Source organism: Hemicordylus capensis, chromosome 4, assembly GCF_027244095.1.
Source record: "Hemicordylus capensis ecotype Gifberg chromosome 4, rHemCap1.1.pri, whole genome shotgun sequence".
NCBI lineage: Eukaryota > Metazoa > Chordata > Lepidosauria > Squamata > Cordylidae > Hemicordylus > Hemicordylus capensis.
The window spans coordinates 319,569,816-319,846,158 of NC_069660.1; the positions used below are offsets into that span (position 1 = coordinate 319,569,816).

General features: G+C 52.6%; 7 protein-coding genes and 1 non-coding gene across 25 annotated transcripts; 5 read left to right on the top strand and 3 right to left on the bottom strand.

Annotated features, from left to right (window-relative positions):
* Positions 1-6,133: 6,133 nt before the first annotated feature.
* On the top strand, positions 6,134-16,924 carry MFSD3 (major facilitator superfamily domain containing 3). Of its 4 annotated transcripts, none has more exons than XM_053313728.1 (7): positions 6,134-6,299; positions 6,535-6,604; positions 9,647-9,728; positions 10,491-11,191; positions 12,433-12,580; positions 13,807-13,913; positions 15,621-16,924. In XM_053313728.1, the coding sequence occupies exons 4-7, from the start codon at positions 10,513-10,515 to the stop codon at positions 15,935-15,937; spliced, it is 1,251 nt and encodes a 416-aa protein (XP_053169703.1). In that variant the 5' UTR covers positions 6,134-6,299; positions 6,535-6,604; positions 9,647-9,728; positions 10,491-10,512; the 3' UTR covers positions 15,938-16,924. The 4 variants fall into 4 exon arrangements, with proteins under 4 accessions (XP_053169703.1, XP_053169702.1, XP_053169704.1 ...); XM_053313729.1 differs by lacking the exon at positions 6,134-6,299 and adding an exon at positions 14,679-14,788 and having other exon boundaries at positions 6,306-6,604; positions 15,621-15,936; XM_053313727.1 differs by lacking the exon at positions 6,535-6,604.
* Positions 16,925-23,831: 6,907 nt separating this feature from the next.
* On the top strand, positions 23,832-50,668 carry ADCK5 (aarF domain containing kinase 5). 6 transcript variants are annotated; one of them, XM_053249953.1, is made up of 15 exons: positions 23,832-24,005; positions 30,156-30,259; positions 31,092-31,241; positions 31,992-32,067; positions 32,738-32,938; positions 39,229-39,369; positions 39,584-39,697; positions 46,391-46,522; positions 47,219-47,302; positions 47,617-47,698; positions 48,458-48,536; positions 48,654-48,745; positions 48,835-49,117; positions 50,161-50,277; positions 50,397-50,668. In XM_053249953.1, exons 1-15 carry the CDS (start codon positions 23,847-23,849, stop codon positions 50,509-50,511), a joined length of 1,929 nt encoding a protein of 642 aa, XP_053105928.1. In that variant the 5' UTR covers positions 23,832-23,846; the 3' UTR covers positions 50,512-50,668. The 6 variants fall into 6 exon arrangements, with proteins under 6 accessions (XP_053105928.1, XP_053105930.1, XP_053105927.1 ...); XM_053249955.1 differs by having other exon boundaries at positions 48,835-49,093; XM_053249952.1 differs by having other exon boundaries at positions 32,743-32,938; positions 39,212-39,369.
* A 730-nt stretch (positions 50,669-51,398) lies between these two features.
* CPSF1 (cleavage and polyadenylation specific factor 1) lies at positions 51,399-87,858 on the bottom strand. 3 transcript variants are annotated; one of them, XM_053249859.1, is made up of 38 exons: positions 87,744-87,858; positions 83,888-84,044; positions 82,976-83,003; positions 81,798-81,931; positions 79,405-79,485; positions 78,814-78,965; positions 78,026-78,172; positions 76,581-76,720; positions 75,734-75,844; positions 74,315-74,408; positions 73,184-73,271; positions 71,470-71,595; positions 71,099-71,150; positions 70,196-70,290; positions 69,873-69,947; positions 67,578-67,658; positions 66,207-66,302; positions 65,380-65,490; positions 64,832-64,973; positions 64,485-64,663; positions 62,441-62,577; positions 61,959-62,133; positions 61,663-61,869; positions 60,623-60,712; positions 60,326-60,469; positions 59,971-60,123; positions 59,711-59,827; positions 59,358-59,448; positions 58,566-58,650; positions 56,078-56,219; positions 54,851-55,003; positions 53,948-54,124; positions 53,781-53,847; positions 53,263-53,310; positions 52,803-52,958; positions 52,285-52,414; positions 51,861-51,999; positions 51,399-51,592 (listed from the first exon to the last, which is right to left on the bottom strand). In XM_053249859.1, the coding sequence occupies exons 2-38, from the start codon at positions 84,029-84,031 to the stop codon at positions 51,545-51,547; spliced, it is 4,335 nt and encodes a 1,444-aa protein (XP_053105834.1). In that variant the 5' UTR covers positions 84,032-84,044; positions 87,744-87,858; the 3' UTR covers positions 51,399-51,544. The 3 variants fall into 3 exon arrangements, with proteins under 3 accessions (XP_053105834.1, XP_053105833.1, XP_053105835.1); XM_053249858.1 differs by having other exon boundaries at positions 65,380-65,493; XM_053249860.1 differs by lacking the exons at positions 83,888-84,044; positions 87,744-87,858 and adding an exon at positions 83,233-83,353 and having other exon boundaries at positions 65,380-65,493.
* Positions 87,859-92,278: 4,420 nt separating this feature from the next.
* SLC39A4 (solute carrier family 39 member 4) lies at positions 92,279-134,809 on the bottom strand. Of its 2 annotated transcripts, XM_053251051.1 has the most exons (12): positions 134,528-134,809; positions 114,516-114,788; positions 110,088-110,292; positions 106,608-107,233; positions 104,549-104,720; positions 102,372-102,544; positions 101,485-101,649; positions 100,485-100,601; positions 99,049-99,103; positions 97,951-98,103; positions 96,768-96,955; positions 92,279-95,881 (listed from the first exon to the last, which is right to left on the bottom strand). In XM_053251051.1, exons 1-12 carry the CDS (start codon positions 134,750-134,752, stop codon positions 95,753-95,755), a joined length of 2,481 nt encoding a protein of 826 aa, XP_053107026.1. In that variant the 5' UTR covers positions 134,753-134,809; the 3' UTR covers positions 92,279-95,752. The 2 variants fall into 2 exon arrangements, with proteins under 2 accessions (XP_053107026.1, XP_053107027.1); XM_053251052.1 differs by lacking the exons at positions 110,088-110,292; positions 114,516-114,788; positions 134,528-134,809 and adding an exon at positions 109,557-109,666 and having other exon boundaries at positions 99,049-99,115.
* On the top strand, positions 98,368-98,440 carry TRNAR-CCG (transfer RNA arginine (anticodon CCG)). Its single transcript has one exon. It is a non-coding gene; the product is annotated as a tRNA-Arg (tRNA).
* Positions 134,810-175,930: 41,121 nt separating the features above from the next.
* On the top strand, positions 175,931-223,931 carry LOC128323904 (protein EFR3 homolog A). Of its 6 annotated transcripts, XM_053247833.1 has the most exons (25): positions 175,931-176,043; positions 183,491-183,543; positions 185,664-185,727; positions 191,256-191,332; positions 192,056-192,183; positions 192,531-192,681; positions 197,476-197,597; positions 198,938-199,087; positions 199,293-199,430; positions 199,545-199,623; positions 200,914-201,049; positions 205,862-206,026; positions 206,547-206,661; positions 208,938-208,989; positions 209,679-209,851; positions 210,778-210,853; positions 211,703-211,864; positions 212,155-212,286; positions 213,182-213,249; positions 214,430-214,557; positions 216,377-216,465; positions 218,339-218,387; positions 219,850-219,950; positions 220,842-220,891; positions 221,082-223,931. In XM_053247833.1, the coding sequence occupies exons 5-25, from the start codon at positions 192,077-192,079 to the stop codon at positions 221,185-221,187; spliced, it is 2,349 nt and encodes a 782-aa protein (XP_053103808.1). In that variant the 5' UTR covers positions 175,931-176,043; positions 183,491-183,543; positions 185,664-185,727; positions 191,256-191,332; positions 192,056-192,076; the 3' UTR covers positions 221,188-223,931. The 6 variants fall into 6 exon arrangements, with proteins under 6 accessions (XP_053103808.1, XP_053103806.1, XP_053103810.1 ...); XM_053247831.1 differs by lacking the exon at positions 185,664-185,727; XM_053247829.1 differs by lacking the exons at positions 175,931-176,043; positions 183,491-183,543; positions 185,664-185,727 and adding an exon at positions 188,252-188,328 and having other exon boundaries at positions 221,082-221,176; positions 222,871-223,931.
* Positions 223,932-228,544: 4,613 nt separating this feature from the next.
* VPS28 (VPS28 subunit of ESCRT-I) lies at positions 228,545-236,001 on the top strand. Its single transcript, XM_053249939.1, has 10 exons — positions 228,545-228,696; positions 230,019-230,171; positions 230,528-230,556; positions 230,874-230,911; positions 233,453-233,542; positions 233,928-234,033; positions 234,277-234,378; positions 234,482-234,535; positions 235,278-235,369; positions 235,587-236,001. Exons 2-10 carry the CDS (start codon positions 230,135-230,137, stop codon positions 235,702-235,704), a joined length of 666 nt encoding a protein of 221 aa, XP_053105914.1. The 5' UTR covers positions 228,545-228,696; positions 230,019-230,134; the 3' UTR covers positions 235,705-236,001.
* A 183-nt stretch (positions 236,002-236,184) lies between these two features.
* On the bottom strand, positions 236,185-269,998 carry TONSL (tonsoku like, DNA repair protein). 2 transcript variants are annotated; one of them, XM_053249938.1, is made up of 26 exons: positions 269,794-269,997; positions 267,518-267,613; positions 265,055-265,197; positions 263,341-263,524; positions 262,717-262,846; positions 262,125-262,296; positions 260,335-260,449; positions 260,089-260,237; positions 258,829-258,981; positions 258,494-258,619; positions 256,104-256,305; positions 253,352-253,413; positions 252,709-252,798; positions 250,159-250,231; positions 249,854-250,017; positions 248,053-248,176; positions 247,057-247,811; positions 246,513-246,589; positions 245,889-246,048; positions 245,246-245,324; positions 244,539-244,840; positions 239,512-239,683; positions 238,156-238,334; positions 237,927-238,000; positions 237,468-237,601; positions 236,185-236,669 (listed from the first exon to the last, which is right to left on the bottom strand). In XM_053249938.1, the coding sequence occupies exons 1-26, from the start codon at positions 269,825-269,827 to the stop codon at positions 236,473-236,475; spliced, it is 4,146 nt and encodes a 1,381-aa protein (XP_053105913.1). In that variant the 5' UTR covers positions 269,828-269,997; the 3' UTR covers positions 236,185-236,472. The 2 variants fall into 2 exon arrangements, 1 of the variants encoding a protein (XP_053105913.1); XR_008307131.1 differs by lacking the exon at positions 237,927-238,000 and having other exon boundaries at positions 236,530-236,669; positions 269,794-269,998.
* Between the last annotated feature and the right edge of the window lie 6,345 nt (positions 269,999-276,343).

A 276,343-nucleotide genomic window follows, 5' to 3' on the forward strand; every position in this document is an offset into this window, starting at 1 on the left:
CAAAGCAGTTTTCAAGAAGAAGAAAACTGTAACCCGTGGGGGGGGGTTCTCCCAAGATAAAGCCAGAACACCTCATCCCAGGCACTCTCTCTGACTTGTCTTCTGTGTTTAGTTGGAGGGTATGTCCCAGCCTCATTGAAGAGGGCACCGTCTTTCCTGCAACATCTCCATTGTGTTTGGACAGATGATTGATTGATTGATTGATTGATTATTTAATTTATGTATTATATTTCTACACCACCCAATCCAATGGCTCTGGCTAGTTTACAAACTAGAACAAAATACAATCATTCAAAAATAAAACTTAAATTGTTCAGATTTTATGGTTTTAAAACGGTTAAAACAATTTAAAACAGTTTAAAAACCCTGGAAGACCATACCAAACAAATAAGTCTTAAGGGCTCTCCTAAAGGCCAGTAATGTATTTAAACCACAAATTTCTGTGGGGAGTGCATTCCACAACCTAGGAGTGGCTACAGAGAAAGCCCGGTCCCGATGCGCCACTAGATGCACCGTTGGCAACTAGAGATGGACTTCTCCAGATGACGTCAACAGACAGATCATACAGAAGAATGCATTCTCGAAGCCATTCAGGGCTTTAAAGGTAATAACCAGCACTTTCTGTTTTGCCCAGAAACATATCAGCAGCCAGTGCAACTGTTTCAAAACAGGTATAATATGGTCTCTCTGGGTTACCCCAGAGACCAATCTGGCTGCTGCATTTTGAACTAACTGAAGTTTCTGGACTACATACAAAGGCAGCCCTGTGTAGAGTGCATTGCAGAAGTCAAGCCTGGAGGTTACCAGCTGGCGCACCAACTGTTTTGGGATCATTCTTTTCAAGGAATGGAAACAGCTGACAAATCAGCCGAAGTTGATAAAAGGTGCTCCTAACAGTAGCCTCCACCTGAGATACCAGGGTGAGGCCTGGATCAAAGAGAACCCCCAAACTGCGTACCAGTTCCTTCCGGGAGAGTGTAACCCTGCCCAGAACAAGAAGATCTATTCCATTCCTCAAATCCCGGTCCCCCACAATGAGCACCTCTGTCTTACTTGGATTCAACTTCAATTTGTTATCCCTCATCCAGCCCATTACTGCCTGTAGGCAGGCATTTAGGGAATGAGTGCCATTACCTGACGATGATGATGATAAGGAGAAATAGATTTGAGTGTCGTCAGCATACTGATAACGCCCAACACTAAATCGCCTGATGACCTCACCCGGTGGTTTCCTGTAGATATTAAAAAGCATTGGTGACAGAATGGAGCCTTGAGGGACCCATATAATACCTCCTGTATAGAAAAGCAACTGTCACCAAGCACCACCATCTGGAATCTACCTGAGAGATAAGAACGGATCCCCAACTCCCTTAGTCAATCCAGAAGGATATCATGGTCGATGGTATCGAAAACCACTGAGAGATCCAAAAGAACAAGCAGAGTCACACTTCCTCTGTCGATTCCCTGATAGAGGTCATCCATCAGGCCGACCAAGGCTGTCTCAATTCCATAGCCAGCTCTAAAGCCAGTTTGAAATGGGTCTAGATAATCAGTTTCCTCCAAAACCACTTGGGGCCAATTAGCCACCACTTTCTCAATCACCTTACCCAACCAAGGGAGACTGGAGAAAGGCCTATAGCTATCCATCAAGGTAGGCTTCTTAAGAAGCGGTTTAACCACTGCAAACACAGGGACATTCTGCCTTCCCTCAGCGATGCATTAATGATGTCAGTTGGCTGCCTCCAACAATTTCCCTACAAGATGAAAGCATCCAAGTTGGGCAAGGATCCAAAGAACAAGTGGTAGGCTGCACTGCCCTAAGCAGCTTGTCCATATCTTCAGGAGTCAGATTGAAACTGATCCAATCTAATACTGCTAGTAGGATTGCTGGACACCCCCTTAATAGACTGCAGAAATAGTGGAGTCCAAGTCAGTCTGGATACAAGAGATTTTATCTGTAAAGAACCCACTAACCTGGAACCATCAGTCACTCGCTGTGATGTTTTTAATGACTTTTTTGTGGATAAAATCTCTCATATTCGGGCTGAGCTGGATTCCACATTTACTGCAGTCTATTGTGGAGGTGTTCAGCAACTCCTCTTATGGGATTAGATTGGATCATTTTCAGTTTGTGATAGTAATCAGGAAGGGTGGACAAACTGCTTTGGACTGTGTGTCCTACAACTTGTTCTCTTGACCTGTGCCCAACTTGGCTTATCTCATCTGGTGATCATATTATCAGAGAGGGTCTGGTAAATATAAATGCTTCTCTGAGGGAGGGCAGAATGCCTTCTTGTCTTAAGGCTATTATTAGACCACTTTTGAAGAAAGCTGCACTGGATCCCTCAGAGCTAGCTAATTACAGACCTGTTTCTAATCTTCCATGGTTGGGCAAGGGGATTGAGCGGGTGGTGGCCTCTCAGATCCAGACAGTTTTATATGATGCAAATTATCTAGACCGATTTCAAACTGGCTTCTGTGTGGGCTATGGGGTTGAGACTGCCTTGGTCGGCCTGATGGATGATCTCCAATTGGCTATCAACAGAGGGAGTATGACTCTGCTGTTCCTTTTGGATCTCTCTGCGTCTTTTGATACCATCAACCATGGTATCCTTCTGGACCAGGGTTTCTTAACCTTGGGCCCCCAGATGTTGGACTACAACTCCCATCATCCTCAGCCACAAAGACCATGTCTGGGGATGATGGGAGTTGTAGTCCAACAACATCTGGGGGCCCAAGGTTAAGAAACCCTGCTCTGGACCATCTGAGGGAGATGGGATTGGGTGGCACTGTTTTACAGTGGTTCCATTCCTATCTCTCTGGTAGAATCCAGGAGGTGTCGCTTGGAGATTGTTCCGTAAAGCAAGAACTGAAGTGTGGAGTTCCACATGCCTCCATACTGTCTCCAATGCTTTTTAACATCTGCATGAAACCACTGGGAGAGATCATCAGGAGGTTTCGTGCAGGGTGAAAATGGTTCAAAACGACAAAGTCCGGAAGGGAGGCCCGGTCTACCCGCCAAGAGACCGAGTCTGGGGTGGAGATGCTGATGACACTCAGATCTACTCCATGTCGCCCTCATCAGGAAATGGCATAACTTCCCTAAATGCCAGTAATAGGCTGGATGAGGGATAACAAACTGAAGTTTAAGCCAAATAAGACAGAGGTACTCATGGCAATGATAAACTCCTCCTGTTTTCTACCAAGAAAACCACATGGCTGTGTGGTCACCAGGAGTCAACACAAACCCGACGGCCCAACCTTTCCGTTCCTACTGACTGTGGGGGGTCAGGATCTGAGAGATGGTTTAGATCTGCCTGTTCTAGATGGGGTTACACTCCCCCTGAAAGATTAGGTATGTAGCTTGGGAGTGCTCCTAGACCTAAAGCTCTCCCTGGTTTCTCAGGTTTTTATCAGCTTCGGCTGATATAGCTACGTCCACTTTTGGAGGTAAATGACCTTAATACAATGGTATATATGCTGCTGGTAACCTCCAGGCTCAACTACTGTAATGTACTCTGTGTAGGGCTGCCTTTGTACGTAGTCCGGAGACTACAATTGGTACAGAATGTGGCAGCCAGATTGGTCTCCGAGATAACACAAAGGGACCATATAACATTGATTTTAAAAGAACTGCACTGGCTGCTATGTTTCCAGTCAAAATACAAAGTGTTGGTTATTAACTATAAAGCCCTTAATGGCTTGGGCCCAGGGTTTTTAAGAGAGCACCTTCTTTGTCATGAACCCTGCTGCTTGTTACAATCTTCTGGAGAGTTTACGGTTGCTGCCGGCTTGTCTGGGGCGACCCAGGACCGGGCTGTCTCTGTGGCTGCCCCGGGGCTTTGGAATATGCTCCCCACTGAAATAAGAGCATCTCCTTCTTTGTTTTCAGGAAGACCCTCAAGACTCAACTGTTCTTGCAGGCAAAAGTATATTACAGCAGGATATAGTCCCCAGGGATAGATTTAAAGCAGAAGGAGCATAGGTTAAGCTCCTCACAACCTGGGATAATTCTGCTGAACGCAAACCTGCAGACGCAATGTGCAGACCAAAATTGTTATTTTGCTGCATACACTGCGTAGGCCTTAAAGCCTTTGTCTCAGAGCAAGCTCACATGAGGGAAAGAAATGCATCAGCACTGCTGAGCTGCCTGACTAAGTTTCTCCTAAAACTCTTCTGTATTATCGGTAGGTTCAAAATGCTGCCATCACCACCCCTCTTATTGACATTGCTTGAACTTCCCTGGGCTTGTGGAATCCCAGAAAAAAACTCTTAATTTGGCTCTTGGATAAGTACAAAAATTTTCCGCATGCAAGCCTACACATGGTGAGAAGAATACTGATAGCTGCTGAACATTTGAGGCTGTGTTTGTACCAGAGAACTCCCCACTTTGCTCCCCATTTTCCTGAGTTAAAAACCAACTCAGAGAGGCTTGTAAAAAGAAAAGAACTAAAAATAACCCCACCGTTTTATTCCATTACTACAGACTGGTTCCATCTGAGGCTTCTAGCTTTGTTAGATACACTAAAAATACTTAGTAGGGTTATAAAAATAGGTTGCCTTAATGCACGCTTAAATGTTTATAGAGTCTTTTGTAACGCCCTAGGTAGAATGGGAGTAGGCTAGTGTTTCTTATTTTAATTACATTACAGGTAAACAATAATAGAACAGTATCAGGAATATGCAAAAGCACTCACACCAAAGAAATGTAATCTCTCTAATGCAAAGTCTGATTAAACAAACCCTAGACTAGACTTCCCGAAGCCATAAGCCCTGGCTCCTTGCCTTGAACCCACCAAATGCCTAATGAGAATTCAAGCTTCCTGCCCTTCTGTCTTTCAAGGACCTGCAGAGTTACTCTCTTGCAGCTAGCCTCCATGGCCACATGTCCTCCTCAGTACCTCCAGACTTGCTTTTTCTCTAACAAAGAACTCTCTTCATCCTGGCAACAGCTCTCTAGGTCCCAACCACCTGGTGTGCTGATTGGCTGAGCCCTGGAGCTCACTAGCCTGCCAGTCAAGACAAGGATTCACTTCTGGTTAACTCTTTAGAGGGAGGGGAGGCTGATCACTACAGCCTTCAAATGGACTCTGTGCTGTGTCCTGTCAAATTCAAGCTGGGCTTTCCTCCACTTGCATTCCAGTCACCTACCTTGCTGCTTCAGCCCCCGTAGCTCTTCTGTATACCATGGGGCCATTTGTGAAGCAATTCAGAGGGGACGCTTAGGAGTGATTGTGTTTACTGCCCTGATGAGCTCCCTATTTCAGGTACCCACCAGAGCATCAACAGAATCGCTGGCAGAACCAACACTAAAACGTTCCAAGGCTTCTTGGAATCCTACTGGATCCAGCAGCCTCCTTGGGTGGACCATCCTAATAGGTCCACCACCCCTGCAGAACAAAATGCCAAATCATTTGTGTGGCCGGCAATGTGTGTTGGTCCTGAAACTAACTGGGATAGGCCTATAGTTGCCATGGCTGCTATGAACTCTTGAGTTCTACCAGACAAGCCAGCCCCAAAGTGGATATTGAAATCCCTCAGCACCTCCCAATCAGGTCTGTTATACATGCCAGGTCGGCACCCTCATCTCCAATCAGATCATGCATTATTTCAACCTTATTCTGAACCGAACTGTCATTACAAAGGAGCACGGCTAGACTCTGCGGGTAGTTGGAACTGCTCCCCGAGACCTAACAGGTCTTGGCCCAAACTGCTGCCAGTCTGTGTAGACAACAGTGAGCTAGCTGGACCGATGGCCTGACTCGGTATATGGCAGCTTCCTATATTCACTAGCCGCCTTGCATGCAGTGACTGGCCAGTCCTCCAACTTTCCATAGAGCAGCCCCTTCTGCTTGCCTAGAAAAGCAACACTAACTAGAACGATGGTAGCGATTTCCAACGGGCCATACACAGGAGCCCTAGAGATGGCAACAGTATAGGTCACCATGAGGACAGAGCGGCTTCTGCACCTCCTATCCACCTCTCTCTCGGGGACTCTCAGTGGGAACCAGAAGTAAGGTGTGGGTGTTGCCGCTCTTGTCGTTTTCTACTTCGGCAACTCCATTCGCAGAAATAGATAATCCCATAGAGGGGCAAAGGATAGAGCGGATGAGGCTTCCCCCGGAAACAGGCTTCCTCTCTAGGAACGAGCGCGTCCCGCTTCCGTTTTCTCTGTGGTTGGAGGGAGCGGGGTGTTTCCTAGTCCAGCAGCCCCGGCTGGGCTAGGCGGAAGCTCCGCGAGCCGAGGAGCGAGGGTGGTCATGTGACTCCCTGGACCACTCGTTGCCATGGAAGGCCTGGTGGGTGCCCTGCTGCAGGCGGGGCAGCAGGGCAGAGATGCTCTTGCTCAGTTGCTGCTCTCTCTTTCTGTGGGAGGTTCGGGCGTGGGTGGGGGGGCTTCTCTTTCCCCGCACTTCCCCCTCCCCGTGCCCCAACGAGGCTCAGCTGAGGGGGGGCTGCCAAAGGCTGAAGAAGAGCTGCTCTCGTTTTCTCACCTTCATAATTCACTCCATGCTCTGCTGCTCCCTTTGCCAGAGACAGCCTAGGTCTGAGGAAAGCACTTTGTGAGTGGTGTGTGCTACCAAAGCACACGGAGGGACTGCAGGTAAATCCACCCACCCACCCACACAGAGGCACTGGGGTGCAGCAGGCACATCTTGGTGCTCTAGTGCACACTGCATACCTGTGACGCCTAGGCATGGATCCGGTTGACATAGTCTACTTGGACTTCCACAAAGCTTTGGGGAAGAGAGCTGGTCTTGTGGTAGCAAGCATGACTTGTCCTCTTAAGCTAAGCAGGGCCCACCCTGGTTGCATATGAAATGGAGACTAGAAGTGTGAGCACTGTAAGATATTCCCCTCAGGTGATGGAGCTGCTCTGGGAAGAGCATCTAGGCTCCAAGTTCCTTCCCTGGCAGCATCTCCAAGATGGGGCTGAGAGAGATTCCTGCCTGAAACCTTGGAGAAGCTGCTGCCAGTCTGTGTAGAGAATACTAAGCTAGATAGACCAATGGTCTGACTCAGTATATGGCAGCTTCCTATGTTCCTATGACAGAGTTCCCCACCAAAAGCTCTTGAGTAAACTTAGCAGTCATCATGTAGTAAGGGGGACAGGTTCATGTGTGGATGGGTAACTGGCTGAAGGACAGGAAACAGAGTAGGAATCAATGGACAGTTTTCACAACTGAAGCAAGTAGGAAGTGGGGACCCTCAGGGATCTCTACTGGGACCAGTGCTCTTTAACTTGTTCATAAATGATCTGGAACTTGGGGTAAGCAGCAAAGTGGCCAAATTTGCAGATGACACTAAACTGTTCAGGGTAGTAAAATGCAAAACAGTTTGTGAGGAGCTCCAAAATTTCAAAAAGATCCAAAATGATCTCTCCAGACTGGGGGAGTGGGTGACAAAATGGCAAATGCGGTTCAATGTAAGCAAGTGTAAAGTGATGCATATTAGGGCAAAAAAACCCAACTTTTGCATATACACTGATGGGGTCTGAGCTGTCAGTGACTGACCAGGAGAGAGATCTTGGGCTCACGGTGGACTGCTAATTGAAAATGTCAACTCTTGATAAGTGCGCAGCAGCTGTGAAGAAGGCCAATTCCATGCTAGGGATCATTAGGAAGGGGATTGAAAATAAAAAATGCTAATATTATAATGCCCTTATGCAAATGTGTGGTGCAGCCACATTTGGAGTAATGTGTTCAGTTCTGGTCACCATATCTTAAGAAGGATATTGTAGAACTGGAAAAGGTGCAGGAGAGGACAACCAAGATAATCAGGGGCCTGGAGCACCTTCCTTATGAGGCAAGGCTACAGCATCTGGGGCTTTTTTATTTTGGAAAAGAAGCAACTACGGGGAGCCATGAGAGAGGTGTATAAAATTGTGCATGGGGTAGAGAGTGGACAGAGAGAAACTTTTCTCCCTCTCTCATAACACTAGAACCAGGGGTCATGATCCCATGAAACAGAAGTTTGGGAAATTCAGGCCTGACAAAAGAAAGTACCTTTTCACACAGCATATAATTAATGTATGGAATTCTCTGCCACCACGGGATGTGGTGATGGCCCCTCACTTGGTTGGATGGCTTTAAAAGGGGCTTAGACAAATCCATGGAGGACAGGTCTATCAATGGCTACTAGTCTGGGGGCTATAGGCCACCTCCAGCCTCAGAGGCAAGATGCTTTGAGCCTGATCCAGCAGGGCTGTTCTTCTGTTCAAGGAGGGACAATGCCACTGCTGTGTGCTTCCCTCCTTTACTGGCCATGTAGATCAGGGGTTCCTAGCTTTGGATCTCTGCCCAGGTGATGTTTGCACTACGTCTCCCATTTTGATGGAAGTTGTACTTCAACAACATCTGGGGACCCAAGGCCGAGAACCCCTGATCTAGATTGGGGTGGCCAACCTGAGGCTCTCCAGCTCCTGTTGGACTACAGATTCCATCATTTCCCATTTGGACTACAAACCCCATGCTTGTGGCTAGAGATGATGGGAGCCATAGACCAACCACAGGTGGAGAACCTCAGTTTGGCCACCCTGTTCTGGTTAGTAAATTGTAACTGTGCTTTCATAAGAAAAATTGGATCTGCTGCAAGATCTGAGGTTGTTGTACACTCCAGCTATATTACATTTTTAAAAACCCATTATAGTCAGTAGACTAACATGATTGCTTTCAGAAGCTAGGTGGTTGCAGAGTAAGCTAATGTATTAGGGCTAGTAAGGGGCTCAGGTAAGGATCCATTGTGTGAGAAAAGATCCATCAAATATGTAAGTGTGGATTGAGATAAGACTAATTTCGAGCAACCACATGGCTAAAACGAAGCTTGAGCCTTCTACATTTTCTGTTAACGTATGCTAAACGGGTAATATGATGATCAGGCAGGCTTGGACTGGCCCACAGGGCAACAGGGCATATTCCTGGGGCACCCCACCCATGGAGTGCCCCTGCACTCTGCTGCACTCACCAGCAGTGAATACTTCCACCCTTAAGTACCCATTCTGCTCAAAACCCAGTGCCCTCCCCACATATATTCCTCTGCCCTCTCAGTGCCCCCAGTCCGGCCCTGTGATCAGGAGTCTGCATATTAAGTCCTGGATAACGTAAAATTCCACTTGCAAAGGAATGGGAAAGTATGTTCTTTGAAGATGTTGTCATGCCCAGAAGCAATGGGGGCTTCCCACCTGGGGCAAATAGCAGCTGCAGGAGGCCCTATCAGGGTTAAGACTAGGGAAGGGCAAAGGTTTAAAGATCCCCTCTTCCATGCCACATTCCCATTGCAGATACACTGCACTCCCCCATTTAACAACAACAACAACAACAGTCATGGGCAAGGCTAATAATGCAATTCATATAATGTGTAGCTGGCCCTAGAGTCAAAGCAAGTAAGCAGAAAACAACATGCTTTTTATAAAAGACTGATTACCTTTGATTAATTATTGGCAAAATAAGAACTCATATTTCATTGGTGTTCTTCATTTTTACAGGACATGTTAAAGGAAAATGATTCCAATACCTTATTATGTAATTTTATACCTAAACAAAAAGAAGTTTTAAAAAAGACCCCAGATACATGTGTACCAATTTTTCTCTGTGTCATGTTTGACAGTATGAAATCAGAGAAATAACCCCCCCCTTTTTTTTTACAGGATATCCACCAATGAGTAGGAGTATCAGGAAGCCATTTCCACATTCCTTCAGAAAGAGAAGATACTGAAACGGCTGTCCATGGTATTTTAAAATATATTTATGGTTTCCTTATGACTTCATTGTATTTTAGTGTTTCTTGTTAGACATTTAAGTGCCGATGGTGGGGGAAGGGTGTGTGTGAGATCCCTCCCCCCCTCAAAATTAAAATGTATGTACGTATCTGATTTTTCTCGAACAAGAACATAAGAACAGCCCTGCTGGATCAGGCCCCAGGCCCATCTAGTCCAGCATCCTGTTTCACACAGTGGCCGCCAGATGCGGCTGGAAGCCTACAGGCAGGAGTTGAAAGGGGCATGCCATCTCTCCTGCTGTTACTCCCCTGCAACTGGTACTCAGAGGCATCCTGCCTTTGAGGCTGGAGGTGGCCCACAGCCCTCCAACTCGTAGCTGTTGATAGACCTCTCCTCCATGAAGTTATCCAAACCCTTCTTAAAGCCATCCAGGAGGATTATATTCCATGACAACACATGAGGATATCCCGGAGTCTCCCAGGCTATGCTTTCTAGAAGGAAACCATTGTCAGGTTGCCACCTGAAGATTCCTCTTGTCCCTCTAGCAAGTTTGCAGTTGCAAAAAAATGATGGGTTTTCCTCCTGTTCCCTTGCCATAGAACTGGGTGGAGCAAGCCCAGTCGATGGCTTAGCACTTTTGGTGTTCCCATATAATGAGCCTGCCCTCTCCTATCCCCATTTTTATAGACACACCTCATGGCCATGCTTTTAACACGAGGACATAAAGCCTTCCTTCCCCAGGGGCTTAAGATCTGCCTGTCCATCTTTGCAGGTTGGTGGCCAGTTGCTGAAGGATGACCCGTAAATATGTTTTGCTTGGGGTGCTGTATTTTGTCCAAGGAATCCCATATGGGCTCCAGTCTGGACTGCTGCCAGTCTACTTCCGAACAGTGGGCCTCTCCTTCACCAAGATCAGCCTGGCTAAAGTGCTTTATGTGCCCTGGATCCTGAAGGTCCTGTGGGCACCGATGGTGGACCAGTATTTCACCAAGAAGACCTGGCTGCTGCTGACTATGGGGGGCTTGGTGCTGGCCTGCCTGGCATGCTCCCTTCTGACCCCAGAGGCACATTTCCTCCCTGTGGCCACCATCCTCCTGCTCATGAACATCTTTGCCTCAACCCAGGACATTGCAGTGGATGGGCTAGCCATCCAGCTGCTGGGGCAGGATGAGGTCGGTTATGGCAACACCATCCAGGTGGTGGCCTACAAGCTGGGCTCGTTACTGGCAGGAGGAGGGCTCCTTGCTTTCCTCCAGCACCTGGGCTGGGGGACCCTCTTTGTGTACCTGGCTGTCATCTATACCGTGGCCATTCTGTATACCTGGGGCTCAGACCTGAGGCTGAGACTGAAATACCCTTCTCTGGGCAGCTGTGCCAAGGACAGGACCTTGAACCCGTGGCTCATCCTCCAAGAGGTTCTCCATGTGCCAGATACTCCTTGGACTGCTGGCTTTGTTCTCATCTATAAGTTGGGTGAGTCCCCTCAAGGTTAGCAGCTGCAGAGTTTGCTAGTGGTTGAGCCAATATTGATATGGTGAGACTAGCACAGAGGGTACCGGTACCTGTTGTTGAAAAGTGTCTGGGCACTGTAGGGCCAAGGTGATTTACTTTGCTGTACCACATACATAGGAAGATGCCTTATACCATCCATCTAGCTCAGTATTGTCTACAGTGACTGGCAGTGGCTCTCTTAAGGTTTCGGCAGGAGTCTCTCCCAGCCCTACCTGGATATGCCAGGGAGTAAATCATCTGCAGACATACATATGCTTTCTGACTGAGCTACAATCCCATCCGCTAAGGGGAATTTCTTACAGCACTCACATGTAGTCTCCCATCCAAATGAATACTGAGGCAGACCCTGCTTAGCAAATGGGACAATTCGTGCTTGCTACCACAAGAGCAGCTCTTCTCTCCATGGGTTCTGAACCCAATAGCATGGTTTCAGAAGGGTGCCATACAAATGGTGGTGGAGTCACACTTTTGAATGCACCATCACATGAAAACTCCCTGAATGTAATCCATCAAGGCGAAGGAGGGCTAAGCTAGAAATTTTCCCTGTGATGTGCTTTAGGTAGGGGAATATAAGAGCTCTGTGACAGAATGGAGATCTCCTTTTAGTACTGCACCACTTTGGGGTTTGGATTTCTTCCTGTTCCGTTGTTATAAATACAGTTTTCTAGGAGGAATGGGGGAATTAAGTGATACAGCAATTTTCCTTTGTCACAGCTGAGAAAGCTATTTTAATGAGAACATGGGGCTAGCGGCAAACAGTCCTTTTTCAGAAAATGGCTTTTGTTCCATGGTTGACTGCAGAAATGCTACAGATCTTGTTCACCAGAACACGTCCTGCAAAACCTGTTCACCAGGAGCAAAAGCAGGACGTGGGTGAGCAGCAAGCTCTCTCCCAAAGTGCCTTCAGCTTTCTGAGAAAAAAATAAAGCATGTATTTGAGAAGACAAATTGATAAAAATAAAACATGTCTGAACTGTACCTAGGCGAAGGCTGCAGTCCTGCCCATATGCTTGCTTGAAATCAGTGGGGGGAGTAACTTCCAAGTACACATACCCAAGACTGGCATGTCCTATATAACAACATATGCCATCATCCCCCTGGCATCAAGGAATGTGATGTGGTCTCTCAAGCCCCTTGGGCTCCCCGTCACGCCCAGCCAGCCTTCATCAGGGTCAGGGACTGATTCTGCATTCTCCTTGCAGGTGAACAAGGGTCCGTCTCCATGTTCCCTCTCTTCCTCCTGGACCGTGCTTTCTCTCCACAGAAGCTTGGCTTCTGGAACGGGATTGTGGCCATGCTCTTCTCCATATCTGGCTCCTCGTTGGGGGGCCACCTGATGTCAAAGCAGAGGTAATAATTACTGAAAGCATCTGGTTTGGCTCTAGTTGATCATTCACTAACAGAGGTCTCAGCTTGCTCCTTGTGATCCATGTATCTTGACCTTTTCACTCTGTTCAGCATCTTCTTGCCGTGTTTTGTCCCAGTCAGTCAGAATTGTGAGATGGACTTCAAAACTTGCCATTTCTAATCCAATCATAAGTGGGGCCAGGGCATTTCCCAGATTAAATCCTACAACATTGTCACTGTGATCTGCTAAGTGTGCTTCTGTAGTTCCTGTGTTGTGACACCGCAGTCCCTGCGCTGACAGCAAGGTGCCATTCACATTGCTGATGCCTTCTTTCGGATTTTATCTTTGCATCGTAGTGCTACAACATTGCAAGTCCATTGTAGAAAAATAGCTGTATTTTCCTGTTGTAGAGTTTGAGATTTGGGGGATCGTTTTTAATACGATCCTGCCAAGTTGAAGCATTTTACCCCTGTTGCAGTGTGTAATCTGGAAAGCGCCCAGCAGGGATGGAGGAGTTTCTGATTTGCTTTCTCGTTTCTACATCTTCACTGCCACAAGGACCTAGGAACATTTTATTAAAAGCGACCTACTGATTCTTGGGGTTCTCTTGGCCTCCAGCTTCCTTGGTTCTAGAATAGATGATTTTATGCCTCTCCCCATCCCTTATTAAGGGCAAGTTCAGGACCAGACACTCTAAGGCTGCATGAAGAAGTACGTATCTTGAGTGTGGAGCCTCCTGTGGATTTGCACAAAGGTACCACCTTCCTAAAAGAATCAAGCTTAGGAGAAACTGGTTCATCCCATTTCAGCAAAATCGGGCCATGCAAAGGGCTGGTTGGCTGACCCTAAATGAAGCGGCTTCCCCTCTCCCTCCCCATAGCAATGTCTTGATTTTTTTTTTTAAAGTTAACAACATGTTTCAGTAGAAGGGTGAGGAAGGTTCATGTCTGTGCACCTTTTGGTCTTAACGTCAGGGCTTGGTGGCATCACCCCGTGTCTAGCACCAGTCTTTCCATAGGACATTTGTGTCTTATACATACAACATCTACTTTGGAATTCAGGAAGCTGGATCTTTCACCCGCCCTGCAAAGTTTACCTGGCCTTTGGATCAGACTCTTTGTCCTCTGACCTCAAGCAAAATGCACACACATCGCCCCTGACTGCTTGTGCCGTCCCTGGACTCTGCTGCCTTGTTTGCTGACCCTCCTTTGTGTTTGGTTTCCTCCAGGCACTCATTTCCCCTGTTGAAGGCCTTGTTGGTGCTCCGCTTCTGCAGCCTGATCTTCCAGACACTCCTGATGGCTGTCTATAAAGACCAAGTGTCCATCTTTGAAGGTGAGCCCAGCCCCATGTGCCAGCTGCTTTCCCGGCTGGGGTGGAGCTCTGGGATTGTCCTCCAGGTCTCTGTTTGGGTTGGGTCCAGGATGCATACAACCTGAACCAAAGGTCCAAATTCTGACTCCAGGGGCTCTAAATTCTACCACTCAGGATCATGCAGATATGATTATTCTGCTTTATTTTGTGCCCTGGATCTGAGGGTGGGGGCAAGAGTGCAAGAACTGACCTGCTAGAATGACCCAAGTGCAAAGATTGAGGTGCCTTTAATAGTTGTGTGACTGGCAGAGGTTGATGGGGTGCAGCTTTTCTCACCCTTGCATTACACTTTTTATCACTCCTCTTTCACACATCTCTTAAAGGTACGGGAGTTCTGCCTCCCGTAGATGGTGGGAGGCAGGAGGGGGGCACTGTGGGGATTAAGAGCATGCCTGGGGGCCAAGAGCTATGTGCTGGGGGCAGGGGGAGCCATTCCATGCTCAGAAGCCTCCACTGTAAGAGTATTTTGCAGAATCTGCCTGTAGCATTTACAGCCACGAAGGCTAGAAATTGTTTTTTGTCTGGCAGTGAAAATCGAGCCCCCAGGGAATTCACTCTGTGCCCCCCGCCCCCAGAGGCCCGGTTCTGCTCAGCTCTGCTGAAGTCGGGCAGCCCTTGGATCCTCGAGCCCCAGCTTGCCCCGATACTCTCACGAGGCAAGCAGATGCTTTCCTGGAGTGGTGTGCTGCTGCTGCAGGGCCAGCTCAGGCCTCTTTCTCTTTGCAGCGGCTGCTGTGCTGAGCATCTGTATCCAGCACCTCGTCGGTGGGCTCATAACCACTCTGACCTTCAGCATCATGATGCACTGCACACAAAAGGCCAAGGAGAGCATACAGGTGTGGCTTGTGCTTCTGGACCTGGCCCCCCAGAGCAGCGTACAGAATTCAGTATGCTCTGCTCAGCGTGTGAACTTTTGACAGAGGCTCAGGGCAAGGCGGGGCAAACCATAGGAGTATTTACTTGCCAGGATACCTGAGGCGGGTTAGTAACACCTTAACAGCCTGTCATTCATGGAAGGTTGTTCAAGTGCGGGTGGAGCAAAAACTAGCTGTCAGCCTCTTTCATTTTTGAGTGAGAAGACTTAATTATCAAAGGAGACAGCTGGTGAGCCTGAGCCAGGCCCAGGCGCCGGATCTCCTACCTAGCAACATCCATGGGAATGCAGGGAAGGGAAGAGCAGCTTACCTTTAGCCTCGCCCCCACTCCGTAAGCCAGGGTACCAGGGTAGGAGGCATCAGCAGCCTTTCTTCTCTCCACTCCCCACCGCAATACAGTATGGGCTATTTAATCTTTGCTTCTGTCAGCGCTTGGGTGGGGGTGTTAACATTTCTCCCCCATCTCAGAGAGAGGAAGCCATCAGCATTTAGTCCACCATCATGGAGAGGGAAAGTTAGCCACCCCATCTCCAAGAAAGAGGGGGCAGAAAGTAAGCTTTCCATCCTTAGGTCTGGGGAGAAGCACTCACTCTTGAGCCTGCCCCTCCTCAGACAGAGGGGCACTAGAAATTGTTGCAGGCCTCCCCCACCCCGTGCTTTTTGTTTCTTTGCAGGTGGGGTGGCTGTGGAGAGAGAGCTCTGTTAGAGGGTGGCAAGGTTGAGGGCTGGGACTTTGGGCGGGGAGACCCCACTTGCTCCTTGCTCTGCTCATGTTCCTCTCCCCCGCCTCTAGGCCACTCACTACAGCTTCCTGGCCACCCTGGAAGTGCTGGGCAAACTGGTGTTCAGCGCCATCGTGGGGACCCTGGTAGACTGGCTGGACTTTGTCCCCGCTTTCTGTGTTTGCCTCGGCCTTTCCTGCGCCTCCATTGTGTACACACTGCAAGCAGCACCAGCTCAGAGATGACAAGCAGGGAGTCGCCCCCACGATCACGTGGGTCAGCATCATCCCATTTGCGCTGGAGGACCATGTGGATGGGAATCCACTTCAGGGCGTCTTTTGGGGCTTCAGCAGGACAGCCCCTTTCCAAGATGGCAGCAGAACTGTAATTGGTTTGTGTTGCACTCAGTGGTGGCCCCAGCAGGGACCTCCGTGGAAGTCGCTGTCTCAGGTCCTCCCAAGCCAGCAGCAGCACCGCTGTGCACTGTGCCTAGCTCTCTGTGTGTGTGTGTGTGTGTGTGTGTGTGTGTCTCTCTCTCTCTCTCTCTCTCTCTCTGTAGATATCAACAAGGACCACTAAGATGCTTTTGCAGAGGAGGAAAGTGAGAAAAAGGCTCTGAAATTATATGGGCTGCTTCTTGTTTATGGGCCCTTTTCAGTCTGCTAAAGGGTTTTAGTTGCTGCTGGCCCTGGGACAGGAGGGCTGACCTCCTGAGGATGGTGATGATTAAAAATAGAAAAAAAGAAAGAATCGATTGTTATTGATTAGTCAACTGACCATGTCAAACAATTACAGGACAAAAACAAAGCAAACATAAGACACAGAACATTAAACGTAAAATGAACCATATTGAATCACCACAGATCTAATATCGAGGCAGGAGTAAAAACAAACATTTAAGCCTCTCAAAAGCAAACGACAAGTCTATTTAATACTAAAACCAGTAAATGTATTTACAAGGTTAAAGGGGAACATTCAACCTCCCCAAATGTACATCCTCACCTTTTGGGATCTTATGTATATTTACTGCTTTGCAACAACAACAACAACAATCTCAAAAGAGCTTTACATAGCAAAAGGAGTGAGGAGAAGGTTCCGGACCCCAGAAGGGATCCTCATCCAAAGGAAAGCACGAAGGAGAGCCCAGCAACAGCCGCTGGGAAAGGACGTTGGGTTGGGTTGGAGAGGGACAGTTGCTTTTCCTCTGCTAAAGAGAATGGGAGCCCCCCTTTGAAAAGTGCCTCTTGGCCTGGGTAGCAGGGGCCCAGACATCTGCCAATGTCAGTGCTGGGGCATTTTGAAGGGGCCAAATGTGCTGTCCGGAGGAGGGGGTGGGGCGCTTCTGACTTAGGATGGCCCGAGGCGTATTTTATTTATCATCTCATTTGTAGACTGCCTCAAACAACAGCCCCTAGGCAGTTATTCTGGGCAAAGGGGCAGCAGATCAGGGGAAGGGAGGCAGGCACCCCCCCACAGGCATTTCTCTTGTAACCCCAACATTGCTGGATCCCTGGTCTTGCAGTGGTGAACATAAATTGTCTCCTTTGCTAAGCAAAGCCTGCTTTGGTTTGCATTTGGAGGGGTGGCCTGCTTTGGTTTGCATTTGGAGGAGTGATTGACTACATGTGAGCACTGCAAGATGGTTCCTCCCCTTAAGCGATGGGGCCACCGGTCAGTGGGAGAGCAGCTGTGTGCAGAAGGTCTGAGGTCCAGTCCCTGGCAGCATCTTGAAGCAGGGCTGGGAGAGACTCCTGCCTGTAGCCTTGGAGAGTCACCGCCAGTCGGTGCAGACAATATTAAGCTAGATAGACCAAAGGTCTGCCTGGGTGTAAGGCAGCTCCCTCTGTTCCTAAAGGCACTCTTCACATCCTCCTCTTAGGAGTGTTCTTTATGGTCCCCAATCCACCGTGCCCAGGCAGGGCTCCCTCCTTTCTTGCTCTGAGTCCACCCTCCAAAGCTCCCCCAAAGGGCCCTTTGCCGCCCCCTCCCCGTTTTGCTGGCACTGCAGCTCATGGTGGGTCCAGGTGAACTCGAGTGCCTCCTTCCAGCTGCTCTGTGCTGAAGAAGCAGATAATTTGCTTCCATCTGGTTGCTGTGCTTCCTGGGAGGGCCTGCTAAAGCACAGGTCTCCACAGAGGTGGCTGGACTACTGTTCCCATCACCCCCAGCCACAGCGGCCAAAGGGGATTGGAGGGGTAGCCCAGCCACCTTTGGGGACCATAGGCTCAACCCTTGCCCTTCATGGCTTATTAAATCTAGTAGAGAGGGGATTTTTAGCTGGGTCCAGCAGGTTCTAAACACCTTATTGAGAGAGGGAGTGGTCCCAGCTCCATTGAAAAAAGCTATTATTCGACCACACTTAAAGAACCCCAGTCTGGACCCAGAGGATGTCAACAACTATAGGCCTGTGGCCAATATTCCCTTCATGGACAAGGTGCTTGAGCATATCGTGGTTGACCAGGTCCAGACACTCTTGGAGGAAACGGACTATTACATTTATTTATTATTTATTTATTCTATTTCTATACCGCCCTTCCAAAAATGGCTTAGGGTGGTTTACACAGAGAAATAATAAATAAATAAGATGGATCCCTGTCCCCATAGGGCTCACAATCTAAAAAGAAACGTAAGATAGAAAACCAGCAACAGTCACTGGAGGTACTGTGCTGGGGGTGGATAGGGCCAGTTACTCTCCCTCTGCTAAATAAAGAGAATCACCACGTTAAAAGGTGCCTCTTTGCCAAGTTAGCAGGGGGGAGATTCATATCTAGATGCATTTCAATTTGGAAGAGAAACTGCTTTGGTCTCCCTGTGGGATGACCTGTGCAGAGAGAGAGAGAGAGGAGGAGTGCAACCCTGTTAATTCTCTTGGATCTCTTCCTTCGATACCATTGACCATAGTATCCTTTTGGATATGCTGGCCGAGTTTGGTGTGGGAGGGACTGCTTGGAGGTAGTTCCACTCCTACCTTGAGTCCTGCTCCCAAAAGGTGGTGCTGGGGGATCAACCCATTGGCAGTTATGCTTTGGGGTTCCACAAGGTTTCATTCTGTCCCCTATGCAGTTTAGCATCTACATGAAACTGCTGGGAGAGGTCATCCGGAGATTTGACCTGTGGTGCCATGAGTATGCAGATGATACTCAGTTGTATCCCTCTTTTTCATCAGAAGCAGGTGAGGTGGTGACTGTCCTGAATCAGTGCCTGGATGCAGTAATCATCCCTGGATGAGGGTGAACAAGCTGAGAGACAATCCAGACAAGACAGAAGTACTGCTGGTCAGTGGTTCCTCTGCCTGGTGAATGATGTTCAGCTTGTTCTAGATGGGGTTGCAATTCTCCCCCTGAAGAAACCGGTTCGCAATTTGGGGATGCTCATCAGCCTAGAGGCTCAAGTAGCCTCTGTGGCTCAGAGCACCTTTTATCAGCTTCGGCTGATATGCCGTCTGCAACCTTACCTGGACACGGATAGCTTGGCCACAGTTACGTATGCCCTGGTAACTTCTCACTTGATTGATTGATTAAGTGCCGTCAAGTCGGTGTTGACCCTTAGCAGCCACATCGATAGATTCCCTCCAGGATGATCTGTCTTCAACTTGGCCTTTTAGGTCTTTCAGTGGTGCGTTCACTGCTGTTGTAATTGAGTCCATCCACCTTGCTGCTGGTCACCCTCTTCTTCTCTTTCCTTCAACTTCCCCCAGCACTTCTCACATAGGTTACTGCACTGCACTGCACATGGGGCTGCCTTTGAAAACAGTCTGGAAACTGCAGCTGGTGCAAGATTATTAACTGGGACTGGGTGCCTTGATCATATAATGGCAGTACTTTGTCAGCTGCACTGGATCCCAGTCTGTTTCCTGTTCCAATTTAAAGTGCTAGTTTTAACATATAAAGCCCTAAATGACTTTATATGGTAAACCCAGTTTACCTGAGAGAGCGCCTTACCCCATATGTCCCAACCTGGCCCTTCAGATCATCTTCAGAGGCCCTCCTCTAAGTGTCCCTGCCCAATGAGGTGAGGTGGGTGGCTACTAGGGAGAGGGCCTTTTTGGTGGTTGCACCTAGCTTATGGAATAGCCTCCCCAGTGAGGTTTGCCTGGCTTCATAACTTTGTTCTTTTAGATGCCAGCTAAAGACCTTTTTGTTTACTCAGACATTTTAAATTTTTGAATTTCAAATTTGATTTTTAAAAGAGTTTTAAAATTGTTTTGTATTGTATTCTATATTTTCCCTTTTTGGTCTGTTATGATTTAATGTGTTATGTGTTTTTATTGGATGTTATGAGCTGCCCAGATAAATTTGTTATGGTGCGGCTAACAAATTGGGGCAGCTAACAAAAAAAGCCTACTCTCTACATAAGAGGTGTAGGCCCGAGAGCACAGTGAACAGAGCACAGCAGACAGAATATTGGAGTTTTGCAGGAGTTTAGCGGGAAGTGTGCAGAGGAGCCTGGAACAAGCCCCTGTGATCACAAGGAGCCCGGTGGAGAAGCTAAGTACAGATCCCTCCCTCATATTCCTGAGAAAGGCTGTTTGGACAGTCAAATAGCTGACCATTACAGTTGAGACCTTTCCTTCTAATAAACTATCTCTAAATACGGTAAACAGCCAACAAAACCAGTATGAAGCTAGAAAGCCAGCAGGAGAGGGGGCATTTCCCAGTTTATTGCACAGAGTGCCACATGTATGAATATTTGCTCCATGGGCAGAAGTCATGGGTATGTGCTCGGTGCAAGGAGCTCCTGGCCCTCCAGGAACAAATTCATTCCCTTGAGACCAAGGTGGCGGATCTGGAGAAGCTCAGAGAGACAGAGAGGCATGTGGACGAGACCTTCAGGGACGTAGTAGAGGCACCCCACTCCAGGGCTAATAGGTCCTCTGCTGTCAGGGAGAATGAAGGTTTCCGGCAAGGAGGACATCGGTCTGAGGAAGAGGGAAATGCTCCTTTAGAAGGGACCCCTTCCATGGATGATGAGCCCATATCCTCTCACATGGGAGATACTCCTCTGGGGGGTGGGGGCCTCATTGTAGTGGGTGATTCTATTATTAGAGGTATGGAGAGATGGGTTTGTGACCCGCATGTTGACCGCACGGTGACTTGCCTGCCTGGTACGAAGGTTGTGGATATCACGCAGCATCTAGATAGGCTCTTAGGCAGTGCTGAGGAGGAGACAGCTGTCATGGTGCACATCGGCACCAACGATGTGGGGAAATGTAGTTGGGAGGTCCAGGAAGCCAAATTTAGGCTGATAGGTAGCGTATTGAAGTCCAGGACTCCAAAGGTAGCATTCTCAGAAATGCTACCTGTTCCACATGCAGGTATAGTGAGACAGGCAGAGCTGAGGGGTTTCAATGCGTGGATGAGACGTTGGTGCCGGGAGGAGGGATTTAGATTTGTTAGGCACTGGGACACATTTTGGGGCAAGCAAGTCCTGTACAAAAGGGATGGGCTGCACTTGAACCAAGATGGAACCAGACTGCTGGCGCTTAAAATCAAAAAGGTTGCAGAGCAGCTTTTAAAATGACACCTGGAGAATAGCCAACAGAAGCTGGACAGTATCCAGTTCGGCAAATGCCATCCTTTAAAGTGTGAGGGTGCAGAGGATTCAGATAAAATAGAAGGGGACAGAGCAGAACCACATAAAGAGCAGACAGAAGGCTGTGCCAGCTGGTCAAAGAGTCAAAAGAAAGCAGACACCAGGGAAGAGATTCAGCGTATACACACGTGGACAAACGTGTTGGTACTCCTCCATGAACAAAGAAGAACCCATAATTGTCTCTGAAATAACTTGAAACTGACAAACGTAATTGGCACCCATCATTGTTTATTCTGCATTTAACAAAAATCAGACTTTGCTTGAGAGTTTGGATGCAACAGAATATTTCAAATGATAACACAAATGAAAATGGCATGGACAAAAATGATGGGACCCTTAACCTAATATTTTGTGGCACAGCCTTTAGAGGCAATCACTGCAAACAAGCGATTCCTGTAGCTCTCAATGAGACTTCGGCACCTGTCAACAGGTAGTTTGGCCCACTCTTCCTGAGCAAACTGCTCCAGCTGTGTCAGCTTTGAAGGGTGCCTTTTCCAGACTGCATGTTTCAGTTCTTTCCATAGATGTTCGATAGGATTCAAATCAGGGCTCATAGAAGGTCACTTCAGAATAGTCCAAAGTTTTGTCCTTAGCCATTCGTGGGTGCTTTTAGCTGTGGGTTTTGGGTCATTATCCTGTTGGAGGATCCAGGACCTGCAACTGAGACAGAACTTTCTGACACTGGGCAGTACGTTTCGCTCCAGAATGTCTTGATAGTCTTGAGATTTCATTGTTCCCTGCACAGACTCAAGGCACCCTGTGCCAGACGCAGCAAAGCAGCCCCAAAACATAACCGAACTTCCTCCATGTTTCACAGCAGGTATGGTGCTCTTTTCTTTGAAAGCTTCATTTTTTCATCTGTGGACATAGAGCTGATGTGACTTGCCAAAAAGCTCCAGTTTTGTCATTAAAAAGCCAGACTAGAGTTTGCTAAAATGCACATTGACAAGCCACAGTGCTTCTGGGGGAATGTCCTTTGGACAGATGAGACAAAACTGGAGTTTGATACAAAACTCTTTTGGGTAGTGAAATCCAAAACGGATTGTGAGGAGCTCCAAAAGGATCTCTCCAAACTGGGGGAGTGGGTGACAAAGTGGCAAATGTGATTCAATGTTGGCAAGTGCAAAGTGATTCACACTGGGATGAAAAACCCCAACTTCACGTATACGCTGATGAGATCTGAGCTGTCAGTGACTGACCAGGAGAGAGATCTTGGGGTCATGGTGGACAGCTTGTTGAAAGTGTTGACTCAGTGTGCGGCAGCTGTGGAAAAGGCCAGTTCCATGCTAGGGATCATTAGGAAGGCGATTGAAAGTAAAATGACTAATATTATAATGATACAAAACGATGGTGCAGCCACATGTGGAGTACTGCGTACAATTCTGGAGGGCTGTGGGCTACTTCCAGCCTCCAAGGTAGGATGCCTCTGAGTACCAGTTGCAGGGGAGTAACAGCAGGAGGGAGGGCATGCCCTCAACTCCTGCCTGTGGCTTCCAGCGGCATCTGGTGGGCCACTGTGCGAAACAGGATGCTGGACTAGATGGCCTGATCCAGCAGGGCTGTTCTTATGTTAAATAAAGTTTATTATTATTATTAGGCTGGAAGCCCCTCTGCTAGAGGAGGGCTCTGCTGCTCCCCTGCCTCAGAGCTAATCTTGTAGTACATAAGAACAGCCCTGCTGGATCAGGCCCAAGGCCCATCTAGTCCAGCATCCTTTTTCGCACAGTGGCCCACCAGATGCCGCTGGAAGCCACAGGCAGGAGTTGAGGGCATGCCCTCCCTCCTGCTGTTACTCCCCTGCAACTGGTACTCAGAGGCATCCTGCCTTTGTAGCGAGTGTGAATTGTCCTCTTTGCTAAGCAGGGTCCAACCTGGTTTGTATTTAAATGGGAGACTACATATGAGCACTATAGGATATTCTCCTTGAGGTTTAGAGCCATAGCTCCATGGAAGAGCACCTACCTGCTTGCCTGTTCCAAGTGCCCTCCTTGGCATCTCCAGATAGATGCCAGGAGAGCATCATGGACAGCTCCTTTACTTCTGAATTTGCAACTACATCACTGCTCCTGCCTGGAGAGAGACACCTGCTTGGAGAAGCTGCTGCCAGCCAGGGTAGACAATACTGAGCTAGATGGACCAAGTGTCTGACTCGTTATCAGGCAGCTTCCTGTGTCCTTCAGAAGGAGCCAGAGGCTGCTGCAGGCACTGAGGTCACAGCCAACCAAGACCGTTGTAGCAGCAGCAACAAAAGCCTGGTTTGTATTGCAACATCGAGAGAGAGAAAGAGAAATGACGCCGCGTGGATAATCTGCTCTATGAGCAGCCTAGAGGCGCCGCTCCAGCTGACCCTGAGCGGGGACTTCCGAGCTCTCCGAGGAGGAACGGGCCGCAGCGTCTCCGCTCCGAGTAACCTCCAGCAGTCGCTTCCGCGGGTTGGAGCGAACTTCCAGGCCTCTCCCTCGGGAGCAGCAGGACCGCTGCCTGGAGGCCCTCCGTTGCTACAGGCAGGTCTGCAGCTCGCGTGCCACTCTAGACTGTTTCTAGCTCTACGGGGTGGAGTGAGACGGAGCCTGGGGGCGGGGCTTCGCGCGACCATTCATTTCTGAGTGTGGCCCCGCCCCCTCCCCGGCGCTGCCCCTGGACGGGTCCGGAGGGGCGGGCCAGAACTCACGAGAAGCCGGGGGGGGGCGGTCCCAGCAGCGCCAATGGCCTCGGGAGGCTGGCGTGATGGTGGGCGGGGCCGCTCCTCAGGCGGACCAATCAGGGCGCGCCGAGGCGGGTGGGTCGTGGCGGCTTTAGTTACCGCCGCTCGGCGGGCTGGAATCCGTCCGGGAAGGAGGAATGCCATGGAGCTGCGGCGGACGGTGAGGAAAGGCGACTCCCCCACGTGACCTCCCCCCGTCCGAGGGGCTACCGTGGTAGTAGTAGTGGTAGTAGTAGCAGCAGCAGCAGCCGCCCGGCTACTAAGGTCGTTACGGTAGCGAAGTAGTCTCCCCATCCCTTATTAAGGTGCCGCCCTCGCGGAGCATTTCGGGGATGCCCCTCTCCTCCCCCCCCCACCCTGGCCACCGCCTGGAGCATTATGGCAGCGCCCTCTCCTCTCCCTCACTGGCTGTGCGCTCCACGCAGCATATGACGGTACACTTCCCCGCGCCCGGTGCTCCATGCAGCTTATGGGTCCCTCCACACAGACTCACCTCTCTAGTTTACAGTTTTGATGAACTCTTATGGGACCCCCTAGAAGCTGCCTGCAGCAGCCAGCCTCCTTTGGGAATAGGGCTGCGTGCGCTCTTCAGCCCATTACGGTAACCCCCCCCCGCCGCCGCAACACACACACACACCCTGCTGCAGGTTGTAGTTCAAAGTACTCAGTGCAGCAGGGAGGGGCCCCTTTCTCAGGGCATGCCCGGAGCACCACCTCTTGGCCTGGCATGTCGCCCAGACAGAGCTCGCCCGGCCCAGCTAAGAGACGTGCATCCCAACACACATGGGCAGGGGTTCTCAACCTGGGGGTCCTCCCCCCCCATATTGGTGGACTACAACTCCCATCATCCCCAGCCCCAGTGGCTTGGCCAGTTGGACTACAAGTTTGAGAACCCCTGCCCCAGGCTGCCAAGAGCCCCTAACTGCAAAGCCCCCAGGCACCAGGATCTCCTTGTTCAGCAAGTTGTGCTGCAGGGGGGTGAGGTGGAGGGGGGGGTGGGATCAGAGGTGCAGCCAGGTAATTTTGGTTCCTGGACCTTAAGGCCTTTGGAGCCCCCCTCCCACTGCCCCCCAGACCCCCCCCCCCGGCAATCCAGGCTGTTTGGAGCAGCTAGAGAGAGGATGTAAATAAGCTGCCGGCATCTTGCAGTTTGTGGTCTTTCTCCAAACGGGCCACCTATCTGTGTTGTTTAGTCCTGCAGAACTGTTCTTTCCGCAGCGCAGCCTCAACACATCAGCGTTGTCAAGCTGTGACTGTGGGCTGTTTTGCAAGTTCAAAGCGAGGCGGCTTGTTGCCAGACTTGGGCTGACGCCAGCCAGTCTCCTCTGCGGGTCCTAGAAATGTTGTTCTCGAAATCTAGCACTGCAGCCGGGTTTCCCAGAAGCCCAGGCCCAAGGATGGGGGGCCCAGCTGGGGTCTGTCCACCCCGCTCCAAGCAGCAGGCTGGCAGCTGCCGCTCTCTCCAACCTTGAGATGCTCCCAGCGCAGAAAGAAGGCAGCCCCCTCCGCTGGCAACGGGCCAGTTTTCCCTTCAGCAAGGACAAGCGGGAGAGCAGCGGGGATTCTCCTGCTGAGTTTGGTGTCTCCGAAACTGTAAAGAGGAGCAGGAGGGAGGGAGGTGCTGGCTCTGCTGTGGCTGGGGGTGATGGGAGTTGTAGTCCAACAACATCTGGGAGCCTAAGGTTGGGAAGCCCCGGCGGGGTGGTGGTGGTGGTGAGTGAGTGTGTGTGGTGTTCCTGCCTCTGCGCCTTGGGGCTGCCTGCCTGCCTTTTGGAAACTGCTGGGGTTTTAGGCAGCTGGCCTGCAGCCTCTGTGTCCTGGAACCATAGAGTTGCAAAGGACCAGACTGCCCACCTGCAACAAGGCAGGACAGTCCTCCGTTGCCTCTCTCTCTACACACACACACACACACACACACACACACACACACACACACGGGTTTGGCTGATGCAGCCCAGATGGCAGCACATGGCACAGGCAGAGGCCTTGCAGAGCTAAATAGATCCTGAAGCCAAATGCGGGGAGGGGTGGAGGGTCTTCCCCTGTTGCTGCCGTGCCTGCCATGGTGTTGCCGGCTGAGGCTCTCTGGGTATGGTGGGGCGTTGGCTGTTCTTCCCCTGGGAATGTCCCCTCCCTTTCTGGTGGGGATGTGGGGGGCTGCCCAAGCAGATCTTGTCCTGGAAGGGACTTTGGCAGTCCTGATGGGGTGGAAGGAGCACAGAGTCTGGGGCCCTGGGGGTGGGTGGGTGCTTGTGTGCGCCGCTGCCACAGACCTGGACAGGGTCTGAACTCTAAGAAGCCCAGGATGGGCAACTGAAAGAAATGCCAGCAGCCCAGAGGGTGCGATGTGCTTGCCCTGCCCAGCTATGAGTCATGATCCCCATGTGTGGGGTGGAGAGAGCTTCTCTGCCGCTCTGGCTGGCTTGCAACTCTTGGGCTGCCTTGATTTCTTAACCTCTGCAAGAGGTGCTTTGGTTTCTTTGCTCTGTAGCCCGTAGTCTTGGCTTCTGGGTGCCAAGTTGTGGGGAGAAGAGCTCCTGCTTCTGGGTCTTTCCAGCCCTATGCAGTTGTTGAGGAAGGCACGTTTTCCTCTTGGACTGCTGAGATGGACCCCAGCTGGCCCTCCTGCCTTGAGAGATTGGCACGAATCGCTGTGTATGGCCCAGTGCCACAGAGCCATCAAGTCCCCTGGCTGAGCTCCTGGGGGGTGGCCGGGGGTGGGGGGAGCATCTCTTGCTGTCAACCTTCTCTATGGGTAACCCTTGCTGACTTCACAGGGTTGCTGCAAGGTGATTGGTAGTCTGGGGTGTGCTCCAAGCACCTTAAAAGCAACACCAGGCAAATGCTGAGTAGGGGTCTTTTTCGTGCTGTTCTCGTGGCTCACCTGTCTGCAAGGAGAGCCTCTGTCTCTTGAGCAACTCCTGAGCCCCTCTTCAGACCTTTGGCTGTACGAGTGTCAAGATGTCTGTGCTCTCATACATGTCTTTGTGTGAATGGCGTTTGTTGTAAAAGGGTCCATACAGGCCCCCCAAATGCATGGGGCAGAGAGGGAGGGTGCTGCTGGGATTGATTGTCCCTGTGTCCGCTATACACTCATACAAGGCTGGAACAGAATTGCCTGATCCGGACATTTTGCTGTATGAATGTACAAATGTCTGTACACTCGTGCAGGTGTTTGTGTGAATGACTGCACCTGAGTTCATTTTAAAAGTGAACCTGGATCCAGCCCTTCAAGAGCCTGCTACAGAGAAGAAGTGTCCTTCTGTACTTGCGTTCAGCATAACACAGGAGAGGAGAGCTGGTCTGGTGGTAGCAAGCATGACTTGTCCCCTTAGCTAAGCAGGGTCTGCCCTGGTTGCATGTGAATAGGAGACTTGATTTGTGATTATTGCAAGATTTCCCCTTCAGAGGATGGAGCCACTCAGGGAAGGTTCCAAGTTCCCTCCCTGGCAGCATCTCCCAGATAGGGCTGAGAGAGATTCCTGCCTGCAGCCTTGGAGAAGCCGCTGCCAGTCTGTGAAGACAATACTGAGCTAGATAGACCAAGGGCCTGACTCAGTATATGGCAGCTTCCTATGTTCCTGTATGAATGATTGGACCTGTGTACCTCCAGATCTATACCTGTGTACACGGTGCACTTGCCGTATGTGTGTTGAACATAACGTGTGAACGGGCTTCGTGTGTGATTGGGACTCTGGTGTTCTAGGTATTCCACAAGTAATAAATACTAGTAATAATTGTATGACAAGAAAGAGAGATGACGATTCCCTTGGCTGGATCTGCCCGTGCAGATGTCCTCTCTGATAAAAGGCCTAGCAGCCTTGGCAGCCTCTCGCTTGTGAGGAACAGGAGATCAAGGGCATGGCGGCGACTTCTCTCCTCCTCCCTGCCCTTCCTGTTTGGGAAGTCTGGGCTGTCTTGCAGCAGATCCTCCGCGGGTGTTTCACGCCAGCAGGAAGCGGCTGCCGGGAGGGTGCCCTCCGCCCTGGCCCTCCTTGACCCCTGGAGCCAGATGCCAAACTGACCAGTGTGGGGGCCCCTCCCTGCCCTGATGGCCTCTTGCCCCCGCTATCTATCCCCTATAACAAGGATTCCCAGGTCTTGTTCACTACAACTCCCAGCATCCCCAGCTGCAGTGGCCTTTGGCTGGGGATGATGGGAGTTGTAGTCAGCATCATCTGGGAATCCCTGTGAGAGGGGACACTGCGTTGCCCCAGCCCTCGCTGTACGTTAGGATTCACACCTTTATTTATTGTATTAATATACTGCCCCATATAAAACCTCTGAGCCATTTACAGTTAAAACACAGCCATAATTAAAGCCTTAAATCATATAAAACAAATTAAAATAGCCACCAACAAAACTTTCAAATATTATAAACTAAAAGCCTGTTCAAATAGGTGTGTTTTCAAGAGTCGCTTAAAGACAGTCAGCGATGGGGAGGTTCTGGTTTCGCGTGGGAGTGTGTTCCAGAAGCCTGGGGCCACCCTAGAGAAGACAGAAAATGAAAAGGGGAGGCACCAAACACAGATAGAGATCTAGAACACAAAACAAAGTACCTAAAGAACAGAGGAGTCTATTTCAGCATCAACGGTAACAGAAAGTATGTATAACAAATTCCTGAACAATATAGAAAACAATTAAGTATCCTCTATAATAAAGTGCTTGGCGTGCGTCCGTGTCTCCCTCGGCTGTTCTGGGCATGCACGGAGTGCATGCCCAGAACATGCCGAGGGAGACATGACCGCTGGCACCAGGCGGCCATGTTGGCGGCTGCAACGGGAACGGACAAGCCGGGAGGCGGCGGTGGGTCTGGCCCGCCCGCCGAAAAGGACAGAGGCGGCGGCGGGCCCGGCCACTAGGAGAGCAGAGGCGGCGGCAGGTCTGAACGGGCCACGGGGAGGGGAAACACTGCGGCGGCTGGCATTCTTGGCGGTGGCGGCGGAACTCTCCACCCGGACGGGAGGCCAGAGGTGGAGGCGGCGGCAGGCGGCACTCTTGGGCGGCGGAAAGGGGAGGCCAGCGGTGGGGCCCCGGCAAAGCGAGGAGGCAGGGGGGAAGCCGGGCGAGTCGGCAGCAGAGGCGGAGAAGGCTACTAGCGCCCGTTATTTTAACAGGCTGAAAATTACTAGTAATAATATAAAGAACAAAATGCGAGGGTCCCGGGGTGGATCTGTGTCTCAAGATGCGCTTCCCTGCCGCTTCCGAATGACTGCATGCAGCACGGCTGTCTCTAGCTTTTCTGGGGGGCAGGCGTGGGGGGGGGGCAACAACTTGGTGTTGTTCCTGCCCTCCCAGAATGAGAAGAATCTCTCATTCTTGCTGTGCTACGTTGGGGGTCCCCAGGGAGGTGCAGGGCCCTGGGTCTGACCTCTGGCACCCTGACATGGCAGTCAGTGTCTCCCTCACGCAGCCTCAGAAATGAACCGGGGGTGGACAGGAGAATGTCAATAAAGGAATGGAGAGGAGAGCTGGCACTGCGGTAAAGGGGGAAAGGAAAGGTGGTGCCGTCGAGTCGGTGTCGACTCCTGGCAACTGCAGAGCCCTGTGGTTTTTCTTTGGTCGAATACAGGAGGGGTGGGCCATTGCCATCTCCCGCGCAGTATGAGATGATGCCTTTCAGCATCTTCCTGTATCACTGCTGCTGCCCGATATAGGAGTTTCCCATAGTCTGGGAAACACACCAGCAGGGATTCGAACCAACAGCCTCCTGCTGTCTAGGCAGGTTGCTTCCCCCCTGTGCCATTAGCAAGCACAAATTGTTCCCTTTGCTAAGCAGGGCCCACCATGGCTTGCATTTGAATGGGTGATAACATGTGAGCACTCTGAGATCTTCCCCTTAGGGGATGGGGCCCACTCTGGGAAGAGCATGCTTGCATGTAGAAGGTCCCAAGTTCCCTCCCTGGCAGCATCTCCAAGATGGGGCTGAGAGAGACTCCTGCCTGTCACCTCGGAGAAGCTGCTGCCAGTCTGTGTAGACAGTCCTGAGCTAGATGGACCAAGGGTCTGACTCAGTCTCCTGTGTTCCTGTGAACAGTGCTAACTTGAAAATGAGCTGCATGTCTGTTTTCACTAGCTATACTCAGACCAACCTGGACCATGTTCTGAGAGCTAGCGTGTGGTGCTAGTGTAGGACCCCAGAGGCCTCTCTCCGTGTATCGCCAAAGCCATTAAAAGACGTGGCAATCCCCCCATCTTGTGGCAGTGAGTTCCACAAGCTAGTTGGGCATTGCTGTGTCCTTGTCTGCTTGGCCAGAAGCTCCTGCATTGGCAGCCCTTTCAGCTGCCCCTTTGTGTGTCGCCTCTGCAGGCCCAGATCTGCCGCTTCCACTTGCTCCTGCTCCAGCGCAAGAAGAACCCATGGCTGCTCTCGGCGCCCCGTTGCAGACAGCAGTCTGGCTCCCAGCTGCCCAGGTATCCTTGGGTGGGGGGAGGTGGTGGGGAGGGGCTGACCGAGAGGCAGAGGGGGAGAGCAGCCATGCCTGGCCTTCAGCCAAGGGTTGGTGGTCCTTGTGGTTCTGCACACCAGCTCCTCCGCGGCCTTGTGAGAGGCTGCCCGTGTTTCTGAGGCTGTTTTAGACCCTGCCCCTCTTCCTATGGCAGAGCCCCCTTGCACTGCCGATGCATGATGCAAATCCTAAAAGCATCCACATTTTCAAAGGTCTGTTCCCGGCCGTAAGGCAGAGTTAGTAAAGGGAGGGGTTTATTTGGGCAGCAGGATTCCCTCTGACCCGGAATGGGCAAAAAATCCATGGGATTAGTCCAAGCAAATGCTTAGCAGCGGGTTCCCTTTAACGGACAGTGCTGCAGCCGGAACCCTCTGCCCGTTGCGTTTCCTTCCGTGTGTTGCAGCACGTTCTGCCTTCGGGGGGGGGGGGCAGATACCCTCTCTGGCGAAAGAAGGCTAATCGTGGCGCCTCTTTCGCTAGCAAATGTCCCTCCAGAGTCCCACCAATTAGCCTTATCGGTAATCTGGGTAATCCTGGATTCAGCCTATGAGATGTGCCTGTCGGGCTGCGCTCTGGAAAGGAGGCTTTTGCCCAGCTGTGCCAGGGGGAGGCCGGGCTTGTGGCACCTTCCTTCCCCCCCCTCGCTCGCTATGCCCCTTCCTCTGGCTGTGGGTGGGGCGAGCGTCCCCCAGGAGTTGGGCAGCAGCTCTGAGCGAGGGGGACGGGTCTCTGGCTCTCTGAGTCTGGGGCGTTGACGTGGACATGCTCTTCCCCATCTCCGCTTGCCCCCCCCCCAGCTCTCGTGGACCGAGGGGGCTGCTGAAGAAGCTTCTCCTGGGAGTGGCCTTGGGGCTCCCGCTGGCCACTGGGGCCCACTACGCCATGGCGGAGAAGGCAGAACGCCGGAGGATGAGGCTGCTGGTGGAGGGCGTGGGCCGCTTCATCAGGTGGGTCCCTTGGGGCGGTCCCCGGGCCCTGGCCCCCTCCCCAGGTGTGGCTCTTGCTTTCCACCGTGACTCCCCATCCCTGGCAAGTCTTGTATGCTAGAGAGCGGTTAAAAATCAAATTCTAGACAAAGCTGGTCTGTGGTAGCAAGCATGACGTGTCCCAAGCAGGATCTGCCCTGGTTGCATTTGAATGGGAGACCAGAAGTGTGAGCAGAACTGTAAGAGATTTCCCTCAGGGAAGAGCAGAAGGTTCCCAGTTCCCTTCCTGGCAGCATCTCCAAGAGAGGGCTGAGAGAGACTCCTGCCTGTCACCTCGGAGAAGCCGCTGCCAGTCCGTGAAGACAGTACTGAGCTAGCTAGACCAGGGGTCTGACTCAGTAGAAGGCAGCATCCTCTGTTCCTAATGTGTAAGAAGAGGCTGGTGGGGCTTGAGCCCCGCTGGAGCCTCCTGGGTCCTCCTCCCAGCCATGGGGGGCTGTGCACTAGCAAGCATCGGGGTGTCCTCCTTCCGAGGGCCCCGCACCTTCCAGCGCCAAGCCCCGCTCTTCGGCTCGCCAGAATCTTCCCTCTGGGTGCACCTCTGAGCCTGCCCCAAACGACGGGGCCTTTGGCCAGCCCAGAGGGGACTCCCCAGCCTGTGGGCACACAAGGGTGGTCTTTCAGGCCGAGAGAGCGCTCCCTTGCTGACCGGGAGCGGGGCGGGTTTGTGGCGGTGTGTGTCCCTAACGGGCCTTGTCCTCTTCCTCAAAGGTCCCTGCGGGTGGGGATCCAGATCTCCCTGGACTACTGGTGGACGGACCACATCCTGCTGAGGGGCCTGGATGAGGTACAGCACCTGCACCTTGGGCTGCTGGCGACTGGGGCTTTGTAGCCCTCCAGCCCACTGAGCTAGTCACCGAGAAGTCTTGGGGAGCAAACTCCCCGTGGCCTGGAGGGATTCCTGGCTCCTTGATGGCAAGATTCTGGTTTGGGAGTTGGTGGAGGGGGGGGGGGCGCTCAGTTCAACACAGCTGGTGATGAGGCTGCCGGAGACAGTCAGTGTGGGCTACGGAGCTGCTCTGCTGGCGGCCCTTTGGGGCTCTCTGGGGTCATGAGCTGTAGAAGCTGCTTCGAGGAGGGCAGCCCAAAGCAAAACCGCACATTCAGAAACAGATGGGTTGGGCGGGGGACCCTCCTGAGGCAGCACCACAGGACTTGGGAGGCAGGTGGGGGGGCTTGCAGATTTGGATGCTCCCCCACCTTTAAAAAAATACAAAAAGCTGCCACCAGCCTGGGAAGGGGGCACCTCAGGAAATTGCCTAGGTGCAAAGATGCTCTCTCTGGCACTGGAGGTGTTTGTCGCGACCTGCCGAGAGGGGTGCTGGGAGCAGGCAGAAGTCTGTCGAGCTCTCCAGGGAAGCCGGAGAACCTGCTCTTTCTCCCTGTGGGGCAGACGGCTGCCGCCGCCCCAGGCCTCGCTAACCAGCTGCCCCTTGCACTGTCTCCCCTGTGGTCAGAACAGCCCGGAGTCCAAGGCGGCCGTCTCAGCCTGTCACCTGCGGTCAGCCCAGCACATCGTGCGGGGCGCCATCCAGAACGGGGGCCTCTACGTCAAGCTGGGCCAAGGCCTGTGTGCCCTCAACCACCTCCTCCCTCCCGAATACATCACCACCCTGCGGGTGCTGGAGGACAAGGCGCTCAAGCGCGGCTACCGGGAGGTGAGCGGGGAGAGGGGCGGGCCTGGCTGCTGGGGCCACTGAGCTTGCGTTGGGGAGAGGGGGGACCTATGGCGGGGGTCAATGGTGGGAAACCCACGGCTTGAAGGGGGTTTCAGGTCTCGGTCTGGGTTTGGACATCATGGCTTCTGACCGTAATCGGAAGCAGCATTCTTCAGACTGGCAGGAGGGCGGTTGGGGAGGGGAAGAGTGTCCCGTCGCCAGGCCAGGAGACGGCACATGGAGCCAAGACCTAACCACATTTGTGTGTGCTGTCTGAGACGGCCCTTCCATTTCTGCCGCCTCTTGCTCTTGTTAAAGGGCCATGCTTGTGTTTCATCAGACCCACAATTCTCAGCTGCTGTGTGAGGACATTATTATTATTATTATTATTATTATTATTATTATTATTATTATTACATTTATATGTAATAATCCTCTTCCTCCAAGGAGCCCAGAGCGGTGTACGACATACTTGAGCTTCTCTTTCACAACAACCCTGTGAAGTAGGCTAGGCTGAGAGAGAAGGGACTGGCCCAGAGTCACCCAGCTAGTCTCCTGGCTGAAGGGGGATTTGAACTCGGCTCTCCCCGGTCCTAGTCCAGCACTCTGGCCACGACGCCACGCGGGCTCTCATCTCCCTGGGTTATCATCCCATGCTCGCTTCAGGGCAGGACATATGCTAATTAGCTAAAGCGATAAAAGGAGGCGGATGGTAACCCCACCCAGTTCTTTTCCTCCTGCCAGGGCTCCAGGAAAGGACTCTCAGCCTTGCTTCTGTCTTCTTCCCCCTTCCGTCTTCTCCAGTTAAGTCCCACTTTATTCCTTCTTGTTCATTCCGCTTACACCCCTTTTCCAGCTCTTTATTCCTGTTATTAAAACAGCAGCAACAAAACCCAAAACAAAACCTTATTTCGTTTTCTAGCCTCTTTCCCCTCCGCTTCTTCCTTGACCACCCGCTCGCCCTTTTCCGTTCCCCTGCTCTGTCGCTCTTCCCCGCCTTTGCCATGGAGCAGAGCAGAGTGCCTTGCCTCCAGGGCCTCAGGTCCAGGACGGAAAAGCAAAGGGCACAAATGGCCAAAGCGGACCGCTCCGCTGCGAACGCGGCCACCGCCCAAACCGCTTCAGCCGTGCCCAGGACCACTGCGTCCCCCTCCCCCCGGGCGAAGGGCCATCCACAGCACTGCTCCCCACTGCGGTAGCGGGCGCTTCGAAGAAAGACCGCCGTGCCGCTGTGGCGTGAGCAGGCGCCATTTTGATTCCGCCCACGAAGCAGACGGGGGCCAAGTGAGAGCTCAGAGACAGCGGCGGAGGGCGCAAGTTCTGGAGGCGTTTTCGGCGGCCAGGTCATCGGAGCCTCGGGAGAAGAGGAGGTCCCGATCCCAGCGGAGGAGGGGGGGCTAGAGCGGCAGTTCCCGGGAGGCACGGGCTCAGCGGAGGGCCGCTCCCAACCCCCTCCCATAGCTACAATGCAAGCCTTATCGGGGGATACCCCCCGCTCCTCGAACCTATTGGGCCAAGTTTGGCGGGCAAGCTGGGTGCGTCTCCCCTCCTTGCTCCCTCCGCCTCTTCAGGGCCGGGGGCAGATATGCCCGAGAGCTGGAAGCTCTGGATAAATAATGCCCTGTCCCAAGCTCTGCAACAGCGTAAAGGGGGAAAGAAGAGGTTCTGCAGCAGAAATGGCAAGCGCTAGCGGTCCAGAAAAAGGTCTCTCCGTTAGCTAACAAACACTATGCGTTTGTCCCTTCAGCAGCGTCACAATTCCAAACTCCTCCAATGGATGCCCATGTGGCAGCCCTGACCTTGGGAGCAACTCTGCCCCGGGACGGCGAGTCGGTTCTGAAGGACCTAGCTGAAAAGAGAATTGAAGTACAGTTAAAGAAAAGTAACAACTGCATTTCTCTCTCTATCAGAGCCTCCATAGCTGCCTCTATAATATCACACAGCACTGCTTTGGACTGATGAATTGCTTCAGTCTCCACCTCCAGATCCAGCTAGGTCTCGCCAGATCACACTAAAGCTCCAGAAGGCGCAAGCGTACCTTGCTGACACCACACTAGACGCGGTTCGTTTTGGAGCTAGGGCTACAGCCACTAACGTGATTGCCAGACGGACCCTATGGCTCTCCCACTGGCAGGTTGACTCGACTTCCAAAACCAACTTGGTGGCGGTTCCCTTCTCAGCGACTAAGTTGTTTGGGGATGATGCACTTAAGGACATCCTCATTGAAACCAACGATAGGAGAAAAGCCCTTCCTACCGCAGCTAAGAGGGACGAGCTGCGCTCCTTTCGTAGGGGGCAAATGCAACAGCACCAATATCGCCCATTTCGTTCCTCCTTTCGCCCTTGTGAGAGGGACAACAGATAGAGACGCCCAAATTGGCCGAAGGGACCTTTCCCCACCAGTGTCATGCCCTCGAGCTCCGACAGCGAGGAGGAAGGGGAAGCTTTCGGCTTTCCAGCCGAGTCAGGAATGTCTGAAGGGCAGAGCCCGGCTGTCAGCGTTCCTAAGACAGCTGCAGTAAATCCAGCTGATGATTTAGAACAGGCTCAGCAGCCTGAGTCAACAGAAAGCGTAAGGAACCAATCAGAGGGTGAACTAGACATTGGAACACCGCTGACACCGCAACAACGCAGGTGTTCTAAACGCAGGACACAATTAGAAGCGGTTAGGAGGAGCAAACGGCTATTGTTGAAGGCTGACAAGCCATAAATTCCTACCAGCTGGGAGCTCTCGGCTTGCTCCATAAATTACAGCTCCAAACTCCGACTCATTGCTGAGATTCAATGTTCGTCATTCAGCCGACAGCGTGCAGCCGAGCCGAGAACTTCCCTGGCTTTGGGCCAGACCTTGACAACCAAGGCAAATCCCAGACCCCAGCAGTCAGGCCAACAGTACAAACAGCGCCAATCACAATGACTCTATGGGAATAGGAGGACACCTCTCACACTTCTATCACGCTTGGGAGGCGTCTACCACAGACAATTGTAAACTATTCTGGAGGGATATTCCATAGAACTGTCAGGCCACCCCCCACGCCGCTTTCTACCCACCCCAGCATCCCGGTCCATCGCAAAACACAGAATCCTTCAGCAGGCCATAGACCACTTGCTAGCCATTGCGGCTATAGAACCTGTCCCGCCCTTAGAACACCGTCAAGGGCTTTATTCAATCTTCTTCACAGTGCCCAAGCAAGACAGCACCTACAGGGCAGTCCTCGACCTAAAATCCTTAAACCGGTGGGTACGCAAGCGCAGGTTCAGAATGGAGACTCTTTGCTCCAATGCGGCAAGCCTACAGCACGGGGATCTCATGGCCTCTGTGGACTTAACAGAAGCTTATCTGCACATCCCTATTCACCCTCTATCTTGCCATCTCCTCAGATTTTGTTACAGGGGAGCCCACTATCAGTATCGGGCCCTGCCATTCGGCCTTTCCTCGGCTCCGAGGACATTTACAAAGGTGCTGACCACCCTAGTGGCCCACATCTGCCAGCAAAGGATGCATCTTTTTGCGTACCTGGACGATTTGCTTATCCTATCAAGAAACCAAGCAGCGAGAGATGTCCAAATTACTCTGGAAGCCCTGACGGACCATGGTTTCCGAGTCAATTATGCAAAAAGTTATCTGGCTCCCTCCTTCAGCCTTCAACACTTAGGAGTAGTCCTCAACACCACAAGAGATCGAATGTTTCTTCCAGAGGAACGCAGACTCAATATTTCGTCCATGACTACGAAGGCCTTGACTGCCAACAGGCCACGTGTCCTGCTCCTGGCTCAGCTGTTGGGGCTCCAAGTCTCTTTCATCGACTCAGTCCCTTGGGTGAGGTTCCATCTACGTTGCTTGCAGTGGTTCCTGCTTCCCCTTCAGGAGGAAATTGCCTCCAAGTCATCCAAGAGGGTCCAACTCACTCAGGAAGTTCGGTCCTCGCTGAGGTGGTGGCTGTGCAGAAAAAACCTAGAGATGGGCAAGCCCTTTCTGGACCCCCCTCGGATCCTAGTCACGACGGACGCGAGTGTTTGAGGATGGGGAGCTCATTGCCAAAATCTGTTGGCACAAGGCAAGTGGTCCCAGGAGGAGAAGGACCACAGCATGAACTGGATGGAACTTCGGGCAATTTGCCTAGTTCTCAGGGCCTTCCAAACCAGATTGAGCTGCAAGGACGTTCATCCAGACAGACGTGACGGCAAAAGCTCACATCAGTCGACAGGGAGGCACCCGGTCCTGCTCTCTTCAGAAAGAGGCCGTGCTTCTTCTTCACTGGGATGAACAACATTTGTCCTCCCTCTCAGCGGTTCACGTGAGGGGCGGTTTCCAGAAATCCTGAACCTCGCAACCGGACCCCCAGTGTTCCTTCCTATCTCAGCAGATCTGCTCTCGCAAGGCCCACTGTTTCATCCGGATCTGACATGACACTTGCCGCCTGACACTTGAACGGGAACTGCTAGAGGGCTTCGGATATTCCAAGAGTGTTCTTGACACCCTCATGGCCTCCAGGCGGCCTTCTACACACCGCATTTACCAAAGCACATGGAGGGTGTTCACCAGATGGTGCAGAGGAAGACACCTGGCTCCGAGGTCCTGTTCTCTGCCTGATCTATTGCAATTCCTACAGGACAGCATAGATAAGGGCCTCAAGGCTAATACCATCAAGCGACACACCGCGGCCTTAGCGCCTGTCCTTCCTCTTTTCAAGGGCAAGTCACTGCTGTCCCACACCCACCTGAAGTGTTTTCTTGGCGGAGCTTCGCTGACGTCCCCTCCTGTCGTACATAGGTTCTCGACGTGAGATCTTCATAAGGTCCTGTGGGTTCTCCATAAGGCTCCATTCGAACCTATTAAGTCCATTTCATTACGTATCCTGTCTTTGAAGTTGGCTTTCCTGGTGGCTGTCACCTCGGCTAGAAGAATTTCAGAATCGGCCTCGCTATCCGCCAATCCAAAGCTTTGTATATTTTCTGCTGACTCAGTGACCTTAATACCGGACCCTTCAGTGTTGCCCAAGGTGATGTCTATTTTTTCACTGGTCTCAAAACTTAGTCTTGCCCTCCTTCTGCCTCAAACCTGTTCACCCTAGCGAAAAGGAGTGGCATAAACTGGACGTCCGCCGCTGCTTGAAGACATACCTTAAAAGAACTGCCTCCTTTAGGGCGACGGACTCCTTATTCGTTTCCTTCTTACTGGCCTCAATGGGCCAAATGTTCTCAGCGGTCATAGGGCGATGGATCAGGGCCTGCATCTCTCTAGCATATGAGTCTCAACACTTGGCTCTTCCTAAGCAGATCACAGCTCATTCTACCAGAGCAGCCTCCACTTCGGCAGCATTCTCCACCAATGCTCCATGGGAGGAGATATGCAGGGCGGCCACATAGGCGTCACCGTCCACATTCACCAGGCACTACAAGATGGACGTTATGCATTCTGTTCAAGCTGCCTTTGGCAGGAGGGTTCTGCAACGTGTTCTCCCTCCTTAGTAGTCTGGGACCTTTTCCCACCCCGGGTCTCCTGGCTATGGTATGTCCCCAGGGAGATGTCCTCACACAGCAGCCAAGAATGGAGCATTAGTACTCACCGAGAAGGCTTCTTCTGGCTGCTGTTGTAGAGGACATCTCGGTCCTCCCGAGGTGGTCCCACGCTCCTGGACATTCCTTGTCTACGCCTGTTGCTGTTTTCTTCCTTGTTCTCCGTTACTTAAAGTTTATATGTCTGTTTTCAGAGTTTCCTTTCGTTCGAAGCTTGGTTAACTGCAAGAACTGGGTGGGGTTACCATCCGGCTCCTTTTATAGCTTTAGCTAATTAGCATATGTCCTGCCCTGGAGCGAGCATGGGATGATAACCCAGGGAGATGTCCTCTGCAACAGCAGCCAGAAGAAGCCTTCTCGGTGAGTACCAATGCTCCATTCTCTTAGAACAGGGTCCCTCCAATTTGGGTCCCCAGAAGTTGTTCGACTACAGTTCCCATCATCCAGACACGGACTTTGGCCACTGTGGCTGGGGATGATGGGAATTGTAGTCCAACAGCATCTGGAGACCCAAGTGGGAGAAACCCTGTCTAGAGAATTGAACTCCACTCCCAAATATCAAATTGCTGCTTCTTTCTGTATAGCCTTACGTATTTGTGTGATAGCTCTGCTGATCGGAAGAAATGGGAAGCCACTTCCTAGCTGGGCGGATGGGCCCCCGAATTACCCCACTGCCCTCTGCCTTTCATGTGGCTGGGTCTTGAAGTCCCTGCCAGGAGAAGCTTGCCAAACCTCTTCTGCTCCCTCCCTGAGGTCTGTTCTTGCTGCAGATTGATGAGCTCTTCCTAGAGGACTTCAACACCAAAGCTGACGAGCTCTTCCTGGAGTTCGACTACCAGCCAATTGCTGCAGCCAGTCTGGCCCAGGTCCACCGGGCCCGTCTCCATGATGGCACCCCCGTGGCTGTGAAGGTGAGTGAGTGGGAGGGAGGTCCGGTGTGCTGCCTGCGCCTGCCTCCAGGTGGTGCCAGACAGCAGAGTCTGAGGCCGGCCAGAACTCCGACACCCTGCGGGGCCGTCCATGGTGGCCCTGAGTGCCGTCCGGTCCCTCTTTGGCCACTCTCCTGTGACGCCGCAGACGCTGCAACTGGTCCTAAGCAGCACTGCTCTCTCCCTCTTCCTGCAGGTCCAGTATATCGACTTGAGGGACCGGTTTGATGGGGACATCCGCACCCTGGAGCTCCTGCTGCAGATTGTAGAGCTGATACACCCCAGTTTTGGATTCGGTTGGGTGTTGAAGGTATCAAGGCTGGCTTCTGCTGGGGAGGTCTGTGCACAATCTGGAGGGGCTTGTGCATCTTGCTTGTGCATCTTGTGCTGATCTGATCCCCTTTGTTCCACTCAAGCAAGAGATGCCCCTCTATCTGTCAAATCTCCTTTTGCCAAATAGCCTCAAGGGGGTGTACGATATAAAAATACAATGAAAGACAACATTTTAAAAATCAGTGAACAGCATTAAAGCATGACACCCATCACAGCAGAGCATCACTGTGGAGAGAGTTCCACAGATCACTCTCCTACTCCAAGGCCTCTTAAAAAAATAAATAAAAAAGATAGCGGCTTGTGAAGGGCCAGGAGGGAGGAAACTGCAGCCCCGCTCAGGGGAGAGCACTGCAGAGTCTGGGGGGGGTAAAGACTGGGAAGTCCCTGTCCTGTGTGTGCACGACAAGCAGATCTCGGTTGCTGGGGTCAAGGACATCTCCATGAGTTATATCCCTCACAAGCTCCGAGGCAGGACAGTTTTGATTGGCTGATAGATTAAAAAACATGCCCACTCGAGCCTGAGGGGGATCACTCCGCCCCAGTTCTTTCTGTCTTGTGCAGCTCCAGGCAGCGTAAAATCTTCTCTCCTCAAATCCTTTCTGTTACTTATATATATTGTTTGTGTTTGTCCATTCCTCTCTACAAATTCCTAATATTTCCTTAGTTGTCATATAAAACAAAAAACAAAAAAAACCCTTTTTGTGTCTCATCCCCTCTCTGCCTCTGCTTGTCCCTGCCTCTCCCCTTTCCCCGTTGAATGGAGCAACAAATTGATTCTTGTCCCCAAGGGAAAGGGACGCAGAGGAGGCTTTCCGGAGGCGACTAGAGCTCCAGGCTCGTCACCCCCAGCCTTTAGCCTCAACCGTAGCGTCGGCACCGGCTGCCTTGGAGCTAAACTGCCGGAGCCGCAGCAAGTATCTCACCGAATGGCTGCGAGACTCGCGGTGGCCCGGCACGCCTTGCAAATCTCCCAGCCACCACTTCAGAAAGGACGCTCGGAAGCACTGTCCATTTTAGAGGCAGGCTTTAAGCCCTTAAAACCACTCCCCTTACCAAAGCCTCCTTCAACATCAGAGGAAATTAGGGCTTTGGGAGCGCCGAAAAACGTGGACACGGCAACAGCGACGGCCCACAAGATGGCGGGTACCGCACAAGATGGCACTGTTTTGGCGTGAAAGAGGGAGTGAGTGTCTGAGAGAGCGACCTCGAGGCACACTGCCCTGAGGGCAATGGAGGTAACGGGGCGTCGGGGTCCTGGGCAAGGAGCAGCGGTTAAGAAAGATGGTCCAAGCAGGTCCCTCAACGGCCCACCTGAATGCCCCTCCGAATGTCCCAAAGGCAGTCCCTCCAGAATGGCAGGCCTGGTTCAGAAATGCCATCCTAGAGACTATACACCAGGTCAGGCCACAGAAGAAGGGCAAAAAGTCAAGGAGAAAAAGGGGGGCTTCCTCCCCTTCTGATAGTGCCTCATCTACCGCTTCAGACAGCCCACCTAAAAAGGTGAAGCGCAAAAAGAAGCATATTAAGGTGGTCTTGCTGCAGTAAGCGCTAAGCCCACTCAGCCTTCTAGACCAAGGACTCGGGTCCAACATTCTTCTGAAGAGTCAGGTCAGGAATCTGGGGAACCAGATGCACTCAGTCCCAGGCCTCTACTGCATTCAAAACGCAAAGCCATTGCTACGCCTGCGTTTGACTTAGAGGCTAACCCTGAGGAGGGAACAGAGAGGCCAGGTGCAGATTATCTGGATACTGATATTGCTCCTGATAAGGCGGAGGGTGAATGGTCAGGCAGGGGGAGGATTTTGAATCAACAAATACTTCGCAGCGTTTGTTTGTCTCAGAGGACTTTCACCTCCTTATGACCAAAGTAATTGCAGCAATAGGTCTACAGTCTAAGGTTACACCAGAGCCAGCACCTGCTGTTAAGGGGGACTTGGTATTCCCCAGAGCTAAGCCTAAGGACATGTTGTTGCCGATGCCTGAGGACTTTACTGAAGCCGTTAGGCCAGAATGGTTATTACCCACAACAAACAGGAAGCCAGCGGTGGTGGCAAATCGTTTTCATTCATTCCAACAAGAATCATCAGAACTATTAAAGACGCCAAATATGGATGTGCCAATAGCGCAATTGATATCTAGCTTTCTGGTCCCTAGGGACGGAGAGGTCACGCTGAAGGACCATGCGGATAAAAAGGCAGAATTTACACTTGAAAGGGTGCACAATAACACATCACTGGCTACACGCTCAGCAGCAGCTGCATCCATGGTGGCTAGAGATTCACTCCTGTGGGTGGATGATCTACTCAACGAACCACCTTAGAACCCAGCAAAACTGAGGCAACAATTTTGTGAAAACCCAAAAGGCCCAGGCCTTTTTGGCGGACGCAACCTTAGATTCCATTAGATTCTCTTCAAGGACATCAGTGGCGTCCGTTGTGGGCAGAAGGCACTTGAGGTTGAAAAACTGGCAAGTGGACCCCATGTCGAAGAACAATTTAACATTAGTGCCCTATGATGGCACCAAATTGTTTGGAGACGCTTCCTTGAGGGACGTGTTAGTCGAGTCAAGGGACAAAAGAAAAACTATGCTATCTGCACGACAGAAAACTGAGCACCCAGTTTTCAAGAAGCCTTTCCAGCCCTTTCGTGGATTCCGGTCCTTTAGGGGCCAGGATAGAGATTTCAGAACCCAACATGGTTCATGGAACCGCCAATGTGCTTCTACTAGGGGTTTCAGAAATATGAGGCAATCCTTTATCCAAGGCAAGCAAACCAAGTCTCAGCAATGACTCAGGCACAGCAAAATTAGGAGGCCGCTTGCTGGACTACTTCCACACATGGGAAGCGTCCATGATGGACAGCTGGGTTCATACAGTCGAGATACAACTGGATGCCCCTTCCTCCCCACAGGTTCCTTCCAACACTGCGCTCACGCTCTTTTATCAAACACACAGAGCTCTTAAAAGCGACTCAGCATTTGGAGAACATAGGTACAGTGGAACAAGTCCCACTCGGTCAGGAGGGGAGGGGCATTTATTCTATCTTGTTCACCATCCCCAAAAAGGACGGGTCGAGAAGAGCCGCCGAGAAGACCTAAAGTACTTAAACAGATGGGTAAGACACGAACGTTTCCGGATGGAGATGCTGCGGTCCGTAGCAGAGGCTCTTCATCATATCGGCCTCCTATTATCAATAGACCTCAGGGAGGCTTCTCTGCGTATCCATCTGGGCAGTCGACATCTTCTCAGATTCTAATACGCAGAGCGACACTATCAATACACTTTTCCCCCATTCGGACTTTCATCAGCCCCCTGCGTGTCCTCAAAGGTGCTGGCGCCAATCATGGCACATCTATACCTGCAGGGAGTCTGAATATTTGCATTCTTGGACGACCTTCTCCTTCAATCACGCTCAAAGGTTGCAGCGGAACGCGATATGTTAACTACCCTGACAACCCTAGGAGAACACGGATTCCTAGTCAATCAGGAAAAAAGTCAGCTGGAACCTTCGCACAGACTCCAACGCTTGGGGGTGATAATAGATACAGTACAAGACCGTCTCTTTTTGCCTCGGGATCGGTACTTGACGATCACCACAGAGATACGACAGGCGCTTGCAGCATTAGCGATATTACTCGCCACACTGCCGAGAATTTTGTGCCTAATGGTCACGGCACTGGAAGTGGTCTCGTGGGCAAGGTGCCATCTCAGAACTTTACGGTGGTTCGTATTGCAATACCAATATGCCATCGCCAGGAAAAGACACATCCTCCTTCATATTCCACCACAGGTACACATGTCCCTTGACTGGTGGCTGGTACCTCAAAATCTATTACAAGGAAAGCAGTTTCTGGACCCACCCAAACTAATAGTGACCACGGACGCCAGCAACAGGGGCTGAGGGGGCACACTGCCAACAGCTATCAGCCCAGGGTACTTGGTCACCATAGAAAAAGGAACACAGCATAAATTGGCTGGAGTTGTGAGCTATCTATTTAGCCCTGGAGGCTTTCCAACAGCTTCTTCAGGGCCACCATGTCATAGTGAGGACGGACAACACAACGACAAAAGCACATGTAAACTGGCAAGGAGGCACATGCTCAAGGTCTCTTCACGAGGAAGCAGTCTTGCTGCTCAGCTGGGTGGAGATACACCTGGTATCCATGACAGCCCGCTATGTGAAGGGAGACCAAAATCAGCTAGGAGAGTGGTTGAGCCCAGAGGACCTCATGCCAGGCGAATGGGCCTTGAATCCAGGGATCTTCCAAGAAATCAAAAAGCGACTGAGAACACCAGTCATGGACTTATTTGCAACACTGCAGAATGCTCAGTTGCCAAGATTTATGACAAGGTTTCCATGTGGGGGAGCAGAGGGCATAGACACACTATCAACTCAGTGGCCCAGATGGCCTCTTATATGCGTCCCCGTAGACCCTCGACAAATCAAATATATCAGTGCACATGGAGGGCCTTTTTGAGATGGATGGCATGGCATTCATTACCTAGGGGCAGTGCATCAATTCAACATCTATTGCAATTTCTTCAAGAAGGGCTAGAGCGAGGCCTGAAGCCAAACACACTAAGGAGATAAGCAGCATCCTTAGTGCGACTAATCTCTGGCCTTTAAGAAAAATCTTGGCACACACATCCCCGTCTGAAGAGGTTCCTACGAGGGGCCACATTGTTATCGCTGCCAGCTATACATAGGTTTCCTACATGGGACCTACACACGGTATTAAGGGCCTTGCAGTTCCCACCTTTCGAGCCTCTGGCACATATACCTATACGAATTTTGTCGTTCAAGTTAGCATTCTTGATTGCTATCACTTCGGCAAGAAGGGTCTCGGAACTGCAAGTCCTTTCCATCCACAAATCATACTGTGTTTTTCAAAGAGATTCTGTACGTCTCATCCCAGATCCATTTGTACATTCCACCTTTTCATCAGTCTCAGGACGTTTTTCTGCCATCCTTCTGCCCACATCCCACACATGTGAAGGAAAAGCAGTGGCACAAGTTGGATGTGTGACATTGTCTCAAAGCCTCCATTAAGAGATCGGCTTCCTTGAGAACAACAGACTCCCCATTTGTCTCTTTTCTTCCTGGATCCATAGGAAAGGTGGTGTTGTCCTCTACCATTGCGAAATGGATTACGGCCTGCCTAGCGCTGGCGTATGAGGCCCAACGTCTTCGACCGCCTACACATATATTTGCTCACTCAGCTACGTCAGCAGCAACATTGGCTGCGTTTTCCATGAATGCCCCAGTACAAGACATTTGTAGGGCAGCAACGTGGGAAAGTGCATCAACATTTACCAGGCATTACAAAATAGACTCTTGTGTTTCAGCCCAAGCAGCTGTTGGAAGAAGAGTTCTGCAGCGGGTGCTTCCCCAGGAATAGACAAGGGCGCTCGCTCCCTGGATTACTACAAGCTGTGGTATGTCCGATGGAGATGTCCCTGACCCCAGCAACTGGGAATGGAGCATTGGTTCACTTACCGTGAAGGCTTCTTCTGGTTGCTGGGGTCAAGGACATCTCGGCCCTCCCGGCTTGGCGCATTTGTCTATTCATGGGAGACCATCTATCAAATATAGTTGCATGCCTGGTAACGTAAAGTTCATAGGACGCAATGAAAACTTTACAATAACTCTCATGGTCAGCTGGCTAGAGGCCTTGATTCTTTTTGTCTTTTTTGTTACCTTTTACTGTTAATTGTTCAATTTGCTTATATATATATATCACTTATTGTGATGCCTTACATGACTTGGCCCGAAAAAACTGGGCTGGGGTTATCTCCCCTCAGGCTCGAGTGGGCGTGTTTTTATCTATTAGCCAATCAAAACTGTCCTGCCTCTGGACTCATGAGGGAAATAACCCATGGAGATGTCCTTGACCCCACAACCAGAAGAAGCCTTCACGGTGAGTGAACCCATGCTCCGGCTTCACCCAGCTTGACCTGTGGAGCAGCCCCCTGCCCCATGACCTTGTCAGGTGCGTTGCTTCACGCGGTGGAGCAGGTGGCTCTTCAAAGACCTTCCATCCTGTTGGGAGGAGGGGGAGACAGGTCCCGGCATCCATTGCCCCAAGATATTTGGCGAGACGTAGGCTTCAGGGTTGCAGAGGATGCTGGGATGGAACCAGTGTTCTCTCTAATTTCTTTCATCCCTGTGTAGAATAAGTTTTTTTTTCTTCTGGGTGGGAGTATCCGGCGTGTGCACACAAGCATTCAGAGTGGGAGCTTCTTGATTTTTTAGATTGTGAGCCCTTTGGGGACAAGGATCCATCTTATTTATGTATTATTTCTCTGTGTAAACCGCCCTGAGCCATTTTTGGAAGGGCGGTATAGAAATCGAATGAATGAATGTGTGTGTGTGTATAAAAATAACACCTGAGCAGGCTCTAAAATTAACAGAGTGGACATAAAACAAAATGTGAGTGCAGGCATGTGCGCACGCCGTAGAGGGAACACTGGATGGAACTGGAGTGCCCCCCACGATCTAAGCAGGACACCTCAGCATCCCCTGTGATGCCGCAAGGGGTCTTGAGGTGCTGCCCATTTGACATGCCTGCTGCTGCCCCCGTCCCCTGCAGCTGCTTTCCCGGCTTCTGTGGCTGAGGAGAGGCTGTCCCCACACACACACTCTCTCTCTCTCTCTCTCCCTCTCGCTGCAGGATCTGAAGGGGACCCTGGCCCAGGAGCTTGACTTTGAGAACGAGGCTCGCAATGCCGAGCGCTGCGCCCAGGACCTGGGGCACTTCAGCTTCGTCGTGGTGCCTCACGTGTACTGGGACAAGAGCAGTAAGGTGTGTGGCGGGCGAGTGGGAGAGGGGCTCTGTGTCCTCTGCGCTTGGAGAACGAGGCCCGGAGAAATTGCTCCGGGGAAAGGGAACGTGGCCGTATTCCCTCTCACAGGGATTCCCCGATGTTGTTGACCACAACTCCCAGAATCCCCAGCCACAGTGGCTTTTGCTCAGGGATTATGGGAGTTGTAGTCCACAACCCCTGGGGATCCCTGCTAGAGGGCACGCTGGAACGTGGCCGCCTTCACCCCAATGGGGCAGGGTGGTGGTGGCAGAAGGTCCCAGCTTCACTGCCTGGCAGCATCCTCTCCAGGTAGGCCGGGGAAAGAGCCGCTGCCAGTCAGTGTAGAGCGCACTGAGCCAGGTGGACCCCTGGGCTGGCCCGGGAGCAGGCAGCGTCTTCCCTACCAAAGCCATTCCCAGAGAGTGGATTTGTGCTGTGGCTTCTCGGGCGAAAGGTGTCTGTGTTGGCTGCAGGCGCCGTGTCTGTCTGAATGCTTAAATGTTCCGTGTGGCAAAGACCAGCTTTTGGGAGGGGGGTCTGCAGCCTCTGTGCTGAGGCCTGCGGGGAGAGCCTCACAGAGACTGGCAGGTCTGTCCCCGCAAGGGCAGGGCGGAAGCAATCAAAGCAGAGAAGCTTCTGGCGATAGGGCTGGCCTTCCTCAGCCTCCCTGCTAACCACGTTCTCACTCCCCAAAGCGCGTCCTGACAGCTGATTTCTATGAAGCCTGCAAGATCAACGACGTGGAGGGGATCCACCGGCAAGGCCTGCAGCCCAAGGATGTGAGTGTGGGGGGGGGCAGGTCTGAACAAGCAGAGGGCAGCTCCCCTGAGCTGCAGAACCTGCCCACTTTGTGCTCCACCCCAGAGACAGCTGCCGCCTCTCTGCTCTCCGTCTGTGCTGTAAAGGGAAAGCCTCTTGCCTTTTGGCCCAACCCCTCCCTGGACTCCTTCACCCTCTGCGGCCAAATGAGCACATGGTTCTCTTCTCCCCCTCCCTGCCCCAGATGTTGGGGGTGGCTTGAGCCTCTGGCGTGTCAGTCATTCGGGTGGTGGCAGTCAGCTGGACTCGCCTCCCTTTCTGTCTCTCCTTGCAGGCCGCGGAAAAGTTAATCCGGATGTTTGCAGAGCAGCTCTTCTACACGGGCTTCATCCACGCCGACCCCCACCCAGGGAACGGTAGGGCAGGCTGCGAGGAGGAGGGGAGGGGGATGCAGGCGCGGGGAGCAAGCCGGCCTGGACTCACGGAGCTGGGCCCAGCCAGGCCACCGTCTGACCCGCCCCCCACAGCTGCTGCTTGAGGCGGATGTGTGCCTCGGAAGGAGAGGGGTGGTGACTGGCAACTCCCATGAGAGACATGGCGGGGGGTGGGGGTGGGCTTCATTGTGGGGAGAGGAGGCTCTGTGGGGCTTGGCAGCCGTCCTGTGGCCTGCGGTTTCCAAGCATCAGGGTCAAGATCAGGAGAGCTGGTCTTGCGGGAGCAAGCATGACTTGTCCCCTGAGCTAAGCAGGGTCTGCCCTGGTTGCCTATGAATGGGAGACTAGAAGTGTGAGCATCACTGCAAGAGATTCCCCTCAGTAGGGGATGGAGTTGCTCTGGGGAGAGCAGAAGAAGGGTCCAAGTTCCCTCCCTGGCAGCGGCATCTCCAAGAGAGGGCGGAGAGAGACTCCTGCCTGCAACCTCGGAGAAGCCGCTGCCAGTCTGTGAAGGCAATCCTGAGCTAGATGGACCAAGGGTCTGACTCAGCAGAGGGCAGCTTCCTATGTGCCTATGACGGGAAACTGAAGCTGGGAGGCCGTACTGGTTGAGGTGGGCTGTGGTGGCACCCCTCCTGAGGCCCTCTGTCCTGGAGGGTTGGGGCTGGGCTGGGGGCCTTTCTCCTTACTTGGCGGGGCGGGGGGAAGACCCTTTCACCTGCCTCGCTCTGCTTGTTGCAGTGTTGGTGCGGAGGGGTCCCGATGGGAAGGCCCAGCTCATTCTCCTGGATCACGGCCTGTACGAGTTCCTCCAAGATAAGTAAGGACCAGGCAGGACGGGGCCTCGGACAGTAGCGGGGTGGGCGGAGGGGAACCATGTGATTCCCTGGCCAGAAGCCCCTCTGACAGGACTGACGGCTCTCGTGCCTCCCCCCAGGGACCGGGAAGCGCTCTGCAAGCTGTGGCGAGCCATCATCCTGCGGGACGACGCCACCATGCAGGCGTGCTCCAAGCAGCTGGGGGTGAGAGGTGAGTGGCTGGCGGGGCTGCCGGTCAGGGTGGTGGTCTCTCGGCACCCTGCTGGCCCTTGGCGCTCAGCCCTCCTCCTCCTCCTGCAGCTCAGGACTACTTCCTCTTCTGTGAGATCTTGCTGCAGCGGCCCATCAGCATGACCCAGCTGGCGCTGTCCAACGTGCTGACCCGGGAGGAGGCCGCCTACATGCAGGACATGGCCAAGAACCACTTTGACCGCATCATGCAGGTGCTGAAGGACCTGCCGCGCTCCATGCTCCTCGTCTTCCGCAACATCAACACCGTCCGGGGCATCAACGTGGCCCTGGGGGCCCCCGTGGACCGCTACTACATCATGGCCAAGAGGTGGGCAGCAGGCTGTGCAAGGAGGCGAGGGGCCGGGGGAGGAGTGGGCCTTGTGGGCCCTTTCTCCTGCAGCCTGTGGCTCGACTTGCGCGAGGCCTGCTTATGGAGGCGTGGCCTTTTAGAGCTGGAAGGGAGCTTGGAGGCCGCCTCGCTCACCAAGGACGGTGCCCGTTGCAAAGGACGGATGTTGGTCACACGCCACTTAAGTTGGGGCGGAACTGCTCTGTTCCCCCAGTTCCCTGGCGGCAGTGGTTGTGTGTGCAGGCAGGTGCCCCTCCACTTGCGTTTTGCTGACCAGTGTCCCAAGGGAGGTCTGAGCACTGCAGAATAACCGAGTGGAGGAGCTACGACTGTTGGCTCTGCCGGCTGCATGCGGTGGGATGCAGACTGCAGGGAAAGGGGCCGGAGGGGGCAGGCTGGTGCCTCCTGGCTAGCTCTGGCCTGTGGCGGAGACCACGCCCTGGGCTTCCTCCCTTCCCCAGCACATTTTGGCCGGGGAGAGGAGGAACGGGAGCTTCCTGGGAATGGTGCAGCTCCAGGCCAGAAGTAGTGCTGCTCCCTTCCTTGGCTTTGAGGTTCTTCCCTGGACTAGAACGGCCAAGAAGTGAGCCCTGGGCGCAGGCTGCCGGCGTCCAGCGGACACAGGGTGGAAGGAGCACCAGCCCCCACGTCAGCAGCTGCAAAGGCAGACTGCGAGGCCCCCTGCGCCCGAGGGCTGGGCTGGGCTGCTTGGCTTGCTCCTCCAGCCACACGAAGGTAAGACTGTCCTGCAGCCATATGGCCGATGCCTGGTGTGGGTGTCACTCTGGACGGGGCATCCATGGTGTCTGAGCCAAGGGGCCCTTGGGTGGAGCGCAGGTGGCCAGGCCTCGCCCCAGTCGGGGGCACTGGATCTCTCGAGGATGCCTTTTGACAACAGGCAACCCACGAAATGGAAAGCAGCCCAAAGTGTAGCAGGCACCTCTGCACTCTGGCCCTACACACAGGCGGCGTTTGGGGAGGGGAGATGGTGGATGCTGGTGCCCCGCTCCCTGCCCCAGCCCCCTTCATGCTTGACTCTTCCACAGTGCTGTGAAATGCTGGAGCCGTACTGTGAGTCAGAAGTGCAGCGGGATCACCGGCATGTTCCTCTCCCGCTGGATCCGTGCCATCTGGGACAGCCTCCTATTTGAGGCTAAGCTCAGGTAGGTAGGTGGGCGAGTGTGTGAGAACGAAGGGCTCCCACCTCTCCCCAGAAGCACAGGCTCAGTCTCCCTTGTGGACTTTCTCCCCCTTCCTCTCCTCCCCCCCCCCCATCCCCCAGACTGCAGATAGCCTCCATGAGGCTGACTACCTCCCTCCTACGCTTCCTGGTCTATATGGGCTTCTTGCAAGAGAGCGAGCAGCAGGAGCAGATCTACGAGTACCTGCAAGCCTGAAGGCCTGCGGCCTGCTGGGGGAGCAACCTGGCGTCACCGTGTCCGGATCCTGGCAGGAAGGAGGGCTTGACGGAGGACAGGCTGGCTGTTGGTGCTCCTGATCTGGGAAAGGACCCTTCTCCTTTTTTGTATTAATAAAATTCTAGCAGCTGCAGAACTCGGAGTCCTTTTATTCCACACCCCAACATCAGGGCAACTGCTGGCATTTCTAGAATTGCGGAGCGGAGCATCCGTGAGGCAGGTGAACCAGAGTCCACCTCCCTGGGCAAGGAGGGGAGAGAGAGAGCCCCAGCACCCAGCGCCTTCTGCTCCAGTTCCTCCGCTTAGAGTAGGAATTTGCATTCATGCTGCTACGGCGACCCAGCTCTCCTCCTCCCCCACTGGAGTGAGGGGGGCCCAGGGCTGGAAGGGCTGCCATTCAAGAGAGGGCAGTGATGGGCCTGGCGCATGGAAGGGGGCAGCACCAGAGCCTGGCACCCATTTTGAGCATGGAGTCACTGCCGGGGGCTTAGGGCACTTTCTGGGAGAGCCCTCCATGTGCAAGGAACGGCAGGGCCCCATTGCCTTTCAGCCTTGCTTGTGGGCTTCCCAGTGGCATCAAGAGGGACTTCTGATCTGCCCTTTAAAAAAAAAAAGGGGAGTGGTTCCTGTAGACACTCGTCCCTGTCCCAGAAAAACACCCCCCCCGCTGCAATGAGGTGCTGAAGAGGTAGGTAGCAGAGGTCCCAAAGGGGCAGGCGGCTCCTCTGGCAGAAGCCCTGCAGGGTGTGTGTGTGGCTGGCCACCTTCTCCCCGGCAAGTGCTGCCTGCTCTACCCGCCCAGGAGGTGCACCCGCCATGCTGACTCCACCTGCTCCACAAAGAGGCAGCCCAGCTGTTTGAGGCGCTTTACAGTTTCTTTACAAATCTTTACTGCTTTTGTACAAAAACATCATCAACTTTCGAGGAGGAGCCCAGCCAGAAAGACTGTACAGTGCAGGGGGGAGTGGGAGGGCCTGAGGGGGGCTCGGCTGCAGATGGCCTGAAGAAGCCCCTAGAAGTGAGCGGTGACTCGATCAATTTCCAGCAAATCTTCCAAGATCTGCAGGGAGGAAAATGAACGTTAGGGAGACATTTCCGGCAGGAGCTCAGCAGAAGAGCAGTTGCGTTGCAAACAGAAGGACTCCCAGGTTTCGTCCCTGGCAGCATTTCCAGGCTTGCCTCTGAGATGCTTCCCACCAGCTTCCTTCTTAGCAACATGCCTTGACCTGGCAGCCAGCAACAAGACCAAGCCAGCGGCAGAGGCGGGGTGGGGGGAGCCCTCCTCACAGGCCCGGATCCCCTTCCCCAGGGCGGGAGCTTCCACTCACAATGTCCGGGGTGGTGCCGATCTTCTTGGCCAGCTCGCTGCGCTCCATGGTGCTCAGGTAGAGGTAGCGGTTGAGGAGTTCCCCGTCCAAGATGTTGCGCACGGCGTTCTGCAGGATGCGCCGGCCCATGTGCAGCACCCTGGGGGGGGAAGGAGGGGGAGAAGGAAGGCATCCTCTCAGACGGAGAAACACACAGCAGAAATACAACCAAGGAGACAGACAGACACACACACACACACATATCGTATTCCCAGTTACGACCAGATCTACGCTTGGTGGAAGGCCAGCCCCAGCCCCAGGACCTGACCAAGGACCCCCCGCCTGCAACGGGAGCCCGTCCCTCCCTGCCCCACTCCCCATTCACACAGCCCAATCGCCCACCGCGAGGTCATTCCGCCAAGAGTGGGGGGAAGCCGGACGGTACCTGAAGGCACGAGGGTTGAGGCCAGCGTGGTGGGGCAGCATGGTGGTGAGGGCGTTCTGCAGCATCAGCAGGCGCCGGTACGTCTTCTCTTGCATGGGCAGCAAGAGCCCAATCCCGCCGTCCAGCGTGGCTGAGGAGAGAAAGGCCACCCGCTCCTGAGTCTGCCTTCCTGCGCCCGCCAAGCCAAGCCTCCAAGCCCCTGCACGGGTGGCAGCACCAGGGTGCGCTCAGAAGACCACCTGGAGCCACATCTCTCCCCCAAGGGCAAGGGGGCCATCCACACACACGCCCTTTTTAAGGAGCCTGTCATCTGGAAACCCAAACTTTAAAAGTCACCAACACAGGTACTGAAATGTCCTTTGAATTCCCAGGATTAAAAAAGCCTGAACCTTCTTCACTTAAACAAGTCCGTTTCTTCCTCCTCAGCTGCCAGCTTTCAAAAATGGGGGTTCGGGATCTCGCAACCCCTTCAAAATGTGAACGTGCAAGTTCTGGGCTCAGCTCGCTCCCCCCCTTACCAAACCAGGTGATGTGCTTGTTCTCCCAGGCACTCGATTTCTTGGTGGGCCCTTCCATGGCTCCGCGGCACGGCGTCCTCCAAAAGGCGTTGACGTGGGCGCCCACGTGGAAGTCGGCTCTGCGGAGGAGCCGCATCCCGCCCAAGCTCTCCTTGGCTGGAGAGGAGACCAAAGGGGGGGGTGGCGTGTGTGGGAAGGCGGCTGCTTGGAGCCCAGGGTGCCAGAGGGCCTTGGGGCTGGAGCCCAGGGAGAGGCCGCCAAGGCCAACGGCTTCCAAACGCCGCCTCCTGACAAGGAAGCCTTGGAAGATTCCCTCCCAGGTTATGGCCCCCTCTGCTCCAAAGCAAGAAGCCATCAGTGACGGGGACAAAGGAGCAAGACCGAGCCAAACCTGCCCAGTTCAAAGACGGGAACCGGCCCTCACCCACCTCCCCCGGTGACCACACACCCCGACACGCACCTTCCGGCAGGTACATGTAGACCAGGAGGTTTCGGTCCCTGTCAGACACTGCAAGCAAGAGAGAGCAGGAGGTTCAGCCGGGTTTCCAGGGCGGGGAAACCTGACTCTTCCCGAAGCACAGCCGGGCAAGAGCCTCCGCGGTATCTCAGGCAAGAGGCTGGAGATGCTCCCTGGACAGTCCACGCCCCTGAGCCAAACAGACGGCCACTCCTCCGGGGCCACTGGTGGCCAGTCAGGCCTCGGAGGCTGCTGGAGCGGACCCCCTCTCTACTCCCTGCCTTTGGGTTCAGCTGCAGGGCTTGCTGGACTGGTGGCGAGCAGGGAGCGAGGCCTCAACGGCAGCCCCCCACACCACCCGGACCTCCAGAAGCAGAACCAGGGAGCCCATCGATTGGCAGAGGCTGCCCAAGGACATGCTGAAGGCAGAATTTTGATTGGATTCTTGGCCACTGAAGCGCAGCACATAAAGACAGCCACCCTAACCGCCCCCCCCACACACACACAGACACGCTACACACCCAGGAATCCCAGCTGGGCGTTGTCCACCATGAAATCCACACTGTACACTTCCAGTGGCTTGGCATCCTGGGGACAAGAGAGAGGGGGCTGGTCAGTGGCCTATGGGGCAGGGCTCATGCAGGCCGCCCTCCCGATCCAGCCCCCAAGCACCCGCTGGGCCCCATACCCGGCTGACGAGAGACAGCGTCTTGCTCTCCTCCTGGTAGCGGAGCAGCGAGATGCTCTTCATAACGTCGGCTGCCAGGATGAAGTTCTTGACGCTGATCATCTGGTGGATGTAGAGCTGCGTGTCGATGAAGGCCATGCCGGTCAGGTCGTTGTCCTTGAGGCTCCACAGGAAGATCTGGGGCAGGGACAGCCACGGAGGACACCCCAGCTCGTGAGGAGAGAGGCAGGCATGGGGCTGCTGCCCAGCCCTTCCCTGGCCCATCATCTCCCCCTTCCTGCCTTGGCTGCCTCCCGCCCGGCCAATCTGCCCGCTGCCTTTTGCTGTGCTGCTCCTTAAGCCCAGCGGACTGCCACTTCCCCCCTCAAGTGGCCTCTCTCTCCCCGCCCTCCTCCTCCAGGTCAATTTCTGCCCCTTGCTTCTCCCCACAACGCGTTCCTCAGTCCTTCGCCCTTGTGCCGGTCAGATGCTCGTTGGGCAGGGCGTGCTTTCTGTATCCCCCAACAGGTCTCAGTTCCCATTTCCGGACACTCTCTAGAACTGGCGTCTGGACTCTGACAAGGCGCCATGGGGCAGAGAGCTAACTCCTTCCAAGCCGGTTGTGTGTGTGTGTGTGTGTGTGTGTGTGCTTCCACATCGCACCGAAATGCTCCCGACGCTCTCACCGCGTTCCCTCAGGCGTGTCGCCGTTCTCTGCATTCACCAGCAAGATGGTCACACTCGCCATCAGCGACGGGGGTCAGAGGTGTGAGCTCCACGCAGAAGCACGGAAGGGGGGAAAGGTGCCCACGGTGGCCGATCGAGGGTGCTCAAGCGCCATGAGCCCGCCGGGGAGAAGCACGTGGCCAGCCGTGTCCCTCCTCCTCCCCCCCCGCCCCCGCGCTTGGCCCTCGCCCTGCTCACCTTCTGGCCAATGGCCGACACCAGGTAGCCGTTGCAGTGGCAGAGGGCAGTGACCGGCCCCTTCTGCTCCTTCTCATACAGCACCTTGAACTTGTTCTTGGTGAGAGGCTGCCCGGGCTCTGGGACCACCTCGATGATGTCCGTGATCAGGATCTGCAACGGTGAGCAGAAGCCTCATCCCATGGACTTGGCTTCACTCCCTTTGGCATTGCGATACTGGAGATACCGCCCCCCCCCCAACCCGCCCTCTCTTGTGCTGCAGGCTGGAAGGCGTTGGGGCGTCAGGCACCCTCAACTAGCACCACACCAAGATTGAGTGGAGGAAGCGGAATCAACCCGGCCAGATGTCGTGCTCCTCGTAGCAGGGCAAGTTAGGCACGTCCCCAGTATGACCTGCGGGTGATCCCACCCCCTCCCCGCAGCTTTTTAAACAGGAGGGCACAGAGTGGCACCTTGCCTGTTCAAGGCTGGGGCCCTGCCGGCTAGACCGCTGAGCCTTCGCCACACCGCTTCATGCAGGAGAGGAGGCAGCTTCCGTCCTGAAGACGGGGCCCAGCGCACAGGCAGGGTCAGAGCACATCGGGAGGCAAGAGGGGGAGCCGGGACCGAGGGGCGGAAGGCCAATGCCCGGTGTGATTGGGGCAGGCGTGTCTTTACCCTTTGGGATAAAGGATGGACTGGGAGAGAGGAGCACCACCCCGTGCTGCAGGGAGGAGGGACTCAGCTCCCTCTCGAACCAACCCAGCTGAAGGAAGGAGCCAGCACAAGATGGCGGAGGGGCTGCTCCAAGGTGGGTGCCGGGTTCCAGAGGGGGCAGGGCAGGGAGCTGGGGGAGGCGTCTCCTCCAAGGGGCAATCAAAGTTTGCACAAGTTCTGCCCAGAGAGCCAAGGGGAGCGTGTGATCGCCCAGCCTGGATGCCTTCCACTGCCCACAGGAAGGTCCCCAGCGGAGGAGAGCTTCCAGCAGACGGGCCCAAACCCTGAGGGAGGTCTGCAGGTTTTCTTCTGCCACCTTCCTTGGACGAGGAGGACAGCCAGGCTGGATCGGCCCCCTGTCCCCAGAGAAGGGACCCAGGGCCTTCAGGGACAGGCTGCCATGTGTGGCAAGATGGCTGAATTAGCTTTGCCTCGGGTGCATAACGGGGGGTGGGGGTGGGAGGGGGGAGAGGGAGGGGTGCAGAAAGCAAGAGGGCCGCCTCCGGCAGGAGCAGCCACTGCCCGACTCACCCGGCCCCGACAGGTCACCTCCTCGCCCTGCATGAGGCAGGTCCCCACCGCGATGTAGCCCTTCAGGCCCGAGACGGTCTCCTCGCTCTTCAGGGAGACGGTCTTCATGCAGGTCACGTGCTCCCACTCCTCCAGGTCAATCCTGCCAGGGAGAGAGGCAGGCGGCTGGAGATCCAGACTAGGGATCAGCCCGAAGCGTTTCGCCGCCTCTTGGGAGAAGCACCACAGCGCTTCGGCTCCCGGGCTCCAAAACGTTTCGGTGTGGGGCGAGGGGTTCCCTTGAGAGGAGGCGGGCAGGTCCTACCTGTGCTTGTGCCAATGCCATTTACGTGCTGACGCCACGGGAGGGGGTTTTAAAGGAGCCAGCGGCACAAGCTGCCGCTTGCATGGAGGTATTTCCGTTTCAACAGCAAGGACAACAGGTGGGACCTGCCCGCCGCCTCTTATGGGAACCCCTCGCCGCCCTTGGATGTGCACCGAAGCCATTCAGTGCACTTCCCTAATCCAAACCCTGCTCTCCAGACAGAACAACACATCTCTGGTTAAGGCACAGGGGTGGACGAGGGCTGAAGGCAGATGCCGCCAATCGGTGGGGCCTGGATCTGAGTTCTGACTGTGCGGGAACCCAGCGCTGCAGGGGAGCGGAACGGAGCCTCCTCCGCCAGAGTCCCACCAGGAGGGAAGCCCCCACCCCAACATCTCCCAGGCTTGCTTCAAAGACCTTTGCGCTCTGCCAGGCAGTTGAGAGCTTAAAAGGCTGATGGGCATTCGGGTTTTTCAGAAGAGCCCTGCTGGATCGGGCCCCAGGAAGCCCATCTAGTCCCGCCTCCTGTTTCCCAGACTGGCCCTCCAGATGCCTCTGGGGAGCCCACAGGCAGGGGGCGGGGGAGGCCTGCCCCTCTCCTGCCATGGCTCCCCTGCAACTGGCAGAACCTGGAGGCAGTTTGGAGCCATCAAGGCAGGGGCCATGGAAAGCTTGCCCTCCTCCAGGCATTTCAAAGGCCATCACCCCCTTGCAAGCCATCTGAGCTAGAAGTATGTGCTGGGTCAAAAGAGGACTCTTTTGGGTCAGTCCTGAATTTCCTCCCAGTTTCATGGGATGGCCCCCAGTTCTCGGGTTGGGAGAGGAGGGGGGAAACTTCTCACCATCCCCTTTCGCCACAGAAGGTAATATTTTATGAGCCTCAGTTGCCTTTAAGAAGCATATGATGCATTTTCCTAAACTCAAACTCTGCCCTGCCCTCCCTCCTCCTCTGCAGAAACCCCTCCCATTTTTCTCCATCATTCTGTGGAACTCATTGCCACAAGATGCGTTGAGGGCTGCTTGCTTCCGAGGCTTTAAAAGAGAAACGAATGCATTCAGGACGCAGGAAAGAGAGATCTGCTCTACCAACTACCATCAACCTTGAGAGCTCAAGGAAAGCTCCGTGTTCAGAGGCAAGCACATCCCTGGACACCAGCTGCTTGGAAAAGGCCGTGGGAGAGGGTGACTGCCTTCACGCCCTAGTGGCCAGCCACTGAGAAGGAGCAGGCGGCGGCAGCTGCGGCTGCAGTGCTAGATGGACTTTTGGCCTTAGTCAGTAAGATTCTTATGTTTTCTGCCAGGATAGCTAAAGAGAACTTCCATGTTCAGAGGCAGTAGACCTCTGAATACGAGATGCTAAGTACAGGGCGGGGCTGCTGGCCTCATGCCCTGCTTGAGGGCTTCCTTGGAGGCATCTAGCTGGCCACTGGCCAGCTTATCTACATATATAATTCTCTTGGATGTACTCGTTGCTAATCCCATGCGTGGCAGCTCTCACGAGAGTTCGCAAGCGAGGGGAGGGGGAGAGGAAAGTGATGGTGGCGGGGAACATAAGGCCAGCAGACAGGCCAGCAAACGGGCAGGCGGGCAGGGAGAGAAAGTGGTGGGGGCGGTGGGCGGGAGGAGAGAAAGCAGCAGTGGCGGTGGGGGGAGAGAAGAAAGTGGCAGCGGCAGGGGAAAAAGACAAAGTGGTGGTAATGAAACAAAGCAGTGGCAGCGGTGGGGAGAAAGTGGCAGTGATGGCAGGGGGGATAGAAAGAGGTGGCGGGGAGTGGGGAGAAAATGGCAGTGGCTGGGGGAACTAGAGGCGCAGATGCCGCTAGTATTATTTATTTACCTTATTTTTCTATGTAAACCACTTTGAGAACTTCTGTTGAAAAGCAGTATAGAAGCAGAAGCAGCAGCAGCAGCAGCAGCAGCAGCAGCAGCAGCAGCAGCAGCAGCAGCAGCAGCAGCAGCAGCACTGTGGGACGCAGGAGGCTGACTCCTGGAACCCCCTCCGGCCTACTGCAGCTGGGCCATTCCGGTGTCCTCAAGCTCCCCACCCCGCCCACCCGCCTGCCTCCCCCCAGGATGGGCAGCCAGCTTGCCTGTGCAGACCCTCCCTGGAGAGCCTGCCGCCCTGGGTCCAAGGGGTGAGCCCCCTTCCTCCTCCTCCTCCCCCTCCTCTCTTCCGTGCCTCACCTGGTGTTCGGGATGGTCTCCCAGCTGACAGGGGAGATCAGCTGGATGGAGAAGGCTTCCTGCAGCGGGTGGATGTAGCGATCGTCTGGAGGTGGGGAGCAAGGAGAGGAGAAAGGGAAGGTGGCGTTGCCCTGACCGGCAGCCCCAAGCTGGGAGAGGGCACCCGAGAGCACTGAGCAGCCACCAGCTGCTTCTCCAGAGGCAGAGGCTTGGCTGCTCCACGGAACCTGCCTGCAGAAGGTTCAGTCCCTGCTTGGGATGCCAGAGAGATGCTGCCAGTCAGGGCAGGCCAGAGTGAGCCAGACGGACCAATCCGGATCAGCCATCTGCATATGAGGCAGCCCAGGGAGGGGGCATCCCGCCCCCCCCGCCCCTTCTGAGATGTGGTCTAGCCGAGCAGCCAAGAGGCAGGGCTACAAGCCGGGACTCCCCCCTGCCACCAACTCACTAGGCAGCCTTAGGCAAGGCACTCCCGGCACCCCACAGGCAACGGAGGGGAGGACAAGACGTTCCTGGCAGGGTGGCTGGAAGGATGGCCAGGAGGCCAGGCATGTCAAGAGATCTGCACACACACAAGTCCAGTTGCCGCCGCCTCCTCAGGCAGGCAGCCAGCCGATGTGCTCAATGCCCGAGGGTCCTGCTCCAGCGGAGGAAGCTCCTTGGGCCAGATCTGGGCGGGGCGGCTCTCGTTTGCGAGGCCCAAGGCCACCAACTGGAGAGAGGCGGGGCCAAACCTGCGCCAGGAATGGCCCTCTGGAGGCCCAGCTGCGCTGCCCCGGCCCGTCTGCCCACCTCGCTCGATGGTCTCGAACTCCTTCTCCTCTCCCGTCATGCGAGGGATCCGCGTGCAGGAGCTGTTGACGCTGGTGGCCACCGCGTAGACCTGCCCGGGGCGGGGGGGGGGGAGAACAAAACGGTTAAGAGACGGGCCGTGGGGGGACCACCGGGGAGTGGGGACTGGGCTGCGTCTCAGCGGGCAACTCTCTGCCCACACGGACATCCCTTGGGGCACGGCCCACAGCCTCCCTCTTTGCTTCAGCCCCTTGGAGGAGAGCGGCGTTGCAGTCCTTCCCAAGCCAACTCCGAGTGTGTGTGTGTGTGTGTGTGTGCACGTGCCCACCCCCCGCAGACCACCCACGCCCTACCTTGGACTCGACATGGTAGGCCACATAGTGGACGGTGCAGCGCAGGGGGATCTTCCGGACGGGCCAGGGGGCGTCGTACGAGAGGTAGGCCGGCAAGACGCTGATCCGCAGCTCCCCCTGCAACACGCCACACAGACCAGGCTGTGGCAACGCCTGTGCAGAGGCCTGCTGCTCCTCGCCTGGGGAGCAGGGCATGCTGGGAGAGGAGGGAGCCCCCCAAGGGAGCCCCCCCCCCGCTGCCGGGAGCCAGCCTGGCCTACCTGCCGGTTGAAGTAGAGGAAGCCCTTGGGGCAGTTGACGTTGTGGAAGGGGGCAAAGGACTCAATGGGGCCGTCTATGGTCATGGGGTGCAGGCGCAGGGCCCCCCGAGACGTCACCAGCAGCCAGTGAGGAGAGGGGCCGCAGATAAAGACCTGCAGGGGGAAGAGGACGCGGACGGAGGCCCTGGCTGAGGCGAGGCGGGCAGCCTCCTGGCACAGGGCAGTCCAACTGCACATGCTCAGGAGCCCCTGTTTTTGCAAGGGGGCGGTGTTTTTGTCCGGAGACTGCCCCTCCTGGGCATTCACGCCCCCTCCCCAGGCAAGGCCCCTCCTTGGAGCTGCCCCACAGACTCACCCCCGAGTAGCCATAGATGTCCTCAAAGAAGCGGAAGCGGGCCACCCGGCCCCGGGCAGCCGCCCCCTCGTCGCCGCCCACGCTCTCGGGCTTCTTCTTGGACGGCTTGGGCTTCTTCTCCCGGAAGTTGATGTTGTGGGGCACCTGGAGAGGAGGCAACGGAGGCCGACGTGGGGCGGCCGTGAGGAGGGCGGGGCTAGCAGCACGTGTGGGCAGTGGGGGGGGGGCTCTCCCGGGGGGTGCGTGTGTGTGTGTGGGGTGGGTGGGCTGCCAGTGCGTCTGTAGGGGAGCGCTCACCTTCTTGAAGCGCACCTTCAGGTTACTCTGGCCCAGCTGGGAGTCGTGGTTGAAGGCCTCGTAGATCAGCAGCTCCTGATCGACATGGACCTGCCCAAAGGAGGAGGACAAACCGGACGCCTCACCCTCTCCCTCCGGCTCGCCAGCGGCAAAACTGAGCAGCCAACGAGGAGCAAGCCGGAGCCCTTCCGTCCCACTCCCCCCATCAATGGAGGTGTTCGGGGCCTGGGGAGGGGGATCACCCACTGTGCTCCGCCCACTGCACTCCACGGACCGCAAGGAGCCTCCTAGCCCCCCGCCCCCCCCCCCGGCATTGGCTCTCCCCCAGATGCAGGCAGTTCTCGCGGGAAGCCCAAGGGACGGGCCCCAGGGGAGCTGCAGCTACCAAGGAGGGGCAGGCTAGGCATGATCCCCTCAGAGCTGAGTCCCCACAAGCAGAGCCCCCCCCGGCGCAGCCAGGGAAAGACCTGGCTGGCTCCTCCTCGCCCTCGGGAGCCTGGGAGGCAGCTGTCCTAGCACCCCCCTGGGGGTGGGCAAGGAGAGGGTGTGCTGGACACCAAGAAGCTGCTGGCAAGGGCTGGGATGCCATCCGGGGCCCCCCTTGGGCACCTGGCAGGGCCTCAGCAGCTCAGGGAAGAAGGCGTCCAGCCCCTCTGTGCTGCCTCGGGTGGGATTCCCCTCTCCGGAGGCCCCAGCCCCGCCACGCCTGCGGCCCGCCTCATTCCCAGCACTGCACCCCTCAGCCCCCTTTAACAGCCCTCCGGTCTCTCTGCCCCTTCCCGACCCCCGCTCCTCCTCCGGGCCCACCCCTTCTCCCTTCCAGCCACCACAGCCAGAAGGAGGACCCCGCCCCAAGCCTACCCAGCCCCACCACCTCGTCAGCCGGGCGAAGGGGAAGGCGCCGGGACCTGGCCCTGGGGCTGGCCGGCGGGGTTTGGAACTGGGCTCGTGCGGAGGCCTTGCCGTCCCTCCCAGAGACGGGGCTTCAGGCAGGCCAGGAGGCGGAAGGGCCCAGCCCGGAGGCCGCCCGCAGCACTCACCAGCAGGTAGGGCCGGCTCTGCCGATTGCCCAGGGCCACCAGCAGCACCTCCTTGACCAGCGGCATCTCGGTCTGGCGGACCACCTCCTCCTTCTTGGCCTCTCCCTGGCTGGCGGGCTGCCCGAAGGAGCTGTCGACCAGCACCCGCTGCCCCATGGGGAAGTTCTTCACCAGGAAGACCAGGCGCCAGTCGGGCAGCTGGTAGATCTGCCGGGAGAGAACCCCCGAGAGTGGCAACCCGGCACGGACCCAGCTCCCCCCTCCCCACCCCCACCCGGGCACTGGGCGGGCCTCACCTCCATGGCGCCATTCTCCCGCACCAGCACGCACCAGTGCGTGGGCTCCGCCTTGTACAGGTGGGGGTCCCTGTCGGCCGAGGGCAGGCTGCCGCGGCGCGGCTCCTCCTTGCTGGGGCTGAACAAGGCCCCCGAGTCCCCGTAGAGCATTTCCTCCTCGTCATCCACCGTGTTGCTGCACCCAGAGGGAGAAAGGAGGGGAGGGGCAGGCAGTGACTCCTGGGGGGGCTCCGGCACGCTTTTCCTGCTCAGCCCGTGCCCCGGCTCAGCGCTGGAGCCTCCCCTCGAGATGGGGCACGCCTCTGAGGGCTGCCCCACAGAGAGGCTGAGGGGCTCTGCTGACAGTTCACTGATCCTCCCAGGGGCCCTGGCATTCCAGCAGCAAAGGGAGCCGGGCGTTGAGTGGCTCCTCCCGCCTCCCAGGGGAGACCCCGCCTCATCCTGGGAAAGGAGCTCTTGGAGGTGCCCGTCGCCAGACCCACCTGATGTCCTGGATGGGGATCTCGGCTTCCGACTGGCTCCTCAAGGACAGCTCGTCCCGGGAACTGGAGGAGTGGCTCTCTGTGGTGAACATCCCGCTGACATCCCGGTACACGCAAAGCGCAATCACCTTCGCTTGCTGGCAGGGAGGACAAGCGGCAGCGTCACAAGCGGGGCCCGGCCTGGGATGCTGCAGGCTGAGCGCGACGGTGCCAGTTCCACGTTCCAAGCGCACCACATGCCACGTGGAACTGGAGCCAGAGTTCTCCAGAAGAAGCTCTACTTTCTCTTCTAAAGCAAAAACCTCTCCCTGCCCAAATCCTCCACCCAGGGAAAGCCATCCCCAGAGAGAGGCAGGCTGTGTGTTCTCGTTCTGAAAATATCCACAACTGGAAACCTCAAAGAGCTATGCAAACTAAGCCAACTGGTACACAGTAGGCATAACTTATTCCGCTAGCCAAGGTGGACGTAAAAGGACCCTGCAGAGCACCCCAGCCCAGCTCTGCATTTTCACCAGGTGCTGCCCAGAGGTCTTCAAGCTTCTCTTTGCCATCACCCAGAAGGACTAGAAACTTCTTTTTTTAAAAAAATTAAGTTGCCTGAATCATGATTAATCTGTACTAGTGTAGTGATCAGCCTCCCCTTCCCCTAGAGAGTTAACTGGAAGTAAAACCTTGTCTTGACTGACAGACTGGTGAACTCCAGGGCTCAGCCAATCAGCACACCAGGTGGGTGGGTCCTAGAGAGCTGTTGCCAGGAAAGAAGCTAGGCCGGAGGTGCTTAGGAGGACATGTGGCCATGGAGGTTGGCTGCAAGAGAATAATTCTGCAGATCCTTGAAAGACAGGCGGACAAGACGCTTGAATTCTCAACAGGAGCTTGGTGAATTCAAGGAAGAGGGAAGCCAAGGCTAGTGGCTTCGGAGGTTTAGGGCAGGAGAAAGTCGTTTAGTGAGAGTTTGCATTAGCATTTCTGTTTCTTTGCTGTGGGCTTTTGCATATTCCTGATACTGTTCTATTATTGTTTACCTGTAGCGTGATTAAAATAAGAAGCACTAGCCTATGCCCATCCTACCAAGACTGTTGCAAAAGACTCTAAAAATATTTAAGCATGTATAAAGACAGCCTATTTTTGTAACTTAGTAAGTATTGTTAACTATATAAAAGCTGAGAAAACCTCAGATGGAAGCAGTCTGTAGTAACTGAATAAAACTTTTTGTAAAGTTCTTTTCTTTTTACAAGGCTCTCCAAGCTGGTTTTTAACTCAGGAAATGGGAGGGGGCAAAGAGGGGATTTATCTGGTGCAAACACGTCCTCAAACATTCAGCAGGTATCAGTTTTCTCACCACGTGTAGCCTTGGACGTGGAAGATTTTTGTACTTGTCTAAGAGCCAAATTAAGAGAGTTTTTTTCTGGGTTTCCCACCCTAAACCCAGAAGGTTTCCGTAGACAAAAGGGGTGGTGGTGCTAGCATTTTGCACAGACTGATAATACAGAATATTATTAGTTTTAGGAGAAGCTTAGCCAGGCAGCTCAGAAGGGATGATTCAGCATTTCTTTCCCTCACATGAGCTTGCTCTGAGACAAAGGCTTTAATTTACTACAACTAGGTACCGGATTTTGCACAGTGCAGTATGGGAGGAGAGCTGGTCTTGTAGCAGCAAGCATCAATTGTACCCTTTGCTAAGCAGGGTGCACCCTGGTTAACATATGAATGGGAGACTACATGAGTAAGCACTGTAAGATACTCCCCTTAGGGGATGGCGCTGCTCTGGAAAGAGCACCTGAGTGTTTCAAGTTCCTTCCCTGGCAGCATCTTCAAGACAGGCTGAGAGAGACTCCTGCCTACAACCTTGGAGAAGCCACTGCCAGCTTGTGCAGGCAATACTGAGCCAGATGGACCCATGGCCTGACTCGGTAGAAGACAGCTTCCTATGTGCCTGTGACTTTTTTACATCACTGGGGTCAAGGAGCCGGTGTTCTAGAATGCACACGGCTCCCTCCCCAGGGACTGAGACCACCCCTCGCGCCTGGAGCCCCCTCCTCACGTGGTGGAGCTGCGGCTTCTGCAAGGTGAGGCGGTGCGTCCGGCCGGCATAGGTGTCACTCTTCAGCACAAACATTGTGACCTGCCCTTCGGAGCTCATGATCACCACGTAGGGGTCGGCCACAGCACAGTACACGATCGGCGAGCCGAGATCCACAGGGATGAAGTGCAGCTGGTTCACTGCAAGGCAGAGCCACAAAGACGCCGAGAGAGTCAGGCCAGAGTCCCTGACGTTGCAGGGCTCGCTGGACTATGGCAAGGGAGCCGCCCACGCCCGCCTAGTGTTCTCGTTCTCTCACTCTCTCACATTTCAGAACGAGGCCACACCAGAGGCTCGGCTGCACCCACCTCCTTCCAGCAGGCGGATACCCAGTGGAGACACCTGGACAATGTAGCGGTTCTCGCCAATGTTGCCGGCATAGACGGTGGGCCCCTGGGTGGCAAAGCCACTTGTGTCCAGCTCCATGATTTCCTGACCCGTCTGCAGGATCTGGGGGAGGCAAAGGGGGCAGGGAGGGAGAGAAGTCAATACAACCCTGTCATGGAACGGGGGAGCAGGAAAGTATCCATCCCCAAGTTCCTTGCCTGGGGGTATTCCCGTGAGAAAGATCATAAGATCAGACGTGGACGAGCAGACCACCCATCCAAATACAGATTTCCCCCCATAAACACACCCACACTTTCCCCTATGTTGGTTCTTCAAGGCTGGAGGGAAGCCACAGGGGAGCACTCAGGTTTTGCCCGCCTGTCTGTCCCCACCTTTGGGCAGGGCATTCGTACCCTGCCCTCACTCAGCAGCACTCCCTGAAGACGGAGCCCCTGCTGCTCACAGAAGCCCGCTCAGCCAAGGCCCACAGCCCACTCCTGGGCCAAGCCGCGAGATCCCCAACACTCACCATGGTGGAGTCTTCGCGGCTCAGGATGAGGAAGCCATGCCGCTTCCCGTCGTCTTCCGGCTCCGGTGGGGCTGGCTCCTTCTCGGCATCCTCCCCTTTCGCATCTTCTTCCTGCTGGGAGGAGGAGAGACTGGTAAGGGCAGGGTGCTGTCCGAGCACATATCCCCCACCTTGGTAGAGGGGAGATCCAGGTTTGAACATGGTCTGAGGAGGCAACCTGGCCTAGTAAACGACCCCTGGCTCTGTGTGATCAGCCCCCCGGTCCTCTGTAGGCACCCAAGGAAACAGGGATGTGCAGCATTAGACGGGCAGGTCTTTGGACTGGGGGGGACCACTGGCTTGGACAGCTTCCAAGGCCGATCAGACACATTCGAGGAGGAGGTAGAGGAGGAGGAGGAGGAGGAGGAGGAGGAGGAAGAGGAGGTCTACCAACTGCCCTCAGCCATTACGGCTACGTGGAGCCTCCAGGCTCACAGTTAGTGTACCAGCTGCCCACTTCAGACACGCAAGGACACCACGGTTTACTCAAGTTGTGAGCAACAAGTTGTGAGCTTCATGAGCAAGTTTCCTCCTGTTGGCGGTTCAGAACAAGCCAGAACCAGTGTCAGTGTCCGAACCTGGCCTCTCCTGACTTGTTCTAACCACAATTTGCAAACAAGTCGAGCTTGGGTGGCCCATGTCCACGGCTCATGATAGCCACATTAAACCATGACACGATGCCATTTTGGACGTGCCGTCTGCTGGGAGGAGGCCTCCCCCCCCGCCCACGCTGCCACTTCCACAGCCCCTCCCTCTCCTGTGGCCCTAGCCACGGTGGCCATACGTACAGTCGCCTCCTCGCTCTTCTGGGGTGAGATCACCGTCCACATGTCATAGCAGCCTGGAAGCTCAAAGGTTGTCACTACCTGAGGGCGGATGCTTTTCTGTGGGGGGGAGAGAGAGGACAGTTAGGGCTCTGCCACACAACATGGATCCCTATATGATGCTGGGGTCCCCAGATGTTGCTGGACTGGAACTCCCACTCCTCCAGGACGGCCACAGTCCAGCATCGCTGGAGGACCCAAGGATGGGAATCCCTGTTCTACACTACGGAACGTGTAGGTTGCTATGTTAGTCCATTTGAAAAATACCAAAAGCCACCAGCTAGGAGTATTTTTGTGAAGACACTCAAAACGACATAAAGTCGAAAGCAACCCTTCATCAGGTTCGATAACCAGAAGAGCAAAAGGGGAGGGGGCAGCTGAAGTGACCCCAGAGAAGAACTGCATTTGGGACCATTTCAGCAAACCCAGACCCAGACCCAGCCCACCTTGTTTGCTGGTGGGCCAGGAGCTACCCAGAGCCCTGAACCCACACCACCTCTGAACACCCCATTCAGCCCCTTCTCCGGCTTCAGCAGGCCTACCTTGCCCACACACTTGTCAACCACCGCTTGGCAGGGCTAGGAGGGAAGGTTCTGCGGAAGCAGAATTGTGCACCAGCTACCACTTTCCATGGTTCTTCTGCGCTCACGTGGAATCCTGGTGCACACACAGAGCCCTGGCCACAGCCCACCCCCCCGCCCCTGGTCTCCGGTTCCTTCCCCCTCTCCACATATTCTCAGCACCCATCACTTATTCCTCCCTCTTCTCCTATTGCTGCCCCCACTTCCTTGCAGGAAAGGTTTAAAAACAAATAAATCCAGAGCAAAAACACGTATTTGGATCTTTAAAACATCTTGTCCCAAAGCTGAGGGTGGGCGCTGAGCTAAGAAGGAAGCAAACCAACAGCCCACACTTATGCAAAACGAGGGGTGGGGGGAGAGAGAGAGAAATGAATGAATGAATGAATATGAATATTTATTCTGCATACAGAATCTTTCATCTTTTCAGTGTGGAACTGAGAAGGGGGAGAGGTCAGGAGTGGCCCGGAGTGGGAACAGCCCTGCCCCAAAGACACAATGCCGAAACCCAGAGGAGACAAGCCACCCCAGAGGCTGCTGGATGCCTTGCCCCCTGCCCGCCCCCTGGTCCGGCTTGTCCCTAGGTGTTTACAGGCTGCTCCAATGATCTCGGGGGCAGCCCTGGTAAGCCTAGGCCGCGCTGCTGCTGCTGCTGCTGCTGTGGCACTGGTACCTGGCTTGCGCCAGACCCCTCACCGACGCAGGCCTTTGCACAGTGCCGCCCTGCAGACCCCTCCCGGACGGCGCGCGCACCCACCTGCAGAACGGAGAGGGCGCCGTTCTTGCCGTAGCCTGAGCACACCACGATCTCCAGGTCCGGCTCGGGGCTGTTCTGGAACTGAAGAGAATGGACCGTGGGCACTTACTTGAAGTGTATCCGAGGCTGGTTTGCTCTTCCCTCCTGCTCCGAGGCGACAGGGTCAGTCGTGAAAAGGCCTCTCCAAAGGCCACGTGGCAGCGGGGGTGGGTGGGTGGGTGGGTGGGAGAAGCCAGCTCCCCCCCACCCGACCTCCAGGATATAGCCCATGAGAAAGCTCCAGTTCCAACGAAACGGAACAATACTAACAAGAAAGAGAGCAAGAAGTACAGGAAGAAAACCAACATACCCAGGGAAAGAAAGAGCCTACGGAATCGATCACTAATGCAACACCAGGGAGACAGACCACCTCAGAAACTGCCCTACAGAACAGCCGAGGAATCAGGCAGGACCGGACGAATCTGAGGTGGGGTGGACACGCTTCCTACCACTGGGGAGAAGGGCCGTTCCTCTAAGTGCCAGCGATTCATTCTCCCTCGGTGGGGGAAGGTATCCAAGCCCCTGAGAGTGGACAGGGAGGACGCTGACCCTGATAATGCCGAACAAGGAAGTCCAAGCAGCAGCCCTACAGAGATCTGCCCGGGGCGCGAGGGTAGCCAGTGCGGCCGAATTGGCTGCGCTTCTCGAGGAAGGAGCTGGTCTTGTGGCAGAACGCATGAGCTGTCCCCTTAGCTAAGCAGGGTCTGCCCTGGTTGCATATGAATGGGAGACTAGAAATGTGAGCCCTGGAAGAGATTCCCCTCAGGGGATGGAGTCGCTCTGGGAAGAGCATATTGGTTCCCAGTCCCCTCCCTGGCAGCATCTCCAAGAGAGGGCTCCTGCCTGTAACCCTGGAGAAGCCGGTGCCAGTCTGTGAAGTCAATACTGAGCTAGAGAGACCACTGTCTGACTCAGTAGATGGCAGCTTCCTATGTTCCTAAACAATGACGGACTCAGAAACCTTGAAGATTTTGGTGCGCTCTATACAGATTTTTGACGGCTCTATGCACATCCAACTTTTGCCCCTCCTCCTCCTTGGGAGAAGACAGGTTGGGGCAAAATGAGGGCAGCACGAGCTCCTGGGCTCTGTGGAACAAGGCGTTTACACCTTGGGTATGAATGTAGGGTCGGGCCTTAGGAGAACAAAGTCTGGATAAACTAAACAGGGCTCCTTACATCCAGAGAGGGGCCTCAATGCGGACATTCTGTGTGCCGAGGTAATGGCCACCAAAAACAGACCCTTGCAAGTGAATCCAGAGAAAACCGATTGCAGAGTCTCAAAAGGAGCTTGGTTGAGGCGGAGAGAACAACCTTTAAGTCCCACGTGGGGAACCTGAGAACAGTGGGTGGCTTGAGCAAGGAGGCACCCCTCAGGAACCTTTCCACGCGAGGGTGGTGTGTGGAGAGACCCCTATTGCCACCTGGTTCCAGGACAGAGACTATAGCAGCCACTAGCCTTCTGAGGGCTTTAGGCCTCAAGCCCCTGTCTAGACCCTTTTGAAGGAAACTTAACAGGTGAGACAGACACGCTGACTAGGGATGCACCCCTTGGGCCTTGCACCAGACCAAAAAGCCATCCAGGCTGCTGGCGATCACCACATCTTGTGGCAGGGAATTCCATAGGTTGACTGTGTGTTGTGTGAAAAAGTACTTCCTTGTGAGCCCTAAATTTCTTGGTAAGCGTGTTGGAGGAGCTGCGACGTGCAGGAGCTAACTCTGAACAGTGAACAACCTGTAGTCCCTACGTGTTCCGTCTCCCTTTCCCATGGACTCCACGAATCCACAGAGGGAGGGCCGAGAGTCAGGGTGGGAAGACCAGAAGAGAGAAATCAACAGCACCAGAGACCAAGAGAGGCAGCTGCTCTGGAAGGAGAGAGGGCAAAAACTGGAGGTCAAGGGGGCTGCCCCCCACCTCCACCCCACGTGGCCTTTGTAAGCCTTTTCAGGACTGGGCCTGTCGTCTCGGAGCAGGTGGGAGGAGCAAGCCCAGCCTTGGTCCCCCTTCCCCATGGAGGGAGAGGCACGGTCAGGAGCAGGCCCAGGCTCTGGCTGCCTCGGCAGGGCATCTGCAAAGGCAGCCCCCTTGACTCCCCCCACAAACCCTCCGGAAGGGTGGAAGACCCAAAGCAGCTGCCAAGTTGCCCACTGGGCCTCTTCTCCAGACCTGAACTGCTCCCTCCCTGATGGGGCCAGGGGGTTGCGCGTGAGGAGCAGCCCCAGGGCTGGGCGACAGGGTCTGACCAGCAGCGTACGCACCTCCTCGGAGAGGAAGGCCGGCTCCCCCATGGCGGCGTTGGCGCAGGGCCCGATGTTCAGGATGCTGTCGCAGACCTGTCCGGACGAGGCAGGAGGGAGAACCATCCGTCAAGCACACACTGGGCTTCCTCACTGCCCAAGAGGGGCCCGAAGGGAGGGCCGGCCGGAGACCTTTCCCTCCCTGGGGGGGACACACGCGCAGGGTGGAGCTGAGCTGCCCGCCATCCCTGCCCTCCTGGGAAGCGTTGGTGGGCACCACCAGCCGGCCCGGAGCAGGCCCCTTGCCCCCTGAGCGTGCCTCCCAGGCAGGGGCCGGAGAGTACCTCGAAAGAGTAGGTGGCCAGCTGGGTCCCGGACTGGGCCTCGCTGCCGTACACCTCGATCTCGTCCACCTCGTCCTGCGGCGCGGACTTGCCTCCTGCAGAGGGCAGATTGGAACGTCCTGTAGGGGAAGCCCCCCTGGGCGGCGGCGGGCCGGGGGCCTCCGCTGGGCTGCCCGGCTTCTTGTCCCCCCCTCAGGGCTCCTGCCCCTCTCCTCCCCGCTCCCTCCGGGGTCCACTTCCCCACAGCCCCCCTGCAGGCCCCCTCTTCTGTCACAGTTCTTGCCCCCCACCCTCCCACCCACCCCCCGAATGAGGAAACCAGGGGGAAAGGGCTCCTGGCAAGCGCCCTGGCAGCGAAGCAGAGTCTGGCTGGCCAGGCCAGGGAGGTGCTGGGGGGGTGGGGAGAGGCCCGGCAGCACAGAGGCGGCGCCAGGGTCCTCCCTCCAGGGTGCCGCCCGCACAGCAGGGCTTTCTCGTGAGCCCTCCAGGCAGCACCAGGAGCCTGCGGAGAAGACGACGGGGGAGGGCTGCGGCCAGGCGCCAGGCGCGGCCTGTGGGGGCCAACAGTCACAAGGAACTGGCCCAGGCCCCCCGGAGGGGGTTGGAGGCTGGAGCAAGCGCCCAGATGCCCAGCGGCAGCCGAGGAGGAAACGCCTCTTGCCCGGGGGGCTCAGCCGAGAGGCCCCGTGGAGCCTGGCCGGCCAAGCAGCCCCCCCCCGCCCCCGGGTCTCCCTCCAGGGACCGCAAGAGACCCAGGCAGCCCCCCCCCCAGCCTGCTGCAAACACCTGGATCTGGGCAGCGGAATAAGTGGTGCTAAAGAAGCAGAGAGGGGGTTGCTGCTGCATTTGCCTCATCAGCACACATTCCCCCCCCCCTTTTGCTGTGGGGCAGGAGCCGCCTACCGGCCCAGTTCACAGGCTGCTCCACACGTTTCTTCTTGACAGGAGGCTCTTCCTGCAAGTGGGAGAAAGGAGGGTGTCAGCGGGGGGGGGCAGGGGGGCTGGGACTCCCCACCCAGTCCGCCTCCATGTCCCTGGCTGGTCCTGGGAGACAGCAGCCCCCACAAGCCAGCAGAGGGCTGCTCCCCACACGCAGCACCAGGCAGCAACCCCAGGCTGTCCTCCACTCCCAATGGGCCAAGTGATACCCCGGGACAGGGCTTCCCCCACCCACCCCTCAGGGGGCCTGACTCAGGAAGGAGGAGGCAGCCTCCACGACGGCCTCTCCCTCTCCCGGGGGGAGAAGGGGTTGCCAGTTCCCCGGCTGCACTCACCGTCTTCTCCGCGGAGTCCTTGGCCACACTCATGGGGGTCTCCTGCAGCTTCTCCGTGTACTTAAGGAGGAGGGAGTTGCCGAGGCGCGAGCCCAAGAAGAGGTAGCCGGGCTCCATGGTGATCATCTGAGGGGCAAGCGGGAGACGGTCAGGCAAGGCCAGGAGGGAGAGGCGGGCAGAGCAGAGTCCCAAGGCAGCCGGGCGCACCCGGGAACACACACAGGGCCACAGGAAGCTGCCTTCCACCGAGTCAGGCCATTGGTCCACCGAGCTCAGGATTGTCTACCCAGACTGGCAGCGGCTTCTCCAAGGCTGCAGGCCGGAGTCTCTCCCAGCCCTACACCTGGAGATGCTGCCAGGGAGGGAACTGGGGACCACCTGCATGCAAGCAGGCAGACAGATGCTCCTCCACTGAGCAATGGCCCCATCCCCTAAGGCAGGCCTGCTCAGCTTCGGCCCTCCTGCAGAAGTTGGCCTACAACTCCCATAATCCCTGGCTATTGGCTACTGGGGCTGGGGATTATGGGAGTTGTAGTCCAAAAGCAGCTGGCGGGTGGGGGGGGCGGCTAAGTTGAACAGGTCTGCCCTAAGGGGAAGATCTTCTTATGCTCACACATGTAGTCTCCCGCTCAAATGCAAACCAGGGCAGACTCTGCTTAGCCAAGGGGACCCTTCATGCTTGCTACCACCAGATCGGCTCTCCTCTGACAAAAGAGATCATTAGGAAGGGGATTGAAAATAAAATGGCTAACATTATAATGCCCTTATACAAAACTATGGTGTGACCACACTTGGAGTACTGCGTACAATTCTGGTCACCACATCTAAAAAAGGACACTGTAGAACTGGGAAAGGTCCAGAAGAGGACAACCAAGATGATCAGGGGCCTAGAGCACCTTCCTTATGAGGCAAGGCTACAACACCTGGGGCTATTTAGTTTAGAAAAAAGATGACTGCAGGGAGACATGATAGAGGTCTATAAAATCATGCATTGTGTAGAGAAAGTGGATAGAGAGAAATTCTTCTCCCTCTCCCATAACACTAGAACCAGGGGTCATCCCATGAAATTGATTGCTGGGAAATCTAGGACCAACAAACGGAAGTACTTTTTCACACAATGCATAATCAACTTGTGGAATTCTCTGCCAAAAGATGTGGTGACAGCCAACAACCTGGATGGCTTGAAAAGGGGTTTGGATCACTTCATGGAGGAGAGGTCTATTGACGGCTACTAGTCAGAGGGCTATAGGCCACCTCTAGCCTCAAAGGCAGGATGCCTCTGAGAACCAGTTGCAGGGGAGTAACAGCAGGAGAGAGGGCATGCCCTCAACGCCTCCCTGTGGCTTCCGGCGGCATCTGGTGGGCCACTGTGTGAAACAGGATGCTGGACTGGATGGGCCTCCTTGGGCCTGATCCAGCAGGGCTGTTCTTCTGTTCTTAAAAGAGGGGAGGAGAAGCTTCCCGATGGGATCCACTCATGCTCAGGCTCTCTTGGCTCCATGCAGGCTCTTGGGCCCAGCCTGCTGGCATCCGGCCACTGCCCCAAGGAGCTCCGTAGGGCATGTGCACAAGGGCTACCCCACGCCCTCCTCACAACAACCCTGGGAGGTAGGAGGGTGGGAGCGACAGGCCAAGGCCACCCACCCAGCCAGCCTCCTGCCTGCCCCCCGGCTGTGCCCTGCCAGCCCCCACTTTGGGGCGAAAGGACACTTACGCAGGTGGTGAGGACGCTGGCGGCCGCCTTGTCGAAGTGGAAGGACCGGACACTCCGCATGCCGTCCGTGATGAGAGTCAGCACGTAGCTAAGGGGAGAGAGAGCCGGGGAAGGAGCCACCCGCTCAGGGGCCTGCGCCAGCCACAGCCGGAACAAGAGGCCTTGCCGGCCCCGGCCACCAAAGGCCGCCTGCCTGCCACAGGGGGGCCAGAACTGCAGCATCCCAGCTAGGCTGCCCCCGTGGACCACACACAAACCAGGCAGACCATGCCAGGCCAGGTGCATGCTGGGCCTAGCAGGGCGAAGCCGCAGGAGACGCTGACCCCTGCCCAGCTGCTGAGCTGCCCCTGCTGTCCACTGACGCCCAGTGCTGCTCTCACCTGGCAAGTTTGGGAGGACCCCCCCCCCGGTCACCATGGAGCAGATTTTGCAACTGCCATCGAGTGCCGAGAGCCGAGGAGGCCTCAGCGGTCTGGAGGGGCCCTGGCTGAGTTTGGGCGGCTGGAAGTAGGGCAAAAGCCCAGAGCCGCTGCCGCTGCTCAGAGAACCACGCTCCTCTGCTCGACTCCCACCCACCACGGGACGCGTCCACCAAACAGGCTTGTCTCAACCGAAGCAGCCTCAGCAAGCCCCCCACCCCCACCAAGGGTCTGGCCAGGAGGGCTCCACAAGCCGCCTCTCCTCTCTTGCACTCCCCTCTCTGGGGCTCCAAGGAGACGTCTCCTCTTCCCTAGCCCCACGCCCGGCTTGTCCGCAGGCTTCAGGTTTCCCCGAGGAGCCATGAAATATGTCTCTGCGGCAGGGCTTCCCGAGGGGACTGCTTGGAGTCAAGGCAGCCAGGGGAGCACGCGAGGCCGGCCAGCCAGCCAGCGTCTGCCCTGACCCCTGGACCCGGCTGCCTTGCAGAGGCCGCCCAAAGGCCTCCCACGGCATGGCAACAGCCGAGGCTGCTCTCCTCCAGGCCTGGCCGTGTCAGGGCCAAGCGGCCTCTCCCTCCCTCCCTCCCCCATCGGGCCGCTCCCAACGGCCTCCCCGAGGAGAGCACCAAGGCTTGCGGAGCGTTTCCCAGGACCGGAGAGAGCAGAGGCCCCGGCAGCTGCTCCCGGGAGCCCCAGCCCAGCCCCGGCTTACATCTCCCCTCCTTTCAGCGAGATCACCATCTTGTCATAGGAGATGAAGGCCGCCTGAGCACAGTCCAGGGTGATCTTCACTCCCTCTTGGACCCCTGCAGAGAGGAGACAGCAGCGGGGCGGGGAAGCCATCACTCCAGCCCCAGGCAAGCGGGCAGAGCGCTGGGGCCAGGAGGACGAGATGCTGCAGCAGCAGCCGCAGGCAAGCAGGCAGGCAGCAGCCTCTCCTGGTCAACGCAGCCTGGCCTGAGTCCTACACCTGAGTCGCCCACCCACCTACGCGCAGGTGGGCCACACCACTGCTCAGTCTGCCAGCCGGGGCAGCGCGGGAGGGCCTGCCCATCTCGGCTTCCTCATAAACACACATACGTGTTTTAAAAGAACATGTATAGCACGTTTTTAATCCACAGTTAACAGCAATGTCCGGTGACAATGCCCTGCATGTCCTATACCAATCCCTTCCTTGCCAATAAAATCACTTGGGAGCCTGTATGGTGAGCCCAGATGACCGACGGGGTGGGGGGTGTCAAACAGTACCAGTATCTTGGGGTAAGCCTATCTGATTGGGAAAGGAGCTTCAGCACTGGCCACTAGGGGTGTGCATGAAACCGGTTGGCCCGGTTCGGTCTGAGTCCGAACCGGACCTGAACCGGACTGGGCCAGTTCAGTTTTGCACCCCCTCAAACCCACCCACCCTGGTTCAGGAGGGAGTTCACAAAAATTCCTTTTAATTTTTTATTTAAATTAATGTATCCCCTCCAGGGGGCACAGCCTCGATCGTGAGAGTGTATGTCTTCAGAGGCGCCCCCTCCCCCTGCTGGCTTCTATTACTGCCCCAAATCACCCGGTTTGGGTGGTCTTTGGCCCATTCCGGGCCTGTCCTCCATCATGGCAGCCATTATAGAGGCCGCTGCGCATGCCCAATGGGAGTAAAGAGGGGGTAAGTTATTTTTCTTAATTTAAACTTAGAACCCCCCAAACATGTTGGGGGGTTCGGCTCGAAATCGAGTCAAACTGGGGTGTGTGTGAGTTTGGGCTCAGTATCGAAAAGTTGACCCGAACCAGTTCAGTTCCGAACCGGTTTGCACATCCCTACTGGCCACCATCCCTCCCCACCCCAGAGCTATACAGAAAAGTGAAACTAGAGGCGCAGGAAAAGGTCAGGCCCTAGATAGAGCTGGGTTCTCAAGCGTGTCTCAGCTGGACTACAGCAGCTGGACTACAATTCCCCCCACCCACTGTCACAATGGGTTTTGGCCATTGTGGCAGGGGATGATGGGAGTTGTAATCCAGCATCACCTGGGGACCCATGGTTGAGAACCCCTGATATAAGGAGAGAAGCCAGCATCCCAGGGCTGGGACTCCAGGGAAGGAAGGGGTCAGAAGGCAGGCAGGCAGGCAGGCAGGCAGGCGGGCATACTTAATGGGAAGACAGTGGTGCCGTTGGTGAGGCTGTTGAGGGACACGCCGTAAGGCGGCACACTCTGGTTCAGGTACAGCAACGCGTTCACTGCAAAGATCACGACGCCACCTGGAAGGGAGGGAAAGGAGCATTAGGAGTCGTGCTCCCTGGAACAGGCATTCCCAGGCCTGGCTAACTCCCACCATGGCCAGCTGCTGTGGCCTTCGGCTGGGGATGATGGGAGCTGGAGTCGACCACATCTGGGAATCCCTGCTACAGGGAACACCAGTGAGGCGTGGGGAAGGGAACCTGGCGCAGAGATGGAGCCAACCCTCTGAGCCACAGGCTCGAAGCTGGTGGGACGCAAGTTTGTGCCCGTCACCTGCCAAGGCGAGAGGTCTCATGCACGCACACACCCGTAGGAAACACACATCCGTAGGAAGGCGGCTTTCCAACCAGTCAGGTCACGGGGCCACCATGCAGCCTAGGACTGCCTCGGCTGGCTGGCACCGGCTCTCCGGCTTCGCAGGCAGAGGAGTTTCTCTCAGCGCTGCTGCTGCTGCCGCTGCCACCTGGCCATCTCCTTTTTCACGGGAGATGCAGGGAACGGAGCCAGGGTCCATGTGTGGGCAGAGCCAGGGCCTCTCTCCATGGATCTACGGGCCCTCCCCACCAACCAACCAGCTTTGCCCCCATTTGGGAGTGCACCTCAGCACTGAGCCCCATCCCAAAGCTGGTCAGCCACACGGCCCTCCACACAAGCGGACACCCCCATTCCACACACACACACACACACACACACACACACACACACACACACACACACACACTCTTGCCCCAGCCAGGAAGAGGCAGCTGCGCTCACCGATGGGCTTGGGCACGGCCAGGGCCTGCGTGCAGTCAAAGGGCAGGTTGCTGAGGGACCAGATGACCGGGTGGACCTTCTGCATGATGTTCAGGGAGATGGCCACAATGCTGCAAGTGTCCTGGCGCACAGCCACCCGCCTGCAGGGGGAGACGAGGGAGGGGAGCTCTGAAACCTAGCAGTCGGGGAGCAGGGAAGGGGCAGCAAAGAACAATCCCCGGCAGCCTCAGACCCCAAGAAGCGAGTGCCAGAGGGAATGTGGGAGAGAGCAGGGCTCCAATGCCGCCCCGCCACAACCTTCTCCCCAGCAGCAAGGAGTCCTGCAGGGCTTCGTGTCCCCCCCACCCACCACCCACCCAAAGAAAAAGAGCCCTGCTCCCTGATCTCCAATGGGCCGGAGCACACTCCGGCTGCTCGGCTGCAAGGAACACCCTTGGCACATGCCCAAAGCCAGCCCTCGGCCCTTATTTTTATCGCTTCGGGCCTGAGGCATTCAGATCAGGTTCCAGGGCTGAGTCTCAGCACAATGAACTCTGGCTACCAGTGTGGTATATTATCTATATCCTGCTTCCCCACCCCCCCCAAACAAGAACAAAAACACACATCAGAGCAGTTTTCATAGAAAAAGAGGGACCCCTGTCCCCAAAGGGCTCACAGGCTTGAAAAGTGGCCCAGTCGTGAAAGGGCCGGATGAAGGCTGGAGAGAGTCCGGTCCAGATGGCCCCTCAGGTTGATCTCGTGCCAGTCACGCCCTCTCTGCCTAACCTCCCTCACAAGGTTGTTTTGTGGATAAAATGAGTGGAGACAGAGCCATGGACAGGCCCTGGTCTGAAAGCAGAGGGCACCGCCCCGTCCTGAAACTAAGCGGCATCCTGGGCAGTGCCTAGACGGGAGATTGCCTGGGAACCCCCCGGAGGCTGCCTGGAATTCCACGGAAGGAAGGACTCCGTAGTGTCTAAACACCAAGAAGGAAAACCCTCCGGCTATTCCCTAAAAGATCTTCTTGGTGGAGATCAGGCCCGTCTTGGCCTCTTCTCCCACGCCACGCCCTGGCCTCGCTCCCTCTCCTGCTCCCAAGCCTCACCCAGCAGAATTCAGGCCCCCTAGAGAGAAGTAAGAGTCGCCCCCACAACAGTCACCCAGACCCTTCCTGCCAGAGGAACCCTTTTCGCCGTGATAGCCAAAGTCCCCGGGCTCTATCCCAGCACCTTCACATCCCGCACCTGGCACCGGAAAGTCAGCCCCAGGGCAGCAAGGCTCCCCCCTTCCCAGCCGCACAGCTCTCACTTGGTGCTCGGCAGATGGAGTCCAGCCTTCTTACCCCCCACCCCAGGCTCCCCACCCCAAGCAGGCGGAGGGAAGTCGCAAGAGGCTCAGCTGGCCTCTCCCCAGAAGCCCAGGGCACCTGGGTCTGTGGCAGGCCTAACAAGGGAGGGAGGACACACCCCGGCCAGGTCTGGTTGGGCTCGAAGAGGATGAGCAGGGTGGGCTCGTAGTAGCCATACAGGAACTGCATGTCGATGATGTTGAGCAGCTTCTCGTCCAGCTCCCGCACGTCGATGATGTAGCTGGGCAGAAAACTCGACTTCTGGCTGCAAGGACAGGGCACAGGAGTTACGGGGGCCAGAAACGCCCCACGGGGAACAGCCACGGGCAGCCCCCAGGAGAGGCCAGAGGGAAGCCCCGGGCAGCCACAGCAGCTGCAGCCGGGACACTCTGGGGAAGAGAGAGAGGGCGATCAACACCTGTTCACCATGGCAGTTAGCTGGGCCCAGACCCTCTCAGAGAAGGCGGCCTTCTTCTGCAGCCGCCTTCCGTGTGTCCAGATCCCCACGGAGGCCACACTCCACGTTCTGCTGCCACCAGAGGCTCAGGGGATAGAGGCACAGGGAGGGTCTTTTCTGGGGTGTCACCCTCCCCCTGGAACTCTCTTCTGCAGGGCAGAGGGAGGCAGTCTCTGGATGGGAGGATAAGGCTTTTGTGGCACTCATGAATTCAGCCAATCCTTCTTCAAGCTGCTTATGCTCATGACCACAGCAGCATCTTGAATCTATACTCCCTGTGAAGTGGGCTCTCTTCACGAAGCTCCCCGTCCGTGAACCACAGTTCCTCTCTCCAAACTTCACCCATTCGGAGCCTGTGATCGTTTTAGCTGCTCCCCTCTCAGCGCCTGGGAGGGGCACCAACCCAGTATCCCACACCCGGAGGCAGGCAGACTCCCAGCAGGCCTTACCCTTCGCCCATGACCCCTTCGTGCTCATCGGTCAGCGTGTCTCTGCGGAAGGGCAGCACCACCAGACAGGTGCCATAGATCAGCATCACCGCGCAGCGCCCGTCCGGGTCCACCCGCACTTTGGGGATGTGGACATTCTGCACAAAGCCGTCCTGCAGGAAAGACACAGCAAGGCATGGATCCCGGGCAGGGCAGGGCAGGGCAGAGGGAGTGCTTGGCCCCTCCGCCCAGGCCTTCGTCCGCCACTGTGTCTTTGGAAGATACCCTCTCTACCCTCTGGATGGGTACAAGTGCCACCCCAAGGCCTGGCAGATGGCACCCTGCTCCAGAGCGGAGAGCACTCTCCCCCCGGAGGGGGGCCAGTAGAGAGGAACAAGTCAGAGCGCCTGCTTGGGTTGGCTGTCACTCCGCACCTTTCAGCGGCTGCTGCTCTGAATGCCATCAGATTAGGCTGAGAGGGAGATCCCATCACCCCTCAAATCCTTGGAGTGGGGAGCAGAGGAAGAGACCTACTAGTATTCCTCGCTGCTGCTGTTCCTCCTCCTCCTCCAGTGGCTTTCAGCATTAAACCTCAAACCTCAGGGTACCTACCCTCAGTTCCGGCTCCTCAAAGTAATGGAGGGAGAGTGTTTTCAGGTCATGGGTGCCAGGATCATACTCCACCACCGAGAGCTGTGGGGCAGGAAAAGGGATTTAACAACAGGGGCACCCGTTCAAAGCTTCTTTCTTTCTTTCTTTATTCAAACATTTTTATACCGCCCAAAACTTACATCTCTGGGCGGTTTACCACAGAATAAAAACAAAGTAAAACATTCATTAAGACAAAAATGAGGAGGGGGGGAACATACACATTACAACAATTTAAAAATTGTAAAATGATATTTCAAATGTCTTATGTCTTTTGCTTTAACAGAAAATTATAAATATTAGCATGAATCTGGGGGATGGGCCAAGCTATGCATCTGAATAACCACCTCCCTACCCTAATGGGATTTCATATATATATATATATATAAAAATTTTATATCCCGCTCTTCCTCCAAGGAGCCCAGAGTGGTGTACTACATACTTAAGCTTCTCCTCACAACAACCTTGTGAAGTAGGTTAGGCTGAGAGAGAAGTGACTGGCCCAGAGTCATCCACCTAGTATCATGGCTGAATGGGGATTTGAACTCGGGTCTCCCTGGTCCTAGTCCAGCACTCTAACCACACCACCATGCTGGCTCTCTTTTCTTTTTCAGATCCTGTTCTTTGCTTTTAATTCTGTCTGCTACAAGGTTTACCAGCTATGGCTGGTACACCAGCTGCAACCCTACTTGGGGAAGTTGGACCTGACCTCAATCACTCATGCTTTGGTCACATCCAGATTAGACTACTGCAATGCACCCTAGGTGGTTCGGAAGCTTCAGCTGGTCCAGAATGCTGCTGCTAGGATGGTCGTGGGTGCAAGTCACTTCATGAGTGTCACACCCTTCCTGTGGCAGTTTCACTGATTACTGGTCCGCTTCCAGGCTAGATTCAAGCCCTACACTAGATTCAAGCCCTAAGACCTTTAAAGCCCTACACGGCTTGGGACTGGGGTACCTGTTGGACTGCATTCGCCCATATGAACCTCCCAGGGCCCTCTGTTCAGCATCTTAGGCCCTGCTCATGGCCCTGCCACTAACAGAGATCCAGCTGGAAGGAAGTAGAGACAGGGCCTTTTCGGTTCTGGCCCCTCGATTTTGGAACACCCTCCCAGAAGAGGTTCACCATGCTCCCTTCCTTATTGTTTTTAATTTTATCTTAATCTTTTCTCTGGTAGGCTTCTTAGTGTTTAGTTTTTCATTGATAACTTCTAATTTTCAATTTTTTAAACTTATTTTAATTGTGGTTTTAGCCTGGCCTTTTAACTTTTTAACCATAGGAATATAGGACGCTGCCTTCTGAGTCAGATCTTTGGTCCATCCAGCTCAGTATTGTCTACACAGACTGGCAGCGGCTTCTCCCAGGTTGCAGGCAGGAATTTCTCTCAGCTCTATCCTGGAGATGCTGCCAGGGAGGGAACTTGGAATCTTCTGCACGCAAGCAGGCAGGTGTTCTTTCACTGAACTAGGACTAGGGATGGGTCCGGACCGGTCCGGAGGCCATTGTAAAGGCCTCCGGATCGTCCGGACCGGTCCGGACCTGGCCGGTTCAAGGGGGTTCCTTTAAGAGTGGGGGAGGGTTTACTTACCCCTCCCGCCGCTTTCCCCCCTCCAGCGCTCATATTTATTGTAAAAATTGTCGGAGCCTTTTGCAGTGAAGAGCAAGAAGGGGCGGCAGGGAGGTATCCTGCCGCTCCAATTTTTACAATAAATACGAGCGCTGGAGGGGGCAAAGCGGCGGGAGGGGTAAGTAAACCCTCCCCCACTCTTAAAGGAACCCACCCCACAGTGCCGGACCGCAGCTCTGCGGTTCCGTGCACACCCCTAACTAGGACCCTACCCCCTCAGGAGAATACTTTACAGTGCTCAAACAAACGTGTAGTCTCCCATTCAAATGCAAACCAAAGCAGGCCCTTTGTAGCAAAGTGGACAATTCTTCCTTGCTGCCACAAGACCAGCTCTCCTCCGGACCAAGATCCAACTGAGTTTTCATTGCTTCTTTTTTATTGCTCCGATCTCCCAACACAAAGGATCTTACAGAGATAGTGGACCTCTACCGTCTGGAATGTTGGCTGAAAAGGGGCTTTGTCCCTTTTTACTTGTTACTTGTTGCACATGTTGTCAAGCCAAAGCCCTGGACTCCCAGGTCTTCTTTCAAGTGGCAAGTACAGGCAGAGGCACTGGAGGGCTCCCAGAGGGGCTACGTGGGCCACTTGTCAGGGCCAAACCTAAGGCAAGATCTCCAGGATGGTGCCGGATTCCACGGGGCTGCCCCAGCTGCTCACCCCTCTGCAAGGCCCCACACAGCCCTCCCGCCCAGGGACCTGCCCAGGCCTCCTCCCGCAGGCGACACCCTACCTTGGCATCCTTGAAGCTGAGGAGGAGGGCATCTCTCTTGCCTCCAGCAAGCTGGACGCTGGCCATGGACATGACGTTGCCGAAGAAGGAGAAGGCGGCCACCAGCTCAAGCTTCTCCTTGTGACCTTTGCCCTCTGTGCAAGACAGCAAGCGGGTACAGGAGGAAGAGCCACTGGAAAGACCCCCGTGCACCTGCACCCACCCCACCGGGCGGATTCACCCCTTCATCAAGCCCCCTTCCCCAAACGGAGGGTTCTGAAATCCCACACAGCTGCTTGGAAGCAGCTCCCCCAAGCCTCCAGCCTGCGACCTCCGTCTCGCTTCATCCTGAGATGGCGTTAAGAGGCTCTCCCCCTTGACAGGTGGGGCTGGGAGGCGTCGCTCCTGCCCCCTTCACCCTCCCATGCTCCAGCCCCAGACCGCCCCCCCCCCGCTCCACAGAGGCCTTCTCTCCAACCCGTCTGCATTAAGGAGGAGATCCTGCGCAGGAAGCCAGAGGGCAAGCCCAAGGCTGCCAAGCCCATGGCTGTCAGGGCTGCCCCGGGGGCAGAGAACGTGCTCAGCCCAGGGGGCGGCCTTGTCCTGAATCAGCCCCTTGGTCTGTCCCACCCAGTGCCAGCCACTCGCAGCAGCAATGGCTCTCCAAAGATCTCGCCCCCACCTCTGGCCCAAGACCTGCTTAGCGGGAGGCTCAAGGGATGGCACGCCTGAGAGGCCTCCTGCAGGCAACGCACGTGCTCGGCCACAAAGCTCCCCAGCGCTCGGCCTAGCCTCCCTCCCAGGGCTGCTGGGAGGACAAAGTGGGCCTGGGGAGCGCGCACATCCGCCGGAGCTCTGGGGAGCTCCCTGGAAGAAAGGCAGAGCACGTCTCTCACAGCAAGAGTCCTGTGAACTGGCCTGGCACCTGCCGACGGGTAGGAGGGCTCATGCCTAGACTCCCAAGAGGGCTCCTGGCTGCTAGTTAGCCCAGAAGGAGCGTCTAGCTCTGGGGCCAGACGGGTCTCTACGGCCCAAGACTGCAGCCGGGACCCCCGACAGGTAAGGAGACTGGAGCTCAGCAGCCTCAGGGACTGCAAGAGCGGCTTCCTTTGGGGGCAGGGGTTCAGAGCCCGATGGTCGCCTAGAGTGCCCTGCCTGAGCGCAGCGGCCCACCCCCCGCCTGCTGGCCACTCACTCACCTGCAATCCTGTCATTTTTGGTCGAGGTCTAGAAGAGAAGCAGAGAAACCTCATCAGCCCTGCAGTCCCAAAGCACCACACCGCCCTCGGCCCCCAGCGAGGTGCCAAAGCAAGCATCAGCCACCAAGTGAGATCTCGACACCCCGGAGTGAAAGCCAGGGGTGGCAAACCACACCACAGGGGGGGAAACGGGGCTGTCCGTACAATTTCCACTCCCCACTCCCAGCGTGGCACATGCCTACAGATCAACCACGAACCGTGCATGGACGCTTCTTCTCCTCCTCCTCCTGCTGATCATCCCATGACTCTCAAGCCCACCCCAGTCCAGGTTCTTCTCCCCAGAGCCCCCACTAATGCTCCTCCTCAGCTGTCCTCCCAGGCGCTGGACAAAGCACTCTTCCTAGGGAGAAGGTTCAGAATACTCCAGACTCCCCCCAAAGGGTGTCGCATCCAGTTACTTCTTTCTCTGCATCGCCCTCTAAAAATGGCATGTCAGCAAATCTATCCTGCTGTGCCAGAAATGCCTTTTCCTGGAGCATCTGCAGAAGCAGCATCAACTCCAGGCTACTTAAAGGAACAAGCACTCCAGGGGAAGCCCATGAGAATGCAGGGCCTGGCATGGGAGCAGGAGGTGGCCAGGGGCAGCCGCTGATGGGCTGCTGGCATCCATCCCTTTGCCTGGCCCTTTGGATGGAGACAGTGGGTCACACATTTGGCCACATGCGAAGGCCCAATGCATCACCTTTTGCTTTTGTCCGTTTGCTAAACCCACGGCCTGTTGGTTTCAGAAGGTGAACAGTCACCTCTTATAATAAACCATAAGCAAAGGTCAGTAACCATCCCTGTCGCTTCCTCGACACACGCATGCACAACCACTGACAATGCTGCCCACAGACAGGTAGCCCCCAGTACCTCCGAGTCGTGGTTGAGCCTGTACACGTACAGCTGCGAGGTTCCTGCCACCACCAAGTTGCGCTCCGCGTTGGAGAAGAAGTTGCAGTACATGGAAAACTCCAGCCCTGTGGGAGGGTGGGCCTGCTTGTACACGGCGTACATCGCGGCAGGCTCCCTGCAGAAAGAGTCGTCTCAGTGGGGGAAGCGGCAGGCTGCCCCTGAAGGAATCCACAGTGGGCCCGGATCCTGGGGCCTGCAGGGTGTCAGGCAGAGATTCAGCCTGTGCACTGCCAACCTGATCTGGCCAAAGCAGGGACCTCTGCTGGAGCCTTCCAAGACCACTTTCGCCCTCAACATGCCCACCCCTACATCTTGACCAGAGCTGCTTCCGACAGCTAGCCGCCAGGATCTCTGGGCTGGGCCCTCTTCAGATGCCAGGAAGAGCCAGCCCATTCTGAGAGCAGGGCATGCCAAACAAGAGGTTCCTGCAGGCAGGTGGAAGGATCAGGCAGTGTGTTCTGCTCTCACTGACATCACCCTCTTGGCCTCAGGCAGGCTCGCCAAGGTCAGAGCTAAGCCTGGGGTAGCAGGCACCACAGCCTGGGAGCAGACTCCCCAAGGCCCCCTCTGGACAGGCTGGCCCTTGACATGACTGCGGGAGGTGGACAGCCGTGATACTCCCAGGCACACACACACACACACACACCCTCAAATCTGACTGCGTAGATCACGTCACTCTTGGCTCCAACCATGGGGCCAGACTGACAGCTGCTCTTGCGGAAATGGCACAATAAAGAAGTGTAAGGGTAGCTAGCCCAAAGAAGTCTTTATTTGGCTGACGCCATATTTCAGAATATGGCGTCTACAATAGGACTTGGCCCAACAACCCATCCAAATCACAGTACATCATTCTCCAGTCATTAGAACAGAATGATTAAAAAGAAAATACCGGAAGGCATGCTGAAAGTTTTTTGAGGTGGCTCAGCTGACTCTCTGCTTTGAGCCATACAAGTCTTTCATGGACTATGAGCACAGGTTTGTCCCAGGCCAAGAGGTTCTCAAGCTTGGATACCCAGATGTCGTTGGACTAAAACTCCCATCATCCCCAGCCACTATGGCCATTGTGTTAGAAAATGAAGAGGGAGTGATTTCAATGTGAGCATGTGAGGAAAGCTCATCTGGTGGTAGCAAGCATGACTTGTCCCCTTAGCTAAGCAGGGTCTGCCCTGGTTGCATATGAAAGGGAGACTAGAAGTGTGCTGTAAGATATTCCCCTTAAGGGATGGAGCTGCCACTCTGGGAAGAGCAGAAGGTTCCAAGTTCCCTCCCTGGCAGCATTGCCAAGACAAGGCTGAGAGAGACTCCTGCCTGCAACCTGGGAGAAGCCACTGCCAGTCTGTGTAGACAGTCCTGAGCTAGATAGACCAATGGTCTGACTCGTATACGGCAGCTTCCTATGTTCCTGATTGTACACTCCTTAGGACAGAGACCTGCCTTCTTGCACTCTGTCAGTGCTATGCACATTGATGGTGTGATGGTAACAAATGCCCGTGGTCTGAGGCCTCAATGACTCTTAATCTACCCCCTACTAACTTCCTCTAGTCTCCACGACAGATTACAGAACTGTTCGGAAAGAATCCCCTGCCCCATTGGGAGAGCTGAGGATGCTAAATGGAGAGCAGGATACTGTTCACACAAGGAAGAGAGGGGAAAGGGTACTCGGCAAGGCTGCTTCTTGTCATTTTGCCTGTGCTGTCCAAAAACGCAGCTTCACAAAGGATGCTGGAGAGCAAGTCTTCAGTTGTGCATGCCTTGAGACTCAAAACCCAACATTCTCTGTGTCGTTACAAAGGATTCTGGGAGCACACCTGTCCAATCACTTGCTGCCCCCTATTAACTGAGCTAAGAGGCACCTTTTAAAAGTGGTGATTCTCTTTTATATAGCAGGGGGAGAATAACTGGCCCTCTCCATCCTCAGCACAGCATCCCTCCAGTGACTGTTGCTGGTGCCTACCTTATATTTCTTTTTAGATCGTGAGCTCTTTGGGGACAGGGATCCATCTTATTCCTTTATTATTTCTCTATGTAAACCGCCCTGAGCCATTTTTGGAAGGGCGGTATAGAAATCGAATGAATGAATGAATGTCCCCAGCAAGCGCTTGGGCTGCTTCTGGAGTCAGGCCTGGCCTGGTGCCCTGCAGCCTTAGCACTCTCTAGACAGTGGCCCTGGGAGGGGGACTCCTCTTAGAAGAGCATGCAGAACCGTCTCCTTCAGCCCCTGGGACCAGGTTTCTGACACTGAGGGAGTAGCACTGGAGTGCCTCCCAGTACAGCAACTTCACTGGCTGCCAGTTTGCTTCTGGGCCAGATCCAAAGTGCTGGTCTTCACCTTTAAAGCCCTACACAGCTTGGGGCCAGGGTATCTGTCAGACCAGATCTGCCCACACGAATCAGGAGGCTCCTTTGCTCATCTTCTCGAGTCCTGCTCACAGCCCCACCACTGACTGAGATTCAACTGAGGTGGGAGGGACAGTCCCTTTTTGGTTGTGCTCCCCCTGCCCCTTAGGGTTTTTTAAAAGATCTTAAAATTTACTCATTTAGAGAGGCACAGCGGGAAATGGCTTGACTAGCAAGCCAGAGGTTGCCGGTTTGAATCCCCGCTGGTATGTTTCCCAGACTATGAGAAACACCTCTATCAGGCAGCAGGGATATAGGAAGGTGCTGAAAGGCATCAGCTCATACTGCGCGGGAGTTGGCAATGGTAAACCCCTCCAGTATTCTACCAAAGACAACCACTGGGCTTTGTGGACCCCAGGAGTTGACATCGACTGGAAGGCAAACTTTACCTTTAGTGTGTTTTACTACAGTCTGGTGGGTTTTTGTTTTAAATTTTATATCACTTTTGTTTTACTATTGTGAGCCGCCCCAGGCAGTATTGTACTGGAGGAGTGAGGTATAAGTATTTTATTAATAATAATGATGATGTACAGAATGCATGTCCTTCACCTCTGAAACTCTCAGCCCACCCCCAGTATCCAGAAAGGGCAATGCTGACAGTCCCCAGCTGTCATCACCCATAGGAGGCTGCCATATACTGCCACCGTGGTGTGGTGGTTAGAGTGCTGGACTAGGACTGGGGAGACCCAAGTTCAAATCCCCATTCAGCCATGAGACTTGCTGGGTGACTCTGGGCCAGTCACTTCTCTCTCAGCCTAGCCTACTTCACAGGGTTGTTGTGAAAGAGAAACTCAAGTATGTAGTACACCACTCTGGGCTCCTTGGAGGAAAAGTGAGATATAAGTGTAATAATAATAATAATAATAATAATAATAATATACCAAGTCAGACCATTGGTCTATCTAGCTCAATATCATCTTCACAGACTGGCAGTGGCTTCTCCAAGGTTGCAGGCAGGAATGTCTCTCAGCCCTATCTTGGAGATGTTGCCAGGGAGGGAACTTGGAACCTTCTGCAGATGCTCTTCCGCTGAGCTACGGCCCCATAATCCATCCTGCTACGAGGAATGTCTCACAGGGCTCACACATGGCGTCCCCCATCCAAATGCAAAACAGGGCAGACCTTGCTTAGCAGAGGGGACCACTCATGCTTGCTGCCACGAGACCAGCTCTCCGGGAAGGGGAGTCACAGACAAGGGGAAGGGGGTGTCCATTAGACCCCAGCCGCCCTTCCCACCCTCTGCGGGGGCTCCCCGGCCCCAGACTGCAGGATATAGGGCGGGCTGGGAGCCAACGAGAGCGTGGCGCGTGAGACTCGGGGCAAGTGTCCGTCAGTTCCACAGCGCCGACATCATCTCCCCCCCCGCCAGCCCCTCTTCCTCTGTCCCGACTCCCCGCTCGCCCCCGACCCGGCTTACCTCCCCCGCCCCACTCCTCCTCCAGTCCCGCTCCGCCGGCTGGTGGGAGCATCAAGAAATTAGGTCCGGGTAGAAACAGTCCCCGCCGGAACCATCGGTGCGGCGAGCGAGGAGCGGGGCTAGAGCGGCCCTGCGAGGCGGTCCCCCGGGGGTGCGCGGCGCGGAAGGGCTGCTGCCTCGGACTGCAGGCGGGGGGGGGGGGAGAGGGTGGGCTGCTGGGTGTCTGTCACGAGGCGGGTCCCTGGAACAGTGCGGAATATGGTTCCGCCTGGAAGACGTGCTGCGTGAGTGCCAAGAGCAGCGTCTCTGGGCATATGCAGAGTGCCTTGCCGCCAACACGAAACCGCCCGCCCGCCACCACCGCCGGATTCAGGGCCGGCCTTCCAGGACCAAGGGCCTCTGGAGGGACCGGACTGCAGCCTGGAAGAGCGCCCCAGCGAGCGGGCACCAGGACGGACGTGGCCCTCCATGTGTCCCCGTGAGGAGAACTGCGGTGCCTCCCTCCACTGGAGGACCGATCCTGGTTGAGAGGCCTGGTGTGAACATAACACACGGTCCCACACACAGCCCAGCCCCCTGTCAAGGAAGGGACCCAGAGAGCAGCTCCTCCCTCCAGCCTTTTAAAGGGCAGTGATGACACACAGGCAGGGCGGCAGGCATGGGGACAGGTCACAGTGTCCCCTCTAACAGGGACCCCCAGATGTTGCTGACTACAACTCCCATAATCCCCAGCCAAAGGCCACTGCCGCTGGGGATGCTGGGAGTTGTAGTGGACAACATCTGGGAATCCCTGCTAGAGGAGACAGTGGTACAGGGTGAGGCGCAGGGGTTGGCAAGGGGTCGACCCCCACCACCTCAGGTGCTGCCCACTGCTGCCCTTCCTTGCCTGCTGGCTATGGAGAAGGCCTGACCCTAAGCGGAGCGGTTAGCAACTGCAGGTTGACCTCTCCAGAAGATCTTAATCAAGTGGTGGGTGTCCTGAAGCAGAAGGTGCTCTCTTCACCACCCTAGGCTTGGGTCATTTTTGAATGTGGGCAGTGTTGAAAATAAACCAGGACATCAAGTATGGAGTCCGAGCATCAGTGTGGACAGCTGTGGCGTGAATGGATGGAGGCACTCGCTTCAACTTCTCTTTTCCCCATACTGTTGACTTCCGGGTACCTCATCCAGCCCATGGCCAGTTCTATGCAAGGGAAAGAGGCTGTATTTATTTATTTATGTGTCAAATCTGTACACGGCCCCAAACTTTCGTCTCTGGGCCGTTAACACAAAAGCCAAGTGGGCCGTTGTGAAAATACGTAGGGAAGGGCAGATCTCTTCTTTCCAAAGGTGTCTTCTGCTAGAAGAGGGGAGGGCAGATGCAAAGCCGTGCGGGCGGGGGAGCAGGAAGTGGCGGAGGGGAGATAAATTTGTTCATCCTGTGGTTGGAATCCACACCTCTTGTTTGCATGTCACCCACTGCCCATTCTTGATATGCTGGTAGGTGTGCAGCGGAGACCATGTAGATTTGGCAAGGGGGTCACCTCAAGAGCTGAAGAAGCCAAGGGCCAAAGTGGTTGGGACATCAGTATTCCACAACTGCAGCCCTGGACTTATTTTTTCAGAGCAGCCATGAGGAGGGAGAGGGGGCCATGAGGAGGATTGGGACCTCAGGGCAGAGATTGGAATCTAGCCCTTTCCCCCCATACTGTGGCCCTGATCCAAATATCTCTCTCTCTCTCTCTCTCTCTCTCTCTCTCTCTCACACACACACACACACACACACACACACCCCAAAGTTCCTATTAGCTGCAGAGGGGAAAATGCAGTTAGAAAAATTGCATGCAGTGTAGTAGGAAGTCCTTGGTTTATATTTCACCTTGGCCCCAAAGTCACAAGGGGGGCCTTAGGCAAGCTCAACCATCTGAAATATAGGGGTAATAATGAACATAGGAAGCAGCTGTATTCCAAGTCAGACCACTGGTCCACCTAAGCCCAGTGGCATCTGCTCTGGCTGCAGACAGCTGCCTGCCCGGGATCTCAATTGGCAACTATCATTACCTGCTCTGCTCTCTTAACTGGAGATGCTGCCAGGGATTGAACTAGGGATCTGCATGGAAAGCAGGTACTCCACCAATAAGTTATAGCCCCTCATCTGAAGAATGCTGGCCTACTTGATAAGGTTGTGCCACTATTTCTTCAACGTATGTGAAATGCTCTGAAAATGTAGACATGCTGTAGTGATCACCCTCCCATCCCTCTAAAGAGTTAACAGGGAGTGAACCCTTGTCTTGACTGACAGGCTGGTGAACTCCAAGGCAGCCAATCAGTACACCAGGTGGGTGGGACCTTGTCATGGCTCAGACCTCTGAGTCAGAAGTGTCAGAGGAGGAACAGGAGGACTTGGTTGGGAGAACAGGCTCAGAAGCACAGCAGGAGGATTTGGCTATGAGAACAAATGCTGAAGCTGAGCTGGATCGGCAAGAGACAGGAGAATCTGGACAGCTGACAGAGATGAGGGCTGAGGAGTCTGATCAGGAGGAAGCTGGAATTTCACCTGTGTTAAGAAGACGTCTCAAGAGAAAGGCTCAGTGGAAGGCATGCAGGTGCAAGATCTCACAGGAGAGGAAATAGAAATGCTGAGTCAGGAAAGCCTGATTGGCTGCCGGTTATCTCGAGCCCTAGATCACGCCGACGTGGTTTCTAAGTCAGCACTGTCAGCAACTTTGCCTTTCACATCCAGTGTCCTCGTATTTGTAATTACTCAATCTTCTCTGTTTCAGCCTGTCCTTATTCTGTTCTTCCTTGCTCCTTTATTTCAGTTATTACTCAGTTATTGTAGAGGGGGTACCTAGTTTAGTTTCAAGGGACTTTCTTTTGTTTATAGTACTTTATCTTGATAGTCATTCTTTGCTAAGCTGCTTCCCGTATCTACAGAACTTTATTTTGACTCACACAAGTAGAGCTGAAGGGATCGTAAATCCTGTCAGGTCAGTCCTGCCAACAGATTTACAACAGACCTAGAGAGTGGTTGCTGGGAATTCTGGGAACAAGAAGGGAGGTCTTTGTTGGGGAGAAGCACATGCGGAAAGACTTAGTGAGGGGCATGGAGTTTTTGCTCCTTCATGGTCAAAGCCAGCATGGAGTTTTCTCTCATGGAATAACTGCAGATCCTTGAGAGACAGGATTGCAGGAAGCTTGATTCTCATCAGGTGTTGAGTGAGGTTTCAAGGAAAAGGAACAGTTTGTTAGTCAGATTTTGCATTAGAAACATATATTTCTTTATATGTGTGCTTGGCATATTCCTGATACTGTTCTATTATTGTTTACCTGCAACATAATTAAAATAAGATACACTAGCCTACGCTCAACCCACTTAAGGCATTGCAAAAGACTCTATAAACATCTAAGTGTACCTAAATGCAAACTGAAACTGAAGTCTAAAGCAACCTATTTTTGTAACCTACTAAGTATTTTTGAGTGTATTTGAAACCTAACAGCCTCAGATGGAAGCAGTCTGTAGTAATTGAATAAAACTTGGTTTTCTTCTTCTTTTTAACTAAAAAAAGGGGGGGGGAGGTGGAAAGGGGATCTCTCTGGTGCAAAAGCGTCCTCAAGCACTCAGCAGCTATCAGTTTTCTCATCCCATGTAGGCCTATACATGGAAGGTGGGTTTTTTTTGTTTTGTTTTTGTATGTGCCCAGTACCCAGTTACAGAGGGACCTTAGATTAAAGCACCCATTCCACTGGTCTGGTTCTTATCAAGCTTCAGAGTGCTTGGTGGCAGCATTTTAAATCTACCGGAAATATAGAAAGGTTTTATGAGAAGCCCTCCCAGGCAGCTCAGCAGGGATGACTTGGCATTTTCTTTCCCTCACATGAGCTAGCTCTGAGACAAAGGCTTTAATCCTCTATGTCACGCCCTCGATCTCCGACAGCGAGGAGGAAGGGGAAGCTGTCAACATTCCAGCCGATGCCGGGGTGTCTGAGGGGCAGAGCCCGGCTGTCAGTTTCCAAGAAATGGCTGAGGCAGGCACAACAACCTTAGACAGCAGAAACCGTGACGGACCAATCAGAAGAGGAGCTATGCAAGCAACCTCCACTGACTCCACAACAGAGGAGAATTACAAGACGGAGAACACAGCTAGAGACTATTAGGAGGAGTAAACGCCTTTTGCAAAGGGCTGATAAGCCTTGAATTCCTGCCAGCTGGGAGCTCTCGGTTTGTGCTATAAATTGCATCACCAGCTTTCTATTCACTGCTGGAAAGCAACATTTGTCAACTTCGGTGTCGACAGCTTGCAGCCAAGCCCGATAAGAAGAACTGTGTCTGAGCCGTATCTTGTTTCTGCAACTCCATTGGAGACCATGAACTACCCTGCTAGGTGGCCAGATACTGACACACTAGACATGCGATATGACTACTTGGGAGCACTCCAAAGAGGTTCTGTTGCTGAATTAAGGCTTCTTTGTAGTTTATTTGAAGCCAGGGCTTGCTGGAGACATCCCGGTCGGGATTCAGACAGTAGCATGGTCAATAGCACAGACACATGGTAGGCAGTAGGAAGAGACCTGCTGTGGCCATTTATTAAAACCTTTCAAAGCACCTTTTCCCTTTAGTAATTCCAGAAGGATGTATATTTGTAGAAATGTCCAGCAACCATATTCAGAATGCCATCATTTTTTGTGCATATCTCCCCTCTTCTTTGCAAATAAATATAAGTGATGACACATGATAGCACTGAAAAAGATAGTTCTGATGTCATCTACTTTCCTGGGCTCACACATGCTTTCTCCTCATTGCTGTTCAATAGAAGACCATATACAGATTTTGATGACTTAAAGGAACTCCTCTTCCTCCTCCTTCTCTTCTTCATAGTTGGGACATGGCAACAAAGAGGTTCTCCTAGCTCTGCCATCCCACTATGTCTGAATGTTCACTTAGGGTTTAGAATGTGTTGTGTGCCTCCTGTCTCAACCTCTAGATTTATTTTATTTTATGTATACCTCCCAAAACTTACATCTCTGGGCAGTTCACAATAAGGTTGTGGCTCCACCAGGAAGAGATTTTGTGGCTCCACCAGGAAGAGAACCCTCTCCGCAGGCTGATTCTGCCTGGGGTCCTTCCCACCCCCTCAGATCTTGCCCTGAACCACACTGCCGTTTCCAGACTGTGAGCTCTACAGTGGTTGGCAGTGGTGCAAAATACTTCAGTTTGGCAGGATCGTAATCAAAACGTAAATAAAGTGTGAAAGCCGTTGGCTACATAGTTCGTGGTACAGCTGCGGCCGTTTGTATTGCTACCCATAACAATGTGTTTTCCCAGCAGGGACTGTTCATATTGTTTGTAAGACGTGCTCTCTGTGCCCTCCTACTGCCCCATTTTAGGCCAATGGGGTTGCAAAGGAGGTGAGGGACAATGACGTGATGAGGCTTTTTTTCTTGGTGGCTTTGTGCAAAGCCACCTGCAGGGGGAGCAGTCTTTTCTAACTTGCCCAAACTTAACTATTCCTTGCTATGGCTGACAATTAGTTTTTTTTTTAAAAACTCACTGGCCAGGGGTGGGTGGGTGGGTAGAACAGAAAAAAACATAATCACAGAAATATATATATATATATACACAGTATGTATATATACAGTATGTATGTGTATACACACACACACACACAGTATATATACAGTATATATATAAAATCACAATAGGTTTAACATTAGCAGAGGTGGGAGAAGAGAGAAATGCAAATAAAAAGGAAATTACACCAATGCACCATTGCTCCAGAGCACCTGGGAGCAAGCGAAGGATCATTACAAAAGCTGAGAGGAGATAAAGATATTGAATAATAATTTTTTAAGCATCATTTCAAAAGCTGAGGGAAGACATACCCAGCTGGACAATAATAAACATAATCACAGACATATAAAAAGAAATATCATCACAATGGCAAAGGTGGGAGATGAGTGAAAAGCAAATAAAAAGGAATTTGCACTGATGCACCACTGCACAAGAGCACCCGGGGGTGGGGGGGTGGGGAAGGATAATTTCCAAAGCTGGGAGGAGATTAAGATATTGAAACGTCAAATTGCTGAATGAACCTTCCACATGACACCACATTACACTACAGAAACAGCGGGACAGCCCTCCTAAAATGGGGAAATAGAGCTATTTTTTGGAATGCACATGCAATGTTGTTAACACAAAAATGTAAAGATAAAACCCAGAAGAAGGCTTTCCCTGTGCGAACGGCACCTTGCTGTCATTACACCATGACAGTGTCAAAACACGGTTGTTATTATTATTATTATTATTATTATTATTATTATTAATAATAATTCGATTTCTATACCGCCCTTCCAAAAATGGCTCAGGGCGGTTTACAAAGAGAAATAAAACAAATAAGATGGCTCCCTGTCCCCAAAGGGCTCACATTCTAAAAAGAAACATAGGACACACACCAGCAACAGTCACTGGAAGTATTGTGCTGGGGGTGGATAGGGCCAGTTACTCTCCCCCTGCTAAATAAAGAGAATCACCATGGTAAAAGGTGCCTCTTTGCCCAGTTAGCAGGGAAGGGATGCACAGATGCACACTTAGCAGATACGTAGTTAAACAATTATAATGTGTAATCTGGAAAGCACCCAGGTCAGATATGCCGAAAATCAATAGGTTTTATTTACCACTGATCAGACATGATGAATACACCTGAATACATCCTGCATAAAGGAGATTCTAGATCTACTTCTTTGCCCACCTGCCTTCACAGACAGTATGACAGTGACAGTGTCCGACACAGAGCAGGGAGCGGAGATCCCTGTACTCAGAAGCTTGTTCTTCCTTGGAGTAGGGGTCACAGTGCAGCTGGAAGGACAGGCCCCCAGAAAAAAACACTTCCATGGGAACGTGTAGAGAGGGGGGGGGAAGGTGCACTCCTATGGGGCTTAAATGAGCTCAAGGCCCCCAAACCAAGTGTTTAGATGTCAATGCGTAAAGTAGAACTAGAGTGCCTCAGAGCATGTGCAAAGCGTATGTCCTACATCCCTGAATAATGGCAGTCCACCTCCAGCTATCCGATGTTTGGGAGAGCCCTTGGACCTCCAAAGCTGCTTTCTGCATCAGACCCCTGCTCCAGCCACATGGCACCATTCACTTGGCACAGCGGCATCTTTCCAAGGCCCCCGGGGGTTGCGAACCTGAGGCTCTCCAACTATTGCTGGACTACAAAACCCAATATCCTCAGCTACAGTTGTCAGAGGGGGGTGATGGGAGCTGTAGTCCAACATCAGCTGGAGAGCCTCAGATTAGCTGCCCCTGCTCCAAGGTTTTCAGACAGCAATCTTTCCCAGCCCTATCAGGAGGTGTTGGGGTTGAACCTGAGACCTTGTTTGTGCAAAGCAGGTGATCTCTTGCTACTGAGCTACGGGGCCATCCTTTTACGGGCCCCAGGAGTCGTCTCCGGAGCCCACTTGCTCCCAAACGTGTCTCTCACAAGGCCTTTGGTGAGATCACCCATGCCAGTCCGGAGGAAAGAGGTCCAGCCTTCTCATGAAGCTACTGAGGCTGCAGGGTGACCCTTGTGGGTGCGGAGGAAACTTCCCCGACGAGGCTTTCTTGGTGGGGAGGAGGGAAGAGGCTGTCCGCATCTGGAAACCACCAGCCTCTTGCTGGGTTCATGGGCACTGCCAGTTGGCATGAAGCCGGACTGGATTGCAGCAGAAAAGGGGCCATTTGGGATCCCGGAGGGAATGTGTAAAAAGGGCCAAAATAAATACAGTACGTAGCATAAGGGAGGAAAGGGCGGCTCGGGCATTGCTCAAGGGGGCGCTCTTGTTGTCCACGGGTGTGGCCACGTCCATCTCCGTTCCCTCTGAGTGCCAATGCCCACCTCTGGGTCTGAGCTTCCCACCTCCCCAGCGCTGCGCCCCCTTTCTCTAGACTCCCGTGAAGCACACCCTTGCCATGACCACAGCTGGGTCGCAAGAGGTCCTGCCTCTTGGGCCTGCAGAAGTCAAGATCGTTGGTGGCCGGAGGAGGGTCAAAGGGTGATGTTCTCCTCAAACAGTGAGAGCAGCAGCAGGATGGCCCAGCCCGCCAACAGGCCCAGGTTCTGCAGCCCAAAAAGCAGCCACGGCCGTCGGTCCTTCACATTCATCAGGGCCGGGAGCTGCAGCAGGAGCAGAACACGAATGGAAAAGAGTTAGCAAGGCCAGCAGCAGCGGATCGTCCTAATGACCGGGAGTGGGGGGGGGGGCAAAGCTGCCTCTGCTTCCCGGGTCTCTGTTTGCTCCTCTCTCCCCCACTCCATGCTGTCTGCAGATCAGCGATTCCGCAGCTCTACCTGATGGATCACCAGCCTGCAGGCAGCACAGCTCTCATTAACACTGGGGTGGGGTGGGGCGGGGTGGGGTGGGAAAGAGAGGAGCAAGCAGAGTTAGCTTCTGAATGCCACTGGTTAAGGGTAAAGTGTGCCGTTGAGTCAATTTTGACTCCTGGCGCCCACACAGCCCTGTGGTTTTCTGTGGTAGAATACAGGAGGGGTTGACCATTGCCTCCTCCCATGCAGTATGAGAAGATGCCTTTCAGGGGGTGTGTGGGGCAGCTGACAATCCTACAGAGCCCACCCACCCACCCCTGCCAAATCCAAGAAACCTTCACTTGACGAGGGTTCTGAGCATCCCACTGGCAACTGTTGGCCTCCATCCCAATTCCACCTCTACTTTTTGTTGGCATTTTGGCGGCTTGCTAAAGCCTTTTTATTTCACTCTGGGGGTTCATTTTGCTGCTTCCCCTTCTGTGGTCCAAGGCTTCCAATTCTTGGCTGCTGTGCTGACCCTTCATTTCTTCTCTGTGCTTATTTTTAAGAGCTGTTTCATCGATTGGTTTTGTGCAACAATTTAATTTATATTCTTGTGAGCCGCCTTGGGGCCCCTTTATCCCCATAATTAAATAACAAGCTTTAAATAAACTTAAAAGCCGTGTCGAGTGGTACAGGGACGCCCAGAGGCCCATCTCCTGGGCTGGGCAGAAAGAGGGAATCCAGCCTCACTCACCATATCACACAGGGCGACGTAGAGGAAGAGGCCAGTGGCCACGGTGAAGATCCAAGCCTCAAACTCCTCCCCGGTGCTCACAGAGAGGGCGATGTAGAGGCCGACGAAGGCTGTGAGGGCGCTGACGAAGTTCAGCAGCAGCGCCCGCTTCACACTCAGGCCTGCGTGTAAGAGGGCGGCAAAGTCCCCTGCAGAGAGGGACGGGGCAAAATGAAGGGTGGCCGGGAGGGCTTGGCGAAGGCTCCCGCCCAAGGCCCAGGGCCTCACCTCAGGGGGACACCTGGCCCTTGTCTTTCAACCCGACCTGCCTCCCAGGGGCATTGCTAGGCAGTGGTGAGCCTTGCAGGCAGAGCTGCCATCGCACTGTGGGGAAGCACCCACTTTGCAAGCAGAAGGTCCTCGGTTGGGTTCCAGGCAGGGCGGGGAAAGAGCCTGAAGCCCGGAGAGCCCCTGCCAGGCCCTGCCAACAGCACTAGCCCAGGTGGACCAAAGGGGCTTCCTGGGTTGTGACAGGCACTGGCTGCTTGCCAGGGCACAGGAAAGGATTTTGCTGGTTTTGCCTGCAAAACGGTTGTGCTGCATTGCAGTCTAGGCTCAGTAGCCCTGCTCTGGGGGTAATGCGGCCTCTCCCACAGGAATGGCTCTTTGGCACGTGTTAAGGCAGGTGGGGGAAACTATCCAGAACTTCTGAGGTTCAGAAACTTCTGTTCTGATCATCAGCCTGTAACTGCTGGGGACTGGACAATTGTAGTTCAGTGGCATCACTGCAGGGGTTCTCAAACTGGGGTCCCCAGATGTTGTAGGACTACAACTCCCATCATTCCCAGCCACAATGGCTTTGGGGTATAGTCCCACAACACCTGGGGACCCCAGTTTGAGAACCCCTGCAGTGATGCCACTGAACTAAAATGGTCCAGTCCCCAACCATTACAGGCGGATGTTCAGAACAGAAGTCAGTTAAAAACTGGCCTGGCATGAAGCCCTTTGCTGCCTGACCCCAGAGACCCCCTCACTGGGTCCTTTGGTGCTCCCTACGGTCCATCTTCTGTGGGGTGGGGATTTCTCCCAGCTGAGCTCAAGTTCTGGAGGAGAGCACCTCCCAGCTTCTCCAGGCCCCACCAGACCCACCGCCCTCCATGCCTCTGGCAGGAAACACCGAACTGCCGATGCCCTGGTGCCTCACCGAGCTCATGGGGCAGTTCATGGCACAAGACCGCCAGTGAGGTGGCCAGCCCCGTCTTCCAGGAGGCAGAGAACGCGGCGCCAATGGCCAGCCCATCAGCAAAGTTGTGGATGGCATCTCCGATGGTGATCATGTAGGGTAACATGCGCAGCTCTGCAAGGAGACAGGTGGAGAATAGGGCGGTGTCCCGAACATTGACTCTGCATGATTCCTTCTCCACAGTGGCTGCCTGCAGCCCAGTGGAGATGACCGGCGGCTAGGCTGCTCCTGAAAAACTGGAGCCCAGTGCTGAATGCTCCCTGGGCTGTCAGTGACCCCCGCAAAGGGTCTCCCCAATCCTGGGAATGCCGTGAGCAAATACAGCTCAAATACCATTCAGCTTTTGTTCTACAGGCCAAAGCCAAGCCTTCCAGAAATGGCCCAGTGGCCTAATGGATAAGGCATCAGCCTCCGGAGCTGGGAATTGTGGGTTCGAGTCCCACCTGGGTCAGGGTGCTCTTTGTGGAGCCTCTTTATTTTTCAAAGGAGGCAAAGCTAAGGACAGTAGAGGGCAGCTCTACTCTGCAGACCCGGAGAAATGGGTGTTGAGAGTAGGAGGAGGATGAAACCAAGGAGCAGCTTTCTACCAGGGGAGTCTGGTAGAGAAGAAATGAGTGGGGATGGGGAGAGGCGAACAACCCTTTTTGGAATGGGAGCCAGCAAGCTGTGTTTTGAGGAGGGATCCCTGGTTTGGATTTCCAACCTTGTGTCCCATAGTGTCCCAATGCGTGGGCAGTCTGAATTTAGGAGGCAATGGAAATATGTATTTCCTAACTTGAATTGGAGGAGAGCAGAGCTTCCAGCCTGAGCCAGGAGTGGACTTATTCAGAAGGCAAGGCACCAGCCACAGACAGACTCCACACCATGCCACACCCAGGGGCAGCTGCACTTGAGGATGGGGGGAAGTGTCAGATGTTAGGGGCCAGGCATGGGGAGAAATCTCAAGGAGGGAAGGGTCATGGATGGTCCCACAAGACCACTCCAGGGAAGCAGCTTCCTGGTGCTGAAGGCCCCAGGGAGGACCCCTGTGCAGCTGCTGGCCGCGAGGCTCTCTCTTACCCCGGTTGGGTTCCTTCTTCTGCAGTTTGCTGAAATCAGCCTCCTCTGCAGCCACCTGTAGAAAGAACTGAAAATGTGAGAAGGTCATCATGGCAGGAGTTTTACCATAAGCCCACAAGGCAAGGGACCTGTGGGCGCCTACCTATGATGCTGTTGCACCACGTGGAAAGTTTAGAAAACCAACAAAGAAAGAGGGTTGATGGACGCCTTCTCTTGGTCTTCCTGCTGTTTTGGACTACAGAGCCTTAATATGCCATCAAGCCTTTGCAATATAAAGGTAAAGGTAAAGTGTGCCTTCAAGTCGATTTCTACTCCTGGCGTTCACAGAGTTGTCTTTTGGTAGAATACAGGAGGGGTTGACCATTGCCTCCTCCTGCACAGTACGAGATGATGCCTTTGAAAATCTTTCTATATTGTGGCTGCCCAATATAGTACCAGCAGGGATTTGAACCAGCAACCTTCTGCTTGTCCGTCAAGCATTTCCTCGCTGCACCATTAGGTGGCTCCTTGTGCAATATAAATGAACATTTTGACTTCTTGGTTGCACACTCTTTGCACATCCTCCTTAGTGGCTGCATTTCTGTAGTGACAATATTACAGTTTCCCAGTCTTCAAAAGGCAATATTTTGTATCCGGGAAATTCAGTTCTTCCTCAGACAGCATGTCTATGGCTATGGTGAGCACGATTTCCCACAAATCATAGGCATGTTTTGGACATTCTCTGGGTGATATTTTTTTAACAATCAGTGACACAATTCTACCTCCTCACTCAAATTTTTTTTGGGGGGGGGGAATTGTTTGGCGATCTGCCTACTCTCCCCTACCTGCCAACATGTCCCTATTTTTCCATTCAGGTGAATGGGGGAATAGGGACATGTCAGCAGGTATGCTCTCCTACTGTGGAACCCCGCCGCCCTGTTTCTATTATAGCTTTTAAAGCAATGAACAACCATAGGGTGACTTCAGCACCATCATCACTGCTCTGTACTTTTGTGAAACTGTACTTTTATATTTTAATTTTTATTCTGTAAAGAATGTGCACATGCACACACACACACACACACACACACACACACACACCTCTATTATATCACACTTTTAAAAATATGGGGTGTTGAGTAGCAGCAAAACGACCCTTCCTTTCCAGTGTGGTTATCCCTTTCCCCGCCATCAGGTGGGGCTGGAAAATCATGTTTTGGCAGAAGCTCAGGGCTGTCTCCTGGAAGCAGCAGCGCTCATGTATGCACCAGCAGTGATTGCCTTTACTTGGGTCCTTTCCCAGCATTTCAAATAACCTTTGCCTCTGACTTATCTCTTAATCATGGAAACAAACAGGGGCTGAACTTCGTCAAGGTGCTGGCATCCCGGCAGCCCTGCGAGGGGGCGGGGGGGGGAAGCAGCCACTCTACGGGAGGTGTTTAGGACGGGCAAGTTACCAGGTCAGTGTGAGAAGCCCCTTTCTCCTGCTTCCGCCTCTTCATCTCATCCTGGTACAGTTGCAGGGACATGCCATGGTCACACTGGTGCCCGTTGCTGCTGGACTCCGAGGTCTCCTGGGAAGAGAGGAAGAAGACGTGTGGCGTCCAGCTAGCAGGGAGAGGCCCCCGCCCCGGGTTTTCTTAGGAAGCAACCTCCAGAGAGGAGATGCAGAAGAATCGACTTTGCAGAGAGCTTAACTGGAAGTGTCTTTTTGGTCCTATCACCCCGTTACAATTTCAGGATGTGCGATACAATCATCAAGGCAAGAGTGCCTTGAGCAGGAGGTCAGGAGAGTCTTCTCCTCGCTGCTGAGCAATCACAACCAGCTCTTGCACACACCTGGGGCCTGGCTAGGAGGCAGGCAGGGTGCCTTCCAACCTTGGAAATCGTATCTGTGAAGAAACTGGCCACTAGAAGCAGCCGTGCCCCTCACCCCCAGTTTCCCCCACAGCAGCACTTCATCTCTTGAAGCACTGAGTAAGCAGGGCAGGTCCGTTCTTTGGGCGGGGCGACCGGGGCAATTGCCCGGTGTCCCCAGGCCCCACATGCGCACTCTCCCACACAACCACCTGTGACTGCTTTCTCCCTGTCCCCAGAGCCAAGCAACTGTCACAGAATGTGGGCCAGGAGGAGGGCCACACTCTCCCCCCACCCCTGCACCTGCTTTCTCCCTGTCCCTAAGCTGAGGGGCTGCTGGCTGATTCGCCCCCAGTCCTGCACCCCGCTAGGGATTGCTCTGCTGCAGGGATCCCAAGGAGAACTACATAGGTGCATGCATGCATACACATGTACACACACCACTGAGCCTCACGTCCCATCCCCTGCAGCCATTTCTGGTCTAGGCAAGTGGAATTCATGCGCGTGGTGGTGCCCCTGTGCTCTCCGCGGCGCTCTTCCCACCCACCCACGACTCACAGCTTTCAGTGAATGTGCGCTCACAGTCACCAGCCAACTCACCTCACCGTCCGATTGTCCCAACAGGATGAAGAACTTTTCGAGAAGGAAAAAGAGGTAGAGGCCTCCCAGCACGGCCAGCAGCTTCCACAGGGTGTCCTGGCCTCCCGCTCCATGGTGGTCATCTGCATGGCCCTCACCGTGAGAGTGAGAATGCAGGCCCAGGAACTGCAAGGGGAAGGGTGGGAAGAGAGCTTGGCTTGGGGTGCCAAGCAAATGGGGCCACACCCCGGCGGAGAGTGACACGCAGCCCTGGGTCCTGGGCTCCCTTTCTGGAGAACCACCTTGCAGCTGCACCCGTATCCCTTTTAACTCTTCCAATTCAGTCGTTTTTCCCAGCACTCACAATTGCCCCAAAGGCCAACTGAGGAAGATGTAAGGCTTTTCTCTGCCACCTTAAGACCTCTAGCACCTCTCTGCACTGCCCAGTACATGATGGAAGAAAGGCCAGAATACTGAGATTCAGCAAATGGCAAGCAGCCTGGGGAAGGCCCATATGTGCTGGGGGTGGGGGGCGGGGGGCGGTGCCAGTCCAGGCATGCAATGCTTGGACAGACAGACCAGAGACCTGGCTAAGTGGCAACCAGTTTTATAGGTTCGCATGTACAGACTTCACCCCAGTGTTTCCAAAAAAAAGGGGGTTCCCAACCTTGGGTCCCAAGGGCTTGTTGGACTGCAAGTCCCATAATCTCCTGCCCTTGTGAGTGGGGATGCTGGGAGTTGTAGTCCAGCAACATCTGCAGACCCTACGCTAGGAACCCCTGTGTCAAAGCACTTCTTCCCTGCCTTTCTATTGGACTGGTCTCCCAGTGCCTACAAACATCTATGAGTCACTAATCACACTTAAATGATGATAAGGATATTATCCAGTGAGTGTGTGCAGTGCTGACCTTGGGGATGAGGTGCAGCATGGCGTCCCCGGTGAGCGATCCCACAGCCAGGCTGACAAAGACCTGGATGACATACTGGTAGGCCTCGATGCAAGCTGTACACAGGAGAATCACAATGCCAAAAAGGGCACACAAGCAGATCACCAGCGTGGCCAGCGAGCCGTAGATGTACCCTGGAAGAGGAAAGTGCGGTTATGAATGACACAAAGAGAAGGGGGTCATAACAACACCGGAAGGGCAGACGGGCAGGCAGGCTTGCAGGCGGGGTGGCCTCTCCTAGCACTTCACTTTGGGACCCCCTAGGAGGCCACCGGGCCTATGGAGGCCCACCTCCCACCTGCCTGGTCCAGAACACCTGATTGATGACCCTCCGTACAGTAGTGCACAGGAGAGCAGTATGCAGTGAGAAACTGCCCCTTGAAACTGCCCCACACCTGTGGAACTCTCTGTGCTGGTGGCTTGAGATGCTATTTGCAGGGGTTCTCAAACTTGGGTCCCCAGATATTGTCGGACGACAACTCCCATCGTCCCCAGACACAATGGCTTTGAGTTGTAGTCCAGCAACATCTGGGGACCCAGGTTTGAGAAGCCCTGCAATATTGTGACCAGCATTTTATTTAATGGGTTTTATTTGGGTTTTGAGTTAAGTGCTGGTTTCCAACTTCGAGCCCTTCAAATGTAGATTTTTAAAAATCTAAATAAATCATAAAGAAATGTCACAATTCTCCCCAAGTGCAACCAGTAGGGCCAATCTGGTCTGATTACCCAAGCCCTGGAGCAGGCATTCCTAACCTCCAGATATTGTTGGACTACAATTCCTATCATCCCGGTCAGTCACAATGGCCAAAGACCATGGGAGCTGTAGTCCAACAACATCGGGGGACCCAAGGTTGAGAACCCCTGCCCTAGAGCAGGGGTTCTCAACGTTGGGTCTCCAGATGTTATTGGACTTCAGCTCCCATAATCCCCTGCCCCAGTAGCCTTTGGTTGGGGATTATGGGAGTTGAAATCCAATAACATCTGGGGACCCAACATTGAGAACCCCTGCCCTAGAGTCAGGAGCCAGGGTTCACCAGGGCTCAGCGTCAAATCCCGGTTTCATTTCCAGACCACATCCCTGAATCCATGAAGAATAAGAGATGCTCTGACAGTTCTTACTGACAAGAGATGATCCATCTTTTCTGGTCCCTTTCCCTGAAAAATCGCTACCCCTCTTTTGTCCTTATCTCTGCCCTTTGGGGAATACCTTTTCAAAATTCTGTTAGTGGAATTGCTGCATTTCCCAGCTCTGCAATCATGCTCTGCAGTTAATAGTTAATCAATACATGCTGACAATATTTTGTAGGCAATTCAACCACCTAATGGTGCAACGGGGAAATGACTTGACTAGCAAGCCAGAGGTTGCCGGTTCAATTCCCCGCTGGTCTGTTTCCCAGACTATGGGAAACACCTATATCGGGCAACAGCGATCTAGGAAGATGCTGAAAGGCATCATCTCATACTGCGCGGGAGGAGGCAGTGGTCAACCCCTCCTGCATTCTACCTAAGAAAACCACAGGGCCCTGTGGTCTCCCGGAGTCGACACCAACTCAATGGCACATTTTAACTTTACATCATACGGCAAGTGAAATAGAGCTCCCCCAATGGAATTACTACCTGAGCTGCATGATGTGGGCAGCTCAGGGAATAATTCTTGGTATGGTAATGTTGGATGTGTTATGTTGGATATGTTGAAAGCTATGTAATAATAAAGATGGTGGTACCACCGAACATGTGCAGAATGCTCCACAGCCTGCACCACTGAGTTATAACAACCAACTTAACACATCTAGGATTCTTAGGGACAAAACGTTTGATCCTTGGTGCCTCTCAGTTTGCTCAGACTATCCAGACCGCAGCCAGGGTTGCTATGATTTTAACTGCTGACTCAGTGGCAGAGATCTGAGAGTTGAGGCTCTTTCCCACCATGGTGGTTATGCATTGATGGGGAAAGCTTTGCCTGTTGGATGTCTGCCTGTCATATTTGTGTTCAAGCCACTGGAGCCCTGCCAGGGAAGAAGAAGGGAAAAGCAGCTCTGGTTCCATCCCTTGGCCTAACAAAACAGCCAATGGTCCCTCTTCCCAGTCAGCTTAGCGAATTAATGACTCGAAGAAGTTACGTCCTAGGATGGACTCACTCTCAGCTTCGGTGAGGCGCCCGTCCACAGGGGCAGTCCGTGGGGCAGTGCAGGCCCCGCTAAGCCGTTGCTGGACCAAAGCGGGGCTCAAGCGCGTGAAGTCTGGACGAGAGATTCCTGCGTCAGGGTCAATGCTGTAAATCTCAAACAGGTCGCTGTGGCTGAGGCAGACCTGGGGGGAAACAGGGCCAGCAAGATGAGTCATTAACGCCTGGACTGGATGGAGAGTAGGATTTCCAACTTTTCAGCTGGCCCCTGGAACTATGCCTTTGACAATGATCGGATCTATGACAATTGGATCTATGGCAACTGAGACATTTTTGGAAGTGTAAGAAATAAATCAGCAGACCCCAATGTTGATCTCTATGCCACGTAAAGGCTCATTTGCTCATTTCTGCAACTCAAGTTGCTGTTAAGGGCATGAGAACAGACCAACTAAGTTTTTTCTGGTCAGTTGGCAGTCCCAGGACACCTGAAAGTCATTTCAAACAAGTTACTGAAGGAACACACCCTTTCCCAAACCTCGATGCATCTCACCTTCCTGAAAGGTCTCAAGCGGCCCCTCTTATCCTGCCCCATATGACTCCCCCCGATTCTGTCTCTCTCCCCACCAGCAGGGCGGCCATTTTGTTTTCAGCACCTGAGACTTTAACTGCTTGAAAGGATATTTCTCTTTTTTCTGTCCTCACAGTGGCCCCTTCTCAGCTCAGTGGCCCATACATTATACCTGCCCTACAGAGAAAGCAGGCGATCTGTGGGCAAATGCTCACGTGTGCCAATCAACAAAGGAGACTCAGACCCACCACATTGTTTCTTGAATGGAATAGAAATGTTTTCCGTGGCGGAAAAGTGCAATGTATGAAGGGACCCTTCACCAATATAACTATGTTGATGTTTCAGTCCCATCTGAACAGAAAGACATCTGGTGGAAATGCAGTGCCCACTCCTCCTGGGCAGTGTTCCCCCTCTAACAGGGATGCCCAGATGTTGTTGACTACAGCTCCCAGAATCCCCAGCTGCAATGGCTTCTGCGCTTGGGCATTATGGGAGTTGTATTCAACAACATCTGGGAATCCCTATTAGAGCGTACGCGCAATTCCAGGTTATACTGACATAGGAGCCCCATTCAGACTCGCTCTCCCCTTCTGGGTGGGTCAGTTGTGCTTACAGCCTTTGTCTGAAGAGGCAAAGGATGTAGGCCTGATGGCAGCCGCTTTCGTGATTGGGAGGCTCAGAAGCGCCCAGCATCACATTGACAGCCTTTGCCTCTTCAGACGAAGGCTGTAAGCATGACTGACTGACCCATCCAGCAGAGGAGAGTGGGTGACGTGGCCCATGGGACGTCTTCTGCCTCATTTCCTCCTCCTCTGATAATGTCTGGATGTGGCTAATCTTCCCCTGGTTACTCTCGTGTCTATTCCCCCCTTCCTTTGTGATCTCCCTTCTGTCTGCTTCTAGAGAGCAAGCCTCTTGGGGCAGGGATCTGTTCTCTCATTCTTTATAATAGTGTAATATTATATGGTATAATATTTAATAGTCAAGTGCCATATATACATGGCACTTGAAAGAAATGCATAAATAATATTTTTCTTTCCCCCGTGGAACGTGTAGGAAGGTGATGGCCTTGACCAAGAGGCAGAGAGACAGGAAAGGACAATACAATTGTCTGAAGATGGAACTTCCTTTTGATGCTGTCTTTTTAGCTTCTTCTGGGACCTGCCCACAGAAAACAATGAAGAAATCCTGTGTTTTAGCACTGCAACTGGGCAGCAGCATGTCCACCCAGAAACAAAAAGCAGCAGCAAATCTAGGTGTTCATGATCATTCTGATTCAACTCTTATTTTGTGTGGGAAATGTAGTTGCATTTTTCAGACAGAAAGTTGGTGGTCAAAGTCAACCCTGAAGAGGGGCACTGTATGTTAGTCTGTCATTGTAAGTCTATAACATGAGATGATGGGAATCCTACGACCAACATTATGACTGTTGGCATTTAACAGACCTCGACAGTGTCTCCAAAGGGGAGAATCTACACTAGGCACAACAGATGCTGCTCCTCACCGTATCCCAGACTTCATGGTGTACGTCTTGTTCTCCGGGGCCAGGAGGGCTTCGCTTTCGGCGGACTGTTTCTGTTTGGTTTCCATGGTGATCAATTTCATCATCATGGTGGTGATCGGTTTCATTGCCATGGTGATGGTGGTGATCATCGTCATGGTGGTGATCGGTTTCATTGCCATGGTGATGGTGGTGATCATCGTCATGGTTGTGATCGGTTTCATTGCCATGGTGATGGTGGTCGGTTTCATTGCCATGGTGATGGTGGTGACCATCGTCATGGTGGTGATCGGTTTCATTGCCATGGTGATGGTGGTGATCATCGTCATGGTTGTGATCGGTTTCATTGCCATGGTGATGGTGGTCGATTTCATTGCCATGGTGATGGTGGTGATCATCGTCATGGTGGTGATCAGTTTCATTGCCATGGTGATGGTCAGAGTGATCCTCGTGGTCGTGGTTGGAGTGATCTTCGTGACCATGCGCATCCTGATGACTGTGTGTGGCACCCTCATGTGTATGCTCATGGTGGTCCTCGTGTCCATGGTTGTCGAGCGCATGGTCATGGTCATGAGCTGCAGAGGATGCCTCTGGCCCTACCTCCAGCTTCTGCATTAGCTTGGCCAAGCCTGTTGCAAACACAGAGGCACAGTTTATCCTAAGCTTTGCTCCCCACTGCACAAAGAACAGCCTTTTCTCCTGAATCTTTGACAGGAAGAAAGGAAACAAAGATTAAAGGAAGCATGAGAAATTGAGAGAAGAAGAAAGGAGGGAGGGAGGAAGAGATGAGAAAACTTAGGAAGATCGAGAGGAAGCAAAAAATTGGAGATACCTTGCCAAAAAAGGGGGGGGGGAGGGAACTGTACTTTTTGTATAAAGTTATGAAAATGGAAAGGCAACAGGATTCATGTTCATTTGCTGCTCCTTTCCCTCTTCTTTATCTCTGTCCTGTTCCTTTTAAAGAAATAACCTACTTCCTTATTCAACTAAGTCACCTTAAGTGGCGCAGCAGGGAAATGCTTGACTAACAAGCAGAAGGTTGCCAGTTTGAATCCCTGCTGGTACTATATTGGGCAGCAGCAACATAGGAAGATGCTGAAAGGCATCATCTCATACTATGTGGGAGGAGGCAATGGTCAACCCATCCTGTATTCTACCATAGAAAACCTCAGGGCTCTGTGGGCGCCAGGAGTCGAAATCGACTCACACATTACCTTTACCTTTTAATCAACTTAAGAAACCCAACTGCACAAAGAAGCAGCTTTCACTGCAGGTTTTTTTAGCCCGCCCCCTACTCCTTCACTGCACAAAATGTGTCCAGCTGCATCTTAGAATAAACCTCGCATAGAAGGGAAACAGAATAAGGCTGTTCACACGACCAGCGGAGAGGCAGGCTCCTCTCTGCCTCCCCACACATGACTGCGGTAGGACGAGAGGCTGTGCTGCTCGTGCTGCACATGAGCGGTGCCACAGAGAGCGACAGAGCTGGGGGCCAGAGGAGGAAGTCCTCCGGCATCCCACAATGCACTGCACCAGGAATGTAGTGCATTGGGGGATTTCCCCACTGCCTGGCACTCTTGCCACTCAGCTCTGTGGACACTCGAGCTGCGTCCACACAACTGGGAAGTGGGGTAGAAGAGCGCACTCGCACCTTTCTACCTCACTAGAAGCCTGAGTACAAAACCCGGGCTACTCTGGTGAAGAACGCGGGGGTTGGGACTGACCCCGGTGCTCCACATGAGCAGCCCTACCCGGGTAGGGCTGTGCAATGCCAGGTAGGGCTGCCTGTGTGCACAGCCTTAGTGCCTGACTTCCTGACTAACGATGGGCTTGTGCAACAAAGATGTACCAGCACAAGACAATCACCGTCACGTAGGCATGCTACATCATGGGGATTTATGGAATTGTGTCATTGCACAAAGCCTCCCCTTAAAACATAGGAGGTGTGCCACAAGATGCACACCAGTTGCACAAGCATCAAAATGTGTGCACTGGCGCAAAACTGGCCTAAACTGCAAGTTCCAGACTTAGCAGAACTCGCCTGCACTATGGCCTGGGGCCAGCACATTGTTAGGATGCGGGCTGTTGGTCTTATTCTCAAGGCAAATTGTCCTCCTTTGTGTATGTATGTCTTTATTGTTGCATTTATATACCACCTTTCAGTAGGAACATACATAGGAACACAGGAAGCTGCCGTATACTGAGTCAGACCATAGGCCCATCTAGCTCAGTATTGTCTTCACAGACTGGCAGCGGCTTCTCCCAGGTTGCAGACAGGAGTCTCTCTCAGCCCTATCTTGGAGAAGCTGCCAGGGTGGGAACTTGGAACGTTCTGCTCTTCCCAGAGCGGCTCCATCCCCTAAGAGGGGAAGATCTTCCAGTGCTCACACATGAAGTCTCACATGAAGGGCAGACCCTGCTTAGCTATGGGGACAAGTCATGCTTGCTACCACAAGGCCAGCTCTCCTCCCAGAACAGTTTACAATATAATTAAAAGCAATGCACAGTTAAAACAATACACAAATAAAAGTGCAAATATTAAATTTAAATATAAAAATTACATCTCTATTTAAAAAGTTTAAAAACCTATATGCAACAGTAAAACACAAAGCAGCAGCAGCAGCAGCAGCGGGAGCAAAAGACAGTCCTCTCACAGAAAAGCCTGGGTCAAGAGCCACATTTTTACTTGTTTTCTATGTAATGGAAGGGAGACTGAGGCGTGGATGCCAGCTGGAACAGCATTCCAAAGCTTGCGGGCCAATGACCCACAAGGCCCTTTAGCCTCTCTTGGACAGGGAAAAGTAAATTCAATTCTTCCCGTCACAACAATTAGCCATTTGGGGATGGTACCAATTGGCGGACAACCAGAAGACAACCCCCCACCTCAATGGCCCAGAGGCACCCGGCTGCTGCTGGAAACAGGATGCTGGGCCAGATAGACTTCTGACCCACCAGGTCTCTTCTTATCAGCAGCGGCTTGTCCTAGTGCGTCAGAGGGGCACCAGATGCGGAGCAGCTGCTTCTGCTTGCCAGCAGCTCTGTTGGCTCCTCTCTCTCTCGCCCCTCCCGAGAGCCGTGCTTCCTGCAGGCATTTGTCAGGGAGATGGCCAGCCTGCAGGCAGCACAGCTCTCCTTAACGCCAGGGCGGGGCAGGATGGGAGAAGGAGGAGCAACCGAGGGTGCCGGCAACCACAGGCAGCTGTGCTTCCTTTGGCACCTCCCCCCGCCCCCCGGCTCTTTAGGATGAGCTGCTGCTGCTTCTTATGGTTTTATTATAATCTCATCATACCGCAGGAAACCCAAGCAAAATAGCCCTCTAAGAAGAAAGAAGGCCCAAGTGGCCTGAACCCACACAGATCGAGGAAGCTCCGTAGCAAACCTGTTTCCTCCTGACTCAGGACTGGAGACCCCCAAAGCCTTGGCCATCTTCTTCCTCGCCTAACACCTCATGCCTTGACAGGCCGCGATGCTGCCAGGACTTACCTGCCATTGTGAGGTTTTGGGTCGCGTTACTGTAGTGCTGAAAGATGTACTCCAGAAAGTAGCTCTCAGGGGGGAGGGCATGGAAGCAGCCCCTCATCAGCACATGGTAGGCGCTGGCTACCAGCACCTGCCCGGCCAGATTTGGTGTGACTCGACTAGAGACAGCAGTGCTGTTGCGAAGGATCTGGTCCACTCTTGCGCAGGACTGGGAAGCGGAAAAGAACAAATCAGAGCACAGGCCATAACTCTGGGGTCACATATGCCCAAACCTGCACGTGTCTATGCTTCTCTTTCTTGAAAACAATGAAGACTACAAACTTGTGCTTTTCATACTTGAAAAATGAAAACAGAGGTTTCCAGGGTCTTGCCATCCCCTGCTCACTGAACAAAAGAGGCGCCCTTTTAAAGTGGTGATTCTCTTTATTGAGCAGGGGGAGAGCAACTGGCCCTCTCCATCCCCAGCACAGCATCCCTCCAGTGGCTGTTGGTAGTGCCTATCTTATGTTTCTTTTCTAGACTGTGAACTCTTTAGGGTTAGGCAGCCATTTTATTTAAATTGCTTTGGGAACTTTTGTTGAAAAGCGATATATAAATATTTGTTGTATTCGTATTAGCTGTTTCACTAGAAAGGATATGCCAAATGCAGCCATGAAGGTTTAAAGCAGGATTTTGAGTCTTAGAGGGCCATACCAGATGTGATGTACGAACCGGTCAAGAAGACTGCCAAGGTCCCTTCCAGCTAGAAAGGCCAATGGTTCGATTATTCTGTGATTGGCATTCCCATTGCCACTTTCTTTTTCAAAAAGGATCCACCATGGAAATTAGATACAGGGCCAGTACAGGAAACTCAAGTATGTAGTACACCGCTCTGGGCTCCTTGGAGGAAGAGCGGGATATAAATGTAAAAATAATAATAAAATAATAATAATTTTGCCCTTGCATCAATCCTCTAATTTAAACAGACAGACAGACACCCACACACACCCCTCAAATTATTCTACTAGCCACAGAAGGGAAAACATATAGGCATATGCCTATACATTTTCCACCCTGTAGATAAGAGCAATTTGAAGGGGGTGATTTGGATTGGGGCCCTGACCCAGGGCAGAAAGGCTTAGACCCTCCCTCCTCTGCACCACTGCTCTGATTCAAATCTCTCCCCTGCTCCACGACTGGTTTTTGTAAAAAAACAAACAAAAAAAAGAGTTTATATCAGGTCTAGTTTGGCAGTGGGACAGCTCCTGTACCTTGTAAGAATTGCACAGAAATAAAACGTTGACATTCCAGATCTGCCACTAGTTGTAGGAGTAGCCATACTGGGTGGAAAGTTTCTTTTTATGCAACATTTGGGGTTGGGGTGGGTACCAGTCCATTTCTGCTCACATTGTTACCAAAAATAGTACTGATTTGGACCCAGCCTCTAAAGCAGGCCTGCTCAACTTAGGCCCTCCAGCTGTTTTTGGACTACAATTCCCAGAATCCCCAGCCACACTGGCCAATAGCCAGGGATTATGGGAGTTGTGGGCCAACATCTGCAGGAGGGCCGAAGTTGAGCAGGCCTGCTCTAAAGGTTTAGACAATTTTCTCCCACCCAAGACCAATTTCCTCTTGCTTGGTCTTCTTCCTCTTCCTGCTGACTGCCAAAGACCAGATTGTTTTATTTATTTAAAACATTTCTATCCTGACTCTCTAGCACACTGCTGCTCAGGGCAGCTTATAGTAAAAGCATAAAAACATAAAATCCAAGATAAAAAAAAAATAGTAAAACACAATAAAAAACAGAGCAGGTACAAGTAGAGCAGCAGCAGGATTAAAAGAAGATAATAATCACAGCCAGTCTTAAAAAGCTTCTTTTAAAAGGAGAGTTTCTAAATTCTTTCTAAACTAAGCAAAGAGGGAGGCTGACAAAGAATGTCCCCCTGCAGTGTTCCCTCTAACAGGAATTTCCAGATGTTGTTGACTACAACTCCCAGAATCCCCAGTCAAAGGCCATTGCAGTTGTTTGTTTGTTTATGTTTGTTTATTCGATTTCTATATCGCCCTTCCAAAAATGGCTCAGGGCGGTTTACATAGAGAAATAATAAAGGAATAAGATGGATCCCTGTCCCCAAAGAGCTCACAATCTAAAAAGAAATATCAGGTAGGCACCAGCCACAGTCACTGGAGAGGTACTGTGCTGGGGGTGGATAGAGCCAGTTACTCTCCCCCTGCTAAATAAAGAGATAAGATGGATCCCTGTCCCCAAAGGGCTCACAATCTAAAAGTTGGGGATTCTGGGAGTTGTAGTGAACAACATCTGGATATTCCTGTTATAGGGAACACTGGCCCCCTGTCCCTGGTCCCTGCCAACTGGATTTGTGTCAGTGGTGGGGCTGAAAGAATCTGTTCTCTCAGCTATATCTATCTATCTATCTATCTATCTATCTATCTATCTATCTATCTATCTATCTATCTATCTAAAAGGCTAAGGACATACGTGGCAAGCCCTGCCCCTGCCACAGCCACAACCAACGAAAACGCGGGAGTGGAGCCTACCAAGTATGCAGTGGTGGCTGGGGTGTATCTAGGGTGGGGCAGGCAGGGCACGTGCCCTGGGCGCCACTTGAAGGGGGGCGCCATTCTTAAAAATTAAAAAAATTAAAAATGGCTGCTGAAAACAAAATGGCCACCATGCATGCTCAAATGGCCTCTGTGAGATCCTAGGCCAGGCCAGGCCTTGCAGAGGCCATTTGAGTATGCACGGTGGCCATTTTGTTTTCAGCGGCCATTTAAAAATATATATTTTTAAAAATGGCCACCGCACATACTCAAATGGTCCCTGCAAGGCCCTAGAGGTCAGCGCGGGAAGGGGGAACCTTTGCAGACCCCCCACACATGGCCTTTAGGAAGCCCCCCCCAAGGGGCTACAGGTAATTTTTTTTTAAAAAAAATATGTCACTGTACACATATTTAGTTTGGCACTATGTACAGAGAATCAGGGCTTGTGAATACTGAGCTGAAGCTTATGAGCTAGGATTGTATTCATTTGCTCTTACTTTGCTTCTTGTGATAAGTGAGTTAAATGTGATGTCTTAATAATATGGCTGTTAATGATGAGTTTGTCTTTGAATCAGTGTGAAATCCTTAGTATTAAGGCCCACTGGGAGTTTCTTGCTCTCTTTCTCTCATTTTAACTGTCTTTCTGAAATACTAGAATATATTCCAAGCAGTGACACAGTTTACTCTGCATATCCTTTAATTATTTTCAGAATATCTGGGAAAAGTCAAATTTGCCATTTATTTTTAAAACTTATGTAATAGTGATGCTACAATGCATAGTAGAGAATTAGACAGGCACTTCTGTTTAGTTTTCCAAGTACACCTCCACATAGTATCTGGGTATTTCATGAGCCCAAGCATACTTAAATTTGTAGTTTTCCATCATTTTTTGGTCTGGCAGCTGGCTACGTCCACTGCTAAATAGCTTTTGAAAGATTAAAAGATTAATGAGCTTGACTTGTATTTTTCAGCTGATATTATGGTAAAGTTATCTGAAAGTTCGGTGTCAGATGTTTGGACAGGGGGTGCAATTTCAGTGCTTGCCCTAGGCGCTATTTTCCTTAGACACGCCTCTGTTGTGGCAGCCTATGGGGTGTGGCGCTGGCTTCTTCTGTGGAGAGGAAGAGGGCAGAGAGGCATTGACAGCTTCTTCCGTGAGCCACCCAAATGACAGGTTGGGCTGCTACTGGCCCATTTCGGGGCTCTCTGCGCACTCGAGCCCTGACATGGGCCGAAAACGGCCTGACCTGTCATTTGGGCAGCAGGCGGGCCCATGGAAGAAGCTTTCACCAGCTCCACCGCCATCCCAGATGCTAAGGGGCAACTTAAGGTGGGGAGGAAGGCAGGGCATGGGGCCGGATCGGCCAGTGGGGGGCAGGGAGAATTAGTGCGCAGACGCTCCGTGCCGGCCCAGCTAGTTATTATTAATGGTGAAGAGGAATTTTGTAGAGCTTTCACCTTTTCTTCCTTTGATAGGCAGAAATTCAACAGGCAAAGCTTTCCCCGTCAGTGCATCTCTATGCCAGGAAAAGCTCCATCTGTTAAAAATCCACTTATCATCCCGCTGTTAAAAATACAGGAGGCCCAAAACAAATAAAACAGTTCTAGTCCTCAAGCTGTAGTCTTCTGATGACCATGGCTATCAATCTTCTTGAAAATCCACCTATCAAAAACATTCTTTAAAATCTACCAAGTTTGCATTCTGAAAACGACGTTATCCTCGGTTTTGATTTGTATGGCCCCAAAGTCTATATCAGAATTACTGGATCAAAGACTTCCCATATAAGACAAAGAACTAAATACACAGGGAGGATATCCTCTGGCATTCTGTACAACATCTGGTACATACCGTAACTGGGTTGGAGAAGGGTACCCTATCCTCTTTCTTACCTCCATTGGTTCATTGCCCTTGAGATTTTTCTGGATGGTGCCCAGCAGCTCAGCCACTTTCTCTCTCTCAAGAATCCCTTCTGAGAATTTATTCTGGAAAGCAAGAACCTTGGAAACCCAACGTCCATCATCCACTGCCTGGCAGGCCGTCATGGGGTCAGTGAGGTAGAAAAGAAGGCCAGCAGAGAACGGCAGCAGCTCTGAGGCTGTGAGACGGGTGTCGCTAGGTGGGTTTTCTGCAGTTAGTGCAAAAATATGTGGAGCATCGATGCACTGCAAGAGAGGAAAGGGACACAGGCATGCTCTCTGATGAAGAATTCTGTGTAACTATGTAAACCCATGCATAAAAATCAAAGACATCATAGAGAGAGAGAGAGAGAGAGAGAGAGAGAGAGAGAGATTGTTTGCATCCCCATTCTTTGGAAGTAAAATTGCAACAACCACCCGACCCCTACAGCCCCTGCAAACACAGGATGTGTCTGAGTGCTCACATGTTTCTTGAGAAACAGATCCAGATATCACCAAGCAGCCCCATCTTTCTCTCTCTTTCTCCCCCTTCCCCGCCCCATGAATATTCCTACATATGCTGGATATTGTATTGCTTTAGGAAGTGATGCAGGTTATACATTTCAGTCTAATAAACAGCCTGGGTTAACTGAACTCAATTCTGTTCAAAACCAAGAATCTCAAGTGGTTCTTTGCCAGCCCTGAATCTAAAAATCACCTGCTATTTATTTTATTTTTGTTTCTTTTAAATATTTGCATCCTGCACAATCCACACAATCCAACAAAAACATCCCCAAAGTACTGAGAATGAAACTACCAATTAAGTAACCATTCCGTTCCGTAAAAATATTACAACTACCATCACTCATCATACAGGAGCACTCCTCAACCTTGGTTTCCAGATGCGGTTGGATTACAGCTCTCATCATCTGGTCTGAAGGCCATTCTGGCTGGGGATGATAAGACCTGGACTCCAGTATCGGGGAAGCCAAGGCTGATGAGGACCCACCCCTGTAATGTAGCATCCGTGTCACAAGAAACGCAACAAGACAGCTCCAAGCAACACCATAAAGAGATGGAGATATTTCTATACATTAAAAGCTTGGCAGAATAAAAACAGCTCAGCCGAGCGTTGGGAGGCCTTCAGTGAAGAAGGGGCGATGAAGCTCCTTTGGGAGGAAAAGGGTATAATTTGGGTGCAGCCACAGAGAAGCACCCCCACCCCACCCCCGCACCACACCTGACTCCCAGCTCCAGATATAACACCGGTGAATACTGGCAGGACACCGAAGAGAGCCTCCCCAACAGAGCTTGAAGCTTGTGCAGGTTTCGATGTGAGTAGGGTTGCGGACCTTCCCGGATTGTCCTGAAGGGTCCAGGAATCAGCATCCATCGCTAGGATACGATGGAAAGCAATCCTAGAGATTGTCCTGGCTTGATATTGTGAAAATATTGGGACAAAGATTGAAAAACCCCCTCCAGGAATAGCTTCTGTCGGAAGCCCTATTCACATGTTATCATCATCACTTGGATAATCTGTGTACAGTGTACACAGGTAGAGATCTGGGTCTACTGGAGCCCCTGGTGGTGCAGTGGTAAAACTGCCGCCCTGTAACCAGAAGGTTGCAAGTTCGATCCTGACCAGGGGCTCAGGGTTGACTCAGCCTTCCATCCTTCCGAGGTCGGTAAAATGAGTACCCAGAAATGTTGGGGGCAATATGTTAAATCATTGTAAACCACTTAGAGAGCTCCGGCTATAAAGCGGTATATAAATGTAAGTGCTACTGCATCCTGGGTCTGCTGTACACCAGGGGCATAGGAAGCCTGCTGATGCCGGAGGATAAGCTCCCACCGGTGACGCTTAGCCCACTGAAATGGGCGCATGCCCCTGGAATCAATGTCAGGTGCATAGGGGGGCATGGCCAACAACAGGAGCGGGTGCGCTCAGAGACCCTCTCCCGGCCGTGTGTCACCAGTCAGTGCTTCATGCAAGCGAGGCAGAGAAAGATGCTCCCCAGCAGTGCTTGGACCAGGGGCGTAACAAGCCAGTGGTGGCCTGGGTTTCTTCCCACCGCGGGGCCCTGGTGCTTGCCTGTGGGGGCTGGTGCTAGCCCTCCCTCATGGGCCCCTGCCTTGCTGGCTGGACTGCCTCCTTCCTGCTCTTGCCGCTGCCCCATTACACTCCCTGCTCTTTGGGGGCAGCGAGCAGGGTCCCAATAAAAAGCCGCCAGCCAGCCAGCCAGCCAGGGCTTGAACAAACTCCCAGCTGGCAAATGAAGCATTCACCAGCTGTGCAGGAGGGGCCCAGGGTTGCCCTGGGGAAGAGGCCAAGGAGCACTATGGTGCCGCTGACCCCCACGGCCCAGGGACAGCCGTCCCCTCTTGTTTCACGGTGGCTATGCCCCTGCTGTACGCAGTGTACAAAGTACAGTGTGCGCACACACATAACTCTGTTCACCATGTTAGACACAGGTACGGCAGTGTACCTATCTGTATTCTGCAGTTCAGAGCCTGTATCCAGGTTCACTTTAAGAACATAAGAACTTAAGAACAGCCCTGCTGGATCAGGCCCAAGGAAGCCCATCTAGTCCAGCATCTCGTTTCGCACAGTGCCCCACCAGATGCTTCTGGAAGCCACAGGCAGGAGTTGAGGGCATGCCCTCCCCGGCAACTGGTACCCCGCCCCCGAGGCTGGAGGTGGCCTACAGCCCTCCGACTGGTAGCCATCAACAGACTTCTCCTCCATGAAGTTAACCAAACCACGTTAAAAATTAACACGGCCCTTGAGATTTTTCTGGATGAAAACAAAAGTTTTCAAAGCGGTTTCCATAGAAAAATAAATAATTCATAAATAAAATGGTCCCCTGTCCCCAGAGGCCTCGCAATCTAAAAGAAACATACGGCAGAAACCAGCAACAGCCACTGGAGAGACCCTGTGCTGGGGTCGGATAGGGTCAGTTGCTGTGTATACAGACATCTGAAGTCAGGTACAACATAATGTGTTAACAGGACAAGAACTGGCAGTCCTTTGTGTTGTTTTAACTAGACTCTGTCTCTGCTTCCATTTTATTTTTTATGAAGGTGGAAATAATAATCACCTTACTGAAGCCAGGAAATGGGGTAAGTCTATCGATTCAGTACACCCAGGCCACATCCTCCAGGCCTGTGAGATCTGTAAACAACTCCATGGATGCTGAACTTTGGTCCAAAATTCAAACCAAACCCGGCTTGTTACAGAACTCTTTCACTGCTGAACCTCCTGGCCACAGTCAGATGTGTAAAACCAAGACAGGCTCACTCTTATCAAACAGATCACACACGAGGGATTGAAACTGGGAAGGATGGAAGTTCACTCCAAACACAGAGGATGAAGCCATCCATTTGGCACAGGAGGGCTGGACCATGAAAAATGCATGTTCTGCTTTTGGGGAAAGAATGCCAGTGGGGCTTCTTCCAAGGATCAGAAGGAGGCATCTGCCATTTGAAATGAGGCGCTGAAGGCTAAGAGGCTCGCCAGCAATCCCAGGAAGGAGTGGACATAAGGAAGGCTGCACTAAGTCCACACATCATGGGAGAGGAAAGCAGGGTCATAGAATCATAGAGCGGGAAGGTCTCCTGGGGCTCTTCTAGGCCACCTGCCTGCTCAGTAGCATTCCTGACCGAGGGCTGACCAGTCATTTAAAAAGCTCTCCCTGTGGACACCAAAATGAGGGAGGCTCGGCTGTCGTGCACACGGGACAGGGCCTTCTCTGTTGCTGCCCCCAGACTCTGGAATGCTCTCCCGGTGGGTATCCGCTCCTCCGTCTCCATCACCGCTTTTAGAAAGCATGTTAAATCATGGCTTTTTACGCAGGCTTTTATGCTTGTGTTTTAAATTTTTAATCAGATGTGTTTTATATTTTTAGCTTAATATTTTAATTGTGCCATTTTTACAATCTTGTTTTTAAATTTTGCTGCAAACCACCTTGGGGTTGTTTGAATGAAAGGCGGTATAGAAATCTAACGATCGATAGATCGATCGATCGATCGATCGATAGATAGATAGATAGATAGATAGATACAGATGAAAAACTGGAGGGCCAAATAGTTTTGGAATGCTTGTAGTACAGCCTGTAATTATCCTTGTGTAAAGCTAAAAGTTATGGGATATGCACCATGGTAGTCGACAACGACAGTCCTTCGTGATAACACAGTCTTCCCAGCTAAGGAAATTTGTAGTGAGATAGAAAACGTGTTCTTAAGAAGGGAACCCAGTGACTTTTTTGGGGTGGGGGTGGGGTGGGATTGGCACTTTTCTGTTCTCACTATTTGGTCAGAAAAACATGGGAAGTGCTGTCCAAAGGATGTTGAACCTTGCACACAGCAGGCAGGGAGAGGGGAACATCAGGATGTAGCCTTCTCAGTGCTTAAGCTGGCAAGGAACATGCAAGGTTGCCCCTGCCCCCCACCCCGGGAAAGGAACCCTGCCCCGACAAGAAGCCATTATTTGGGCAAGGCCTGTGGCATGAGGCTAAAGATCCATCTAACCTAGGAACCTGTTTCCAGCAGTGATCAGCATGACACCTCCAAGTGTCACTTTCCAAGGCAGGCACGACAACAGCCTCCTTCTGCTGGGTGTTAGCTGGCAGCGTCCATTAAGAACACAGTTGACCCAGGTGGGACTAGAATTCTCGAACCCCAGCTCCTGAGGCGGATGCATTAGGTGGCCAGGGGCTCCCAAACTGGGGTCCCCAAGGAGAGCTGGTCTTGTCGTAGCAAGCATGAATTGTCCCCTTTGCTAAGCAGGGCCCACCCTGGCTTGCATTTGAATGGGAGACTACGTGTGAGCACTCCCTTAGGGGAATGGGGCCACTCTGGGAAGAGCACCTGCCTGCTCGCCTGCAGTGGGTTCCAAGTTCCCTCCCTGGCAGCATCTCCAAGAAAGGGCTGAGAGAGGCTCCTGCTTGCAGCCCTAGAGAAGCTGCTGCTGCCAGTCAGTGTAGGCTAGATGGACCAAGGGTCTGACTCAGTAAAAGGAGGCATCCTATGCTCCTCTGTCAATGCTGTTGAACTACAACTCCCACAATCCCTAGTAACAATGGCCTTCAGCCTTCTGGCTGGGGGTGGGGGGTGATGGGAGCTGTTGTCCCACAACCTCTGGGGAAGACCCACGGTGGGGAACCCCTGGTCTCATCAACCATCCTGCTTTCCACGGTGGACCACCAAACGCAGCTGAGACGTCCTCCTAAAGACAATAGCCCTTTCCTGCTGCCGCCGCTCTGCCTCTAAGCATACTGCCTCTGAACAGGGAGGCTCAGTTTTTAAATTATCATCCATAGGACTAATTTACATTTTTATTGCAAATTTTATGATTTTGTCATTTTTATTGTAAACTACCCTGGCGGGGTGGGAATGTCTTAATTTTGAAAGGCAGCACATAAACCGATTAAATAAATAAAAGGTTCTCAGCCCACCCCCTGCAAGAGGAGCGGCACCTGCCGAAACCACCTCTTGTGTGCACCATCATTAAAGGCAGAGGAGCCCTGATGTCATGTCTCATCTCGTCTCGCCTCTCGTCTCGCCTCGCCTCGCTCTCTAATTCTGATCTTAGGGCGGCTTTGATGCTTTGTGCGTTATTCCTCCCTCCCTAGGGTGAGCAGAGGAGCCCTCTTCTGGCCGAAAAACTGGCCACCCTGGAGGAGGCAGAGGCCACGTGGTGGGTCTGAAGGTCTAGTCTGTGCACCCTGCAGGCGTCTCTGGGCAGGGCAGGGCATGATCCAGCGGCAGCAGTGCAAGATAGACAGCCTCTCTCTGCTCCTGGCGCACACCCAAGCACCTAGGTGCCTGCCTGTCTCCTTGCTTGGTGAGAAACAGCAGCAGAGGCAGAGCAGGACACGTTGCGGTGGCTCTCCCCAAAGTCCACGCCCAGCAGCAGCAGCACTGCCAGAAATGACCAGGAAGACAAGCCAAAAAAGGAGGAGGGCTCCACTGGGGACCCAAACGCATCCTGGGAGGGGGAGGGGTGGAGCTGGGGGGGCCCTCAAGGGCTGGGGGGCCTGGGTTCTTTGAACCCATCTGCTCAGTTATAGCTACACTCCTGTTCCCAACACACACACACTTCACACATTGCAATGGAAAGAGAACTGGTCTGGCGGCAGCAAGCATGACTTGTCCCCTTAGCTAAGCAGGGTCTGCCCTGGTTGCATATGAATGGGAGACTTGAGGTGTGAGCACTGCCAAGATATTCCCCTCAGGGGATGGAGCCGCTCTGGGAAGAGCATCTACAGGTTCCCAGTTCCCTCCCTGGCAGCATCTCCAAGAGAGGGCTGAGAGAGAGTCCTGCCTGCAACCTTGGAGAAGCCGCTGCCAGTCTGGGTAGACAATACTGAGCTAGATAGACCAAGGGTCTGACTCAGTATACGGCAGCTTCCTATGTTCCTGTTCCTACATTCATTTCTTGTACAAAGAGTGTACAGTGAACACAGGTACAGATCTGTACACCTGTACAGTTATTCACACATTATATTGGATGAAGGCACAGCTGTACTCTTCTTATCTGGACCATCCATTTGAGGGGCCTGTGCCGGGCTCGCTTTTAGCATAAACTCAGGAACACTCACACAAAATCGAGGAAGAGTATGCAGACATCTGTACACTCAGACAAGATCATGTCTAAATAGGGCTACTGTGCACAGATCAGTGGGGACACCTGGACAAAATATTGGGGCAGAGAGGGCCAAGTGCATTTCGGGGAGAGGGGGCAGTTGAGGTCTGCCCTTCAGTGTTAGATTTCTGAAGGAGTAATTGTGGTGCGTTTTACACTAACTCTTCCAAGTGACACAGCAGGGAAATGCTTGACTAACAAGCAGAAGGTTGCTGGTTCAAATCCCCGCTGATACTATATTGGGCAGCAGCGATATAGGAAGATGCTGAAAGGCATCATCTCATACTGGATAAGAGGAGGCAATGGTCAGCCCTTCCTGTATTCTACCACAGGGCTCTGTGGGTGCCAGGAGTTGACACTGACTTGAAGGCACACTTTACCTTACCTCCCACCCAAAACCTAAACAGAAGTGAGACCATGACAAACTTCCGTCTGTATTGACGCCTGATTATTTACATGACTGAGCCACAACTGACTCCTCTGCAGCACGTTTGGCTGCTTTCATGATTGCTTCAGAGGGCAGCACGGCGAGGACCAACATCACTTCCTTGAAATGGCAAAGGAGCCAATCCAGGCTGGACAACAGGGAGAATGTCCCAAGTGTAATCTGACTGTGGGGCTGTCTGCTGCCTCGTGCAGAGGTGGGCTGCCCTTCATTGAACGTTTGCAAGCAGGGGCTGAAGGCCATCTGCCAGAGATGCTGCAGCAATCGTCTGCACTGAGGGGGGCGGGCGGGTGGGTGAGAGGGGGAGGTCGCTTTAATTAGAAGACGTCCAAAATCCTTTCCAAGTCTAAAATTCTATTCTATTCTATTCTATTCTATTCTATTCTCTCTCATGCACACAGAAAGAGGGATAGACGATGATAACTAAAAAACTCCCTGAGCATGTGAAAAGTGACTCTCCTTTAGGTGGGGGGGCTGCTTGTCTGAGCACACGAGGCTGCTTTGCACTGAGTCCAGTCCTTAGTTCATCCGGCTGAGTATTGTCTACACGAACTGGCAGCAGCAGCTCTTTATGGTTCCAGAGAAGGCTCTTTCCCACCTACCTGGAGATGCTGCCAGGGACTGAACCAGGGACCATCTCGATGCAAAGCAGGCGCTCTACGACTGAGCTGCCGCCAACCCCCTCGCTCTCCTCCCACCCCCCACCCTCACCCATCTGCATGCATTCCTGCTTGGAAACAGGACACAGATCATCTCCCTCTCAACTCAGATGTTTAGTTGGGCGGCCAGCTGAGTGGCCACCAATGCCAGGTCCAGCCACTGGCCCCTCCAGCCCAGTCTGGCCTGCTTTGGTTAGGCGTGGCCTTTCCCAGCAGCTGACAGATGAAAGCGGCCCCAGGCCCCCACCCCACCCCCCAACACCGAGGGACTCTGCCTCCTCGGCCTTCCAGAAGGTAACCAGGACAACCCAGATTCAGGTTGCCTGCTGGGCAGAATCCCCTTTCATCCCTCTTCTAGAAACAAGCAGATCAAAAAGAGCCGAAGGGCTGGGATGGTTTTGATGCTCAGGAGAAGCGAGGAGCAGCATGCAGGTGCAGTGAATAGATGCATGCAATAAAAACAGCCTTCCTCGGGGTTTGACCCCTCCCCAGAATGAGAACCTTAACACAGTGTGGGGGGGGCAGCCACACAGCCTCTTGGGTAGCACCTCTGCAGCTGTGAACGTGAATGGAAGCTGGAGGGAGATGGAGCCCAAAACTGTCCCCCCGAGTGACAGCAGAGGGTTTGTGGGGCCTTGAAGGGCAGCAGAGGAGCAGAGACAGACAGACCTTTGAGTCTGGGCCACTAGCCAGCGGGAAGCCCGCCTGTGTGCATATGGTCAGAGGCACGCTTGCCCATGGCTGCACAGCAGGGCTGGAAACCGTTTCAGCAGCTGGAACTGGAGTCCAAGGAGGATGTCTCTAAAGACCCCTCTGGAAGTTACAGAGCAGCCTAGGCAAGGGCTGTCTAGTAGTATCTAATAGTATCTAGTAGTATCTAAGGGAGCCAGCGTTGTGTAGTGGTGTAGTGTAGTGTAGTGTAGTGTAGTAGTGTTGTGTAGTGGTTAGAGTGCTGGACTAGGACCAGGGAGACCCGAGTTCAAATCCCCCTTCAGCCATGAGACTTGCTGGGTGACTCTGGGCCAGTCACTTCTCTCTCAGCCTAACCTACTCCACAGGGTTGTTGTGAAAGAGAAACTCAAGTATGTAGTACACCGCTCTGGGCTCCTTGGAGGAAGAGCGGGATATAAAAATGTAATGATAGTGATAGTGATAATAATAACAATAGTACTTGGAGAGAGACATATTTAAGAAAGTAAGAACAAGCCCTGCTGGATCAGGCCAAAGGCCCATCCAGTGTTCCCTCTAAGGCATGCGCATGTCCGTGCGCACACAAGTTTTTTGATGTCCGCTCAGTTAATTTTAGATCCCGCTCAGGTTGAATCAAGAAAACTTCATTCTGACTGCATGTGAGCGCACGCTGCCTTGATAATGCTGCCCAGGACAAAACTCATTCCATGCACAGATGAAAAAAGCTAAGAGGGAACCTGGGGCCCATCTAGTCCAGCATCCCGCTTCACGCAGCGACCAACCAGCTGCATCTGGGAAGCCTGTAAGAAGGCCTTTCCCCTACCTGAGGCAATCCTATCCCAACACTGGCTATACCAGCAACTTTCTAGGCATCTCTCACAAGTTTGACAGCCTCCGGGAGTTTCTCTCTCCAGTGTCAGCTCAGGCACAACGAGGGGGATAAACTCTGCCCTTCAGGTAGCTGTGGTGAACAAACACCACACACAGCTGAGAACCTCTCGGCAGGCTAAAACTGCTACAGGAAGGATGACCTCAGAAGGATGACCTCTGCAGAACGAGAGACAGGGCAATTGCACTCCCACCCCCAGGACGTGGGGAAAGGGTCAAGGGACACGAGGCCACTGCTTTAGATCTCTCCCCCACTTCACTGGTAGGGCTGCAACGTTCCATCGTTGGACATTTTTCTTTCCAGCCACACACAAAAACTGGGAGTCACCTTTGAAAAGTCTGACAGCTGACAGTAGTAATAGAGACTAGCTCAAATTCAGGGACTAAGATTCTTCAAATAAAGAGGTACACCGTGAAAATCATGGAAACGGGCAACACAGTTAATCTTGGAATTTGGCTCAGGAGTTAAAATGAGGGCTATGCAGGTTCCAGTTGTCTGCAAGACGGCCATGCAAGGGAGGCATGCATCACAGCTTAGCATAGAATTCAGCACTCTGAGAATCTCACAATTTATTTGGAAAAATCAAGTTTCTAGCCCTTTGGAAATGCCTGAACAATGCCTGGTGAAATTGCAAAAGCCAGTGCAGAGATGAGTAGGACTTCCAGTGGTTAGGGTGTGAGTGTCTTGCACAATCCCTTATCCCTCTGGCATGGCTATACTCCTGCCTCTATAACCCACTAATGGGCCAGCTACACACCCTACCATGTGCTGAGTGGAGCCTGCAAGTTGTGGTGTCATGCACTGGTCCAAGTTATCAAGAGTTGGGGCCCGCCTTGAACCCCAACCAGCAGCATGGGACCCACTTCCAAGAGCACATGCACCCAATGGGCCAGGCCGGGCCAAGCAGCAAAGGGGTGGAGCCTATGTCCCCTAGGGTGGAGTCAAGCAATGGAAAGGCAGAGCCCACGGGGGGGGGGGGAAGCAGTTTTAAGGTGTACAGCTATTCCATGTGCCTCCAAGACCCCTCCAAGAAGGGGATTCTTCTTGACAGTAGGCCAGCCCAGATTATTTTCACATGGTCTAGATTCCGGCTGCATCAGGCACAAAAGAAGAAATAAAATGCAGAATTTACTCAACTAGCTGAGTGCAGCTGCAGGTTTACATGTCTTCATCTCCTGAGTAGGGTCACCCCTTTACAATTGCAATTAAAGCTGGTCCAGCCTAAAGCTGAGCGAGGAGGCATCCTTTTACAGTGATGATTCTCTTTATTGATCAGGAGGAGAGCAACTGGCCCTATCCATCCCCAGCACAGCATCGCTCCAGTGGCTGTTGCTGGTGTCTGTCTTACATTTCTTTTTAGATTTTGAGACCTTTAGGGGCAGGGTTCCTTATCTAATCTAATCTATCTATATAAACCACTTTGGGAACGTTTGTTCTAAACTGTCTTGAAAAACTAAAAATTAACAAATCATCAGGGCCAAATGGCACCCACCCAAGAGTTCTGAAGGAATTCAAATGTGAAATTGCTGATCTCCAAGCAAAAATATGTACAGTGGGTATTGAAAAGAATCACCCCCTTTGATAGACCTTAAATTCTGGTTCCCTTACATCCTGAAATGAAAACACAAAGAAAATTCCCTTCACCAGCTGTACTTATCCAATGCAACCTATAACACCCAACTGAAAAACATCACAATTACAGTCCAGAAAAAGTGTCAGAAATAAAAAACAAGAATTACTGAGATTGAAAAAGGATCACCCCCCCAATGTCAATTATTTTGTTGAACCACCTTTTGCTTTAATAACAGCCTTGAGTCTGTTGGGATACTTCTCTATCAACCTTGCACATCTAGACGGAGCAATATTGGATGGTAGGTGTTGGTGGACTGCTATCTTCAAATCTCTCCACAGATTTTCTATGGGATTTAGGTCTGGGCTCTGACTGGGCCACATGAGGACGTTCACTTTTTTCTCCTTCAGCCACTGTGTGGTCAATTTTGCTGTGTGCTTCGGATCGTTGTCATGTTGAAAGGTGAATCTTCTGCCCATCCTCAACTGTCTGGCAGAGGGTAGCAGGTTTTCTTCCAGAATCTGACGGTATTTTGCCCCATCCATTTTTCCTTCTACCCTAACGAGAGCCCCAGTCCCTGAGGCAGAGAAACACCCCCACAACAGGATGCTGCCACCTCCATGCTTCACTGTAGGTATGATTCTTTTCAATACCCACTGTAGCTTGTCCCTACAGTCAGGCTCTGTGCCACAGGACTGGAAAGTAGCCAATGTGAGTCTGATTTTCAAGAAAGGGATCCAGGCGGGATCCGGGAAATTACAGGCCAGTTAGTTTAACTTCGGTGCCGGGTAAATTGACGGAAAGCATACTTAAGGACAAAATGGCTAAACACATAGAAGAAGAAAAGGCCTTGCTGAAGGAGAAGCAGCCTGGCTTCTGCAAGGGAAAGTCCTGCCTCACTAACCTTTTGGAGTTCTTTGAGAGTGTCAACAGGCACGTGGATAAAGGTGAACCAGTCGACATAGTATATTTGGAGTTCCAAAAGGCTTTTGACAAAGTTCCCCACCAAAGGCTCTTGAATAAACTTAGCAGTCATGGGATAACTGAACAGGTTCAGTTGTGGATTGGTTGAAGGACTGGAAACAGGGTAGGTATAAATTTACAGTTTTCACAATGGAGGGAAGTAAGAAGTGGGGTCCTCCAGGGACCTGTATCAGTGCTCTTTAACTTGTTCATAAATAATCTAGAAGTGGCCAAATTTGCAGATCACATTAAACTATTTAGGGTAATGAAATCCACAACGGATTGTGAGGAGCTCCAGAAGTATCTCTCCAAACTGGGTGAGTTCAATGTAAGCAGTTATGCACCCTGGGGCAAAAAACCCCAACAACAAATACATTGATGGGTCTGAGCTGTCGGTGACTGACCAGGAGAAAGATCTTGGGGCCATGGGGGGCAGCTTGTTGAAAGTGTCAACTCAGTGTGCGGCAGCTGTGAAAAAGGCAATTTCCATGCTAGGGATCATTCGAAAGAGGATTGAAAATGAAAATGCTAATATTATAATGCCCTTGTACAAATGGATGGTGCAGCCACATCTGGAGTACTGTGTTCAGTTCTGGTCACCATATCTTAGGAAGGATATTGTAGAACTGGAAAAGGTGCAGATGAGGGCAACCAAGATGATCAGGTGTCTGGATGAGGCAAGGCTACAGCATCTGGGGCTCTTTACCTTGGAAAAGAGGCGACTAAGGGGAGATATGATAGAGGTGTGTATACAATTATGCATGGAGTAGAGAGAGTGGAAAAATAAATTCTTCTCCCTCTCTCACAACACTAGAACCAGGGGTCATCTCATGAAACTGAAGGCCCGGAAAGTTAGGACCAACAAAAGGAAGTACTTTTTCACACAGCACATAATTATTCTGTGGAATTCTCTGCCACAGGATGTGGTGATGGCCACCAGCTTGGATGGCTTTTTAAAGGGTTTAGATAAATTCATGGAGGAAAGGACTATCAATGGCTATTAGTTGGTGGCTGTGGGCCACCTCCAACCTCGGAGGCAAGCTGCTACTATCAAGAGAGAGGGCCTGCCTTCCCCTCTTGCCTGTGGGCTTCCCAGAAGCATCTAGTGGGCCACTGTGTGAAACAGGATGCTGGACTAAATGGGTGATCCAGCAGGACTTTTCTTATGTTCCTATGTTGCAAAGTGGTATATAAATAAATATCCTCATTCATTCATTCATTCATTCAACCTGCTTTGGGAACTTTAGTTGAAAAGCAGTATATAAGTAGTAGTAGTAGTAGTAGTAGTAGTAGTAGTAGCAGCAGCTACAGTAGTTAATTTGGAGGTGTTGTGTTTTGGCCAACAGGTTGTGATCTGCCTAGTCAAACAGAGCCAAGGATCAGAAGCCAGGAGTCGCTATGAGGGCCACACAGGCACAAGCAAAGAGCATACCCAAGGGTCAGAAGCCAGGAGTCAATAGGTGAGTCACAGAAGGACATGCAGGAGCATACTCTGATGGCGAGGAGATGAGTCTTCAACCACCAGAAGTGAGTCCAGGGCCTCCTCTGATTCCGAGGTGTTGGGCAGGGGAGTATCAGAGCAACCCCACCTCCAGCCAAGATCTTGTCAGACTTGCAGTCATGCTGCAGTTTCCTATGAAACTGTCTGCCAAGAATGTTAGGACCGACAAAAGGAAGGCTTTTTTCCACACAACGTATAATCCACCTATGGAATTCTTTGCCACAAGTTGTGGTGACAGCCAGCAGCCTGGATGACTTTAAGAGGGGTTTAGAGAATTCCATGGAGGACAGGTCTATCAATGGCTACTCCTAGTCGGAGGGCTATAGGCTACCTCCAGCCTCAGAGGCAAGATGCCTCTCAATACCGGTTGCAGGGGAGCAGCAGCAGGAGGGACGGCATGCACATACCTCTTGCCTGTGGGCTTCCCAGAGGTGTCTGGTGGGCCACTGTGTGAAACAGGATGCTGGACTAGATGGGCCTCCTTGGGCCTGATCTAGCAGGGCTGTTCTGATATCCTACAGTGCTTTTAAGGGAAGATGCTAAATTAGAAATGTGAGGGTGTGTGAAGAAGACTCTTTGCAATTGGATGAAGTCAGGCAGTAACCTAGGAACATAGGAAACTGCCATATACTGAGTCAGACCATCGGTCTATCTAGCTCAGTATTGTCTTCACAGACTGGCAGCGGCTTCTCCAAGGTTGCAGGCAGGAATTTCTCTCAGCGCAATCTTGGAGATGCTGCCAGGGCGGGGACTTGGAACCTTCTGCTCTTCCCAGAGCGGCTCCATCCCCTGCTCAGGGAATCTCTGCCAGTGCTCACACATCAAGTATCCCACTCATATGCAACCAGGGTAGACCCTGCTTAGCTAAGGGGACAAGCCATGCTTGCTACCACAAGACCAGCTCTCCTCTCCTAAAAAATAAGAGAGTCATAGGAACATAGGAAGCTGCTGTATACTGAGTCAGACCATTAGTCTATCTAGCTCAGTATCGTCTACACAGACTGGCAGCGGCTTCTCCAAGGTTGCAGGCAGGAATCTCTCTCAGCCCGATCTTGGAGATGCTGCCAGGGAGGGAACTTGAAACCTTCTTCTCTTCCCAGAGGGGCTCCATCCCCTGAGGGGAATATCTTGCAGTGCTCACACTTCTGGTCTCCCATTCAAATGCAACCAGGGTGGACTCTGCTTAGCTAGGGGGACAAGTCATGCTTGCTGCCACCAGACCAGCTCTCCTCTCCTCCAGGTGACTTCACTAACCAGCAGCTTCCATCACCGCAGGGCACCCACATTGTATTGACCGTATCAGGGGAGGGAGAAGGAAAGGGGGAATTCCCTTGTACCAGAGAGGAATGGGATCGGATTGTGGTCTGGAGGAGCTGTTAATGATTGACTGGATTCCTGAGGAGCCTGAGAAGTACCATTTAGTTCTTACAAATCACACCAAATGCCTTGTGGGAGAGCTCTGATGGGTGGCAAAAATATGCATGCACACACACCTAGGGTAGCAAGCTGCAAAGGGGAGGAATTTCAGAAAGTGCCACTGGCTGTGAAGAGGTGAAAAAAGCTGCACTTGGTAGAACTCCCCTGCTGCCTTAGGAACAGAGGAAGCTGCCTTCTACCGAGTCAGTCCCTTGGTCCATCTAGCTCAGGATTGTCTTCACAGACTGGCAGCGGCTTCTCCCAGGTTGCAGGCAGGAGTCTTTCCCAACCCTCCCTGGAGATGCTGCCAGGAAGGGAACTTGGAACTGAGATGCTCTTCCCAGAGCGGCTCCATTCTCTGAGGGGAATCTCCTGCATTGCTCACACTTCTAGTCTCCCATTCATATGCAACCAGGCTAGACCCTGCTTAGCTAAGGGGATAAGTCATGCTGGCTACCACCAGACCAGCTCTGCTCTCCTCTGTGCTTTCTCAACTCTCCCTTCTGGTGAGCACTGTAAGACGTTCCCCTCAGGGGATGATGGGGCCACTCTGGGAAGAGCAGCAGCCTGCTTGCATGCAGAAGGCCCCAGATTCCATCAAGGGCATCTTCAAGCAGAGGTGCTCTTACCCCTGGACCTTGGGGTCTGGCCCGTGGCCCCCAAAGGCCCGGGAGGGCCTCCTGCCACTGCCCCAAGCCCCCCCCCCCCGCTGCCACGAGGCTGAACCGCCCCTATTCTAGCTGCCATGATGTGTGCAGCCAGGGTTGGGGGCTGAGACAAGCAGGCCTCCCCCCGCCCGCCCCAACGTGGCCCTGGCAGCAGCCACTGAGCCTGACGGTCTAGTTCAGCAGCCTCTGAGAACTGTGAGGCGCTCTGGTGCAGCTGCGCAGTGAGAAGAGAGTACCGCAAGCCCCTGATATTCCAACTGCACAGGCTCACCGGAGCGCCTCGCCGTTCTCAGAGGCCGCTGAGCCAGACAGTCAGGCTGAGCGGCCACTCCCGCTCCACCCGCCGCCACCTCCAAGGGGGGAGGGAGGCCCTGCACCCCCCCACCCCTGCCTGCACAGTTCAGTCGCACCATGGCGGTGGGGGCTTGCAGGGAGGGGGCCGCCTCGCGGCAGGGCGGTCCGGGGGCCCAGATTGCCCCGCTGCGGCACTGCCTCCAAGGCAGGGCCAGGAGAGACTCCCGCCTGCCACCTCGGAAAAGCTGCTGCCAGCCAGTGTAGGCCATGCTGAGCTAGATGGACCAAGGGTCTGACTCAGTATGTGGCAGCTTCCCATCTTCTTCAGATATTCTGATAGGCAACTCTGGGAAACAGGATGCTGGACTCGAGGGCCTTGGGCCTGATCCAGCTGGGCTGTTCTTATGTCCCTATGTTTAAAGGAGTGGGGACTGGAGAGTGTCCCGAACTTTCTGGGTTGCACCAAAGGTATGTTTTTTCTATTGCCGAGGAAGGCATTCCGTATTTTGAAGGACATTTCCACCTTCCTCTAACTGATAAAGCCCCCCCCCCGCCCTCTCCAACCTTATCACATACGCTCCGCAGTCTCATGCTATCTCACCCTCTTACCATCCGGGGTGACTGATTCTCCATGATCACTTTCCGAAGCAGGAAGTGATAAAGTGCCAGGTCCCCACTCCACACAGGTCCTGTCCCAAGCAGAAAGGAATCCCCAGTGGAGACAGCCCCGCCACCCCTAAGCTAGCCTAAGCCTCCTTCAAAGGGTCCCAAGAAGCCGATAAGGTTGCCAGCTTTTGAACTAGCCCCCTGGAGCGATGGCTTTAACAAGAGTTTGATGTGCAGGAATTAGCAGGTAACAATGCTTATCTCCATGCAATGAAATCTGAACTGGTGAATTCCTGAAGAGCAAACTGCTGTTAAAGGCACAATTTTAGGTACTGATTCAAAAGTTGGCTTCCCTTCAGTTCTCCGGCATGCATTGCCACCTTTTCTACTAGTGGGGCTCCTGTACTTTTAGCAATTGCGTCATACCCCTACGTAGGATCCCTGCAAACTGTGCAGAAAGAGAGACACCACTTCCCAAGTGGTGGCTCTCATGAATTTCTCTGGCAGAGAGCAACTTAACTGGTTCTGTCCAACCCCAGCACAATAACATCCCTCCGGCAGCTACTGCGGGGGTCTCCCTTTTGTCCCTTGTTAGATTATGAGCCTTCTGGGGACAGGGAACCTTCTTCTCATTCCATTCCTTCTGCTTTGTAAACAGCTTTATTTTTATTACACATGCCTATATACCACTTTCCAATACAAAACTGCACAAAGCAATTCGCGTAGAAAAAGAAATGACGAGGACGTTTCTGTTGAACAGCAGCGTATAAGCATTTTAAACAGTAATAAATAATGGCTGACAGGGGAAGGAAAATTACTCAAAGTAGTCCCACGGAAATGCCTAAATCATCCCTTTAATTTCAATGGACTACTTGGAGTAGTTTTCCTCTTCATGTAGGCCAATAATAATAGGCAGAGATGCGGCTGGTGCTCATCTTGCCTGCCTTCATTTCCAATAATGGAGAAATTGGGGGTTTTCCTCTGGCTCTGTGTTAAAACCAGCATGGAGGGAATTCTTTCCACCTTTCTCCTATTGAAAAGAGCCAGAGGCCAAATCTCCAAGGCCTCTCTGCTGGGAAATCTGACTCTCTCCCCGCATTGTAGCACACACATTAATTGCATATACGTAGCACATTTAACCAAGAGTGCTCAAAGCCCTTCACACCCATCAACTCTGTAAGTCTTACAACAACCCTATCTGGTAGACCAGGACTCCCACACTGTAAATGAAGAGGCTGAGACCAAGAGAGAAGGTCTAGCAGTAGTAGTAGTAGTCTAGGGCGGGTAGGCTGTTCCTGCAAGGCTGAGCTGAGACTGAACCAGCCAGGGTCTTCCCTGGTAAGGAAGCCAACCTTTACACTGACGCCTCCTTATATTAGCTCTATCTGCAGACATTATGCATGCAGATAAAGATATTCCCCGGAGGGAATGGGGGCCACATGGCTCAGTGCCAGAGCATTTGCTTTGCATGCAAAAGGTCCCAGGTTCAATCTCTGGCAGCATCTCCAGGTAGGGCTGAGAAAGATTCCTGCCTAAAACCTCAGAAGAGCTGCGCCAGGCAGTGTAAACAATACTGATGGAACACAGGAATGTTCCTATCATAGGAACACAGGAAGTTGCTTTATCCCAAGTCAGACCATGGATCCATCTAGCTCAGTACAGTCAACACTGGCTGGCAGCAGCTCTCCAAGGTTGCAGGCTGGAATCTTTCCCGGCAGTACCTGGAAATGCTGCCAGGGAGTGAAACTGGGACCTCCTCTATGCAAAACAGATGCTCTCCCACTGAGCTACGGCCCCCTCTGACAGCACTCACATCTAGTCACCCATCTAAATGCAAACCAGGGCGCTTTCCAGACCACCAGACCCTGCAATGCGGTCAGGACCTATCTCGGACGTGTGCTTCCACACTTCCTGCGTGGTGACACCGCAGTCCCTACATGGACAGCAGGGTGCCGTTTCCATTGCCAATGCCTTGTTGCGAATGTAATCACTGTGAAACAGAGCAAGGACGTCATATATCTGGCGTTAAAAAGTTGCTGTTTTTCCAGGTTGTTAGGTGCTGTGAGGCTGTTTACGTTCCGAATGCGACTTGCCCGAACGGAGGCCTTTTGCGGCTGTTCCAGCAGCTAGTCTGGAAAGCGCCCAGGGCAGACCCTGCTGAGCAAAGGGGATAATCCATGCTTGCTCTTGCAAGACTGGCTTTCCTCTCCACTTTGCTGTGCGGAGCTATGGTGGGCTGAGGTCTGCCGCTCAAACAGCTGTTACGGTACGGAGGAGGCCAGGCTGGGCTGAAGTTTTTCCTCCCAGCTGGCAACCCTCTTCCTGGGTTAGGAACACTACGTTGCATCATCGACCTGGGAACACAACGGCAGAACCAGACCCTTCTTGCCAGGTCGTCTAGAATAACACCCGCTCCCTCTCCCCCCGCAGGTTCTACAATATACTCGCAGCAGGGAATGGTATTCTCACTCGAGCCACCGAGGGGCACCAAAGGTGGCGGTGAAGAAGAGAACTCTTTTCTGTGTGACTCTCTAATCCGGAGCTTCTCAGCCGTGGGTCCCAAATGTGATGGGACTACAACTCCCATCACCACCACCCACTTTGAGGCGGGGGGTGATGGGAGTTCTAGTCCAGCCACACCTGGGACCCAAGGCTGAGAAGCTCTGCTGTGACCTCTTCCCAGTGACCACACAGAGCATGCAGGGCCCCCCCCTCCACCCCACCCCCGTGAGCAAGGGGCACTGGAGCCGGGGCTGCGGAGTCACCCCACACTCTTCAACATTTCAGGGGGTGCAGATTGGGACTCATTGGCAATGCCCCTGTCTGCACCCCAGGAACCCCTGCCTGGACCCCCAGCTCAGCCCACCGCCCCACGCCTGCTTCATGCTGCTAAGACACCCCTGGAGGCCCTAGTCCCTCCTCCCTTGCGTTCTGTGTCACAGCTGCCTCTCCTTCGCCGGCCGAGAAGCCCAGACGGTGCTTGTCCTTTTGCTTCAGGCAGGCGTCCTCCACCTGGGGTCCCCAGATGTTGCTGGACTACAGTTTCCATTGCCTTTGGCTGCTGGGGCTGGGGATGATGGGAGTGGCAGTCCAGCAACATCTGGAGACCCCAGGCAGAGGGCCTCTGGGTTAAGGACCTGGTAGAAAAACCCAATTGTCCTCCGGCTCTTCTCTCAGCCATTCAGATCCAACCTCCTCCTTGGGGTCCCCCTCACTCAGGGTCCCTGGGTGTGCATTGATGACATGGCGCGGCACTGGAGGCCAGAGGCATGTGCCCTCCCCCCCGCCTGCTTCCACAGGCCACTCCAGTGAGCCCCACCAAGACAGAGTTGGGCAGAGCATCCCCAGAAGGGCACACCTGAGGCACCACGGGGACCCTGATTTCCCAGGGGCCGGCAAAGCGGGTCCCTAGGAGCGGGTGCCCCTTCCAGGCCGAGACCCCCCAGGCTCCCCCCTGCCCACCCGAGGCAGCCTCTCCCAGCACCCCAAGGGACGGACGGAGGAGGCTGGCCGCGGCACCCTCTCCCGCAGGCGTAATCCCCACCACCGGTGGTGCCGGCTCCAGCCCTTTGCACCCACCCTGGAGTTTGACCCAGGCGCATCTCTCGGCAGCAGCCAGGGCTGGGGAGGGGGGAGGTTGCACTCGGCCGCCACGGCTTTACCTTTCCACACGGCACTGCTGCTGAGCACTGCACACGAGCCACCGCGATATTTAACAGGGCCTCCACGGTCCCAGGGGCCAGAGCGCCTTCGCCCGAGGACAGCAGGGCCCACAGCTGCTGCAGCGCCGGCTCCACGCGAGGAGGAGGTCCCGCCGACGTGGCCTGCCTGGGCGGTGTGGTGGCCCCGGCCAGGCCAAGGAGCAGGAGGGCTGCCAGGAGACGCATGGCCCGGCAGGCAGCAGCCAGTCCTCCTCTGCCGCCAGAGACTGGAGGCAAGCTGCTGTTCTGCGCAGGAGGAGGAGGAGGAGGAGAGGCTCTCGGCAGGCAGGTGCCCTGCTGGATGGCAGGCTGCTGCTGCGCTCGGCTGCTCCCTATGATTGGCCCAGGGTGCGACTGCCTCAGGTTAACCATTCCACAGAGCCTGTCCAGCTCGGCAGATCCCTCGCCTTGATAGAGAGGCAGGCGGGCGGGCGGGCGGGCAGGCCTTGGCGGCGGCAGCAGCAGCAGCACCAGCAAGCGACCACAAGCCCTGTGTGGTGAGGCTGAGGCTGCCTGCGAGGAAGAGGAGGAGGGCCACTAGCCACGGGGAGACGTTCGCTCAGCAGCCAGGAGGAGAGGGAGGGAGGGAGGAGGGAGGGAGCCCAGCCTCTTCTTCTTGCCCAACAGCTGCACTCATCATGAGCTCACCCACCAATGCACAGCCCGTCTGGAGGGCAAGGAAGGGCTGCTGCTGCTGCTCTGGGGAGGAGGAGGAGGAAGGATGGAAGGGTGGGAGGTGGCTGGGGGGAGAGGGTCCCCCCCCCTCCCGCAAGGGTCTCTTCTTAGCCCGGAATGCAGGAGTCCCTGGTGTGCGTGAGTAACTGGTTCCAGGTCCTCTTCTGCCTTCCTCTGGGTAAACCACTCTGAGAACTTTGTGGTTGCTGGAAAGTGGCATATCCATATCCCAAATGATGAGGGGAACCCAGCTGAACCCAGCAAGCCTTGGACCTCCCGGGACAGAAGGTCAGACAGGCTGGGTGTCGGGGAGAAGGTGTATTATTACGGCCCAAGGAGGGGGGGACCGGGCAGCACCCATCATTGGAAACCCCGGGGCGCCCGGCCCCCTTGGCCCCTTGTGGCTGGGATGATGGGAGCTGAAGTGCGACCACATCCAGGGACCCACAGTTGGGGAACCTTGCAACAGTGCTCTTTGGGTTACTTCCCTACTTTCTATACACTGCATTAAAAGAGAGAGAAAGGGGGAGGAAGAGAGGACATCCATCAGAGGTCACTCTGCCCATGCTCAGAGGAGAATGAGATCAGCGCACGGCGCCAGAAATAAAAAAATGCCAAAATTGGCAATCTTGCACAGAAAGCAAGAGAGAGTCATGGGCTATGTTTCAGCCACTGTAGGTTCCTCATTTGAGTTACAGCCGCAGAATGAAATGGAGCGTTGCTTGTGAAATCAGCCTTATTCCTCGGCATGCTGAGGCAGGAAACTGTCTCTGAGAGCTAGGAGACCACAGATTTCTTGGAACAGCTGTTTGGACGAGGCAGGGAATTCAGGCAGATGCAACTTTTCTCACCCTACTCAAGGGGTTCCCAGCCATGGGTCTCCAGCTGATGTTGGACTACAACTCTAAGGGGAGACATGACCGAAGTGTATAAAATGATGCATGGAGTGGAGAGGGTAGACAGAGAGACATTTTTCTCCCTCTCACAACACTAGAACCAGGGGTCACCCCATGAAACTGAAGGTTGGGAAATTCAGGACCAAGAGGAGGAAGTACTTTTTCACACAGTGCATAATCTATGGAATTTCTTGCCATGGGATGTGGTGATGGCCAGCAGCTTGGATGGCTTTAAAAGGGGTTTAGGCAGATTCGTGGAGGACAGGTCTAGCGATGGCTACTAGTCTGGTGGCTGTGGGCCCCCTGAGAAGCACGATGCCTCCAGGGGCGTAGCAAGGTTGGAGTGGGCCCAGAGACAAGATTTTAAAATGGCCCCCCCTCACTGAAGTTACACACACACACACGGCTGTGGGAGTCAGTCATGTGACTTGCCTCTGGGGGCCCCCCAAGACAGTGGGCCCCCAGACAACTGTCTCCCCTTGCCCTATTATAGTTACACCCCTGGATGCCTCTCAATCCCAGTTGCAGGAAAGCAACAGCAGGAGAGAGGGCATGCAGATACCCCTTGCCTGTGGATTCCCCAGAGACATCTGGTGGGCCACTGTGCGAAACAGGATGCTGGACAAGATGGGCCTCCTTGGGCCTGATCCAGCAGGGCTGTTCTTATGTTCTGTTCTTAACTCCCATCACCCCCAACCACAATGGCCATTGTGTCTAGGAATCAAGTATCCACAAATCAATTTGCCAGCTCGCCAGTGGTGAGTGCCCTGAGCCCTCCGGTGAGCAGGACACCCAGCACCATACAGGGGCTTGTTCCCAGAGAGGCCTCATTTCTCCTGCCATTTTTGAAAAGGGAAGACACAGAAGGAATCTCTCTGGAGCAGGAGGAGGAGAGGGCTCCCGCTCTTTTTTGCCCCCTCCCTGTGCAAAAGACAGAAGACCTGCTTCTTTGCTAAGCCCTCTGCCCGAGTGCCAGAAGAGGATCTGAGAGAAGAGAGATGACTGGTGGTCAGGGGCGTAGCAAAGTTGGAGTGGAGAGACAAGATAGATAGATAGATAGATAGATAGATAGATAGATAGATAGATAGATAGATATGTATGTATGTCTAATACAACTGAAGGAAGTCTGGGTGGGTGTGCAGCTGGAGGAGTCAGTCATGTGACTTGCCTCTGGGGGGGGCCAAGGCAGTGGGCCCCCAGACAACTGTCTCCCCTTGCCCTATTACAGTTACGCCCCTGCTGGTGGTAACGGCTGCAGATATTGGCTGGCTGGTGAGCTAAGTCTAAATTTGTGGATCCCTGCTGAGGATGATGGGAGTTGTAGTCCAACAACCTCTGGAGACCCACGTTTAGGAGCCCCTGCCCTACTATCCAGAAAGGCGGCATAAAGACTGCTTGTTGCTTCAGATATGAAACGGGGAACCGTGGGGACAAGCTGCATCAGTGCCGACTTTCCATCGTCAGTCTCCAGCAATACGAGGAGAAGCCCAGCTCTTTTCTCCTCCTTGTCTCCCAGGGATCAAAACCCCCAAGATCCTGATTGGCCCATCTGCTCTAACCACTGGGACTCATAATCCTCTTTGCACTGCTAGGAACAAAACCCATCAGGCGTGAGTCATCTACTTGCTGCTCTTGCTACTAGACGCCACACCCTTTCAGTGGCTGGCCCAAGAGCACAGAAGTCCTAATGGGCAGTTTCTTTGACTCCGAGTGCAGAAACCACATGAAACTGTGGCCTTTCGCAACCCAGCCATCTTTCCCTCTCCCTACAGTATCCAGACTGCAAAAACCATTCGTATGGCATCACTTAGCAGGAGGGAGGAAACTCAAGGCCCCTCCACACACTACATTTATAGGGCCAGATGTCCTAAGATTTCATCCAGAGGAGAAGAGAGCTGGTCTGGTGGTAGCAAGCATGACTTGTCCCCTTAGCTAAGCAGGCTTCACCCTGGTTGCATATGAATGGGAGACTAGAAGTGTGAGCCCTGGAAGAGATTCCCCTCAGGGGATGGAGCCACTCTGGGAAGAGCAAAAAGGTTCCAAGTTCCCTCCCTGGCAGCATCTCCAAGATAGGGCTGAGAGAGAGCCCTGCCTGCAGCCTTGGAGAAGCCGCTGCCAGTCTGTGAAGACAACACTGAGCTAGATGGACCAATGGTCTGACTCAGTACAGCACAGCTTCCTATGTTCCTATGTTCCTAAGATTTGCTCTAAGGTGTATGTGCAATTGGAACATGTGAATGAGACAAATACATACTTGTATTCTGGAGGGCTACCCTTTTGAGGGAGCCCAGACTGGTTGTAGCACCTGCCTGCTCAGGGTCAAGAATTAGCTGATTTTACACCAGAATGTGCTGGCGGGGGGGAGTTTAATTTTCAAAAATATATTTCTTAATAAGAAATCCTGAATATAATCATCAGAACTTAACTGCAGTCATATAATCTGAATATAATCATCTGAATATAATCATCACAGATCTGAATTTGATCTTGGGAACATAAGAAGCTGCCATATACTGAGTCAGACCAGAATCTCTCTCAGCCCTATCTTGAAGAGGAGAGGAAAGCTGGTATTGTGGTAGCAAGCATGACTTGTCCCCTTAGCTAAGCAGGGTCCGCCCTGGTTGCATATGAATGGAGACTAGAAGTGTGAGCAATGTCAGATATTCCCCTCAGGGGATGGATCCTCTCCCTCCCTGCCTTCTCCAAGAGAGGGCTGAGAGAGATTCCTGCCTGCAACCTCAGAGAAGCTGCTGCCAGTCTGTGAAGACAATACTGAGCTAGATAGACCAATGGTCTGACTCAGTATATGGCAGCTTCCTATGTTTTTAAGCCAGGGAGGGAACTTGGAACCTAGATGCTTTTCTCAGATGTTCCATCCCCTAAGGGGAATATCTTACAGTGCTCACACATCAAGTCTCCCATTCATATGGAACCAGCTAAGGGGACAAGTCAGGCTTGCTACCACCAGACCAGTTCTCCTCTCCAGACAGATCTTGTTCTGAACAGATTTTTAACACTCAATAATCAGATCAATAATTCAAAAGCAACATCATGCACAAAAGAAGCAGAATACCTTTCTCAAATTCAGATTCACTATGATTAAAATTTACCATATACTGAATAAAGTTTTATTATTATTTAATAAAATGAGCAATGTTTTAAGTTGACATCCTGCAGATTTCAAATGGGTTCTTTAACTTCCCTTTTGCAAACACATTAACAATTTTCTTATATATATTTAAAAATGTATCTATTCTATATTTTGAAGAGTTTGTGGATTTGTTTGTGCAAAATAAAGTCACACTTCCTGACTACCTACAGATACCATATTTTGCATACCTATATTTACCTGAATAGAAGAGAACTCTGAATTTAAGATGATCACCATTTTTAAAAGGGTGGGTTGCAATTTTTTAAGGTTATGAAAGCTATATTTACCTGAAAGGGAGAAGATTCTCAATTTAAGACAAGTTCTACATTTCTAACTATAAAGAATTTGGGGAAAAACATAGGATTGAGATAAATACAGTAAACATTCATGCCACTTAAAGTAGCTGAAGAAATTACTTTTTACACCAGAATATGCTGGGAGAAAACTGTAAACAACATTTAAAAAGGATAAAAACAAAATGTCTTTGTCCACAAGCCTCACCTACTAGTTATAAATAACTGTAACTTACACAAAACCAACAATGAGTCTTGTGGCACCTTAAAGATTAACAGAGCTGTTGCAGCAGAAACCTTTGGGGATTACAGCCTACTTTATCAGATGCAACACAGGCTCTAAGTCATCTGAATGGATTCCACAATAAATTGGTTTAGGTTAGTCTCTTAGAACATAGGCAGCTGCCATATACTGAGTCAGACCTTTGTTCCATCTAGCTCAGTATCATCTACACAGACTGGCAGCGGCTTCTCCAAGGTTGGAGGCAGGAGTCTCTCTCAGCCCTATCTTGGAGATGCTGCCAGGGAGGGGACTTGGAACCTTCTGCTCTTCCCAGAGCGGCTCCATCATCCCCTAAGAAGGGGAATATCTTGCAGTGCTCACACATCAAGTCTCCCATTCATATGCAACCAGGGCGGACCCTGCTTAGCTAAGGGGGACAAGTCATGCTTGCTACCACCAGACCCGCTCTCCTCTCCAAGGAGCCCCAAGATTTGTGGATGCTTTTTCTACAACAGACCAAGATGGCTCCCCTTCTCCAAGTTCTAATATGCAAAAGAACATGTCAGCTGCGCCTGCAAGATTTTTGTTTTGTTTTTAAATTACCAGACTTTCCCACTGCTCTGCACTCATCGTGTAAGTGCTTGCTTTGTCTCCAACAGTACTGGTGAGTATTTCCATCCTCATACTTGAACGAAATCTGAGACAACCGTGTGACAACTTATAATGCCAAGAAAAGCCTCTCCCCCAGCTGAGATATTGTTCTTAATAATTAATTCCCTTTTGTGGTTAGGGTCATGATGCCTAGTGGGCAGAGCGATGCTGCCAGAACAAACATCAAAGGAGGACAATTCCGTCTGCTTGGGTGGTTATAATCCTGCCCCCACCCTTAAGATAACAACCGGAGGAGTGCTTAGGGCAGTGGTGCTTGCTCTAATTTCTCAGGCCCAGCTGCTCTGAAATGCCCCCAAGGAAGGGAAGTTGTTCCACCTCCAGCACCATGGCTGAAGGTGGGGAAAGGCCAGGCCCCACTGATTCCCAGGCTCCAGCCTCCCACCACCTTAGCCTGCCACCGCCTTAGACAACAGAGTCTGGACTTTGCACCTGTTAAGATTGCAGGGACTTTGTCATGGAATAGATAATCAATCAATAACACAGACAAGAGTAATTCTGAACATAGGCAGAGTGTCTTCCCATCACCACTGAGTAACAACAATTAACCAGCCGTCTCCTGCCACTCACACACCCAGATGGTGAGGCCAGGGAGAGCTTGCAGGACGGCTGGCATGCTAGAACCCGCTGCTCCTCATCTGAGGAAAGAGGCACAGCACACAACCCTGAATGAGAACAACAACTTCCAGGTTTTTTGCAGCTTGCTGCAAAAACAAGGCGTCTTCTTGTGGCATCTTAAAAACTGAGTGGCATGTTGTGGCGTCAGCTGTTGTGCATCCAACAAGACGGTAAACAGAGGAGCCAAAAGGTCATCACATGCAAGAGGTACTTCCTGTGCAAAACTCAGGTTACTGGATACAGATACAGATACAGGGTAAGGACGGGAACCATTCACAATAGAAGTCTTTGCAACAACAGCACAATCTCCCTAGCTCGGCTAGGCTAATTAGCACCTGAAATGGCGGGGTGGGGGAGAGCAGGGTCTGGACCACACCTGAATGGGCGCTGGGCCTTTCAGCTTTGCAGAGGAATGTCCCAGATTTGCAGGGGAGGGGCTGATCAGTGCTAGATCGCACGCTCTGCAAACCAAAGGCCCCTCTGGTTCCATATACTACAGGTAGGGCTGGGGTCACAGCAGGGGTGTAGCGACAGGGAGGCAAATGGAGGCACGGCCTCCTCAAATGAAATGTCCTTTCAATTCTCAAATTCCTAACATTTCCGCAACTTGAAACCTCAACTTTTAGAAATACCACTTAGGCATCCAAAGTGGGGTAGGGTGAGGCAAAGTTGTTTGGTCATGCCAAGAAAATGTACACACAGAAAAAATACAAGAGGGAAGGTGTGAACTCTCTTAAATGTCTCCCTTTGAGGTTAGAGGGGAAATATGTGTCCAGAGAGCCCTGAAGCCCTGCTAACTGAGCAAAGAGGCACCTTTTAACTTGGTGATTCTCTTTTATTTGCCGGGGGGGGGGGGAGTAACTGGCCCTCTCCACCCCCAGCACAGGACCTCCAGTGACTGCTGCTGGTGTCTATTTTGTGTTTCTTTTTAGATTGTGAGCCCTTTGGGGACAGGGAGCCATCTTATTTGTTTATTATTTCTCTGTGTAAACCGCCCTGAGCCATTTTTGGAAGGGCGGTATAGAAATCAAATGAATGAATGAATGAATGAATGAATGAATGAAACAAGGAAGAACAGCCAAAATTTGTAAAATGCACATTCAAAATACTGCAGTCTTCACATCAGCTGTTGTTGCTGATGCCCCGGGGGATGGGGGTCAGTGGGGTGGAGGAGGTTTGCTTCTGAAAGGAAAGTGTGCCATCCAGTCAGTGTTGACTCCTGGTGCCTACAGAGCCCTGTGGTTTTCTTTGAGTAGAATACAGGAGGGGTTGACCATTGCCGCCGCCTCCTCCCGCGCAGGATGAGACGATGCCTTTCAGCATCTTCCTATATTGCCGCTGCCCGATACAGGCGTTTCTCATAGTCTGGGAAACAGACCAGCAAGGAATTCAAACCGGCCACCTCTGGCTTGCTAATCAAGTCATTTCCCTGCTGCACCATTAGGTGGTGGTTTAAGGATTAGGCCATTCTTAAGCACCGTTAACACCCATTAACAATATAAGGCGGGGGGGGGCAGCATAAGATATATCGGTCTCTGTATCACATGGTCTTTACAAGGCGGGGCAGCAAGAACCAGCTGTAACTGTAAAATGAAGAAGGAATATGTTTGGAGAAATAGGATTAATCCCTGCACCTAACGTTGAGGCAGGAAAATAAACAGGAAGATAAGCCACAATGTTCCAAGCTCCCTTGTCACCTATCAGGCAGGGGCCTGGGAACCTGGCCCTAACCGGTGGCAGGGGGACAAACTCCCCCCCCCTGCCGGTGGCCCTTAGCCCACTGAAATGGGGTGCATGCCCCTGGAATCGATGTCAGGTGCGTGGCGAGGGGGGCATGGCCAACAACAGGAGCGGGTGCGCTCAGAGACCCTCTCCCGGCCGTGTGTCACCAGTCAGTGCTTCATGCAAGCGAGGCAGAGAAAGACGCCCCCCAGCAGTGCTTGGACCAGGGGCGTAACCAGTCTGCAGTGGGCGATGCTTCCTCCCGCCGCGGGGCCCTGGTGCTTGCCTGTGGGGGCTGGTGCTAGCCCTCCCTCATGGGCCCCTGCCTTGCTGGCTGGACTGCCTCCTTCCTCCTCTCCCGCTGCCCCATTACACTCCCTGCTCTTTGGGGGCAGCGAGCAGGGTCCCAATACTTGGGCAGCGCTTTGTTCGAGGGCTGGCTGGCTGGCTGGGAGCAAGGCAGGGCAAGAAGCCCCCAGCCAGCTAGCCAGTGCCTGAGCATGCCTCACACTGCCAGCTGGTGCATGAAGCATCCACTGGCTGTGCAGAAGGGGCCAGGCGGTGCCCTGGGGGAGGGGACAGGGAGCACTGGGGTGGCGCCCCCAAATAACCCCCACAGCCCAGCGTGACACTGACCATACATACCAATAGCCGTTGTTTGTGCGCAGAGGCCAGAAGGGCGCCATTTTGGAGGACAAAATGGCGCTCGGAACCCTGGAACGTTCCAAGTCAGAACGGGCTCATTGCATTCCAAGCTCGGAACAGGCCTCTCATTTCAAGGGTGTTCTGTTCCGAGCTCAGAGCACTAGAAACGGCCTGTTTCGAGGAGGAATGTTCTGAGTTCGGAATGGTGTGCACAGCCCTACCCTTGAGAGAGGGCTCAGTGTCTCTTAAAGGACCTTCCCAGCACTGAGGAAGGCACAGTACTGTCCTGTGTGGAAGTCAGCACAGTGGGAAAGGGCTCTCACATTGGCGTCCCCCACCACCACCACACACACAATGAAGAATGAAAAAATAATAAAGATCACCGACACTGTACAGAACAGAAAGGTTGTACAGCCCCTTCACAGAGGGGCTTCAAAGCTACATTATATGGATGAGCAGGACTGTCTGTCCTTTGCCTGTCTGTCCAGGGGAGCCAAGGAGAAGATGACCCTGTGGAGGCCGTGTGCAATTTCCACTGGCACAAAGGGACCTGCCATCTTCCTCCTTCATCGGGCGCGGCTGTCAGCATCGGTGTTTGCGCGTTCCCTGAACAGATTGTCTTGAAATGCTTGTGTGTCTCCCTTCTATGGGAAATGAAGCCAAGCTCTTTCAACACGTAGGCAACCTGGATTGTGTTACCTGGGGGGATTCCCCATCGGTATCACTCCTGCCCACTTCCTCATGCCCAGAATGCCTCCGGTCACGTTCTTAAACACCAAGGGGGAGGAGGGCAGGGTGTGGCTGTGTGCGCATGCGGAGAGGGGACACCGGCTCTAGGCACTGCTGGGAGATTGGCGGGAGAAGGGGCAGCTTGCTGGCTGTCGCTCTCAAGCGCCTTCTGGAAGACAGAGGAGGTCCGGAGCAGCAAGCTTCACTCCAGGGGGTTTCAGAGGGGGCTCCATCAGGGAAGCTTTTCTGCTTGAAGATCAGCCATGCCAGGAAGAGGGGAGGTCCTTCCTTCAGGCAGTGCAGGATGGTCAGCTCGGGTGCACGGAGGGAGACTCTAGAACAACTAGTTTGGGGGAGAAAAGAGGTGGCAAAAATGTCATTAGGCAAGCGGTTTTTGCTCTATACGAAATCCCTCTAGACCAGGGATTCTCAACATTGGGTCCCCAGATGTCATTGGACTTCGACACCCATAATCACCAGCCCCAGGGGCCTTTAGTTGGGGGTTATGGGAGCTGAAGTCCAATAACATCTGGAGACCCAACGTTGAGAATCCCTGCTATAGACAACAAACAAAGGCCGTTGTGGCTGGGGATCATGGGAGTTGAAGTCCAACCCCATCGGTGGTCCCGGGTTTGAGAAGCCCTGCCTTAGGGACCAGAACAGCCCTCCAGCCAGATGGACCAGAAACGAAAGAGAAGGGCTTGCCTTTTGTTTTGCCTTTTCCTCTCCTATCTAAGTTTTATGTAGTGAGTTTTTTCCATTGTTTATTGTCAGCAATAAATAGTTATTAGTCCAATATCTCAGCTGTTTATCACTAACAAGTCATTAGGAAGGCCTATTAGAAGAGGTCAGGGGAGTGTTGCTATGGGGTGGCCACACTTTGGCTTCCATAACACTGGATTCCATGGCAACAGCTCTGGTTCAGGGAGGGGTTGGGAGGAAAAACGCTCCCAAATGCTGGAAGTCCAGCAGAGAGAGCAGAGCCTCAACAGCCACAAAATGGCGCCACGCACCTGTGGTGCTTGCCCTGAGAGCATGACAACAACACACACCCCTTAAAAGAACTGTCCATCTAGCACTGGGCATTGCAAACTGCTTTCAGGGGAGTTTTCTTCCCAGGAGTAGTGAAGGATAATAAGTACCTTCCAGCTCCACCGGCAGGTGGGTGCTCAGCCACCTCAGGCCACGTGCTTGTGCTTGCCACCCCTTTCTGGGACAGCTTCAAGGGCTAGCAGGAACACATACCCCAACACAGACACAGACACAGACAGACACACACACACTCCCCACTCCCCCATCCACCAGACTGGAATTTTACAGCATAGTGTCAGGCAATACAGTCCTATTGTCTGACACTAGCTTTAAAGGGCTTCTCTTACTTAGAGAAGCTTCCTTCACACATGCTCTCAGAAGCCTAGTTCATGCATGTTCGCCTCGTTCCTCTGCCGAAGAAGAAGAAGAAGAAGAAGAAGAAGAAGAAGAAGAAGAAGCAACCAGTGCAGCCAGGTAGAGAGGAAATTCCTCCAGCCTCCTAGGAGCCAGGCTGACCCCTTTGCTTCCTTCCTGGCCGGCTGGGTGAGACTTTAGCCCAATTCAGATGTTATACTGTACAAGTGTACAGATGCATGTACATTTGTACATGTTCATGTGAATGACCGTACCTGTGTTTGTTTTGAAAGTGAACCTGGATCCAGGCCCTTCAAATGTATGGTACAGATAAGAAGTATACTTCTGTAAATGTTCAGCAGAACATTTGAACAATTGTACCCATTTACAGATCTAGTACCTGTGTGCACTGTACACTCATTGTATGCATGTTGAACATAACACGTGAATGGTCCTGCCCTCGTACGTTTTTGTGTGAATGACATGTTCAAAAGTGAACCTGGGTACAGGCCCCTCAAATGCATGGTATAGACCGGAAGTGTGCTGCTGTACCTGTGTTCAATATACCATGTGAATAACTGTACCTGTGTACAGATCCATACCTCTATACACTCATTGTACAAGTGCTGAGTATCACATATGAATTGATCTTAGGTGTGCAAGAGGTGCAGAGTCCTCAACCCTGCACATTTCAGCCAGCCTGGTACTACTACTGACCTCTTTCCCACCTCCAGTCTTTCCTGCTGCGGGGCCTTGGACAGGAAGAGAAATCTAACTTGGAAGGAAAGAAGACTGGAAGTTTTGGCCTAATCCAAAGACAGAGTGATCTATGAGGAATCTGGGTTGAATAAGTTTTGAATAAGTTTGAAAACGTCAAGCAGGCTTCATTAATAAGGAAAACAAATTAATCATGTTAATTCCCGTACTGGGGATTATGGGAACTGAAGTCCAACCCCATCTGAGGACCCAGGCCCGAAGGAGATCACACAGGCCAATGGCTCATAGGAGCATCTGCTGCAGAACTGAAGCTGTTTCTCTAGCTCTCTCACATGGGCTTGGTTCAGGAGATACGTACCATGAATTTCTCAGACACATTGGGGGTGAGCCTGATCGTGCATTCTGCTCCATTTTGGTGCACTGTTTAATTGCAGGGGACAGAGGTGCACCTAGGTAATTTTGGAGCCTGGACCTAAAGGTCTTTGGAGGCACCCCGCCTCCCCAATTAAGCATCATCATGCTTAGCCTGGTGACCACAACACCCGGGACAGACTAAAGAGGATTTGGGGGCCCCCAGGGGCTGCGGGGGCCTTGGACTTCGGTCCAGAAGTCCAGGGTTAAGAGGAGACAGTTGAATGAGATGGAGTACCATGCAGGAGGAAGATCTATTCCCCCACCCTCCTCCCCACACGTTTGCGAGAGAGGTGGTGACGGTGAGTGCAGCATCCACCAAACCAACCCTTTTCATCCTAAGGGCTCCTGGGCTCCTGCTTCTCTTCAGGAGGCAACACATATACCACAACCGCTCCTAACGTTTAAAATATGAGGCCTGTTCATAGTGACGAAACACAAGCCATGGTTATTTTTGTAACTTCTAGCGGGAGGGAGCACAAATACAGCCGTTGCCAACGAAGGATGGAAGACGTGCTCCAGAGAGAATGCTTCCGTTTCACGGATGACACGAAATCTGGAGGAAAGTTGAAAGGAGGTTGTAAGTTCCCTTCCTGGATGACCATGAATGGACACGAGGGGGCATTTAATACTACTTCTGTCTTTTGACAGGGAAGAGGTTAGTTTTTTTACAGCTGGGGAGAGGCTCAAGAGCGCTTCAAGTCAGGAGCTCTCAACCTTGAGTTCCCACATGTTCTAAGCCTACAACTCGTTTGGTGGCTACACAGAGACGGGCCTTCTCGGTCGCTGCCCCGAGATTGTGGAATGTGCTCCCTGCTGAGATACGACCCTCCCCATCTCTGGCAATTTTCAAAAAACACCTGAAAACCCTTCTTTTCATCCAAGCTTTCTCAGCTTCCTAAATTTTGGGGTTTTTAATTTCTGGTTTATTTTAAAGTTCAAAACCCGATTTCGGGGTTTTTAATCACTGTAATTGTTTAATTGTTGTTTTAAAATGTTTTTAAATTGTTAATTGTTATGTTGTTTTTTAATTTGTTTTAGCTCTTTACTGTTTTAGTGGTGTGTTTTAATTGTAAACCGCCCTGAGCCATTTTGGAGAGGCGGTTTACAAATCAGATAGATAGATAGATAGATAGATAGATAGATAGATAGATAGATAGATAGATAGATAGATAGAAACTCCCTTCATCCACAGCCACAATGGCCTTTGGTCTATGGGGCAGAGGATGATGGGAGTTGTCATCCAACAACATCTGGGGACCCAAGCAGAGGCATAGGGAGGCTGGTGGCGGCCCGTGTGTGGCCACTGCCACGGCCCCCTGGCCCTGTCCCACCCCCACCCCCACGTCTGATGTCAGACGTAGGGGGCCGGCTAGCTACGCCCCCGCATCTGATGTCAGACGTGGGGGGCGTGGTCTCCCTCCCAAATGGGGCCGTGCAGCCCTGTTTGGAAGGGAGATTGGCCCGTGCTGTGTTGGGCAGAGCGGGCCAAAGTGACTCTCCCGCCATCACGGCTGTGCTACGAATGCCGCTTGGGCCGATCTCCCTCCCAGACGGTGCCCGCTTGGCCCCACTTGGGAGGGCGATCGGTCGGCCCCACTGTGCTGGCAGCGAGACCAGGAGCAATTGTCCCTGCCTTTAAGGCCGGGAGAGTCACTCTGGCCGTGGTGCCAATGCAGCGCCGGCTGGTTTCGGTTCCAAGCGGGGCTGCACAGCTGTGTCTTGGACCAAAAGAACAGGCACCTCTATCCATGTCTGGGGGGCAGGCAGCGCTCACAGCCCCTGATTGGTGGCGGCCCAGGTTCTTTGAACTCGTTTGCCCCATGGTGGCTCCGCCCCCAGACCCAAGTTTGAGAATCCCTGCTTTACGGGGTGGGGTGTTTGAAAGTGGTCAACGTTCCAAACGAAAGACGGATCCAGAGATGTAAAAAGGCAAAGTTGTGCCGTCGAGTCGGTGTCGACTCCTGGCGCCCACAGAGCCCTGGGGTCTTCTTTTGGTAGAATACAGGAGGGGTGTACCATGGCCTCCTCCCGCGCAGTATGAGATGATGCCTTTCAGCATCTTCCTAGTTCACTGCTGCCCAATGAAGGTGTTTCCCACAGTCTGGGAAACAGACCAGCAGGGATTCGAACCAGCAGCCTCTTGCTCTCTAGGCAAGTTACTTCCCCGCTGTGCCATCAGCAGGCAGAGATGTGGAGGAGCCCTTTGATGGCCCTCAGCCAGATGTGTGAACAGGGCTCTGAGAAATCTCGCCCCATGGCCAACACCAGACAGCCTGCAGCATGAACCGGCCCAGTGGCCTAATGGATAAGGCATCAGCCTCCGGAGCTGGGGATTGTGGGTTCGAGTGCCGCCTGGGTTGTGCCTGTCCTGTCGTGCTTTTATTTGCACATTGCAAAACTTGGGCCCTGAAGAATTCAAAGTGTTATCCTCTTGAGCGGAGTTTACATATCCAGGTCAGTGGGTGTTGTGGCAAGAAGAAACTATGATAGTCATCTTCCAATATCTGAAGGGCTTCACGTAGCAGAAGGAGCTGGCTTGTGCTCTCTTCTCTCCTGGGGGACAGAACTAGAAGCAATGGGTTGAAACTACAAGGAAGCAGATTCAGGCTAGACGAGAGCTGTTAGACAGTGGAACAGTCTGCCTCATGCGCTGTTGGGCTCTCTTTTGCTGGAGGCTTTCAAACAGAGGTTGGGCAGCCACCTGTCAGGGATGCTGCAACAGATTCCTGCACTGAGCAGGGGGCTGACTAGATGACCTCCAGGGTACGTTCCAACTCCCGATTGTTTGTTAGGAACATAGGAAGCTGCCATGTACTGAGTCAGACCCTTGGTCTATCTAGCTCAGTATTGTCTTCACAGACTGGCAGCGGCTTCTCCAAGGCTGCAGGCAGGAATCTCTCTCAGCCCCATCTTGGAGATGCTGCCAGGGAGGGAACTCAACCTGGATGCTCTTACCAGAGCGGCTCCATCCCCTCAGGGGAATATCAGCCCCTCACTGAAAGAGAATGATTATTCCAAGTGGGGATTTGGCCAAAAGCGTTAATTCTGAGCGGGAAGGTTCCTGAGCAAACCTATGGGCTGTTTCAGATGATACTCTCTCTGACCTAATTATATGATGGAGATTGGTGGACACACCCACCTCCGCCCATTGGGTATACCATCCCACTACTGTCTAATCATAAAGGATTAAATAACATTTCAAGGTACTAATTAAAACACTTTTTTTTAAAAAAGACTTTACTCTGCTACTATAATTACTTTTAGGTTCACTTACATTTAAATGGTGGGGGGATGGGGCAGCAGTGATAGAGCATCTGCTTTGCACGCAGACTTCTCCGTTTCCATCCCTGCAATCTCCAGCCAGGGCAGGGGAAACCCTTGGTTGGGCCACCCCAGAGAGCGGCGGCTGCTGCTGCTGCCTCCAGTCAGGGTAGACCAGAGGTGGCCAACCTGAAGCTCTCCAGCTTTTGCTGGACTACAACTCCCATCACTCCCCGCTGCAACAGCAGCTGGGAAGCCTCCTCGCTTGGCCACCTTTGGTGCAGAAATTACTGCGCTGGATAGACCAGGAGTCTGACTCTCTCTAACAGGGCTAGGCAGCCTTGTCTCTGCAGCCGTCAGAGGTGCCCCGAGGTAATTTTGGAGCCTGGACCGAAAGGCCTTTGGAGGCTCCCCCTCCCCTGCAAATTAAGCATCACACATCATGCTCAGCTGGGCAATCACACCACCCAATTCAGGCTAAAGAGGATTTGGGGGGGCCCTGGGGGGGCTGTGGGGGCCCTGGACTTTGGCCCCAAAGACCAGGGGTAAGAGCACCTCCGCCAGCTGTTGTTGAAGGACAACTCCCCTCTGTTGTCATTTGGCCACAATTGTGGCTTGGAATGATGGGAGTTGGAGCCAGCGTGGTGTAGTGGTCAGAGTGCTGGACTAGGACCGGGGAGACCCGAGTTCAAATCCCCATTCAGCCATGAAACTAGCTGGGTGACTCTGGGCCAGTCCCTTCTCTCTCAGCCTAGCCTACTTCACAGGGTTGTTGTGAAAGAGAAACTCAAGTATGTAGTACACTGCTCTGGGCTCCTTGGAGGAAGAGCGGGAGATCAAATGTAACTAACAACGACAGTTCAGCAACAGCAGAACCCTGCTCTATAAGGCAGCTTCCTATGCAGCTCTAAATGTAAGAAAGGATGTAATTATTTATTATTACTTGAAAAGTAATACTTGAAAGCAGCATTCCCTCCAGGCATTCAGGACCATGCCCTCCAGCTCTCCCGCGCCCAGCCTTCTCTGCCAGCCTCCCAGATCCAAGCGGGCCTATTGAAGGCAGACAATTCTACATCTCTGTTTTCCAGGGAAGGACTCCTGCCAAGGCCTGTGTGTCAAGAGGAAAGCCAAGAGCGAGGGCTGCCGCTTGGGGCTGCCGCTGGGGTCAGGGTGCTGGGAACTAGGAGAGGGCCGGCAGGCTCCTGGTCTCAGCTGATCGATGGGAAGGCAAGGTGCAGGTTAGTTAGATCAGGAGTTTCACTGTTTCCTTGTCACCTGGATAATCACCGCTAAAGAATGATTGAGGTTGGCCACAGTCCACGCAGTGACTGAGAATCCCCTCTCTGTTTCTGTTGTGGAGTGCTTTGTGATACACAGACCACCCCAACCCCGGCAATATTTTAGGAAGGAAGAGCAGAGGGGGGAGGAGGAGCTCTTCTTCACAGACCTCAGTGCAGCCAAACAGAAGCCAGGAAATGGGCCACTCGGCAGGATTTTTGTCGGGGTGGGGATTGCGATGCCGACTGATCCAAAATCATTTGGCAAGGGGCACTCACCCCCTACACCCTGAAACTCCGCAAGATCTTCCCCTCAGGGGATGGAGCCACTCTGGGAAGAGCATATTGGTTCCAAGTTCCCTCCCTGGCAGCATCTCCAAGAGAGGGCTGAGAGAGACTCCTGCCTGCAGCCTTGGAGAAGCCGCTGCCAGTCTGTGAAGACAATACTGAGCTAGATAGGCCGATGGTCTGACTCAGTATATGGCAGCTTCCTCTGTTCCTCTCATCCCAATGCAGGCTGGGAGGCTACTTGTGTGTAGGTGCTGCATGGAGCCATGTGGCTCCTACCATAGCAACAGCACTAGCAATAGCACTTACATTTATATACCACTTTATAGCTGGAAGCTCTCTAAGCGGTTTACAATGATTTAGCATATTGTCCCCAACATTCTGGGTACTCATTTTACCGACCTCGGAAGGATGGAAGGCTGAGTCAACCTTGAGCCCCTGGTCAGGATCGAACTTGTAACCTTCTGGTTACAGGGCGGCAGTTTTACCACTGTGCCACCAGGGGCTCTTATAGGGGTAGGAAGGACTCCTGCCCAGAGGTGCACCTAGATAACTTTGGATCCTGGAGAAAGGGCTCAAAACGGACGAGAGGAGGAAGCCTGGAAATGCTTCCCTCCCCCGAAGACGATCCTTTTCTTCTGGCTGGGCAAGCAGATCGCTCGCCTAGATATTTGCCGGCTGTTACCGGCAGCTGGGAGGTTGGGGGGCTGGGAGGCCCCCAGAACTCCCTTGATGCACTGCGCAAGTGTGCAGGGCATTATAGGGAGCCTCCTGACCTAGGCTGGGAGGCTACTTGTGTGCTGGTGCTGCTGCGTGGAGCTGCGCGGCACCGACACACGATCAGTCAGCCTGGTTTCTGGGCGCCCTCGTGCCCCAGACCCAGGCTAAGCCGTAGGGATGTGCACGGAACCGGCTGGCCTGATTCGGTTGGAGTCCAGACCAGACTCAAACCAGGCTGGGCCATTTCGGTCTGGCACCCTCTCGAAACCCCATGGTTTGGTTCAATCCGGGGGGGTTCGCAGACCTTTAATATTTTTTAAAAAAATTTTGTCACTTACCCCCTCCGAGGGAGTTGTTGGAGGGGGCGGGGGGAGGGGGTCCGCTGAGGTTCCCCCTCCTCCCTGCTGGCCTTCCTTGCTGGCCACGCAGAGGCCAATTGTGCAGGCGTGGCGGCCTCCAAAATGCCCTCCACGCCAGAGGGGGAAGTCCCAAACGGGCCAAAGAGCCGGCCGAACGGCCAGTTTGGGCTGCAAGGAAGGCCGGAGGGAGGAGGGGGAACCTCCATGGACAACCCCCCCCCCCGCCCACCGCCTCCAACAACTCCTCCGGAGGGGGTTAGTAACATTAAAAAAAAGAAAGGAAAAGGAAAAGGGGGGGGAAGTCCGTGAACCCTCGAACAGTCGGGGGGTGTTCTGTCCAGGGTCAGACTGAACGGGGGATGGTTTGGTTCAGCCTCTGACCGTCGAACCGAATCAGCTCAACATTGCACTGGCTTGACGTTGAGGCGGTTTGCACATCCCTACTAAGCAGCAGGCTCAGGTTTTTAAGCGGGTTTGCTGCCATGCTGCTGCGGGGAGCCAGAACACTCTTGGCGGTTCACATGTGCCAGCAAAACTGGGCTGGGCTTCTTTAGCCCGGTTTTGTCTGAGCGTGTGAATAGCCCCAAAGTGTGTTTATGGCCAGTGCAAAAGATCACTGTTTATGGCACAGTCACATGGCACCAAAAGGCAGCTGACATGTGAATCTTCTTTAAATCCCTCTTTCTTTTCTTTCTGTTTTGTTTGGCATTCATCCCAAGGTAGAGTTCTGTGAAACTCAAAAACAACAATAACAACAACAACAAACCCTTGCCTTGGGACCCTAAGTCTAAATATTTTCAAGGAAAATGAGCTCACTTCTCCAGTGTATGCAAAACTGGCTGTACAAAAGCACTAACAAACGACACAAAGCAGGTTGGAATATATTACTAATTCTGAGCCGCCTCAGAACTTTCTGACCTGTGTCAACAAGCATGGATTAATGGTCCTGGATCATAAGAGGCAGTAATAACTCGTCAGCAAAAAGCTCTAGGAAAAACCGAGCCTTATTATTAAGCACGAAATCTCTTTAAGGCCTTGACCAGTCTTTATTCAAGGTTTTCTTTTCCTTAGGGGTAATTTCCCCAAAGGTATTTTTAATCTCCTGGAACCCTCTCATACAGTCCTCTTCATTACTGAGGCTGTTCTCACGCGCAGCCTAACCCAGGCTAGGGAAGCCCAACCTGGGTTAGGCTGCACGTGAGAACCGCCGGGATTGGGCCTGATCCCAGCAGGGCAGTGCCACCTAGCCCTGCTTTTGAGCCCGGCTGTTAGCCGAGGTTAAGAGACTCCCCTAACCTGGGCTACGGGCTCATGTGTTCTCTGCGGCTATGTTTGGACACAGAGATGGGTGCCTAGAGCGCCCAGCTCCTGGGAGAATCCACCAGTGCATAGTGTGAGTCACGTGGTGCATTGTGGGATCTCTGGAGGCCGGGACAACAGGTTCCAGCCTCGGAGCGACCTGCCCTGCTCCGTGCTGCGTGGAGTAGGGCTGATCGTATGGGAGCAATGAAGGGTTGTCCTGGGGACAAGGCAAGGTTTGGAAAGCCTCCCCCCCGCCACGTGTCCACCCGTAGATCGTGTGAATGGCCCCACTATCTTGTAAAACCAGGTGAAAACTTACTCAAATATACCAAAGGCCCCCAGCCACAAAAATTCCATCCGGCAAGACCAAGGCATTTTGGGATTCACCAAGTCCCTTCCGAGGAGAGTGCTAGTATTCACAGACTTGCTTTCAACATAGCAGTGGAAGCCGTTTTGACAAGAAGAATGAAGGGGTTTGGAAGAAGCACCCAAATGCTCAGAAACGTCCCACGAGATCGAAGGTTAGGTTTCCCCAGACACATGGTGACCCAGCAGTGAAGCCCATCCTAGAAATGTGGCAGAAATAAAAGGGATGCTACTGATCCGCCCCCACATGCCGCCCCCACCTCGGCCCCGCCCCCGGCCGAAGCACTCACTCATCCTCATGAAGCATGCTCTACTCGCCGAGTGGAAGCAGTGGAACATGGGCTTCGCTGTCCCCAGTTTCAGGCAGGCTGAGGAAGCTGGAAGCGAAGTGGCAGCTTAGCCCCCTGGCCTCCGCCTCCATCGTCCCAAGAGGACCCCTCACCAGCTCCGGCTGGCCTGCGGGGCCGCCTCCATCCCGGTGCGGCAATGCGCGTTGCTGCTGTGGCTCTGCCTATCGGAAGCAGGAAGGGGCAGGGTGTGGCAGGTCAGACTCGGAGGCAGGTGAGCAGGTGTGCGCAGCTTCCGAGTCAGAGAGAGCGCGTGACGCGGCTGAGTGGCGCTCAGGGCAGGTGCACTGGGGCTGGGGGGCTGATTGGGGGGGCCCCCAGAGACAGTGGAGGCTGTGGGGCCACGGGCTTGTGCCCCAAAGTCCGGGGGGAAGGATGCCTCTGCTCCTGCCTGAAATTTTGGGGAGCTGCTTCCAGTCACCATAGAATCAGGGCTGCTCTACTTCGGCCCTCCTGCAGATGTTGGCCTACAATGCCTATAATCCCTGGCTATTGGCCACTGCGGCTGGGGATTATGGGAGTTGTAGTTCAAAAACACCTGGGGGGGTGGGGGGGCTTAAGTTGAGCAGGCCTGCCATAGATAATATTGAGCTAGATGGACCAAGGGTCTGATTCAGTAGAAGGCAGATTCCTTCCTATGCACCCTGCCTTTTTTCATTTCTAGAGAAACCCTGGTAGTGGCTTCCATCAAACAAACAACAAAAATGATCTAAACCACCAGAAAACAACGTGAAAATCTAGCATGAAAAGCTAGAAAGAGAAGAAGCAGGAATAGTAGACAGACAAGCAATACATTTAGGCATGGCCAGGCCCAAAGTGTCCTGCAGCAGAAAAGATCTTCAGCGCCCCTGAAGGGGGGCAACTCAATCTCCCAGTGCAGGAAGTTCTATATTCTGGGTGCAGCAGCTGCCTTCACCCCCAAACCCCATAGACCCTCTTCCATGTTTTAGTGATATACAGCAGGGGTAGCCAATCTAAGGCTCTCCAGCTGCCCTCACAGCAGCTCATTCTCAGATGTAACATAATTACTGGGGATGATGGGAGTTGTAGTCCAAGAACAGCTAGAGAACCTCAGGTTGGTCACCTCTGATATACAGTGTTACCCATAATTTAACAAATGGCCGCACAATAACAGATGATGATATAATATGTGTATTCCTCTGAGGTCAAATCATTCCATGTGCATAATCTCAAGAATCTCAACAACATCAAAACAGGCCAGCATTATTGCTATCTCATGCCTGGGGAGAAGGATGAGAGATAACCTGATATCTTGAACCAGGAACATTGAACTCTTAGCCAAATCTCTGTTTTGAATGAGGTCATTCAGTGCAGCAGAGTCTGACCTGCCTCCAAATCCACTGGATTGAATATGAGCCCTGCTAAGGCGATTCATCTGAATTCTGCTTCTCCTGACTTATGTACAAATGAAAGTGCTGCAGATCTGTGACCCAGGGTAGAATGTGACCCCACAATCCCCTGCTCCGGAGGCTGGTGCCTTATCCTTGGGCCAGGGCTATTCAATCTGCAGTCTCCAGACCTTGGACCATAACTCCCAGTATCCTCAGGCACAATGGCCAAAGGCGAGGAGAGCCGGTCTCCCACAGAAGAGGCGAGCTGGTCTTGTGGTAGCAAGCATGACTTGTCCCCTTAGCTAAGCAGGGTCCACCCTGGTTTCATATGAAAGGGAGACTAGAACTGTGAGCACTGTAAGATATTCCCCCTCAGGGGATAGAGCCGCTCTGGGAAGAGCATCTGAGGTTCCCAGTTCCCTCCCTGGCAGCATCTCAAAGATAGGACTGAGAGAGACTCCTGCCTGCAGCCTTGGAGACGCTGCTGCCAGTCTGGGTAGACAATACTGAGCTAGATGGAACAAGGGTCTGACTCAGTATAGGGCAGCTTCCTATGTTCCTATGAGTTGCAGTCCAACAACATCTGGGGACCCAAGTCTGAGAACCCTGGTACAGATCATTCGGTCAAAATGATGACGAATATGCCTTATTCCATCCCATTCTCTTGCTCCCTACAAATGATGGGGCTTGTGACTCTTTTGCGGGGGGGGGGGTGTTCAGTTATTTCACACAGAAAGAATGTTCTGAACAGTCATTTCCCCAGCATTCCTTGTGGGAAGCTTATGAGAGTGAAGCTGGATTAAATGTGCTTTAGGCTTCAAGTGTAGATATTAGCACTATTCACACATTACGTTCAATGCTCAAAGTATACACAGGTACAGATCCACACACAGGTCCAGTCATTCACACGTTATGTTGAATACAAGTGCAGAAGTACACTAAGTTTTTATCTGCATCATGCATTTGAGGGGCCTGTACCTTGTTCACTTTTACAATGAATCCAGGTACAGCCACTCACATAAACACACATATGAGCATACAGACTCCTGTACATTCGTACAGCAGAATGTCTGAATGGGGTTACTGTCTTTCTGAATGATTCCCTTGATCACTTTACTGCTAGCAGCTCCTCCTCTCTGTGCAGTCTTCCTTCAGCCCATTGATGCATGTCTGAAGTGGGACACACACACACCCAACTCTGCTTACTGCTTGGAGCACCCCTAACAGTTTCTCCAACATCCTTCATGATACTGCCCTGGGCTAGCTGGAAGCCAGAGGGCCGAGGCGGCTTTGGTACCAAAGCAGCAGATCTAGGAGAGTCTCCATTGCTCCAAGTGACAGATGATTGTGCTCATCCTCTGGGCATAAGAACAGAGAAAGCAGAGTCAGACCATAGGTCCATCTCACTCAGTATTGTCTCCACAGACTGGCAGCAGCTTCTCCAAGGTTGCAGGCAGGAGTCTCTCTCTCAGCCCTATCTTGGAGATGCTGCCAGGGAGGGAACTTGCAACCTGTAGATGCTCTTCCCAGAGTGGCTCCATCCCCTGCTGAGGGGAATCTCTTGGCAGTGCTCACACTCCTAGTCTCCCTTTCATATGCAACCAGGGTGGACCCTGCTTAGCTAGGGGACAAGGCATGCTTGCTACCACCGGACCAGCTCTCCTCTCCATGGAGCATCGTGGGGAGGGCATTTTGTCACCCCCCTCCACCAGTTAAGTTAGCTTTTACTTGGGTGGTGGCATGCACAATTGCAATTACACAGCCATGCACAGTTGCACGGGCATCGTGCACACACTCGTGGCTCCTGGGACCAGGCAGAACTGCCAGGCTCCCCATTGACCCCCACCATGGCTTCTTCTGCAGAGGGACCTAGGGGTCCCTGTCCCGCCTCCAGTCCTGCCCCACTCCTTAGGGCTGCGCCAGCTGAAGCAGGCCCATCTGGCTGACTTTACACGGTGGGAGGGAGGGAGAGCAGCCCGAGGAGGGCCCTTTGCCTGCCTTGCCCCCTGACGCTCGTGGTCTTCCTTTTGCCCTCTGCCCCACCCCGCTATCAGCGCCTGACGCCAAGGAGTCGATAACAGGTCTCGTAAACACGCTGCTGGAGCTGGACTCTGGCTCAGACCTTAGCCGCTGGGTGGGTTCAGCGGGCAGTCATCGGAGGGCAGGAAAGATACCAGCCCCACCTGGGAGGCATCCGCTGAGTAGAGCCCAGCGCACGACAGCAGCAGCAGGTGCCCAGGCCAAGGGAATTTCCGCCTTTCCAGGGAGCAGGAAGAGGGGGAAAGGATGCCTTGAAGTGAAGGGCAAGCCAGCAGCAGCCGCTCACGTCATGAAATGCCATAACCCCTGAAACAGCCGTTTGCAAGGCCATTAAATCCATAGGGCACAGCAGCCCCTGGACCCCGTTTGGAGCCAGAGAGAGCCGAAGTGGACTGACTGTGGCCCTCCCTGGCCTGCCTGTGGTTGCTTGAATCCTCGCGGCCACCAAGGCCTGGGAAGTGCATCGAGCAAGAAGGCAGCCATATTCTGCTAGCAGGTCGAAGGCAGGAGGACTCCTCAGTGTTCAGGGATGCTGAGCGCCTGTTGAAGGACAGAAGACGTACCTTGGTGGATCAGGCCAAGGAACACCTTACCCAGCAAACAGCAGTGCCGGGTGGTCTGCAAACAAGCGGGCGGCCCGCCTCGGAGATGGCGAGGGGGGAGGGGGCACAGGCTCAGCCTCACGCAAGGAGAGGGACTCATCCCTCCCCTCCCCAAGTCAGGAGCAGCTGGACCTGGCAAGCCAAGGAGCCATGTTTACTCTTCAGGAGGCCCCTGAACCCCGGCCAAATAGACCTGTGGGAATCAGCACAACAGAACGGAGGGGGAAGATGTTATGACTGTGCACATAATACACAGGAACATCTTGCAGACGATGCATGGCTGTGGCCATGTCAACACACGTCCACACAGCACCCACGTGTTACTCCTGAAGTCCCATGTACATAGGACAGTCCAATGCCATGGGGTAGGGGGGAAGAGAAGGAACAAGAAGGGTCCCCTGCCTTCTGGGGAGTTTCCTGTAGTTTCTATACTAAAAACAGGCTTTGCCTGTTCAGGTCCTGTTATCTGCCTCCGGATGCTACTCTGGGTGAGGGGTGAATGACGACCACACGCGAAAGGTCAGTGGTGGTGACCTCCCTGGGGGAAGGTGCAGGTGGGTGGGAGAAAAGGTGAGTCCCCCTGTCCATTAGCCTAGCATGCAAAGGCTGACCTCTGCCCCAACCACTCTTATGTCGGAGTTGGCCCCGCAGTAGCAGCCTCAGTAGGGGTTCTCAACCTTGGGCCTCCAGATGTTGAGGACTCAGCCTCTGGCCCATTCTAGCTGGGAGTGATGGGAGTTGTAGTCTGACGACAGCTGGGGACCTAATTAAGGTTGGCAATCCCTTGTTTAGCTGATCTCACAAGCACCTCAAAACAGTCTCCCGGTCCTAAAATCAGATGCCACCCCCCACTTTTGAGGAGGAAGCAGGGAAACTGTGTGTAACCGTCCTCCAAAAGATGAAGGGGCTCTCCCTTCTTTGCACTTGGTAAAGTTGTGCCCTCTGGTTGGTGTCGACTCCTGGCACCCACAGAGCCCTGTGGTTGTCTTTGGTAGAATACAGGAGGGGTTGACCACGGCCTCCTCCTGTGCAGCCTTTCAGTATCTTCCTATATCGCTGCTGCCCAATATAGGTGTTTCCCATAGTCTGGGAAACAGACCAGGGGGGATTCGAACCGGAGACCTCTTGCTCCCTAGGCAAGTTACTTCCCCGTGGACCCTTTTAATCTCCATGGATTAATTCCATAGAACTAATCTAATACCGGTTGCAGGGGAGCAACAACAGGAGAGAGGGCAGGCACACACCTCTTGCCTGTGGACTCCCCAGAGGCATCAGGTGGGCCACTGTGTGAGACAGGATGCTGGACTAGATGGGCCTCCTTGGGCCTGATCCAGCAGGGCTGTTCTGATGTTCTGATGTTCCCTAATTCACTTTCCAGGACAATGTAGGTTGACATGTGAAGCCAACCCTAAAGCACAGAGATCAGTTACCGGTACAGAGCGGAAAAGTAAGAAAGATGGATTAAAGGAACAATCAGAGTTTCCAGGGAAATTAAAGATAAGAATGAAAGATAAGGAATGAAGGCTAAACAGACAGTGTTCTTGGCAATAATCTTACTACCTGGTGATGGTGTAGATCAAGTCTGGTGAGCTTGTCATCAAGGAAAGGGATCAAGTCCAAGCCATCTTCTCAAAGAACATGGCTGGCAAGACCCAGGGGCACCGGGGAGACCCCTCCTCTCTGGGAAGTGAGCTAAACTATGAGACTCTCCTGTCCTTCCTAGAGGCTGGGATTCCCGGTCTGGGGTTGCCCGATATTGTTGGACCACAATGGCCTTCGAGGCTGAGGATGATGGGAGTCGTAGTCCAACGGCATCTGGGGACTTATGGCTGAGAACCCCTGCTCTAGACAGAAAACGGTCTTCTTGGGAGTGGGGAGGGAATCAGATCAGCTGAGTGTGAAGTGTTGGGCCAGTGAGCCAGAGGGTCAAGGAAGGAAGCCTTTGTACTGGGCAAACAAAGAAGTAAGAAATCACCAGAGGAAGGGTGTTGAATGCCACTTATCAGTTGGGAAATCAACGGCCAGGGAGCAAACAGCTGAGTGGTGCTTCCTGGAATGAGGATCCCCTGCCCAGCCAGTGAAGAGGCTGCAACATTCCTCCTGGGAGCCTGCGTCATGATGGTCCAGGCACCTGGTCAAGGCTGGTTTGTATACTGTCTAGATTTAAGTAGGCTATTGATGCAGTGTGGTGTGGTAGAGGGCTAGGAACATAGGAAGCTGCCATATACGGAGTCGGACCATTAGTCTATCTAGCTCAGTATTGTCTTCACAGACTGGCAGCGGCTTCTCCAAGATTGCAGGCAGGACTCTCTCTCTCAGCCCTGTCTTGGAGATGCTGCCAGGGAGGGAGCTTGGAGCCTAGATGCTCTTCCCAGAGCGGCTCCATCCCCTAAGAAGGGGAATCTCTCACAGTGCTCACACATCAAGTCTCCCATTCCTATGCAGCCAGGGCAGACCTTGCTTAGCTCAGGGGACAAGTCAGGCTTGCTGCCACAAGACCAGCTCTCCTCTCAGGAGCCCCTTAAGGACTGTGATTCTGGAAGGAGTGGAACTGTATGGACTTGGTGGCCCTATGAGGAAATCTGGCCAAGCGGAGGCTGTGTCAAAGCACAAAAGCCCCACCTCAGGCATAAGTGGAGAAGCGCAGATGCCCTCCCTAGAGTGACCCCATCCCCTAGGGCAGGGTTTCTCAATGTGTGGGTCCCCAGATATTATTGGACTTCAACTCCCATAATCCCCAGCCCCAGTGGTCTTTGGTTGGGAATTATGGGAGCTGAAGTCCAATTACATCTGGGGACCCACACATTGAGAAACCCTTCCCTAGGGGGAATATCTCATAGTGCTCACGCATGTAATCTCCCATTCAAATGCAAACCAGGGCAGACCCTGCTTAGCAAAGGGGGCAGTTCATGCTCGCTACTGCAAGATCAGCTCTCCTCCCACAGACCGGCTCTCTTTACTGCCCCTGCACCTTGGACACTAACGTTTAGCAAGCAAAGCTTTTCCTGGCATGGAGGCCAAGTGAGAGTGGGAAACCTCATGAGCCTCTTTCTCCATGCCAGTTTCAAGGCAGAGGAGCGGAGCCAGAAGGGTGGGGGAAGAAGTGGCAATCTTAATATACATATACATACGAAGCTGCCTTATACCGAGTCAGGCCGTTGGTCCATCTTGCTCAGTATTGTCTACAGAGACTGGCAGCGGCTTCGCTAAGGTGACAGGCAGGAACCTCTCTCAGCCCTACCTTGGAGATGCTGCCAGGGATGCTTGTCCCAGAGTGGCCCCATTCCCTAAGGGATAACTTACAGTGCTCACAGCCTCACACATCTCCCATTCAAATGCAAACTAGGGCAGACCCTGCTTAGCAAAGGAGACAATTCATGCTTGCTACCACAAGACCAGTTTTCCTACATAGCAATAGCAATAGCAATAGCAATAGCAATAGCACTTACATTTATATACCGCTTTATAGCCGGAGCTCTCTAAGCAGTTTACAATGATTTAGCATATTGCCCCCAACATTCTGGGTACTCATTTTACCGACCTCGGAAGGATGGAAGGCTGAGTCAACCTTGAGCCCCTGGTCAGGATTGAACTTGTAACCTTCTGGTTACAGGGCAGCAGTTTTTACCACTGCACCACCAGGGGCTCTTCAGGGCAGCAGGTTACAGGGCAGCAGTTTTTACCACTGCGCCACCAGGGGCTCATGGCTAGAAGTTGAGCCAGAAGTGAGATGCTCACAAAGACTCAACAAAGGGGTTCCACCCAGCATACAATTCTGATCACCACATCTAAAGAAGGACATTGTACAACTGGGAAAGGTGCAGAAGAGGGCAACCAAGATGATCAGGGGCCTAGAGCACCTTTCTTATGGGGCAAGGCTATAACACCTGGGACTTTTTAGTTTAGAAAGAAGACGACTGTGGGGAGACATGATAGAGGTCTATAAAATCATGCATGGCATGGAGAAAGTGGAGAGAGAAATTCTTCTCCATCTCCCCTAACACGAGAACCAGGGGTCATCCCATGAAACTGATTTTCACAATATTTAGGAACAACAAACGGAAGTACTTTTTCACACAATGCATAATTGGTAAATTATGCTAACTTGGCAAAGAGGCAACTTTTAATGTGGTGATTCTCTTTATTTAGCAGGGGGAAAGTAACTGGCCCTATCCACCCCCCAGTATAGTACCTCCAGTGACTGTTGCTGGTGTCTATCTGATGTTTATTTTTAGATTGTGAACCCTTTGGGGACAGGGTTCCATCTTATTTATTTGTTATTTCTCTGTGTAAAGCGCCCTGAGCCATTTTTGGAAGGACGGTATAGAAATCGAGTTAATAGTAGTAATAATAATAATAATTTAAATTTAAAAAATAAAAACAATCCACTTGTGGAATTCTCTGCCACAAGATGTGGTGACAGCCAACAACCTGGATGGCTTTAAGAGGGGTTTGGATAACTTCATGGAGGAGAGGTCTATCATCGGCTACTAGTTGGAGGACTATAGGCCACCTCCAGCCTCAAAGGCAGGATGCCTCTGAGTACCAGTTGCAGGGGAGTGGGCATGCCCCTTTCACCTCCTGCCTGTAGGCTCCAAGTGGCATCTGGTGGGCCACTGTGTGAAACAGGATGCTGGACTAGATGGGCCTCCTTGGGCCTGATCCAGCAGGGCTGTCCTTCTGTTCTCTCCTACATGGCCAGAAAGGGACATGGCTTAAAAATGAAAATGGCACAGAAATGTTGGGAGACTGGAATCGCAGAGTGGGCAGGGACGGAAAGCGGCTTGCTATCTGGTGGGGCAGTTGAGACTGAGCAAGCCTCTTCGTCAGCCGAGAAGCTACGGAGAGATTTGCCTGAGTTGACTGTCGCTCAGATATCCTGGAATGTAAGAACGTCAGAACAGCCCTACTGCCGGGTCAGGCCCTTCAAGGGGGCCCACCAAGTCCAGCATCATGTTCCCCACAGTGGCCCACCAGATGCCTCTGCGGAGCCCACAGGCAGGAGAAGGGGGGGCACGCCCCGCTGTTGCTCCCCTGCCGTTGGTATTTAGCAGGGATGTGCATGAACCGGTTCAGCAGTCCTTTTACGGACCACCGAACCGGTTCTGAAGTCCAGCATTGGGGTCGGTTTGGCGGGGTGTCCGTGTCTCCCTTTAAGGAGCAGGGCGTGTGCCCTTACCCACCCCCCCACCCCCGCCGCGTTTCCACTTCTGAAACAACGCTGACTGGGACTGCAAGGAGGGATGCTTCAACACCGCACCAGCTATTTTGGTGACAGCACTGGCAGGGGGAACGTGGCAGCAGGTGTGTGTGTGGGGGGGGAGGGCACCTTCCCTGTTCTTTAGAGGTAACCCCCCCACACACACACACACCACTGCCAAACTGACCCAAACACTGGTTCATGCACATCCCTACTATGTAGAGGCATCTTGCTTCTGAGGCTGGAGGTGGCCTGTATCCACCAACTAGCAGCCACTGATAGACCTGCCTTCCATGAATTTGTCCAAGCCCTTTTTAAAGCCATCCAAGCTCGTGGCTGTCACCATATCCTGCAGCAGAGAATTCCATAAGTTAATTATGACACAGAATTGCCCGCCTCTCTCTGCTGGCCTCGTGCCCTTAAGAGCAGCCTCTTAGGAGATAAAGAGTGCCTTGGCAGGGAGACAATGAGAGGGGGAAATGCTGACTTTCTGTGGGCTAGGCAGGCGGCTCTTAGGGCTACTAACAAAGTGGCAGCCCTGAAAGGAGATTTTCTCAGTGCTCCAGCCCCATGACGTGAAAAGCTGCATCGGCCAGAATTCCCTCTTGTGCCCAAGCAGGGAGTCCATCAAAGCCTGAAGAATTTGGGCTCAGTTCCAGTTCAGGCTCCTTTGTATGTTTCAACTCCCCAGGTCAGAAGCTAATTGTGAAAAGTGGCTTGACAACCAGCCGAGAGACCGCATTGCAGAAGCCTTTCCCAAGTTTCCCCGGGGCAGAAGGGAGAGCTGCCCATATCAGAAAGCAGTGGAGGAAACCTGGATTTTAGCACAGCTCTGATGGGGCAGGAGCGTGCCCCTTCCGCCTCAGGAACAGAAGGTACCCGCAAAGTCAGGAGTTCATGCTCTTTCTAACTCAGATCTTAGTTTGAGTTTGGGGGTTTGGGGTGGTGGGTTGTTGTTGTTTTTTTAAAGTTGTAAAACATTTAAAAACGGTCCTGCCAATGCAAATTAATGTTAATACCATCCATGGTTGCCATACTGTGAGGGGAGGGGGCTTTGAAACCGAGTCTGCCTTACGACAGTCCTGCAGTGTAGTTCACTGTTAATATTGCAGCTTTGAGGTAGGGCTGAGGCTGGTTTGGATTCCCACCCAGAAATCCGGCATACAAAACACCCTTCAGGCCCATCTCCCGAGATTTCCCACTCAGACCCCCTCTCAGTCCACATCTGGAGCTAAACTGCACATACAATCCTTGTGCTACATTGACTTGCATGTAGCCATGATGGGCTTTCAAAGGTTGTGCTTTCAGATGTTTCAAAATCCAGGCTCTCTCCTTTCTGCCCCGGGCAGGAAAAAGAGTCTAGTGAAACCAAGAAGTTCAGGCTGCCTGCCACTAATCCTTTTCCGTCTCTGTGGAGCGGCTTGTTTTGGGTGGGGGCCAGAGGCGCTCCTCCCCCTGGACTTCCAGGCCAAAGTCCAGGGCCTCCACAGCCCCTAAAGGTAAAGGTAAAGTGTGCCATCAAGTCGATTCCGACTCCTGGCGCCCACAGAACCCTGTGGTTTTTTTTGGTAGGATACAGGAGGGGTTGACCATTGCCTCCTCTGGCGCAGGATGAGATGATGCCTTTCAGCATCTTCCTATATTGCTGCTGCCCAGTATAGTACTAGTGAGGATTCAGACCTGCAACTTTCTGCTTGTTAGTCAAGCATTTCCCCGCTGTGCCACTTAAGGTGCCCACAGCCCCTGGGGGCCCCCAAATCCCCTTCAGTCTGTCCCGGGTGTTGTGGTATCCTGGTGCTTGATTTGATGGTGCTTGATTTGTAGGGAGGGGGTAGCTCCAAAGGCCTTTGGGTCCAGGTTCCAAAATTACCTGGGTGCACCTCTGGTGGGGGCAGAACCAGTGATGGATGTTCTTCAGGATGGCTGTTGAGCCAGCAAGGTCTGGAGAACAAAAGAAGTGTGTTCAGGACTTGGTGTGACATTTCAGTTGGCCCTAGGAAGCTTCAAGGCTACCCCTGAAGCTGCCTCAGTGAGTCAGGTCCTTCATGCCTCTGTTTCAGTACGGTCTACTCTGACTGGCAGCAGCAGCAGCTCTCCAGAGCTTCAGACAGAGAAAGGTCTTGCTCTGCCCTACACGGAAATGCTGCCAAGGATTAAACATGGGATCCCCCCATATATGAAGCTGTCTGCTATTAAAGCTGACCCTTGCTTCATCAGGGTTAGTCTAATCTGCTCTGACTGGCAGCAACTCCCCAAGGTCATAGGGATCTTTCCCAGTCCTACATGGCAGGGCTGCCATGTAGGACTGAACCTAAGACCTTCTGCGTGCAAATCGGCAGCCTGTCCACCTACTAGGAGTTTTGTATATTTTGTAATGGATCAACGTGGCTGTGTATGATTTTGGAGAGAAAACTGGTGCTGAGGAATAGACTCTACAGTACTTTCAGAGGCAGCTTTCTGAAGCAAATGGAATTTGTCTGTCTGTCTGTCTGTCTGTCTGTCTGTTTAACCATTCCTATCTTGCATTTTCTGCTCTGCAGAAGACTGAAAGCAACTTGCAATGACAAAATAAAACCAGCAATAAACACAGACAGAGCTTCTTAAAAATAAACATAAAAAATCAAAGGTCAACGAATGCCTGCTGAAATAGCAGAGCCCTCCACCTCCACTGGAAAACAGACAAGAAGGGGGCCAATGGTGCCTTATGTGGCAGGGGATTTGTTCCGCAGACTGGGGGCCACCACAGAGAAGGGCCTGCCCTGCAGCACTGCCAGCCAAGGCTTGGCAGGCAGTGGGACATGCAAGAGGGCCTCCCCAGGAGGTATTTGGGGGTGGTAAAACTCATGACAGGCCAGGCATGTGGGGAGAAGGCTGGAATGCTGGTGGTCAACTTACACTGAGGCTATTCATATGACCAGAGGTGGGGCAGGCGGGTGGGTGGGGTGGGGAGGCTGTGCTGAACTTCCCTCCCCAACCAGACTTTCTTCTTGCCTCCCCGCCACCTCCTGGCCACCCAGCTCAGCCGTGCACATGAGTGGCTCTTGTGGGAGCCATGCAGCTTTCTGGAGGCTGGGGCAATGCATCCCGGCCTCGGGGAATCCCACCATGCACTGTGCAACAAGCATGTTTCATTGGGGGATTCTGCCGTCAGACGGGCGCTCTAGGCTCCCATCTCTGTGTGTGCTCGGACTGCAAGCCGCTGGAGCACACACAGAATCCTGGCCACCGGGTTGAGGGCATGCTCGCACCCCTAACCCTGGCTAAAGGCCGGGTCAGAAAGGCAGGTTAGGTGCCATGACAGCACCAGGGTCCACCTTGATCCCAGTGCTACACACGAGTAGCCTTACCCAGGCTGGGTTGCCCTTGGCGAGGCTGCTCATGAAAACAGCCTTATAATCTGTTTTCCTCGACTAGTTCAGTTGTGAGGTTAACAGCAACATACTCAGAAATATCCATGTTTATAGTGTGGAACAACATAAGAGAGTCTGTCAATTTACAAATCGTAATCCGTTAATCCTTGTTTGCTCACCCAGCGCTCTCTTCCTCCTTCCAAATGAAAAGAAACAACTTTTGTTGACAAATGACTCAGTCGTCTCTCAGCGGCCAGTACAAGCCCCGTCAGTCATGTTTGAACACAGAAACACACACAAACACACCCCTCCCAAAATAGAAAGGAGAAATCTAATCCCAGAAACAATCACTGTGTACAAGGATGCTGCTGTTATTTCCCGGCTGCACCTGGTTCTCCTGCTTGTGAACCGTGCAGGGCGCAGAGCCAGGAGAAAGAAGACGAGAGACATTCGGGAGAGGGGGCTCCTTGCTCCTCCTCGTGGTGTGTCCTCTTAGCGCTGCTTAGGAATCGGCCTCCCACTGCGCTAGACCCTGGGTTCTGTGAGCTCCGTCTTGTCTACATCACAGCCTGGGCGATCTTTCCCAGCCCTACCTGGAGATGCTGCCAGCCGGGGACAGCACAGAACCTGGGACTTTCTGAATGCAAAGGAGGGGTTTGCCCATGGAGTTGCTGTAGCACCTCCCTGCTCTCTCTGGGAACCCGCAGAAGGTCCACCAGTATGAGCCAGGCCTCACAATGGAGCCAGACGTCAGTGCCTGCCAGAGGCCAGCCCTGGTACACTAGAAGTGTGGTCATTGTGCTGCAGCTGAGGAGCGGGCGTTGGCTCTGCCACCTTCGGGCCTGACTTGCACCCAGGTCCCAAACCTCTCCAGGCATGATGATCTAAAACAGGGCTGGGCAAACTTGGTCCTCCTGCTGTTCTTGGACTACAACTCCCAATATCCTGAGCCACCATTTGTCGTGGCTGGATAAAAGGGGAGTTGGAGTTCAACACCTGGAGGGCCAAGTTTGCCCACCACTGATCTAAAGACTCCTTTGGAACCTTCTTCGAGGACCAGTTGTCCTCTGCCTTGGATGGGCATGGGATGCCACCTGAACCCCCAAAGCAGGCATGGGGCACTCAGTCACTTGCTGGCAGATCTTCTGGAGCCAAAGGAAGATTCCCCAGATCAAGAACCCTGAAGTCGCGCAGCGTTCCCAACCACGACCCCCAGCCACAACGACTGTCGTGTCACCCATTTAACGTCTGGGGACTTGAGGCTGGGAAGGAGCATGTGGCAAAAGTCGGGGTGTGAGTGGGACAAGCAATACGTATAAAACCCAATGCAGTCCGCTTTATAATGCAAAGATAAAACTTTTGTTTCATCACAGCAAGAGGACGGTGTTTACAGGCAGTATGTCTTAGAATGGAAACAGAAGAAAGCGTACATTATATGACTCGAGGTGCTCAAACCAAGGTTCTCCAGGGAGTTCTCCACTCAGCAGGATTTACTGTGAACTCAGCACTATCTCCATTCAACCATGAAGCTCACCAGGTCACTCTGGGCCAATCATGAATCTCTCAGCCTAACCCACCTCGCAGGGTTGTTGTGAGGATAAAAAATAACCAGAGTTCCTCTGAGGAAGAGCGAAATAGAAATGTAGAAATAAATAAATAAATAGCCCCCCATGCCAAAAGTGGATTTTTTTTACCCTGGATATCAACCAGGTTGCACTCTAATGAGCAGTGAAAAAACCTAATCGCGTGTGAAGTGCTCAGTGATAGCTTGCAGGGGCTTGGGGTAAATCTGTCCAATATGTGAACCGGCCCCCTCCATTCCGGCGGAGATGCGGGCTAAAAACCGGGTGTGGGAACTTCCAGTTTCTGTTGGACTACAACTTCTATCATGCCCTGCCAAAATTTATTGCAGTGAGGAATGATGGAATTTGTAGTCCAACAGTAGCTAGAAATCCTCAGGCGGTGCAACCCAGTGCTACCTGATGGGCGGTTGTTAAGCTCTCAGGAGGCCATTCACTTAGTTAGGGCAGTAAGAAGAGTCCCAGACCTCAGAAGCATGCTCGCTGCTCTTTGTCCTCAGAGCGGGACACAAAAAGTCTACTTGTGTGGCAGGCCAGAAACTCAGCAGGGAAGGCGCCTGCAACGGTCTCTCGCGGTTCTCCTTCAGGGCAAGCGGCTGCACCCTCTTATCGGGAAAGGTGGAAGGGGAAGCCTTTTGCACAAGAGATGACCTCATCCCTGCTGTCTCTCACCTGAGCACCGGAAGAGAGCTGGATCACATTCCTGAATCCGATTCCCCCCTCTCAGCTTGGAAGTTGTCTTCTGTGCCTGGTGAAGCCGCTGTGGCTGGAGACACACCACAGCCCACACACCCGTTGCTTTCAGTGCAGAGCACAAATGGCGGCATTTGGGAGGGCTATTTGCCAGTTACACTACGGGCCCAGCATCCAGCTCTGGCAGGATGTCTGCTTGGCAACCATGAGCCAGGTGTGAGTTGCCCACAGGCCTCACCAAATGGAGTCTTTACAAAGCAGAGGAACAAAAGGAGGACTCTGCGTTTAAAGCCGGGGGTCACGTGAATATCGGGCAGCAGCGCTAAAGGAAGGTGCTGGAAGGCGTCATCAATCCCCATTCAGCCACGAAACTCACTGGGTGGCTCTGGGCCAGTCATGTATCTCTCAGCCTAACCTACCTCACAGGGTTGTTGTGAGGATAAACATCACCATGTCAATAAATAATAAAATACTGCACGGCAGTGGTCAACCCCTCCTGTATTCTACCAAAGACAACCACAGGGCTCTGAGGCGCCAGGAGTCGACACCGACTCAGCGGCACACTTTGGACTACAGCTCCCATCATCCCTAGCCACAATGGCCGGAGGCAGCTCGGGATGATGGAAGCCGTAGTCCAAGAACAGCTGGTGAGCCCTGCTCTGGTCTTGATGATGGCATGTGTGGTTCTCAAGCCTTCCACCCGGAGAGGGGATCTTTCCCACATGGACTCACCTGCCAGGGGACTCTTCTGTACGGCAAAAGGCCTCGGGAACAGCACCACGGGGTATACCAGAGCTCCCCAACCTGGGCTCCCCAGATTATATTGGACTACAACACCCATCATCCCCAGCCAGAAGGGCCAAAAGCCAAGATGGGAAATGGGCTTGCAGCTCAGTGGAAGAGCATCTGCTTAGCCCCTGCTTGCAGAAGTCTCTCCAGACAAGGGCGCCGCAGGGCTGAGGAAAATCCCCGTCTGAAGTCCTGGAGAGCCGCCTGCTGCCAGTCAGAGTAGATGACACTGAGCTATAGTGGACCAGGTCTGACTCAGATGGCAGCTTCTTGTGGGTTGTAGCCCAACAAGACTCAAGGCTGCGGTGTACAGTCTGCTTGCTCAGGATGGCGTTGCTCAGATTCCTCAAGCAAGGCCTTTCCCACCCAAACAGAACTTGCTCCCCTTGGGCTTCTTGTCAGGCCTGTACAGGACAGGACCTGGGTTGGCCACAGGGACCTCCTCCTCCGACGTCATTAGAGGCCCTGGTCTCATCTGTGCCCCTCCCTGCCTTGAGAGGCCAGGCGAGGTGGGTGGTGGCCAGGGAAAGACCTTGGTGGCCGCAGTGGTGTGCCTCACCTGTGTGCTGTGTGTTGTCATGGAACCTCAAAGGCCAGCAGGTTTCCAAGCAGGAGCTTTCCTGGTCTGGAGCGCCCTTTGCCAGCAGATGCTTGAAGGGTTTATTCTATTTATTTATTTAAACTTATTTTTATATTGCCCCAAACTCACGTCTCTGGGAGGGTCTCCTTAAAGCACCAACAACCTATGCAACAGCACCCTCGGGTGGCCAATATCAGATGCAGCAACCTCACCTCCTAGGAATCAGTGCCAAGAATATAAGACAGTGTTCCCTCTAACAGGGGTTCCCAGATGTTGTTGACTACAACTCTCACAATCCTTAGCCAAAGGCCTTTGCAGATGGGGATGCTGGGAGCTGTACTGAACAACATCTGGCAATCCCTGTTAGAGAGAACACTGTTTGGGCCCCCAGACGTTGTTGGATTGTTTATTTGATTTATTTGATTTATATACCAAATGATGGGATTACAGCTCCTATCATCCCAGCCGTGACCACTGTGGCTGGGGATGATGGAAGTTGTAGTCCAACAACATCTGGGGAACCAAAGCTGAAAACCCCTTAGGAAGAGCCTTGCTGGCTTGACCTCCGACCCATTACCCTGCTTCACACAGTGGCTCACCATATGCCTCTGGGAAGCCCATGATGATCAGGGCATGACATCAACAGCCCTCTCCTACTCTTGCTCCCCAGGGAGAGGTATTCAGAGGTAGACTGCCTCTGAACAGGGAGGCTCCACATAGCCATCATAACTGATAAGCCACTGATAGATGTCTCCTCCTCTTCCTCCATTAATTTGTTTTATATGACTTTTAAAGTCATATAAAACCACCACCACATTTTGTGTCAGTGAGTTCCATATGTTAATTATGTATTGTGTGAAATGTAGTTCTTTTGTCTGTCGTGAGTCAACTGCCAATCAGCTTCACAAGGTTACTCTTGTTCTGTGAGAGGGAGCAAAACTACTCTCTGTTTGATTTCTCCATACCATGCTTGATTTTATAAATCTGTATCACATCCTACCTTAGCTATCTTTTTTCTAAACAAAAATGCCATATTTAACGGCAAAGCTCCTGAGTCTGACAGGCAGAAATTCTAAGGGTGTGTCTTCTCCCACACTGAGGTACAGCATTTGGTGCAGTGTCTGCAAAAGCTTCAGACGGAGAAGTACAGGTTAATACCTGCATCACAATCTTCAGTCTTAAAGAAAAAGAAAAATACTGCTCTTCATGTGATTAACTGTTTTATAGCAAATCTAGTTTTTCTGGTTTCCTGATAGTCAACAACCAGTTCTTAACACAGGAATCATTGTCTCACATTGTCTGTCAAGTTAGCATTTAATTTAGACAGTGTTTTTATATACAGGCCTCTCCGAGAAAATGGAAACAAAAAAGGACCAAGGCCCCCTGTTTATTTCATTTATTGTTAAATTTCCATCAGGCTGTCAAGTTCTGAGTCCACAAAGGCACTCGTACGTACCTTTAAGTAGTACACAGGAAGGAGAATTTCTTTCGGTTCCATTTTCCCCATCACAATGCTGCATTGATGGGAGAAGCTGCACAGAGGAATTTCCCCATTGCTATACTGAGAGAAGCTGAATTGGAAGAAGATGAGCGTGGTTTTAAAGTTGGAGGAAGAAACGTCAATAACCTGCGCTACGCTAATAACACCACTCTGATAGCTGAGAATGCAGATGATCTGCAAGCTCTAGTAATGAAAGTCAAGGAGCACAGTGAAAAAAAATTGACAATGAAGGCATTGAAGTGGTGGATAACAGTAAAGGATCTAGAAGTCAGGAAATACGCCGCAGACTACTAGCACTTGCTAGGGTTGCAATGAAGGCCTTGGAAAGGATATTTAGATGCCTTGACATGCCTACACCTACAAAGATTAGAATCGTTTGGACAATGGTTTTTCCCATGACACTCTATGAATGCGAAAGCTGGACCTTGAAGAAGCAAGAGAGAAAAAGCACTGACGCTTTTGTACTTTGGAGTTGGGGAAGACTTTTGAGAATACAATGGACAGCCAGTGCTATACCATTTGGTTGGTTTTCTGAGTATATCACCAGGAAAACAAACCAATGGATCAAAGAATCAATCAATCCAGAATTTTCACTCAAAACACAAATGACCAGGCTCAAACTATCATACTTTGGACACATTATGCGAAGATCCAGCTCCCTTGAGGAGTCCATAATGCACCAGCAAAAAATATGACAATTCCCTTTTTATTTGTCAAGGCATAAGAACACAAGAAGAGCCCTGCTGGATCAGGCCCAAGGAGGCCCATCTAGTCCAGGATCCTGTTTCACACAGTGGCCCACCAGTTGCCGCTGGAAGCCCACAGGCAGGAGTTGAGGGCATGTCCTCTCTCCTGCTGTTACTCCCCTACAAAGTCTATTATGTTCAAAAGTCACCTGGTGTTACTTTTTAATTGTCTTCTCCTAAGAAAACCTGCCTGGTCTTTATGAATGTAATCTCCTAAAATAACATACAACATCTCAAATAAAATTTCAGTTAGTATTTTGTAATCTACATTTAAAAGGGAAATAGGTCTATAGGAGCCAACGTGCATTGGATCTTTATTGGATAGCTTAACAGGAAAAAGCACAAGAACACAGATGGGTCCCCCCGCCCCCACTAAGGGTTTGCCCTCTGGCCCTAGTCAACTGACTGGTGAGGTCACCTAATCCAGATATATTTTTGCAAATGATGTAACAGTCAGCAATTCATAATTTTTGCAAATGAGGCAACAGTAATCAATTTTAATCATATTCTAAAATGACAGCTTTCTGATTAAGATGGGTGGTATCTTTGAATTAGAAGTGACCTATCAAAACTTAACAAGTACCCCAAAACCATCCCCAGCAGCCCCTTGGCCAGCACAAACCTTTGTACCTGAGCAGAGGGGTAAAGGTAAGGTGTGCCATCGGGTCGGTGTGTCGACTCCTGGAACCCACAGAGCCCTGCGGTTTTAATTTGGCAGAATACAGGAGGGGTTGACCACTGCCATCTCCCGCACAGTATGAGATGATGCCTTTCAGCCTCTTCCTAGATCGCTGCTGCCCGATAGAGGCAGTCTGAGAAACATACCAGCAGGAATTCGAACTGGTAACCTCATACTTGCTAGGCAAGTCCTTCCCCGCTGCGCCATGAGGTGGCTTGAGCAGAGGGGGAAAGTACAGCAAATACTCAGGGCAAGCCCAGCTGAAGCAAGGTCCCACTCCTCTTCTCCTCTTGGGAGGCTAAGACCTTCCTCGCCCTGAGACAAGGGATGATAAAAATCAAGGCCCTGGGTTTGGTCTTTGGAATTCCCCCCTCTTTTTCTCAGTCCCCCCCACACTTTGAGCTTTAAGCTCTGGCTATAGCCCCCACCCCCTCTGATTTTGCATTGGGTCCCGTATTCTGGGTCCTATCCAGGCAGGGGGGCTATTTGGCCCAGCCCTGTTTTGTCTTCTCTTGCACCTGGAGACTGAATCTGGACCGTTCTGTGTCTGTGGTCTACCCACTGAGTGATGACTCCCGAGCGTGTGCAGAGGCCTGGAATGAGCGGGAAATGGCCTGACCTGTCATTTGGGAGGCAGGTGGGCCCGTGGGAGGAGCTCTCCCCGCCATCTCCGCTGCCAGCCCTCTGCACACGCGCAAAGTTGGACCGACCTGTCATGATTTGGGAAGCAGGTGGGCCCACGAGGAGCTCTCACCGCCATCCCTGCCATGCTGCAGTTTTAAAAGGTATTAAAACCCGATTTAACTACACCCTATACTTGTAAAGGAGAATTCTTGCCAGTGCGGCAAATCTTTGGTTGCCTACGGGGAGCAAAAAGCAAAATCCACCCCTGGTTCAGTCCCTGGCAGCATCTCCAGGTATGGCTGGGAGACACCCTGCCTGTAACCTTGGAGTGCTGTTGCCAGTCAGTGCAGACAAAACTGGTCTGGATGGAGCAAGGGTCTGACTCAGTAGGAGGCAGCTCCTCCCTATGTCCCTCTGCAAGCCACCATCTTGGTGCTAGGACAGCTCGTTTGACCTGCAGAGGAAGCCTCCTGTTGTGACCCCTGCTAACTGGACAAAGAGGCACCTTTTTAACATGGTGGTGATTCTCTTTATTTAGCAGGGGGAGAGCAACTGACCCTCTCCACCCCCAGCACAGCACCCCTCCAATGACTGTTGCTGCTGGTGTCTATCTGATGTGGGGGCCCTTTGGGGACAGGGATCCATCTTCGTTATTTTTCTATAAACCACTTGGGAGACTTTTGTTGAAAAGCGGCATATAAATTGTTGCTGCTGTCTCCTATGCTTGTGTCACACCTCACTCCCTGGGCTTGCTCCAGCCAAGGACTGGGACCAGTGTCCCCTCTCACAGGGATTCCCAGATGTTGCTGACTACAATTCCCAGGATCCCCAAGCAAAAGCCATGGTAGCTGGGGATTCTGGGAGTTGTAGTCAACAACATCTGGGAACCCCTGCTAGAGGGAACACTGACCTGGAAGTCGTCATAGGCACATTATTATTATTACTATTATTATTTTTACATTTATATCCCGCTCTTCTTCCAAGGAGCCCAGAGCGGTGCACTGCATACTTGAGTTTCTCTTTCACAACAACCCTGTGAAGTAGGCTAGGCTGAGAGAGAAGTGACTGGCCTAGAGTCACCCAGCAAGTCTCATGGCTGAATGGGGATTCGAACTCGGGTCTCCCCGGTCCTAGTCCAGCACTCTAACTACTGGCTCTCACATGGAAGCTGCCATACACTTGAGTCAGACCCTTCGTCCATCTAGCTCAGTGCTGCCTTCCCAGACTTGCAGCAGCGTCTCTCTCAGCCCTACCTGGAGATGCTGCCGCCAGGGACTGAACCTTGCCGTGCTCACCTGGGGTCTCCCATCCAAATGCAAACCAAGGCAGACCCTGTTTAGCTCAGGGGGCCAGTCCTGCTGCTGGGGGCTACCTGAAGACCAGCTCTGCTGCTCTGCTCCCTCTCGCCACTTCTCCTTCTTGCCCCCGATCAGCAGGAGAAGAAGAGCGAGGGATGGAAGGAAGCAAGGAGGGGACCACCTGGCGGCGGCGGCGGATGCATCATGCGTCCCTCTGGCCCCACCAGGAGCCGTCGGAGGCTGCGGAGGAGGGAGGCACGAGCAGGACTACCACGCCCACAATGCACCGCGCCGGAGAGACGCGCCTGCGTAGTACGTAAGCCCGCGGAGGCGGGGGCAAGAAGATGGCGGCGCCTAGGCTGGGGCGGCGGAGGAGGCAGCGGGGGTGAGTCGGCGGCAGAAGGGGGTCCGCCCGGGGGGACGGGGCGCCGACGAGCAGGAGGGGGCCCAAGGGGCCCCGCTGGCGGCTCAGGGCTGGGGGGCTGGGGGTCACCCGGGAAGGGGGGAGGGCCAGAGAAAGCGAAGCCCCCCCCCGTTAAGGGGATGTCTTCCTCAGCCGGAGGCGCCCCCCGCCCCCCCAGCCAGGCAAGGCCTACATCCCCCCCTCTCTTGGAGGGGAGGGGGCGGGCCCCCAAGAAGTCAGCCCCCGCCTCCCCCCCCCCCCGAGGGTCCCAGAGGAGGGATGTCAACAGTTCTGTCTGTCACCTAGTTTTATACCGCCCCAAACTCAGGTCTCTGGGCGGTTTACAAAAAATAATAACACGAAGCAAAACATTAGTTAAAAGCACAAACAAGAAATTTAAAACACAAGAATTTAAAAATTTTTATAACAATATTTTAAAACGTTAGAACACTACTTAAATATTTCAGAACCGCATGTCATTGCCAGAAGGAGAGAGAGACGTTGTGGGGCTGGCTGGCGGGCTGGGAGGCGATGGGCAGAGCCGGAGTCCCCTGGGCGGCCCCGGGCTTGGCGGATATGCGGCTGAATGAATGAGGGCGACCAATGCTGCCCCTCTAGGGCCAACACTTCACCCCTGAAATGAGGCACATCCTGCGTCATGAGGGACCCTTGGCAACCCTACCCCAGAGGGGTGTGTGTGTGTGTGTGTGTGTGTGTATGTATGTGGGGGGGCCTTTTCCTGGCCATCTTGGGGTGGGGGCTTCTTTTTGGAGGGAAGTGCGATGATGAATGCAAGTAGTTCCTCCGGGGGGGGGGTGTCCCTGGTTCCCCTCTTCTCTCCATCTCTCTCCCTACCACCATCACAAGAGCAGCCCCAGCAAGATGCATTTATTTCTTTAGGAAAGGGGTTGCCGACCTTGGGTGCCCAGATGTGGTTGGACTACAACTCCCATCATCCCCACCCACAAAGGCCACTGTGGATAGGGATGGTGGGAGTTCTCGTCCAACCACATCTGGGGATCCTGGTTTAGAATATGATTGCAATCGCCTTTGGTGGCAACCATGCACTTTGATGTTATCCCTCCAGGTAGAATATCTCTGCCCCGCCTGTCTCTGCGAAGAAAGACAAGGTAGCTCAGGACCTTTCAGATAAAGCAATAGAATAGAATCAATAAAGATGACCCCCGATTTGCTGGAGAAGGGATGGGGAACATTTTCCAAGGCTCCTTAGTGTATTTTTATTTATTTATTTATTTATTTATTTATTTTATTGTTAAATCTATATACTTCCTTTCATTAAAAACAATCCCAAGTCGGTTCACAATCCCAAGGTATGGCTCTCTCTCTCTCTCTCTGTGTCTGTCTTGTTTTGGTAACCTTATGTTTATTTTTTTAGACTGTGAGCCCTTTAGGGACAGGGATCCATCTTTATTTATTTATATTTCTCTATGTAAACTGATTTGGGAACTTTTGTTGAATAACAGTATATACATATTCATAGTAGTGGTATGCAAAACATTTCAGAAGTTCCTCATTTTCCTTAGGGGTGGGGAAGAGACTGAGATTGCTGCTTCTTCCCAGGAAGCATTTCTGTGGTTGCAGCATCTCCAGATGGTCAGCTTGGGATCTATCCGGAGCCTCAATATGGAAAATAGAATCTGTTTTTCTTCAGCAATATGTGTAGAGTCATCCCAACCTTTAGTCTCCTCTTGAGAAGCTGCCTTCTACAGAGTCAGACCCTTGGTCCATCTCGCTCAGTATTGTCTTCACAGACTGGCAGTGGCTTCTCCAAGGTTGCAGGCAGGAGTCTCTCTCAACCCTGTCTGGGAGATGCTGCCAGGGAGGGGACTTGGATCCTTCTGCATGCAAGCAGGCAGGTGCTCTTCCCAGAGTGGGCCTCATCATCTGACAGTGCTCACACATGTAGTCTCCCATTAATATGCAAAGCAGGGTGGACCCTGCTTAGCAATGAGGACTATTCATGCTTGCTACCACAAGACCAGCTCTCCTCCCATTTGGCATCATCTTTGACTTGCAGCAGCAGCAACAGCCCCCTGAGCGATTTCACCCCACAAGGAAGTGCCGGGTTCTTGCCCTTTCTCTCTCCATGCAGTTCTGCTGCTCCTGATTCCTAACCTGGTTTCAAGATGTTCAGGGGAGGGGGGATGTGACCAGAATTGCTCTCTGCATACCGAACCACCCCGGGTTCTGGCAACCACTGTTGTCAAGTAGGGCAAAGGCATCCTTTTCCCATGCCATGGGGCACATTATCTCACTTCTTCCGGAAGCTTGCTGGCCGTCCTAGGAACTGCTGCCAGGCTGCCCAAGTTGGTGTTGTGCGGACCGAGTGTTAATGTTTTGTATATTTGTCTGCAAGAGGTCTTGCAGCCGCTGCTCTGTGGAAGCATTCCGTTCACTCCCAGGCTGTCCTGAGGAATTGATATCAATCACTCCTGCTCTGTGATTATCTCTCGCTTAACAAACCAACCAACCGTTGGGAACTCTGCTGCCTGCGAGCCCGCCCACCCACACTAGCCCCCCAGTAGCCAGTAATCCTAGTGAAGTTTCACAGAGGGTGGTGTCAGGTGGCGGTTAGATACTATAGCATCAGGGTGTTGCTTGGGGTTTGCCTAGGCATGTCTATAATTAACCATCCTCCAGGGTTATTTCACCTCTGGAGTATTGGTGCATCTCCAGGCAGATGATGTTGCTGACAGTAGAAGGCTGGAGAAGGGTACAGCTTGAGGAACGGGCATTCTGCTGGGCTTCCTTCCTTGGTATTTTTCTATATAGATGATTTGGGGGGGGGGGGCAGGCTCTTTATTTGTGTCTGGTACTTCAGTCTCAGCTGACCACATGTGTATTTGTCACAGTTCAAGGCTAGGAAAAGTCTCAGGTGTCTTAATGCTAGGATCCATTGGCATTTGGTGCTCATGCTTAGGCATTTGAAATACTGTACTTGAATAGGGATGACTCTTTGGAATTAGGGTAGTTTTCTGGCCCTACCAATGACACCCGCCGCCCCCAGTGCCCAACTAAATTGCAGAGTTCTCTGGGACTTGCAGAACATTGTCGTTATTGTCACAGTGAAGGCAAAAAACGGTTATGCAGTATTTGGAATGGGGGATTATACTGTCTCGGCGTGTGCCCTTGGCCTGCCTTCCTTTCTGAGGAGGGATGCATCAAGAGGCTCAGTGTCATGTCAAGGTCTTTCTGTAGCAGGGACGCCGCATTCAGGTACTGACTGTATGCCAGAATCTGCATCGTCTCCACAGTGTGGCTGCCAGAGCTGTGGAACGTCCATGGGTGACAGTACAGATCCTGCAGCCCTTGTTTGGCATGGGTTGGTGATTCCAGGATTTTGCAAGATAAAATGACTTTTTTGGGTGACAGCTGTTCCAACTGTGTTGTAGGAAGCCCATTGCAGAACATGGTCCTTGGCCACAGGGAAGAAATGTGTGTGAGACCTGAAGGATTTGTAAATCTGCCTGTAAACAATTGTGCAAAAGAGTAATTGGAAATTGCTAATTTAGCACTTCAGAGCTTGTTCCAAGAAAACTAATTCCCTGGGGAGTTTAAGTAAACTAAGCATTGCTGCTGAAAGGAGATGATGATGATGATGATGATGATGATAATGATCCAAAAACAACCATAGCACTTTCTCTGCCAATGATGAAGCAGCATTAAAAATGGGTATATTATCAAGGCTGTCTGTTTTTGCAGTCTAAGTTGTCACTTGAAGAGCTGCCATTAAAGATCCCCCCCCCCACATTTTCTCTGTCAGCATATCTTCTGGAAAAGAAAATGCACTTTAGCGATATTTTTCTCCAAACAAGAAGATGGCATTGGACTCCAGAAAAACTCACTTTGCTTTTGGACAGATCTGTAAGGCTGTCTCGTGTTGAGATGATAGTGGCCCTGAGGTTTGAACCCCGGTCTCCCAACCCCCAGCTAGCTGTTGATCCCTGTATAGATGCTGGCTGGCTGACATCCAGGCTAAACACCTGAGTAGTCTTACTGAGTCACCTTAAGTGGCACAGCAGGGAAACGCTTGACTAACAAGCAGAAGGTTGCCAGTTTGAATTCCTTGTTGATATGTTTCCCAGACGATGGGAAACACCTATATCGAGCAGCAGTGATATAGGAAGATGCTGAAAGGAGATGGCAACGGGAAACCTCTCCTGTAGTCTACCAGAGACAACCACAGGGCTCTGTGGGCGCCAGGAGTCGAAATCGACTTGATGGCATGCTTAGTCCTACTGAAATCAAGTAGTTCATTAGGGAAACTCTGGGGTAGCACTTGAGTAACAGTCTGGATATCAGCCACTGTGTTTGAGGAGAGAGGGGCAGCTGTGGCCGCCTGCTTGGGTAGCATCTGGTGCATCCACATCTTCAGGGATGTCTGGCTCAGTGGGATCTGTGCTTGCCTTCTCATGCCACCCTGGGAACAAACAGGGAGCACAGATCAGAGTAGTAGGGCCATAGGAATTGGTGCACAGCCTTATTCAAAGCTCGTTGTACATGTAGTCTTTTTAAATAGCCCTGCATGGTGCTTTTAAATTGTGGGCACAACAGCAGGAGGAGTTTTGAATGACGTTTGGGAGCAGTTGTCTCAGAACCTGATCAGAAAAGGAGGATGCCACACTCCATGCAGGGGTGGGGGAAGTTGGGGCGTTGCTCCAGCCTGGCTTGTGAGGTGCACCTCTTTGGCTGCTGGGGTTAAGAACATCAGGACAGTCCTGCTGGGTCAGGCCCAAGGAAGCCTCTTCAGTCCAGCATCCTGTTTCGCACAGTGGCCCACCAGATGCTTCTGGGAAGCCCACAGGCAAAAGGTCTGTGCATGCCCACTCTCCTCAGAATGTCGGAATATAAGAGAGAGCGGTTCAGAACAAATTCTAATGTTTGGAGCAATAGCTCTGGGCTGTAAAAACCACAACAACCCTAACCTGCATGCTCACCTCAGATCAGCTAAGCATCAATTTTCACAGTCTCAAGAAGTGGCTCTCAGAAATGAACAGCTCAGTGATTATTTATGATATTGTGTGAATACTGAGATCTTCTGCTTCCTAACCTGTATGCCTTTCTCATATTTTTATTTTATTTAGCTTGCAAAATCAGCCTTTGGAACCCCTTCACTGGAGTAAACACCACATTAAATACTCTGTTTCAGTCAGTTTCTTTCCCTCCCATCCTAACCTGTCTTACAAGATGGTTGTGAGAATGGGATAACTCTGTTCTTAACCCCCATCAGACTGGTACTGTGTGTTTAAAAAGTAGTTTTATAGAAGCTTGAGGCAGTCAGCAGCAGCACATTAAGCTAGTTTGTGCAGGGAAAACATTCACGCATTGTATCCATTAGGAAGTGAAAGGATCATTAAGTCATGTTTGGTAAGCTCAGTCATGACTTGCACATCTTTAATTAAAGTCCAGTTTAGAAGCTGTTCAGATCCAGACAGTGAAAGTGCAACCCTGAAAAGCCTAGAAATCGAACCCTTATGTAACCGTCACCACCCATGGAAATGGTTTCACGGCCTCCCTGTTCCTCTTCCCATAATTGCACATTCCTTACTCCCTAGTGTGTCTGTCCTGTTTACACAATGTAGGGCACAATCCACCTGGAAGTTCTTTGGTGCAAGTTCCACTGAAATGAATGAAGCTATGGAATTTTCTTTTAAAATGTATTTAAAATATTTATACCCCACCCTTCCAGTACGCTACAGCTCGGGACAGCTGACATCCACAAAACAGATGCAATGTGAAGGAAAAGATTAATAAAGTTAAATATGTTAAAAACTAGGCTAAAACCAGATTTAATTTGAAACATTTAAAACTTGTAATTTTAAAAGTTGTGAATAAAAAGCTAAAAACTGAGAACTAAAAAACCTACCGGATATAAACAGCAGATTAAGTCATTAAAAAGCCTCTTTTAAAAGATGTGCTTTTAATTGTTTTTTAAATAAACACTGAGGGAGCCAGCATGGCGAAGCTCTTCGGGGAGGGTGTTCCAAAACTGAGGGGCCAAACTGAAAAAGGCCCAGTCTCTAGTCCCCGCCAACCATATCTCTGTTATTGGCAGGGTCATGAGCAGGGCCTGAGAAGCCAAGCAGAGGGCCCTGGCAGGTTCATATGGGCGAATGCAGTCTGACAGGTACCCCGGCCCCAAGCTGTGTAGGGCTTTAAAGGGGTTATTATAGAAGATGATAATAGTGCTCGTTGACAGCTCGTGTTCATTGTGGGGAGCGGGGTGGCAGCTTGGGAAACTGTCTTTCAGATTATGCCTTAAATTGGGGGGGTCCCAGTCTTGGGAATCTTTGCCTTAAATCTCTGGTGAAAGGTGGTCCAGAGCAAGAGCTCCTAAGAAGAGCTGCATAGGCGGATTCCGATATGAAAGTCCTGTAGACATTTGTATGAGATCAAGTCCTGTTGGATTTAGGGGGACTGACTTCTGAAGAAACACGCACAAGATCATAGGATGGGCTACATGACGACTCTGAACCTAGACTTCCTTGGGTGTCTTTTCTCCTTTCTAATAGAAGATGGCCTAGGAGTTGAGTATCCTGGACCCTGTGCAAGTTTCCCTCGAAGGAAGTCCCCTTTTATCCAGTGTGACTTGCTTTCACATACGTATGCATAGGATTGTGTAGGGTATCTTGTCAAACTCCTAGAAAACAAATACATCCTTAAAGAGCTGTAAGGACTGTAAAGCAATTTGCAAATTAAAACAGAGACCTAATTAGTCATAATTTCAAGGACAGAAGGCAGGTAAAAAAAGGAAACTGCCTCAAATAGTTGCTGGCAGTTAAACTGCATTTGAACGCAGAACAAAGGTAGAAGGAGTAGAGAGTGGCGTTGCAGAGAGAGAGCCACAGCATGGCTTGTCTTGGGCTTCCCTAATGTTCGTTCTTCCCACTGACAAAGCAGGCAGCTCATCCCTGAAATCCGGGTCTCTGACATTGAGCAAACTGTGCCTTGAAGGCCCCAGTCCAGCCAGTTTGGCTGTATCGTTTGTTCTGGACAAGGTCTGCATGAGATCATGTGTGGACTGGTGACACAAGAGTTTTGGGCAAGACCTGTGGGCCAGGAGCGTGTGGGTAGAGTTTCTTTGGGTGCTGACAGGCTAGCATGACAGTCCTGGCTTTTGTTTATTTGTTGTTCCAGCTTTATCTTGCCCTTCCTGCAAGGAACTTAAGGTGGCATACCTGGTTCTGTCCCGTTTTATCATCACAACAGCCCTGTAAAGTAGGATAGACTGAGCGAGTGACTGGCCCAAGGTCCCCCAGTGAGTCTCAGGGCTGAGCGAGAACTTGATCCTGGGTTTCCGGAGTCCTAGTCTGACATAGGAGTTAGTAGAAAAGCCCTTGAAAATGACAGCGCTATATGACCAATTCAGTGACTGACATGGCCTCTCTTTTTTATTCTTTCTTTGCAGTTATTCATCTGGTGGAGAATAGAAGCCAAACTGCTCATTAAAAATGCCTGGTAGTAAGTATGGCGCTCTTTTTAAAAATGGTAGTGGGAAACATGAGGAGCTCCCGTTCTGAGTTTAAGATGCAGTCCTTGTGAAGAAACCCTTTCCCTAAAAGCCCAGGCCCTGAGCATTGCCAGTGCTGTGCATTTCTGGAGCCCTGACTTGGGTTCCTCTGACATTGTGATGCTCCAAGTTGCATTTATCCAGAGGTGGATAAATTGTATTGGACTTGGGCGTTAGCTGCTCTTGTGAAGAAATATCTTGGAGTTACACAGCGTCGAGTGCGGGGAGTGGTCTGCAGACTTAAGCCGCTTTGTCCACATATGGCAGTGTCTCTTTGCCGCTCAAGTGCAAGCAGAAGCTGTGGATGGCATCAATTCTGTCGTCTTCTGTTATATATTTTACGTTTGAGAGTGAATAACACTTATTAGAAAACGTTGTTGTTGTTGTTGTTGTTATTATTATTATTACATTTATATCCCGCTCTTCCTCCAAGGAGCCCAGAGCAGTGTACTACATACTTAAGTTTCTCTTTTACAACAACCCTGTGAAGTAGGCTAGGCTGAGAGAGAAGTGACTGGCCCAGAGTCACCCAGCTAGTATCATGGCTGAATGGGGATTTGAACTCGGGTCTCCTCGGTCCTAGTCCAGCACTCTAACCACTACACCACACTGGTTCTTGTTTATTGTTTATCGTTAAAAGTGTGGCCAATCATCTTTTGGATGGTCAAGAAACAAATAGACTCATTTATCTATTTATCGTATTTATAAATTGCCTGGCATATGTCTCCCTAGGCAGTGAACATGATTTAAGAGCACAACAACCATTAAGTTTTTTTAAAAAATTAAAATAGTTTTAAAGAATAAAAACAATCAAAACAGGTTAAAAAAAAAACTAACTAAAAACCTGAGAAAACAACTGTGTGTCTTAAGGGTCTTTTAAAAGACAGCAAGAGATGGAGAAGCTCTTATTTTGACAGGGAGTGCATTCCTGAGCCCTGGGGCAACTATAGAGAAGGCCCAGTCCTAAGTAGCCACCAGATGAGCCAGTGGTAGCTAGACTTCCCCAGATGATCTTAATAGGTGGGAGGGTTCATGACCGAGGAGGTGCTTTCTTAAGTCTGGTGGGCCACTGTGTGAAACAGGATGCTGGACTTGATGGGCCTTGGGCCTGATCCAGCAGGGCTGCTCTTATGTACCCTGGACCCAAGCCATTCAGGGCTTTATAGGTAATAACCAGCACTTCATAGTTTGCTTAGAAGCATATCGGCAGCCAGTTCTTTTAAAAGCAGTGTTATATGGTTTCTTTGATTAGTCCCAGAGACCAGTTCTGCTGCCAATTTCTGCACCAATTGTAGTTTCCGGACTACATACAAAGGCAGCCCCACATAGAGCGCATTACAGTAGTCAAACCTGGAGGTTACCAGCAGATGTACCTCTGTTTAAAGCAGGGTTTCTCAACGTGTGGGTCCCCAGATGTAACTGGACTTCAACTCCCATAATTCCCAACCAAAGACCACTGGGGCTGGGGATTATGGGAGTTGAAGTCCAATAACATCTGGGGACCCACACGTTGAGAAACCCTGGTCTAAAGGTTGTTTACTTCCAGAAATGGGTGTGGCTGATGTATCAGCTGAAGCTGATAAGCACTCCTGGCCATTGCCTGTGGTGCCATTTAAACTCTGTGGAAGAAAGTAACTGCAATGCAATGATTGCTGTTATTCAAAATTATGCACCATCTTTGTACGTGACCATTATAATTAAATGCACACAGAACATAGCAATCCATTGTGATAATTACTGGCTGAGATCCTGTGGCAAAAGTAGTCAAGACCTTTACTTTGAAACTCCAAGTATGATGGGCGTTTCACATTTGTAATGCTAAATTAGTATATTGCTAAACTACAAGGTATTCTTATCCTCCTTCTTTTTCTTATATGCCTAAGTGTATGTCCTAGTTTCTCCCTCTGAATCAGTCCTTTTCCTTGTGTAAGAAGCTTCTTGAAATTATGCCCTGGGCTGTTTAGAAGCGCTAGTCTAGGGAAAAAGCTGTGCTCTGTAAAGGAGAGAGTGGTATCCCTCTTTTTCACATCTTCTGTAAGTGACTTAGAAACTTGAATTTTTCTGTGTCCAGATATTTCTGAGATGCTTTGTCTGCCTGAAGCCTTGATCCTACTTGAAACTTCACAAGTACAATGGTATTTACGTCCAGTATTTTGCACCCCATTTTTTTTTTGCATTTGAGTGCTGTAGCCTTTTCTTCTGTACATAATGTGTCTTGCCTGTCCTTGTCTGTTGACTAGAGAAATGACTCCCCCCCCCCATACTTAGTGTTTTGAGCGTGAATGATTCATTCAATTTATTGAGTTCCAAAGTTAATCAGTGTCACTCCTGCTTGGCAGTGAATGGGATTATTGCATGAAACTAATAGCAACCTGGCACTGAGTGCTCAGCAGATGCAACATGCACAGAGGTGTGAGGGCTGGGATATTTCTAAAAAGAATGTTGGCTTATTGTTGAATGACATGCAGAAGTTTGCATGGATTTTATGAGCTCTTTCCCTCTAAAATTAGACCAAAAAGTATCCCTGAAACAGACATTTTAAACTCCTAGTAATAAGAAAGGCGTTTAATCCAGGTCTTTCAATTATTCAGCAGTAGCTGTAATCCCTAAAGCCTGTTGAAATGCACCCACATGCCTGGCTTCCTCAAAATGCCTCCTGATGGATTTGGGCAGCCCCAGAGCTGGAAAGCAGTCATTGCAAGGCACTGGTCTCTATGCCTCCTCTGCAGTTAGGGCAGTGTGTCCAAGGCATCCTCAGTAGCCTGCGGGACCTGGAGGAGGAGAATGTCTAGGACTCTGATGGACCCTGCTCCTTCATAACATCTCAGTTTTCCAAAATGCCAGAGTGTAGTAACCCTGTTTTAAATGAACACTTGCTATGATACACAACTGCCAGTTGTGCGCTCATGCCTGATGCAACATTTTGTGTGTGAGGCCCTTTGCAGCACTGCTGGCAACCTGCAGGGAGAAGAGAGCCTCTCTCCTTTAGTGGTTCACGTTTCCCAAATCAAGAAAGAAGAATATAGTGACCGCTCAAAATCATGTGCAAGAAGATGATGATACAGCTCCCATTCTTTTTGGTGGGGCTTGGGTCGGAGAATATCCTAGTAGATTGTGGCCCTAGGATCCTCCCCCCACTCACTCACTCTTGGCTGCTCTCACTGCGGGGGGACGCAGACTGCATGCAGACCGTACCAAGTCAGTCCCTGGCAGCATCTCCAGCTCCAGCTTGGAAAGACCCCCACCCCATATCATTGCAAGCCACTTCATTACTGAGCTGGATGGACCAAGGGTCTGACTCCGCAGAAGGCTGATCTGTATGCCCCCCTGAGGTGACTGCCTCAGTTTCCCTCATGGCAGATCCACCTGTGGGTTGATGCAAAAACTTTCCCAAGTACTCACTTCCTCCCTAATGGGAGGAGAGCTGGTCTTGCGGTAGCAAGCATGACTTGTCCCCTTAGCTAAGCGGAGTCCACCCTGGTTTGCATGTGAATGGGAGACTGCATGTGTGAGCACTGCAAGATATTCCCCTGAGGGGATGGGGCCAATTTAGTGGTGCAGCATTTGCATGCTTGCATGCAGAAGTTTCCAAGTTCCCTCCGTGGAAGCATCTCCAAGACAGGGCTGAGAGAGATTCCTGCCTGCAATCTTGGAGAAGCCGCTGCCAGTCTGTGTAGACAATACTGAGCTAGATGGACCCACATTTCTGACTCATAAGGCAGCTTTCTGTGTTTGGGAGAAGAGGCTGTAGCTCAGTAGTAGGTCCCCTGGTAGCATCTCCAGGTAGGGCTGCCTGCAACCTTGGAGAAGCTGCTGCCAGTCTGTGCAGACAACACTGAGCGAGATGGACTAATAATGGTCTGACTCGGTAGAAGGCAGCTTCCTATGTGCCTGCTGTAAGATGTGAAGTAGCCCAAAGAGAAACATTTTATCCCAAGATAGCTAGACAAATAATGATTATTTTAAAAGGAAAACGCTATTGCTTCTGAGGAATGGTGCTGCCATCTGCATTGTATTCAGCAGGAATATTCATTGTTCTAGTTAGGAAATGCTGAACTTCAGGAGCTGGAAACTTCTCATTGTGATTAGAGGATCAGGAGGGGTTGTTTGTTTTAAAAATGTATCGACTGATTTCCCACCTAAAACGAAAGTCCCCTCCCTCCGCCAACCCCCAAAGGTTGATATTTCTTCTGCAGCAAGAGCTCAGCCAACTTATGCAAATGTTATCGCTTTATTTTTGTAATGGGTAACATTGTGAGATTTTCTTTTACTTCTTATTTGTCTGGCTGTAAATAATAAACTAAACTCAGTCTGAATGCAAGCTTTTCTTTCAGTCAGGATTGTTGCTCCCGTTATGTGTCTTTGGGTGGGCAAAGTTCCATGGAAGCCAAATATGAGGGCCCCGGCCAGGTGGGGCGGCCCGGCCTCTTTTCCGCCCAGCACTTGGCATTGTCCATGTAACTGGATCTGCAACATTCTCATGTGTTGGGTACCTTGACACTGATATCCCGTTCAGGGCTAGCGAGCGCAGTGTGCGTTGCCTTGCATGAAATAGGCATTGCTAGGCTTGGGCTGGAAGAAGGCAGGCCGCTGGCTGGGGCACTAAAGTCGGGGAGAATTGCCAACGCAGGGAAGGAGGAGCAGGATGAAGACCTATATTGCAGTCCCCGTAGCTGAGCAAGAAAAGTCCTACGACTACAATCCGGCGTGGGAGCCAAGTCCGTGTGTGTGTTTTGGTAGGTGATTTTTTTTAAAAAAAGCCGCCCCCCACCCCCATTATTTTGATGAGACAGCTCGGCTTTCTTATGATAGATTAGAAAATAGCTGTGTGCACAAACTCTTCTTAATTCTTTCAATTCATATCATTCCATGTTGTTTTAAAAAACCTCCATTGGATTATTTCTTATCTGAAGGAGTCTGTTTCAGCTGGAAGAACAAAATATGCATTGAATAGAGATGTTGGCATTGAGCTTCTGTTCTAAACTTCTGCTTGGGCTAAACTGTTGATGTTACTGCAGATGTAATTTCAAGCTTCCTGCTTATTTCTGTATATGTCTCCCAATCACATAGGAGCTGTTCAGATGTACAACTAAACCATGGTTGATGGGAATGAGCAGGCGCCAGAGTTGGGCTCAATGCCTGCTTCCCCACTCCTCCTTGTGTGCCAAGATTCAAAGCTTCTCTTATTGGTTTGCAGCAAGCCATAGTTTGCTATCTATGGGAAACTGTAGCTTGCAAACCACCCCCAGTTTGAATGTGGGTTGCAGTCCTGGTTTTGATGCAGCTGTAGTTTGGACAAAATGGCAAACTAATATCAGAAGTTTCCGGTCTTGGCATGGGAGGGGAGGGGAGGAGGAGGAGGAGTGTGTGTGTGTGTGTGTGTGTGCAGATCTGAGGCTGCTCATTCTAGTAACACTAAACTATGGTTTAGCATTACCTCTGAACTGCCTCATACTTTCCAGTTGTACTTATGTCCTTGTTGTGTGGACCACTTGCTAGCAGGGACAAAATGTGTCTCTCTAACATGAGCCTTGGCACTTACTTGGTTAGAGGTTTTCTTGATCTGATGCAGAGTTTAACTGCAAATATGTTTGGAACCAAGACCTTGGAAGTTGGAGAAACTAACTTTGTGTGACCGATAGACTTCAGGTAGTAGTGTACAAAGGAGAGAGAGGCATTGCATAGATGGAAGGACATGTGCACACCTTAAAGCTAACATTTCCAGGTCTCTTGAGTAGCACCTTGTAGACTCCATAGAAGCAGATTGTTTGTCATGACTTTGGGGCTGTGTCCTTCATTGCAAGGCCCGTGGGGGCAGGGGAAGCACTGGCTCCCTGGCTAATTGTTTGTTTAGCCTGGGTAAAACTTCAGCCTAAGTGGATACACTGTGAAGGCCCCCTGGCCCCATGCATTGCTGCGCTTTGCCCAGGGCCAAAGGGCTCCTTTAAGGGAGACGGCGCCCTCTTGAGCCCCTCCACCATCTTGGACGATGTGCATGGAAGGCTGGGAAGTCTAGCCCTTCCCAGCGCTTTCCCCACAGAGCTCTTAGGAGAGGGCTCCCTCTCTTTTAAAGGGCCCTCCCAGTGCTGAGAAAAGGGCAGTCTTGTGTGGAGGTCAGCACAGTGCAAAATGGCCCCCCACCTTGAAGGGTTTTTGCCCAAGTGGCCCCTGCTTGGGGAAAAGGGAAGGATCACTGCTTTAGGGTATGTGCACACTTTGTGGTTAATAACATGTTCGCCATTTTAAGTGTGCCCAGGTGCTTATGAGGATAAATGAACTCTTAACTCTCAGAGACATTTTTCAGCATTTGTTTGGTTCTTCCTCTGGATGTCTCCCTTTTTCCTCCTTCACCTCTAGCGTTATTAAAATGTGTCCATTTCCTTAGAATTAAGAAGCTGTCCTTGGTGATCTGTATGAAGGACTCACATTCTTTTGACAACAACAACAGCAAATATTTATATACCGCTTTTCAACAAAAGTTTCTAAAGTGGTTTACACAGAGAAATAATAAATAAATAAGATGGATCCCTGTCCCGGAATGGCTCACAATCTATAAAAACACACATAAAATAGATACCAGCAACAGTCAGAGGGGGTACTGTGCTGGAGGGGTCCTGTGTGCTGGAGCTGGATAGGACCAGTTACTCTCCCCCTGCTAAATCAAGAGAATCACCACGTTTAGAAAGGTGCCTCTTTGCCCAGTTGGCAGGGGAATTTAGATACGGAATTGTTGATAGCTTCAGATCAAGCAGGCACACTTTGTTCTCCTGAAAATCCCCTCTTCCTTCAAGTTAGGTGCCTCCATTATCAGTGTGACATAGAGCTGAGCTCACACTGTCCAAATATTCCTCCAGACTTTGAACATGGTTTCCAGGGAAAGAACCTTTTGTTAGGTAATACACCCTCCATTTTTCTGCTGGTGAATAAGATCCTGGGGGTTCTCAAACTTGGGTCCCCAGGTGTTGTTGGATGACAACTCCCACCATTTAGAACCACAGTGCCTGGGATATTCCTTGAATGTCTGTCAGGCTTTCCCAGGACTTTCATTGTGAATACTGTGTTCAAACTTCAGAGGCCTGTGAAGACTTTCCCTTTATTACCATGGATACGTCTGCTTTCCTACATCCTGGCTTTGGATACTTGTCTGTGCTGCAGTTTGATGCTCTAGATGGGTTCCAGTAACAATTGCACATCTGTGGTCTGAGGTAATTTGTTTAAAGCAGTAGCCAGAGGCAGAGCACTTGCACAAGTACTCATGGACACCATGTTCTCCATTATGAAACACCCCCCCCCACCACCACCAAGCAATAGGAGGTCCACAGGGAGACATGGCTACGTCTTGTGATCTGAAACGGGCTTAAAGCTTCTCCATGGTGTTAAGATCTGAACTCTAGATTCAAGAGGGGATCTGATCTTCACCGTTCCCCACTGTGGCACCTGAACCTCAGTATCGAGTTGCTAGGGTTCTTTCCACCATTAAAACAATGATGGTATTCTCACACTTGCCATGTGTCAGGGACACTTTTCTGCAAAAGCGTACGTGCAGTTCTTGTATTGGAACCTGCAGATCATGGGTACTGGTGGTGTTTCAGGTGGTGATTCCTCTCTGAAGCAGAGACTCCTTCTCCCAGGAGCTTGGTTCTCATAGCAGTTATTTTTGCAGGAGTCTGCTGTTGCTGTGCTGCCTTGCGTCCTCGTTACAAACGCTTGGTGGATAACATATTCCCCGAAGATCCCAAAGTAAGTGGGGATATTTCCGTTATCGGCCACATTGGAGACGCTGCACCTTGATCAGCCTGAGCGGCTGGCCAGCATCCTTTTCATTAGGGAATGTTGGCTTAGGGCCCCCTTCTGAATGTCACTATTAGTGGGATTGGATAGACCCACACACGCATCATCAGACTTTCATGGAAAACATGTATATTTGCTTTGTTTTATTTAAATTTTGTTCATTTAGAAAAGTACGCCCTGCTCAAACGGGTTCCCTTGGGCCCTCAAAGCCACTTACAGCTGATATCACTAGTGCAATAGAAACAACTTTAAAACCATTTTGAAAGCCTGTCTGTCAATCACAGAACCCCAACCACGCTGCAAGCAGCAGCAAATGAAAACCAGCTGGGCTCAGCCCTCCAGCATTTCAGAGGCTTTCCTGCGTAGGGAGATAATCACAAGCCTTCCGATTCTTAGAAGGGAGCCAAACGGGGGATTCCAAAGACAAGGGACCACCATGGGGTCTTACGGCCACCCATGGTGGCAAATCAGGCCATTCGTTTCTAGGAAATGTGGCTTTCCATGGAGGCTTAACCTTTCTGTCAAGCAATAGCCTTTTTTCCCTAGCACTCCCTCAGCAGTGCTTTGTCCCCGAAAAACAGGGGAAGGGGATGGAAGCTGCATACTGCTGTACAAGCATACATTGCTATGGCTGTATTTAAAAGTGCCTCTCTGGGACTCTTGCCTCTTCAGGATGGCCTTGTCAAAGCGGACATGGAGAAGCTGACCTTCTATGCCGTCTCTGCTCCAGAGAAGCTTGATCGAATTGGTGCCTATTTAGCAGAGAGGCTGAGCAGGGATGTCGTCAGACACCGCTATGGGTAAGAGTGAAATGCTCCTCACACCCACTTCAGATGTTGTTTCTTATTTTTAGCACTGGAGCCTGGCAATGTTCGTGGCTTCAGCTTGCGGCAGGAAGCCATTTGCCTGCTCTCCTGGGGCAAGTAGGCATCATCCCAGGCAAGCAGGCAGGGAGGCTCTCATGAACGAAAAGAGGGCTGGTTCTCTTGCCCTCCCAGGCTGGCAGTGCCGCGTAGAGTATCTACACAGGTACGTTTGAGCCGGCAGAGATTAAAAACATTGGGAGGCTCAGCACATGTGTGGCTCGGTCTGCAAGGCTCCTCTGACAAGAGACCGACCCTTGTCTCTGTGTTCAACTTGCTCCCAGATATGTCCTCGTTGCCATGGAAGCCCTGGACCAGCTCCTAATGGCTTGCCATTCTCAAAGCATCAAGCCGTTTGTGGAGAGCTTCCTCCATATGGTGGCCAAGCTGCTGGAGTCTGGGGAGCCCGAGCTGCAGGTCCTGGGAACCAACTCGGTGAGTGAACCCTTCTGTGCCTCTCCCGGCTCGCGCTCCAGCCGCCTCGAATCGGTGGAGCGCCATGTCAGGGGCTCTGGGGCAGCTCTGCCAAGCCACCTCGTTTAGCTCTCCTCCTGGTCATCTTGCCAGGCGACCAGCCGGCTGGGTCTTTGTCCTGGGCACGTGCAGGTGGTGCTGTGCAGGGGGCTTTAAGCGGGGGGTGGGGCAGCAACCTCACAGGAGCTGCCCGTCTGCCTTGTGTCAGGAGGCAGACCGGAAGCCAAGAGGTGGCCTTCAACTGGTTTAAGCTTTCTGATTTGTTGGAACCTTTAAGGGGACTGTTGGTGAGGCGGCAGCAGTGGCGTGGCCAGGCAGGGCTGCAAGGGGAGGAAAGGAGGCAGGGCAAGTGGACACTGGGGGTTGCCTGGCCTCTGGGGAGATCTGCAGTGGGAGGCATTTAGGCAGTGAGCCGATGCACAGGGAGGGAGGAGAGACAGGGTGGCGAGCCCTAAGACGGGCCATCTGCTCTTGTTGAGTGCTCAGAGGGAACCAAAGGCAGGGAGCCTCAGGAGGTGGGAGTTCTGGGTGGCTTAACCTCCCCGGTCTCCCCTCCCCCCCCCAACTCCCCAGTAAAGGCAGAATTGTTCCCATTGCTAAGCAGGGTCCGCCCTGCTTTGCATATGAATTGGAGACGACATGTGTGAGCACTGGAGGATATTCCCCTGAGGGGATGGGGCCGTAGCTCAGTGGAAGAGCATCTGCTTGCTTGCCCTGGCATGCAGAAGGTCCCAGGTTCCCTCCCTGGCAGCATCTCCAGGTAGGGCTGAGAGAGACTCCTGCCTGCAATCTAGGAGAAGATGCTGCCAGTCTGTGAAGACAATCCTGAGCTAGATGGACCAAGGGTCTGACTCGGTATAGGGCAGCTTCCTATGTAACTGAGGGGCCATGAGGTGAGAGTGAGGGCCTGGGTGCCCAGCGCCTGGGCAAATGAAAAGTCTCTACCTGGTGTCAAGTTGGCATCACATTTAGTGCCAGGAAGGCACTTGATATAGGGGGTTTCCTTCCTGAGAAGGCCCTTTTGCTTGGCAGCACCCTCCTACTCTGAGATGGTCAGGCGGGGTGGGGGGTGTTTGGAGGAGGTGTTTGGAGGATGACAAACACAGTGGCTGGGCAGATTCATGTGGGAGAAGGCAGCCTTTTAGGTCCCAAGCTATTAGGTGTTTATAGGGAAGTACCAGCATTTCGGATTGTGCCCAGAAAAGAACGAGTAGCCAGTGCCTGAGAAATGGGAGAGGCCTTCTGTGTTCTCAGCAATCTTCGTTAGCAGAAAATGCAGCCGCCAGATTACGGTGCCAAGAAGTCTCCCAAGGCAGCGCCACCTACAGTGCGTTACTGTGGTCCAGCAGTTACTAGGATATGGATAAAAGACGTTCGGTGGCTGATCTTCTAGCCATAAGCCCAGTGCTCTCTTGATGCTGATGCTGGCTAGCCAGAATCCTGCCCATGAGCCTTGCTCTCTCTGACTCTCCCACGGAGTGGGCTCTGACTGTGCTCCTTTTCAAAGTGAACCTGCTTTCCAGCCTCTTCTGCGTAAGGAGTTCTACAGTGAGAATGCAAGTGGGAGGAAGAAAGCCCAGGGCTCTTTCCAGAACCACTTCAGGTAAAGGAAGGAAGACGGTGCCTTTAACCATTCCCTGCATCTTCCCCAGCTTGGGGAAGATGAAGCCACTCCGCCCCCTGCCCCTGCTTCTAATGGGAGGTGTGCTTGAGGACCTGCCTCCTGTCCGTTGGGTGCTCTATTCAGACTCTCTGCTTGCCTGCATTTCATGCTTGTCTGTGCCACAAGGGCTAGAGAGTTGTTCTTGAAATTTCTCCAGCGGATTTGTGAATGCCTGCAAGTGGAAGCCTAATGTGTCATTCATGCTGAATGAAAGATATTGTATTACCTCATCACTGCCACATCTTGTGCAGGCTGGCTGTCACGTGACCATTGTCATGTGAGATGGTTTCACAGTAACAGAATCCAGGTGCTTTGTCTTGAGAGGCCTGCAGTCTGCAGGAGGGTATCGTAGCAAGCCCTGTGAGCAGATCAGGTGCAGCCAAGCCGCTGAGAACCATGACTGTGAGGGTCAGAAACTCCAAAGGGAGGGGTTGTGCTGAGGAGAAAGCTGGGCGCCTCCCGGTTGGGTTCAGCACCAACACTCCACTTGTGACGAACATAAGCACAGCCCTGCTAGATCAGGCCCAAGCCCTATCTTGTCCAGCATCCCGTTTCTCACAATGGCCCACCAGATCCCTCTGGGAAGCCCACAGGCAAGAGCTGAGGACATGCCCTCTTTCCTACTGCTACTCCCTTGCAACTGGTATTGAGAGGAATGGTGCCTCTGAGACTGGAGGTGGCCTATAGCCACCAGACGAGTAGCCATGGTTAGACCTGTCCTCCATGAAATTGTCTAAGCCCCTATTAAAGCCATCCAATCTAGTGGCCATCATCACATCCCATGGCAGAGAATTCCATAGATTAATTATGCACTGTGTGAAAAAATACATCCTTCTGTTGGCCCTAAAATTCCTGGTCTTCATTTTTATGGGATGACCTGTGGTTCGAGTGTTGTGAGAGAGGGAGGAAAAGCTTTCTTTTGACTCTCTCTACTCCATGCATAATTTTATACACCTCTGTCATGTCTCCCTGTAGTCAATTCTTTTCCATACTAAAAAGCCCCAGATGCTGTAGCCTTGCCTCATAAGGAAGGTGCTCCAGGGCACTTTCCAGATTTTCAACAGCAGCAAAATGCTTCCGTTCAGGCAGATCGCATTCAAAACGTAAACAGCTGGGGGAGCAGTCTCGCGGAAAGTATTTGTAAGAAAATTGGGCCGATTCATATGGGAGTAGGAAGTCTTGTCACTTGGATGGGGTGTGCCCCCCCACACCAAGCATTTTGGGTTCATCAGCAGGGCTTGACGTGATTCTCTCAGCATTTGGGGGCGGTGAAGCTTTCTAACCATGCTTCTTGTGATGTTGACCTCATGATGGAGAGTGTCCAATGAGCTGCCCGGATGTGGTCGATGCCAGTCTCCCTGCATGGTGGCACAGTCAGGAGAAAGTCCTGCTGAGAGCACAAGGGGAGCTTTCAGGACAAAGCAGGCTCCCTGGTCTTGTGGTGTTGGATCTGTGGTTTTCACTACAGTTTCCTCAAGCTGATCTGGCCCTTTAAGTTTGAGGTATCCAGAAAAGATTGCCCTATGGAAAGCTTTCTATCCACTAAAGAAAGAGGGTGACAAAGTAGGGATTGATTGATTTGATTGAAGTGCTGTCAAGTCAGTGTCGACTCTTAGCGACCACATAGATAGATTCTCTCCAGGATGATCTGTTTTCAGCTTGGCCTTGAAGGTCTCTCAGTGGTGCATTCATTGCTGTATTAACCGAGTCAATCCACCTTGCTGCTGGTTGTCCTCTTCTTCTCTTTCATTTTAACATTTCCCAGCATTATGGACTTCTCAAGGAAGCTGGGTCTTCGCATAATATGTCCGAAATAGGATAGTTTGAGCCTGGTCATTTGTGCCTTGAGTGAAAATTCTGGATTGGTTTGTTCTATGATCCATTGGTTTGTTTTCCTGGCTGTCCATGGTATCCTCAAAAGTTTTCTCCAGCACCATAGTTCAAAAGCGTCAATATTTTTTCTATCCTGCTTCTTCAAAGCCCAGCTTTTGCATCCATAGAGTGTCACGGGAAAAACCATTGTCCAAATGATTCTAAACTTTGTAGATATATGCATGTCATGGCATCTAAATATCCTTTCCAAGGCCTTCATTGCAACCCTACCAAGTGCTAGTCTGTGGTGTATTTCTTGACTTCTGGATCCTTTACTGTTGGTGGTAAATCCTAAAAGGCAGAAGCTATCCACCACTTCAGTGTCTTATCAGTTCCGAGGCTGGTTGCTGTACACATTGTCATTAGTTTAGTCTTCTTGACATTTAGTTGTAGTCCCATTTTTTCACTATGCTCCTTGACTTTCATTACTAGAGCTTGCAGGTCATCCGCATTCTCAGCCATCAGAGTGGTGTCATCAGCGTAGTGCAGGTTATTGATGTTTCTTCCTCCAGCTTTAAAACCACGCTCATCTTCTTCCAATTCAGCTTCTCTCAGTATATGTTCAGCATGTAAAATGAATAAAGAGGGAGAAAGTATACAACCTCATCTTACTCCTTTGCTGATCTGGAACCAGTCTGTTTCACCATGTTCTATCTGGACTGGCTTCTGTGTATAGGTTTCTCATGAGAACAATGATGTTCTGGGGTGCCCATTTTCTGACTTCTTTCTGGTATTCTTTGGCTCTCTGAATTATCCAGCATGCATCAGCAATGGTGTCTCTTGTTCCTCGACCTTTTCTGAAACCAGCTTGAACATTCGGCCTTTTCCTTTCCACGTAGGGCTCTAATCTGCGTTGGATGATCCTAAGCATTATTTTGCTAGCATGTGAAATTAAGGATATTGTGTGATGGTTTGCGCAATCTAAGTCTCCTTCCTTTCTTTGATATGGGTATGTAGACTGACCTCTTCCAATCTGTTGGCCACTGTGTTGTTCTCCGAATTTGCTGGTAGCCAGTCATACAGAATTGGGACCACCAAAAGTGGTCTGCTGCTTTCTTCCCACTCTGATCCTGCATGCCATAAAATATAATTAGCCCTACTACCTGGATCATTGCTGGGGAAAGTGGCATTTTGGGGATTGGGTGATGCCAGGCTCCAGAGAGTTCATGATTTTGTCACTTCCCTAATCCTGCTGCTTCCCCCCCGCTCCTGTCTTGCAGTTTGTCAAGTTTGCAAACATTGAGGAGGACACACCTTCCTACCATCGCCGCTACGACTTCTTTGTGTCCCGCTTCAGTGCCATGTGCCACTCCTGCCATAATGACCCGGAAGTGCGGAATGAGTAAGTAGCGATGTGTGGGTGCCAGGTGGGAGGGCCTTCCGGGCATGCTTATGCGGCCGTCTCTGGAGCAAGGCCAGGTGTCTCCCTCCCTCTCTACTCCTCATCGTACACTTGGTGGGGCTTTCTTTGCATGAAAATGTGTCTCCTGCCTTTCCACTTCTCAAAAGTGCCCAAAGTGGCCAGTTTACTTGGTGTGGCTTTTCAGAAGGCTTTAGGGCTCATGCTGAGATTTGGGGATGCTCTTGTCTCTCCAGTCAGCCTGGCAGAGCCCACAAACACTTCTGGCTTCCATGCCTGCACACCATGTATGCTAGTCCTTTGTGACATATAGCCCGAAGGGGAAGAGGGCTGGTCTTGCGGTCGCAAGCATGAAGTCCCCTTAGCTAAGCAGGGTCCACCCTGGTTACATATGAAACGGAGACTAGAAGTGTGAGCAATGTTAGAGATTCCCCTCACAGGATGGAGCCGTGCTCTGGCAAGAGCAGAAGGCTGGCAGCAACTCCAAGATTGGGCTGAGAGAGATTCCTGCCTGCAACCTTGGAGAAGCCACTGCCAGTCTGTGAAGACAATACTGCGCTAAATGGACCAATAGTCTGACTCAGTATATGGCAGCTTCCTGTGATCCTATGAGGGCTAACTTGCAAGGATATTTATTTCAAGCAACCCGTCTAAGAGACTTATCAGAATATCGGTCACGATTGTAACCTCTCTGGCTTTGCTAGCTGAGCAGATTTTCTATTTGAAAACAAACAGGATTTTAAAAAAGAAACCAGGCAGTGTGGGATTGTTTAAACGTCTAACTGTATGAGCGAGCCCAGCAGAAGCCTAGTGGAGATGGCAATGCTCTCTCACTTGCTGTGAGGGCAGGTCCACATGTTGTTTGAAAAGCAAAGGTGGAGGGAAGCCAGGTTCACACTGCAGGGGCCAAAAGCAGTGCTGGTTCCTGTCTTCATGTATGCGTGGACTGCACCCTAGGCTATCCCCATGTGACTTCACCGGAGATGATCCTGCATGCCAGGAGTTAGTCCCGATGATGTTGAACTAGCCCCAGAACAACATCTGGGGGTCCAAGACTGAGAACCCCTGCTGTATGCCCTTTGTTAGGGTGTGAGAACAGCACAGAGGAATTGGTCCTTGCAGTTCTGTCTGCTAGTCCCTGCTGCCTCTTGACCCTGTCTGCTGTCTGCTTCTTGATCATGTCTTATTTATTCACACATGTATATACTGCCCAAATTCAAGTCTCTAGGTGAGTTACACGTTGAAAAAACAGCACAAGTAAATTTCCAGCCCCTTCCGTAATTAGCTTTTTCTGCCCTGCTGTTGCTTTTTCTTTCTGCCAGGATCCGGATTGCTGGGATCAGGGGCATCCAGGGGGTGGTCCGCAAGACAGTGAACGACGAGCTCCGAGCCACCATCTGGGAGCCTCAGCACATGGACAAGATTGTCCCCTCGCTGCTCTTCAACATGCAGAAGATTGAAGACGCGGACAGGTCAGCCTGCCAGGGCCCTTGCCTTTTCTTACCATGGCCTTGCTGCGCTCCGGAAGCAAGATGGCAGCACTTACGACATGGGTGGGCGGGAAGAGGGGGGCTGCAGGTGAGGGCGATCCTCTCTTGCCGTCTGGGAGCGTTGGGAGCACTAGTGTACTGGCTCTGGGTTGGCAAACTAAGCTGGTGGGGCCTGTTTTTGTTGCAGTCGGATTGGGCCACCCTCCTCTCCAACAGGAGGTGAGAAAGAGGAGAACCCGGCTGTGCTGGCTGAGAACTGCTTTCGAGAACTGCTGGGCCGTGCTACCTTTGGGAACATGAACAATGCCGTCCGGCCAGTCTTTGCGTGAGTAGGACACCTCCCTGCGGAGAGAGATCCCTGGATATGGGGCAGGGGCTGGGGCAGTGCCAAGATTGCTACAGGTGCTTAGTAAAGAATAACCATGGTTTGTTTCAACAGACATTTAGACCATCACAGACTGTGGGACCCCAATGAATTTGCTGTCCATTGCTTCAAAATCATTATGTACTCCATACAGGTAAAATAGCCCTGATTTCATGATTAGACAGAAACATTTTAGCCCATTAAGACTAAAGAGGAAAGAAGGCTAGAAACAGTATGTGCCCCTGCATGCCAGCAGTGGCTGGCTGGGTCTCTTAATGTGGGAGGAAAAGAAAGGAACCTCATGTTCTTTCCAGTGCCTATCTTGTCGGAGAATTCATTCTCTTCTCTCTGCATCCTGAGCAGATTTTGTGCCCTGTACAGTGTTGCAGATTATGTTCTGAGTATTCTCTTCACAAAGCTGAGTTCACAATATGTGCAGTGTTTTAGGAAAATATCGTTAAGCGAAGCAAAAAAAACTGATCATGTCCAAAACATGAGCCAGGTTTGGACATCATGGTTCAGATGAAGGTAGCGAAATTTGCCCTCCCGTCAGACCTGCCCCCTCCCTCCCTCCCTCTTTCTCTCTCCTCTGCATTTCAAAGGAATAGAATGAAAAAAGCACTTCCACTTTTGAACTAGTTGTGGGGCCTTGTTATATCCAAAATCGGGGAAATGTGGTTTGTTAAAACAAACCAGGATTAAACTGTGGATTGATATCCTGATTTGTTAATAAACATGACTCCCCCAGTTTGGATGTCATAGGGCATGTAACCGGCACTGTAGTTAGTTCAAAAGCGGAAGTTTCTATTTCCTCCTCTGGCACACGAAAGAGGAGTGTGGGGAGGGTAGAGCCTGGGCCAAAGGCGGTGGGGAGGGAGGGTACTCTCACTGTGTATTCATTTATTTATTTATTTGATTTGATTTATATACCGCCCTTCCAAAAATTACTCCATTACTGCTCATACCGACCAATAGACAATTCCCATGAGGAAGATTTTTTATCACATAGGACTATTTAAAACATTTGTTCTCGTATAGACTGGGATTTAGTAAAGCATGTTGCTCAGCAGAAAGAGTGTTGAGAGAGAGGAAGAGGATGTTCTTCTGCCATGTTGGCTTTCTCTGTTGCTTTAACTGTTTCTCTAAACCCGCAGTGCTCTTTCTGGACCTCTCAAGAGGTCCCCCTTTCTTGCTGCTCCTTCTGCAAGCTCTGCCTCCCCCCCCCTTGCTTTCCTTGTGTGTCTTCTTTAGATTTTAAGGCCTCACTAGGCAGAGCAGAGGCTCACCTGCTGAGCCACACCTATCCTGGTGCTGTAGGAGGGAGGGATGCATTGCGAGTCTATAAGATCGGCCAGCCACAGATGGAGAATGGCCGGCTGCGGGCTCACAGCGTTAATTCCAGTGCAAAATAAGAAAGGGCTTGCTGTTTCCTTCTGTTTTTCAGGCACAGTATTCTCACCACGTGATCCAGGAGATCCTGGGGCACCTGGACTATCGCAAGCGAGACTCTCCCCGCGTTCGAGCAGGGATAATTCAGGTCTTGTTGGAGGCGGTGGCCATTGCTGCGAAAGGATCCATTGGTGAGCCTGGTGAAATGTGTGCCGCTGCAAACCTGAGTGTTCCCCATAAGGGCTTCTTGGTCATGGAAGTGAGCCAACAGATCATGGTGGCTGACAGCCTGACTACCACTGTGTGCACGCCTCTAATGTCAGCATGAGGTAGCCCACCCACCACTGGCCTCTTGCGCCAGAGGGCAAATACTCTGGAGCTTCCTTCATGCTCCAGGAGGCTCAGCGACATGTTTCTGCTCTAACTGAGCGCTTCCGGGATATAGGAATGGTATTTGTGATTCTGCTCAGGAGCAACCGTGCTTCCGAAATGCGGGGGCTGGCACTGGGCACACACACCCTGTGGTAGTTGGGTTGTCTGCCGGTATGTTTAGCTGTGCTTTTCCCCACACATGTTTCCTGTTCCTTCAGATATATAAGTATCAACTCAGTGTTTCTTTTTGACATTGTAGCGGATTGCGGGTATGGAAAACTTCGTTTCCTTCTGACTCAGCCAGTCAATGCTTAACGCACTGACCAGTCTGAGTCAGCTCTGCAGTACGTGGGGAGACACTAGCGCCGAGTCATCCCTTTCCTCTGCTTGAGAAGCAGACTGGCTAGCTTAAAAATCTTTAACTTTCCAAAACCCAGAAAGAAAGAAATTATCCTGATAGGGTAAATCTCGCTGCCACCAAATCTCTTCTATAAAACCAGGCTGTCCCTAATGGGAACTGGAACGATTAAAAATCCCTGTCTCCTTCCTCTTTTCCCTTTGTTATCGGGCAAGAATAAAGAAAATGAAACCCTTTCTTTCCCGTGTGTCTGCTTGCACGTGGAGCTAATTGTTAATTTGGTCGAAATCTCCTTGAGATGTGTTTTGCACCAGAGAAGTCCCCTCCCATCTCCTGCTGGGTTAATAGCCAACCCTCTGAGGCTTGTAAAAAATAAAGAGAAAAAGAGAACTTTTTCTACTGTACTACAGACTGCTTCCCTCTGAAGCTTTCTCAGCTTTTAGATGCAATTAAAAATACTTATTAGATTACAAGATCACTTTAAAAGCACCCAGGGTATTCTGGGCATCTCGCATTAAAACTTAGATACTCAGTTGCAAAGAACAGATATTTAGGAAATGCAAAGCACACACACCAAACAAACAGAAATCCTAATGCAAATTCTTACTAAAACACTTTCTCCTGCCCTAAACTTCCGAAGCCCCTAGCCTTGGCTTCCTGTTCCCTTGAACTCACCAAGCTCCTGATGAGAATCAAGCCTCCTGCAATCCTGTCTCACAAGGTTCTACACAGTCATCCTGCTGCAGCAAAGCGCCATTGCCGCATGTCCTCGTCACTCCTCCAGCACAGGCTTCCTTTCTTCCCAGAATTCCCAGCAACAGTTCTCTAGGACCCACCCACCTGGCGTACTGATTGGTTGCGCCCTGGAGTTCACCAGCTTGTCAGTCAAGACAAGGGTTCACTTCCTGTTAATTCTTTAGAGGGAGGGGAGGCTGGTCATTACAGACATTCATGGGATTTGTGTGCCAAAACTAATGTATCTTTCAATGAGTCACAAAGGAAGTAGTTGTAGTAAACAGAGGTGTGAGCTAGTGGGGTTATTAGAGGCTTTCAGCCCTTGAAGGCCAGGAATTCTTGAGGAAGTAATCACAGCATGGAAGGACTAATGGCTGATAATTGGGCCAGAAATAAAAGGCAGAATCTCTGGGCTCCAGCCCTGAGAGGAGGACAGTGTGTAGCCTAGCAAGAAGCAGGACTGGACTAGTGGCTCTCTCAAGGCAAGGCTGAGACTGGCAGCAGGGGCCTGGTGGAATCCTGAAGCAAGAGGGACTGGCAGTGTCTGGAGGAGAGAGAGAGCGGATGTCTGGGTGCCTTCTTCTGCAGTCAATGGAGTCTCAGGGAGTGAGTGTTGGTTGTGATGGAGCGTTGTGTCCAGCTGTCAAGAAGAAAGGCCCAAGTGCTGGATACCCAGATGGTAAGGCTGGCCCAGTGCCAAAAGAGGAGGGTGATACAAAGAGCACTCCTCACAGGCAGAAGATCCCTGCCATGATAGTCTTGGGTGTGTTTCTTTTCTTCTAAATGATGATGGAGACTCTCTCAAGCCTCTCCTCTGGAGCCTTCCTGTGCAGAAAACCGTAGGTGGAACTGATAGAACTGTGGGCTTGTTGCTGATCTCCTTTTGTCTCAAGAGGCCTCCAGTGCAAGCAATGTCCTGTTTTGCTCCAGAGTTGGAACTTGGCATCCAGAAGGGAGAGCAGCTGCTTTCAGGACATGAGCTGTGTGGAGAAGCTTTTGGGTCCCCTGGCTGTGTCCTGTTTTTATTGATTTAAAAAGCCTGAGCAGCTGTTGCTTCTGAATTCACCTGTTGTGCTAGTCCTTTGTGTCTATGACCCTTGAGTGATTAGTATTAAAAAGGCAAGCTACTGTTGTCAGTTGGATTTTGTGTACCTGTTGAAAGCTGTCTCCATCCCTCATGCTCAGATGAAGACTAAGGCTCAATTCAAACACCATGTGCCTGCTCAATGATGCCTGGGGTGATGTCTGAGTTATCTGACTGCAAGCCAGACTTGGAAACTGTGGTTTGGCATGACGTGATGCCAGACCTTGGCGGTGGTCCTTGCTCTGCCTCCGGAGGCCAATGCACCAAGAGATCTGAGAGTGTTGCTGAGGAGGAGGGGGGGTTGGAAGCAGGCAAACTGCTCCAGCCACTTGGGAGCTTAAACTGAACTTAAATTTGAATTCAGCTGTGGTTAGCACGAGCTGTGGTTTGGAATGAGATCTGAATTGAGTTTCAGGCTTGGTTGGGAAGGGAGGCACAGACTTGAGTAGGCACAGACTTGGGAAGGGAGGCACTCCTATTATAGGATGCATCAGAGATTCCCAGCGTTGGGTCCCCAGATGCTGTTGGACTAAAATTCCCATCATCTCCCATCCACATGGCCATTGGCTGGCCAGAACTCCTTGAAATACATGAAATACTCTTGTTGTTTATGATTCCTAACTTCACAGTTTAATACGTGAACTATCTTCTATATATTTAATTCTCTAAGGCACTGATCGATTGATTAAGTGCCGTCAAGTCGGTGTCACCTCCGACCACATACTCATGGCTAATCCTGTGCATGGCAGCTCTCGCGAGAGTTCGGAGAGGCTAGCCACGGGACGGGTGGGAGAGGAAAGATGGCGGCGGCCAAAGAAAACTGCAGTAGGCGGTGGCAGGATGAGCAGGAGGACAAAACTGCTGCAGGCCGCGCAAAATGGTGGGGGACGGGCAGGCAAAATGGTGGTGAGAGCAGGCGAGGAAGAAGACGACCATGGTGGGTGGGCCAGCGGGCAGGGGAAGGAAGGAGGTGGGTGGAGGCGGGTGGGAAAGAAAACAACGGTGATGGGGGAAGTGGGGGCAGGTGGGGTAAGGGCGAGGCGGGGAGATGCGGTGGTGGGTCAGGTGGCTAGAGGCGCAGCCTGGCCCAGCTAGTGATCATTCTTCAGCAACTTCTAAGAATTGCATTTGCCGTAAGGAAATGAAGGTTCCTTCAGCTCTCTTGATCGAAAGTGTAACAGTTCTGAGATAATATATATGAACAATCAAAGTAATGGGAATAATATGAAGAATGAGTTTTAGACTAGGAACCAGCTAGCAAATAGATGAGATGTAGAAGTTATGAGGTGTCAGAGGCAGAACGTCTGTCTGGAGGCCCTCGGACGTATTCACGAGGGAGGAGTCCTGTCCACTTGCAATAATCCATTGCTCCAAATGTGGGCGCGAGCAGCAGTGTCTTCTTACTGGAACCTCTCCTGATGGCTAAACACTGGATGCTGCGGCCTGAGCCCTGTTTGCATGCAAGGAGGAAGATCCAGGCCACATCCCTCTGGTGCACTTGCCCTGCCTCCAGGCCCACCTCACAGCCCTGTTCTGTAGAGTTCTAGCGTCCATGGTGCTTCCCCCCTCCCTCCCCCCCCCCATTTATGGATCTGATACATCTTTGATCCTTGTGGGGCTGTAGCTCAGTGGAAGAGCCTCTTGACGGGTGGATTATCCCAGGTTCTGTCTCCTCTCCAAGCCTGGCTGGGCAAAACCGCTGCCTGAAGCTCTGGAGAGTCACTGCCAGTCAGCGGGAGAGTGCTTGCTGGTCCACTGGGCCTGGTTCAGCAGAAGGCAACTTCCTCTGTTCCCAAAGCTGACAGTTTAGGGCCAGCCTAAGAGAGCTTGCTGCATGGTCCAAGAGTGTCCATCCCAGCACCCACTGTCCTATTCCAAGGGGGTCTTGGGCCACATTTCTTCACAGATGACCTAGGAAGCTGCATTGTACCAAGTCCATCTAGTTCAGTATTGTCTACACTGACTGGCGGCAGCTCTGGAGGGTTTCAGACGGGGCTTTCCCAGCCCCACCCGAAGATGCTGCCAGGGATTGAATCTGGGACTTTCTGCCTGCAAAGCAGAGGCTCTGCTGCTGCGCTGCAGTCTGACTCCATATTGCTTTATTGTTGCCCCAAGGACCAGGGTGGGCGCTTTGACTCCTTGCAACTCTCTGCAGCCTGCGATCCAAAAAAGGGAAGGCGCAGTTCTGCTCTCAGGTGATGGGGAACGCTGTGACTGTTATTTCTGTAAACTAGGAGAGGGCTCTCAGATGCCTTTTGTTAGAGTATAGTGGGGTGTTTTCTGTTGTAGGTCTGTTTTTAGGCTCCAGGGAGAGCCTGCCTCTGGAGTGCTTTTGCTTCTGCCTTTCAGTGCAGCAAAGGTTTGCTCTCCTAGGAAAACATGTCTAATTCCTGCACACATCCCGCCGGGCAAATGATAGTTCTGATCATAGCAGCCTTTCTGTCTCTTGTGCAGGCCCGACGGTTCTGGAGGTCTTTAACACGCTCCTGAAGCACTTGAGCCTGAGTGTGGATTTTGAACTGGGTGACAGGCAGAGCTCTGGCGACAGTCCCCACCCGAACCCCCGTGCCAAGGAGAGTGACGAGAAGATTGTCCAGAATGCCATCATTCAGACGATTGGTGAGTCCGGCATGCCCTTGAGGTCGGGTACTTTAGCCAAAAACCAGAATTCCGCTTGGATTGCACTTGTTTGTTTCATCCTGGCCTTCCAAGGAGCTTGGGGAGGCATACCCTCCTCTCCTGCACTTTCACAACGACCCTGTGAGGTTAGATGGAGAGATGGTGACTGGCCTAAGCTTACCCAGTGAGCTTCATGACTAAGCTGGGATTTGAACCCAGGTCTTTACAGCCTGTGTCTACCCCACAGTGTGTCTTGACTACTGTGTGGGCAGGTGCTGAGCTTCTCTGTGCAGATTATTCTTAAAGTTTGCCATGTTTGGAATCGGCCATTTGTAGAGAGCTCACATAAGGAAAATTGTGAAAGGAACTGAAAAGATGTCAGTGACTCGGATTTAGCTGTTTGTTTCAGAAGATGGGCTTATTTTCGCCCTTGAATCCTCAGACCTCCCCTGCATTGTGAACAGATGGACCCATGTTGCTTCTTCCTTCCTTCCTTCCCTGTGCCCTTTCTGTTCTGTAGGTTTCTTTGGCAGCAACCTCCCTGATTACCAGCGCTCGGAGATTATGATGTTTGTTATGGGGAAAGTCCCTGTCTTTGGAACCGTCTCTCACACTGTGGACACCAGCCAGCTTGGGTCAGTACTTCTCCCTTGCCCGGTTTCCCATTTCAGTCCCCAATTGCAGAGCTGAGCCTCGGAAGCCGCCATCTCCTGGCCCAGCCTTGCGCCATTCGTCCACCTGGCCCGAGCAACACTTCAGGAAACTGTCCACTGTGGCTGGCAGCAACACTTCAGGATTTCAGGCAGAGGAGGGTCTTGCCTAGCCCCACCTGGGAGATGCTGCCAGCCAGGGTTGAACTGGGGACCTTTTCCGTGCCAAGCTGCGGCTCTGCCACTGAGTCACAAGCCCTTCCCTTCTGTCTCACTTTTGGTGGACTGTAAAGTTGTTGCTTTTCTCCCAAGCTTTAATTTGAGTTTTAATTTAATTTAAATCAATTTTAAATTAATTTGAGGGGAGCTGGTCTTGTGGCAGCAAGCATCACTTGTCTGTCTTTCTTTCTTTCTTTCTTTCTTTCTTTCTTTATTTATTTATTTATTTATTTATTTATTTATTTATTTATTATATTTTTATACCGCCTAAAATGCAAGTTCTCTGGGCGGTTTACAAGACAATAAAAACAACCAATAAAAAGATTAACATATTTCAACTATTAAAATAGTTAAACCTATTAAAACACAATTAAAACAATATCTAATTAGCTAACCAGTGTCTGCCCTGGTTGTATATGAATGGGAGACTTGGTGTGTGAGCATTGTAAGATAATCCCTTTAAGGGATGGAGCTGCTTTGGGAAGATCAGAAGGTTCCAGGTTCCCTCCCTGGCAGCATCTCCAAGATAGGGCTGAGAGAGACTCCTGCCTGCAACCTTGGAGAAGCCGCTACCAGTCTGTGCAGACAATACTGAGCTAGATGGGCCTATGGTCTGACTCAGTATATGGCAGCTTCCTATGTTTCTATGAGTTGAGCTTTGCTGTTGGTTACTGCTGTGATTTTAATTGGCCTTTTCCTGTCGTTTTCGTTCTCTCAGTTTCTGCATGTATGTTTTTATAGTGCATTTTAAATTTACTGTTGTTAGCTGCCTTGGGAGCCCTCCATATGACTGAAAGGTGAGACAGGCTGGGTGCAGAGAGTGAGGAAAAGTGACTGGGCAGCAGAGAGAGCAGGCCAGGGTGCCGGGTAGTGGAAGAGGAGGAGGAAGGCAAGATCAAGTGGAGGCTTCTTGTGTGGCCAAATAGCCAGCCTTGCAGAGCCATCCACAGATGATACCGGACTGCCAAAATATTGCCTCAGCTGCCTGGCCGCTGTGGCTGTGTCCCTCCTGTCTTCTCCGACACCAGAGTGGAGAGTCAAGCAGCCAGACAAGCCGTGTCATAGCCAACATCCTGAGAGCCAGCCATGGAGTTGCCAGCCCAGCAGCCAGAGTGGGCGTGGGCGTCACCACCACCCTGAGGGCTCACCCTCCCCTCCATTCAGGATGGGACAAGGAGCAGCAGCAGCAGCCTCCCTGCTCTTATGGGTGCCCCAGGAATTCTGTAAGGTGCTTCTCCAGCGCGCACATCTCTCCCTGCCTGTTGCCAGAGGACCACAGCTCAGTGGCAGAGCCCCTGCTTGGCTGGCAGAAGGAGGTCCCAAGTTCCATCCCTGGCAGCATCTCCTGGCAGACCTACGAAAGGCCCCTGCCTGAAACCCTGGAGGGCCGCTGCTAGTCAGTGTTGGCAATGCTGAGTGGGGGGTGGGTGGGTGGGCGGGCAGTAGTTTGGCTTGGTAGAAGGCAGGTTCCTCTGTGGCCTCCCATCTGACCATCTCCCAACTCCTTCCTAAGGCAGCGAGGGAGCTCTGATGTCAGAAGCAGCCCTGAGGGGGACATGTGACCTGATGAGTCCTTGTGTCAGCTGGCCAGGTCTGGAATGGCCCTCCTGTGCCTCTTGCCATTCCAGAGAGACTACCCGTGGGCAGGAAATGGCTGCCAGGAATTAATCCTGGCCAGGGATTAGGGACAAGATGTTGCATCTCCCATAATGACCTTCCCTGAAATGTAAATAGATGTGGCCTCTGAAACATGCACTCACCGACTGTGTGAGTGTCCTGTCCTGTAATGCTGTCCTGTGGATCACTGTGCAGCTGCAAGAGTTTTCCGCTGGTCTGCCCTGTATGTCTCCGTATGTTGCAGCTGGGCATGGGAGCTGCTTGCCTGGAAGGCTGCCATTTGCCCGGGTGGGGCTCCAACCCCAGCTGCGCCGCCATTTCCCATTGGGAAAGGGGAGTGACCTCAAAACATGCCCAGCAGTGGTGGACGGCAACATCTTCTCTGGTACTCTTCCAAACCACATTTCTCCCCCTGCTTTTTCCAGAGATTTGGGAACCAGGAGGATTCAGATCATGTTGCTGCGGTCTTTGCTCATGGTAAGGCTGGTCCTGGCTCCACAGCGAGGGTGGGCTGGGGTGGGTGAGGGCAAATGGATGTTTTCAGTGGAGCAGACCATCTAGGTTCTGTTTGTGGGGGGGACTCGTGGATTATCCTTGACGTTCTACTCTAACCCCTTCTTAGGCCACGTCCGCAGTAGGAGAACCTCAGTGATTTAATGGCCTGGAGATTCCGGGTTCTCATGACACCCTTCGTGTGGGAGCATGCTTAACTCTTTAACCACTATCATCCTGATTGTGAGAATGTGGCCTGAATGTGTTATACTCTGTCTTCAGAGTGATAATTTAAGGGCTAGGTTAAATTGGTCATCATGGTCTTCTTGCCCCCCCCCCCCCCGCCTCATGGTTTGGTTCTTCATGGTGTGGGGCATGGGAGCAGGTCTCAGACCCCCAGGCCTCCCCCCCACACACACTATGTAGAACATCACATTTGAAGAAGAGGTATGTACATATGGCCCGTCCTCCACGAAAAGAGGATGGACAGATCATACAGGCAGCAGCCACACATCACCTCTGTAGTCCATGGTCCTAGCATCAGGATTCATTGCCTGCGCCCATAGTCCTGAGCATGTAGGACTCCGCTTTGGGCAAACTGCTGCCCAGCTGACTACTGCACATGCAAGGCCTTGGCCTGGTTTTCACTTGCTTCGTCTTGAACCGCTTGGCAGGTCACCTCGGGCTACAATGCCAGGAGTATCGCCACAGCCCTTTCTGTCCCGTTCCTCGACCCTCTTCTGTCCTCTTCGCTCATGGAAGACTGTGAGCTTCGGCAGCTGGTCCTGGAGGTGCTGCACAATCTCATTGATCGGCATGACAACAGAGCCAAGCTTCGAGGAATCAGGTAGCCGCACCCCTGGGGTGGAGTCTGCCGCAAAGAGTGCTTGAGCATCAGACAAGCTCATTCGGTGCTGAGCTGAAGAAGAGAAGGGAAGCAATTAACCCTTTCCCCAAATTACTGTTTTGCAGCTATTGCAAATGTGAGCTGTTAAAATTGTTCACTGTATGTAAACTGTAACATTTCATTGAGAAAAGCTCTTGGTACCAGGGCTAAAAAGGTGCCCCTCATTAACCAAGTGGCAGATATTGACATGTTTTCAAAACATTTCTAATAAAGGTGTTCATAAAAGCTGCTGATTGCAAATGCCGTCTGAGGCGGCATTCCTGCCTGTGTGAGCGAGAAGGAAGAATGCCGCTTCCCTCTTGGTGACCGCAACACGGGCATGCATCATCTTGAGCACACAGAACGGAAGCTTAGAAACCTTCTCCGTGTCCGGTTGGGTTTCAGTAGGCTTAGGGCTCTGGTTCAGGGGGTGCCCTGCCTGGACACAATCTCAGCGGAAGCCTCTGCGCATATATCATGGCCAAGCTGTATATCAGGGGGTTCTCAGACTTGGGTCCCCAGATGTTGTTGGGCTGCACCTCCCATCTGGGGACCCAAGTTTGAGAACCCTTTTGCTGTATGCAATGATGGAAATGTGTAACTGCAACTCCATCTTTAACTTTGGGAACCCCTCCCAAATCTCGATGATGGTATGAGGAGGTACTTTCACTTTTTATGCAATCTGACTATGTGTAAAAGTGGGATACATCACCCACATTGTGTGTCTCTAGATCAACACATCAATGTGGTGTTTCACAAATGGTTAAACACGGATTTGAAAATAATGAAAATTGTACAGAGTTACTAAATAACTCACATTTTTGGCTCAACACACCATGATGATGAATAAGGTTATTTTATTAAATACGTATTGGTTCTGTTTCTAGAATAATACCAGACGTGTCTGATCTGAAGATAAAGCGAGACAAAATTTCACGGCAAGATGTCAGCTTCATGAAGAAGGTAATTGCAAGGGCAGCCTGGTTTTTGCTGATGACAGCAGACGCTGATCACAGCAGACGTCTCCCTTGGCAGGGATGCTTCTGCTTCCCTTGCAACTTCCCTTGCATTACAGTATCGCTGTGCATTAATTTACATGTGAATATAAAGCTGCCTTCTGGTGAGTCAGATTGTTGGTCCATCCAGCCCAGGATGGTCTCTGCTGACTGGCAATGGCTCCTGAAGGCCTTGAGCAGACAGAAGCCTCTGCCAGCTCTGCTCCCTGAAATCCCCACATGGAGAGGCCCCAGCCTGAACCTGGGGTCTTTTGCTTGCAAAATCTCGCTCTCTGTAAATGCAAGGGGGTTCTTGGTGCACTTAAGGAAGCAACACCGTCGTGCTGTTGGACAAAACAAACAAACGTAGCCACTAGCAAGAGAGGGTGAGGAGGGGATGGTGCGTGACATCAAGGCAAGGAGAAGGGCCTCATCCGATGGTCTCACGAGATTGCCCCCTGTTGAGGCAGAGTATTGATCCGTCTTGCCCGGTACTGTCTGCTTTGATTGGCAGCTGTTCTCCCAAGCAGAGCTTTTTCCGGGTACCTGAAATCCTGTGTATCTGAAGATGCCAGGGCCTGAACCCAGGAGCATCTGCAAGCAGAGCAGCAAGTGCTTGACTCATGCTGTGAGAGGCTTACTAAATGACGGGGGGCTCAACTTGTGGGGAGGGGGCAGCCCCACATGAGAGAATTGGGAGCAATCATTGACCAGAGCAGAACTGAATGGGCCAGGCCAGAGGTGGTGAACGGTCTGCTGCGAGCTCTGACCAGTTGTCTGGTCTCTGCATGACGTGATACTTTCCTCTCCTTTGTAGCATGGCCAGCAGTTGTACCGGCATGTTTACTTGGGCTGCAAGGAAGAAGACAACGTCCATAAGAACTTTGAGCTGCTCTATACATCTCTGGCTCTGATCACGATTGAGCTTGCAAACGAAGAGGTGGTCACGGATCTCATCCGCCTGGCCATCGCCTTGCAGGTCTGTGTAGAAAAGAGATTGTGCACAGCATTCCTTAGGCCAGGGGTTCTCAGTCTCCGGATGTTACTAGACTGCAACTCCCATCGTCCCCAGCTGCATTGCGTCCTGCAACATCCAGGGACCCAAGGCTGAGAACCCGTGGCCTGAAGTTATAGAAATGTGCCATATAATGCACATGTTTCTCTGAAATGCCTCCTTGCAAGTGCCCAACCTGTGTTCAGTGTCCTGGTGCAATACCTTTCACGTCCCAGCTCAGCTGACATCTTGTTTTCCCCACCTGCTTCCATCAGGATGTGGCCATTCTTAACGAGGACAACTTGCCAATGTTCAACCGCTGCAGCATCATGGCCCTGGTCGCCGCATACCTCAACTTCCTGAGTCAGATGATTGCCGTGCCTGCTTTCTGCCAACACATTAGCAAGGTGTGTCAGGGCCATTGCGTCTTCCGTCTTCTTGCCCAGAGATTACACATCTGTATCGGTGCATGGCCGTGTGTGCAAATATATTCCCTTTGATCAGATGGAGGTTTATCCAGGAGTGGGCAACTTCCCCTACTTGCTTTGGGGGCTGTTCAAATGGCTTTGCACTTGGTCCAGTTCCAGTCCTGCCTGCTTTGAATTAGCAGAGCTTTCAGAGAGCGCCAGTGCCTAGCAGCTGGCTTCAACGTTTGTTTATCTGACCATTTATCTGATCTGATGTGGTGAACTTAAGAACATAAGAACAGCCCTGCTGGATCAGGCCCAAGCCCCATCCAGTCCAGCATCCTGCTTTACACAGTGGCCCACCAGAGAAGCTGGTGGGTGAATTCCGAGAAGCCCACAGGCAGAGGGTGAGGGCATGCCCTTAGAGGCATCTTGCCTCTGAGACTGGAGGTGGCCTGTAACCACCAGACTAGTCGTCATTGTTGGATTTGTCCAAGCCCTTTTGAAGCCATCCAAGGTAGTGGCCATCACCGCATCCTGTGGCAGAGAATTATATAGATGCATTGTGTGAAAAAGTACTTCCTTTTGTCATTCCTAAATTTTCCTGGCCTTCAGTTTCATGGGGGTGACCCCTGGTTCTAGCATTGTGAAAGAGGGAGAAGAATTTCTCTCTGTCCACTCTCTCTACTCCATGTATAATTTTAGACACCTCTGTCATGTCTCCCCATAAACACCTCTTTTCCACACTAAAAAGCCCCAGGTGTTGTAGCCTTGCCTCATAAGGAAGGTGCTTCAGGCCCCGATCACCTTGGTTGCCCTCTTCTGCACCTCTTCCAATTCGGCAGATCAGATTTGGTTCTGTTTAGGTAACAATTGACTTTTTTCTACTGTTCAGGTTATTGAAACTAGAACTGTGGAAGCGCCCTACTTTTTGCCAGAAACCATATTCCGAGACAAGTGCAGGTAAATGCTGCTGCTGCTCTTGTTGTTGCTGCTGCTGCTATCTACAAACAGTGAAACTTTGCAGCCTTGTTGACTCTGGCAGAGAGAATGAGAGGAATGTAATGGCTGAAGCCCCTCTTGCAGGGGCCAGCAACCTTGGCTCTCCAGCTGTTGTTGAACTACAACTCCCATCATCAACATACTCCATAAACTGTGTTTGGGGATGATGGGAGTTGTAGTTCAGCAGCAGCTGGAGAGCCAAGGTTGCTTACTCTTGGACTATGGAACGTCCGTGTTTGGGTGTTCCAGATGCTGAACTGCTCTTACAATCATTTCCTCTCTCTTCCTACACCCAGCTGAAGCAATTCTCAGAGTCGGCACTCCTCCCCAATGGCAAGGGCTGACCATTTGCCCCCCTACCCACTCCAGCTTTGGAAGATAGCTTGCAAAACATGCTCTTGGCAGTCATACAAGGGATGTAAGAGAAGAGCCTCTTAAGCTTTGCACCTTTTAGCTGGTGGGTGAATTTGCCCACAGCCATCAGTATGGCCGGGATGCCCATATTGGCAAAAGGAGGGGAGCAGGCAGGGACAGGCCAGATCCTAGAACTGTGGGGACAATTTCATCTGTGACTCCCATGTTGTTAAGCAGTGTTCCTTCTAACAGGGCTTCCCAGATGTTGTGGACTACAACTCCCACAATACCCAAGCAAAGCCTATGCAGCAGGGGATTCTGGGAATTGTAGTCAACATCTGGGAATCCCTGATAGAGGGAACACTGTTGTCAAGACCCCCTCTTGAAAAAAAGCTTGCTGCATTTTTTGTAAGGGTTCATTTTTCATTGTTACATCTTAAGGATGAACCTTGGGCCTCTTCTTCTGTAAGTTATTAATAGCTAGATTTGATTGTCATGGTAGGGTATTACAGATGCAAAAAATCTGGCAAAGATTTCACTACAATCATCCACATAAAAAGAGGGAAATTGCCTGGTAACTGAATGGAAACTCCAGAATTAGCTGTGGGAGGAACCAAGAGAATTCAGGAGGAAATCAAAGGATGTTGTCAGCACAAAGGGACCCGTAGAATAGCTTGAGATGGGGTCATGTTGACAAGAGGAAAGCTGCAGAAGACAGAACTCGGCATGTTGTGTTTCCTCATCAGTGTAATAAGATGCCATGGTTCTCTCTGTGTGCTTTTCACAGCCTTCCCAAAACCTTAGACAAGGATGACAAGAACTTGTTTTTCCTGACTCACAAGATTGCTGAATCCTTGGGTGGCAGCGGATACAGCGTGGAGAGGCTGTCTGTGCCTTACGTGCCCCAGGTGACAGGTGAGCCGTTGCATCATTCTGATCACAGCACCTGCAAATGACTGTAAGGTCTCATGGCTGGCCACTCATTCGCCTCCTGCCAGCAGCATCAGGTAGAGTTGATGGCAAAGTTCCTGTTTCTGGACAGTTTGGTTCCTAGAGTTTTGCTTCTGGCACACATTCCCTGGGCACCTGCCTCCCCTTCTCAACCTGTTTGTTGTTAAATCTAATGACCTAGCTCAACATCAATATCTGGCAAGATCCTAGAATAAATTTAAGAAGTCGTTGGTCTGTGAACACACAGAAAACGACGTGCTGACTGCTTGGAGCCGACATGGGTTTGTCAAGAGCAAGTCAGGCCAGTTAACTAATCTGAGCTCCCTTTTTGACAGATTTCCCCTAGTTTAGTAGATCACGGCAATGCTGTGGACATTGTGTATCTTGGGTTCAGCAAAGCATTTGACAAAGCCTCCCATGATATCCTTGTTGGCTAAATGGGCTTCATGCTCTTCTGCCTTTTTCGTAATTGAATTGGAGGAGGGAGCGCAGGGGATGCTGTTCAGATTTACGGATGAGGCAAAGCTGCAGGGGGTGGGAGATGATTCAAGGTGATCTGGACATGGGCTGAAAGGTGGCCTTCAGTGGAGACCAGTGTAAAGCCCTGCCTTTGGATAAGCAAGTCCCAGATGGGGGAGCCCTGGCTTGTCAGCAGTTTGTGTGAAAGAGGCCGAGGGGAGCCGCCTCAGAATAACTGAAGCGCTGTCGCAGGGAAGGAAGCGCAGACTTGCTCTCTTGTCACTCCTGAGGGCAGGACTGGATCCCGTGGGTTGAAATCGCAACGAAGCCCGTGGAGGCTAGAGATCAGGGCGAATGTTTTAATGGCTGGAGTATTTGGCAGGGGCAAGGGCTGCTTCTCTAAGGGCGGGGGCGGGGCTCTCCTTGGCTAGCTCTTCTGGCTGGGCGGCAGGGGTGCCGGAGCAGATTACTTCCAGGAGGACCCCCAGGGCCCCCTCTTCCAGCTCTCTCATGCTGTGACTCTGTGAGTCAGTGCCCTGCCAAGCTGCAGTTGGAGTGCTCCCGAGGACGCCAGCAGATGCAGAAGTGGGCCCAGAACCCTCTGGCCAGCACCCGTGTTCCCTCTAACAGGGGGATTCCCAGATGTTGTTGACTACAACTCCCAGAATCCCCAGCTGCCATGGCTTCTGCTTGGGGCTTCTGGGAGTTGTAGTCAACAACATCTAGGCATCCCTGTCAGAGGGGACACTGGCCAGCAGTCCTCCTTGGTTTTGTCAAAGGGCCTTTCCTTTCCCCTCTCCCGCACTTGCTGCACTTTCCGACTCTTGTTTTCTACAGTTAAGAGGAATGCAGCTGGTGATTAGCACCCCCCCCGACCTGTTACTCTGATGCCCTGCTGGGCCATTGAAGAGGAAGCCATTCTTCCTGGAGGGAGCAGCCCTTTTCCAAGCTCCCTCTTGGGACAGCAGTGAGGAGAAGACGGAGAGGTGTGTGGCAGGGCGGATCTGTGCCATGCAAGCAGAAGCAACCGCCTGCCAGGACTACCCTTCCTGTCCCAGCACCCCAACTTCCCCAGCCCTCCCTCACATCTGTGAGCTTGTCACTCGCTCCAAAATCTCCTTTGAAGCCTGACCCTGGGGGTGAGGCAGCTGCTGCCAAGCAGCTCAACACAGGCTGGCGTGCTTGCTTGACAGAGCATGTGGAGCAGGGCTTTCTTAGTGAGGCGACTGATAACCCAGAGTCACCCAAGAGGGGCTTTCTCTGCTCCCTTCCGTCCAGTGAGGTAAATCCTCTTTTTCTGGGTTGTGTGTGTGTGCATGTGCAGATGAAGACAGGATGTCCCGGAGGAAGAGTATTGTGGACACCGTATCTATCCAGGTGGATATTCTTTCCGGCAATGGCACAGAGGATAAGGTAAGGGCATTGTGTCAGGCCATGCAGTTACTCTTGGGAGAAGCATCTCCATCTTCTTCTGGGGAACATAGAAAACTGCCTTATACCGAGTCGGACCCTTGGTCCATCTAGCTCCGGATTGTCTGTCCAGACTGGCAGTGGCTTCTTCTCCAAGGCTGCAGGCAAGAGTCTCTCTCAGCCCTGTCTTGGAGATGCTGCCAGGGAGGGAACTTGGAACTTTCTGCCTGCAAACAGGCAGGTGCTCTTCTCAGAGCGGCCCCATCTCCTAAGGGGGAATATCTTACAGTGCTCACACATGTAGTCTCCCATTCAAATGCAAACCCAGGCAGACCCTGCATAGCAAAGGGGACGATTCATGCTTGCTATGGAAAGACCAGCTCTTGGGAAGTGCTGGCAGCATAATTCTGTGCTGTGTAGCACTTAAAAGGGTTTTTGAATGTATATCCCACCCTTCTTCCCAGGAGCGGAGAGTGGCATTTTGATAACTAAGCCCTTTATCAGTTCAGCAAGGAATCAGCTGTCTCTGTGAAAAATGCTAAAAAGTTCCTTTCAGAATTGGAAGCTGAGACTGTTTAGGATCTGTCCAGGGATCAGTTGTTGCTCTCTCCTTTTCAAACCACAGTAACTTCCGTATGGCCAAAGAAACCCCAGCTCACAGCTGTTCAAGGCTGGTGGTCTGCAGTGTTGCTGATGATGATGAGGAGTCAGCTGGCCCTGGGATTCCTTTGGACGTAGGCACAGGAAACACTGTGTCAAAATTTCCCTCTTGCCAATTAAAGATCATCCTGTGAGCTAGTAGGAACAGAGGAGGCTGCTTTCGACTGAGTCAGACGCATGGGCCATCCAGCTCAGTATTGTCTCCCCTGACTGGCGGCAGCTCTCTCCGTGGTTTCAGTCAAAGGTTTTCCCCAGCCCTACCTGGAGATACTGCCAGGTGTTGAACCTGGGACCTGAATGCAAAGCAGCGGCTCTTCCACTGAGCCAGGCCCAATCCCCAGTGCTGAAATGCTGGATTGAGCTCACATGATCCCCTTCTGAGCGAAATTTTCATCTTGTGGCTTCTTTACTGCACTGAAATACTTTCCTGCATTTGAAACTATAGCAGCAGTACTCAGAGTGTAGAGTGGGCTACCCACCCAGAGAACCTGCCCACTGCTGATGGTGACTGCCAGCCTCCTGGTCCCAGTGGCCCCGTTTCCTTAGGATTCTGCGCATGCCGGTATCTTAATGAAGCCTGGCAGGATTCGCTCTGGCTGCCACCAACTACTCTGAGTGGCAGAGACGGGCTGACAGAGGGCTTGATGTGGCCCATCAGAGGAGTCGGTGAGAATAATTTCATGCTCAGAAGTGAAAAGGAGCCCTGTCAGAAGCTGCAGGTCAATCCAATGTGCGTGTAACTGTGTTTACTTGGCAGTCTTCATATCCTCTCCTCCTTCCCTCTCTCCTTTACTTTGTAAAAAAAGGCATAGAGCTGGTGGTGTATAAATAAGAAAGAGAAATAATTATGGTTTGGTGTCGAACTAGTTTGAATGAGGTCCGGAATGGTTCGGCGTTGCGGGGAGGGGAGTGGTGAGCAGGATCTTTAAGGGGGGGGTCCTTCCTGCTTGCCACCACCACATGCAGCTTCCTGCTGTGGCAATGCTTGTCCAAGTGCCTCTGTGCAGTGCCAGCATGCACCACACATGTGCGGGCACCATTTGCAAGGTCAGCATTTGTGTGGTCGCCCCTCCCGGTGGCACCAAACTGGTTCGGAGCTGAACCAATGCACAAACCTCTGTTTGTGCTCATCCCTAGAAATAACCACTGTAAGGCTACGCCCCACTTGGAATTCAATTCGTTTCAAACACATTAAACTTTCTTGTCTTTTCTCCAGGTCAATAATACAGAAGAAATTACCTTTGAATCACTGAAGAAGGCGATAGGTGAGGTTCCCCACTGATCAGTTAGCTTCCCACTCCAGCAGGCTCTGGCTGTTATCAGGTAGCAGAGAGTTAAAAGCATAAGCCATCAGTGAAAATGTACCTTTTAGTAAGGAACAGAGGCACTCTAACTCCCAGACTTTGAGGCTTAGTCCCGGGGTTAGAGCGCCCGTGACGTCATGGGCTTGTGACGATCTCTCTCAACTGTGCAGGTGCACCTTATGGTTAGCAAGAGATGCTCAGCCAAACGGACAGGCCCAGCGTTGCTTTGGCTGCCGCCACCTCTGGATGGGGCAGTGGGGGAGGACTGCTCGGCTGACTCCCCGGCAGTCACCCTTTGGCCGTGTGGCGGCTGAAATTTTTTTTAAAACCAAAGGAGTTTTGGTGTGGCAAGAGGTGCCCCCCAAGTAGGTTTGGGGGGGCTTTGCCGTTGGGGGGTGGAGGTCCGTGGCAGGGGCAGTCCATGTGTCAAAATGACCTAGGTGCGCCCCTGGTAAGGAAGAGTCTCATAACTGCGGCGACTGTGTGATGGAGTTGCTTGAATGGTTCAGGGTTATCATTGCTCTGTGGTCTTTACCTTGTCAGGCATTCTGGAGCTGAGACATCACCACACATTTTGTGGTCACGTTCAGGATGGTGTGAATTCACCCTTAAGAGGCTGCTGCCTGTTTCAGCCATTAAAAAGCACTTGGAAAGAGAGCCCTTAAAAAACCCCAATTCTACCAAAATAAAGCATCAATATCAAGTCCATGTATACAGATCGCTCAAATCTGCATAATTTGTTCAAATAATGTTACACACATATGACAGAACTGTATACAGTCCCTGAGCTTAGAAAAACATTTCCATATTCCTCTGTGCCACCACCTACTTTCATAGGTTCCTTAGTCTGAAGCTGAATGTTGTGTCCATGGTTAAATATTGTTTTGCTGATTGTTTGTCTTACTAACTGAAATATGTTTAGAAATGATGAGGGCTAAAAAAAAGAAGTAGAATGCTACAAAAGACCCTCAGAACTTATGCATGTGAATGAATTGCTAGAATTTTAAAAGCTGAGAAAGTTGAATGAAACCACTCTCCTGTTCAAATTCTGAAAGCTTATCCCTCAAGGACTCTTCAAAAGAAGCTTTCTCAGCATAAATCAGTATGCTAGTTTTTTGGTTGTTTTTAAAGGGTGTGTGTGTTTTTCAGGCCTCTTGGTGGCAGCTGGTGAAGTGACTCCAAAGCACTTCTTTCTCCACAGTTTGTTAACCAGCCATGGCCTTGTGCCCTGCCAGGACCTGCCTTGGGTTTGCCGTCCCTGGCAGGGAGCAAGGGCAGAAGTCGTGTGGCGCCCGCCCCGGTGGGCTGCTGCCCGTGATCACAGGTGGTGCTGACCTGCCCTACGGAGTGGCTAACAAGGGGGATCTTTCTCTCCCTCCCTCCCCCCCGCCCCACTCCCAATTTCTTTTTCAATTTTCCAAAGACAATGCTGGCATTGACGAGCAGAAGGAGAAGCAGCGCCTTGTGATAGAAAAGTTCCAGAAAGCTCCCTTTGAGGAGATTGCGGCCCAGTGTGAGAGCAAGGTGAGTCCGAGGGGCCCCGGCAGCTGCGCAGGAGGGACCAAAGGGCAACCTGAGCACATGGCTCCCTTCTAAGGAAGCCAGGAGTTTAGGTGCAACACCAGGGTCTCCCCCCACCGCCCTCCGCCGTGGGTCTGCCAGGGACCTTGGCCAAGTCACTTGCATGGCCATCTCTCTCTTTGGCACTCAGTTCCATCGCCCTGACTGGAGAAAGCAGGTTTTGGGGAGGGGGCTCTGTCCAAAGGCTCCTTGGAGCCAGCTTCACCTGTGGGTCAAGGCAGGCCTAGAACAATGGGTTGCCGGACTACAACTCCCATCATCCCCAGCCCCAACAGCCAAAGGCTGGACTGTTGTACTGTCCAGCAACATCCGGGGAGCCCCGGTTGGGACCCCTTGGCCTGCGCGACCTCAGAGTGTGGCAGGACAGGGATCTTGGCTGTCCCTTGGTGACCACTGCTTCCTCTGTCCAGGGGGGGAGACTGCTTTATGGCAGGGCGGGTTGGAGGAGACACCCAGAGGGAGACATGGAGGGGTCCAGACTCATCATCGCCAGGAATGGGAGAAGGGAGGACGTCTATCCCGCCCTGCCCCCCATATACGATGCTCCATGACCACATTGTGAACCCTTACTGAGTGTGGAAGTCAACTGCTTGTGTGTTGGCTTGAGCTCTTTTCTGAACTCGGGGGGCCAGAGGGACACAGAGCCAGCCTCGTTTCTGCCCTGGAAAATGCCGGGGAGGACCCTTCGGTCCTCTTCAACCATCTCTGCATGTTCTAGCCTCACATTCTGCTCTCAGGAAAGGGAAGGTGGGGCGTGCTCCTCCCCCTCCCCTTGGCAACAAAAACCATCCTTTTTCCTTTCAGGGCCTTGATAAATATGTTTTCTCCCTGCAGGCGAACCTCCTTCACGACCGGCTTGCTCAGATATTGGAACTCACAATTCGGTAAGGGGGAAAGTGCAGAGGCTTGTGGGGCTGCGGGAAGAATCCTAGAATGTCAGAACTGGGAGGGATCTGGGAGGTCTTCTAGTCTATCCCTCCTGCTCGGAGGAGGAGGAAGGGGCACCTCTGGAGGAGTAACTGTGCTGCAGTTGGAGAACTGCTGCCTTAACCCACTTTTCTCTCTCTCTTGCAGCCCCCCTCCTAGCCCCTCCGGGACCCTGACTATCACTGCTGGACACACCCACTACCAGTCGGTTCCAGTCTATGAGATGAAGTTTCCAGATCTTTGTGTGTATTAAGTGTCTTCTGGCCTCTGCTGGGCATTATTTAGCATTAAAGCACATGGTGGTAAAGCCCGAAACGAGGGTTTGAGCTGGGCTCTCTCTCTTCCCTTTGGCACATATAAAGAGAGCTTCAGAAATGGCCCTGGCCGTAGCACAGCAGGGCTCCAGTTGTGCCTGAATTGCAGAGGTTCCTTAAGATCTCATTTGTTCCACTGCTCATTCTTCTCACTGCTAATTTATCTCACTTTGATGTACAGAAAAACCACAACCCCGTAAGTGTAATATTGCCTGTTTTGCAGCAGAGGGGATGTTTTGGCCAGAAGCCGTGGGCTCTGTGGTTCCACTCTGTCCAGATGTTGTAGGGTTAACATGCTGCCTTGTTCACTCTGCCTTTTTGCTGCACAAGAGGCGGGTCGCCTTAAGGCTGAGGCTCCCAAACCTGGGTCCCCAGATGTTGTTAGACTACAACTCCCTTCATCGAATCGCCCCCGCCCTTCGGCCATTGCGGCTGGGGAAGACGGGACTTCTAGCCCAACATCTGGGGACCCTTGTTTGAGAGGCCCCACCTTAAGCCATGCTGGGTAGGGACTTCGCTACTATGGTCTCCATGACACGAAATCACCGGCAGGACGCAATGTGTGCTGCTGCTTCAATCACAGTAGTAAATCTGAATGTAATGTTGTGCTTCCTGGAAATCTTGTCCCTCGGCTGTTTCCAACGTCCCGTGCTCTGCTTTGGCAAGGAAATGCCTCTCCCTCGAGCACCCAGCTGCAACCCTTTGGGATGTCTTTAAGGTGTTGACTTCATGCCCTGTGCTTTCAGGAAAAAAATGATGTATTTTTGCTGTGCTGCTTTTAGAATACTTAAATGATACATATATGTAGTTAGACAGCTACACACTTATATTTAGTATAGTGAGAGAGATTACGGGCATTTTAAAATGGTAAATAGTTTTTTACTAATTTTCTGTGACATCGTGAAAGAGAAGCTGGTTATTCTGTCTCTCTGTATTATAGTGGTGTAGGTTTTTAGTGATATTTTTGTCAACTTGAAAGAGAAAAAAATCCTGTGGATGGAGCTTCCTGGAGAGGTTGGAGTCCTTATTGTATACTTCCTTCACTGTCTTCTACCACAAGTGGTCACATTTTTAAAAACGCATCAACTTGTATCTGCTTTGATTCCATTGACCCATCTGATGAAAAATGAGCAAGCCAGGATCCACAGGGCTATGTATCATAGCCAAGATGTTACCTGATGCAGAGAGAGCAGCCTTCTGGATTAATCTGCACTTAATGTCCATCACACAAAAAGCAAAGCACACAGCAAGTTTTTTGTGTTTGTAAACCTGAACAGCACAAGAATAGCTGGTAAGCTTTGGTAATCTAGAACCAACAGCTTCTCGATGAAACCTGTGTTTTCTGAAGCTTCCTTTTGTGATGCTTGCTTGCTTTTCAGAAAAGATCTGCCCATTACTTGTCGAGGTCACAGTTTGATTGTAAATTGACTAGGGGTGGGAGAAGAGGTTGACGACATTTTACAAGATGATACAATGCTGGATTTTAAAAATGAAAAACAAAGTGGGAAAGGGCTAGTCTTTTGCCCACTGTCTATTAGTGTTGTCGACGTATGCAATGAGCTGCCGATGCTCTCGAGAAGTCCCTACAAAGCTCAGGCCGGTAACCATGCGCTTCTTTTCAGTTTGACAGTGCAATCACAGCTCTTAGTGGATGACGAAACAGCCTCTTTCGTACAGCCTTCCCCTGTGATTGCAGCTGCTCCACAGCTTCACCCTGCTGGCGCCCCTCTTGGTGCCCTTAGCTTCCACCTTTTGGTTTGGGAAGGTAAGATGTCTTGGCGTGTGCTGTTGTCCAAATGCCGTTTTCCTCAAAGACAAAGTGATTCCGAGCTTAGTGCACATACAAAGGAGGCCATCCACAATGCTGTCTTTTTCTAAAGTACGTCTGCTTTTGTACAAAATCTTTAAAAACCCATAAAAATAAAAAAAATGCTCTTTGATTTGCACTCATGCAGTCTGTGGCTGGTGCTGCTGTGCGACCTCAGCTGTCTCCTCACTCAGCTCTGCATGCATCAAGATGCCTTTTGCATTTCATCTCTCATTGGCTTTGAAGCCTCCCCTGAGTTGTTCTCATCTTTGTCGTGCATCACACCATGGACTTCGGTCTTGCCAGAATGGATGTTTTCTTCGTTTGGCATTTAATGGGGCGGGGGGCGGGAGTAAACAAGAGCTGTCATCTTAGAGTTGGGCAAGCTTGGTCCAAAATATTCATTCCATTGTGAATTGGACAGGCATGGAAAAGCACAGTGTCCTGGGTGTAGCCCAGAGAATGGTCAAGGAAACCGGGCTGGTGGTTAAGATGACTGCGTCGCTAACTTTGACCCTTTGAAGGGCTTGGACCACCAGGGCTGTGTGCTTCACCTGCTATGTCTGTGACACGTTTGGCTCTGTCTGGATGTTTGTCCCTTGGAGTCCTGCTGGTATTTGTTTGTACTCTGGCTCCGGTCTCGGCATCTCAGCTGATGATTTTAAAAGAATGTATAACTTTTCATAGCAACTTTGTTTTAAGACATAAATGAAAACTGTCACAACACACAGGAAAGTCAGAGAACCACTTAAGCTGTCTATTTTAATGATGCTTCAATATATATTCTGCACACTCTGTAACGAGCCATTTGACTAATTGTAAGAACACTGTGCAATCCACATGTAAGCAATAAAATAAACCAAATAGTGAAAAGTGGCACATGCAATAAGCATTGATTTTTTCCCTCACCACTTTTTGGTTGGCTTCTGGAAAATGGGGTCTAAACATTGGAAGAACCTTTTGGGGGCATAAAAGGAACACACATCCCCAGGGGCAGAGGCGGTGATGGCCTACAGTTCAGCCTTCCCGAGTAGTTCATTCCCACTCCTGTTGTCCATGCCAGATCACTGGATGAAACAGGGATGTCCTGACACCCAGGACCTGGTGCGTGATGTCAGTGTCATCGACCCTTTAGGGAACAGTGACCACAGTGCCATCAAATTCAGCATACATGCGGGGAGAGAATCACCAAGGATGTCAAACACAGACATTTTAAATTTCAAAAGAGGAAACTTCTCCAAAATGAGGAGTATGGTGAAAAGAAAGCTGAGGGGGGAAACCAGGAGAGTCACTTCGCTCCAGAGTGCATGGTGTTTACTCAAAACCACAATACTAGAAGCCCAGTTAGATTGTATACCCAAAAGGAGGAAAGGTACCACTAAGTCCAGGAGGATGCCAGCATGGCTAACGGGTACCGTCAAGGAAGCCATAAAAGGGAAGAAGACTTCCTTCCGAAATTGGAAGGCCTGTCCAAACGAAAAGAACAGAAAGCAACACAAACTCTGGCAAAAGAAATGCAAGGTGACAATAAGGGAGTCAAAAAGAGAGTTTGAGGAACATTTAGCCAAAAGTATCAAGAGGAATAACAAAAACTTCTTTAAGTACATCAGAAGCAGGAAACCTGCCAGGGAGGCGGTTGGGCCATTAGACAATGAGGGAGTGAAAGGGATTATTAAGGAGGATATGGAGGTTGCAGAGAAACTGAATGAGTTCTTTGCGTCTGTCTTCACGGCAGAGGATACTGAGCATATACCTGCTCCTGAACCAGGCTTTTTAGGGATGGAGGCTAGGGAGCTGAGTCTGATAGAAGTGACAAGGGATGATGTTCTAAACTGTCTGGAAAAACTGAAAGCTAACAAGTCACCAGGGCCGGATGGCATCCATCCAAGAGTCCTCAAAGAACTCAAATGTGAAATTGCCGACCTTCTTGCTAAAATATTTAACTTATCCCTGAAATTGGGCTCTGTACCAGAGGACTGGAGAGTAGCAAATGTAACACCGATTTTCAAAAAGGGATCCAGGGGCGATCCGGGAAATTACAGGGCGGTTAGCCTAACGTCCGTTCCGGGCAAATTGATGGAAAGCATCCTCAAGGATAAAATTGTAAAGCACCTAGAAGAACAGGCCCTTCTGGGAGTGAGCCAGCATGGCTTCCGCAAAGGTAAATCTTGCCTCACCAACCTTTTGGACTTCTTTGAGAGTGTCAACGAGTGTGTGGATCAAGGTGATCCAGTTGACATAGTCTACCTGGACTTCTAAAAAGCTTTTGACAAAGTTCCTCATCAAAGACTCCTGAGGAAACTTAGCGGTCATGGGATAAGGGGACAAGTACATGTGTGGATTGCTAACTGGTTGAAAGACAGGAAACAGAGGGTAGGTATAAATGGAGAGTTTTCACAATGGAGGGAAGTAAGAAGTGGGGTACCCCCGGGGTTTTGTACTAGGACCGGTGCTTTTTAATTTATTCATAAATGATCTAGAAGCAGGGGTAAGCAGCGATGTGGCCAGATTTGCAGATGATACCAAACTCTTTCGGGTAGTGAAATCCAAAACGGATTGTGAGCAGCTCCAAAAGGATCTCTCCAAACTGGGGGAGTGGGCGATAAAATGGCAAATGCGGTTCAATGTTAGCAAGTGTAAAGTGATGCACATTGGGATGAAAAACCCCAACTTCAAGTATATGCTGATGGGATCTGAGCTGTGGACCAGGAGAGGGATCTTGGGGTCATGGTGGACAGCTCATGAAAGTGTCGACTCAATGTGCGGCAGCTGTGAAAAAGGCCAATTCCATGCTAGGGATCATTAGGAAGGGGATTGAAAATAAAACGGCTAACATTATAATGCCCTTATACAAAACTATCGTGCGACCACACTTGGAGTACTGTGTACAATTCTGGTCACCACATCTTAAAAAGGACATTGTTGAACTGGAGAAGGTGCAGAAGAGGGCAACCAAGATGATCAAGGGCCTAGAGCACCTTTCTTATGAGGCGAGACTACAACACCTGGGGCTTTTTAGTTTAGAAAAAAGACGACTGTGGGGAGACATGATAGAGGTCTATAAAATCATGCATGGCGTGGAGAAAGTGGAGAGAGAGAGATTCTTTTCCCTCTCACACAACACTAGAACCAGGGGTCACTCCATGAAATTGATTGCCAGGAGGTCTAGGACCAACAAACGGAAGTACTTTTTCACACAATGTGTGATCCACTTGTGGAACTCTCTGCCACAGGATGTGGTGACAGCCGACAACCTGGATGGCTTTAAGAGGGGTTTGGATGACTTCATGGAGGAGAGGTCTATCAATGGCTACTAGTCGGAGGGCTGTGGGCTACCACCAGCCTCAAGGGCAGGGTGCCTCCGAGTACAAGTTGCGGGGGAGTAACAGCAGGAGAGAGGGCATGTCCTGAACTACTGTCTGTGGCTTCCAGCGGCATCTGGTGGGCCACTGTGTGAAACAGGATGCTGGACTAGATGGGCCTCCTTGGGCCTGATCCAGCAGGGCTGTTCTTATGTTCTTAAGGCTGTGTCTTCATCTGTGATGGCCTGGGGGACTCTTACTTTTCCCTAGGACTCACCCTCATGCATTTTGGGGAGAGTGCTGCTTCTTCAAGGTAAGCTGCCACCAGTTGAAGACTGGCTTAGAGTCCCTCCCCAGACTCAGATGCACCTTCAACAAAACCTACAGCTGTCTATCTTGAGAACTTCTGATGTGGTACCACCAGAGACTGCAAGGGCCAGGACTGGCAAGCAGTATAGTTTAGGTGTTGACCTCCATAGACAATTGCATAATTACTGTGTATTAGCACATGGGAAAGAGTTTTGCAAGTACACCACCAAAACCTTTAAACCCAAACGAAAGCCATTTCTAAATATATGAGGGGTGTTTTGTTTTGTTTTTAAATTGCATACAGGAAACTGGGAAAAGAGTAAGAGGATACACAGGATGCTTAAGAAATAAGAGAAAAAACAGAAACTGACATACTGAGTTTACTTCAGTAACTGAAGCAGAGTTCTGAGCATTGTGGTTGAAGGAATATTGAAGGAAGAAGCAGCATCTTCCCTTTGGACACCAGCTGTCAAAGTGGGCTCAAATATTTATTACTGGAACTAAAGGGAGATATGCCTGTCTGTTTCTCCAGGGGTGGACAGGTCCTGGGTCCAGTGAGAAGGCTTGCCTCAGCCATGATGCGGCCCAGGCCTCTGGACATTCGGAATGTAGGGCTACTCCAGATGTAAGGTTTTCATCCTAAACGCTGCTGTCAGATCTGCAATAAATGGAAAAGGGCTGCCTCTGTTACTACGCTGCCTCCCTAGTACAGTTGTCTCCACTGTCCATCTATGAGAACTTCAGAGCCCCGGAATCCCCAAGCAGCCCCAGAAAGTGTGTGGCTGTATTGATCCATTAGGAAAAAATGGAATAGCAGCAGTTGCTAAAAATCACAACAGAGTAAGCTAGTGAAGGCTGATCTGCAATATGCAACAGTCTTGGTGATTTAGGTAGCCAAATAATCTCACCTTTTAAAAATCTGATAGATTTCAGAGACTGATCATTAGGAGCTCATGTCAGCACAGAAGATCTTTAACCCATAGAATTCACAGCCACAAGATGTGGTGATAGCCCCTAGCTTAGAAGTTAAATTAAAAGGGGATTGGATAATAAAACTTTATTTGTTAGCTGCCCCCTAACAAACTGTTCTCTGGGCGGCTCACATCACAACATTAAAATGTCCAATAAAAACACATCAAATCACAACACCCACCCTGCACAGCAATACAAAACAAAAGCCTGAGTGAACAGAAAGGCCTGCACCTGGTGGCATCTAAAAGAACAAAGTGATGGTGCCTGGCAAGCCTCACTGGCAAGGCTGTCCCATAAATGGGGTGCAACCACCAAAAAGGCCCTTTCCCTTGTTTGGCAGGGGGCTACTCGTCTTGATGGCTGCAATGGAACCTCCAGGTTCAGGAGCAGGATGCTTGGGCGGACGAGCTGCAGGGGAGCAGCAGAGGGAGCACGTCTTCATTGCCTCCTTATGGGCTGCCCAGAGGCATCTGGAGGGCCGGGCTGGGAGGGAGGACCAGGGGCCGCCCTTCACTGGGGTCTGAGCCAGCAGGGCGCTGCTGCTGCTGCTTCTGGGGCAGCCTCTCCCTGCCGCCAGCCAGGCAAAGCGCTGGAACATAAACACAGCTGAGATTTGGGGCAGAAGCGTTTGCTGCCAAGAGCAAAAGGGGAAAGGAATAGGGGTCTGCTCTTTCCAACGTAGATACGATGTCTTGAGAAAAGTAAGTCCCTCTCCCTCCACTACCACCACCCCCGCCCCCAGTTTGGCGGCAGCAGCAGCAGCAGCTTTGAATTGCCCCGGAGCGTCCAGACTGTGCGCCACTCTAGCCTTTTTCTGCCTCTGGGGCGCTTTGCCCTCCCCACTGCGCACGCGCTCTTTCTCAGGAGGCTGTCCCCCGCCGAAGCGCGCTCTCGTCTCGACGCCTGCCCAATCGAGCGCCGAGCTCCCAAGCTGCTAGGCATTGCGGCGCGATTGAGCGAGCTATCGATAAGGTCCCATTCATCCCCCCCCCCGGAAGTGAAGGGGAAAAAAGGAGAACAGCAGGGAGGGAAGCGCGCAGGGCGGCCGGAGGAGTCGGGTGAGACCCCCCTGCGGTGTGGGGCTGGGGCTGGGGCGGGGGTCGGAGCATTGGGGCCGCCCCCAGCTCGGGTGGGCAGGCCAAGCAAACGCAGGCCGAGAAGGAGCCCCCGCTCCCTCCTCCCTCTTGAATGGGGCTGGCGGGCGGCTGCCCTGGGGGCGGGGGAGGGTGTCTCCCCCCCGCCCCCAACTCCTTGAGAGACTCCCCAGTGGAGGGCGGGGGAGCCTTCGGGGTCTGGCGCCGTTCCCTGGAGAAGGGGGCGCTGGATGCTCCTCGGGGCAGAGGGCTCTCCTCCCGGGCAGCCAGTCTGGGACTGGCAGCGGCGGCTCCCCCCCCCCCCACGGGGCTTCCCTCCACCCTCCCCGCAGGCAGGGTTCCCTGCCCCGCACCCCCCATCCGCTCCCCGGGCTGCCTCTCCGAGGGGGTCGTCCCGTCGCGGCTTGCATGTCAGACTAGCGGGGTGGGCTGCCGCGACGTCCCCTCCCAAGGCCCGCTGGAGCCCCGGGGTGGAAGTTACCAGGAGGAAGCAGCAGGCGGAGGCTAGGCATGAGGAGGGCTCCCCGAAGCGCAGCGGCTCTTCGCCAGCGGAACAGCCCGCCTCATGCAGTGGCGGGCTCTTCTTCGCGGGGCGGGGGGCGGTTCAGGCGGAGGCTGGGCAGCTATCCGTCAGGGCTGCTGGGGCAGAATTCTGCCTTGAGCAGAGGGTGGGACTAGCAGGTCTCCAAGGAACCTTGTGGCTCTTTTGAGTCTTGAGGACTGGGGTCAGCTCCGGAGCTGTGAGCTCTCCGTCTCCTGCTGGGGTGGTGTGCCAATCCCCCCGCTGCTGCCCAGCGGAGTCCCCAGTTGAGCTGACGGACCTGGTTGGCATTGGAGTGGCCCAGGCTCTTGGTGGTGGGGACTTCAGTGTATTTTTTGGACTGGGTTGTCGGGAGCCATGACGACTGTGGGCCTAGCCCAAGCGCTCTCTGTCGGGACCGACACATGATGCTGGTCACAGGCTCGATTGGGTGGTCTTTTGCTCCGACCGGGGTGGTGTTCCGTGGGTGGGGACTCCTGTCATCTCCCCACTGTCATGGACGGACCACCATCTGGTTAAGGTAGAACTTACAGCCTCGGCCCACCTCTGCAGGGGTGAAGGACCTCTTAGGTTGGTCCCCCCGAGGAGGTTATTGGATCCAATAGGATCCCAAGAAGCCTTGGAAGGGTTTAGGGTTGGCTCCGTTAGTGATTCTGTCGGTGCTCTCTCTGGTGCCACCATGGAATGGGGCTCTGGGGCCTGCCGAAAAAGACCCTCCAGGTTCAGCTTCCAAATCGCTTTGCAGGGAAGAGCTCCTGGCCCTGCAAGGAGGAAGGCTGAGCTGGGCTCCTGGGCTGCTCTGAGGCCGTGTTTCCGCCGCAGATTCCCAGTGGTGGTGGCTGGATCCCAGCTGCAGGAAGGATGTTTCATGGAATCCCAGCAACCCCTGGGATGGGCGGTGAGTCCTTAGGAGCATGGTGGGCCTGCTTTCCAGCGCCTCTGGGATGGTGGGAGCCAATGCCGGGGGGGGGGGTGAATTATACATGGAGTTGAAGGGAGCTTCCCCAAAACAACATTTAGAACCAAATGTGGCGCATCCTTAATGTTCCTAGAATTTTAATGACAAATTGAAATTGGGGGCGGTGGGGTGGGGGGGTCTGAAGGTGCAAATGGGTTAAGAGCCCTTGGTCTCCCCTTGGAGGGGAGGGTTGCCTGGGCTATCGCTCTGCAGGGATCTTTGGGCCCAAGTCTGTGTCCTCATGTTCATAGCGGGCGCTTTGGGGTGCTTATACATTTCTCTTCCTTTGTTTTCAGCCCCTGGGAATAAGCCGGAGCTCTACGAGGCAAGTCCCCTTCTGTTCCTTGTGGAACCGAACGTGGCCGGCGTGTGGGGGGGGGTGGGGAGATGAGAGGAGGCAGCTTCACCCCCCCACGGCCCAGGGCTGGCTGGAGACTGGCTGGGAGCCTCAGGCCCTTCCCCAGCCCGCTGGGGGAGTTGCTTGCAGATTTCTTCTTGCTATCTTGGCACAGACTCCCTTGAGAAGCTGCCCCCCCCCCGAGAAGGGCCTCGGGGAGCCCCTGTCCCCCCAGGTGGAAGCCCTGGATGCCCCGGCAAGTGTCCTGTGCAGCAGGCGGAGCCTCACGTTCTTTTCCCTTGCAGGAAGTGAAGCTCTACAAGAACGCCCGGGAGCGCGAGAAGTGAGTAGCGGCCCCAGCAGGACCCACGTTGGTTGCTCCTGCGCGCAGAGGGGATTCGGGGGTTGGGCAGCTGGGCCGGGCAGCCTGTGAACCTGCTTCTGCCTGGGTGGCGGAAAGGAGCCAGCGGGAGACAGGCTTTTGTGTGTGGGGGGGGCTCCCCAGCGGTGCTTGGGACCAGAGTGGCCCTGTTTGGAAGCAGAAGAGGGCTGGGGAAACTTTGCCCCTCTCTGTTGACTTCTGCACCCAGGTTCTTGAAGGAGCTGGTGGTTTGGGTCAGGGTCGAAGTGTGTAGAGATGTCAGCACTATTCGGTGGGGTGGGCAAAGGTTTTTCTATAGGTTTTGGTTATAACCCATAAAGCCCTAAACAGCTTGGGGCCTGGGTACTTAAGATAATGTCTTCTTCGCTATGAACCACACCACCCATTGAAATCATCTGGAGAGGTTCGTCTGCAGTTGCCACCGGCTTGTCTGGTGGCTACTCGGGGACGGGCCTTCTCCATTGCTGCCTCAAGGCTTTGGAAATCACCCGTTGTTGAAATAAGAGCCTCCCCATCTCTAACAACTTTTAAAAGGGCAGTCAAGACACATTTGTTCATCCAGGCTTTTAATTAGAACCTGTTTTAATTGTGTTTTTAAGTTTTAACCTTTTTATTTGTTGTTTTTATTGTATTGTGGTAAACCACCCAAAGACTTGCATTTTGGGTGGTAGACAAATGTGTTAAGTAAATAAATAAGAACAGCCCTGCTGGATCAGGCCCAAGGAGGCCCATCTAGTCCAGCATCCTGCTTTACACAGTGGCCCACCAGATGCCACTGGAAGCCTACAGGCAGGAGTTCAGGACATGCCCTCCCTCCTGCTGTTACTCCCCTGCAACTGGTACTCAGAGGCATCCTGCCTTGGAGGCTGGAGGGGACCTTTAGCCTTCCACCTAGTAGCTGATGACTTCTCCTCCATGAAGTTATCCAAACCCCTCTTAAAGCCATCCAGGTTGTTGGCTGTCACCACGTCTTGTGGCAGAGAATTCCACATGTTGATTATTAGTATTATTTTTATTTTATTTATTTACATTTTATCTCCTGCTCTTCCTCCAAGGAGCCCAGAGCAGTGTACTACATACTTCAGTTTCTCCTCACAACAACCCTGTGAAGGTTAGGCTGAGAGGAGTGACTGGCCCAGAGTCACCCAGCTAGTCTCATGGCTGAATGGAGATTTGAACTCAGGTCTCCCTGGTCCTAGTCTAGCACTCTAATCACTACACCACCCTGGCTTATGTGTTGTGCGAAAAAGTACTTCCTTTTGTTGGTCCTAAATTTCCTGGCATTAAATTTCATGGGATGACCCCTAGTTCTAGGGTTATGTGAGAGGGAGAAGAATGTCTCTCTCTCCACTTTCTCCACACTATGCATGATTTTATAGACCTCTATCATGTCTCCCTGCTGTGGTCTTTTTTGCTAAACTACAAGTGTTGTAGTCTTGTCTCAGCTTGGAACCAGCTGATGGTCTTCTACATCTCCTGAGGGGAATCTCTTCCAGTGCTCACACATCAGGTCTCCCATTCATAAGCAACCAGGGCAGACCCTGCTTAGCTAAGGGGACAAGTCATGCTTGCGACCACAAGACCAGCTCTCCTCTATAATGCAGTTAAGGCAGGGGGTCTCAACTTTAGGTCCCCAGTTGTTGGATTAAACTCCAATCATACCCAGACATACTCTGGGAATGGTACATAGGAAGCTGCCATATACTGAGTCAGACCATTGGTCTATCTAGCTCAGTATTGTCTACACAGACTGGCAGCGGCTTCTCCAAGGTTGCAGGCGGGAGTCTCTCTGAGCCCTATCTTGGAGAAGCCAGGGAGGGAACTTGAAACCTTCTGCTCTTCCCAGAGCGGCTCCATCCCCTGCTGAGGGAATCTCTTCCAGTGTTCACACATCAAGTCTCCCACTCATATGCAACCAGGGTAGACCCTGCTTAGCTAAGGGGACAAGTCATGCTTGCTACCACAAGACCAGCTCGCCTGATAGTTTGGTATCATCTGCCAATTTGGCCACCTCATTGCTTACCCCAACTCATAGATCATTTGTGAATATAAACGAAAAAGCACCAGTCCCAGTACAGATCGCTTGGGGAACTCACGGCCATTTAGAGAACTGTCCATTGATTCCGATCCTCTGTTTCCTGTCTGCCAACCAGTGACCAATCCACACATGAGCCCGTCCCCTTCTCCCACGATTGATAAGCAATGGTAGCAATAAGGGATGGTTGAGGTACTGTGCTAGGCACTAAGGTGGTCATAATGCCTTTGGCTCCGTCAGTCCTTCCTCAGCCCTTCTCTTTCTTGTATCATGAGGACCAGACACTTGGCTCCTAAAAGGGAAAGGGGTGATTCCTCAGATGCCCAGTCCTGCACCAAGTACCACAGGTGGGCACACCTGGCCCTGCAGGAGGGTCCTCGTTCCCCATCAGAACCTCTTTTCTTGGGTGGCCACTTGTTTGGGTGCAAGGGGGCCTTCCGAACAGGGTTTGCTCCATTTGCTTCCAGGTATGACAACATGGCCGAGCTCTTTGCTGTGGTGAAGACGATGCAAGCGCTGGAGAAAGCTTACATCAAGGACTGTGTCACCCCCAGCGAGTGAGTGGCTGCCCTCCCGCAGTCCAGGCTTTGTTCCCTCAAAATGCCTGGGGGAAGGAGGCAGGGGGGGTGGAGGAAGCCTGCCACACAGAGCGGGGTGCTGGTGTTGGACCAGAGGACTGGATAGTGGGGAGGGACGCCAGGGAGGGCTGTTGCCTTCCTCCCCTGCCTGGGGCCCTTCCTGAGGCTTCGGCAGGGCGGACCTCTTGTTCTTGCCTTTGAGGGCCGGGCTCCTGCAGCCTTGCAAGAATACCCAGCAGGGCCCCTGGGGAGAGGGGTGGAGACGGGCCCTGCGAGGGGAAGGGGCTGGGCCCACTGCTTTGCCGGCACCCTGGCAGTGTTTCCGCCCCGCCCTCCAGCCCCCTCTCACCTGGCTGCTCCTCAGGTACACGGCGGCCTGCTCCCGCCTCCTCGTCCAGTACAAGGCTGCATTCAAGCAGGTGCAGGGCTTGGAGATCAACTCCATTGACGACTTCTGCCGCAGGTTTCGGGTGAGCAGTGCTGAGGACGTGGAGGGGAGAGTAGGGGGGGGAGCCCAGTCGGTGTGGTCTTCAGTCCCAGTGGGGGTGCTGAGTCCTCCTCTCTGGCTGGGTGCAAGTGGCTGAGGACCTCTGTGCTGTGGGATGGGGAGGGGGCTCTTTCCTCCATCCGGGCATGCCGATGAAGTGCGAGGGGGCCGGTGGGGTTAGAATGGGCCCCATAAAAAGGTGCCCTTTGTCTCCGTCCCCCCCCAGCTGGATTGCCCGCTGGCCATGGAGAGGATCAAGGAAGACCGGCCCATCACCATCAAGGATGACAAGGGCAACCTGAACCGCTGCATTGCAGACATTGTGTCGGTAGGTTGGGGGGCGCAGAGGAGGGGTGGTCTGCCCTGGGGCCCCTCCCCAGTACGCATCGGCTTTGCCTTGTCTGAACCAAGGGGTCTCTTCTCTCCTCCAGCTCTTTATCACAGTGATGGACAAACTGCGCTTGGAAATCCGGGCGATGGACGAGGTGAGTGTGATGCCGGACCGGGACCCAGGCTTAGGAGCTCCGTTGTCGGCAAGGCAAGGCAAGGCAAGGCGGGAGGGGTGCTTGAGCTGCCAGCTGGGAGGGGATTGAGAAACTGTTACTGAAGACGCTGCAGTCGGACCACAGGAGGAGCCGGAGAGCCCAGCCGGGGTGCCCAGGGGGTGGGCTCCCCAGGGGGTGGGCTCCCCAGGGGGTGGGCTCCCCAGGGGGTGGGCTCCCCAGGGGGTGGGCTCCCCAGGGGGTGGGCTCCCGCGTGACAGGCGTCTCCTCCCTCACGGCAGGGGCCAGGGCTCAGCAGCTGCGGGGACTGGGGCACTCTCAGGCCTGGAACAGCCCAGAGTCCTGGGGATAACGAGGACTGCAGCCGACTGGGGTAAAGGCTCTCCGAGAAAGATCCGGGGACGATGCGTCGCCCCCACCGCTCAAGCCCCCCTACGGCGATGCAAATGATTGTGCTGGGTGGGGTGGGCAGCAGGGGTTTCCCCACAGCTCATGCCTTGCAAGGAGCAGCAGTCTTGTGCAAGAGGGGGAATGAGCTCAGAACCAAGTTTGAAACAGGCTGGCATGGATGCCATTAAACCAGGCGGGGGGGTGTGAAGGTATTGCTGAAGCTTAGAAGGGATGGGACTCTTGTCCACTAGTCTGCTGAGAAGTCAGGTATTGCACCTGAAGGGAGGTGGGGGGAGCAGCAGGTGACGCAGACCTCTTTTCTCCTCCTCCTCAGATCCAGCCTGACCTCCGGGAGCTGATGGAGACCATGAACCGCATGAGCCACTTGCCCCCCGACTTTGAGGGGCGACAGAAAGTGACCCAGTGGTGAGTGAGTGTGTGTGTCCTCCAAGGGCAGAGCTTGGGCCGGCTGCTCCCCGAGGCCACCGACAGGCCTCTCCCTGCTCCCCACAAGCCTTTGCTCAGGGTTTAGTCTGCCCCAAGGCCTGATGCTGCCCCCTAAGTGGCTTCTCCCCTGCCCCCTTGGTCTCTCTGGCCACTGGGCCTGATGGTTCTCGTCCTCTACCCCCCCCCCCCCCGGCAGGCTGCAGACCCTGAGTGGGATGTCGGCTTCCGATGAGCTGGACGACTCTCAAGTCCGGCAGATGCTCTTTGACTTGGAGTCGGCCTACAACGCCTTCAACCGCTTCCTGCACTCCTGAGGAGGACCCCGGGCTGGCCCCGCCCCTCTCGCCATGGAAAGCAGCTTTGCCGGCACAGAAGGCTGCCCCCCCCCGGTGAAGGCCCCCCCTCTCCTCTGGCCCTGCTGGGAATTCAAGGACGCTGCTTCTTCTGGGCTAAGCTCCATGGGAGGGAGGGAGGAAGAGGCCATTCACAGCAGTGCCCGCTGCCTTCCCCAGAGCCCTCACCCGGTGCAGCCTCTGCCGGGCCGGCAGCTGGCACTCACGGGGGCCTCAGAGAAGGCCGGGCCGAAGCAAATAAACCCCCTTTCCCCACTAGTCTTGGCTCTAAGCTTATTTCACTCCCACCCCTCCGTGAGCTCTGCCTTCCCTGACGGAACCAACTTCTTGCTCTCCTGCTCAGAGGTTCTCCCAGGCTGGCTGGTCTCATTTTCTGCTCCAACCCATTGCCCTGCTGTGTAATCCCGGGGAGCTCAAAGAAGCAGGGAGCGGAGGCGCTGCCTTTGTACAGGAAAGATTCAATAAATACACAGGGGGCAAGGGGCCAGGACAAGACGCAGACACACCCGCTGGGGTCCAAGGCAGGCCATCTCCCCACTTGCTTGCAGCAGTCCTGGCCAAACAGTGTGTGGGCTGGGGGTGTCAGCCGCCTCCAGGGGGGCTGGGAAGTGCCTCTTGGGCCGGAGCAAGCGCTTCCCCTCCGCCGGGCTCAGTGTACAAGGCTGGCCGCAGAGCCTGCTGAAGCCACGCTAGCCCAGAGAGGCTCGCGTCCAGCCTGGCTGCTAAGCCTTACTGCACGCACTGGCAGAAGAGCTTGTGGTGGCGGGTGAGCGAGTGCAGAGAGGCGCCTGCAGGGCTGGGCCACAGTTCGGCGACGTCGCGCTGGTCACTCCTGCTCAGGTGGTGGCTGCACAGCAGCAGCTGGCGCACGTTGGCAGACAGCTTGGCCCAGGTGACGCCGTCCAGGGGGCCTTTCACGGCGCAGCCTAGGAAGGAAGGAGGGAGGGAGGTTGGCCCGTCAGCTTGGCCTTGCCCTCGCCTGGAGGGGCCACGCTGGGCTTGTGCCGCTGCTGTCCGTGCTCTCTGCCAAGGCAGGCTGGAGAAGGCACGACTCCCTGCTGGCCACAGGCCTTTGGCTCAGTGGTAGCAGCCACCGCCATCTGAGACATTTCGAGGAGGGGGGCATCTGCCCAGCAAGACCACCCACCCCGGTTGGCCTTCTCAGAGCTGCCCCTGCCAACAAGCGGCGAGAAGGCAGCCACGGCCCCAAACAGGCAGGGGTGCTGGTGCTGGCTGGGAACAGATTCTACCCCAGCAAGCTGCAGGCAGGGAGCCCGCGTGAGATGCCAGTTCTGCACCAGTGGAGGTGGGGGAGGGAAACTGGCCACAGGACTAACACACACACACACACACACACACCCCCGCCTGCAGACAGCTCCCTGCTATCATGCTCGCAAAGACGACAAGCGATCCAAGCGGAGATGTCCAAGGAGACCAGCTAGAAGACGGGTGGAGGAAAGCGAGGTCCCTGCAGAAGGCCTTGACCCCCAGGAGACGGGGGGTGGGGATGGGATGTCCCCATGGAAGGGGCACAGCTAATTCGGCTTCCTTTTCACTCAGGAGAGGGAGCTAAAAGGCACCCGACAGGGCATGAGGCAACCATCGACCCCTGCCACAATGCCACGCAGCTGTGACCCCCAGAAGTTGCAGCCTTCCAGGCCTGGGGGCAGAGGGGCTACCAGACTTGCCACCCCCCAGGTAGCCAAAATGGCTCCTAGCCTTACCCGCCAAGCTGAGGAACTGGAGGCCACGCTTCCTCTCCTCCAGGGCCAGGAGCAGCATCCGGAGGCCAACAATGCTGATTTCAGGGTTTGCAGCCAAATCCAGCGAGACTAAAGGGAGGCAGATGGGCAGGCACCTGAGAAGAGAAGAGAAGAGATCGGCGGGTAGGCAGGCTGCCCGTGAGACAGACAGGGGGCCTTGCTGGCACCAAAGAGCTTTACCCGCATGTAGGCGTCCCTCCCGTCCCCAGGTTAGGAAGCTCAACAGAGTATTTATAGCGCACTTTCTCCAGTACTCAAAATGACCCTCTCTGCCCCCACTCCCTGCCCTCCAGCAGTCCTGCTCCTGATGGAACCTTTTAACTGCTTTCTCAGCGGCGCTTGGCTTCAAAGGGAAACAAACACGGACAAGCCACCCACACGCCACACTCCCCTTCCTGCCGGTCCCCACCCTCTCCATACCTGGCCAGTTCTGCCACGGCAGCATCGTCCACGTGATTCCCAGAGAGAGCCAGGTGGGTGAGAGCGCAGCCTTCCTGTCCGGAAAAGGGCCGGGATGCAGCACTGAGGGCGCTGAGCGGGAGGGAGGCGTCCCCTCTTCTCTCCCAGAGTGGCTTTGCACTGAGGGGAGGCAGCCTGCAGAGCACCCCCGCCCTTCCCAAGGCCTCTCGTGGGCACAGCCTCCTCCTACCTGCAGCAGGTAGGAGACCACCGCATCTCGCAGAGGCTGCTGGTCCCCTGCTCTTGCGCTGACCGAGCTGATCTCCAGGTGGGTGAGCGTCTCGCAAGGCAGGCTCGTGAGGAGCAGTTCAAGGCCTGCGGAGCCCAGTGCATTGTGGGACACCGTAAGCCTCTGGAGATGCACAGCCCCTGGGAGAAAAACAGGCGTTCAGCATCCTCACTAGCAGAGCCTCTGGGCAGCAACAGCTACGCCTGAGGAGGGGAGAGGGAAGCTGGCCTGGTGGCAGCAAGCATGCCTTGTCCCCTCAGCTAAGCAGGGCCCACCCTGGCTGCAGCTGAATGGGAGACTAGACGTGTGAGCACTGCAAGAGATTATTATTACTATTATTATTACATTTATCTCCCGCTCTTCCTCCCAGGAGCCCAGAGCGGTGTAGTACTTACTTGAGTTTCTCTTTCACAACAACCCTGTGAAGTAGGCTAGGCTGAGAGAGAAGGGACTGGCCCAGAGTCACCCAGCTAGTTTCATGGCTGAATGGGGATTTGAACTCGGGTCTCCCCGGTCCTAGTCCAGCACTCTAACCACAACACCACGCTGGCTCTCCATACCTGGGATTCCTACATAAGATTCCCCTTATTAGGGGATGGAGCCGCTCTGGGGAGAGCATCTAGGTTCCTGCTTTCCCTCCCTGGCAGCATCTCCAAGATAGGGCGGAGAGAGATTCCTGCCTGCAACCTTGGAGAAGCCGCTGCCAGTCTGTGCAGACAATACTGAGCTAGATAGACCTATAGTCTGACTCAGTATAGGGCAGCTTCCAATGTTCCTAAGGGAGAGACGGGCAGGATGCTGGATGTGGGCCCAGCCAAGCAGCAGCAGGTCTTGTGTTCTCCTTTCGGAGAAGGGGCCCCGATCACTAATACACAGCTCTTTTTGTGGGAGAATATGGCTTCCTTCCACAGAAGAAGGCCCTCTCTACCCCAGGGTGCTTCTGCCCCTAGAGAAGGAACCACTTCCTTGCTGAATAACCAAATTGAGATGCGTGGAGATATCCCTACAGGGCTGGACAGAACCGTTTTCTTTGCGAAGGACATACTTTTGCATCCAGCAAAAGGGACGTGCTGCAGTTCTCGGAGGCTCTGCCTTTGGTGCCCCCAACTCCTTACAAAGGAGCTCCCTGTGAGTAGCAGCAGGGTGGCAAAACCAGGCAAAACCAAGAAACAGGTAGCAACGCAAACTCTTGAGATCATAACAGACAGAAGCTCTTGCTCTTTTGGGGGGCTGCAACACACACACACTCCCCCATATCTTTCAAGGCCAAAAGCCCCCACCCCCTGCCACCCAAGTTGCTGTATCTCTGTGCTGTACCTTTCAGGGCACTGGCCAGCAGGAGGCGGTAGTGCTGCAGAGAAGCTGGGGTGAGGCTACAGGCTTGCAGGCTGAGGGTGCTCAGGACGGGGCAAGCCTGAAGCAGTGAGGCCAGGGACTGGCCGCTGCTGTTGCCCAAGGGGTTTAAGCTGAGATCCAGCTCTTCCAGGTGCTGAAACAACAAGGGGGGGAGGAGAAGAGAATTGGTCACAGCGAGCTAAACCATTTGCCACCAAGTTGTGGGCAAGGACAAAGAGGGAGGGGGGAGCAGGCTGGGGTTCCCCCCATGTATACAAGCTGCCCCTCTGTCAAATTCCAGGTGCGATGAGGACTAAGAGAGGAAGCATGAGCGGGTATGTCCAGAGGGCTGGTAGCAGCCACAGCCACTGCCCCTGGTCTCTGGAGGAATCCAACTCTTGTGCCAAAATCCCAATAACCTCCGGTTTCCTTCAAAGCGACAGCAAGCTTCTAGTCCTGCTGGTGGTGTCGGGGTCAGAGGCCCATGAAAAGAGAGGGTGACTTGGCTGGAATGGATGTTCTTCGAGCGGCCAGCTGTGCAGTCACCCTTTGGGGAAGCCTCGTATCTCCACAGAGACCTTGTGTGGAGGAATGAGAACCCTAACCCTAAACCTATGGGGATCTGCGCCTGCACAGCACTTGGCCTGGACCTCTCATGGGCTTTCGTGGGAGCCACACACACCCCACCCACCCCCCCGGGACAATGGCACGTGGCTAGGTAGGTGGGGCCCGTGTTGCCTCCCTCCGGGCCAAGGGATGGCCACAGCAAAATGGGTGCAGTGGGGAGGGAGGGAGGGAGGTGGGCTGCATGGCTGTCTGGGTGATCAGCGAACGTCACTCTCCTTCGTGGTCTCTGTACATCCGCCCCTGTGGGGGACAAGCAGGCCACTGTAGCTGGACGGAGAGCACACGGGGGTCAGGCAAATCCGAGCAGCCCCTCCAAAGAGGAATGGGAGTGCGCAGCAGCAGCATCGTGTCAGATGAAGGCGGAGTTCAGGGGACCAGGACCCCTCCGTCAAGTGCCACGAGCCCACGTGGGTCCTGGGCGACAGGCAAGTCAAGCTGGACGCGTGATGGTGGATGAGACCCAGCGCGAGAGATGCTGCCGAGAGGACGCTCGGAGCCCCGTGTGTGGCCCAATGGCGTCTGCCCCAAGGGGGCTGTCCTGTGCATGCAGAGGGAAGGGGACGGGGAGCAAGAGGTTCTGCTTTCTGGAGATGCAGAGAGTCGAAATGATTGGGGGCAGCGAGCCTGAGAGAGCAGCAGCACAGCCAGGGCTGGGCTGGGCTGCTCCGAGCCCTCCGATTCGGCGGACAAAGCCAGAGTGAGCAAATCTTAAAGTGGCAGAAGATGGAGACTGAAGGAAGCCCGTGGTCCAAAGGACCTCGCCTTACGTTGGGCAAAGAACTAGGAGGTTCTCAAGGGGGAGATGGGGTGGTGGAGGTGGCTCTGACCGCAGTAGCTGGGCTGGGCAGCAGTTCACATTAGAATATGTGACAGGGTCATTGGAGATGCTGCAGTCAGTGGCAGAGACCGTGTCAAGGCGGGGCTAGAAGAACAGCATGGGCAGGTTGGACGCAAGCCTCGTATCTCCGCAGAGACCTTGTGTGGAGGAATGAGACCTAAACCGCTTCTTTTTGTAAATAAGATCTTACGTTGTAAATTGTCTTGCTACTCACTGCATCAAGAAAGCTGTGCAGGGGTCAAAGGTTTGCAGCTCCTGCTCTGTAGCTTCATTTTGGAGGGAGAACAGATAGAGAGTTTGGAAGAAAGGGGAGATTTGATTTTATTGGTTATGTTTTGAAAAATGGATGGAACTTAAGTTCTAGTGATTGGATGGTTTGGAAAAAGGGGAGGGGAATTTGTGTATATAAGGAGGCTGCTTTCAGCAGAGAGGTGTGTGTTGGAAAAGGAGTCCCAAGTGCTGGAAGAAGAGTCCAAGTGAAGGCATTGCTGGCACAGGCAGAGAGCAGAAACTCTCTGGAGAGCTAAAATCACTCACCAGCAAGAAGAAACAGGCTGGGGCTGAAAAACACAGAACTGCGAAGGAGAGCAGGACCCGAGGCTGAGCAAGGGACAAGCCGAGTTTGTTGGAAAGGCTGAGGTGACTGCAGAGGACTCCAAGAGAGGGCCCTGTGCTAGGCAGGCGTTTGGATCATATTTTGTTTTCCTTATGCTCATTTGGTTGCTGGTTTTGTACTAAACTTTTCAAAGAAACAATTGGGTTAAGTTGAACTATTTTTAAAGGAAAATTTTGTTTATATTTTAAAATAATAATAATAATAATAATAATAATAATAATAATAATAATAATAATAATAAAAACAAGCAAAAGTCAAAAAATCCACAACAAACAGCAAGTGCCGCCTTTGTAAAGAAGCAGATGAAACCGTGGACCACCTAATCAGCTGTTGTCAAAAGATCGCACAGACTGACTACAAACAAAGGCATGACAAGGTAGCAGGGATGATACACTGGAACATCTGCAAAAAATACAAGCTACCTGTAGCCAAACATTGGTGGGACCATAAAATTGAAAAAGTTGAAGAAAATGAAGATGCAAAAATATTATGGGACTTCCAACTACAAACAGACAAACATCTGCCACACAATACACCAGATATAACTGTAGTCGAGAAGAAAGAAAAACAAGTTAAAATAATCGACCTAGCAATACCAGGGGATAGCAGAATAGAAGACAAAGAAATAGAAAAAATCACCAAATACAAAGATCTACAAATGGAAATTGAAAGGCTGTGGCAGAAAAAGACCCAAATAATCCCAATAGTAATTGGCGCCCTGGGTGCAGTTCCAAAAGACCTTGAAGAGCACCTCAACATCATAGGGGCCACAGAAATCACCATCAGCCAATTACAAAAAGCAGCTGTACTGGGAACAGGCTATATTCTGTGATGATATCTATAACAATTGACAATAAAATTCAGCCATCCCAGGTCCTTGGGAAGGACTCGATGTCTGAATAAAACAAACCAGTCAATAACACCTGTCTGACTGTGTAAACAAGAAATAATAATAATAACGACCGCACTTTCACAAGTACTAAACAAAACAGGCCTCGGATACCAAACATCTAAAACATCAAGTCAAATCAACCATCTGCTGTACATGGATGATCTGAAGTTGTATGGAAAGTCCCAGTCAGAAATCGAATCACTGCTAAACACTGTCTGTATATTCAGTAGCGATATAGCAATGGAGTCTGGACTAGACAAGTGTGCTGCATTAATAATCAATAGAGGAAAAATAAGAAAAACAGAAGGAATAGAACTACCCAAGGGAAGCAACATCAAGAACCTGGAAGAGAAAGAACATTACAAATACTTGGGCATTCTTCAGGCTGATAACATTGCACATGCTGAAGTTAAAAGAAAAATTGGAAGTGAATACATCAGGAGAGTTAGAAAAATCCTCAAGTCCAAACTCAATGGCGGGAACACCATACAAGCCATAAACACCTGGGCTATACCTGTTATCAGATACACTACAGGAATAATAGACTGGACCCAGGCAGAGCTAGAGACGCTGGATCGTAAGACCAGGAAAATCATGACCATCAATCATGCTCTGCACCCCCGCAGTGATGTTGATAGGCTATACCTCCCTCGCAGCTCAGGTGGAAGAGGAATGCTGCAAGTCCATCAAACAGCAGAGGACGAGAAAAGAGGCCTTGAAGAATATATCAAGGACAGTGAAGAAGATGCACTTCAAATGGTCAATAACGAGAAACTATTCAACACCAATGAAAGAAAGCAGACCTACAAGAAAGAACAAGTCAAGAACCGAGCAGAAAAATGGAGAAAGAAGCCACTGCATGGTCAATATTTGCACAATGTAAGTGGAAAAACAGACATCACCAAGAACTGGCAATGGCTTAAGAATGGCAACTTGAAGAAAGAAACAGAGGGTTTAATACTGGCTGCACAAGAACAGGCACTAAGAACAAATGCATTAAGAGCAAAAGTCGAAAAATCAACCACAAACAGCAAGTGCCGCCTTTGTAAAGAAGCAGATGAAACCGTGGACCACCTAATCAGCTGTTGTCAAAAGATCGCACAGACTGACTACAAACAAAGGCATGACAAGGTAGCAGGGATGATACACTGGAACATCTGCAAAAATTACAAGCTACCTGTAGCCAAAAATTGGTGGGACCATAGAATTGAAAAAGCTGAAGAAAATGAAGATGTAAGAATATTATGGGACTTCCGACTACAAACAGACAAACATCTGCCACACAATACACCAGATATAACTGTAGTCGAGAAGAAAGAAAAACAAGTCAAAATAGCCGACAAAGCAATACCAGGGGATAGCAGAATAGAAGGAAAAGAAATAGAAAAAAAATCACAAAATACAAAGATCTACAAATTGAAACTGAAAGGCTGTGGCAGAAAAAGACCAAAACAATCCCAGTGGTAAGGGTTTGGAAGACTGTTTTAGTAGACTTAGCCAGAGAAAGCCAGAAAGTCTTGGTGGCAGCAGTTAAAACTCAGAAGTCACAGGGCCAGTTGAGGCCGGGCCCTGACCAGCGGTAGCAGCACAGGGTGATCCGTGACCCCTCAAAAAGGCAGCTGGAGAGGGAGGGGCCTGCAGCAGTGGCAAAACAAGGGCCACCGCTACTGGGGGTCACAAGGCTCACGCCAGAGCGCTTGGGGCTCAGCACGCAGACCAAGCGCTGCCCAGGAGCAGATCCCCCAGAATGCACAGAGGCCGAGAAGAAGGTCACCAAGAGGCTCAGAGAGTGGAACTTGGAAACCACGCAGAGACCAAGGCCCCCCGCCCCAGCTGGGCCTTCAGCCACGTTCTCCCAACCCTCAACCTCAGCCCCACCTTTGTGCACTTCCCCCACAGAGAAAGCCCCCCTCCCCATATTCTATCAAGGCATATACATGGCAGGCAGAAGCAGCTCCTCATCCCTCCCAGGCCCCCCAGCCCCACGCCACCATCACCCCCCCCCCCCGAGGCCAGCAGGGCCCCGCCAACTCTACCTGGAGGGCAGGCGAGCCAGAGAGCCCCACAGCCAGCTGGCGCAGCCCCTCGGGGCCCAGCTGGTTGGCCGAGAGGTCCAGGCGCTTCAGGCCGGGCAGGGTGAGGAGGCAGGCCAGCAGCTCGCCCGCCGCGTCGTCGCCCAGGCCGGTCCCGGAGAGAGAGAGCCGCCGGAGGGAGGTCTGCAGCTTGAGGGCCCGCAGGAGCGGGGTCAGGTGGCGGCGGCGCAGAGCCAGGCCGGAGGCGCTGAAGGAAGGCCCCGCCTCCTGTCGCCCCAGGGTCTTCAGCAGCAACTGGTGCTCCCCTGCCAGGCAGAGGGGGTAGAACGGGGTGGGGGGGAGAACGGGGGGGGGAGAACGGGGGGGAGAACGGGGTGGGGGGGAGAACGGGAGGGGGAGAACGGGGGGGGAGCCCCCACACTTCAGCCAGAGCAGAAGCTGCATGAGCCGATGAGGCTGCCCCAGCAACCGGCATGCCCTGCTTGCTCAGCGGGATGCCAATTGGGCGCAACCCCAGCAGCAGCAGGAGGAGTCACTGAGCCGGGGGCTGGCGGCAGAGGGAAGGGTCAGCCTTCTGATGGACCACTGTCCCCTGCCCCCCCCCCCCCCCGAGAATGCCAGCTGGCAAACAGGGTTGGCTCTGAAGGAGAGCGGAGGAGCCCCTCGCTTGCCCGCCCGCCCGCCCCTGCAGTGAGTGGGGCGCGGCTTACCCACAGCCAGGCTCCGGCAGGCCTTGCGGTATCTCTCCGCCAGGGGGGGCAGGTCCCAGGACTCCACTTCCGCCAGCACCTGCGAGGGAGAGCGAGAGCCCATGAGCCCCAGGGCCAGAGGGAGACTCCTGGGGCCTGGCGCCCCCCCTCCCGCCAAGGCCCCCCTCTGAGCGCTCAGCCCTCTCTCTGCTGGGAGCCCTCGGCCGGCCTCCCTGCAGCAAGAGGCTCTCCCCAGTGCTCCACCCCCCCCAACCCGTCAGCACCTCAACCACAGGCAAGCTCTCGTTCGGCCTGCGGCAAGCAGACAGAGCCAAGCGGGCCCGCTCCGCGGCACCTCCCAGCACTCAGGAAGGAAAGCTCACCAGGGCCAAGCCTTAGAGGAGCAAGGGCGGGGGGGGAGGAGCAAGGGCGGGGGGGGAGGAGCAAGGGCGGGGGGAGGAGCAAGGGCGGGGGGAGGAGCAAGGGCGGGGGGGAGCAAGGGCGGGGGGGAGCAAGGGCGGGGGGGGAGCAAGGGCGGGGGGGGGAGCAAGGGCTGCTGCTGCTTCAGACCAGTGCAGCAAAGGAAGGCGCCCCCCCCACCACAGGAACTCACACATGCATCTGGAAGCCCTGCACCCCACGGCGAGAAGGCCAGGCTGCTCACCTCCTCGTTGCTTTGCAGGACGTCCCCAATGAGGTCTTGGGGGGCCAGGAGGGCGCCCTCCTTCTTCAGAGTGAGGCGCGGCAGCAGCCCGCAGGTCTGGTAGTGGCGCTGGGCGGCCTGCTCTGCCAGCCACGACACACGGGGACTCTCGCTGCTGCCGCTGCAAGGGGAGGGGGGGACGGGGGCTGAGACCCACAGGCAGCGCCTCCATCCCGCCCCCCCCCGCGGGAAGCAAGGGAGGAAGCCAGCAAAGGCCTCCTCCAGATCCGCACAGCTGCTTCTCGGCAGCCGCCCCAAGCTCAAGGGGCTGCAATCCCTTCCTGCCCCGGCAGGGCGGATGACGGGGCCCCTGGTGCTCCCAAGAACCCAGCTGAGGAGACCCGGAGGGGGGAGGACGGATGGCCTGAAGGGGCTCTGAGCCAGCCGCAAGGAAGAGCCACGGCCTGCTGAGCCGCCTGGGCAAGGAGGGCCAAGCCATCCTCGAGCAGCAGCTCCCGGGGAAATCTCTTGTGGACGGCGGTCAAACTCTGGCCGTGAGAGAAATGTGGGGCAGGGGGTCCGGAGCAAGAGGCAGAGTCCCCTCCGGCCCATTGCAAGGAGGGAGGGAGCCCTTCCCCCCCTTACCTGTGGGGCACGGGAATCAGGAAGACGTTATCCTGCACTTGAACTCGCACCCGAATTGGCGGTGGAGGAGCAGGAGGCTACCAAGAGAGAAGACGGGTGAGGGGAACCCCCAACTGCCCCCCGGCTGTGGAGAGCATCCCCCCGCCAAAAGCAGACGTAGGCGAGGCTGCCCAGACACTGCCCACTTAACGGAGTTGCCAGCACTGACTGGCAGCGTCTCTCCAGGACTGCAGGCAGAGCAGAATCTTTCCCAGCCCTCCTACCCTGAGAGGCCACCAGAAATTGAACCTGGGGCCTTCTGCGTGCAGAGCAGGGGAAGCATGCCTGAGGGATGCCCCCCCCCACAAATGGCCCCTCCGCTTTCCTCCAACTGGGAGGGATCAGGCGGGCTACGGATCAAGCCTCGCCAAGCAGAAGGCAGGAGGGGACGCAGCACGTGCAGAGGGAGGCCTGTGCCTCTTGCCTGCTCCCCCCCCCCAAACGGAAGCCTGCTTCCCCGCCAGACGTGCGCCGGGCACCTGCCTCCGCCCCACGGGAAGCTCACCTGTGCCAGCCCCCGCGGTGGGCTCGCTCCACCCCCGGCTTCGCCGTCGACCCGGCTGCCATTGCCGGACCCCCCCAGGCTGCCGGGCTCGGGCCCTGCTGGGCCGTCCACCACGCTGGCCCCTGCCGTCTTTCCCAGCGGGGTCCGGTCTACGATCTGGGTCAGGCGGCTTTGCCTGTTCCGCGGGCGCCGCCTCCTGGCAGCCTCAGGGGGCTGGCAGGGGCCCCCACGGTTGCTCTGGGGCTCCGGGCTTGCCTCCGGCTCCGACTCCGACTCCTCTTCCTCGCTGGGGCGGCTCCTTTTGCGGCCCCCCCAGCTCTGGCCGAGGTCGTCTTCCAGCCAGTCGTCTCCCACGTATTCCTCGGGGGGGATCAGGGCTGGCCCGTCGGCAGGGGCCAGGTGTTGGGGGCTGGCAGGGATTCGGGACCAGGCGCTGCCCAGACCGCGGATGGCGGCCCGGTACTCGGCTGGGGCGGCCGGCTCAGCCTCCTGGGGCGCTGGCTTCCCCTCGTCCCGGGCCCGCCTCTGGCCCAGAAGCCGCTGCCTCTTCTTGACCGGCCTCAGTGGCGCCATGCAGTCGCCTTCCGGCTCGGGGTGGCCGAGGCTGGGCTCCCCTTTGCCGCTCAGGCTGGGCGCCCTCCTGGGACTGGGGGGCGGCAGGGCCGGGCCGGGGGGGCCGGAAGCTTCGGCCTCTGCGAACTCTGCGTCGAAGAGCTGAGCGGCCAGCTGCTCTCGGGGGGCCTGAGACTTGGAGCCTGTGGGGGCAAGAGGGGGCAGTGGCAGGCCATCGCCCCACATGGCTGGGCAAGAGAAGGCCAAAGCAGGACCCCTTGGCCTCGGACTTCCCCCACAGCCCAGCAGCAGCAGCAGCAGCAAGGAGGCCTCGGAGGAGAGCTGGCAACACACACAAGACACGCAGGATTGGAGGGCCCTGAGCCCTCACCCCCGCCCCCAGAGGCAGCCCCCTCCCTCCCGCCCGCCCTCCCTGCGGCTCACCTCGGCCGGCCATGGCCTTCCGGAGCAGGCCCTCCATGGTCTTGCAGCGCTGGCGAGTCTCCCGGTCCAGGTCCCGGCCGTAGAGCCGCACCCACTCCTGAAGAGTGCCCAGGGGGCTCAGGCCCTAGGCAGAGAGGGGAGGCAGGCAGGCAGGGAGCGTGGGTGCCTGGCCCGGGGATCCCAGGGAGCAAGGCCACCATGCCCTGGGCACCTCCAGAGGGAGGAGGCAGGTTTCCTTGGCAGGCACTCTGGGCTGCAGCCCTGCTGGGTCAGGCCCAAGGAGGCCCATCGAGCCCAGCACCCCACTTCCCACAGGGGCCCCTGCCCCCAGGTGCCACGGGCAGGGTGGCGGGGACAGGGCCTCTCTCCGGCTGCATCCGGGGAGCCCCTTTTCCCTGCAGCTTAAATGGAAGCGGCACAGCACATGTGTGAAGGAAGGAGGCCTTGGCCTCTTCTCTTGGTAGACAGGATTGTGCGGTGCCATTGCCTTGCCATGCACTGTGTGGAGAAAGCCGTGCAGGGGTCAAAGGTTCCTGTTCAGCAGCTTCATTGCTGAGGGCAATGAAATGTACTGGTTTGATTTTGGAGGTTCAGTTTTATTGGTTGTGTTTTGCAAAATGGACAGAGCTTAAGTTATGCGGATTGGAGGGTTTGGAAAAAATGGGAGGGAAATCAATGTCTATAAGGAGTCTGTGTCTTAGTGCTGGAAAAAAAGTTCAGAGTGCAGTCCAAGGGAAGGAGTGGAGGGCAGTTGAGAGTGGATGGTGGAGAGCTGGAAAGCAGCGCAGAGCTGGAGAGAGAAAGAAGAACTGAAGCGAGTGCAGAGAAAAAGGGGTGGAAGGGATCGCCAAGAGAGAGCCTCTCCCTGGAGAGCTGGATCACTTGCCAGCAGTCTGGGACGGAACCCCAGTACTGGGAAGGAAGAGCAGGACCCGGAGCTGAGCAAGGGACAAGCCGGGCTTGCTGGAAAAGCGGAGGCGACTGCAGAGGACTCCCAAGTTAGGGCCTTGTGCTACAGGCCAGTTTGGATGAGCCTGGGTCACTTTTCATCTCTCCCTTAAGCTCATCTGGTTGCTGGTTTTTTCTACTGAAGATTTCAAAGAAGTTGCTGGTTTAAACTGAACTATTTTAAAAGTAAAATTGCTTGTCATATTTTTAAAGAGTAGTCGCTTCTGTCTGTTTTCTCCACCCAACACCTAAAGCCTTTACCATACTACTAAATTTTAATTACAATGGAAGTTGGAAGGCTGTATTGAGCAGACTCAGCCAGAGTCAGCCCAAACGTCTGCTTGGTGGCAGCGCTTAAACTTAAACATCACAGGGCTGGTTTCGTTTGGGTCCTCAGCAGCAGCAGCAGCAGCAGCAGCAGCAGCAGGGTGTGATCTGTGACAATGTGTGACAAGGTAGATGACACCTCAGCAGTGGGGCCAGAAATATGGACACACGTTTGCACTGCACAGGTTCCAGAGCTCTGTGGCACCCCAAAGGCTAAATCCAAGGGGGACGGAGGGAGGGTGAACGTGGGCCACTCAGAAGCAGGCAGCCCACACTCCCCGCCTCCCAAGAAGGGGGGAGGCCTCCAGGTGGCAACAGAGGGTGGGGGGAGGCCTGTGTGGGCATGCAAGCGAGGGACCAAGCAGCAGCCCAGAATGGACAGTCAGCAAGCCGCACTGAGGAGGAGACGAGCCCCTCCCCTTGGAGGCCAAAGGCCAGCCCAGCAGGTCAGGGCCGAAGCCACTTCCATTTTAGGGGCCCGGTCCCCTCCCGCCAGGCCCCTCCCGCCACCACCACCACCCCTCACCTTGGCATTGTGCAGCAGGACCGAGGCCCCCCTCTCGACCAGCAGCTCAGCCACATCAAAATGGCCGCAGTTGAGGGCATCATGCAGGGGGGTGATGCCCTCGCACCCAGGCCCCCCGGGGTCATCGATGGTGGCGCCATGGTCCAAGAGCAAACGGACAACCTCTGGAGGAAGAGTGGATGGGTCCCCATTCAATGCAGCCCCGACCCCACCTCGAGAAGAAGGAGCCCGGTTTCTGGGCCTGGGCCTCCGGCTCCCCAGAATGCCCCCCCTCCAGCTTCCTCCCCCTACTTCCCAGCACTTACCCAGATGCCCGTGGTTGCAGGCCTCGTGCAGTGGGGTCCAGCCACAGTAGTCCCGTGGGTTCAGAGGGTGACCCTGAGGCAGAGATGAGAATCATCCACGGAAGGAGACCTGGGGGATTTTTTTTGGGGGGGGGGAGGAAACAGAGGGCAGTTCTCCCCCCACCCCCAAGCCAAGATGGGGTTGAGGCACGGACGGAGCAGGGAGCAGAAGAGGGCCGGCAGCCACCCCAAGGCCTTGCCTGGCTAAGAGAAATAAACCCTCACTTTAGACTTGAATGTCCACATGCATGTTATTGGGATGTTCAGTGAGCAGTTTTACTTTGCAACCCAGATCCAGCCCTGGCTTGATCTCCTGGCTTGCTATCAGACCGTTTGGACGCAAAACGCCAGATCATGGTTTGTAAATCATGAAAGGAAGCCGCACAATTCCCCCAAATAGGAGGAGGAGAGAGAGCACAGGAGCTTCACCTGAGGACCACATTTTCTCAAACAGAAGACCCTTTGGGGTAAATATAGGTGCAATCTCTGCCTTTAAGGGGGCCATCTTAAATTCAGAGGACTCGGAATTTAAGACACCCCACCAAATTCTAACACCGAGGAACTTGGAAAATGATTGTTAATGATTGTTAGGAGCCCACCTGGTGGGGATTCAGTCCCACACGTCAAGGGTGCTCCGGAACCTCTATAGCAGCTTCCCAAATGTTGTTGGACTAGAACCCCCATCATCATCATCATCATCATCACCACCACAGTGGCCTCTGGAGACCCACCACCCCTAGGGACCCAAGGCTGGAAACTCCTGGTCTGCGCAGCCCGTTAGCTGGGCCTCCAGCTCAGCAGAGGCCACCATGCCTAGGCCAAGCCAGTGTTCCCTCTCAGGCATGCGCATGCGCGTGCACACACACATTTCCTGATGTCCGCTCAGTTCACTTTAGATCCCGCCCAGGTTGAATCTGGAAGGCCCCACCCTGGATGCACATGGTGCGCGCACACTGCCTTGATCCTGCCGCCCAGAACAAAGCTCATTCCGCACACAGATGAAGACAAAGGAGAGGGAACTGTGGAGCCAGCCTCTCCTCGCACTGGGGGGCTTCATGTGGAAGGGGCCAGCTCACACTTTCGGGCCAGGAGCACATCAAGACGTTGGAGCACAAGCCATGAACACACACACACACACACGTGTGGAAATTAAGAGTGAGATTAACAATTCCTGCGCTGGAAAATGGAGAGTCTATTCTTCTTGTGGCACGTCGAAGTACAGTCTGAGCAAGTCCCAGGGCTGCGTATTCCTGGAATCTGTCTGGAGGACTGGAGGACTGTCTGGAGGACTGGCTGATCTGCAATAAGCCGAGCTTATTACGAGTCCCTCCTCTGATCACCGGTGGGGAGGAGTGCCCCCTTCCAGGTGACCCAGAAAGCCGCTCGGGCCCCTCCTCCTCTTCCCCGTGTTTGTCATTCGGAAGTTCCTGGCTTAGATGATCTCTGGGCAGTCAGAAGAGAAAAGGCCTCTCTCCTTTCTCTGCAAGGCTGGCAGATGGAAACGTGTGTGTCCTCACCATAAAGCAGCCCAGAGCTCTGTGGCCAAGGCCAGCCCCACCCAGTTCCCAGCCCGGAAGGAAAGCCAGTGGCCGCAGCTCCACAGGCTGACCCAGCCGGAAGCCAGCCATGGGGGCCACCTTGTGCCGTTTCGAGTCTCTGGGCCAGGGAGGGAGAGAGCTGTCGCCGGGGCAGGCCGGTCACTAACTGGAGCCAAAACCCGAGGGGTGGGAGGCTGCCCCTCCCTCGCAGCTTTCCAGCTCTCTTCTGGCAGGGCTCCAAGGACGGGTGCTCAGCATCCAGCAGATTGCTCTGTCTGGGCTGAGGAATGGCCTGTTCTCTCCGGAGAGACCGACAGGCAGGCAGCAACGCTGGGCCCACACTGGGAACACCCTGGCCCCAATCCTGCACCGGTTAATCTGTGAGGAAGCCGGCTTGGGAGCCCCTCCTCTCCTTTCGGGGGAATTAGGATGCCAATCAGGGTTTGTCGTCTCTCTTCCCAGTTCCAAAGACACTTCCAGCGCAACAGAAAGCAAGAGCCTCTCCTTCCATGGTCCAGGCCTCCTTCAGGAAGTGTCACCCCAGAAGGGGTCAGCAGAAGGGGGCGGGTGGGTGGGGAAGAGATGCACAAAAGCATCACCCACCCCCTTCATGTAATGCAACTCTCCCACCTCCCCTGCCCAAGGCCAACACCTGCCTTAGGAAAGAGAGAGTTCTCAAGAGCAAAGCGTTCAGAGGAAGGTGTGCCTGTCCTCTCAGGGTGGGGGTTGTGCCCTCCCCACAGAGGGCTCCGAGCTCACACTCCACATGTCCACAAGAGGGTGGGTGGGTGGGGAGGGAGAGACGAGCAAGGGGCAGGTGCTGGGGGAACGGCAGGTTCGGGGCCTCTCTTCCCGCCCGCAGAACTGGCTGGCAGCAGAGCAAGAGAGAAAGGCCAGCTGGCCTCCAGGACACGGGCACCCAGCCAGGCAACCCGGCCCCCCTGCCCGCCCCGCAGCCCTCGGGGCAGCTCACCTTCTCCACAAAGAAGCGCACCCGGCGCACGTTCCCCTCGATACAGGCCCGGTGCAGCAAGGTCTCGCCCCTGTCGTTCCGCTGGTTCCACTGCAGGAAGGAGGAGGAGGAGGGGGGCAGAGGAAGTACGCTGGCACCGTGCCCGGCCGCTCCCCAACCTTCTCCCCCCCAGCAGAGCCCCCGGGCAGAGAATGCAAGAGTTGCCCTGCAGCCGCCAGGCCAGGCCTTCCTTCTCTGGCCCAGGAATCCAGCCAACCAGACCCCCCCCCCCCGCCCGGGCATCATGGCAACTGGCCAGGCCTTGGCGACCTGGACACGTCGCATGCGAAGAAGGGGGCAATCCTGCGTCGTTCTCCTGGCCAAGCGCTCGCACTCCAGCCAGGCCCTGCTCTCCCCAGGCTTGCTCAGACAAGCCACCTTCCCTCAGCTGCAGCCTCCCCTTGGGACAGGACAGGCCTGCACTGCAGGGATGCCCACAGCCCGCACTAGATACCCTCCTGGCTGCCGGGACCCGGCCAAATGCCTTGCGCTTAGCAGCAGCATCCACCCACCGCCCAACGCAATCCCAGAGTCCACCTCCCTGACCTCTGGACAGCCCACTGGCTAGCCTTGCAGAGCCTGGGGGACCACAGGCCTGGCTTACCTTGTGGAGTCTGCGCCGGCTGGGAATGCTTTTGCTGCAGCCCTCCATGTCCTCCTCTCCGTCTGGAAGAGAGACAAGGAGACGTCAGGGCAGCCAGGCTGGGCCAGACCAACAGCCCACGCAGCAGCAGCAGAGCACCCCGGCTCCCGACAGCAGACAATCAGATCCCGCAAAGGAGGTCACACCCATCAGGACAGCAGGGTAGGCAGAATCTACACCCTCAGCCAAAAGGGGAAACTGCAACATCTACCTTGACTAACAGCAACCGACTTATACACGGAGTCATCGAATGCTTTAAGGAGGCTGGTTTTCTCAGTGTAGCCATAACATCCTATGGCCAGCAGTTCCACAGGTGGGTAGCACTTCTTTTAATCCACGTTTTGTAATACAGAGGGAGACTCATTGTAGCTCAGTCATTGCACACTGCTTGTGATCTCGTAGTATCTCTCATTCCTCCTTCCCCCCCCAAATGTTTTCTTTCAGAACTAAAGTAGTGAAAGGGCAGCATGTTTGATGGTTCCTTCACAAGGAAGATCCTCGTTTCCTTTGAGTGCAGTATAGGGAAACGAGGCACAGAAGTCAAACTGGACCTTGGGTGTCTTGCTCATCTCAGCAGCCCTGGCCTGTCCTTTGCAGCTCTGGGCTGCCTGTGGGGAAGGGGCTGGGCCCGGGAGAGCCTGTGTGTGGAGCAGGACACCACCGAGCAGTCCCTGACTTCTCCAGAGAAATATGCCTGCCAATTTCCACCCGTAGGAACAGAGGAAGCTGCCATATACCGAGTCAGACCACAGGTCCAGCTAGCTCAGTATTGTCTACACAGACCCTTAAACACTGGCCAATTTCCAAACCACAGACACAGCCACTGTGCCCCCCCCCCCCAGACCACAGGCATCGTCATGCATTGTGACAAACAGCCCCAGTTCTAACAACAAGGGTGGTCAAGTGTCATATGGAAGCCCCACCCCCACCGACCTCTCTCGCAGTGTTATCAAGAATCTGTCTAAAGGGTGCTCCGCTCAGATCATGCAGGCCTGGAGCTCTCGGAAGCGTGAAGGAGAAGCCTTCCGGAGGAGCGGAAGTAAGAGGCACAGGAGCCCTCCAGTGGCCATGCTGATTACGTGGATTATGATGGTGGAAGTTAAAGAGAGTCAAGTTAACCTAGATATTTTATACTCCTTGATGTATTAAAGCCATTGTAGTTAAGACTTGGTCATTACTGCTTCCATGTAACATTCCTGCCCGAGCCAAGATCTTGATCACCAGGTTCTCCAGGCAAGGGCAGAGCCCTGCCATAAATTCCCCCTTATCCCATCACACCTGACTTCCCTCCCCTCCCTTTCAGGACTCCGTGACCCTAAGAGACAACAAAGCCACAGTTATTTACGACACAAGCAGGGCCCAAGACGGAGATGCACAAATGGCAACAACTTGGGAATCCTCCTGCCCAAGAAGAGGAGGAGCCCGAAAGGAGGAGGGGAATTCCTTTTGATAACCAGGGCCGGAGGAAGATGGAATGACCACTTCCGAGACCCAGGCCCAGAGAGCCGGTACCGAGAGGAATGCAGCAACATCTCTGACGGAAGGAGCGGCTTCTCCAAATCCCCCCAACCCCCGCTGAACCTAGAAGGCCCAGAAGGCATGTCTTCTCTGCAACCCGCCTTCGCTCCCCACATTCAGCCCCTGCAAGGTCGGGAAGGCAATAAGCTGGCCACTTCCTGCTCTCCTGCAGCTGGGCTAACCAACTTCTTTGGTCCCCTTTTGCCTCCCCTCTCTAATAGAAACCAGATGTTCTGGGCATTGCTAGCGCCAGTTAAGATGGTTGGATTGCAGTTCTGCTGTCTATCTGTCCACCTACGTCTCATCCCAAGAAAAGTCTCAAAGGCAATTTGGCTTGGATCTCGGTTCCTTTTCACACATCCATTGTTAAACCTCAAATAAACTCCCCCATGAAGTGGAGGCTGCGAGCTCCCTCAATAAGGGAAGAGGGAGAATGATTTGGTGGTGAAGCCCGAGGGTCAGGGTCTATCGTCCAAAAGGGAGAGAGAAGGGGGAGGAACAGCCCAGTCCTGTCAAGGAAGTGACTCCTTGAGACCCACCGCAAGACAGGCTTGGTGGCACTCCAACCAAGACAGGGTGGTAACCTCCCGAATTCTAGGCAGACTTGGTGGCAGTCCAGTCACAACAGATCGGTATAGCCCTGAGGCTTAGTCCAGTCAAGGACAGACTCATTTCAGTCTAATAGAGACAGGAGGATCCAAGTCCCTCCCAGACAGAGGGGTTCCAGTCCAATCACTGGAGCCTCTCCCCCTGCCCCCCCCCCACCTCCAGGGAGCAGCCTCTTGAGAAAGGAGTCAAGAACCCCAAGCCTTAAGAACCAGGTTGAACCAGGCACAATTGTCCAGGACGATATTGGACAGGTGCCTACCAAGGGGAGAAATCCCCGGGACTATTAAATTCTTAAACTGAATAAGGCAACAGCTGTTTCCACATTCGCCAAGAGATCATGTGGGCGTTTCATGGAAGTCAAAGACTGATTGATCCAGACATGACTGTCGGGAACTCCTGACTGGGCAGTTGAGTGCATAAGGCAGTCGTGTTTTTAAATTCAGCAAGGGTCTCGCATACATTACTCCTAGGGGGTGGGTTGTGCCTGACAGCATCACCTGCTCCCCACTGCCTCGGGGCCAAGTATTCCCCTCCCCTCCCCCAAAGCAGCTGCCAGGATCCCCCCACTCCAGGCCACTGCACTCACCGCTCTCCGAGAGTTCCAGGTCGCTCTCCTCCCAGGGCTCGCTGCTCTGAGCCTCCTCTTCCTCCTCCTCCTCCTCGCTGGCCTCCCCATCGGAGTGCCAGCCCTGGGATTGGCGGAGCTCTCGCAGCCTGGCCAGTGTTCCTGCAGCCTCAGGGCGTCCCCATCTCTGCTGGCAGGCGTGGAAATGCTGCAGGATGCGACACTGAGACAAACATGTATTCTGCTTTAGTATACACAAGAAGCCTGGGTCTGAGCTTGTGCCCACACAGGCAAGCAGCACTAGCCTGCAAGCAGCACCGGGACACGAAAATCAACCTGTTGGGGGGGCGGGGCGAGAATAAGAGGAGACATCCAGCCGTCCATCTCAGGCAGTTTCGTTATCTTTATTCATTCAATGTCTAAGTTGATATGTTGGCAATGCTGTGCGCATATTAACACCTCAACTCTCTTCAAAAAGACCCTTTATTGTGCAAAAATAAAACTGGCATACATAAAATAAGAACAAAAACAGTTCAGCGTACATGCCATCATCAGTTTATTTTATTTATATATTTTTATACCGCCCAAAACTTATGTCTCTGGGCGGTTTACAACAAAATAAAAACAGAAAGTAAAACATTAGTTAAGACAAAAATGAAAAATTTAAAGCATTACAACAATTTAAATTTTTTTAAAAAATATTTTAAAACAGCATTAAAACCATTAAAACAATATTAATTAAAAGCCTGGGAGAACAAATGAGTCTTTAAAGCCTTTTTAAAAGAGATGGGGAGGGTCTTATTTCACTAGGGAGCGCATTCCAAAGCCTCGGGGCAGCAATGGAGAAGGCTCGTCCCTGAGTGGCCACCAGATGAGCCGGTGGCAAATGCAGACGGACCTCTCCTGATGATCTCAATGGGCGGTGGGGTTCATGATGAAGAAGACTTTCTCTTAAATACTCAGGGCCCAAGCTGTTTAGGGCTTTATAGGTTATGACCAGCACCTTGTATTTTGCCCGGAAACATATTGGCAGCCAGTGTAGCTCCTTCAATACAGGAGTGATCTGGTCTCTCCGAGATGACCCAGAGACCAGCCTGGCTGCCGCATTCTGGCCAACTGTAGTTTCGGGACTACATACAAGGGCAGCCCCACATAGAGCGCATTACAGCAATCTAGTCTGGAGGTTACCAGCAGATGTACCACTGTTTTGAGGTTGTTCACCTCAAGAAATGGATACAGCTGGAGTATCAGCCGAAGCTGATAGAAGGCACTTCTGGCCACCGCCTCAACCTGGGAGATCAGGGAGAGGCTCGGATCCAGAAGCACCCCTAGACTGAGTACCTGTTCCTTCCAGGGAAGTGTAACCCCATCTAGAACAGGCAGATCAAAATTGTCTCTCGAGTTCCAACCCCGCACAATTAGTACCTCCGTCTTATCTGGATTCAGTCCAGGTTGTTATCCCTCATCCAGCCCATTACCACCTCCAGGCAGGCATTTAGGGAGGTTATGCCCTCTCCTGATGATGCTGACATGGAGAAATAGATTTGGGTGTCATCGGCATACTGATAGCACCCTGCACCAAATCTCCTGATGATCTCTCACAGCGGTTTCATGTAGATGTTAGGGTTAGGGTTAGGGTTAGAGAGAGAGACATATGGAGCCCTGAGGCACACCATACAAGAGTTCAGATTTTGAAGAACAGCAGTCTCCAAGGGACACCATCTGGAACCTGCCCGAGAGGTAGGAGCAGAACCACCGTAAAGCAGTGCCTCCAACTCCCAACCCCCTCAGACGCTCCAGAAGAATACTATGGTCAATAGTATCAAAAGCCGCCGAGAGGTCCAAAAGGACCAACAGAGTCACACTCCCTCTGTCCATTCCCAATTGAAGATCATCCATCAGGCCGGCCAAGGCAGTCGCCACCCCATAGCCAGCCCGAAATGGGTCAAGATAATTGGTTTCCTCCAAGACTGTCTGGAGCTGGGAGGCCACCAGCCTCTCAGTTAAACAAACGAGCACAGATAAGAGGCTTTCTGTTCCCCAGCTGTTTAATCAATTTATATACTGTCCTTCCTAAAGTTTATCAGGGTGGTTTACATTAAAATAAAAACACACATAATAAAACAATTATGATAAATAAAATCATCTATACCAGATATCTTTAAAAGCCAAGCTAAAAGGATGGGTCTTTGAGGCTCTCCTGAAAGCCTCCAAGGAAGATAATCCACTCCTATCCATGGGAAGCATGTTCCACAACCCAGGGGCAACAACTGAGAACGCCCAATCCCAGGTCGCCACCGGATTTGGAGCAGGAAGGCCTCCTTGGGGGAGAGCTCCTCTCCAAAGATGGGCCCTCCTGTTACCACCACCACCACCCCACCTCCTCCGTCCACCTCCAGCCCAGCATTCACCTGCAGTTTGGGGTCGTGGGCCTTCTCCGCGCACTGCAGCGCCGTTTGGAAGCAGGATTCCAGCTTCTCATAACTCTCCCGGGTTTCCAGTTTGGCCAGGGCGATGTTCAGCCACGTCTTCCCCTCCTGGCCATGGAGAGAACAGGCAGGGCTCAAGCACCCTGCAGCTCCCCCTTCCCACCTCACTCTGGCCTGGGAGCCCCGAACCAGAGGACGATGGCCTCACTCAGACAGGCTCCTCAAGCACCCCGTTTGGCTATGCTGGGTGTGCCCTTGTGGGACTATGGGCAGGCACCAGCAGCAGAGGGCCCGCCAGCCACAGAGGCCCACCTCACCTCCAGGGGGTTGCCTTGCCGCAGTCTCAGTTCCTCCCGATAGTGCTGCACTGCCCGCGCATAATCCTTCAGGTCTCCAAAGGTGGCGGCCAGAGAAACGTGAATCACAGCCAGCTCTGGGGCTGGGCATTTCAGAGCCTGGGCATGGCACAACTGAAAGAAGACCAGGGAGACGGAAGAGACATCAGGACTTCCAAAACTTGTAGCATCGCTCGTGGGGAGAGACTGCTGGGGCGGATCACACCCCGATTCGAAGCTGCTGCTGCTGCCGCCGCTGCCTCCTCACTCCACCAAGGGGACTGTGCAGATGAGTCCCACTAGCCCTCCAAGAGAGGGGCAGGACGCTCAAATGCAGCAGCTGTGCCAGAGAAGGGAAGAAACTCCCGCTGCCATAGTCAAGGCCATGGAACGGAAGGGCTGAGAAGACTTTCTTGGCAGGATGTTCCACTTCTTCGAAAAGAGGGGGAGCCAAGACAGCTCTTTGGAATATGCTGCCCGTCTCAAACAGGCTGCTAGATTACTCGGGGAAGGCCAAGAGGTAGCGGGAGTTTTGCAGGGCCAAAGAGAGACCCCCTGGCTGTGTGGTCGGTCCTCAAAGGCCTTGCAGGTCCGACAGGAAGAGGGCCAGGCAGGAATCTCTCCCAGCTGAAGGCAGCGGTGGGCAAACCCTCCAGCTGTTGCTGAACAACAACTCCCATCATCCACAGCCACAGTCGGTGGGAGCGGAAGTTCAACAGGAGCGGGAGGGCCAGGTTTGCCCAGCCCTGACCTAAGGGCAGTGGACATGCCTGGCTCTTGACTGCACCTCCCAATGGACCTTAATCAATCTTTGCTGAAAAGCAGGGCAGAAAGAGAAGAACTGATCCCAGACTGCCGGCCCCACCCCCAGTGCCCAGCCCAACCACCGCCCTCCCCCTCCCCTTCACCAGCTGGGGGGTTGCAATCCCCGGAGCAATGCGGCCAGTCAGTCGACAGCACTGGGTTAGACGGGCCAGACATCTGACTCAGAAGGCAGCCCCAGACACTTCCCACCCAGCACGGATCAGGGCCACCAATGGCACACGAGGAGCTGTTCCAGACCCATTGGCCGCAAAAGCACCGCCCCCCCCCCCCCGGCAGCCGAGGGCAGAGTTCTTGAACCTTCACGCACACCGGCCGGCTCCACCGGGCAGGCACCTCTGCAATCCATGCCTCCGTGGTCCAGGAGTGCTCCTTGCCCCCAGCCCAGCTTGGACAGCCCCAGCCGCTGCCTCCCCTCACCTGCTTCTCATAGGCCTCCACAGACCGCTGGTAATCCCCCGCCTTGGAGAAGAAGTCCCCCAGCTGCTCGCACAGGCCCAGGGCCGTCTGCAGGTTGCCGGCTGCCTCCGCCTCTTCCAGCGCTTGCTGCAGGCGGCTCGCCTTGGTCACTGCCGGAGAGAGAAAGCACCCCCCAAGGGCTGGCATCCATGAGCCGCCTCGGGGCAACTCCGAGCCCAGCGTGCCACTTCAGCTCCCCCGACTCACCATAGTGCAGGCTCCGGCAGATGCTCTCCCGCTGCCGAGGCTGCAGAGATCCCAACAGGTAGGCCTTCTTCAGAGAGCGCTTGGCTGCCACCAAGTCGCCCAGGCTCAACAGCACCTGGGAGGGAACACGCAGCAGGCGTCAGAGGGGACGGGCAGGTATGAAGCCGCTCAGTTCCCTCCCAAGAGCGACTGGAAGCCCCTTGGGGGCAGAGATCTGCCCTCTCATTCTCTGCAAAGCGCCACGCCTGTAGACCGAGCGATAGTAACAAGAGAGTAACTCCCACAGAAGGAGATGAAAAGGACTCTCCATCCCCGTCACGGAGGCATCAGTGGTGACAACTACAACGATTTAGAGTGCTCAGAGCGGTTTACATGGGGGAAAGGTGGCGGCCTCCCGTCTCAAAAGGGCTCACAATCTAAAAAGAAGCCTCAGGTAGGCACCGGCAGGGACCACTGGAAGGAGGCTGGCCTGGGGCTGGAATGGGGGCGAGGGGGCTGCTGCTGCTGCCGCCGCTGCCCTCAAAGTGCCTCTTTGCTCCATTAGCCAGAGAGCCAAAAAGAGCCCTTAAAACCCATTTGTTTGGACTGGCCTTTCAGGGTTTTTAATTAGTTTTAATGCTAAGCCGGTGTTCAGGGTTGTAACTGTATTGATAGTTGAATTGTTTTTTAACATGTTTTTTGATTGGTGTTCCTGTTTAGATTTCTGTTCTAATTGTTATTGGTTTTAATGGTTTCTGTTTTTAATTGTAAACCGCCCTGAACCATTTCGGAAGGGCAGTCTAAAAATCAAATCAATCAATCAGTAAATGAGCAACAAACATCCTGAGAACGGATGCTGGCGGCTGCTGAATGCCAAGAGCACCATCAGCTGCCGTACAAGACCCCCAAGGGACGTGGCTCGTCTCTCAAGAGCAGGCAGGAGGCAGTGGGCGCGCGGGGGGGGGGGGGGCCTGCTCGAGTGCAGAGGGAGCAGCGCCAGGCCGCGCCGCCGCCACCCCCTTTGGTTGACCACCAGCCTCTCCCGGCTCAGTGACAGTGACCAGCCGGGGCTGGGGAGAGGCCCAGGCCTGCCAGAGGTCTCCTTGTCTCCGCCACTCCCCCCCCCCACCATCCCCCACCCTCTTTCCCTCCAGCTACAGGCAGTGCTGCTGACCCAGCCAGCTGCCGCCTGCCACTGAAGGAACCACCTGGCCAGCCACGGCTTTGCTGCTACTGGCATCGTCAAGTTACTTTGTCAGGCGGCACCGTTTAGCTTTTTCATTCCGTGCTGTGGATTTTGTAAGCCACCCTCAGGGTGCTGGCAGAAAGGGGGCTTGCCTATTTTGAAACGAAACAGGAGCCCCCCCCAACAAACATCCAGGGAGGCCAGCCTGCCCTCGCCTAGCAGCAGCTTGGGTTTCCAACAGCCAGTGGGATCCGACTCTCTCCTCCACAGCTGCCCCCCGCCCCCCCCCTCTGCAAACCTCCTTCCCTTCTTTACTGCCTGGAATGGCTAATGGGAGGAAGGAGGTATTTGAACTGGGGGGGGGGCAGGGCTTCCTTGGGCACAGCTTGTCCTCAGCAGATGACAGAGACCAGCTTGAACTTCACACAGACGCTGGGAGCAGCCAGCACGCCTGCCACCTCCAACCACAAAATTCAAGAGGGTGCCATTCATCCACAGGAGCCCCGTCCAGCATCTCCTCACAGACAACAGGCCCCGCCAAGCCCTCTGCACACCTCTCTGGAGAGGGGCGGCTTGACAGGTGTATCTCACCCACCCCTCCGATGGGGGCCACCCGGCTGCTCACCTGCGCAATGCTTGCACAGCACTCGCTCTCCAGGTACTTCTCCTTCATCTTGCCTGCGCACTCCCGGGCCCTCTCCAGGCAGCGCATGGCCTTCGAATGCTCCCCCTCCCGCAGGTGGATGTTGCCCAAGTTGAAGTACGCCCGGTAGAGGTCTTCGTGCAGGTGAGCCTGCCTGGGAGGGGGGAGGAAGAGGCCGCCTCGATGGGTCACCAGGGAAGGCTTCCTTACGTCTTCTCTGCCTCCCCCTTGGGGAACCCATGCATGGCATTTGAGAGGGGGCTTGAGGTGCATCACCAGCACGCATTCAGTGTTCCCTCTAAGGCGTGCACACATGCGTGCGCTCACAAGTTTTTTTAATGTCTGCTCAGTTAGTTTTAGATCCTGCTCAGGTTGAATCAGGAAGGCCCCACTCTGAATGCACAAGGTGCACGCACACTGCCTTGATACTACTCCCGCCCAGAACAAAACACATTCCACACAGAGATGGAAAACATTAGAGAGAACACTGCATGCACTGCACACGAGAGTCACACATGCCAGAAGCTCCATCCTTCAAGCCCCAGGAGGGAGGCAGACCCAGCCCGGCCCTTACTCAGAGATGTAGATGCTCTTTTTGATGTAGTAGCCGTGCTTGGCTGGGTCCTTCAGGCCGTCGTAGACCAAGCCAAGGTTCAGGTAGAGCCGTGCCCGCATCTCGCTCAGCTCCCGCAGCGGCACCTCCCCTGGGAGAGAAACAGCCCATCCAGCGTCAGCCACCCAGGCAGAAAGAATGAGGCCCTCTATCCAACTCACTCTCCTTGTCAGGTTTGGGGGTTTGACAGGGCTGCCAGTTGGGATTTCCTGTTTGTGGCCAGGGCAGCTCCAGGAAGATGGGAGGGAGGGAGGGCAAATCCCTGGGTCAAGACACAGGGTGGGAGCAAGAGGGTGGACTCTCCCCCCACTGTGCCAAAAGGCTTCCCAAAGGATCCCAGGAAGCCCTTGATGCAGTCACCCCAGGGGTTGAGTCATTTGTCCCGTGTTTGGTTTCAAAAAAAAAAAAAAAAAAAAAAAGCAAGTCAAGCATTCTGGGGCTCTGTTGAAACTCACACACTGCAATCACACCAAGAACAGTAGCAGCAACAGCCCTGTCCCTGGGGAAAGGAACCGACGGGAAGGAGAAGGGGATCCATTGCTGCCTCTGGGCCACTCCCTCCTCCCGCCACCAAGTAAGTGGTACCTTCCAGTGCTTCCTCCAAAACAGCCAGGCTCTTCATGAAGGCTTTCTCTGCCTCCTGCAGCGCCTTGCTGGACTGGTCGCTCTCAGCCATGAACATGTACGTGCGGCCAATGGTGGCCCAGGCCCTCTGCTGCTCGATGCGATTGGCAAGGGAGCGGGCCAACTCCAAGTGACGACGCTGGTGCTGCACCAGACCAGGACAAAGAGGAGAGTCACGGGCAGGCAGACTTCCGCTGCAGCAGCCCCTGCCCGGCCCCAGGAGAGCTGGGAACGGAATTCCAGGTGGCAAGGGCACGCCACTCCCCCACCACCACCCCACCCCAATCAAAGGAACAGCACTCTGCTCATAGGACCCTCAACTCTACAGGGAATCGGTATACAGTATTTTGCAAGGGAGCAGTGTGGCTTGTTTCAATCGAGGCAATTCAAATCTGCAGTTGTGCATGAAGCTTGCTGGATGACCCAGAGAATGTAACACGCACATTATCCCACCTTACAGGGAATAAATACAAGTCACTGCAAAGCACTTTGCATGCAGAGAAGTGCTACAGAAATCCATAACCCCAATGACTCATTCTGATATTAATGATGAAACACACAGGGGCGTACAGATGGAGAATGGGGTTTGCATGGAGGGGCACAGACTTGTTCAGAGGACATGATCTCCCCAGCCACAGAGAATCCCATCAGGCATATGCTTCATGGCACAAGACCTGCAACTTGCTCTTTTTGTCAAAAAAAGAAAAGAAAAGAAAATACGCAAAAGCTCAGCCCTCCACCAACGCCATCAGATTTCATGCTGCAATTGCAGACGTGTGTCTGGATGTCAGCCAGTGTATTTAGGACCAGATCTGGTCAACTGGGACAGCAGAGTGATGTAACAGGGCAGGCAGGAAAGCTTGACATCACACCGCTTTGAATGTCATGGTTCTTGGTAAGCTTAATGTAGAATTGTGCTGTGTTTTCCTGACGATGCAACTGATATGCCCTACTGTTCGAACACTCTTCAGTAGCCCAGTCCTCAAACTGGCTGTGCCAGCATGTAAGTGCAGAGGGAAGGGCATCCGTAGCTTTGCCAGCACATCATAAAACAAGACATTGCAACCAGGCTGCACTCATGAAATAAACAAACACTTTTGGTATTGCAATTGTGCACTGTTTTAATTATACTGTAAACCACTTTGGGATTTTTTTGAAAAACAGCATAGAAATCCAAATAAACAATCAATTAAAAATAAGTCATCCATCTCCACTGTGCAACCTGTGGGGATCCCAAAGCCAGTGCGAACTACAGCCACCTCTTGTGTGATCAAGGACTGTTTATAAAACAGTCAATAAATCTAAGAGCACACACACACACCTTTGTCATGTACTAGTGAGACAAATGCTCGCTTATCCACAGCCCCTAGGTGCCTGCCCCATTTTTGAAGCCTCATGTTGCCTCCAGAGTCTCAGGTGCAAATTTCAAGAACCCTCCAGAGGAGGGGAGTGCCTGAAGTGGGGGAGATGCAGTCAGAAATGAGTCTCCTCCCCAAGTCCCAATCACCCTGCTGATCTTACAGAGTGAGATGGGATTGACAGAGAAGAGATCTTTTGCAAACCTAGAGCATGCATCACTTTGAGTGGACTTGCTCTCTCATGGAAGAGCCATGGTCCTCCGCTCCTGCTGGCTGGGATATCCACACTCCCACCCACCCCGCTCCGGCCCCCCTACCTTCAGCGCTGCTTCATAGCTCTCCAGCTCTGCCAGGCACTCCCCAATCTTCCGGTGGGCCACAGCACGGCCAATGACATCTTCGACACTCTCCAGGAGACGCAGCTCCTGCCGGTGCTCCTCCAGAGCCTCCTGGAAGCGCCCTGCCAGGGACAGAGGGGTCAGCTGCCTGCCTTAGATGCCAAGGGGAGCAAAGAGATACTCTGACCGGATCAGGGACATGCTGGCCCTGTCAGACTGCCGGCAGGGGAAGAGGGCGGAAGGCACAGTTTTGTGCCAGCCAAGTTCTTCATCACTCCTCTGGAAACATGAGAATCCTCCTGCACAATAGCCTAAAATGAATTACTATATAGGCTAACTGAGCAAAGAGGCACCTTTTTAAAGTGATGACCCTCTTCTATTTATCAGGGGGAGAGCAACTGGCCCTACCCAACCCCAGCACAGCATCCCCCCAGTGGCTGCTGTTGGTGTCTTTCTTGTGTTTCTTTTTTAGACTATGAGCCCTTTGGGGACAGGCAGCCATTTATTTTTAATTAATTACTTAATTTCTGTATGTAAACCGCTTTGGGAACTGGTTGAAAAGTGGTATAGAAATACTCATCATATTCGTATAAAAGGCAGCAACACTTGAGTGTAGGGGTTTGACTAGTAATTGGGAGGAAGGGCCATCACTCAGGGCTAGAGGACTTGTTTTGTACCCAAAAGGCCCAGATTCAATTGCCCATGTCTGAGGAAAGGCCCAAGACCTGGGAGAGCGGCTGCCCATCAGAACAAACTGGATGGGCTGGTGGCACGACTCACAGAAAGAGACCCTCAAGACACACCTGTTTCCTCCGGATTTAACTTGAATTCATTTTAGACCATCTAGTCATTTTTGTCCTATGGAATTGTTTCAGCTTTATATTCTGTGGAACTGTTTTGTTTTTACTCGGTTTTGTATTTGTTTTAATTTGTGTACACTGCCTAGAGATATCAGATATCAGTGGTATATAAATATGATAAACAAACCAATAAGGTAGTCTCTTATGTTCATATGCAAACTACAGTACCTTTCTAGCCACCTCTGCCAAAGAGTCAGCCCTGAACCTTGCTCCACTTTTGAGCTTCGGTAGCTTAGTGCAAGTTTTTCAGCATTCAGTAGCTGATGAGCTGTGGAACTCTCAGCCACAAGAGACTGAATAACTGAGCAACAAGCAAAGAATCAAAAGACTGGGAAAGCCTCTGCCAGGAAATACTGGCCTGATCTAATTGCCAAGAATTCGCCTTCCCTCCTACTGGCCACACATCCCCCAAACAGGATAAACCAGCTGGAATGTAGTCAGTGACCACAGGGCTCAAACCTCAGCTCAGCCATGGCATCTTTGAATGGCTTTGAGAAAGCATGCGTGGCAGCCATGTTCATGCCGACCCATGTGCAGGCTGCTGGGAACAGGGAAGCAGCCGCACGCAGTCCTTTGCACGCCAGCACCGGTCCCGGGTGAGCATTGCAACAGCAGGTAAGGACCTGTGTGCCTCCTTTTTAAAGGAACTGATCCCTGTCCCACCCACAGCTGCTGAGCCCCTTTGTCCACATCCCTACTTGGACTGGGGTGTGTGTGATTTTGACTGGGGGGGGGCAGCAAGAAAAGGGTTAAACAGTCTCCCCCCCCCATGACAACAGGCTGCTTCCCATCCCACCCATACTTTCTAAAAGGAAAACACAAAACAAGCCAACAAAGGGGGGCTGTGAGCCATGCCTGCCAGATAACATCTACTTTGGCTATTACAAAGCCACATGGAAGCCACTTACGGTGGAGCCTGGGCCCTTCCTTTCAATTCTGACTGGAACACCCAGGCCTTGAACAGGGACTCCAGCCTGGTGCCTGCATGCAGAACAGGCAGAGGGAAAGAGCCTCCCCGCCCTGCCTAACCAAGGGCCAACGTCAGAGCCAGCTTACATGAGAGAGCAGCTTTCAAATGCTCCATGCAGAAGCTGCTACCACGTGGCAAGCTATTTGGCTCAGGCAAGATTCATCACAGCTCATCATCTCACGACCATCACGTGGAACCATTTAAAGTGGTGGCCACATCACAGCTTCACTACTGCCCCTGCAAAAAATGCTTCAGCTCGAGCACCAGGTCTTCTTATGCCCAGGGTAACAAATGGATCCTAGAACAAATCAATCCAGAATTTCCACTCGAGGCACAAACAACCAGGCTCAAACTCTCATACTTCAGACACATTATGCGAAGACCCAGCTCCCTCGAGAAGTCTATACTGCTGGGGAAAGTTGAAGGAAAGAGAAGAAGAGGACGACCAGCAGCAAGGTGGATGGACTCGATTATGACAGCAGTGAATGCCCCACTGAGAGACCTTCAAGGTCAAGTGGAAGACAGATCATCCTGGAGGGAATCTATCTATGTGGTCACTAAGAGTCGACACCGACTTGATGGCACTCAATCAATCAATCAATCAGCACTCACCATGGCGTGCCAAGATCTCACCCAGCTGGTTACAGAGGGCGGCTTCTTCCTTCAGGTCTCCCTTCTGCTGGGCTTTCTCCTTGGCCTTCTGGAGCTCTGAAGGGCAGCAGGAGCAGAAAAATTAGTCTCATCCCAAGAGAAGAAGAAAAAGTATTGCACATTCCTAGGAGTCACCCTTTATCAAATAGGATACATTAAGAAATTCTAAGATGGGTAACCTGGACAGAAAAGCACCTGGGGGATCCCCAGTCCTGCTCACTCGGTTCATGCCAAAAGGGAGCCCACAACTGCAAGTGGAGAGAGAGAGTGTGATTGGACACAGACTCCCACCTGTGTCTCCACCAATATGCAATGACTGCATGACTCCCACATACACTGTTGGAACAAATATTAGGCATTGACTTCAACGCACGGGATGGTAGATTTAAGGTGGTCAGAAGAGTCCTACCTGATCAGACCAAATGCACACCTAGCCCAGAGCCATTTGGATGGGGTGGTTTATAAATGTAATACATTAATAATAAACAAATAAATAAAAGCCAGATGACTCAGATAATCTACAGCTCTAGTCATCTTTTAGAGCCAGCTAAGCTCACCTCAGGGTCGTGAATTCCACAGGTTAATCATGCATTGTGTGAAGAAATACTTCCATTTGGTCTAGCTTAGTCAAAGTTAGAGATTTTATGGTGCTTGAATTTTGATTTGATAGACAATGTTTTGATGTTTAAGCTTACTAAACAGGAGGTTTTGTAGATTGCCCTCAAGAAATTTTGTGAAAAGGTTATGGAAGTGTGATTCTGAATGGGGGGTTATAAATCCGTTAGGTAAACACCACCCCATCCATGGAAAAGAGCAGGGTTGTTGTGAAAGGTACTAATCTACCCACATATCACTATTCTCTTTGAAGATCTTTGCTCCTGGAGATGAAGTGAGGCAGATGCCAAGCTGGGAGGCCTCCTTCCCAAAAGCCAAGTAAAAGTCATTAAAATCTCCTCAGAGCGTCAAAGGCCCAGGAGCACCAGAAGATCTTGGCATCCCAGTGGATGCCAGGTGAGCCTTCCTAGGGGGAAAAACATTTTGCAGGCGGACAGGGGGTGAAATCTAAGAGGTGCTGCCATGCATGATTATTTGATCATTCCCTTGCTATAAGAGAGGCATGAAAGGCTAGTAACGCAAGAATCACTTAATGGATTACATAAGAACATAAGAACAGCCCTGCTGGATCAGGCCCAAGGCCCATCTAGTCCAGCATCTTGTTTCGCACAGTGGCCCACCAGATGCCACTGGAAGCCACAGACAGGTGTTGAGGGCGTGCCCTCTCTCCTGCCATTACTCCCCTGCAACTGGTTCTCAGAGCCATCCTGCCTTTTGAGACTAGAGGTGGCCCACAGCCCTCCGACTAGTAGCCCTTGATAGACCTCTCCTCCATGAGGTCATCCAAACCCCTCTTAAAGCCATCCAGGTTGTTGGGGTGGGGGGGACACCTCTCACTGGGGATCAGATTTCTCAACTTAAGAGGACAAGAAGGAAAGTGAAGCGACTCTTGGTTACATAATCAGGCTGCTGAGAAGTGAAACCAGCTTGGGGGGGCAGCAGGTCAGCAGTCTTGACATGACTGTATCACCACTCAGTGGATCTGCTGTGGGGCAAGGAGGGGGACGGACACTCCAGTATTCCCTCTAACAGGGATTCCCAGATGTAGTTGACTACAACTCCCAGAATCCCCAGCTACAATGGCTTTTGCTTGCGGATGATGGGAGTTGTAGTCTACGACATCTGGGAGTCCCTGTTAAGAGGGAACTGGGGGCGGGGGCTGCCTTCCAGCCAGTGTTCCCTGATGCTGTGGACTACAACTCCCAGCCTCCTCAGCTGCAGTGGCCTTTGACTGGGGATGATGGGAGTGGTAGTCCACAGCATCTGGGACTCCCTCTTAAAGGGAACAGCGCCCCGCACCCGACTCTCTCCCTGCAGAGACACACTCTGAGATGGGCGTTTCAGGGCCAGGCGGGCGGGGGATCCATAACTCTTGACGGCTGCTGAGGAGGACCGAGGGTTTCCCGGGCGAGCCCCTCCGCCTTCTGCTGGGCTTCCGCTGCCCTCCGCAGAGAGAGAGGCCGGCTGCGTGCGGGGAGGGGGGGGGAGGGGAGGAGGCGGAGCCCTGCGCTGGCGATCGCCGCTCTTCAGGGGCCGTCGAGGGGGACCCGATCCCCGGCCGGGCGGGGACCTCCGAGGCCGGCTCCCTCCCAGCCTGTCCGGCCCCGCCCCCGTCCACTCACGGCGGATCTCCCGCTCCTGCGCGCCGCCGCCCATCGCTGCTCGCCGGCTCGGCTCCGAGCTCCCTCGCCCAGCGCCCTCCCGCGCCGCATTCGTCCCCGCTCTCCCAGGAGCCTCTTCGGCACGCAGCCTTCTCCCATTGGCCGGCCGGAAAACCGCCCCTCGGCCGCGGTGGGCCAACGCCAACGCCGCCCGCGCCTGACTGCACTGCTATTGGCTGACTCTCGTCCAATCGCGCGCGGGGCTGGTCACGCCGGAGGGGTCCGCGCCTGGGCGGGGAGCGTGGGGCGGAAGGGGAGGAATTAAGGGGCAGTTTTTCATCACAATACGGGGAGGGGAGTAAGAAGAGTCTACTATTGGGGACGTCCATGTTGTCAAGGCCAGCTCCCAGAATTCCCTGCTGTACGGGCTTTTGCTTGGGGATTCTGGGAGTTGTAGTCCACAACATCAGGGAATCCCAGTTAGAAAGAACTCTGACTGCAACCAGTGCCCTTTAACTTGTTCATAAATGATCGGGAAGCTGGGGGAAACTGCGATACGGCCAGATGTGCAGACGACACCAAACTATTTAGGGTAGTGAAATCCAAAACAGATGGTGAGAAGGTCCAAAAAGATCTCTCCCAACTGAATGAGTGGGCGACAAAATGGCAAATATGGCTCAGTGTAAGCAAGTGTCAAGTGATGCATATTGAGGCACAAAAATAGAAAAAAAACCAACTTCTCATATACACTGCTGGGGTCTGAGCTGTCAGTGACTGACCAGGAGAAGGGTCGTGGTGGACAGCCTGTTGAAAGTGTGGACTCTGTGCATGGCAGCTGTGAAAAAGGCCAATTCCATGCTAGGGATCATTAGGAAGGGGACTGAAAATAAAACTGCTAATATTATAATACCCTTGTACAAATCTATGCTGTGGCACCAGTTCTGGTCACTATATCTTAAGGAGGACATAGTAGAGGTGTATAAAATTATGCATGGAGTAGAGAGAGTGGACAGAGAGATTTTTCTCCTTCTTCCACAACACTCGAACCAGGGGTCACCCCATGAAACGGAAGGTTGGGAAATTTAGGACTAACAAAAGGAAGTACTTCTTCACACCGTACATAATTAATCCATGGAACACTCTGCCATGGGATGTGGTGATGGCCACCAGCTTTGATGGCTTTAAAAAGGGCTTAGACAGATTCATGTTGGGCAGGTCTATCAATGGCTACTAGTCTGGTGGCTGTGGGCCACCTCCAGCCTCAGAGGCACGATGCCTCTCAATACCAGTTGCAGGGGAGCAAATGCAGGAGAGAAGTGCACAAACCTCTTGTCTGTGGGTTCCCCAGAGGCATCTGGTGGGCCACTGTGTGAAACAGGATGCTAGACTAGATGGGCCTCCTTGTGCCTGATTCAGCAGGGCTGTTCTTATGATGGAGGCGTATCGGGAGGCGTGGGTTTGAATCCCCACTTCACCTGGTGTGGGCGGGTGGAGCATGCTTGAGATCCTCTCAAAGTGAGTAATATATAATAGGCTGCTGCTGGCTTGTCACAACAGGGAATGATGGGAATTGTAGTCCAACAACCACTTCAGATTGGCCACCTTGATCTAATGAGGATATTGGGACCTGTTGCTCTTGCTCATAAGATGTTGACATGCTGTATTTATTTAGAAGTTGTTGATGCTGGGTAGGTGCCAGGCCTTGCACACAGGCTTGACTCTCAGGTCACTTAAAACTGGGTGTTTGCTTTTAATGGCTCTGGCTCAGTTGCAGGATGCAGCCTGTATAGATTTTGCATGTGGCAAAAGCACCTGGTGGGGGGCATGAACAGCAGGCAGGCAGCCCCCTCCCCAACCCCAGTTCTTTTATTCATTTATATACCACCTCTAACAGAAGTCTCAAGGCGGTATACATAAAATAAAAACCATTTAAAGCTAATAGAACCTATATAAAGTTTTCAGTTTTCAAAAGCTACTTTAAAAATGAGGGTTTAAAATTTCTTTTAAGCACTAGTCAAGGAAGGAAGCTGATGAAGCCCTTCTGGGCTTCTGTCGTCTGCCCCTCCCATCATACAGTCATTTGTGTATTCTGGAAGAAAAGGGCAACCTGACCAAGAAGGAGCTAGAGTAGTACCTTTGCTATGCCAGACTTTCCAGTTATAGAACCTTGCAAACCCTGCTTGTGCCATCGCCTGGTCTCTCTTTTAAATAAGAGCCGCAAAGCAGAACTACAACTCCCATCATCCCCAGCTGTAATAAATTGTGGCTGGGGATGCTGGGAGTTATAGTTCAATGTTGGAGAGCCAGATGTTGCTTACCTCTGCTTTACAGTTTGGGACATTTATTTAAAAGAGACCGGGAGACAGGACACACAGTTCTAAAACTGCAAAGCATACTCTGGCACAGCAAAGGTACTCCAAACCCTTCTTGGGCTGGTTGCCCTTTTCTTCCAGAATACGTAAATGACTGTATGATGGAACAGGAGGGGCAGATAACAGAAGCCCAGAAGGGCTTCCTCAGCCTCCTTCCTTGATTAGTTTAATTAATTAATCAATCAATCAAACACACACACACACCCTCCTTTTTAAAGCAGCTTTTGAAAACTGGATAATTGGGTTTGGGGTGTTAGAATTAAAACCTCTGCTTTATTTTGTGTATAGTTATACTATTTGTCTTTTATTGCATTCCACGGTTTATCTTGTTATTGTCTTTTTTTGGTGTGGATGCTATGCTTTTAGTGTAAGTTGCCCTAAGTAGCAATATGCTGGAGGGGCAGGATATAACTATTTCAAATAAATTAAATCCATTTGTTCCTCTAGCTGGAATCACATTTCTTTACTCTACAGAAAATGTGGACAAGGCCCATCTAAAAGTAAGGCAGTCCAGAGACTGCAAGTGCGTTCTTCTGGTGACCCAACCATCAAACTCTTATCACTATAGAAACTGGATGATAAAGAGCACCTGGGAGTTGTAGAGCACCTTATGTTCAAAGCATTTGATGTGCATTGTTATAATATAGTTCTTGCAACCAATTGCCAATTGGTTTCTGGGCAAAATACAAAGTGCTAGTTATAACTTACAAAGCCCTAAACAGCTTAGGCCCTGGGTACCTAAGAGAGCATCTTCTTCACTATGACCCACACCTGCCCATTGAGCTCATCTGAGGAGGTCCGTCTCCAGTTACCGCCAACTTGTCTGGTGGCTACACAGAGACGGGCCTTCTCGGTTACTGCCCCGAGATTGTGGAATGCGCTCCCTGCTGAGATACGGTCCTCCCCATCTCTGGCTTTAAAAAAAATAAAAAAATCTGAAAACCCATCTTTTCACCCAAGCTTTCCCAGCTTTTTAAAACTATCTGTTTTTAATTTTATGGCTGATTTTCAATGGTTGCATTGTTTTAACTTTTTATATGTGTTTTAACTGTTTTATGTTAATCGCCCAGAGACAAAAGTTTGGGCGGTATAGAAGTTTGATTGACTGATAAATAAAACCCTCCGGTAAGGTTACAATCTCAGTTTTGCAAGGGCAGGTTGAGGGTGCATTAGTATGGCCTGCCAGGGGCTACCTCATGAGCTCCTAGGAGCACCGATTTGCAGCTCAAGATCTTCAATACTGTGCTGCACTAGAAAGGATGTGGTGTTGCTGCTGTGCTGACCTGTCCAATGACAACTACTACTATAAGCCTAAGTATGGCATCATACAGAGATGGGCATGGGAGTCACCATACTCCAAGAACTTCACAAGGACAACTGACATTTCTGGGCTTAAAAAAAAAAACACCAGAAAAAGCAGGGAAGGCTAAGGCTGCAGTCTTATGCACACTTATTTGGGAATACTCCTCACTGAATACGGCAGGACTTATTTCTGTATATAGATGCATAGGATTCTGGCTGTTTGCTATTACATAGCTCCAAAATGGAGCCTCCAGCTTCCAAAAGAGGGATGGTTCTGGTTACAATCAGAGGCCAGCAGCATCATGCCCTGGATGTGAACTTCGTAGAAGCATCAAACTGGCCACTGTTAGAGACAGAATGCTGGACATTTGCTCCGTGGCCAATATTTACAGGCAGGCTTTTGGGCATGACCCATTACAACCTTTCTCAATAATTTTATTTATTTAATACATTTATATACCACCCTACATAAAATCTCAGGACAGTTTACAATTTAAATAGCTAGCAACTAAAATCTAAAAATCATAAAATTAAAATTAAAATTACCATAAATAAAACTCTTAACACATCATAAACTAAAAGCCGGATGAAACCGGTGTGTTTTCAAAAGTCGTTTAATCACAGCCAGAGATGGGAAGATTCTGATTTCATTCGGGAGTGTGTTCCAGAGCCTTGGGGAAACCCTAGAGAAAGCCAGGTTCTGGGCTGCCACTAACTGAGCTGGTGGGAACAGCAACTGGACTTCCTCAAAAATCCTAATAGGTAGCAGGGGTCATGAAGAAGGCAGAGGGCTCTTAAGTATCCTGGGCCCAAGCCATTCAGCTATCATTTAGAGGTAATAGCCAGCACTTTGCATTTTGCCCAGAAACTAGTTGGCAGACAGTTCTTTTAAAATAAAATAGGATTAATGTGGTCCCTACAGGTGATGCTGGAGAACAGCCTGGCTGCCGTCTTCTGCACCAGTTGCAGTTTCCAAACTACATACAAGGGCAGCCCCACGTAGAGTGCATTGTAGCAGCTGAGCCTGGATGTGTTACCAGCATATGCACCAGTTTTAAAATCATTTATCTCAAGAAATGGACATGGCTGACATATCAGCCAAAGCTGATAAAAAGCACTCCTGGCCACTGCCTCAACCCAAAATATGAGGAAAAGGTTTGAGTCTAGAAGTACTCCCAAGCTATGTACCCGATCTTTCAGGGGGAGTGTAACCCCATCCAGAACAGGCAGATCTAAACCACTTCCTAAGTTCCACCCACCCACAACAAGTACCTCAGTCTTGTTTGGATTCAATTTTACTTTGTTCTCCCTCATCCAGCCCATTACCAATTCCAAGCAAGCCTTTAAAAGAGGTTAAGCCATGTCCTGATGAAGTTGATATGGAGAAATAGATTTGGGTGTCATCAGCATATTTATCATGCCCAAATCTTCCAATGATCTCTCCCAACAGTTTCTTGTCGATGTTTAAAAGCATTGGAGACAGTATGGAGCCCTGAGGGACACCATAGGAAAGTTCATATTTGGAAGAACAACAGTCTCCAAGTGACACCAACTGGAATCTACCCAATCTACACCATCTGGAATTTTCTAGGAGCAGAACCACTGCAAAGGAGTGCCTTCCATCCCCAGCCCCCTCAGGCGGTTCAAGAGGATACCATGGTCAATGGTATTGAAAGCCGCCAAGAGATTCAAGAGAACCAACAAGGTCACACTCCCCCTGCAGATTCCCAGTTGGAGATCATCCATCAGACTGTTGGAGATCAGTTGGAGATCATCCCAGTTGGAGATCATCCATCAGACTGACCAAAGCAGTCTCCACATCACAGCCCAGCCGAAAGCCAGCTTGAAATGGGTCCAGATAATTTGCTTCTTCCAAGACTGACTGGAGTTGAGACACCATCACCCTCTCAATCACCTTGCCCAACCATGGAAGATTGGAGACAGGCCTGTAATTGACTAGCGGAGGGATCCAATACAGGTTTCTTTAAAAAGGAGGCATCCTGCCCTCCCTCAGAGAGGCATTGATGATACTAACAAGACCCACTCCAATAATTCCCCTGCTGTATTGTATAAGCCATGTAGGACAAGGGTCAAGAGAACAGGTAGTAACGCAAACTTCTCCATGCTTGTCCACATCCTCAGAAGTTACAAACAGAAACTGATCCAGCCTAACCATACAAGAGGAATTGCTGGACACCTCCATAATAGACTCAGCAATAATTGTGGATTCCAGTCTGGCTCGAATCCGAAGGATTTTATCAGCTAGAACTGATACATAGTCTGGAAACTACAACTGGTGCAGAATGCAGCAGCCAGACTGGTCTCTGGGACAACCCAAAGGGACCACATATTTTAAAAGAACTGCACTGGCTGCCGATATGTTTCAGAGCGTAATACGAAGTGCTGGTTAAAAGCCCTTAACAGCTTGGGTACAGGGTATTTAAGAGAGCACCTTCTCCATCATCCTGTCACCTATTAAGATCATCTGTAACAGTCCAGTTACAGTTGCCACCGGCTTGTTTGGTGGCGACTAAGGACTGGGCTTTCTCTGTGGCTGCCCCGTGGCTCTGGAATATGCTCCCTTTTGAAATAAGAGCATCTCCTCTGCTTGCTTTTATGAAGACTCTCAAGACGCACCTGTTTTCTCCAGCTTTTAAATGAAATTTTAAACTATTTGTTATCCTGTGAATTTTTAAACTTTTTATTCTGTGATTTTGTTTTTACTCTGTCTTATATTTGTGGTGTTTTAAATCATGTACACCATCTAGAGACACACATATCAGGCAGTATATAAATATGATGGATAGATAAAATAACTGCTCATAACTACCACCACCACCAGGAATGTCTATGTAAAAGACAAGCTTGCATTCCTAGAAGTATATTTGCTGCCAGCA

Coding starts and splice junctions, on each gene's coding strand:
- MFSD3 (XM_053313728.1), top strand. CDS start 10,513: ATGACCCGTAAATATGTTTTGCTTGGGGTGCTGTATTTTGTCCAAGGA. Junction 12,581..13,806: donor CACCTGATGTCAAAGCAGAG/GTAATAATTACT, acceptor GGTTTCCTCCAG/GCACTCATTTCCCCTGTTGA. Junction 13,914..15,620: donor CCAAGTGTCCATCTTTGAAG/GTGAGCCCAGCC, acceptor CCCCGCCTCTAG/GCCACTCACTACAGCTTCCT.
- ADCK5 (XM_053249952.1), top strand. CDS start 23,847: ATGGCCTCGGGAGGCTGGCGTGATGGTGGGCGGGGCCGCTCCTCAGGC. Junction 46,523..47,218: donor ACTGGGACAAGAGCAGTAAG/GTGTGTGGCGGG, acceptor CACTCCCCAAAG/CGCGTCCTGACAGCTGATTT. Junction 48,746..48,834: donor CAAGCAGCTGGGGGTGAGAG/GTGAGTGGCTGG, acceptor CTCCTCCTGCAG/CTCAGGACTACTTCCTCTTC.
- CPSF1 (XM_053249858.1), bottom strand. CDS start 84,031: ATGTACGCCGTGTACAAGCAGGCCCACCCTCCCACAGGGCTGGAGTTT. Junction 73,272..74,314: donor TCGCTGAAAGGAGGGGAGAT/GTAAGCCGGGGC, acceptor CTCTCCCCTTAG/CTACGTGCTGACTCTCATCA. Junction 52,000..52,284: donor CTCAACCCTCGTGCCTTCAG/GTACCGTCCGGC, acceptor TTCCCCCCCCAG/GGTGCTGCACATGGGCCGGC.
- SLC39A4 (XM_053251051.1), bottom strand. CDS start 134,752: ATGCGTCTCCTGGCAGCCCTCCTGCTCCTTGGCCTGGCCGGGGCCACC. Junction 98,104..99,048: donor GAAGAAGGAACCCAACCGGG/GTAAGAGAGAGC, acceptor GTCTCCTTGCAG/AGCTGCGCATGTTACCCTAC. Junction 95,882..96,767: donor ACGTCGCCCTGTGTGATATG/GTGAGTGAGGCT, acceptor CTCCTGCTGCAG/CTCCCGGCCCTGATGAATGT.
- LOC128323904 (XM_053247830.1), top strand. CDS start 188,238: ATGAAGACCTATATTGCAGTCCCCGTAGCTGAGCAAGAAAAGTCCTAC. Junction 199,088..199,292: donor AAGATTGAAGACGCGGACAG/GTCAGCCTGCCA, acceptor TTTTTGTTGCAG/TCGGATTGGGCCACCCTCCT. Junction 214,558..216,376: donor TTACGTGCCCCAGGTGACAG/GTGAGCCGTTGC, acceptor GTGCATGTGCAG/ATGAAGACAGGATGTCCCGG.
- VPS28 (XM_053249939.1), top strand. CDS start 230,135: ATGTTTCATGGAATCCCAGCAACCCCTGGGATGGGCG. Junction 234,034..234,276: donor ACTTCTGCCGCAGGTTTCGG/GTGAGCAGTGCT, acceptor GTCCCCCCCCAG/CTGGATTGCCCGCTGGCCAT. Junction 234,536..235,277: donor AAATCCGGGCGATGGACGAG/GTGAGTGTGATG, acceptor CCTCCTCCTCAG/ATCCAGCCTGACCTCCGGGA.
- TONSL (XM_053249938.1), bottom strand. CDS start 269,827: ATGGGCGGCGGCGCGCAGGAGCGGGAGATCCGCC. Junction 260,238..260,334: donor CTGCCGGAGCCTGCACTATG/GTGAGTCGGGGG, acceptor TCTCTCCGGCAG/TGACCAAGGCGAGCCGCCTG. Junction 258,982..260,088: donor TGGAGGCCTATGAGAAGCAG/GTGAGGGGAGGC, acceptor GTCTTCTTTCAG/TTGTGCCATGCCCAGGCTCT.